Source organism: Alligator mississippiensis, chromosome 1 (genome assembly GCF_030867095.1).
Source record: "Alligator mississippiensis isolate rAllMis1 chromosome 1, rAllMis1, whole genome shotgun sequence".
Taxonomy (NCBI): Eukaryota; Metazoa; Chordata; order Crocodylia; family Alligatoridae; genus Alligator; species Alligator mississippiensis.
The window spans coordinates 458,696,792-458,985,149 of NC_081824.1; the positions used below are offsets into that span (position 1 = coordinate 458,696,792).

The 288,358-nt window shown below is 44.6% G+C and overlaps 3 protein-coding genes across 4 annotated transcripts; 1 reads left to right on the forward strand and 2 right to left on the reverse strand.

Annotated features, from left to right (window-relative positions):
- Nucleotides 1-40,028: 40,028 nt before the first annotated feature.
- Nucleotides 40,029-216,948, forward strand: ME3 (malic enzyme 3). Its single transcript, XM_006258999.4, has 14 exons — nucleotides 40,029-40,220; nucleotides 122,138-122,271; nucleotides 123,896-124,045; nucleotides 149,482-149,557; nucleotides 158,326-158,487; nucleotides 160,871-160,974; nucleotides 187,986-188,095; nucleotides 203,899-203,996; nucleotides 205,544-205,657; nucleotides 206,369-206,474; nucleotides 207,079-207,221; nucleotides 208,013-208,186; nucleotides 209,595-209,693; nucleotides 214,522-216,948. The coding sequence occupies exons 1-14, from the start codon at nucleotides 40,044-40,046 to the stop codon at nucleotides 214,681-214,683; spliced, it is 1,809 nt and encodes a 602-aa protein (XP_006259061.4). The 5' UTR covers nucleotides 40,029-40,043; the 3' UTR covers nucleotides 214,684-216,948.
- Nucleotides 216,949-238,636: 21,688 nt separating this feature from the next.
- On the reverse strand, nucleotides 238,637-251,040 carry HIKESHI (heat shock protein nuclear import factor hikeshi). 2 transcript variants are annotated; one of them, XM_006259000.4, is made up of 5 exons: nucleotides 250,924-251,040; nucleotides 249,588-249,825; nucleotides 244,084-244,235; nucleotides 241,696-241,814; nucleotides 238,637-238,857 (listed from the first exon to the last, which is right to left on the reverse strand). In XM_006259000.4, the coding sequence occupies exons 1-5, from the start codon at nucleotides 250,951-250,953 to the stop codon at nucleotides 238,803-238,805; spliced, it is 594 nt and encodes a 197-aa protein (XP_006259062.1). In that variant the 5' UTR covers nucleotides 250,954-251,040; the 3' UTR covers nucleotides 238,637-238,802. The 2 variants fall into 2 exon arrangements, with proteins under 2 accessions (XP_006259062.1, XP_059577871.1); XM_059721888.1 differs by lacking the exon at nucleotides 238,637-238,857 and adding an exon at nucleotides 238,864-239,334.
- Nucleotides 251,041-256,556: 5,516 nt separating this feature from the next.
- On the reverse strand, nucleotides 256,557-286,002 carry EED (embryonic ectoderm development). Its single transcript, XM_006259001.3, has 12 exons — nucleotides 285,865-286,002; nucleotides 276,445-276,597; nucleotides 270,147-270,239; nucleotides 268,894-268,959; nucleotides 268,042-268,167; nucleotides 267,837-267,918; nucleotides 265,922-266,013; nucleotides 264,309-264,442; nucleotides 262,876-262,981; nucleotides 261,910-262,068; nucleotides 261,467-261,540; nucleotides 256,557-256,887 (listed from the first exon to the last, which is right to left on the reverse strand). The coding sequence occupies exons 1-12, from the start codon at nucleotides 285,985-285,987 to the stop codon at nucleotides 256,761-256,763; spliced, it is 1,335 nt and encodes a 444-aa protein (XP_006259063.1). The 5' UTR covers nucleotides 285,988-286,002; the 3' UTR covers nucleotides 256,557-256,760.
- Between the last annotated feature and the right edge of the window lie 2,356 nt (nucleotides 286,003-288,358).

Below are 288,358 nucleotides of genomic sequence, written 5' to 3' on the forward strand. Positions count from 1 at the left end.
AAGGACTCATCTTGGTTTATCACAGCTCAGGAATACAACTGAAATGGCAAATACTTTATATCCCACACATCTCCTGAACGTTGAGGTATTTATATAAATCCCTGCCGTGGAAAGAGAAACAACATACTTTTGTATCAGTGCTAAAGTCACAAGTGCTTTACAAATATCTAAGATAGTTATTTATATCTATAAGGGCTTCCCTACTCCTAACACTCTGAACTGACAACCTGGTAGACTCATGAAAACAACATTAGGATTGTACCTTAAATTAGTTAACTCAAGTTAGCTAACCAGATTTAAGAATGCACCCTCTTCCCAAGTGAAATCGTCACATCAAATACTTAGAGAAACAATACACTTAGAGATGGAAACATAATCTAGGCATTGCCCTCTTTCTTACTATCAATCTACACTTATTCCCAGCTGCACATTTCTTAGTGCTCTGTCCCATCTAAACTGTGCCAAGTGAGTGGTCTCTTCAAATTCCCTTGGGAAACTACTCCCAGTCCCATTGCCAGGAAGCTGTCTCTTCTCTTCTCTTCTCTTCTCTTCTCTTCTCTTGATTTTTATTCCATGCTCCTGCCTGTAGTACGTTCAGTAACTGATATTAGAATCTGGTCCATTGACTATATAAACCAGTACAGTATGAAAAAGATACCTCTTCACATGAAAAATAGCAGAGACGGGAGATAAGACTATACATAAATGTCTTCTCTCACTTTTATCATTCCCTAATGCTCTCCTATTTAAGTCTAGAAAAAGAGGTGTGGTAAGTCTCTATGTTCCTCTGCTTGGGCCTTATGGGCCACATAGTCACTATACATTATTTCCTGGGCACAGTCCATCAAAATGGACAAACTGAGCAAGTTCCCTGGAGAATGCAGAACAATCACGTCAGCACCTATTTCACATGTCTATTCGTGTTCTTTTTTGGCTGCTGATTTTTTTAAACACCTGTATAGAAGCCTTTGTAAACCTATCCATTCTGAATGTCTTATTACCTCATATCAGTAACTGTACACAGTAAGTGGTACAGACCTGCCCAACAGTTTAACATCACTAAGAAACTCAGCATTGCTGGCACCTCTTCAAAGGATACTTCTCAAAGCAGGTTTTGGAAGTAAAGAAAGAACTAGAAGTAAGGATAGGGTCACTGAAGTTCAGAAGCCTTTAATACAGCCCTGCCGTGTTTGCAGACTGAATTTGTTTTCACAATGCTGCACAACTGCACGCTGCCAGGTATAATGCATTGGCACCATAGACTCATGTATCATCATCACACACACCAGTAAATGGCTTGCGTATGTATTACAAGTAATTTCCTATAGGTGGGGCGATTTGTTTAATGCTCTGCAGCTGCTGTCTATGCTTGCAGGTTCGTTTACTAAATACCCTGGTGTTTCATGCAACTCGACAAGCCCTGTCTCAAAACAAGCTTGCGAGGCATCAGGAAAAATCTGCTTTAAAAAAGAGCGTTTAGGAGGAAAAACACGTAAGAAATGATGAATCACAAAGGGATCTCATCACTACTTAGTGCTGATTTTACAAGAGGATTCCAGCTGCTTTTAATCATGTCCCAAAGGCTCAGGCCCCTGAGATCCTGAAGTTGTCTCTTATTTTGATCTTCCCACAGCCTCCTGCTTCCTGCACTCCAAGAACACACTCCTCTTGTCAAGCTGACTTCCCAGGAAGAATGTCCCCAAGCCTTTTGCCTGGCACCACTGTGCAGTGCATCACTTCTGCCTGAAACCTGAGCGTACAACTGGTTTTGTGCAGTTAGACCTTTCAGGGAGTGCATGAGCACCCGCAGCAGGGGAGGATCCCAGCATTGTGGCATGAGATCATAGATGTTCAAGGCAGAGACAAGTCCAAATCCCAAGTAATTCCTGTATTGTGGGTGCCTAACAAAGACTTAGGCAGAATTTACAGCACTAAGTCACAAAAAGCAGCCCACTTGCATGTTACAAAACCATTTAAATGTCTAAATACATTAGGTGCCTTCATATGGGCCCACAAAGATCCTTTAGCATCTCAACTTAGGTGGCTGCATATGCCTAAAAACAGTTCAGATCAGCCACCCAAGTGCCTGCCTCAGCTGGGTTGTGATCCAGATCAGTGTCAGACAGGGCCTTAAGTCAACCTATGCAGTTTATTACAAAATATGACCACAGGGGTGTACTTGGTAGCCGTGTTGGTCTGAGACAAAAAGACATACAAAAAACTAGAACTCTTGGTTCCAAAATGATACCTTGTATTAGACCAACTGGGAAATGGCAAGAAATTGTCCTTTTCTGCAAGCTTTTGGGATCAAAGTCCCTTCATCAGGCTCTGGGAAAAGTGTAGATGGTACAAGATGGTAAAAAGTCCCCATAGGTAGGAAATAAACTTCATTGTTGCACAGAGGAAATAAACTTCATTTTTGTATGTCATTTGTCTCAGACCAACACGGCTACCAAGTATACCCCTGAAGCATGGAAGATGATGACTTTCAGCTGATTTTGGATCTTAAACTTCATTGCAGAACAACAAGGAAGTTTTTTTTGCCTCCCTGCCTGCTATCTGACACCTCCAGGGAAGGAATTCTACTTGATCAACACATCAAAGAGCTACTCAGCACAGCTCACAAAGACACTCTCATGGACGACAAACTTCCATCCTCAGCTCCCCCTGTGCAAAAATGAAGTTTATTTCCTACCTATGGGGACTTTTTACCATCTTGTACCATCTACACTTTTCCCAGAGCCTGATGAAGGGACTTTGATCCCAAAAGCTTGCAGAAAAGGACAATGTTCTTGCCATTTTCCAGTTGGTCTAATAAAAGGTATCATTTTGGAACCAAGAGTTCTAGTTTTTTGTATGTAAAATATGACCACAGCACTCACATTTTACCTAATAGCCTAGTACAGGGTAGGCAAAATGCAGCCCATGGGACAGATGCGGTCTGCCAGGCCATTCTATCTGGCCCGTGGGGACCCTAAAAAAATTAGAAAATTAATATTTATCTGTCCCTGGCTGCCTGTCATGTGGCCCCCGATGGCTTGCCAAAACTCAGTAAGCAGCTCTCTTCCCAAAATAATTGCTCACCCCTGGCCTAGTAGTTAATATACTCACCCAGTAAGTGGGAAAGCTAGTTTATAGGCCCTCTCCTGCCTGACATTATTTTAATTCACATTTCCCACTCCCCAGAGGAGGACCCTAACCTTCAGTCTATAGAATAGACTGTCTGGGTACCATTCCACCCTTCCTGCTGGAATTGGCTTATTAGCCAACCAAGATTAATAGGGTCAGAAAGAAAGCAATTACAAGAAGCAGGACTCCATAATCCAGTGTGGAGAACATCTCCCTGGATTCTGGTCCCTGGTGCCAAGACTATTTCTGTGTTTTTAACCTAAAAAAAAATCTAATATCAAATAGTTTAATATAAAATGTATTAAAAGCTCTAGCCTTGGGGACCAAATCCCAAGAGTCCCTCTTCTAAAGTGAGTACCCTTCTCAGTGGGCCACAGAGTCATGCTCCCTCTTACTTGCTCCCTTTCCAACCCTTTTGGCTTTATGAATCTTGCATTCTTGGCTGCTCTATAGGCAAACTTCAGTGGGAGATTAGAAAGGGATTATCACCTAGACTAGTGCCTGTCTTGGTAGGGTAATTTCCTAGGAAGCAGGCAATGTGAATTTAAGACCCTTGGGCTGAGGACCTAGGTCTTCCGTTTCTTGGACAAGTGCTTTAATCACTAGGCTATTGCACAAAAGGCGGGTGGGTACCAATGCCACCTGTGTTCGAGTGATATATCTTAACACTTAGTGTAATACTGCTGTCAGCTAGGCATCTTAGTTCAGGCAGTCATCTCCACTCTAGGCTCTCTGGATCCAACACTTGAGAATCATCTAATGTGCAACTCCGAGTCAGAAAAGAGGAACGGTGAACAGAAAAGTCCAGACACACCGCTGAGCCTAACATTTCATATTGGCTAACTATACACATCTCCACGCTCAGCACTTAAGTGCTCTGTCTTGACTTGCCTTTGAGAGGCACCTAGGTCTCCATTTTCACTGCAGGGGAAGGCTTGTTAATCTGGATCACCTTCCTGTAGTCAGGTGTACACATCTGGGTCTTGCAATACCTAAGCAAAAACATCTAGAAGGTTGATTTGGATCTGACCCCATTCTCTTCATATATGTTGTGGAGAGATTGTGCAAAACATAGCATTTTTATAAGTCAGGGGAATTATATTTTGCGTTCAAAACTAATTCAAATACAGCATCCAAGTCAAATGGGCCTCCATTATTTTAAGCAATCCTTCTTCAAATAAAAAATCCAAAGTCTCCTGTGTTGGATTTAAGAGTGAAAAATCCTTTAAAAGCAAATGTGACATTAAAAAAAATTACACTTTACCTGGAAATGTGACACTGACTTAAGTGTGAAACTGAAGGGTGTAGGCATGAGTCTATCCTGTCTTTGCCCCTTACATGCTCAGTATGTCTAGACAAACACATGTCTCAAAACTTTTCCTTTGGGGTATGTGATTAATGAACAACTCAGAGCTGCTCCATGGGCAGGTAACTACAGATATGCATTACCCTGGAAAAAACTAGCTGCAAGTCTTTTTAAAAGACTTATCATAAATCTTCCCTGCTGGTCTGGTCTTGTTAACTTTTTTATTGGTCTTGTCCACAGTTTTCTGTATGTAGCAATTTTTCAGATAACCTTTAAATCTAGTCAAAAGATGCATCATGAATTCCCTTGAATGTAGGCACTTACAGTTATATTGCTGCAGAGGTATGGTCAAAACAGATTTATATGTTTGCATACATGTCTTTAAAAGACGCTATCACAAAGCCTATGTCAGAACACTGCCAAAGGTATTTCCCCTGTTTTAAACTGTGTACATCATTAACTTCAGGGATTAAAGGGAATATTCTGTAATGATAGGACCAGTTGCACTGTACTCTAAAGTAATTCATTTCAGGATATGTCTCTGCAACAGCACAAAGGTGTAATTGCAGCATGTACTGGTTTAATCTAGTCAGCTTGGGAAGCCTAGCAGTGACGATAAAGTAGCATGGGCATTAGCCATGCTATCAGCCTGAGTAGAAATTCTTCACAAACCCCGTGTACATAGGCTGGTTGCTAAAACTCATGCTGCTACACCTTCCCTGCTATCCAATTTTGAAAGCAGGGACTGAAACCCAAGAATCCCCACCCCTGCCCCTCTCAGCAGACCGTCTCAGCCATTAAGATACAGAATAACATTTGCTCTTGCTTGCTCCCTGGACCATTTATGCATTATTCATTAGACTGCTCTTAGTTTAAAAAATAACAGAAATAACCCTGAAAGCAAAGAGAAACCTAGGACTCCTCAGTCCCAAGGAAATGCCTGCCTCATTGGTCTATAAAGCTCTGAAATTTCTTGCTTGCTGTCCTCTTGGCCTCACAAATCTGACACTAGGCTACCCACTGGAACAACCTTAACAACAGGAGTGGAGGGTGCCCCAACCCAGCCTAGCCCTGGTGGTTAGGGCACTCTTCTGGGAAGCTGATGACTACCTGCATGGGAAATCAGAGTGATATGAGAGCTGCAGATGTCATTGTATATGGAACAAGTGGGACTGCCCATTGCCACTGCAGGTTCACATTGTTGATACACCTTGTTTTAAAATTGCATATGGCAAGTGATTCTTCTCTTCTGTTCAGCACTGGTGCAGCAACATCTGGAGTAGTGTCCAGTTTTGGGCCCCCCACCACAGAAAGGATGCAGAAAAACTGGAGAAAATCCAGTGGAGGGCAACAACAATGGTTAGGAGGCTGGGGCACATGACTTCTGAGGAGAGGCTGAGGGAACTGGTCTTATTTAGTCTGGAGAAGAGAAGGCTAAGAGGGGATTTAATATCAGCCTCCAACTATTATTTACTGGACATGTCCACATGAGATGCTAACTGCGCAGTAGCTGAATAATACTGCACAGTAGTTTGTCACAGCACAAACAGTGCTAATACATTACTGCACAGTATCATTAGGCTGCTGCTCAGTAGCATCATTAAAAAGGCATTTGCCAGTGCTACTGCACAGTACCGCTGGTAACTGCACATTAATTTAGTACTTGATTATATAAGTACTAAATGTAATGCTCAGTAACTACAGCAAATTCATGAACATGTAGACATGCCCACTCTCTTTCACAATACAAGAACTAGGGGTCACAAAAAGAAACTAGTAGGTAATAAGTTGCAGACTAACAAAAGGAAGTTCTTTTTCATACAGCATTGCAATTCAAGTGTGGAACTCATTGCCACCAGATGTTGTGGAAGGTAACAGGTTAGCTAGATTAAAGGGATTGGACAAATTCTTAGAAGAAAGGGCAATCAGTAAATATTGAGCATGGGAGTTAGAGATACAGCATCTGAATTAGAACTTCCTAGACCTGAAATGTTGGGGATGGGTGGGAAACCTGGTCATACCCAGTTCACTCTCCCTTTCAGCATCCACCCTCTGCCACTGTGTGACAGGATACTGAGCAAGGTAGACTTATGGTTTGACTCAGTAAATGGCAATTCTTATGTTCTAATATTCTTATGAGGAATGCAGACATATGTAAGTCCACCGCTCGTGGTCTCTGCAGGGGCTTCCAAAGTATTAATATCTGTTCTTGATCTGGGTAAGTGCAGGTGCAATTTGTTGCTGCCAAGACATTTCCATTTGGAAACTCCACCCATCAAGTGGTTAGCACATAAGTGCCTGTTAAACAAACACCCCAGGCAAGAGTCTCCTCTTGAAGTAGCTTATGCAGCCAAATGAAGCTGTGTGCATGAGACTTACTCACTTTTTCTTTCATTTCTCCCTCTATTAGAGGAGGAGACTTGCAGAAGCCTCTCCCCTGTTGAAGCTCCTATTGATTTAACTGGATTAGGGTCAGCACCTTAAATGCCCAGTGAGCCCAGTATCTCACATTCCTCTGCAGTGATTGCAGATGCCTAGCTGTGATGAGGTTGGTCAGGCGAAATGCTGTTGTGATGTGAAGCTAAAAACCTACATCTAGTTTCCTTGTCATGATGTCCACTAAGTTCCAGTAATCCATTTTAATATTTCCCAAAGAGCTTCAGGCTTGAATGGTTTTACGTTGTGCACTTTTGGGTTCAAGTAAAGGATAAATGATAGAATCCTGTTACATTCATGCTGCCTTCTCCACCACCTGTTTGCCTGCTTCTTCCACAAGCACCGTCACCCTTGTGCCCATGCTGACCCATAGCCTTGGCACAGGGTCCCAAGAATGGTCTGTGCAGTCACTAGCCTGTCCTCCTTTAGAGTCCAAATCCAGACTTACCTGTCCCACAACATTGACAAGGAACTGCCAGCTGGACATAGCCAAGATACAGTCATTTCATGTGTAAGTCATCACATTCTGGCCATTTTTTGAATGATCAATAATTGGTTTAATGTCATGTAGTTGGACATATAACAGATCTATGTAACAACATGGTTTCTTTCACTGCTTCTCTCATCCTCTGTCCCTATCCTTTCTATTGGTTTGTTATACCCACTTCTTTCATCTTGTCTTAGATTAAAAAGTAAGTTTTGGAAAAGGGATTCTCTCTTATTAGGTGTTTCTAATACTAGGCTGGAGACACGCTGTACTGCAGAAAGGGAATAAGGACTGGCCAAGTTTTCCTTCAGAGTTCTCAGTTCTGCTTGTGAATCACAATCCTGACTTGCCACACTGCCTATGACTTGACCATTCCTCCAGTGGGCAGTAACAAGCAGTTATAAAGAATGTGAGACCTTACACTTCCTTCCTTCCTTCCTTCCTTCCTACCTTTGCCCCTGTGGCCTTGCTGCCTTGTGCTGTAAACCTACAAACTATCACAAGTGAGGCAGACAAAGCATCTCACTGTTTGGGTGGGAGAGCTTCAACTGGAGAGAGGCTTTTGATTTTGCATAAAAACCTACATGGTGCAGAAGTTGCAGAGCCAATGCTCCAAGGAACATGGAGCTGTGGGAGGCATCATCTGTTAGATAACCGGCAAAACAAAGGTCCTGATTACATACGTTATGCCATTAAAGACCCTATGGCAATTGCTGCAAAGCAATACAAATGGTTCTTGCTAGCTATAAAGTTTGAGTATGGATAGAGATAACAACTGTATTGATATTAAAGGATACCAATATAAGCAACTATGATGCAGATGTTACAGCTGCAGGATTCTGCAACAATTCACATGTAGCAAAACTACTACCGCTTCAACCCTGTTTCATTCGAAGTCAGGATGATTTAGCCCATTTGTACTGTTACTGGCTCATGCAGACTTTGTAACGGAGGATGTTCTCTCCCAGGATAGGGACAGACATGCAAAAAACCTGAGCCTGAATTCATTCAATCTTTGCAGGTTAGTCTCACTTGGCTAAGCTAAATCACTTGGTAACTGCTCAGACCTCCCTTCTGGACTGAAAAAAAAATCAGGTGCATGCCTGCAGTGGCTTAGGCTAGAAGCCAGGGAGCCTAATGGAGCTTTTTTTAAACAGCTCTTCCAAGGAAGGACATTAAGCTACCTGTTGATTAGCTCCAAAAAGCCAGTCTGCCTTTGTGCTGTCTGCCACAGCACAGACTGTAGCCAGCATGTTGTCTGCTAGCTAATGCTGAGGTGTCTATGTAAGGCAGACAGGTGGGAGAATAATCCCTCCTTAACATGGAGAAGCCAGGCAGATGCTCTGTGCCTCCAAGTCTCTGCCGAGCTCCAGCCAGGAAATAAAGAGGAGGGGTCAGCCCTGCTGAGGAGCAGAGAGCCCTGCCCAGCCCAGAGGGCATGCCAGGATGCTGGGGGAGTCTGGTTGATCTTAAACCAGGAAGGGGTCTGGGACAGACATTGCATAAACTGGTTTGACTCAAGTCAGTTCAGTCTGATAGTACATTCATACAGGTTTATCTCAAGCTGTTTTGAGCCTTTTTCAAACTGGTTTATGTGCACTGAACATCTGTTCTATTACAGGCTTAAACCAGTTTCTGATCACTTAAACTGGCTTATGTGTAATGTCTGTCCTCAGCCCCAAGCAGCCCTCCCTTTAAATCAGTTAGAAATTATATTTGTCTATACCCTCAGGTTCATTCCCAACTGAGGTAATAGAAATCTATCCAGTTAAAACTCCCCTTGAGTTTTAGCTGCAGATGCAGTTTTCAGTTGTCCTTCCCTAAACTCTTATATGGTTCTGCTTTTATGTGTTGTCTGTCACTGTGGGTGAAAAAAAATCTTTGTATTAGTAAAGCTTGTTAGAGTTATTCAAAATGATTCTCCATGTTGCATTGTATTTTTTATTATTAGCATAATGTAAAGCTGCATGTAGCTCTGCAGCAAGCACTTTTTAAAAACTGAATTCATCTGCCTGTAATATTTTAACAGTATGAAACAATTTTAAACAATTAAGGGAGAAAGTGATTGTAGGCAAACAGATACAGCATGAAAACTTAAAAAAACCCAACCCTTGCGCTCTAGTTCTCTCAAACCTAGACCTAGGCAAAACATGACCCTGTTATTTGACTCACAAATGACCCCATTTCCCCTTGACAAAACTGGTCTAATGCTGACTTGTCAAGGGAAGTTATGAAGTTTACTTGTGTTATAGTCCTGAAACACTTCAGGCTTCTGAGAAAAAAGGTTTAACTTAAATACAATGTATTATTACAGGGTATGCTCACATTAGGCAGGTCCCCACATACAGGGGCTTGCGTTATAGGCTGCATCCAGACCTGCACATTTAGGTGTTTCCCATGCTGCCACCTTACAGTGCAAGGGTTTGTTTTTTTTTTACCCCTGGTGATCTAGGGGTGAAAAAAAACAGCACAGAAAAAAAAAAGAGGAGTGGCACATGTGGAGGCAGCATGAGCTGCCCCAAACTAGAGCCTGGCCAGCTAAAGCCACAATCTGGCTGCCACCTCGGCTGCAAGCTGCAGCTTCCCTGGCCCCCAGGTAAGGCTGCTGGGGCCAGCACAGTTGCTGGCCCCAGCCTCCCCTACCCCACCTGGGGTAACCTGCTACAAGCCAGAGGGGTGCATGGCACAGGTGTTCCCCAGGGACAACTAGCAGTGTGAAGGTGTGCCGCTCATAGGTGTCCCTGGGGAATCAAAAGTCCATGCGCATCTGGATGCCACCATAAAGGCACAAATAGCAGTGGCACAATTAGGGCTGCTGCTGTGTGCCCCATCACACATCCCTGCACATGGACTTTGGCACACAGTGAATGATCTCAGGTAGGGGTAGGGGAGGCTGGCCCCAGCAGTGTTACCTGATGTCATGGTGCACAGATCCAGCAGCACAGAGCCTGCCCAGCAGCCAGAGTGTTGCTCTGGATGGCCAGCCCTCCATTTGTTCCAGTGTGTACTACAAATGCATGCTAAGAACCACTTTTTCCCCCCAAGCCTTTTTTTTATTCCTAGTGGGATTTCCTGGTACCAAATGTTGCCACTGCACATTTGCAACGCAGCACATGTTTTCACATTCCCTGTGTGCAGTTTGTGGTGCCACAAACTGCACACCCCTGCATGTGGGAACCCGCTCATTGGGAGCACATTTTTACGACAAACCATATGAAACGGAGAGAACAGAAATGCTGACCCAACTTTCATTCACTTGGCTGCAGAGAGTGGGCAGAGGGGCTCCTTTTATATTGTTTACTTCAAACAAACAACTCCTGTGAGCCTGGGAGTCTCCCGTGGAAACTAAATGTAAGAACCAAAGCCTTTTTCATGGGTATTTTTATTTTAAATCCACATGAATCTTAAATTCATCATGTGGAGAGAATGTGGAACACATTTCTTTTTTTTTCCATGTAATGCTCACTTTCCCACAATGGATAAAAATCATTTTCTTATACAGATTTGTCTGTTCATTCACCCAAGGGTAACAAAATAGCTCAGAGGCAGGAACACCCTGTCCCAGATCCCTGCCAAAAAGAAGGACTCACTCTTGGGGGTTCCTATGAAAAGCTATGCTATTTCAGACAAGGGTACATGTGTGGCCACCTACACACTACCTCCCTGGCTCCTAATTCCTTAGCTATTGCTCAGCACTGAGTAATAAGCTCTAGCAACGTGATTCACACGAGCCCCAGAGTGTGTGCCAAGCTGTTGTCACTACCCTTCCAGGTTTTAGGGAAAGTTGTGTGGGTGGGGGAAGTCCACGTTTTAATCTGAATGTCTGATCAAATGTTGGAATAAAGATTAAGCACTTCATACATTTTAGTTAGAGCTCCTGCAACTCAAAATACAACTCAGCTGTTTACCAGGGCAGTTATTAGCATAACGAAGTGTTTGTATGTTTTCATGGGATTGATTTTCACTGTTGTAATGTGCAAAGGGTAAAGATTTTAACAATAAGAAAATAAAACTCTCACAACAATAATTGAAAGCCAAACCCCATGAGAGCTGTCATAATGGGTGAGAAGTACAGTGAAGCAATACACAAGAAAATCTTTGTCGTTAATAGCGAATACAGAGTGCAACGTGTTGCTAGTAAGGCAGGGATTGTAGGAGGCAGGCATTACAGCAGTGCAAAATGTGCAGCTGCCCAGGGCCCTGAGCTGGGCAGAGGCCCAGGTTTCATTCCAGTTATGTGTTGCAACAGACTGTCAGTAAAACTATGTTGGAGCAGAAGCCTGCATCAAAACCTTTGCAAACCCAGCCGCTGAGAGGTATGGGACCTGGATGATGCCTTGGGGAACTGGCTTCTGCCCCTGGCTCACAGTTACAATGTGAGGTAAGACAAGTCAATTAAAACAAACTTTGCACAGTTGGGCACTAACCACGTGTCCCTCATTTTATGAGTACCCAGCCCAAGGCCCTGCAGTCCACTTTTACAGCAGTGCTGAGCACTCACTGATATAACTAAAATAAATGGGAACTATGATTTGATTATCTAAACTGCTATAAAATACCAGGTCCCCTGAGTCCTGGCCCCTTGCTTTTTTGCATTTCAGCACAGTAACTCAATATTAGCAATCCCAGGTGATCAAGAATCATAAACTACACACCCCGGCATAGCTAAAATTTGCTACAGGGTTGGAATTTGGCCTGCATTTGTTCCAGCCTCACAGCTTCAGTTTCAGTCAAAATCCTTTTACTTGCAGACAGAGAGAGAGAGAAAAAATTGGCCACATTATTGACCCCTTCTCCTTTTTCCTAAGTATCTACCCCATGATTATCAAGCCCTGCCTCTTGTGCCTATCCATCCTTCTTCTCTGTCTATAGACAGAATGTTCTCAGAGAAGGTGGCATCTTCAGGGACCTAGCTGCAAACTCTGGCAAATCTCCACTGAGGCTTATAACATGTCCAATTTTATTTACATGGGTAAAACAATGTATTTTCCCCCTAGTGTTCAGTATTCACATGTAAAAGGGAGTGCCCAAACAGTAAAACCTTTAGCTTTTTTTTCTTCTCCTTCATATGTAGTCCTCTCTCATTAAACATTTCCTGAAGGTAGAATCCTTTACGTTCCAAAATATCCCCTATATATACTTTGAAGCAGTAAAACAGTACAAACATCTTTTTTGTCATATTTATTTGAGATTGCAAAATATAAACACAAATACCATAAGCCTCTAAACTGGCAATATTTTACTTACTCCCTTAAGATTTGTATCATATATCTTATTTTATAAGATATATGATATGAAGGAAGGCCTTCAACATGGTCTCTCACCCCATTCTCAGTAAGAAACTAGGAGAAAGTGGTGGTGATGCCTACACGGTCAGATAGGTCACTAACTGGCTGGAGGGCCACACCCAGAGGGTGGTGGTGGATGGGACTTATTCGGCCTGGAGGGATGTGGACAGTGGGGTTCCCCAGGGCTCAGTCCTCAGGCCCACACTGTTCAATATCTTCATCAGTGACTTGGGTGAGGGGATAGAAAGCCCGTGTTCAAGTTCACAGATGACACTAAGAGGTGGGGGGAAGTGGGTACGCTAGTAGGAAGGAACAGGCTGCAAGCAGATCTAGACAGGTTACAGGGGTGGGCCGATGAGAACAGGATGGGGTTCAACACTGGCAAGGGCAGGGTAATGCACCTGGGGAGGAAGAACCAGCGGCACACCTACAGGCTGGGGAACTCCCTTCTCGTCAGTGTTGAGACAGAAAAGGATCTTGGAGTCATCATTGATGCCACAATGAACATGGGCCAACAGTGTGGGGACGCGGTCAGGAAGGCCAACCATACCTTGTCGTGCATCCACAGATGCATCTCAAGCAGGTCCAAGGAGGTGATCCTCCCCCTCTATGTGACACTGGTCAGGCCACAGCTGGAGTACTGAGTCCAGTTCTGGGCACCGCACTTCAGGAGGGATGTGGCCAATATGGAGAGGGTCCAAAGGAGGGCCACCCACATGATCAGGGGGCAGCAGGGCAGGCCCTATGAGGAGAGGTTGAGGGACCTGAACCTGTTCAGCCTCCAAAAGAGAAGGTTGAAAGGGGATCTAGTGGCAGTCTACAAACTAGTCGAGGGTGACCAGCAGACATTGGGAGAGTCCCTGTTCCCCCGAGCACTCCCAGGAGTTACAAGAAACAACAGACACAAGCTAGCGGAGGGTAGTTTCAGGCTAGACATTAGGAGGCGCTATTTCACTGCCAGGGGGGCTAGGACCTGGAACCAACAAGAAGCGGTGCTGGCTCCTACCCTGGGGGTCTTTAAAAAAAGGCTGGACAAACATCTGGCCAGGGTCGTTTGACCCCAGTACTCTTTCCTGCCATGGCAGGGGGTCGGACTAGATGATCTCCTGAGGTCCCTTCTGACCCTACCAACTATGAAACTATGAAACTATTTTAAATTACTATTTTTGTTTGTATTACTTTAGCATCTGTGAGCCAGAGTCATAGATCAAGATCTTGTTATGCTTTATAGTATAACAACACCAAAAGAAAAAGATAGCATGAATCAGCCAGTTCACACAGTTTGGCATCATACTGATCTATTGCTTCTCCAGATTCCTGACTAGAGTTGTTGAAAAGAGCCTTTTTATGTTTGATATTCCGTGTGATTTTAAAGTGCTTCTAGGATTTTATATGGGTCCTTCTCGTCCGTGGCTGTGTGCAGAAGCTGCTGTCAGCCAACGTGCATTACATTTAAGTATGTGATTTCTCTTATTTTGCCTTCTTTTTAATTCAATCCCATTTTTCATTTCAAAGGGTTTTTTTTCATTTGATCTAAAGATTGCCCATTTGTTGAAGTCACCCTCTTGCATGTCCCTCTGACTGGAGACAGAAAATTGGCTTGGTGCAATGATTACTGTTTTCGCATTATCGTTGTCGGGTATTGTTTCCCTCAGCATTCTTAGCTTCTGATTCCTCATGCCTACAACAGCCAATTCATTTTTTACACCAAATATAAGAGAGGCTCAAAATAGTTCATTGTTCCAGCTCTATTTGTTCCACCAGGCCTGCCGTTGTTTCTCAGCAAGCATGTCCTGAAAGAAGAGTTTTCTACATTCCAAGACATTGGCTTTTATGAACAGGCTATTACTCCCTCTGTTGGCAAGCTACCTATTATACCTCTTATCTTCTTTCTCAGAAAAAATGAACCATTTTCACTGAAACTTAAAAAGCTGAGGCATTCTCCCAGAAAGGCACACTGCAGCCTGAACAAAGCCTGGCTAAGTTATAGATGACAGAAAACATATAATGTAGAGTGTTAGGAAACCTTAACAACTGACAGGGGTATCAGCTCCAGCTATAATGAAAAGTACTGGATTAAAATGCCTTGGCCCAACAATTGAGTACATACAAGCAGTCCTTGTAACACAAACTACATTGCCTGGGTGGTAGTACTTTCCTCTCTTCAGCAGGAATATCTGAACGCAAAGGTTTCTTGTGTCCGGCCTAAGCAGAGATGCCACTTTTGGATTAACTGGCTTTTAGAAGTGGAAACCTTACTGCTGGTGGTATTTTAATTCATATAATTTTTGGTGTGCATTTCCAATTATTTTGTTTGGAAATTTTGTCTAATAAAAAATAGACACACACTTGCAAACACACAGTCCTGGACAAATGCTTTATGTTGCTATTGACCATATAAACTTACCAGTGTGGTATCATACCCTTGGACTGGAACCTCAGCCAGTAAAACCAAAGTCTCTGTGGGCACATTCAGACGAGTGCACACGTGAGTTTCCCCAGGGACAAATAGCAGTGGCACTTAGCTGCGCCGCTGCTACGTGTCCCTAGGGAACACCCATGCACGTGCGCTCTGGCGCATCACAGATTGCCTCAGGTGGGGTGGGAAAGGCTGGGACCAGCACCTGGGCTGGCCCCAGCAGCCTTACCTGGGGTCCTGGAGGCATTATGGGGCTCCAGAGACAGTGATGTGGTGCACAGAGCCTGGCCAGCAGCCAGACAGTGGCTCTGGCTGGCTAGCCTCCAGTTTCAGGCCACGCATGCTGTCACTACATGCCCCATCCTGCTTTTTCTCAGGTGCAGGTTTTTTTGAAACCAGGATCTCCCGGTGTCATAAAAACCCGACCACGCAGCAAATTAGCAGCACTGTGAATGCGTCTGAATGTGCCCTATGGTAGCTTCTCTTTGGAGATAACAGGACTGGCTGAGGACAAGATCCTTACAGTGTTTTAACTGCAAGGGTGTGTAATAAGGAGAATCATGTTTATCAACTGCCTGCATCGTCAGTGGGTGCATCTACATAAGACACTACTGCAGAGCAGTTACTGTGCATTTATTTAGTACTTAAATAATCAAGTACTAAATAAATACACAGTAACCAAAGTTACTGTGCAGTAGCACCAGCAAACACCTTTTTAGTGATGTTTCTGTACAACAGCCTAATAATATTGCTCAGTAGCGTATTAGTACTGTTTGTGCTGTGATGTGCTTCAGCACGGTATTATTCAGTTACTGCACAGTTAGCGTCTCAAGTAGACACACCCAGTAAATAGTATTATTTTACTTAGGAGCCCGGCACTTCTTTCTCAGAATTAGGTGGGGCTCTCTGAAACCCCCATGTATTGAGGGTTGTCCATAGGTGTCTTTAAATGGAAGACATGGCTGTTTCTGAAGGGAATGATAACCTGCCAGTAAAGTATATCCATGCCTACTTAGCATTCTTGTTCTCCTGGCTGGCCTTTCAAAGTGCTTCTTATTTTTATTTATTGCCTGTCAGTTTAGTATCATGTGAGGATTCCTCCATGCTGAGCATGTCTATGTGTATCAAGATGCTTTTTCTAATGCACATTAAATTGAGTACCTCCAATGCAAGGTACTAAAGAAATGCACGCTAGGCTGCCTTAATACACAGTAATGAATGTGCAAGATTGCTAAGTGATGCTTAATGTGCAGTAGCCTATTTTACTGTGCATTAGCATAATTGCATGTTTTTTACATGACACTTTAATGCATAGTGAAATAGTCTACTGTGCATTAAAGCACACATGTAGACACACCCACTTCTTTGCAGTGCATAGCGTGGATGCCCAGCAAAATTAGATTAAAGCTTCATTGAATTGGTTCATTCTTGCAAATTCCTGTCTGCAAATTCCTGTCTTCACAAAAATCCTGGAAGAAATCACACCTGATATAATACTGGTTGAGTGCACTCACCAATAGGTAACCATGATGGAACTGGAAACCAAATCAATCAATGTATCCGTTTCCTCTGAGAAAAAGTTGCTGAGTTATCATATAGTTATTCATTGTTGAGCATGAACAAAACTGTATTTGAAATATTGTTAGAGCAGGGCTTCAAAAGAGTCTTGCATTAAACTAAACTGGCTATACAGGAACCTTAACGTAAGTGTTGTTTTTTCATTTTTGAGACCTAGTCATTTCGACTGAATAGTCAAAGTTTAACTTGATTCAAACCACATCACTCCCTTATGTGACATTTGCACCATAAATTAGGGGGATTTAAGCACAGTAGCCTGATAGACCACAAGGTTTTGATGGATACTACTGCACCTAATAAAGACCTGAAATTATTTGTAATGTCTAACAATTTGACCATGGGATGCTATTCCACTTAGAAAGATTGCTAGCAAGAGACGGGATCCACCTGACAAAGAGAGATACGAGCATCTTTGCAGACAGGCTCACTAACCTAGTGAGGAGGCCTTTAAACTAGGTTCACTCAGGGATAGAGAACAAAGCCCTAAGCTAAGTGGGGGAACAGGGGACCTGGAGGAAGCAGAAGCAGGATGGGATAGCAGGGTGCTCTGTTACTTGCAGGGGCCTGAGTGGCAGCTAGGCAGCCTGCAGCTCCCTGCCATGCCAGTTAGGCAGTGTGGCCTGATTGGAAGCAGGACCCAGCTGTGCTTCATAAGAGCTGAGCCCTGAACTGCAAAGAGGCAGCAGTTCGCTGCCAGCAGCCAGGGAAAACACCACCTGGCTGGGCTACTGCTCAGAGCAACATCTTGAAGGTAAGGGCTGAGGTGATGGGGAAGGAGAAGACCCCATGATCCTGGGTAAGACTTGAAACTGCACCCTGCCAGGGAAGGGTGGCCTGGTGGAGCTACCTGTGGTGGGGTAGCTCCCCAGAAATGCCAAGCCAGTTACCTCCCCGGTGAAAGGCTAGTATGGAGGATGGAAAGACCTGTGGCAATCCCCAGCCTCTCGGTAGAGATCTGGGGCTAGACTAGAGTGAAGCTAGACTAGAGTGAAGCTCCAGGTGGTAGGGTCCTGAGCCTTGGGGAGATATTAAGGAATCTCCTGGGGCCAGGGATGTGGGGATAAGCCAGGGAGGGCAAGGGAACAGGGCTCAGATCCCATACAGGGGGCTTGGTGTGTAGGGCCTGAAGCCCAGTGTATGTATGTGTATGTGTGTGCTCATGTAAAGAGAGAACCCAGGGTGAGGGTGCTGGGACCATGAGATCTGGTAGGGAGTGAGAGTCTGGGCGAGACTCTGGAGCTCGGGTCCCAGTGTGAGCCACTGGAGAGAAAAACATCTGTGAGGCATGGGATATGACTAGATCTGGACATATCACAAGGGTAGGAAGATGAGCATAGGATGGGTTTCAATACTGACAAGTGCAAGGTACTGCACCTAGGGAGGAAGAACCAGCAGCACACCTACAGCTGTCCACTGGCGGGAATATTCGAATGCTCGTGGCGCACAGGCCAAGTCCCGGAGGACTGGAAAAGGGCTAACGTGGTCCCCATTTTCAAAAAGGGGAGGAAGGAGGACCCGGGCAACTATAGGCCGGTCAGTCTCACCTCCATCCTTGGTAAAGTATTTGAAAAAATTATCAAGGCTCACATTTGTGAGAGCCCGGCAGGACAAATTATGCTGAGGGGAAACCAGCATGGGTTTGTGGCGGGCAGATCGTGCCTGACCAACCTAGTCTCTTTCTATGACCAGGTTACGAAACGCCTGGACACAGGAGGAGGGGTGGATGTTGTATACCTGGACTTCAGGAAGGCCTTCGATACGGTATCCCACCCCATACTGGTGAACAAGTTAAGAGGCTGTGATGTGGATGACTGCACAGTCCGGTGGGTGGCGAATTGGCTAGAGGGTCGCACCCAAAGAGTCGTGGTAGATGGGTCGGTCTCGACCTGGAAGGGTGTGGGCAGTGGGGTCCCGCAGGGTTCGGTCCTTGGACCGATACTCTTTAATGTCTTCATCAGCGACTTGGATGTGGGAGTGAAATGTACTCTGTCCAAGTTTGCAGATGACACAAAGCTATGGGGAGAAGTGGACACGCCGGAGGGCAGGGAACAGCTGCAGGCAGACCTGGATAGGTTGGACAAGTGGGCAGAAAACAACAGGATGCAGTTCAACAAGGAGAAATGCAAAGTGCTGCACCTAGGGAGGAAAAATGTCCAGCACACCTACAGCCTAGGGAATGACCTGCTGGGTGGCACAGAGGTGGAAAGGGATCTTGGAGTCCTAGTGGACTCCAAGTTGAACATGAGCCAGCAGTGTGACGAAGCCATCAGAAAAGCCAATGGCACTTTATCGTGCATCAGCAGATGCATGACAAATAGGTCCAGGGAGGTGATACTTCCCCTCTATAGGGCGTTGGTCAGACCGCAGTTGGAGTACTGCGTGCAATTCTGGGCGCCACACTTCAAGAAGGATGCGGATAACCTGGAGAGGGTCCAGAGAAGGGCAACTCGTATGGTCAAGGGCCTGCAGACCAAGCCCTACGAGGAGAGACTAGAGAAACTGGACCTTTTCAGCCTCCGCAAGAGAAGGTTGAGAGGCGACCTTGTGGCTGCCTATAAGTTCATCACGGGGGCACAGAAGGGAATTGGTGAGTATTTATTCACCAAGGCGCCCCCGGGGGTCACAAGAAACAATGGCAACAAGCTAGCAGAGAGCAGATTTAGACTGGACATTAGGAAGAACTTCTTCACAGTTCGAGTGGCCAAGGTCTGGAACGGGCTCCCAAGGGAGGTGGTGCTCTCCCCTACCCTGGGGGTCTTCAAGAGGAGGTTAGATGAGTATCTAGCTGGGGTCATCTAGACCCAGCACTCTTTCCTGCTTATGCAGGGGGTCGGACTCGATGATCTATTGAGGTCCCTTCCGACCCTAATATCTATGAATCTATGCTTTGGAGTTTTTTTGCAACAAGAGCACACTGTTGGCTTATATTTAGCTTATAGAAAACATAGAAACATAGAACCAGAAAGGACCTGTAAGATCTTCCAGTTTGGTCCCCTGCTGTGTGCAGGAAGTTATTGGGCTCAGATGAGCTCAACAAGGTACCTACCCAGCCTCATCTTGAACACCTCCAAGGAAGGTGATTGCACCACCTCTGCCAGGAGTGTGTTCCAGATTCTGGTGACCCTTACAGAGAAAAAGTTCTTTCTTATATCTAGCCTGAATTTACCCTCTATTAGCTTATGCCCATTGGTCTTCATCCTCACTTGGGATGCCTTCCTGAAGAGTTGCTCCCCTAGATCCTAGCGCTCTCACTTCTGACATACTTGTAGGCAGCTATCGAGTCGCATCTTGATCTGCTCTTACTCAGGCTGAACAGGCCCAGTTCCTGGAGTCTCTCCTTGTAGGACCTGTCCTCCATGCCTTTGGCCATACAGGTTGCCCTTCTTTGTACCCTCCCAAGCTTAACCATATTCTACTTGAAGTGTGGTGCCCAGAACTGGACACAGTACTCCAACTGAGGCCTCACCAGTGCCAAATAGAGAGGGAGAAGCACCTCCCTGGATCTATTGGCCACACATCGGCTGATACACGCCAGGGTTCTGTTTGCCCTGCTGGCAACCTCATCGCACTGTTGGCTCATATTAGTCTTTTGGCTGATTGTGACCAGCAGGTCTCATTCAGATACTGTGCCAGCCAGTGCACCACCACACATCGTGTAGTTGTGGTGAGGGTTCTTCCTACCCAGGTGAAGGTCCTTGCACTTATCTCTATTAAACTTCATCCAATTTCATTCAGCCCAAGACTCCTATCTGTCAAGGTCATCCTGGATCCTGGCCCTATCCTCCAATGTGGCCACGTTTCCCCACAGCTTGGTATCATCCACAAACTTAATCACTGAGCTCTCTACCCATCATCCAAGTCATTGATGAATATATTAAAGAGCACAAGTCCAAGCATTGATCCTGGGGGACGCCACTAGAGATGGCCCTCCAGAATAAGGCCATCCCATCACTTACCACCCTCTGGGAGCAGCCTCTGAGCCAATTTTCCACCCACCTCACTGTAGACTGGTCCAGCCTAACAACCTCCACTTTGTTTGAGAGTATCCCATGGGACACAGAATCAAAGGCTTTACTGAAGGCTAAGAAAATCACGTCCATCTCATGTCCCTCGTCCAGATGGCTAGTTACCTGGTCGTAGAAGGACACAAGGCTTGTCAGACATGATCTTCCCTGAACAAAACCATGCTGGTTACTTTTTAACACCCCATCAGTTACCAGCTTTTCTTGATGGCCTCCTTAATAAAATTTTTCAAAGATTTTACCCAGGACTGGAGTCAGACTGACTGGTCTGTAGTTTGCAAGGTCATCCCTCTTCCCTTTTTTGAAGATGGGCACCACACTGGCCCTCTTCCAGTCATCCAGGACCACTCCTGAGTTTCATGACTCTGCAAACAGCCTGGCCAGGGGTACTGCTATAAGCTCCACCAGTTCTTTCAGGACTCTTGTGTGCACGTCATCGGGTCCAGCAGACTTGAAAACATCCAAGTGTTGTAGAAGATCCTTCACCTGTTCAGGACTGATTTCACGTGGCCTGTTGTCTTCCTCATGGTCCCTGGGCCTCAGGCCAAGTGAACAGCCCCTGTTTGGTTTCAGGAATACCAATGCAAAGTATATATTTAGGAGTTCTGCTTTTTCATGGACAGTGACAGTGGGCTGCCCCTGAGTATTCAGTAGGGGGCCCATAGTAGAGCCCGATTATTTTTATTATTTTTTTTCTTATTCCCTATGTATCTGTAGAAGGACTTTCTGTTGTCTTTATTCTGGTTGCCAGCTTGGTCTCCCTGCCTGCCTTAGCCTTCCGTGTTTTTCATATCTCTGGCTCTGTGTCTCATATCACAAGGCTTTTGACATAAATAACCTTGAGGATCATACACATGCATTACAGAGTTAGTGTACTATGGATGGAACATGAAAGATGGCAACAAATCTACTAAAATTTAGATACTGTTAAGATCAGGAGGAGAGTAAGAGAGATTTATTTTGTCAATTCAACTGGTGTATCCTTGTCTACTAAGTTTTCTTCATTTTAAGATGTATAAGTGTATATCATCATCATCATTTATACTTAAATCCAGCCAAAGCCAAGTGGATTTAAGTTATTCTCCAAGTTATTCTTCATTTTAAGATGTATAAGTGTACATCATCATCATTCATATTTAAATCCAGCCAAAGCCAAGCACAAAGTCTTTAGGTCTGGACAAAGCAATTCACTGCATTTCATCTGGATGACAGTTAAATCACCTACCAGTAAGACTGAATGAAAGAGTCCATGAATCAAACCAGCAAGGAGAGCCCAGTGGAGAAATAAGCAAGGGAATGGCAAGCAGGACTTATGGACTCTACACTTGGCTCCACCATTTACTTACTGTGCAACCTCAGACATATCACTTACCTGCTCTGTGCCTCCTCCTCTATAACAGGGCAGTGACCTACATCTCAGTGGTGCCATGACATTCAATATATCTGTCTTCAAATGGGGGTTCAAACTTTGCTGCATGGAACAGTCTGCAGACTCACACATCTTAAGGCCAGAAGTGATCATAATGACCATGTAGTCTGACATCCCACATAAAACAGGCCATAGGATTTACTGGGTAAAACCCTATGTCAAACCCATAATTTCTAGCTGAGCTAGAGTATCTTTCTCTTGTTTTCACTCTCTCTCTCTCTCTCTCTTTTTCTTTTAAACAGATGGGTAGATTCTAGACAGCTGTATAGCACTATTACCCCAAAGTGCGAAGTCATCCTATGCTGCAGTTGTTTCAAGCTTTCCTCTTGGATGTAGTCCTACCATGGTTGTCTGTGCCTCTGTTGACTGCAGGCTGGATTATTTTGCAATAATCATTATTCCTATTGTGGTAGTACTAGAAGGACCTTGATCAGAAATCAAGGCTGTATCATACTCAGTGTCATACAAATATGTAACACAAAGATCATCCCTGACCCAGGAAGCAGAGGAGCTAGTATTTACAACAGATGAATTAACAAACTGTAGTGGGAGAAACAGCAGATTCAGGAACAAAAAGAAAAGTGTGTCTAAATAAATTAGGCATCACATGCTTACTTTATAATGCACTGTATATTTGCCCATTCTTAAAAACCAGCTACCACAAAACTAAGTCTTTCCTCCCTTTCCAACTGCCCGGTGTTTTGATCTAGTAACTAGAGCACTGGAGCCCTGTGCTTGATTCCTAGATCTCTGCAGTTACCCTCCTATATAACATTAGGCACTCACTTTGTCTCTCTGTATCTTTGCTTTCCTACACTTTCCAGTGTTGTATAGTTAGACAATAAACTCTTCAAGTGTTTGCATAACGCTTGGTGCAGTGATGTGATATGTGCTGCTGTAACACAACTAATAATAATAAACCTAAGGACAAAGGGTCTGCAAAGAACCTTGAGATATCATCTAGTACAGCCCCTTGCTCAAGGCAGGATTGCCTCCGTCTAAAGCATAAATATTTGTCTACCATGCACTTAAATCCCTTGAGTGATGGCAATTTCACAACCTCTCCAGGTAATCTGTTCCAGTATTTAACTCCCCTCACAATTAGAAAGTTCTTCTTGATCTCTAATCCATATCTCCCTTGTTGCAGTTTAAACCTGTTACTACTTGCCCTGTCTCCTGTGAACACAGAAAATAATTGATTGCCCTCTACTTTATAAACTCCGTTGGTATTTGGAGACTCTTATCAACGCCCCCTCAATTTTCTTTTCCCTCCTTTCAACTAAATAATCCCAATTCTTCCAACCTTTCCTCATATATCAGGATTTCTAATTATTTTTGTGGACCTCCACCAAATGTTTTCTGGCTTGTTTACATCTTTCTTAAAGTATGATGATCAAACTGGGCCCAAGACTCCAGGTGAGATCGTCTCCGTACTGAATGGAGTGGAAGAATCACTTCTCTTGCATACAACACACTTGTAAATTTAATAGAACTCATTATTAGCGTTATATTTTTAATTATGTTAGATTGTTGGCTTATACTTAACTTGTGTTCCCCTATAATCCATGGGTCCTTTTCTGCAGTACAGTAGCTAAGCCAGTCTTTCCCCATTTCGCTTTTGTGCATGTGATTGCTCCTTCCAAAGTGTACTGTGACATGAGGACACATGAATTTCATCAAGTTTAGTTCAGACCATGGGTGGGTCTAGGATTTTGAAGAGTGGGGGTGTGGGAGATGCAAGAGTGGCTGAAGTCACACTTCCCTCCTTCCCCTCCTGTGGATGGATCATGCCATGGCAGCAGCTGCTGGGGATTTTTTGAGTTCCCAAATCAGGAATGATTCCCCCACCCTATTCTCTTCCCCAGCTCCAGGCATCCCTACCCTTCCTCCCCTCCTCTCCGCCTTCCTCTCTACAGCAAGTTTTGCCCAGGGTTTTTCTCTAAGCGTAGTAAGGGGCACCCACCTGTCACTGCCACAGTCCTTAGATGACCTGTCAGTGGAGGAAGCCCCACACTGCTTCTGCCCCACTCTAGTTGAGAGTTTCAATGAGTGCGTTTGCAGGATGCCAGGCTTGATCGGGGGTGGCAGCAGTGGTGAGCGGTCCCCCTTCCTGCTCCCTGCCTAGGCCCTGTGCTGGCTGGAAGCAGGTGCTGGAAGGAGGGACCACCTACTGCCACCTTCATTCGCAAGTGAGCCTGGCTCCTCATGTAGCCACTCCCTATCCGGAACCTCCAAGTTAGGGGGAGAAATTTGGGGGCAGGGGCTGGGAACAGGGACCCGCTGTCTGTCACCAAGCCTGGCACCCTGCACAGTCATTCCCAACAATCCCAGCTGGAGTAACCTAGGGGCTTCTTCTCCTCCCCCCACCCCCCCACCATGTGTCAGCCAGGGACAGTGTTGGTGGTGGGCATGTCCCCCCTTCTTCACCTGCTCCCTGCTTGTTCCCCCTGGGTGTTCCTCCCCACCAGTCTGGGGCTCCAGTTGCACCTCAGGCTCCACAGGAGACCTAGATGTCCACAGTCGTGGGGAACTGGAGCCACTGGCAAGCGAGCTGCACTGTGGAAGGGGGTATGCAACACCGTCACCATACCCCTCCCTCCAGACCTGCCCCTGGTTCAGATCATTTTTTCCAATTTATTAAAGTTGTTTTGAATCCCAATCCTGATCTTTAAAATATTTACTACTCTTCCTAGCTTGGTGTTATTCTCAGATTTACTGCAAGTACAATCATTTTTATCCCCTGAGTCATTAATAAATTCACTGAATCATACTGGACCAAAAACAGTGCCTTGGTGACCCACTTATTACCTTCTCCCACTTAGACATCGATCCATTGATGATTCCCCCCCAACATGAATTTCCAACAAGTTTTGCCCTCACCTTTTAGCAGATTTGCCCAGACAGTATTTTGTTAGTTTACTTATGAGAAAGTCAGAGGAGCCCATATCAGAAGCCTAACTAAAGTTGATGGATATCACATCTACTGTTTTGTTTCCCATGCCTATTCACAGGACCCATTACTTTGTCATAGAAAGAAATGAAGCTGGTTAGGCATGACTTGCTCTTGACAAATCTATGTTGGTTATAAGGAGAGAGGGGCATTGAGCCCTTCACTGTACAAAAGCTTGCTTTAGGCATCTCTTATTTATTTAGTCTATAAGGTGCAAATCAACCATGACTTTCTTCATAAGGGGGGCCACATTCTTCAGTTCTGAAAGCACAACTTGATGTACATTAGAAAACTGAGTAAGGAGCTTGCTGAAATTACAAAAGCAAGGCCCATTCCTCTACCGTTAACTTAAGTGGGAGATGACAGTGCTCAGTATCAGAATCAGGTCCAGAGCCAACAATGTTTGACTGATCAGCAGGACTCTTCGCTTCATGAACCCTGCTAACATTTCTCTCTTCCTCCCCAGCTCCCCTACCTCCTCTCAGGCAAACACAGATAGCAAATTTGCTCTTCATTATCAGCTACTGGTTTCCTGTGGCAGCTGCTTTGCTGATTTCAGGGCTTCTACATCTCACCCTTAACAGTCGCATGGTTATCTAACTGTCCTCAGAGGCAGTGTAGGTAGAGTGCCTAGAAGCACAAAGGAGGAGCAGGCGGAGGGGATTAGGAGGATGCTTGCTACACGGTTTGTAGCAATAGAGCCAAGAATGTCCCACCCTTCCTCCGCACCGCAGCACTCTCTCTCCAGTGTTTCCTACAGAGGAGTGATTCCCAATAGTCTCTTTGACAGCTTGAACACAGATATTCAGTAAAAAGATGTTTTTAGCTAAAACTAGTCAAATTCTGAGTTTTCCTATGAAAAGGATGTTTTAATGAAAAACAAATCTGAAAACCAACAGAACACAAATCATTTTGCAAAAAGCTATTTTCAGTAAAATCTTCAATCCATATGCAAATGTTCTCTGAATAGTCAAAAAGTCTTTTTTTTTTTTGTAATATATATATGGGGAAAAATTCTACCATGCCTAGTGCTTAATATATTGTGCTTCAATAGTACCTTCCATGGGAGAATCTCAAAGAATTATAATATCTATTACTTTGAGTTGACTCCCACAACATGCAAGGTCGTGACTTGAGATGTTACACAAATTTGAGTGAAGTCATAAGGGATGTTATCCAGCTGTGTTATTCTATGATGTTATTTTCTATTATTTTGTCTTCCTCTGTTAGCAGCAGTGTCTCACATACTGTGACAGGTGAGTGTTTACTGGAGGTTGCTCACTAGGTATGGAGGATGCCATGATCAACTTTGATGCCTACCTGGCTGGGGTCATTTGAGCCCAGTTTTTCTTCCTGCCCAGGCAGGGGGTTGGACTTGAAGATCTACAAGGTCCCTTCCGACCCTACTTCTATGATTCTATGAACATGAAATAAAACCTCTCCCACTAGCAAATGTTGGATTAAGAAAAGCAAAATCTTCCATGAAAATCTTTATAGGGTATTTTGAGATCAGAATATAGCTAATTTGCAAATACCAGTAACAATTCTACATGGAATACTACCTGCCTATGTAAAAGAGCCTGGTATTAAGCTTATAGTCAGCTTCATATGCCAGAGCCCTAGTACCTATATGATAGTAATAATTCCTGACAGTACAACATGCAAAACTATAGGCTAATGACTCCACTTAAATAAACTAAACTGCTGCTGGTGGTCTCAGGATAGATGACAGGGCCTGAATAGGCCTGGACAGCATATACTTCTCTCATATCTAGGTTTGAACTCAGCTTGTCAGAGGTAACCACAGCTTCTTTAAAAAGTAAAGTTTCTTCTATTACACACAAATGGTCATGTACACTGAAGTTAAGTTCTGTCCTTCTCCCTGAACACATTCCACATGTAGCTGTGTGCACCTTTTTCTAAAGAAAATGCATATGGTATTGCACACAGAGGACAGAGCAAAGAGGGAGAACATCTGTTTCAGGAGACCACTAGGTAATGGAATTAAACATGGCATATAGCAAATTCCTGTCTAGATTCTCCAAGGTATGACTCATTTCCTATGATCCCTGTGGTTGAGACCTATACTGGTAGCGGGGCTTGCACTGCTGCCTTTGATGTGCTTGTCTTTGTGCGGGCCAACCGGGGGCGAGCCGGGGCCCGTCTTTGCGCACGCGGGCTGGAGAAGACCGCGGCGAACTAGAATTGATTATGGACGCGTAGTGGTTGATTAAAAGATTATTTACTTACACCAAAAGATGGTAGTGGTGTAGGCTGGACAGCTTTCCAGGCACAGCTCCGCTTAAATCCTCATTGGAGGACTCCGACAAATTCGGTTCCTTGGCCCCGGAGTTGTTTAGGCTCCACGGGTTCGGCAATTCTTTCCCACGGAGTTGTCGAAGCTCCGTGGGCTCTGTTCAGTTCCAAGGCCCCGGAGTTGTTAAGGCTCAATGGGTTCGAAAATTGGGTATATAGGAAAGGGATACGTCTAGGATTGCGCTCGGCGACAGGGAGAGGCCAAAGGCTATTTAGACCTCTGTTGCCTGCTTAAGAGAGGCACGTTGGGTCCGTAAGGGTCCACATCGCTTAGAGATCTTCACGCAGCGTGAAGTCTCCTCCTCCTGGCGAGTTCTGTCTCTCTCCAGTTTTCCTCTCTCTCCGACTTGGGCGGAAACCACCCAAGCCTTTTGTACAGCTAGCAAGCCAATAGCTAGCCGCCACGTATGCATATATTAGAGTTGTCCAATAATGTGGTACGAACTCCCATACAAATGGCGGGAACTCCTTTGCACCGTGCATCTCTGAGATACAAAAGAAATGCACCATGCAAAGAAGGCTACAAATCTGGCGGGAAATTCCCTGTTGCACCAGAGTTCTGTCCCGCAGCAGAGAACTCCACCGTGCAAGGAAGCTGCAATTTTAGCGGGAACATAATTTAGCGTTGCCAAAGCACACACAAACAAAAACTCACAACTTTGGGTTGTGACAGTCTTGAGCACAGAGGCCTTCAGTTTTTAGTATTGTAATACATTTTAGCAAAGCAGATTGTGCCAGACTGTTAAGGATTATAAAGTTTTTCTTCTTTTCTAATCTTTGCTAGCTAGATGTCTCTCCTAGTCTATGAGAGAGCCCACTAAAAGAAATGGTAGGATGCCATGGGCTTTGTTGCTGAAAAATATGCTGATGATGTTCAGTGATATCTCCTTTTTTCTACAGGCACAACCAAAGCCATCACAAAGATGTCACAAAGTTTACAGTCAGTCCACAAATGGGTAAACAGCACATGCCTCAAACGGAGCCTGAACACAACCTATGTAATTCTGGCTGTAGGGAGAGATTTTCAAAGAACTAGACAGACATACACTTTTATCAGTGTTGTCTTTGTCCCTCTCCTCCAATATATCAAAGAGGTATGAGACCTCAGCACATCACTGCAGCATAACTAGCAAAATACTTTGCTCTGTCTTCCATGCTGTAGGTGAACCCTGACCCTTCCTTACACATGACAACCAATGATGGAGCTGAGGATGGCAACCCAAGTAAAAGACAACAAGAAATTGTTTTTTTAGATATATAGGGAGTAAAAGAAAGACCCAGGGAGGAATAGGACCCCTGCTAAATGAGCAGAAACAATTGGTGATGGACAGAGGGGACAAGGCTGAACTCCTCAACGAGTTCTTTGCCTCAGTGTTCCTAAGCGAGGGGCACGACAAGTCTCTCACTGGGGTTGTAGAGAGGCAGCAGCAAGGCACCAGACTGCCATGCGTAGACCCTGAGATGCTGCAGAGTCACTTGGAAGAACTGGATGCCTTTAAGTCGGCAGGCCCGGATGAGCTCCATCCGAGGGTGCTGAAGGCACTGGCCGACATCATTGCAGAGCCACTGGCGGGAATATTCGAACACTCGTGGCGCATGGGCCAAGTCCCGGAGGACTGGAAAAGGGCCAACGTGGTCCCCATTTTCAAAAAGGGGAGGAAGGAGGACCCGGGCAACTATAGGCCAGTCAGTCTCACCTCCATCCTTGGTAAAGTCTTTGAAAAAATTATCAAGGCTCACACTTGTGAGAGCCCGGCAGGGCAGATTATGCTGAGGGGAAACCAGCACGGGTTTGTGGCAGGCAGATCGTGCCTGACCAACCTAGTCTCTTTCTATGACCAGGTTACGAAATGCCTGAACACAGGAGGAGGGGTGGATGTTGTATACTTAGACTTTAGGAAGGCCTTCGATACGGTATCCCACCCCATACTGGTGAACAAGTTAAGAGGCTGTGACTTGGATGACTACACAATCCGGTGGGTGGCGAATTGGCTGGAGGGTCACACCCAGAGAGTCGTGGTGGATGGGTTGGTTTCAACCTGGAAGGGTGTGGGCAGTGGGGTCCCGCAGGGCTCAGTCCTGGGACCGATACTCTTTAATGTCTTCATCAGTGACTTGGACGAGGGAGTGAAATGTACTCTGTCCAAGTTTGCAGATGACACAAAGCTATGGGGAGAAGTGGACACGCCGGAGGGCAGGGAACAGCTGCAGGCAGACCTGGATAGGCTGGACAAGTGGGCAGAAAACAACAGGATGCAGTTCAACAAGGAGAAATGCAAAGTGCTGCACCTAGGGAGGAAAAATGTCCAGCACACCTACTGCCTAGGGAATGATCTGCTGGGTGGCACGGAGGTGGATAGGGATCTTGGAGTCCTAGTGGACTCCAAGATGAACATGAGTCGGCAGTGTGACGAAGCCATCAGAAAAGCCAATGGTACTTTATCGTGCATCAGCAGATGCATGACGAATAGGTCCAAGGAGGTGATACTTCCCCTCTATCGGGCGCTGGTCAGACCGCAGTTGGAGTACTGCGTGCAATTCTGGGTGCCACACTTCAAGAAGGATGCGGATAACCTGGAGAGGGTCCAGAGAAGGGCAACTCGTATGATCAAGGGCCTGCAGACCAAGCCCTACGAGGAGAGACTAGAGAAACTGGACCTTTTTAGCCTCCGCAAGAGAAGGTTGAGAGGCGACCTTGTGGCTGCCTATAAGTTCATCACGGGGGCACAGAAGGGAATTGGTGAGGTTTTATTCACCAAGGCGCCCCCAGGGGTTACAAGAAATAATGGCAACAAGCTAGCAGAGAGCAGATTTAGATTGGACATTAGGAAGAACTTCTTCACAGTTCAAGTGGCCAAGGTCTGGAACGGGCTCCCAAGGGAGGTGGTGCTCTCCCCTACCCTGGGGGTCTTCAAGAGGAGGTTAGATGAGTATCTAGCTGGGGTCATCTAGACCCAGCACTCTTTCCTGCTTATGCAGGGGGTCGGACTCGATGATCTATTGAGGTCCCTTCCGACCCTAACATCTATGAATCTATGAATCTATGAATGATCCATAGACTCATCACTTTCAGTCTGGATGGCTGGAGCTTACTGTATCTGGGCCTCCAAGTGAAAGCAATGCAGAGGCTCCAGGTCAGAACATAGGAGCCCACCTTCTCACGGGGCTGGATCACTATGAGCACATCGCACACAAACTCTGATATTTTCACTAGCTCCCGGGTCAATTATATCACCCATTCTGACCATCTACATATCACAGCCATGAAGTTCCACCCAGACTTTAGTTAGACCAAAGCATTTCAGTCCTCAGGAAATAAAACTATGTGCTACCAGTACTTGAAAGACCTGTAATGGCATGGAGTTGACTTATTAGCTCAGTCTAGCCAGTCAAATACACCCCATGATGTAGAGGAAAGTGAAAAATCCCCAAGGTCCCTGCCAGTCTGACCTGGGAGAAAATGCCTTCCAAATCTGACAGTCTGAGCTCAAACAGTCTCCAGGGACACTGGATGGAGAGGTTTCAAAGGAAAGAGAGTCTCGGAATCACTCAGAGCACTACTCCACGTATTGATCTCTTCCTATTAAAAAGACACTTTGAGATGTGCCAGTGAACTGGGTTTTAATCCTCTTAATGTGTGCCCTGTTAATGTCAAACCTCTTAATTCAAAATGTTATGTGCCACAGAGAAATCCATGCTAACCAGATCAATACAGTTAACCTTTATCAGACAGATTTGTAATGCTGTCAAAAAAAGAGACCACAGGCTTGTGCAACAAGGCTTACTTCCCATGAAATCATGAAATGAAAACCAAGGAATGAAAAATTAGCTTCTACTTTTCTATGAATAGGGTTTTGAATAAAACATTTCATTTTTTTTACCTAAAATTATAGTCCATTTACTTAGTTTATAGTCCCTTCAATCATCTCTTTTATTCACTTAAATATTATTCATATAAATAAACTACACTGGTAGTTCTCCACTCCCTTAGAGTTTCCCTTTTTTCCATGGTTACAAACTGTGAGTGGTTTGAAGAGCTTCTCAGCCAGGTGTGGGTATGTCTACACAGCATCCCTGTTACTTCTGCTAGGGTTACATACTCCTGAGCCTGCCCACCTACTCCCATTCATATATGCTAATTCAGAAATATGATGATGAAGCTATTTCAAAGATGTCCCCTGGGGCCAGACCAAGGGTCCATTTAGCCCAGCATCCTGTCTCTGACAGTGTCAAGCAGCAGGTGCTTTAGAGAAAAAGTATAAGGAAAAGGGCATATATAGGTTGATCCATCCCCTGTCATATTCTCCCAGTCATCAGCATTAGACTACATCCTTAATTTGTGCTTAATGACCCCTAGTGGACCTATGATTCCTGGATTTCTCTAAACCAGGGGCGGGCATTTATTTTGGGCACAGGACAGCTTACTGAGTTTTGGCAAGCCATTGAGGGCTGCATGATAGGCAGTCAGAGGCAGATAAATATTAACTTTCTAAAATTTTTAGGGGTCCTGCAGGCTGGAGAGAATGGCCTGGTGGGCCGCATCTGGCCCGCAGGCTGCATTTTGTCCACCCCTGCTCTAAACCCTTTTTGAACCCTGTTATACTCTGTGAGAGGGTACTGTTTAATCATATTTGCTTCTCCAGTGCAAAGTTCAAATTTCCACCCTCTCCACCAGTCTCACCTGCCTTATTATAAATATAGAAAAAGGGAGGGTGAATATTATAGAGGATGGTGGAATACCTTCAACCCAGATGGGTTGTTTCACAGGTTTCCTCGTACCCTACACCCTGTCCCTTTCCTCTCAAGGGGCCAATGGCAGATCTCATCATGTGATCCACAGTTACCAATTTGTTCCCCTGCTTTCAATTTTCCAGACCAGTTTCTGATGTCCCTTTGGTCCTTGACAAATTAACTTAAACCAATACTTTAGTCTAACAAAAGGACCACAAAATTTGTCAATTGATCAATTATCAACATCTGTATCTTGTCACCCATAGAGGTCCACAATACACTCTTCCATTAATTAAATTCAACTAAAACGCCAGCCTACTTGTAACGGAGCATCCATTAACCTCACACCTCCACCTGAGAAATCAAGGCAATTCAGTAAGGTTCATTCATCTTCTGCGAGATATTGTCTCCCCATCATACAGTCAATTAATACTCAAAGGTCCATTAATTCATGAATTCATAAAGATAAGCAATATGATCGATCCAAGGGAAATCAATTACTAATCACAGTCTGTTCATTTAGGTATACACATGGAAAGGAACAGGATCCAGTATAAATCAGATAATCAAAAAGTTCTTCAATTTTTGAACTTTGACAGAGAAGCAATTACTCAGATGCTAAAGTCTACCCCTCTGCTCTGGGTTTAAAACTAGCTGGTCCTGGCCACTCTTTAGTTAAAAACAAATCAAGAAAATACCATGGCACCTGGCTCACTAAGCATACCAACATGCTGCTCTGCATGGCCTCTCTGCCTCCAGTCCTCTCAGTACTGCCCAACTGCTCCGGGTTTGTCTCTGTGCTTTTTGCAGTGCAGCTCAGCTTCATGCTTCCCTGAGGCTTTTCTCCACATAGGTTTTTGCAGCCCTTTCCTACTTGGAGCTGCGGGTTCCTCTCTCTGGGGGAACGGAGCACCCAGCATTGCGTTTTCTTTTTCCCAGAAAAAAGAAACCGAGAGTCATGTCATGGGAATACTCACCTATTGGGGGCTTGGCCTCATGGTTTTCCACCAAGTGTTTCTCCTTAATGACCCTGGCTCAGCCTTCTTGCTCAATCCACCCCCTGCTGACACCCAAGGATCCAGCCCAGGAATTCAGCCACATGGGCAAACTCTCTGCAGGTGGAACAGGTAAATGTCATGTTACAGCCTCAATTTATAAAGTCGAGAAGAAATCAAGAAACAGCTGGAGCGCTCTCATCTATGACCTCATCTGAAATGGAACAAGTTTGCAGAGATCCAACCAAGCCTATCCACCTTTAAAGCACTGTACTGATATGAAGAAGGGCAGGGAACCTTAGAGACTAACTGGTTCAGAGGCATATGCTTTCATAAGCAACCACCTACTTTGTCAGATGCTATAAATGAATTTGCATAAAGTAGGGGTTCTAAATAGGTAGGAATTTAAATACAAAGGACAGGAAAGTGGGGGAGGATAGAGGGAGAGAACAATGCTGAGCAGCGGATGTGGGTTGAATAGATCAATCAGGACAAACAAGGCAATTAACCCACTGTGGGACATAGGGGTTATAAAAGCTAGTCCAGGTAATGGTATAAGAATCCTAGTCTGTGCTGAGACCATTCTTAAAGCAATCTAGTATGTGGATGATTTCTTGTTCTGCAATTTCATGTTCAACTTTGTTTTTAAAGTTTTGCTGTTTAAGGTAGATAGAGTTAGGTCTTGATTAATTTTACATGCTTCAGTCTCCCCGCATTTTTACTACCATACCTTTCTCTCAGCAACGCACCATACACCTTCTGCGGATGCCATGACTACAATCACCTCTCTAGAATTCCACACCAGGCATGCAGCAGTGTGGCAATTACTACTGAACCCTCTTGGATAGCACCAAGTACAATACAGTGTCAAACTTCCCAGTCCTGAACAGACTCATTGAGGCAAAGGTCAACTGCAAGTTCATGTAACTCAGTGGTTCCCAACCTTTTTTTGCTGCAACACTAAATTGGCCACCAACAGGACCTCCTGACCCGCTGCCATGGGGGCTGCTGGGAGCAGAGTGCAGTGGTGGCAGCCCGGGAGCGGGGGAGTTGCTATTGCCCGCTTTGTGCGTGGCGGCCAAGTCCCACCCACCCACCCACCTGCCACTCCTGGGCTGTGTGCGTGAGTGTGCATGTGGGCCCTTCATGACTCTACTGAGGACCCCCTGTGACCCTGATTTAGGTCGCACCCCAAGGCTGGGAACCAATGATCTAACTGAAGCTAATATTCTAGATCTGACATAGTCTGGATTCAGACCAGAACACAGAACTGAAACTGGTTTACAGGCATCGAAGGGTGATCTCCATCTGTAAGGAAATGGGAGCAGGCATCCATTCACATCTTCCTCTGCAGCACTTGATACTGTCAGTCATGCATAACAGCTGTCTCTGGTGGCATGAATCCAGGGGAATGCACTAAAATAGTTTGAGTCTTTCCTGCAGAGTTGCATCAATTGGTGATGGGAAACTGTCTCTGCACCACTAGACCCTTCACTCCTGAAGTCCCACCTAGATCAAGTCTCTCTCTGGTCCTATTCTGCATCCAGGATATCAGTACCAGTAGGGACTGAGACTTGAGCCAGGGGTCCAGTCAGGGATGAAAAAATGCAGTGTCTAAGGCAAAGACCAAGACAGGGATTGAGAGCTGAAGGTCCTACTCAGGAGTGGGAAGGAAAGACAGGAACTGAGGACTGGGTAGGTATAGGAATTAGGCAGCTTATGGGCTGGATTCAATCACCATCTGATAGCTTAAGTTGTGGATAGTGGTCAGGTGCCTTACAGTTTGACATAATGGACTCAAGTGCTAACAACATGTGCTCATATTTACCCTTCACTAGATAAAACCGAGGCCCAGTTCTTGCATGAGATCATTTCATGGCTGAAAAACAACTTGCTCAAGCTGAAATGAGGAAGAGAGATGACGCTGGGGGGGGGGGGGGTACTCTGGAGAGCATCTGGGGACAGTGCACTCTCCTTTGATCAAAGGTACATACCTGTAGTTGGCCAATCCATTCTATAGGTTAGGCCATCTCTTGAATGTATTGCTAATACTAAGCTCCCATGTCTGTGACTAATGGCTTTCTATGTCTAATGCTTTCTATCACCTTAGGCTCACTCCATCCCATCCTAACAGGTAATGTCCTGGGCTCATTATCCTTGTGTTTGTCACCTCCCAGCCACATTGCAGCACAGAAATATCCTGGGCACAAAGCCTTCAGTGCTCAGGAAACTCCAGCAAGTACAGAATACTGCAGTGCATCTTCTCAGCCACGCAGGCAACATGAACATATCACATCTGCCCTCTAGAAAATATCAAATCAATGTGAAGGTCAGTCATCCAAGGGATTCAATGATTTGTACCCAGAGTATGTAAAAGAGTATTTAAAGTGGCCTTTTATCCAAAAGCAGGACAGGGACCGTGGCCAACAGTTTTGCTCCTCCTGTCACAATGAAGCGCCTTACAATAAGGGTAAAAATATGTCTGTGCAGGAGACAAAACTTTCTCTGGGGTGAGTGCAAGACTCTGCAATGAATGTTGCGTAGAACTAAGGACCATTACGAATCTCTTCACCTTCTACTCCAAAAACAAGGTTTTTTTCTTTGACCTTACCTTCTCTACCATGACTAGAGGGCAACATGCATAAAAACAGAACACTTGCCAAAACAAGGCACTTGGAGAAAAAACAACATGTGACAGGAGTCACATTGTTTAATGCCCTACTGGAAGGCACGTAGTTGCTGTAATGATAATCATTATTTAAGAACCCAAATGGAACCGGCCATATCGCTGCCTCAGCCCCGCTTGGCACTCCCTCTAGTTACCTCTTGTTGTTGGCTTCAGTTTTATGCTGCTTTTCCTTCCCTTCAAATCTCTATATGACTCTGTCCCTACAAGTACAAACACATGTCACCTTTCCTCACCTTTGTGCCAGCATCAAGATTTTTATGGCATCACAAGGGGAAGCAAACAGACATCTATATCCTTTCTCGTGCCCACCATTTATGCTAATGACAAAGGTGGTAATAGATTGTGCTGTTTGCTTGGTGGTGGGAGAGTGAAGGCAGCCAGAGCTACCTGCACTCTCCAGCTATCTTGGGCAGGTGCTTTGAAGGCTTGAAGGGCCTGATCCTGCACAACCCCAGAATTCCCATGCAGAATTGGGCCCCTCCTGGGGGTCTCTGTAAGCATGGCACCCCAGGCTTTCCCCAGTTATGGAAACACAACAGGGAGATCGCAGGGGTGCATCTCCATAAGTGGGAAATCCTGGGCTTTCCCTACTTAAAGACACACACCCCTAGGAGGCATGAGGAAGCATGGGAGCCAAGGAATTCCCAGCACCCCATGCTGGGACGCATGCTGGACTTTAAAAGAAAACAGATGCCGACATCAAGAGTTGGGAGGAGCTGGCTGCCAACCAACTCCAATGGTGCCACAACCTCAACAAAGTGGCAGCCCATTTTTAAGTCAAGCATTTTGCCTTCAGAGCAGAGAAGAGAGAGCAGAAGAAGGAAAATGAGAGAAATCCCAGAAATTCTAGCTACTCTTTCCTGCAGTAAGACCTGCAGTTTCTTCAGACAGATCTGTGGCTTAAGGCTTGGACTCTTAAGTCACATCAAGACCCATCAGTGAGCTGTGGTAGAAATCATCCTTGAATCGAAGGCTTGCCAACAACACATGTAAATATATTGTACGCTAGCCACATACTATACACCTGCATATACAGGTGCTCAACGACTGTGCAGTAACCAGCATTACTGCACAGTAGCAACTCTGCATGGCTTCATGGTGACACTAACTGTGCAGTAGCTTGTTACTACTGCACGGTAGCATCACGTCGTGGTTCATGCCCCGCGGTGCTACTGTGCAGTAGTAACAAGCTACTGCGCATAAGCATCTCAGGTCGGTGCAGCCAGTGTGAAGCACCTGGTGATGTAGGCTGTAGAAGTAGCTGGCTAGGCAGATGCTTTCTATGCTTCTGTTTTTTCCAGAGGTGCAAAAATAATGAATGTATTTCTCTCTCACACAGATGTCTACACTGTGCGAAGGCATACCACCATGAAAACGTGCCCCACTTCTCTCCATGTGCTGAGTGCTGAAAAGCCTTGTGTGGCTACTAAGTGCATGCGAGTCAGGAGACCTGAGAGTGGTGTTGGGTATGTCTTAGTGATGCAGCAGAAAGCAACTCCATTACATTTGGGTGCCTCATGTAACAAAAGGACACAGGTGGGGAGGGGCAGAAGGAAAACAAAGGGATGTTTCTGGTATTTGAGGCATAAGGATAGCAACATTAATGCTGAAAGGAAGCAGGAGCTATTAGTGTCAGCACATACTTTACAGCAGGGACTCAGTAACTGCTCATTTCTTGTACAGCAGCTTATTAGAACAAAAGGGGGAAGGGAGAAGGGAAATACGTGTACAGAACCAAGGACAGTTTTATCTTGCAACTTGGCCAGCCTGAAGTTTGACTGGTCTCTGCTTTGAACCCCTCTGAGACTGTTGTCTTCGAGCTTCAGAGGGCCTCCCAAATACAAATAAACTAGAGACAGCATTCCTGTTGATGCCTTCAAATTGCTCCCCTGCTGTTGTTACAAGTAATGGGTAAGTTTGTTGTGAGTGAAATGACTCCAGCTGGAATCACAACCTTTTTTCTAAATTGTTTTATCTTTTTCTTTCTTTTAGGGGGCAGTTGCCAGCCCTGGGGGCAAAGTGGGGGTGGGCCATGGCTTCCTTTGGTGAGCGTGCCAGCCACTGCTGTTGCTTTAATAAATCTCAGAGCACCACATCGGAGAGAGAAGAGTGTCTGAAAAACAGAAAGGTATCCCAGTCTTGGGACAGAGGCTCCTGCCCAGGTGTAGGAGCTCAAGGTGTTTCCAAAGGAGCCAGACTTGGAGCTGACAATGTCTCTGTGGCCAAGGTACACATTTGGCCTCAGTCAGAGGTCATCTAGTCCAACCCCCTCCCTGAGGCACAACCATCCCTACCCAAACCATCCCATACAAACCATAAACTAAACTCTACATAAGACAACCCTCAACCCTGACACAACACAGAGCAAACACCCTAACCTGTCACAGCCGGGGAACCACGGCACCCAACGTCCTGCCTCTATGAAACATTGCCGATATATGCTGATAGATATGTCAATCAGAGCTGTCCCTAGGGTACAGTGAATTGGGGTGACTTCCCCGGGCCCTGTGCTTTGGAGGAGCCCCGCAAAGCCAGGTGGAGCAGCCACAGCCCTTTCCATGGGGCCCTTCCTAAGCTGGCAGCTCAGCCCGCGCCACGGAAGAAGCACAGGGGTACCACGGCCCCACACAGAGTTAAGGGGCCCCTGCACAGGCCGACTTGCCCCGGGCCCCGCAACCTGCTAGAGTCGGCTCTGATGTCAATATACCCCAGCAGAGGGCCATGCCCCCTGATGCAGAAGGCAACATCTGTCACAGTCCCTACAGGGTAAAATTCCTTCCTGACCCCAAATACAGGCAGTCCTCTGACTTACAGAATTGGCTCCTGAAAACCATGTCTTAACTCGCAACATTGTAACTTGGAACCAATTTTCCCATAGGAAGCAATGTTACAAATGGGGGATTGGTTCCTGAACTAAGGCCCGATACCCTATTTTCACCAAAAATAACCAAGAAGTTTGTATTCAATCAATTATAGATGCATAATATAGCTACATTGATGTATTTATACTGTAAATAGCAATCATATTGATTTGGAAGGACTTCTTTGAGGTGACTTTGCTGGACTTTTTGAAGGGCTCTCGGCTGGACTTTTTGACGGGTTCATGGCTGGAGTCTTCTCCGGAGTCCGGCTGCAGGGTTTTCTGGAGTCTTGAACGTGTTCGTTGACGTGGCGCCGCGTCAGATCAAGCGTTGTCAAGTGGAAACCAACGTCAGAAAGTTGAAACAGGGTGTCAATTTATAAACCTCGTAAGTGCGAAATGTAACTCAAAACGTTGTAAGTTGAAAGTTGGAACAGCGTCAATTTATAAACCTCGTAAGTGCAAAATGTAACTCAAAACATTGTAAGTTGAAAGTTGGAACGGTGTCAATTTATAAATGCCATAAGTGAGAAACGTAACTGGAAATGTTGTAAGTCAGAAAGTTGAAACAGGGTATCAATTTATAAACCTCGTAAGCACGAAACGTCATAACTCAAAACATTGTAAGTTGAAAGTTGAAATGGTGTCAATTTATAAATGCTGTAAGTGCAAAACGTAACTTGAAATGTTGTAAGTCAGAAAGTTGAAATAGGGTATCAACTTATAAACCTTGTAAGCACAAAATGTGGTAAGTCAAAACATTGTAAGTTGAGGACTGCCTGTACATGGGGTGACAAAGGACTGTCAGGCTCAGTTCAGTGGCAAAGACGCGGCCAGGTTGATCGTCTCCCAGGTCAGCCTGAACACGGTTCGGCCTAACACGGCGCATCACACCAGCGCCTGCGTGGACATAATTGCCACTATGCGGCTACAAAGTTTCCTTGCTTTCCAATTCTCCTTTTCTACGAGGAGCAAAACAATAAAGAAGCGGAGGGGCAAGAACCTCAGCCGCCTTCCTTTTTTTTCCCCACGCGACAACAGTCCATTGCGCCCATTTCACAGGTGGGAAAACAGAGGCGGGGGGGGGGAGTAGAGATTCGACCCCCCACCACACGCCCACCCCCCTCCGGGCCCGGCAGCACGAGGGGGAAGGAGCATAAGCACGGCATAAGGTGACACAAAGATGTTATTTCTCCCCCCCTCCCCGCAGCACCCTGCGCTGAGGGGAAACTGAGGCCCGGGCGGAGGCGCGGGGCGGGGTGGCGGGGAGGGGGGGAGCGGAGCAGGTGCAGGGGGCGGGGAGGCGCCGGGCTGCAGCTGCCGCGGGATCCGCTTCCTGGGTTGGCTTTGGCTTGTCCGGGCCCGATGCGCCGCCCGGCCGCCGCCTGCCGCCGCCTCTCCCGCCGCGATGCCGGGCTGCGGGGTCGCCGGCCGCCTGCTGCCCCTGCTGCTGCGGGGCCGCCCGCCGCCGCTCCTGCGCCCGCCCGCCCGCGGCTGCCGCGGGGATGGCCCCGCCGCGCCGGCCCGCGCCGCCGCCCTCAAGAAGAGGGGCTACGACATCACCCGCAACCCGCATCTCAACAAGGTAGCAGCAGAGCCCAGTGCTGGGGGTGGCAGCAGGGCCGGGAAGAGCCCATGTGGGTGCCCCCACCCCGCGGGATTCATCCCACCAGCGCAAGAGAACCAGGTCCCTTTGGCAGCAGTCGCCCCCAGGACCCTTCCCGGGGGCTGCTTGCAAGATGGAAATGCCACCGGGCTAGTAGTGACAGCTCCCTTTTTTTAAGGGCCTTTGCAGAGCAGGGCTGAGCAAGCAGCGGCACAGGGGCACAGATTTAAATCCCCAGCCCGCGCGGGTGGGTTCTGGCTGTTTGCGTCTAGCCCCTTTTCATCTGGGACCCGTGTGCGGGTGCTTGCCTTGAGGAAGCGCTCAGAGGCCTGGGTGCTTGGGGGTCTGTTCTGCAGCCCCGAGAGGTAAACAACACCCCGTGTCCAAACTCTCTGTGCTTAATTCAAAAAAAAGGAGGGAAGGAAGCATTTGGTATCTTGCTTGATGAAAACCCCACCATGGATAATAAGGATGTTTTGAAAGCTGTGTTTAGAAGTGAAACTGGCTTTTTTTATTTATTTCTTGCCATTAAAAAGGGGAAGTGAGTTTGGGTTGGTTTTGTTTTTAAGCCTCTCTCTGCTGGGTCCATAGTAACCTCTGTTTTATGTCCTAAAAATCACACTTCCTATGGGAAAGATTTTTTTTTTAATTCTCAGTATTGTTCGGACTCCAGGGTAGACTGGCTTCTTGCTGCTCTGGACCAAACTCCCAAGGAGCACAAAAAGCACCCCAAGTAGTATTGTATTTATGAATAGTACAGTTCCTCATCCTCCTTTCTGCCTCTTGAATACAAACTTCAGAGCAACACGTAAATTGGAGGATAATATAAATGTATACAGTCAGACCCCCGGTTACACAGTTTTGAGTTGTACTGATTCACATATACACGCTTTATATAACGTGACCTTGTTTCAACTTATGTGATACCCTGCCTCACATTTACACTGTTTGCGGTAGAGCGGTTGTTAGTTTGGAGTCTGCTTACATAGCGTTAGCATCACTTGTCATCTCCTCCAAAATTGTCCATCATTTTTGGTTACGTTAACCCTGAATATTTGTGAAAACAGCATCAAAGAAAGCCCTTGATGATGTGCCCAAAAGAGCACGTAAGTCTATCACCCTGACCCAGAAAATAGAAATCCTTGATAAATTAAGAGAAGGCGATAGTGCTGCATCGATTGCTCGCCAGTAGTTTAAGTGAATCTACTGTGCATACCATTAAAAAAAGTGAGTGAGCAAAAAATTAGAGACTGTGTGAAAACGACAACCCCTGTGAGTTGAAGAGTGTCATTGGTGACTTGAATTCCTCATTTAGATAAGGTTGAGAAACTCCTTAATCTTTGGATCAATGAAAGGACCAATACACAAGGAGCAGGTGTCGATGGCATGGCAATTAGGGCTAAAGCTTTGTCTCTGTATGAGCACTTAGCCGGGAGTAAAGGTTTTAATAAAGCTATTAATTCCATTATTTTGTGTTTATACATCCTTTTATTGTGAAATAATGTTATCAAATCTTGGTCCCAGGTCCCTATCCCCCTGTTTTCCATTGTCTTAATGCCTCGAGTTACACGGTTTCATCTTACACGGTGTTTTTCAGGAACATATCCCCCGCATAATTGGAGTCCGACTGTATACAGGCTTTGGGAATTTGGGGTTGAAATCTTATGCTGGTATTCTGACAGACTACTCCAGGTTATCGGATATCTTATAAATGTGCCTACTGTCGTCTTGGGTTATGGGTGCCTTTGTTGCTGTTGTCCTCATCGAGTGTTATCCATGTGTTGTCAGTGCTGAAGTCTCAGGAGCTGTGGTGCCAGCAAAATTCGCAGCCAGGAAATCCCAACACCGGTCTTGTCTTAAAGAACAACTGCAGGCTCAGATCAGTGGCAAAGATTCAGCCAGGTTTATTGTCTACCAGCACAGCCTTAACACGGTTTGACCTAACAAGTACATCAGACCAGGAGCTAAGGCATTTTCACCTGTGACAAAGTAGTTGCCACTATACAGGCAAAGTTTTCTTGTTTTCCAATTCTCCTTTTATACAATGAACAAAACAAATGACGTATTACTTTCCACCTGTATGTTGAACATCTCAAACCGTCTTGTACCGGGGGCTTGTTTCACTTCTGACCTGGGTGTTTCAGACTTATCCCAGTACTGGGCTGTCCTGCCTTGTACCACCATGTCTCTGTCCCATCTCTTGCCAAGTAAGCCTGCCAAGGTTTTTTTTAACGTGAGAAGTTCGTGCATCCATCCGGCTTGCTGCTGAGGCCTGGCCAAAGCTTTAGTAAAGCCTTTGTGTCAGCAGCATATATTGATCCAGCAAGACCTGCACCTACAGTGAATAAACTGGACAACAGCTAGGGGTCTGAACACTTGGGAAGTTGATTATAATTATCTCTGGTAACTACCTGTTGCCTTTTGTCTTGAACTTTAGGTTTCAAACTCCTTGGGGCAAGGATTATCTTTGATCTTTTCTTATCTTTTTATACTGCTCAGGTCCTATTGCAGCAGTTTGGACCTTTACGTTCCACTTCATGTACAAATAATGGTGGCTCCCTTGATGCATCAGACTGCTACACCACAGTGCATCATCTGTTGTAGTGTGAGGCTACTGTACTATGCCATCAAACAGTTCAGAACCACCTGTAAGGCTGGGGAGAGAATGAAAATGTATCAGTTATCCATGAAAATCATTGAATTGTTGGAGCTGAAGTGCTTTGGTTCAATTGTTTTTTCTTCACTGTCTTGTCAGCTAGCATTGTCCAAAGATATCTTATCAAGAGAAAGATATCTGGTGTTTCTACTGCCATCACGTATATCATTTATTACTGGAAAATTAGGACCTTCACCTTTGAATAGTGAAGCGGGTCAAAGTGATGCAATAATATATTGCTTTAAATTGGAATGGTTCAGGTAATTACTGCAAGTCATCAATCTCTTATGCTTCTTGAAAACCTGATCCTGCTTCTTATGAAGTCAAGGGCAAGGCTTCCTCTTTGATTCCTTAAGCAGCAAGTCTTTTTGTTTTCCCAAGGGCCTACTTATAGATTTCATAGATTTTAGGGTCAGAAGGGACCTATTAGATCATCAAGTCTGACCTCCTGCCCTGGGCAGGAAAGAGTGCTGGGGTCACATGACCCCAGCCAGGTGTCTGTCCAATTTTCTCTTAAATACCTCCAGGGAAGGGGACAGCACCACCTCCCTTGGAAGCATATTCCATATTTTGGCAACCCTTGCTATAAAGAATTGTTTTCTGATGTCCAATCTAAATTTGCTGTCCTTCAGTTTGTAGCCATTGTTTCTAGTTACCCCGATGGGCACCCTGATAAACATCGTATCCTCTATTTCCTGCTGCCCCCCTCCCCCCCCCCCGATGAGTTTGTAGACAGCCACAAGATCACCTCTCAGCATCCTCTTGTGTTGTCTCATTTTTGTTCTCTTTCTTCCTTGATGGCATTAAAGACCCAACAGAACTAGGATGCAAGCACAGGAAGGAGAGAAACCATGTTTTTGTCACTGGTGAAATGTGTCACGTATCATATTTCATTGGATCCATAAAAATCTCCCCTTCAAGTTTGTGTATAAAGAGGGATGTTTGCTGGGATTCAGGTTGCAAGCTTCTGCCCCAGATAGATGTAGAACGGTGTTTATATGGCCCTTTTTAATGTGGTATCTGAACACCTCACAGTCCTCAATGCAGTCATCCACACAATACCCCAGAGAGGTAGGGATATCTGCTAATTGTAATCAGTAGTTTAGCTTGCATGTCAGCATGGGCTCTCTAAGCTATTTTGGTAGCAGTGCTTGGCAATACGCTAAGCAGCTCAGAACAGGCTTCTGATTCCTTACGGGATGTAACAGAACAATGAGCAATTAATGGTCCTTTTAACAGGAAGGAGCCTGCTGTCCATGATCTTTCTGTGGCAGCCTTTAGAGCTCACTGCTGCCTGACTATTGATGTGTAGAGTATGATGTACAAAACCCATCTGTTTTTCCAAATCTTTCCAAGAAAAGGTGAATGATAAATACACTGAGGACATGGCTTCCTTGCTATGTTTTTCTTCCATTGGCTTTTGCAGACTAAGTGAGACTACCGGATGAATAAATTACAAAAATTTTATTCCTACATATTGGTGAAGAATGGAATTTGGTGATTACACCAGCTCTCTGGGAAGGGTTTGTAATTAATTTGCCTCCATTTCTCTAATCATTGTGATTTATATAACAGGTTGGTGTGTTGTTGTACATCCAGCTTTGCTTGCTGAGACATACTGCAATATCTTCCCGAAAGCACAAAGCAGAGATGGTCCGGTGTGTTGAATGGGAGGATGAGATTCATGAGATCTAGGATTTATTACCAGTTCTCTGACAGGCATGGTGAAAGTTACGTGGAAGGAAACTTTGCAGATTGTTTCCTTCGGGTACTCTAAAAAGATTTTAATGCACAGTTTTTAATGCTTGACCGGAGGAAGAACTTTCAAAGAAAAATTTGGTTACTGCCTAGCTTTTGAAGAGCAGTGTTAGAGGGGTATAACCAAGCTGCTGTGATTTTCAAAATCTTACTTCTTATAGGATCCTGTACACTATTCTTCCTCTTTCTAAATATTACCACTTTTCTCCCTTGTTCAAAGTTACACAAGATGCTTTAACAGTCTTCTCCTGAGGCACTTAACAGCCTAGAGAGGCAAAAAAATGAGGCAGCCACCCTTAATTTGACAGAAAGATCTCACAAATAGATGGAGAGGAAGTGGAAAGAATTAGTTCCTAGATTTTAGGAAGTGCTGTTTAAAGCAGCTGTTCACTGCCAGTACTTGAAATGTTGTAGAAATGAAACATGAAGCAGCGTAAGGCCTAGTGTCTGCCCACAACTGCTAATGCTTTCAAAAGATCAGTCAGCACACAGACCTCCATGTGTGCTGCTATCTAGGGAATCGCATGACAGTTTGGCTGCTCAAGAGATTTAATAAGAAGTTTGACAGTACCCAAATTACCAGAGAGCTCTAGGTTCTAGTGGGATTTTTAAAAGCAGGAAACATGTATATTTCCTGCTTGTTCACAAATGTGCATTAATGTGAATGTTATCACTTTATCTTGCATATAGTCTGGGCATGTGGTGCAAAAGGAGTCTGTTTTCAGAGGTCTTGGGAGAGCAGCCAGATCCACAGGATTTAGGGAAAGCAGGGGTACTGGGAAAGGCATCCTAGACCATGAGAGGGGCAAGAGGAATCCAGAAACTTGGATCTAAAATCAGCACCATAGAAACAGGAATGATGTCCCTCAAGCATATGTGTCCTCAGCCCAATTCTGCTGATGCAGAACAAGGCCTCGTGCTCAGGATACAAACTGGGAGGCTGTGGAAAGGATCTTGCATCCATGCATGACCCCATGGATCTGGAACCACTGCAGTCAGGAATACTTAACTCTTGGCCCTCTATGAACTAATATCGCTCTTAGATTAAGTATACTGCATGTCGCTATGCTGCAGTTCTAGTTTTTAGTCCACTCCAATATTCCTTTTTGTGGGTACTCTCCAAGGTACAGAATTCCTGAGTAACTTGGCGCAGGGCTGGCCTACCTGCAGAGAAGGAAAACTGGTCTGTAGCTCACAGAGTGCTTTGGCTGACTTGAGTAGTATCCATAGTGAAGGACACAGCCACAAGAAATGGCCAGTCTATGCTGACATAGTGGGATGGAAAGGAGTTGGTTGCTCTGGGTTACCTCCTCTGTGATCAGCTGAAGGGCAAGGTGGGGGTACTGGATGCACTGAAAATCTGCACTCCTTTGTGACACACGTGTTGGTGAGTTAGAGGAGTTTGAGGATCTGGGACCCTGTTAAAGAGACTGAGGCACCTTTCCCTGCTAGCTAGAGCTGTCTCCTGATGTGCAGCCCACCCATGGCCAGGGGCTGCATTGTATCTTCTCCCTTGCACTCTCTGGCATTTATGATTGGAACGTAATTGGAAATAGGTCACTTCAAACAAACAATATGATTTCTTATTTGTTAAATCAATGGCTTCATTAATCTATTAATAAATTTTATTTATTACTCCCAGTTCTTCCAGGCTCTGTTGTAAATATTCATGTTGCCCTAACTAGGAATGTAGTTAGCAAGCTAATTGAGCTGAAAGCAAGGGTAAATGCATTAACCAGGCAGGTTTATGTTTAACTACACATCTTTAGAGTCTCAAGAACCCAAATTATTCCTTCCAAGATCAGTTGTAATCTTTTTCTGTGCACCAAACTGCCTTCATTTGTACATAATTCAGTTGGTAGTATGAAAATAACTCACATTTGGCTGAAGCGCCCACTTCTGAGTCAAAGCATTTTGGATCTCTGCCATCACAAATGCTGCAGACATCCAGATATGGAGGTCAGCACTTTTTTTTCCTGGAAGTGGCAAAATATTAGCATTATTTGAGGAACAGGCAAGAACTGCAGATAACTTACACTTTTTATGGAAGCTGCAGTGCAGATACAGTGTGTAGAATTAGGCCTTTTAATATATTTGGCTAATAGTTTATATGTTTTTTGTACTTGCATGTGCTGCCCACTTGTGCATCTCATGGAATGTATCTTGATGATTTATAGAAATGATGACTAGATGGATATTCAGGATTAAGCCCCATCAAGGAACAGGAAATTAACTCCTTTCCTGCTGGTTTATGCTGCCGCATGTTTGGGCTGTTCCATTGGTCTTGGGCGTATCGAGAGCACTGCATGTAGAAATGAGTTTTAAAGTTCTGCATCAACGTCACAGGGAGCAAAGTTAGGAAATTAAGCATGCCAGTACAAAGCAGGTGAGGCAGCATTTACATGGTTTAGTCTTAAAATTAGGATATGAAACTGGTTGCATGTGAGGCAAAATTGGGCATTTGGGTGACTGTATAACATGGTAACAACACCTAGAGCAAGAGCAGGGGTAGACAATTATTTCAGCTGGATGGTCGCTTAACGAGTGAGCTGTCAAGGGCTGCAACAGTAGCCCCGCCTCTTGGCAGGTGCCTTGCCCCCTGGTTGCCATCTTGGGACTGGAAATCCCACCCCCTGGCTTTTGCCACTGGGAGTCCCTCCCCTTACCCCTGGAAGTACTCCTTTGGCAGGGAGGGAGGGTTGCCCTCTTAGGACTGGAAAAAAAACAAATCCTATACTAAAAATCAATCATTTACTATAAAATATTTTAATTTTATTTCAAAAAATATTTTTGTCCTGATTTATGTGTGTTTGCATAGTGTATATAGAGGTGATTGCATAATAACTGAAAAATAAAGTCTTGGGTGTCTTTGGGGGGGGTGTATGGTAGGGTGTCTGTGGGAGACTGTGAGGGGGTGTGGCTGTGTGTGTGCAGGAGGGTGTAGGGTATGTTGGGAGGTGTGGGGGGTGTATATGTGGAGGGGTTGTGGGTGTGCCGGGGTGTGTGGGGGCCCCCCATATGCTCCCCCCATGGTGGGAGCAGTAGCAGAAGTAGCAGTAGGTGGCGATCCCTCAGGGTGCTCATAGCCCATGCAGGCGCTGCTGCCCGGTGGCATGTGGCTCCAGCCAGTTCTGGGAGCTGCACGTGGCAGCAGGGAGTGGAGCCAGGCCGGCCCAGCTCCATTGTGTGGGGCTCCCATGCAGCTTCCAGCACTCATGTGCCACTGGGGGGAAGCCCTGCATGATGGAGCTGGCTGCCTTCCCTGCTCCCTTTCGCCCCATACAGTTGCCAGGACTTCGCTGGAAGTGGTGGGTAGCCCTGCTCCCTGCTTCCCAGCAGTCCCAGGAGCGGCACGTGGTGGCAGGGAGTGGGGCCAGTCCACTGGCTCCCTTGCAGGGGCTTCCCCCCAGTGGTGCATGAGTGCTGGGAGCTGCACTTGCATTGCAGGGAACCCCGTGCGATAGAGGCCGGCCAGCCTGGCTCCACTCCCTGCCTCCACTTGCAGCTCCTGGAACTGGCTGGAGCCGTGCACCGCTGGGCGGCTGCACCTCTGCTGACCACGAGCGCCCTGAGGGCCCACCATTTGCTGCTGCTGCCGTCACTGGCAGTGGGGGCTGTGGGCCTTTGGGTGGGGGGGAGTATGTGGGGGTGTCCCCATGTCCCCCACCCTCCCTCACACCCCACACACCCGAGCTCCACACTCACGCCACCCCCCTGGGCTCAGGCCCTGGGCTTCACGTTCCCATCAACCCCAGCCCCACACTCTGTCCTCCTGCCCTGCTGCAGCTCCCCCTGCCTGCCTGCTACCACCTACATGCTGCCTGGAGCGAGCAGCAGAGAGAGGGGAAGGAGCCACTGGAGGCCAAGGAAGCTGAGCGGGTCCTGTGGCAGCTGCAGTAGTGGCAGTAGTGACCTTGCCCAAAAGCTGTGCATGCTGACTGGGCTGGGGCCCTCCTTCACAGGAGGGTGGGAAGCTAAGTGCACGGGCTGGGTGGGGTACAATTAATTGGCGGATGCCTGCAGCCTGGATGCAATTACCTGTTGGACCAGGTCTGGCCTATAGGCTGTATTTTTCCTGCCGCAACCTAGAGCAATGGATGCCCATTATGTGGATCCATCCATTTTCCTCAATATTTGCCTATCTAACAGTCTTCTTCTGAATGACAAATTTGAGAAAGGGTTACTTCATCACTGTGTCCTTCAGCCTCTAGATCCTGGAAGATAACTTGAACTGGAACAAACAAGGTTTGGAGCAACTGTGCTCTGCAGAACAGTACTTTCTAACCTTTGTTTTATGATGCACAAGAGGTGATACAATCTTCATCCGTGGTGCTGGTTAGTGGAGCATGTGTTATGACAAACCTTTGCTAATATCTGGCATGGAGAGGCATGTTTTAATCTCGTCTGGGCCAGCTTCTTCCTGAGTATAACTCAGTTCAGTAGTTTATACCAAGATGGAATTAGTCCTTGTACTTTTGTGTGTTTCTCTCCTATGTGTGGGACAGCCCAGTCAAATCTCTTGATTTCCTCATTTTTTTTTTTTTTTTTTTTTTGCAATACCCTGCACATATAATGCTGGTAAAGGCAGAACATAACATGTTGGGACTGAGGAGGCTATTCAAGGATAGTCATTTTTGGGAAGCAATTGGCAATAACAATCTCTAAACTGAAGCTTATTATTGTATTATGAACAAGCAGCTTATGTAAAGGTCCGATTAGGCTTGGCTTGCAGGGGCTTTGCTTACAATATGTTCAGTATGCCTCAAAGCCTCAGGATTGCACCAGGCTTGTTGCCGTTCTTGGACTTGGCAGCAATTTATGGTGCTTTTTTCCTTCCATTTCAGGCAGGCTGGAAGACTGCAGACTTTCCCAGCTGTATATCCTTTCATACCATCTATCCCATAGTCCCCCGCAGGTTGGATCTCTCAAATATTCTCTATCGTTGAAAATTACCCACAAGTAGTGGGGACACAATGGCTTCTATTTTGAGTATGGGGTTGTAATAGAAGACTCAATAATCCTGTTACTGTCAAGGAGCGTAAGAGTAGGATAAGGGTGCCGTTAAGGTGGACTGCCTGGAGGCTGGAAGGGGCAGTCCCGGTGGCTTTATAAACCCAGTTCCAGGGAAGAACAGTCAGGCCTTGGTAGTGCTGGAGAAAGGTGCTCCCTGTGCAGAGCTGTAGATGAAGCACTGGAGACTAGTAACTGTGAGCAGTGAAAAAGAGACACCTAAGGTTGTCCTGAACTGAACTGAGGTGCCATTTAATTATCAAATTGAAGGCATGGCAGATGTAGGTCTCCAGGGAGTTGCTGTATTTCCAGCATATCTGTTCAAGCTATAAAGGGTATGCCTAGTTCTATCCCAGCAAGGCCTACTTTAATAAATGCTATTAGCAGGGTGTTTACAGGTTTCCCTTGCCAATCACGGTTTTTCCAACCATGGTTTTGAGTATCCACGCTTAATATTCTATATACTGTTTTGGCTACCATGGTATACAGTTTTGAGTAACCACGGTTTTCCGTGGCCATGCATCAGCCCGCCACCTGCCATTTTCCCCATAAGCCTTTTGTCTTTCCAACCACGGTTTTTGCCAACCACAGGAACTTTCAGGAACCTAACCCCAGCGGTTGGCGAGGGAAACCTGTATGTGATTTGTATATGCAGTGACCAGTTGTTATATTAATCCATGCTCCAGGAAGGCCCACAGCAGCCAGGAAACATTTTGGTCACTGGGATGTCAGGACGACAGCCAAGTGAGGACTGACTGGCAGGGGACAGCAGACAACTGCAGCATACCCTGGGCCTGCTACAGGGCTCACAGTGCACATAGTGCTGATGCTCTTGCTTCTGTGTTGGGTTGGGAGTTGGCTGTTTGCAAAGCTGCCTCTTCCACTATGATCCATCACAGTGATTAAAATTCTCTCTATTTCTGATCCTACTGCAGGTTTTTGACAGTTACAGGATACAGTCCTTCAGCCTCTGCCTCATACCACTGGTTAATGTGCTAGGAGAGACAGGGTTATTACCCTGCTCTTACCCGCCTTCACTTCACCTGCAGGGTAGGTTAGGACAGCTGATGATGTTAGGCCCACCACCCTGGGCACCAGGACTGTAAGTTTTTCCTGTACAAGTGAATGTGAGTAAAATTGTATCTTATTAGCTCCTCCTTCCTGGCATATTTGTGCAGGGTCTTTTTCAATCTAGTCTGAAGATGTTTTTTAAATTCTTGTGGACTTGCTGTCTACTCTCTAGCCATGGATGCTGTGATGTTGAAAGAAGCTGGGCTATGTTTCCTGACAGAGAGAGACTGTGTTTGATGTTTTAAGTTTCCCATGAACCAAACACTCCATGACATTGGGGAAATGATATCTGTGTCCAGGCCTGTGTTTGTTCTGGGGTTCTCCAGAGGCTTGCAAGTACAAATCTCAGTGCTGTGGACATAAAAAGACAGCATCTTTTGTGCTCCACTTTGTGCGCTGGAAATCTGGCCCAAGTCCTAGTACTGTAGGAAGCAAGATAAACATTTCAATAGCACGTGTTCAGACTGTCCCAAAGTACTTGCTCAGCAGGCTTGTTAGCACACTGCTACTAGCTTGTAATGCTGGGGCAGGGGGGACAAGTTTGTATATGAGTCTCAGTGCAGAGATGCTGCAGATTTTAAACAATCAAATGTTCCTCTGCTCTGGACCTGGATGAGAATGAGGTTTTATTGGGTGCTTAGTAGTCCTGTGTGTTAATATTACCTTTCCCTTATTTTGATGGAATCAAATAGGTGCATCTTACCCTTCAAAGTGGAATTAGCAACTTGGCCTGTCTATAGCAGGCACATTCAGTGGTGCCGCTCCATCCAGCTGGTGGGTGGCCAGCAATCAGGGCAAATCCCCAGTGTTGGTAAGGTCTTGGATCCTAACAAAAAATAATCAAGCGCGTCAAGTAGCAAACAGGACTCAGGAGACGTGGGTTGTATTCCCAGCTTAGCCACTGCCTTGCTGTGCAACCTTGGGAAAGTCACTTTGCTTCCTCCTGCCTCAGAATTCCCAGCTGTCAAATGGGATAAGTATGCTGTCCTCATTTTCTGCTGTGCTTTGAGAACCACCTTAATGGCTGTATCATTAATGACAGAAGTGCAATTTGCTCTCTCTATTGGGGCTTAAGCTAGGTCTCTCTAAGAAACTGTTGCTGACAATGGCTTTGTTTGGGAAGAAGGTTTAATGACATTTTCTGTGCCAACAAAAAATATACCGTTAGATATGTGGATATGGGTGAATGCAGCTAGTACAGCTTATTTTGCTGGCTAAACCAGTATGAGCCATCCCAGCAAAAGCCTGTGTTTGCTGGCATAAACTGCCCCTACAATAAATGGTTTCTGTGGGTCAAGCTGTAGTGGTGAAACTTCAGTGTAGATGAGGCCTTAGTAGTTGCTTTGACAGGAGGACATGTGGAAGCTGACACTCTGGCTGCCTGCGTTGTAGCTGGTCTGTGGACAGATAAGTGCTTAGTCCACTGTTAGCTCTGTGCAAGCACGTAATTAATTGGGGGAGGGGGGGATATCAGTTGGACAAATTTGCTAGCACTCAATTCACACACAGAAAAGTAGTAGTGATAATTAGAGGAAATGGTAACTCTGGACAAAAGCCACCTGTGGATTTTAAACTGACGACCCCATTAGTGAGCTGGTTGCAGTACAGTGTTTATATTATGGAAATTCATTAATTTGGCAAATTCCAAAACTTTTTTTTTACCTCATTTGCTTTTTTGAAGAATGCCAGGTTTCCTTAAGCCACAGTCAGCTTTTGCAGAGACTGAACATGGCTCTTAGGATGTCTTTACATGTGGTCCAGATTGCAGGGGGTCATTTTAATTAAAGTGGCTTTCAGGCAGCTGCTCTAATTAAAATGTTGCAGCAACATATGTATTCAGTGCCCCACATTTCAAAATAGCTGTGGGGGTGCTTTAACTAAAATTCACATGAGTTTTAGTTAAAAGTGCCCCCGCCACCATTTTGAAATGCGAAACATTGAATACACATGACACTACAGCATCCTGGAGCGTTCTAATTAGAATACCCCAGCAGACTCAATTAACTGATTCATCGAATCTGCTCTGACACGTTCTAATTAGAACACATTGGAGCATGTCTATAGGCGCCCTTAGCTCAAACTGTGGAGTAAGCTTTTTTTTTTTCTGGTATTTAAATAAAAATGCATTTCAAACAACATCAGCCCTTGATGGAAATTGCAGCAATTGCAGCAATAAAAATGTTCATAACACTTTAGATGGAACTAGTGCCGTGTATTACAGTTCATTCAGCATTTCCTTTTATTATGGCCTGCTCCCATTGAAGTCATCAGGAAGCAACTACTGACTTTACTGGGAGCATGAGAGATGAGTTGTGTTTAAGGAAGACTTTAGGTTGGTTAGTGCTGTGTGCAGTGGTGTAGCCAGGCAGCTCCGTCCCTGGGGCAGCTGTGCCATGCCTGGCTCAGCACTGACTGCCAGGGTGCCAACTGCAGCAGCATGATCAGCTGCCTCTGTCAGTGTGTAGCTATTTGTGCACCTCCCCCTGACAAAGATGGTGCCTATAGTCGCTGCCCTGGTTGTCCCCCATCAGTTATACTACTGGCTGTATTCTGGTGAGGCCTGCACATTTCATTTAGGGGGGGTGCAGAGCCTCTTGTGAAGTCAGGGGGAGTCTTTCCATTGACATTCATTCATGGAGCTTGTTGCCTTTAATATGTGATTTACAGTATTTACAAACACTGTGATACTATCATTCACCTTCTAGAAGGCTGTACTCTAAAACAGTGATTTTCAACCTCTTCTCATTTGTGTACCCCTAAAAATTTTGAATGGAGGTGTGGACCGCTTTGAATTGTAAGTGTGGGTATTTACATACTTTTGATTGATTGTAGTCATCTTTAGCGGGCCCCTTAGACATAGTCTACAGACCCCCAGGAGTCTATAGGCCACAGGTTGAAAACCACTGCTCTAAAATATAAAGACAACTAATTGACATTTTCTGATGCTTACCAGAGATGACAAGTTTGTTTGCATTTGGAAACATAATCATATAACTTTCAGGTAGATCCAAAGAATGAAGTTAATTGGGTTTTGTTTGCTTGTTTCCAGACATGTCATCAGATTTTCTGTGCCTTGGTTTCTCTCTTAAAGATGCAGAGTAATAGATGGGCCTCAGACACTTGTTTCTTTAACTGATCCAAGTGGTGGAGTCAGGTTCAATCTCACTGCAAGCAGGTGCAGCTAGCCTGGTTTTGACCTAGAGATCATAATCTGAATTCATCTATTGTGCTCCTTAATAGCCAGTCAACATATGGCACTGAATACTTTAGTACTGACAGCACCACCATTTTGGCTAGTTAGGTTAATTCAACTATGCTACTAATGCGTAAGGAAAAATGGACTATACAGTGGGTAAGAGAAGACTAATGACACCCCTGAAGTGTCCTAAGAGTGTCCCGATTCCCCATGAAACAGTGTTCAATACACACTCTAATTTCATGATCGTGAAGTATAGAGTCCTTGTTTGTGGGGAGGAATGCCCTCCACTTCTAAGATACCTCTAGGACAGTAGTTCTTAAACTTTTTAGACTCAAGATCCCCCTTGGAAAATGCCCGTTCTTAATTTTGACTCAATTTTGGACTATAGAAAAATAAGTAATTCTTCCCTTGCAAAGACATCAGGAAGACTACAACAAGTTAAAATGTCTTTGACAACAAAGATTCTTATTTGAAGTCTTTGGATTTATTTTGTGAATCATGACGTTTGCACACATAATAGTGGTAATACTGCAAAGTACCCTGTGACACCCCTACATGGATCCCACAGCCCCCCAGGCTGATTCTCTAACCCTAGTTGAGAATTACTGCCTTAGGATATTAATTCCTGAGGACTGCTCATTAGCAAAAATACTGTATGAAAGCTACTTCTTAATAGGAGTAGACCTTAAAAGACTTAAAATACATTATGAGGTATGATGGGAAGAAGAGCTATGTAGCAGCTTTCTTCCTGCCTGTCTCTTGCCCTTGATTTTTCATAGCTATTCTTGATTATATTGGGATCAGAGTACCTGAGTTTGGATTTTTTTTGGACTTTGATTTCCTGATCTCAAGGTAGAGCAGCCTTAAGTATGTGCAGTGACTTTATAAGCCCTAAGTAATACAACCTTGGACATTAAACTTAACCGTTATTCTGGTATCTTCAATTGCTATCAGATTTGTTTCTGTTTGGCTTTTTATTTTATTTGCTGAGATAAGCAAATGAAATAAGATTTTAAAAAATATTAACATAAATTGCATTGGTTGTTCCTTTCTTAGAACAAAGCAGGAAAAAAATCCAACAATTGTATAATCTTAACAACAGTCAGGATTGAATATTTTTCCTTACAGAGCAAGGTAATTTTTCAAAGGCACAAATCATAGTAATCTCCGTTCCCTAAATTCTTAGTTCTGTGGCATTTGGAAATGATTAAATATATATATTTATCATTTTCCTTTCCCTTTGTTAAGAGAAAAATGTAACTACGGCAAAGCAAACTAGGATATGACTTGTATTTGTGTTGCAATGAATGCAACTGACTGTGGTTCCAACATGTTTTTGGGGTGGGTGTCCTTATTTGTTAAACCATTTGTATTGAGGTTAATTAAGCAATAAATTAGTGCTCAGTAAGACTGTAAGGCCAAGTTCTGCTGGTGGAGCTCTGAGAGGAGTTGGAAAACTTAACTGTATGCAAAGGTAGCATTTTTGTCTCTCCAATAACACAGTTATCATTCCGCCGTGCTGAACTATGTGGACTTTATCCACCATCGTGAGTAAGCAGGAGAGATCTTAAGGAGGGAACTAGACTTCATAAATGTCTGTCTCAGTCTTGATCACACAGAAGGCAATGGTAAAATTTGCTATGATTTAGGAAATACAGCCCTTGAGTTATCATAACCCATTTGTATATCAAATAGACTGTTCCAAGAAGGGGAAGTAATGTGATTGACTGTTTGCCATATAATGTCATTGAGTTTTGGATATATACTTGCACCTTCTCTGGTTTAAAAGTGATGTCTTGCACCTTCTCTGGTTTAAAAGTGATGCATCTTTTTGGTTTTGTTTTTTTTTTAAGGGGCAAGGGATGGAGAGGATTTACTGTTCTGTACTTATCATCCTGGGCCCTCTTGTGTTACAACTGGTTTGGTCAAAGGATGGCATTTGGCCTTATGGCCCAATTCTTTCATTTGTACCTCTTACCTGTTTTCTACACCGGAAAATATGGTATCCATTTCACCCAGCAGTGTACAATTTAGCATAGACAGAACACTGGATTGTCCAGCATCACTGTCCTCGGTGAGTTCAGTCTCCTTTGCTACAGGTGGAATAGCTGCATCATCTCTGGAAAAAAGGCATTGATTTCTGTAGCTGAAATTCAGCCTTTCAGTGCCCTCCACAGGCTCTTAATTGCAGTGTGCTGCCCTGGGCAAGAGAAACCTTGGCTTAGCAGCTGTGATTAGAGGTAATGCAGGATTACAGACCGTCCTATTCCTATTCAGTGTAGTGAGAGCAGTGAGCTAAAAAGCAAATGATTATTTTAACTAAGCTGGGGATTCTGGATCCAAGAATATTCTTATAAAAGCAAACCATAGGCAGTAACTCAGGCTGAAAAAATTAGCCTTTTATTCCGACTGCTGGGTACCCCCTGTCTTCCCTCTTTCCCTTCCCGATTCACATTTTATTAGCTCTGATATTAAAACTTTTTGTTCAGGACCTTTGTCTTTTACCCAGATAAACACCTTCTTTGTTTGGAGGAGCTTAATTTTGGAGCTTAATTGAATAGGAACAGGTTGGACAAGCCTTGAAGCTTTCGGGAACATAAACACTTTCCACTGCTAAGACTTTCATTCTGTGAGCAGCCTACATCAACAGAAGGCTTAGCTAGCACAACAGTAGACTGGATTACTCCCTCTTTTTTTTAAATGTTTTCCACTAGAGATAGGCTGGTAATTTCCATTTAAAATTAATTTATGGGTTATTTTAAACTTCTTTCTAAATTGTATTGTCCTGAGGTATGGTCTACATGTTATCAATGCAAATGCAGTGTTTTTAAAATGTTCTGAACAGTAAAACTCTTCATTTTTAAAGCTTTCAAAAACTAAAATTGTACCCAGCATTCACTCTGTGTGTGTGTGTGTGTGTGTGTGTGTGTGTGTGTGTGTGTGTGTGTGTGTGTGTGGTTCAGATGGAAAAAAACCTGCAGTAACAAGTTGGCCTACTGCTGCAGGCCATAATGCGACGCTCTCCTGCATGCTTTTGACTGGTCCTGTGTTCAATAAACAGACGTCTTATAAACAGAGTTCTGCTCTGTGGCTCAATTTTTCTTCATGCAATTAACTCATGAATTGACAAACCGAAGTCTCCCTTGGCCACATGGATTAACTGCACTCAGCCTTGTAAAACACATAGTTAAATCTTTATTTAGTGTATTATGTTTCCCTACGAGGCTAGTAAGAGGAGAAAATTACAGATATGTAAAATAAAACAAGATTATATGCTACAGGGCTAGATATATGTCAATACCGTTTAACTTTTGGCCTGACTCAGTCCCAGGCTAATGACTCTCCACCCTCCCTAGACAGGGTTACCATCCATCCGGGTTTCCCCAGGCATGTTCTCTTTTTGGGTCCTCCTGTCTCCATCCAGGCAGTTTTTTAAAAATCAACTAATGTCTGCAATTTTGCTCTGCTCAGCATTGACGTTTTTCCTGGCACTTCCTGGCTTGCCCTACCAAGCAGCTGCTTGGGGATGGAGGTAATGGAGAGATGACAGTTAGAGGCAGGGAACATCACATGCATCTGAGTGTGCACACACATGTAGTTGGCATGCAGCCAGGCAGGGTGGTGGGAGCAGCTTCAGCAGCTGCATGCAGGTAAGTCTATGGGGGCAGGGGTTGGAGGGTCAGGGCTTGGGGACTGCCCGGGAGGGGAGGCTATGTGCACGCGTGCATGTGTGTACATGGTAGGGGTGTGTGGAGGGGATGAGGCAGGTGTCTGCTGGCACAGGGAGAAACTTTCTGGGCACTGGGGCTGCAACACAGTGGGGGAGGTGGGGGGAGGCATCTGCCCCTGCAGCAGGGGAAGATGGTGGTAGGTCCCTGCAGTGGCAGCACAGAGCTGCATGGCAGGGCTAGAGGCACCAAGGCCAATGCCCTTGCTCATAGGGCCACTTCAGGGCTTGGGAGAGCAGGGTGCTGTGGGTCGGGAGTGAGGGGCATGGGCAGGGCATGGGCATATCACTGCCCCCTCCACAATCATATTACCCTCCCCCCCACTTACAGGTGTCCTCTCTTTTGAAACTGGAAAGATGTTAACCCTACCCCTAGAGGACTATTTTATTGTTGATTTAGCCATTGGGATTTTTTTGTTTTGTTTTGTTTTGTTTCTTACTACTACAACCTGATTTCCCATTTCATGGGTGCAGTATTGCACCTACAAATAACTTTGACTGCAAGCAACTGCAGGTGCAAACAAGGGAATGTACTGTACATGCCCAGCTCTTATTTGTGGAAATGTGCAGGTATCGATACACAATCACTTGTAATCGCAGTCAATAGCAGATACAACACTGTTGTGGAAATCTAGGCTCTGTATGTTCTGTGGTTTGTCGCTCCAGTAACAGTACACTGTTTTAAAGGCATGTTAAAAGTCTGACCATAAAATTAATGAAACCAAGGAAATTCTGAATTAAGGCATTAAAAATAAAGGACTAGGCATTCTTATTTCACAGTGAGAAGATGGCTAAAATATGAATCTTTAAAAATATAGCATGATGAATTACTATGGTTTTAAACCTTTGAGCTAGGACAGTGAAGGCCTGCTTCTCATTCCAAAGCACCTTCACCCAGGGAAGACTGGGGAAAAATAGGATGTTAATAAACTATGAAAGATAATGTTAGTTATCCTGTTATCAGTATCATGATAACAGGAGAGAGACTATTGTAAAGGCAAGATTGAGCATGTTACATGTTCACAGGGGTATTTGACATAGCAGAGATAATTTGGAAAGTAACTGAAGTTTTAGAGAAGTTTCCATTCCTAATGGGGGCAGTATGGCTTGGTAGGTGAAACTGGTCCAAAAATGACTATAAACCAAACCAAAATTCTCCAAATAGACTAAACCCAGGGGCAAACTTTATCAGCGTAACTTAATGTCAGCTGTGCAATGTCAACTGTGCAATCTGTGCTTGTATAGTCACTAGTGAATCTGTTTACACTGAATTTTGAATTGAACTGCTTTTCTAAACTGGGTGATGTCAACTAAATACAGACTCCACAATTTTCAGCCGTTAAGGGACTTCACTTCACTTTTGTGATGGGGGGAGGGGGAAGGGAGGATCATTCAGTGAACATAATGGACACTGACAGATGTGGGGGGAAAAACCCCCAGTGCTTTACAGGAAGAGGAAGCAAGTTTGACCCGGCTCCCCCGCATCTGTATAGAGTGGGCGCTTCAGCAGGGCTTTTTGGTGCTTTTATCTAAAGCTGATTCAATCAAAGTGTGCTATCTATACGGACGTTGGGCAGGCCAGGTCAGACTAAGGCGATGCCTCTTCTGGGCATGCGCTGTGCTTGGCACAGGGGTGCGCCAAGCTGAAAGTAAAGCACTGGGTTGTTTTGGGGGGGGGGTTTGCGGGGGCGGGGGGTTCACATCTGTAAGCAGCCTATGATGTCTCAAGTTCCATGGGTCCTGCCTCTCACTCTACTCACACAGGTATTTATGGTTTTGGTAAATTGTCTCAAATAGTGTATGTCAGATGATGATGTGTAGTTTGCCTTTCATCTTGAACACTTATAAAAGCATATGCATGTCTGATTCAGTTAGTCTGTAAGGTACAACACTACCCTGCCTTGTCCCTGAGAGAGAAAGCACAATCTGGTAGAATTTTTGCTTGCTATAAGCTTCCAAAGGGGTGCTGGGGTTAATTCTCTGATGGTCTTTCCGCTGATTTCACTGGATTTGGGATTATACCCCAAAGAAAAATTCTACCCCAGTGGTACTCAACCCCCGGCGTATGGGCCAGATCCAACCCCTGGCACTGTGCCGTTCAACCTGCAGGTTTCCCAACAGGTTTGTGGGGATCCCTGTGGGTTGTGGCATGGGACCCTGACCCTGGTATGTGGGACTGGGCAAGGGTGACGCGGGGCCCTGGGACCCTGATCCCCGTATGCAGGGCTAGATGTAGGTGGCACAGGGCCCCAGGGCCCCCATATATAGCCATGTGGGTCCAGGTGGAAGCACATGGGGCAGACAGAGGCTAGCTGGGGCCCAGTCCTGGCGTGGAGTCCGATCTGGCCCTTGGACCAGCCCCACATGGCCAAAAGGTTGAACACCACTATTCTACACCCATTACTTAGCCACAATAATAAAGGCGATGTGCCTCCATTTCCATTATCCATCCTCCAAAATATCAAAACTGCTTGCTAATGACTTGATAGGCATCTACCTCAGCCCTGCATAGCAGAAGAATACCAGAATATTTGGACTTTATTTGCAGTATTCAGTGGGGCAAAAAATAGGGTACCTCTAAAGGCACCAAAGAGATCATGGGCCTGGTCTAAAGTTCTCCCATTGCAATTTTTTTAAACTTACAAAAATGCTTTTGAGGTTTGATTTTGAAAAACGTTTTTGTTGCTCAGGCATAATATCCAATATGAAGCATGGATTCAGTGCTTGCGGTACATAGAGCAATGCATATACACTCAGGCATTTCTAGCTAAATGCAAATTGTCTTGTGGATTTGCTTTGCTAGCTCCTAATATCAAATGTATTTAGTTAGATTGTTTCACATAAATAGGTTTCATATTATGTGAAGACACTGGAAAATAACATTAAGGTTTTGGCTGATGCCTTAATAGAAATCTGGTGTTATCCACTTGCAGAGGTAGATTTGGGGCAGGGTGGTGTTTGATACAATTATACTTCTCTCCCCACACCCAATTGCTCCACTCAAAGTTTAAAACAGGCTACCCAGCAAGGACAGCTGCCTTTCTATTCAGGTGAAGCTGAGAGAGTCATGACTTCATGGCCTGTTGCTATCTACTTAAGTCCTGCTAATCTCTTCACTCTGTAGGTGTTAATACCCCTTGATCTGATCTTCCACTAATTAAGCTATCCTTTCATCTACAATTACTCTGTTACCTAGTTCTCATGATATTTCTCTGCTCACGGCCTATCATGGTCCAAAAATGTATGCTGCTCCCTAAAAACTTGAACTAGGTGAATTTGATCCTAGAGGATTCAAAGCAAGGATGGATGGATCCTTGCATCCATGGATCCACCCTTTCCTGCTTTCCTGAGTTATTCCTTGCATCAGATGAAGAAGGTGGAGCATCAGGGGGACCCATGTGTTGGGATGCAGAGAGCAGTCCTTTCCCTGGACCTGCTGTGGTGGGTAACAGTTGTACTTCCCTGGTCCCAGCTGCCTGCCCTACCCTAGAGTTGGCAGTCGCCCTCTCTTCCCCTCACCCCAAACTCAGTTACATCTGTTTTTGCTTGGATCTTGAACTGAATAATAGAGCCCTAAGCCCCTAGTATATTAGTAAGGCTTCTAGGTGATTTCTAATTGGAGAAAAATGTGTGTTAGGATGATCCAGCACATCACCTGCACTCCAGTTTTTAAAACCCTAGATCCTCCTCTCATGTGCACCTGCAAAAAGTTAATTGCAGTTTAAAGATAGACCTTAATGAGGTTGGCCCTGAGTGCACCAGTGTAACAAGATCTTGCTGTTCTGTACTAACTCCTTTTAGGCTTCTGTGCAAGGTCAAATATTGTATTGACTCCCAGCCAGACAGCCCCGCTTGTACAAATGTAACTGATACTTGGTATAGTTGCAAAATGAGCTACCCTCTGAAGCCAAGGGAGTCCTGCAGTCTTACTTCCTGCAAAGCTGGAAAATTCTGTAGCATTTATTGGATTTCCAAGAGCATATTTACCTCATCTGGCTCTCAAAAATGACAATATTTGCATTACAGATTGCCATGTACAGTAAAAGATTTTCAGTTGTTATTCCTGTGGGAATAGGAAATTTAGCATTGGGTTGGTGCTTTTTAATTTTTGGCAGAAGATAAATAGAACAGTTCACAAGACCGTAAATGTTCCCCGGTGTCACCCTGGCAAGAGGAGGGCAGTAAACATGTTTGCAGGTCCATTAGGAGCCAATAATCAGCCAAACACTTTTTTTTAAATGCCTTTGTATTACATCATTCTAATCTGATCTGCAAACTGCCCTGTTGCATCAAGTGTGTTTATGGGAGGCATCAATTTTAGTCTCTGATAATAGTAACTCGATTGGCTTGCTGCTGGCTTTAATTTGTGTTAATACTTTATGCTGGGACCCTAAATCTGGTTTGTTTACACCGAACTCCGTTTCAAACCTCATAGGTCCCAGGAGTCCTACTAAACCAGGCCCCTAGCAATTGCATTTCATGTTATGAGGAAAATACATATGCCTACTGATTTGAGAAATAATATAAAATCCCATTCTGAGATGACATAACTAAACCTGCTGTTTTACAGGCAAAAGAATGGTTACGGGAACATGGCATTGTTTCACAGCTTTGCACCTTTGCTTTATAGGGTTTGTGCACATGTACAGACACTACGGCTCATGCATAATTTGGGTCAGGTAATTGGGCACTATGCCACAAACCAAAATAAGTTCTATTCTTGGTTCTGTAGCAAGTTGCTAGAGTGACTAGGTCACAGAACAAGTAATTCAACTCTGTTTCAGTTATGTATATTTTGATATTATAGCATTTACCTGCCTCCCATGCTGTTTTAGAGGATTTAGGGTAGTGGTTCTTAACTTCTTCAAACTTGAGGCAGTCCTTAGAAAATGCTAGCTCTTAGCTTCCATTTGATTGCAACTACAGAAAAATAATAGAGCAATTCTTCTGTTGCAAAGAACCCTGAAAGACCACAAGAAATAGGGATTTTTTTTGCCTGTGGATTCCTATTTTAAATCTCGGAGTTTATCTTGTGATGCAAGCATAGGTGATTGCACATGTAATCATGCTAATATTGTGTAGCACCCCATGGCACCCTTAAAAGGTTTTTATCGTACCCAGGGTGCTGTAGGACCCCTGCTGAGAATCACTGATTTAAAGTCTCTATCCTATCTTGAAAGCCTGAAAGGAGAGTTTTGACAGAAGGCAAAGTAATGCTGCAACAAAAATGAATGTGCAGCCAGCTATTTTCTAGCAATTTAGTAAAGAAAGACAGTCCCTCCAATTGTTCTAATGGCAATTTAAAATTTTCACATGAGTTTTTTGTAGTGATATTATCAACCCAAGTTCCTAGCTTATAATAATTTAAAATAAATTATATATAAATATATTTTATTAATATATTATAAAAATAGTTTTGCCATTTACCAATGTGCCCCCTTTGGAGAAATTGTATCAATACTTTTCTATCAAGTATTTTGTAAGGAAATCTAAATTTGATAATTCCTCTAGAGGTTGTGCTTTTTTCTCTGGGATCTTTGTAAAGCTTTTTTTTTTTTTAAAGAGCGGGGGGAGTGGGGGCTGTTAAAAGGTATCTGGCAAATATGTGGTTAGGGAAAAGAATTGGATAGTTTTAAAGTTTAATAGTTTAATGCCCTAGAACTTAAGGCTAAAAGGTTCAGTCATCACTTAGTGCACTTAAACTTAAATGTATCATTCCCCCTCTTTTTCAGGCCCCAAAACCCAGACACACTGACTCCTGTTTTGTGAGATGCCCTTATGTGCACTAATGCATTCTGCTGGGGATATATCAATCACAAAAGTCCACATGAACCAAGAAGCCAAATTAGAGACATGAAAAGTGCCTTTCTAGTTTCTAATTATTTTTTTTTATTTTACTGTGCAGCTCTGCAAAGTTTTCCTCACATTAAACATCCGTATTTTCTACTCCATTAAGTACAAAGGAAATTAAGTTTCTTTTAAAAATAACATGGTGTGATTTTGCAATTTTTAAAATTTCCCCCAGATGTTGCCTCCATGCTTTGGTAAGGTGATGGGGTGGGCTCATGCATCCCCAGTTTTCGTAGACGGATCATTGCAAACAAGCAGAAGCTAGTGAGTCTGGCTAGCCCAACCTGAAAAAGAAAAGCAAGAAACAAGGCAAGCCAGGTACTTTATTTAAAAACAAACAAACAAACAAACAAACCAACAAAACAACACTTTTTAAGGCATATATGATGCAATTTGTGTATGTTTGTGAGTATCTCCTTTTTCCCTTTGAAATTAATGAGCACACATAAGCTGTTGCAGAATCCAGTTGCAAACACAAATATGCTTTTTCATCTTTTTCCTTATATTTCTCCTGATAGGGCTAATGTTAATGTCAGTCACCAAATCAGTGTAGATTAGATGATAAAGGAGGGGCCTGAGCTGTCAGGATCACTTTTTCAGACTAAGGTATGTCTGTGGAATTCTTTGAAACTGCTCATGGCCTTTACTGGACTTAACATGTCAATGCTTTCACGTGATAGGAAAGTGCCGCTATCTCCATTTAAAAGCTGGCTTGTGGAGATTGGGGCTAGGGACAGAAATTACACATAAACTGGTTTAAGTGATCAGAAATTGGTTTAAACCTGTAACAAAACATAAATTTAGTGCACATAAACCAGTTTCAAAATGGCTGAAACTAGTTTAAGATAAACTTGGTTGAATGTAGTATCAGACTTAACTGATTTGGGTCAAACCAGTTTATGGAACTTCTGTCCCAGACCCTGGTTTAAGTTAAATCACAGTCCCCCAGCGTCCCAGCATGCTTTCTAGCCCTGGAATGGGCTGTGCTGTGTGCTCCAGCAGAGAAGGGTTATGGGGGAGGCAAAGTCCCAGGCTGGAGTATGGGTCCAGGGAGGAGGGTTAAACCTACCTTCCCCTGAGTACAGAGCTGCCCTGCTGCTACACTTACTGAAACTTACTGCTGACTGTGACTGTGAACTACAAATCCCAGAGGCACCTGGACACAGGAAGTAGTAATGAGCATCCCAGGAGAGTTCTGCTCCTGTGATTCTGGACTGCAAATCCCCGAGACCTCAGAGGCAGTAGGAAGAGGAAGCAAACATACAACCCATGCTGGCTATAGGCATGCTCTAGTGCCCTCCAGCTTTGGGCCTAAGCCACTGCAGGCATGTGGCTGCGTTTTCTGAATCAGAAGTAAATGTGAGTCCAGTTGTTTCTCAGTTGAATCTGTGAAGCTTAAACTAACCTGCAAGGACTGAATCGATTCAGTCTCGGGCATTTTGACATCTGTACTTAGCCTTAATGATTAGGCCAAGGTCGTACAAGAATCTGGTTAACGTGAATCAGGTTCAGTTTTCCCAAAGCTAGTACCCTAATTACTGGACCATTGTCCATCTGCTGACTTCCATCACTTGCAGTTTTCAGTTAATTGAAAAATGCATGTTAATATAGTGCAGTGTTTCCCAAATGGTGTGCCACGGCACACTGGTGTGCCATCAGACATGTCCAGGTATGCTGAGACATTTTGGGCTGGAGCCACCCCCCAGCCTGCTGCTGCTCTGGACACAAGACAGCTGGGGAGCATGGCTCCAGCCCAAAATGCTGTCTGGCTGGCCACACACCACCCCCTTCTCCTAACCCCGCTCTGCATCCAGTGTGCCGCGGTGCTTTTTTATTTAGGTAAGTGTGCCGTGGGGCGAAAAAGGTTGGGAAATGCTGATATAGCGACTGCTTCATTCCACTGCTACATCACCTAATCATTTGATGTGCACTGTGCTCTAAAAGGAGGAGAAACATGTCACATTATGCTACCTAAAAGTTATGTGCAAAAGAACCAAGCAGTGAGAAACTACTGGTCAAGTGAGAGTCATTACTTCAACCACTACGTCAGGTTTCTTTGTATTTTCTATTTAAAATACCTAACACATTTAGATTGTGTCTTTGTTCTGAAGCAGTGCCAATTTCCAGCCACCCTGTAGCTACATTATAGACATGAATGCCTGGAAATTTAGAATCAATACTGGATGGTGTTGAATGAGTAATACATTTGAATAGGAAGTAAATGTAAGATGAAAGCTTATTCTTACAGCTGGAGAACACAGTCTGGTTCTGATGACTCTTTTAGTTGCTTGCTACTCTGATTTTTCTCAAGTGGCTGGCTAGCTGGGTGCTTCAATTGTGGGGCAGGGGTTGATGGAAACCAAGAGCCTACTGGCTCCATTTTCTTCCCACCCTTCTCTACTGACTTGAATATAGTGTTTGTGGAATGAAACAAGAGCCCATTAGAGCTGATGGTACTTTTAGGTAGTCTGTTTGGTCTTCAGACCCCATCCAAAACCTGTGTGTAATCCCATCCTTACTGTGTTAAGCATGCCTGCTTTATTCTAATGGAAGTTTGCAGTTCCTTGACAAGTGTTTAGAGCTGACATGGAATATAGGGCTTTGATCAAATGTTTGAGGACAAATTTGATGTTAAAAGCATTTGTTACCTGAAAGCACTAGTTCCAAAACACTTTTCGACCAACAAACTGCAATCAATCTACATAATTTCTCATGGACTACCCTGCATCCTTGTCATATTTTTTTTTAAAACAATATAAATGCACAGTATGTGGTCCACACACACCAATTGTGGACTGTTTACGATAGCTTTGTGGATGGCCATTTGAGAACCCCTGTGTTGAGGGGTATGTGTATGCATGTTGCTGGATCAGAGCTTATGCGAGAAGCAACATCAGTGAAACCAATGGAGCTGTGAACTGTTGCAAGGATTTGCCGTTCCGCTTTCAGAGAGGAGGGGCAAAAACCTGAAAATTTCAAAGGTCAATGCCTTGTCAAATCAGAGAAGTGAGACTCAGGGAAACTCATCATACCTCAAACTTTTTATGTTTAACAAAGAAAAGAGGCCACAAATTCTCTGCATAAGCAATGCAGTCATGTTGGTATTCTTAAAGAAACCTTACATTTTGGGTAGGGCCTGAATGGCTTGCTCTCTAATGTTGTCATGAAATGTGACATTAGGTTTTAGAAAGGTACAGATGAAGAAGCATCCTTCAGGAGTCTTCTGTTCCTCAGCAACTGTCAGTGGCCCCCGTGTTGGTGACCACGCTATCTGATAAATTTCTCTAGAGATTTGTATCAAAGCCTGGGCAATGCCTTTCTTTACTATTAACTTTTCAGCAACTCCACAGCTTTGTGACAAAAAAGTTTCTAGCAAATCTCACAAAGTTTTAGATCAGCAGATATGGGGAGTAGACTGCTTAAAGTTTGGCTTGGCCTCCCAGTCCAGGCAGTCCCACATACTATAATCATCTAGTTTCTTCAGGACCCAAATTGCTCTCATGGATGATGTGAGTTTGCCCTACAGTGGGGCAGATGGTGCTGCCAGAAGGGTTGTACATTGCCACTGCATTTGCACTCCCTTCACCCCAGGCTGGGGAAAAGGAAGATGAACAGTTGAGAGCATGAGGAGGACTGTGAATGAGAGATGACATCTAGAAAAATCACTGTCTAGACTCTCAATCTTAGTGGAAGACTTTCTGCTTCCAAGAATTCACGATCAGAAGGGCTAGGAACTTTTTTTTTAATGAAAGCCAAGTTCAGAAGTGAAGTAAGTCAGAAGCTGTCAATTGTGCAAAGGTCTGATAGGGCAGGTACTTTTGTTTGACTGTCATGAGTTGAATCCTACGGAGGTAGCTCATGGCAGGTCTGTCCGCCGAATACTTTTCAGGATAGAGCCCAAAGCTCATAAAATCTGCTGAGGCCTGACTGAAGGGTCCAGTGGTAGTGTGCCTGGCTGGCAATAAGTAGCTAAAAATACTCAAAGTCAAAAGCTTCCACTGAGGAGAACTGAGCAGTGCCCCATGCTGTTGCATCTGCGTGGTGGTGCTCCAAGACAAAGTGAGAGGACTTGGGCTCGTGGAAAAATCTAACTTTTAATGTCTTTATGTTGTCTTGTCTAAGTGACCTCAAACTCTGCAAAAATTTCTCCTTCTGATGAGAGACCATGCTGATGAAATGTCCTAAGGACATCTTATTTGAACAAATGTTGGTGGGGGCTAGTAAAATGGAGAAGACGATGCAATATCGGTATTTGGCTCACGAAAAGTTAGGTTAAAGCCTGGATGGTGGAGTTGCTCCTTTACACCGATAATGACAACTTTTGATCTGCTGTAGTCTAATCTATTAATTTTATATGGCTTGAAACCTGATTCTTTTAAGCAGTTAATACGTTACTTGGGCAGTTAAGAAATGCAGCCCAAAATTATGTATGTGCACAAACCATGTCCCCTCTCCTCCACACTTCCATGCCTAAAGGTTTTTTATGCACAGCACACAAATGTTTAGCTACTGCATGTATGGTTTCAGGAACAATCCCTGGAAACTTGGCTCACATAAGCACTGCTAGAATCTAACCTCTTCTTATCCTAGGTACTGAGCAGTTCACCTCTCTGGTTTCAGTTCTACTGAAGAGTCAAAATAAATGACATGGTGCAGGTTTTTCCATTCCATGTGTGGCAACTAGTCTTTTCAATTAAACAGTGAAAGGAGGAGACTCAGCATATAGCATCCTGTCAGGATTTCTGTTCAGTGCACATCAGTTAAATTCTGGGATTAGTTCAGTGCCTTTTTGGCAAGTGCCACAAATTAGCCTTGGACTGAGTGCCACTCTGATCTTCCCCTGATCTGCTGCTTTGCTTTCTGCTCTCTTCCCTCTGCTCTCTAACTAATCCACTGCTCTGCTTTCTTCTTTTTGCCCTATCTGCTTCTGTGCTGTCTGTCTACACACATTTATACACATACATTTGCCTGCTCCGACGCACTAGAGATGCAGCATGTCAGGGCAGACTCAATCAAGTCTGCTCTGCACCCAAGCTAATGCACCCAGCGCTGCGTCGCATACATTTGTGTAAACGGTGAAATGCCCGTCAGTGCTGAGAAAACGGTGGCGGTGCGCTTTTGAACTAAAACATCTTTGATGTGTTTTAGTTCAAAAGCGCACCACCACCATTTTCTCAGGGCTGACACGCGTTTTGCCATTTATCCAAATGCATGTGCCGCACTGCTGCTGCGCAAGCATTTGTACAAATGCCCGACAGGCGGTCCATGCCAATTCATGGCACTTTTGCTACAGGTTGGCCATCCCAGATTACGTTCTGAATCCTATCTTGTGTTATTGTGGAAAAGTAATGTTTTCCCATATTTTGTTGGCCCACTCTTTTTATGCATATAAAATAGTGTGCTTTTACATTTGGATAAACACATTTTTTATGTCGGCAACTGTTTTCAAATGCCAAATTTCCAGTAAGTGCTCTTTTGATGTATTTTAATGAACCATCTCTTTCTTTTGCCTCTACACAGATCTCATTTTAATAATGTTGTGAATGTAGATCAGCAATGAAATGCTATGAAAATGAATTCCAAGTTCTGTGGCTTAACGACTGAAATGAAATCACATCTCTCAGCCCTGTTTGTTTTCTGTGGTTAATCTTTAGTATTAACATGGGAGGGTGCCCCATGTTCTGTGCTATTCATATATCCTTCTCATTCATGCCAGACATATACGGGAAAGGGAATTTAAGCAATTGGGGGAAGTTTGCATTACAGGAAAGAGTAAGAGACATGGAATAGATTCAGTCTCTTCTCATTTCAGTGGTAATGAGAAAACAATGGCACTGTCCACAATTTGGGCACAGTTCTCCCATTTCCTAAAATGTCCTCTGCATCCAGTATATCTTTATGTTTTTTATTCTGGGAATGAGCTCATCCATCCCTTCCTGTGCCAATTAGGAGGAAAAATTCAGCATGGTGAAAAGCAAACTGATCTGAGGGCAGAGGGAGGGGTGAGGAAGGGTGAGAAATCCACCTTGGTTAATTATAAAACAAAACAAAACAAAACAAAAAACCCTCACAAGTCAGCACTAAGTATTGTGAACGCTTGGAAGCAAGTTTACACAGACTGTACATCATCCATGACATCTAAGGACATACAGAGGATTATTTTATTAGGACTTACTGATGAATCTCAGCAAGCTAAAGAAAAATAACAGAGAACAACAGGCATGTACCTGGTTTTGGTTTTGTAGGTTTTTTTGTGGTTGGCTGGCTACATATTTTTTTTTTATAATTAAGAGGTACTCAAATCCAAGTCAAGAGAATATAAACAAGTACTTACAGTTAAGTATCGCCACAAGTGCTTTGAACCAGGGCCATAATGAACCAGAATTTTTGCGACTTCATCTGGTTCTCCTTTATTTCCCGTGCCCCATGCAAATTGCACAAGCTCTGTCTCCATTTTGAGTTGGCCCCATTCTTCGTTACCCATTGGCTAAGCTGGTATGCAGGGCCAGAAGAGAAAGGACCAGGAAGCTGGATGGCCTCCATTATCTGTGTTTTCTCACTAAATCCCATCTCTCTTCCCTGCTCTTCCACAGCATTACCCTCCTCCCCCTGCCCCTGCCCTTGCCTCTCGCTTCACCCCTCACCCACCAGCTGTACATTCATGCTGGAATAGTGTGATGGTTCAGCAGCAAAGTAGGTGACCAAGCCTGCAGTAAGCCATTAGGGGCAACCTGGGGGTCAGCAGAGCAGGAGCACAGGTTACTGGAGCCAAGAGGAGAGAGCCAAGAAACATTGTCCGAGACATAAGCCGAGGTCAGAAGCCAGGAATCAGAGAACTGGTGCTGAGTTGCAACGAAGATCTGAGGTTGGGGTCAAGGAAGCCAAACCGAGTCAGGATGTTGGGGAAACCAGAGAGAGCAGGGCCATTGCTGCCAAAGTGAAGGCATTATAGACCAGGTAGGGAGCCTTCAGTGGTTTGACTTTATCTCCTTCATCTTTCTTACTAGTGCTGTAGGAGTTATTGATTCCGACTCTTTCAGGGAGAGAACATGAGCCTGCAGTTAGAATAGTGCACAGGTAATCTGCCACTGACTTTAGAAATAATTACCTTTATGTGCCTTAGTATTCCCATTTTTCAGTTGAGAAAAGCAATTAATTTGTCACTTGCTCTTGCAGGGTACCTTGAGGTCCTGGAGTGAGTAATACTTGCTGAAGAAAAATTTCCTTTTTCCTTTACCGTGATTATTTTGGATCAAGGACAGAAAACTTACTAGTAGAAATTCTTTCAGGAATAAAAGTAAAATGTATGTGTAGAGCAGGCGCTATTTCTGATTCCTTGCACAGGATACAAAGTACGTTTTACATTTCCATACTGTTGTTAATTGCTGCCCTTTGTAGTTCTGCTACAATTTCTGTTTTACTCTTGTGTTTGTTTTCAATAGATGACATAAAGTAAAAGAAGAATAACTTTTAAATGACTGTCCCCTTTTCTCCAACTATTTGGGTTGGTCTAATAAAAGATATCAAATTCACCCAAGGAACCTTGTCTGCCTATGTCCTTAGACCAACACAGTTACAACCTAAACCCCTGTCCCCTGTTGTAACTTTCATTTGCATTAATTTTCTTATGTGATCTTAGATGAGATCAGCAATTTCAGATTTTAGTTTATATGACCCAGAACGGGTATCGGTTACATAAAACTGTTAATTACATATTAAAACTCTGTATCTAGTGACATTGTCCTGAAGAGAAATGATTTCATATTATAAATTATGCTCTGTCCTTAGTATTTTTAGGTGTAAATATTTTCATTGTTTATGTGTGGCGAACACTTTTCAAATAGCCCTGATTTTAGTCCCAGAGGTTACTTATGATTTGGAGAAATTTGGCTTGTCCCCCTTATTGTTGAGTATTGTAGCTTTTACATCATGCACAAAATCATGAGGTTATAGTTACATGGTTACATTTCTTCTATGATAGCTTTTGCATACTTCACTTTGGATGCGTCTACATATTAATAAATGTGCAGCGGTTACTGCGCATTTAATTTAGAACTTGTATAATGTTCAGTAACTGGAGTTATTGCTCAGTAGCTCCGGTGAATGTCTTTTAAGTGATGCTATTGCACAGTAGCCTAATTATACTGTGCAGTAGCGTATTAGCACTGTTTGTGCTATGATGTGCTACTGCATAGTATTGTTGGGCTACTGCGCTGTTAGCATCTCGTGTAGATGTGCCCTTTGACTACTTACTTGCTGTGCTTTGAGTCTTGACTTTTGGTTGTCAGAGACTGACATGAATATTTCCTCACCGATCCTACCACTTATCAAGGCACCATCCAGTTAAGTTACTTATCTCCAATATTAGTCTTGGATATGTCTGTAAGTAATTATTTTTGGCAAACTCTTAAGAATCAAGTTATGACTGAGACTAGAAGAGATTATTTAATTAAATAGTGATTAAACAAATCTGGTACAGGGGCCACTGCTTTTAGATTAGTCTAAAGTGGAGTGAGGCTATGAATTGAAAACCCATGTTCAAGAAGAAGAAAAGATCTCTCACTCACAATTTTTAAGGAATTATTTCTAAACTATGATTTTTGTGGGCTACCTCAACAGTAGTGATTCATGAGGGACTAAACCCCCAAATGATATACTGGTTAAGTGCTCCAGGGAAGAGAAAAATTATGGTACTTGAATTGCAGCCTTTAACAATGGACTTTGCTTCCCAGGAAGGCTCAAATTGAGAAGAAAAATAAGGTGACTAACTCTTATAGAAAATGTGTTGACTCAGGACTCTGCAGTGAACTTAGATGGTTTTATTTGCAGTTTTCTATGATCCTGATTATCTTAAATTGTCTTGTAAAGCTGAGTTTGGTCCACTGATCCTGAATAAAGGAAGAAAGTCTAAAGAAATGCTCATAAGCATTACTTTTTATCAGAGATCCAGCGACACATTGGTCCCATATCGGATCAGCACCCATATAAGGAAAATTGACAGTATCGGCAATTGGCTTTTTTTGGCTGATGTGGCTGATAATGTGGCTGATAAATGCCCTGTGCGTGCGCGCAGCCGCAGCACAGCACGCAGGCGATCAAGATCACAGCCCAGCAGCATGGAAAGCAGCTGGGTCCAGCTGGTAAGTCTGTTGCGAGGGAAGGAGCATGGGGAGGGCAGATTGAGGCCCCTGCAGTGAGGGAGGGAGTGGGGCTGAGGCTGAGGCAGGAGCTGGGGCAAGGGCAGGCACTGACCAGCCAGGGCATGGTGCGGGACAGAACCGTGAGTGGCTCACCGGGAGCTGCGAGGGGGACGGCTGCTGCGTGCACCCCGGGAGGGCATGGGGGGGGTTGTGCCCCTGGAGCTGCACATGGGGTAGGGAAGGGTGGTGCTGCAGAGATAGGGGTGGCACCATGCTCTTCCCAGTGGGGGTTGTGCTTGGGGTGGGCAGTGGCGGTGCTGGGAGGGGGGCTACAGCAAAATTTTGGGTGACTGCAGGCCCCCCTGTAGCCCCGCTCCTTGTGCCACCACTGCCCACCCTAAACGCAGTCCAGCCCAACCCCACCGGGAAGAGCCCAGTGCCGCCCCAGCCCACAGCAGCACCCCACCCTTGCCCCAAATGCAGGTCTGGGGGCACATGCCCCCATGCCTCCCTGGGTGCATGCAGTGGCGAGAGCTGCCCCCACGCCCCCCAGACCAGCCGCTTACAGCTCCATCCCTCACTCTGCCTCAGCTGCACAGCCCCTGCCCCAGCCCCACTCCCTCCTTCACTGCAGAGGCCTCCACGCCGCTTCCTCCCCAACAGATTTACCAGCCAGACCTGCATATCGGCAGTCGGATCAGTATTGGCCGATATAACTTATTAAAAATTGGCCATAGGTATTGGCCCCAAAAATCTTTATCGGTACACCCGTAGTTTTTATTAATGAACAAGAAATGGATGAATAGAGCTGTCCTTCAGTGTGCACTCTTTAACTTCGTTTTTTTTAAAAGTAGTTCATCTTTAGAACGCTTGACTTGTGACCATAAAATGAAATTCCTCTACTGAGAGCTGGTAACACAAAATGCTACACTGGCAACTGTATTTGCCTAACCCCTTCTATTTTGCGGGATATAAAGCTTAGAAAAGAACATCCTGTTCATTTCCCATGCATAGATCTTCTTTATTTACTCTCATTTCCCACCCTCCCAGATACTTCTTGTAAGTATGAAAGTTGGTAAGATAACTCAGAGCACATAATTTTTGTCAATTTAGTTGACCTTCTGAATAAGTTTGAGAGCAGAATAGTCTCTGAAGAATATCTTCAGATTTTTTTGTCTATAGTTTGCTCAAGAGTCACTTACTGTAAGTTGTTAGTTTTGTTTGGAATTGATTTCTCTTCTCTGACTATACATGAGGACTCTTTAGAATTAATGTTATATATATATTGCCCCTATTTGAAATCAAGCTATAATTTTCTGAAAATAGTAACTAAAAATTAGCTGTTTGTGTGAGTGTTTCTGCTAATAATTTTAAGTTCTGTAGAACAGGGTACAAATGAAGCTGCAGATTACCCAATTTTTTATTATTATTATTCCATAGACTATTTTTGGAGAATATGAGATATGAGTCTGCATTGCTAGACATGTAATCTGATTTTTATAGTCAACATAACAATGAAGGAAAACATCTAATCTCAAGCTGAGAAGCTGCTGAGAAGTAGATTCATGAGGTGGATTCACAAGGTTATGATAAGATTGCCGCAAACTCTATGGTTCTTAGTTACAGTTAATATTCTTTTATTTGCACACAGGAAGGAAGCAGTATTCAGGCTTTATTGCAGGGTAGATAAAAATCATCTATTTATTTAAATTTAAAAGAGGATATTTTATTTAAATCTTTTTTTTTATTTAATTGTATTTTGGGTTTTTTTGTTAAGATGCTTTTAAAAAGCATATAAAAATAGTTTTAATTTAAGGTAAGTTTAAGATCAAAGATATTATCATGGAATAGGGATTATAACTTCTAATTCTATACTATTGGAGATGATATAGTCATGTAGCCATTTTAGAAGTTTTATAAATAGGTCACAACAGGCCATGGACTATATTAGGGGCCCAATCTTATGGGGTTCCCAGAGGCTCCTCTATAGGCTAGTCAAGATTAAAGAAAACCACTCTACCCAATGGGACTCAGTGCTCAATCTAGAAGATCCCATTAAGCATCTCTGCGATGCTTAGTTTTGGTTCTCAAACTGTGGATTTATGTCTCCAGTGATCATAGGCAGAGAAGGTTCTTTGGGTAGATGTGATATCTTTTATTAGACCAACTAAATACTTGGAAAAATTGTTCTTTGGAAGCTTTTGGGCGCAAACACCCTTCTTCAAGCATAGGGATAGTTTGTTGTCTCGGGAGATAACATACTTGCTAACAGCAGTATATGGAGATGAGAGATAATAGAGCTGATTGATTACCTACGCATCAGCCCTATTGTCTCTCTGCAAGTTTGTGTATGCACAGTAAAGCCCTAACCTTTCTCCAAAAGTGCCAAGTTTCAAGCAGTTAAGTAAATAGTGGATATCAAATCACAAGAACACACTTTTTGTAGAAAACAATGATTAAATCAAGGCTTCCTGACCAGTGATTGAAATCATTATTTAAATTGATTTAATTTAAATCAAATCCACCCTGCTTTATTTTTCTGGTAGGCCAGATCTGTTTTGAAATTTCGAAGGAAAAGCTTACAGCCCTGCACAAATATACTGTATCTTTCATTATACATTGTATTTCATTAACAGATTACAGGGAAATTAATCTCCTCCACACAATAACTTTTCTACCCATCAGGACTTGCAGGGGTCAGGGGGAGGAGTTGAACTCAGAACTTTTAGAAGGACTTGGAGGTAGGAACAGTCTTTTTGTCCTGTATGTATAGTGCCTAACATGACAGAAACTACTCTAGTACAAATAATAGCATCGAGTTATGCAGAGTGTAAATGAGTATTTACAGGAAAAAAAAAAACCAGTATCCTGATGCAGGAGGAATCTTGTCTTTAGTTTTTGGTCACATTTTTCAACACTCCAAACTCATAAAACCTAATAGAATAGTTCCCGGCCTAAATCAAATGATCAGATTTCAGTATAAAACTGCATCACTATTTTACTTTTGAAATTTTTAAATGGCATTTAACTATAGCATCCCACACACAGATTAGAGGACTGCCATCAGCTCACCTGTAGAGTTGGGAAGTGTCTGAAGTTCAGATATCTAGGAGGGAAAATGTGATGGATGGCACCCATTTCATTTGGAGATAGGGAAAAGAATGCCGGCTTAGTGTATTAATTTGTACATGAATCAAGTTGCTCTTCAACACGTAAAAAACATACATGCTTCATTCACGCCGCTTTTATAATGGGCAGCAAGTAGGTTTTTTGTTTTTTTAATTTTGAGACGGGCCTCACATTAGACAGTCACCAAGAAAAGCCGCGGGCTGTATATTTGGCGGTAATCGGTTCAGAATCACTGTCACATCTTTTATGTGTTATTGTTTCATCCAGATTTGCTGATGGGGAGAAAATTGGTTGGGTGACGTAAATTATTTCCATTTTGTGTTTTGTCTTTTTATGAAAGGATGTTCAAGTTATCATAGGTGCATTTAGCCATTTTGCAAGCAAGACTGCTTTTCAGTCCCAAGTCCCTCTGTTCACAGCCGACCAGTTCTGTCCTTCTTGCTCGCCCAAGCAGAACATGGTTATTATCCTGCAAGTGCTATTAGCAGGATAAAATATACACAGATGCAGTGCAGGATCAATTAGACTTTTTTGTTTCAAGCATTGGTCCAGCCTGCCTGTTCTGGTTATAAGCTGATCTTTGTGTCTCAATAATCTTTTTAGAAACTGTCCAGATAGTCAGCTTGTATTTTGCTGAAAACCATCTATGGTCATACGGACTCACCCAAGAGCCAGAAATCAGCATGACATACTGTGTATATTAAATCAGTGGAAGATGTAACTCCTTTGTAATTTTGCTTTCTATAGAAGCCTTTCTTTTTGCTAGCCTTGCCTTAGGGATGCTTTTGCATCCAAAGGGTTTCACATTTGAAAACACTGTTTCATTTGTTAGTCCAAAGGCCTAGAGCACAACCCCAGCTACTTTGTATATGTAGCCTGTGTCCAAAGCCCGGCCTGTACTGGGTCTTTCCACCATGTCATGGGAACTGTTTTCATTTTTTCACCTGAACCATGTTTGAAACTCGGCATGTTACAACGTTTTTGGCTGGGTATTAAGGCTAGGCCTTCATCTTTATCTTTATCTTATTTAGGGTGCACAGTCTAGCCTGCGTAAGGTAGTTGTCTGTCAGTGGTTTCTAAGTGGAATTTGGCTCTGTCGACAGGGTTTTGCTTGTCAAACTGACTCTACTTTATCCTCTCGCCACCCACCCTCTGACCTGTTTTTCCCTATTCCTTTGACTTGAAAAGGAAAAGAAACATTTGGAAGTGAAACAATTGCTAGATCTCAACACCTCATTCCCAGTCCACTGCCATTAGAAAAGTCAGTTCCTCGGATTAATAGCAGCCCTGTTGCCTGCAGTGCACAGGTTGGATATTGTGGGGGAAATATAACCGTGGTGTTCACAGTGATGTCTGTTATATGAAGTGGAGTTGCTTATGACATTCCTGAAGCTGTGCTATTTCAGGGCTTTACAAACTACTAGAACATACTTTTGCCTTATTAGGGGATCTTGTTACAGGCCATTTTTTAGTAGTTGCAGAATTCCAGATTCTGCACAAACTGTGTGGTAGAGCCTCTGGCATATGCCTTTGTCCCAGGATAACTGGGCCTAGGAAAGTCTGTCCTGAGATGCCTGTGTGGGCTCCTGCAGCAAAAATACAATATTAAAAAGTAAACAAATGGGAAACTTGAGCTGCACTGGGGTTTCTCTCCATTATGCTGATCAAATGACTCTTGTAGCCCATATAGCTGCTTTTGTTTTACTCTCAGGTTATGCCTACGCTTGGGCTTTAGCTCATGCTCCGACATGTGTCTTGCACAAACCCTCCACTGCCCATGTCCAAGCCCTCAAGCATATGCTTAGCTGTGCTGTGAACTCATGATTGCTTCTGTGGCTGGGGGATAGGGTGAAAGCCTGAGTTGTGCTTTAGCTGTGGAATGAATTCACCATGAACTTGCCCCAGCCATGTATCCCCATTTCCATATACATGTACCCCCATATACATGAAAAGCAGCACAGCTTGGAAGGGATCTGGGACAGAACTGATTTAACCTAAATCAGTTAAGTCTGATACTACTTCCATCCAGGATTATTTTTAATTGGTTTCGACCATTTTGAAAGTGGTTTATATGCACTGAACTTCTGTTGTGCTACAGATTTTAATCAGTTTCCAATCACTTAGATTGGTTTATGTGTAATTTCTGTACCTAGCCCATGTGGCAATCCCTTCCCTTTACATAGGCTGCACACAAACAGCCAGGAGGAATATCAGTAGGCATTGATCCATTTACCATAGCTCTGAGCATCAGGTTTTAAAAAGGCATGGAGAAAACTCTTTTCTTCAGTCCTGTTCATAAAAGTAAGTGGGATAAGGTCTCCCACTGGCCCTACAGCAGACAGAGATGTATGGGAAGAGATGTCTCTTTGCTCAAAAGCCTGGCGAAAGAGAATTGCAGGATTTATTTCCTTCCCACTAAGAGGTTAGAGACTGGACCTGGGAGTGCTGGGGTCAGGGAGGGGAGGGAAGAGGAGATACCAGAGTATTGGGATAACAGTTTGCAGCATTGTCCTCACAGCTACCATTCCCTGCATGTCCATGGAAATACCTGCTAGGAACTGCAAGTCTTCTGGTGTGGATCTGTTGTGCAGATAAATGTAATTTTGTGAAGTGTTCTTGGTTTTGAATATTAACTCCTAGTTGTGCCATTTGTATCTTTCATCTGCTCTAGCCTCTTGCCAACTTTTACCCCCAAATAGTTGGAACAGCCTCCTTCTCATATGCACGAAGTTCCCTTTTTTTTGGAAAAGTATCTAATCTATTGTGCGAGAGGCAAGGATTTTTCTGGATGACATCTTCTGTTGGATCAACTTGATGGCTGGGATAAAGTTTACCCACAAAAATCCTTGCCTCACCTAATTTCTGGACCATCATGGCACCAACGTCACTCTAGCACTACCGAATCTATCATGGACATTCAACCCTTTGGAGTTTTTTCTCATACGTATTTTGCCTCTAAAAGTTCAGGATTCTGCATTTTTAGGATCCTGACAGAAAATTGTTTTGGGGGATTTTTTTATACCTAACCACGCTTCCTAGTGGAAATGCTGGTGAATTACTGTGCAGTGGGATTCCTGTCCTGATTTCTGTGATCAGATTCTGTGTTCTGAAACCTACTCGTGAGTAAACCAGGTAAAACCTTTTAACTGGCATTTCTTCTAGCGTTAGTAATTAAGTAAGCAATCTACAAAATATAACTTTATATAGAAAGTAAGCAGTGAGGCAAGAATCAGAGCTGGTTAACTTTTATTGTTGACCAGAACAAGAACGAGAACTAAAATTTTGTGCAAATCTTCTGTGGGTCTCCCCTCCCAAAACTTTCCATTTTGTAGTAAAAAATTAATTATTTTCTATTTTGATTTCCCCCTTTTAAGTTTTACTCCTTTCAGTTTCTAGATATAATAAAAAGTAAAATTATACCTGCAGGGATTTTGTTTTTTGGTGTCACACTAATGTTTTCAAACTTTCTCATCTTTGGAAAAGATAGAGCAGGATGGCACCTTAAAGGCTAACTCATTTAGAAAAGCGTAAGCTTTTGTAGGCTACAGTCTACTTTGCCAGAAGCTATGAATGTATTTGCAGACAGCAGCATTACTAAAGAAAGGAATAAAGTAATTTAAATGCAAAGGATAGGGAAAGGAGGAGGAAAGGATAGGCAGAGGGATCATATCTGAGAGGCCGAAGGTGGATTGAAGAGATCAAAAGGGATAAACAAAGCAATTAACTCAGTGAAGGACAAAAGTGTTATAAAATCTAATCCAGATAAGGAGAGATAAGAACCCAGGAGCTCTGCTAAGATTGTATGTAACGCAATCCATTTTGTGGATGATTTCTTGTTCTGTAATTTTATTTTCAAGTTGGTTTTTAAAATGTTGTTTTAAGAACAGCTGCTCTGGGAGTTTAAAGAGTTTTGCCAGAGACTTGTGTGTCTTTCTGGAACTGACGTCAAATCAGCATCCATTCATTCTTTTAGGTGGTTGCCCCATCTGTCCAACGGAGACAGCAGAGGGGCACTGTAGGCAGGTAATGCTATATATGACATAAGTAGAGGAGCAGGTGAATGAACCCTGGATGTTATCATCTGTGTTGTTTGGTCCACTGATGATGTAGCATCTGGGTCTGAAGCAAAGCTGGTGAGAACAGGAGTTAGGTAGTCTGTGGTGAGAGAGATGTTTGAAGTTGTAAATCAGGACGTGAGATGGTTGTCATTTTCTGCAGGGGGATTCGTTAATGATGTGTCCAAGATGTTCAAGCTGTAGGTGGGGCTGTAAGTGAGAAACAAGAAGGATTCTGTTTTCCGTGTCACGGGGTTGATATTGCCGTAGGTTGGAGTCTGAATCTGGCTTTGATTTGAGTGGCTAATGTTTGGGGATTGTATTGCACGTGTAGCCACCTTGCTTCTCAGGGATCTTGGTTTTCTCTGTTTAAAAACTGCGAATTCTCCGACTTTAAGAAAAAAAGAAAAAAACAAATTCTCTGATTAAAAAAACCCAAAATCTGTTTTTCTGTGATTAAAATGAAATGTGTATATATTCGTATATACATATATATACATATTTCATTTTGATCACCCCTGTGAGCACGGGCACCAGCCCTGGCACTGCTGGCCAGACTGCACAGCTCCCTGCCTCCTGCAAAGGGCCCCCTGCACCCTTCTCCCACTGGAGTAGCAGGTGCCTTTCCCCTGCTTCCCTGCCATGCCGCAATCCCCGTGCCCAGCACCTTCCCCCAGCACCAACAGGCACCTGCCCCCCCTCACACACCCATCCCCTCCACACAACCCTGCCCACCCCCCACACACACACACCCACTGCCCACCAGACAGTCCCCAAGCCATGGTCCTCCAACCCCTGCCCCCATAGACTTCCCTGCATCCAGATACCAGGGCTGCTCCCACCACCCTGCCTAGCTACATGCTGACCGTGTGCATGTGCACATGCACATGCATGTGCCTCCCCTACCCCCCCGCCACTTCCAATCACCCTCCCTCCGCTTCTCTGAGCCCCAAGAAGCTCCTTACATGCAGGAAGGCTGCCAGCCTGCAAATGGAAGAATGGTTTTCTTCTTTAAAGGGGAAAATCCACATTTTCCTCCTTCAAATGACAAAATCTATGTCTTACTGCAGCAAACGGAAAACCCAGATCCCTGTTCATCGTACAGTTGGACCTGGGTAGTTGAACAAGTGCATTCATGCAGAGACCCCGTCAGTGAGTGCCTATGTACAACTTCAGTTTCATAGGAATCCCCTCACTGGCTGGGCTGGGCTCAGACTGCACAGACTGATGGGCAACCTTACTGTATTTCTATCTATTCCTATCTTTGCTTGTTAGAAATACCTTTAAGCCTGAGGGTTCAGAAATTTCCTGCTTCTTAACGGCACTATTTTACTATATTCATCACTCTGATACTATAAAGTGAACCTACTTAAATGATGATAAAGCCTGCCCTTCCATTGTAATATTTATTCCCTTCACGTAGACAACCTCTGTGTTCCTCATGAGTTTTAGAGGAGACATGTTCTCAGCAGAGAGAAATGTTCCTTTTCTAGGCCATGCTACCGTCATGCAGCCTGGTTAGCTGAGGTAACAGGGCACCCAAGCCGTCAAGCAGATGACTTTTTCCAGTACTGCCCTACATGCCAAGGGCAGCAAGTTTGTCCTTGAAGGTTTTGTTTAAGTCATAATCCCAGGAGCCCACAAACAGTGTATTATATTAGGCTATTCATATGACTAGTTCGGTTCTTTTTATTTTGTTTGACATTAATTGATACTCTGTTGAAGCGCAAGGAATATAAAAAGTAGGATTTTAATGTTCTGTAACATTTATTTTTCAAGGGAGACTGAAATTAAATTGCAGCTGTTGGCAGTGGGGGATATTTTCTTAAAATCTATGCCAAAGGGAACTCCTATTTCACTTTTTTCTTTTTCTTTGACACAAAGAAGTCGCAGTCCATTCCCTTTTTTTTGCATAGAGACTTGTTTCAGCCATAATGGCGGCTTGTGCTATTTGGAACTTCCATAAGGACTTGGGGGGCAAAGTGTTGTAGCTGCTAGTTTTTTCTCTCACCATTAAAAGCAATTATTTGGAAAAGGGCATTAATTTCCTTCCATGAAAATAAATCCTGTTACATTCATGCATGACAAATATTTCAGGGTGATCCTTATTAGAATGCTTAAGTTAATTTGAATCACTTAGGAGCCTATGCTGCCAGTGAACTCCCAGATGTTATTACCAAAGTTTATATATGAAAATGTTTATCTATATGATGCACTAGCTGAATGGCCATGAATCTCTTTTGATAGTCTTTGAAATGCTTAATTCTGAAAGCAACAAGGAGCATAAAAGTTAGCTCTTTGCCCAAGGGTGATGTATTTGCAGTTAAGATGTGAATACAGGCAGTCCTCGACTTACAACATTTCAAGTTACAATGTTTCACACTTACTACGTTTCTAAATTGACACCCTGTTTCAACTTTCTGATGTCAGTTTCGACTTTACAACGCTTGATCCGGTATGACGCCGTGCCAGCGAACCAGTGCGCTGTGTCACCCATCTCCCAGGGGAATGTCTGTCCAAACTTCCTTGGACACTTTCTTTAAGAAAGCAGACAAAACTCTAGAAAAACCTGCAGGCAGGACTCCTGAGAAGACTCCAGCCAAGAACCCTTCAAAAAGTCCACCAAAGTCACCTCAAAGAAGTCCTTCCGAATCAATATGATTGCTATTTACCATATAAATACATTCATGTAGCTATATTACTCATATATAATTGATCGAGTACAAAATTCTGGGGTATTTTTCGTGAAAATAGGGTATCGGGCCTTGGTTCAGGAACCAATCCCCCATTTATAACATTGTTTCTTATGAGAAAATTGGTTCTGAGTTACAATGTTTTGACTTAAGACACGGTTTTCAGGAACCAGTTGTGTCATAAGTCCGAGGACTGCCTGTAAAATAAAAAAATAGTGATCAACTTTGATTTTGGATGCATAGCATAGATCTGCTATTCAACTGAATGGTGTGCTATTTCTATTTTACATGCAGCCACAGTAATGGATACTTAATGACATGCTCAGCAAAAAAATTAAAATCTGGCTCATAGCTCAAAATGCCTATTTCTGAATTAAAGCAATCCTTACGAAAGGGTATTCTTTGAACAGCTTATTTAATATTTCAGCACAGCTGCATGAGTAACTTTTCTAGTGAGTCTGTTGCATTGGACTTCTAGTGCTTCTGAGTATATTCTCTATGGTAAATAAGTTCATGTTCTGCAGATGCTACCTCCTCTCTTTTGATAAGATTGAACATCAAACACAGAATCATAGAAAATTAGGGTTGGAAGGGACCTGAGGAGGTCATCTAATCCAACCCCTTGCTTAAAGCAGAACCATCTCCAACTAGTTCATTCTAGCCCGGGCTTTGTCAAGCCAGGCCTTAAAAACCTCCAAGGATGGAGATTCCACCACATCTCTAAATAACCCGTTCCAGTGCTTCGCCACCCTTCTAGTGAGAGTTTTTTCTTAATTTCCAACTTAAACCTCCCTTGCTGCAACTTGAGATTGTTGCTCCTTGTTCTGTCATCTGTCACCACTGAAAATATCTAAACATCTAACATCTGTCACCACTAAGAACATCTACAAATACATTATGATTAAGTTAATTCTCTTTCTATTGCAATATTCCTCCAAATCTGCTGGAAGGTGGCAGCTCTTCCCCTTCCAGACCAAAGATAATTGAAAACGATATTGCTGATGCTAAACAACATCTTATGCCTTGCTCATTTGTGGAAAACCATCAGATTGACTTTTTATCTCCTAAAGCTTATCATCTCCCTAATTTCTGCCTGCTTTGAAAACCTGTCATGTTGCTTATGTAGAAATGTCATTAAATTCGTATGAAGCCTGGTTTATTATTACCTATGTTTGTATAAATTTGTTCAACCTATATTTACCTGTATTCTAAAGCAGCACACTGTTTAGACTGTTCCCTTCACCACAGAGGATGAGAAACCTTTAAAAAACCATTCTGCCTACATTTTAGTCCTAACCTGGACATTTTTTTCTTGCTAAAATGCATTCTATTAATGTATGTTGCTATTCTTAGCAAATTAACTGAGTTTACCATTATTTTCAAGCCTATGAATACTTTTATTTGATTTACAACTCCTATCTAGACAGATTTCTCCTGCTCATTGGTGGGAGGTATGTTTAAGCAAGTAATAAATAAAGAGAATTTCTAGCCAGTAACCTGGCTCTACCTGATACTAACTTCTGCCATCCATGTTAACATGAGCAAATTCCAGTGAAGTTAATGGGAGCTACATGTTTTCAAACAAGGACAAAATATGAGCTATAGTCAGATAAATAATGCATCTTGAGTCTACTAAGAAAAAACTTCTCCAGTGTAGATTGGGGAGCCAACTACAGAGTTGTAGGCAAGGATTGTGGGTAATTGTGGGCATGAACCAAAAATGGGCAAGGCAGCCCAGAAGTTTAGATTGTGAGTAGTTTACCTGGCCTCAAAGGTGGCTGAGTTCTCCCTGGGTGATGAGTAGGTAGCTCAAGATTGATGAGGTCCTCAGGTCATGGCACGTCCACCCCATCAGCAAACCATTTCCATGGAATTCAGTACTGTGGTTGGAGCCAAGGTCCACTTAAAATGCTGGCACCTCTTATTAAACATGACTTTATAGACTATGCCTGAACAGCAGTTCAGATCATCATGACTTCCCTACAGACCTTTCCTGATGGTTAACTCTGCTGTCAAGCTTAAGCTGCATTAGCTACAATAATGTAAATATTGTACTACCTGGGTGGAGATCTCTTCTGGAGGTTGTTTATGTTCTTTGCCTTAGCATGAATGCAAAATGATCTGGCCTTCAGTATTTTATGTCAAGAGTGCCCATAAAAATCTGATCACTTAAATTATGTGGCAAAACAGAGTTGACATGACAGCTGGAAAATGATTCAGGTACCAGGGAAAAAATATAGGGCACCTGGCAGCTGCACTGTTTGTGGGGCATTTAATACCGGCATACAACAGATTGAGCGTTTATCTCTATTAGAGCTGGTAGGCCTTGAGCTTCTAGCATATGCACAAATGAAGAATGCATCCCAGAGTCATTTTCTGCTGCAAAAATACATGTGGGATGAATGCTGACTATCCAGACTGACTGGTATGTGTGCGTATATATTTAGGTATTATTTGTAGGTTGCCTGTTGCAGACGTGCTACAGAAGAGGAAGGAATTTATACTTGTATAACCCCAGCAAAAATAAGTGCATATTCAAGTTCATGATCTGTAGGAGTCCAGTTCATAAGCACTTCCATCTGGACTTATATACTGTGTATATTTCCTATACATTGCACATACTTGGTGGCCTCTCTTCTGAACCTAAATAAACCCACTCTGAACTAGAACAGCCTTGTGAACTCATTTCAACCTTCCTGTCCAGCAGTGCAGGCCTGTCTCATTAGCTGTTTCAACAGCAGTGGCTTTGGCTACTCTGGCCATTGTGTTTCATAGAGTAAGTCTCTTTTTTTGTTATCTAATCATTCAAAAAAAATTGAGAGACCGTTATATAACTCAGGTGGAAGCAAACAGAACGCCATCAACTTGAGTCATGGCCTGAGCGTTCACAGCTCCATTGATGACAGCGCAGGATTAGCTCCATCTGGCCTTGGAATTTGAAAAGTCATATCCACTCTTTTCCCTCCTCTCTGCTGCTTGCTGAGGTTTCCAAGTCTGGGAGAGAAAAGCAGGTGTCTCTGTGTACTCTAGGAAACCTAGAGCATGCAGACCTACTGAGAGGGGGCTTACAATATTTAAGTTGTTGCTAGCTTGGGGAGCAGCGTTTTCCTTCTGAATATGTCTGACTTGTTGCCAGTCATCCATGGCTTTGTGCCCTTTGAGTTTCTTTAAAAGGCTCATTGTTGGGACCCAAACGTTTGTGCCTGGCTTCCACTGATGTGCTGTACTGTTATGCGTTTGGCTTGGGTCACAAATCCTTTTGCTGCCTTGCCTCTCTCACTCAGGAATTCTCCTGTCTCATAGCCTTAGCTATTTAACTCTCCCTTTTCTCACTGCCAGTCACGGCATCTGTTCATTGTCACAAGCTTCCCAGCTAGTGCTAGTTCTAAGCAAATGAATAATAACCAAGAAAAAAAACATGCAAGAGCTGATATAAATGTGAAGGGTTTCAAGAGACCGTTCTGGCTACAATACAAGGCTGTCAATCAGTTAATGCACATGCCTACACTGGTCGCCTGCTGGGGGTCAGGAAGGAGTTCTCCATCAATAGCAGTGCACAATTAGCTGGGAGCATTCTTGAGGGAGGGAAGCGTTCGCATTCCTCTGAAGCATCAGCTGCTGCCCGCTGCTGGGGGTAAGATACAAGAGAGGATAGGCCAGTGGCTTGACCATGGGTCTAAATTTTTTGTTCCTGGGGGATAGATATGCATCCCTTTGTACTCCCTGCTCCCTCATTAAACATTCTCCCTGAAGAAATCCTGCTGTTCAGATCACGCTTGATGTCTTTAAGTCCTGATTTTTATTTCCTTTCATGCTGACTGATCTGAGGGCAGTGTAGTCTCTAGCTCCTCACAGTGGCATTTATCCGCCATTACCTTTGGCTTGATGAGCTGGCAGGAATCCTTTTCTTACCATCTCTGCACTGTGCCAGTGTCACCCTTTGCAGGAGGTGCGATGTTCCAACTAATGAGCTTCTTTCTCTTTTTTTCTTGTCAGTTCTTTTTCTAGACATAAGGCTAAAAAATGTCTGGTAGCTTTTGTCTCCTGGTTAGGGGGAAAAAATGCCTACTTCTGAGTAGCTCTTGCACTTGTGCTGCTTGGCTGGGTGGTTTCAGTAGAGCAATGGGACTCAACCTTTTTAGACTCCAGGCATCCTTCCATAGCTTTTGTGAATTGAGCATCACCCCATTTCAAAAACTAATAGATTTATTACAGTGCTAACCTCCCCACACACGAGTGGGTGCTGAGGGAAGGAGCAAAGGGCTTCTTTGTACAGGGGCTTCTCTGCACTTATGCTTATCTCCTTGCTCAGGTGCCAAGCAGGGATGACTGTATATATGCCCACTTCTTTGCACGCTCTGACACCCTTAAAAGGATCTCACAGCACCCCACTGTGCTGCAGCTCCCTGGTTGAATATCAGTGCAGTAGTGCATTGCTCAGGGACAAGGAAGTGCCTGCCACTCATATGGACAAAACACAATTTTGCATGCCCACGGAGCTAGTAAAAATAACAGTAACCACAAAGCTAATTAAACACTAATTATTAGTCTGTTAGTCATTAGACTAATTAAACGTTAGTCATAAACAGTGTATTTTAAAAACAGCCAATTCAAATGCATTTTGCTTCCTTCTGTGACCTTCTGTTCAAGGGCGATCTTAGTCTGAACTGTGCCTGGATCAACCTCTGTGCAAAGCGAGGTGGGGTGAAGGGGCACAAGGAATCTCCTACTTCTCCCATTTCCTCCTCAGTGGGTAGTGACGAGCTATGGTGACGTAGCATTGGTGGGCACCAACCATGATGCCACTGCTACTGTGCAGTAGCTCATTGCTAGCGCACAGTAGGGTCAAAAATGACCCATGCGCTGCTGGGACTGCGCAGTACTGGTGGGTACTGTGCAGTCATTTAGTACTTGCTAAAGGAAGTACTAAATGACTGTGCAGTCCCAACTGTGCAGTCAGGGGTATGTGTAGACGTGCCCAGTAGGAAGGAGGAAACAGTGAGGTCCTGTTGCAAAGCACAGTCCCACCCGAATTCCCTTGTAGAAACCCTACTGCTGCTATGCACTGGACCTGGAACTAGACCATGCCCCAGCTCTTCTAGCGCTGGCTCTGGGGACTGCTATAGATTTCCTCCTGGAGATAATATTCTGTTCTTCCTGAGTTGTTCTCTTTTGGTTGCTGTTTCTCTGGATTGTTTGAGGTCCATGTCTCCATTTACATTAAAACTAAGTATTCCTTTAAAAAAATGTATGCATTCCTTCCTATTATTTGATGAGTTTCTATCTTATCCAGGCTATATAACAAAAAATGGCACTGGTTAATTTAATGTTTTAATTATAACTGGCTTTAACTCACTTTCTTGTGGTCATGCATTAGTACCAGGGTTCTCTTCTGCCCACACACATCCTTTGTTACTGAGGTGGCTCCTTGCTAGATGGACAAGGGGTAGCTCAGTGTTGTAGCTTGGGAGCTGAGATGAATAGGACAGTGTACACTCTAGGGCCATTGTTTCAAGTTGACTGACTCTGATTGGGTACCCTTAAGATAAACTGTCAAGATTTTCTCTCCAACCATATTCATAAACATATGCTTTCTGTATATAAATGAAAAAGACACTGATTGCATTGATTAGTTCCAGGTGGTGAGTCTAGGTTCTAGTGCTCCACAATGAGTGTGCTTTACTCCAGTTCTGGCATGACTTGATACCATATAATCCTTCCCTAGATAGTGGGCGCATCTACATGAGATGTTTTACTGTGCAATAAAGCAAATTACTGCATCATAAGTACCACCATCTACATGTGCGTGCCCTTACTGTGCAGTAATTTGCTCTATTCAGCAGTTAATTTGATACCTGCAAATACAAGCAGCAGACCAGCTGTTGAGTAGTTACCGCATAGTAACTAGCCCCATCATCCAGCTACCAGTGTTGCCACAGGGTCTCTCAGTTGACCTACACGTAGCACATGGCACACACTACCTGAAGCCCATGCTACACATGACACCCAGCTTAGATGCCTGCTCTGGCTGGTCCAGGATTGCACTGCACCTGGCACCCTGTATAGGCTCTGCAGTACATGTGGTACCTGCCCTGGCTGGTCTGTGGCATGTGCTGAGTGAAGTGCGAGTCCTGGACTGGCTGGAATGGAGGCTATGTGTACTAGATCCAGCATGTGGGGTCAAAGAGAGAGAGGGATTGGTCTGTGGGCCCATTCTGGTCTGTGTACTGGCCCTACACCACTTGTCCAGCTTGCAGGGCAAGATGACTTTGACAGCCCTGGTTTAGGGCCTTACAAGTCAAAAGTAGCCCTTTTTTACACCTGGAACACTACTGGGACTAAAGCAGACTCTGGAAAAGTGGAGTAATGTGCTCCTAGCAACTCACCCTCCCTCAGAGGGCAGACCACCATATTCTGCACCAGCTGCAGCTTCTGGATAGTTATCAAAGGCAGCCCTACATAAAGTGCATTTCAATAGTCTAGCCTTGAGACAAAGCATGGATGATGGTGTCCAGATCCAAATCTGAAAGCAAGACCTTCTGGATAGCCTCTCTCATAGCTATAGTGGGTCTTCTTGCCGGATGGATTTGGAGAAAGGCACTCTTAGCCACCACTGCCACCTGAAGATCCAAGTGCAGCAGAGGATCCAGAAGTACCCCAAAGCTGCAAACCTCAGTTTCAAGGGGAGGCTGCACTACATAAGTGATGGGTGGTGCCTCCCAACCCCAACTTATGAGGTCTGTCAGTGACCATCACTTCTGTCTTGTCATGGTTATTAACTATATATGTTTACAGTCAGCCCCAGCTATGTATGTAGACTGCTGTCCTGCAGGTTTCTGGTGGCTTTTGAAACTAAGAAAGTTGAGTGGTTGCTTTAGGACTTGCAAAGTATTTTTAAAGGGAAGGCACCCAACTTCTATCACTCCAGGTATAGTAAAGCAGGGTCAGAAAGAGAGTAACTGATCCAGTTTTAGGGTGATTATGCCTTAGGGAAAACTTTAGTGTTAGCTTCTTTAAATTTCAGGAGGCATTTCAAATATTAATATATTTAACCAAAATAAAAAATCACCAATACTTGGATGTGCTTAAATATTGCCTGTTCTATTGCAGTTGGGAAGTAGTCCTGATCCACTGGAAAATCAGTCACTTCCTAGTAGGTAGTGATAAAACTTGTTTGTTCCATTGTCAAAACTGAGAACATGATCTACAGTGTTGTTCCTATTATTCCTACAGTTTTTCAGAGTTGCTAAACCTACTGGAATCTCCTGCACGCTGGCCGGTAACTTTCTGTGAATGCATATTTAGAGAGGTTTTGCACAAAGAATGCACAAACACAGCACTGGTGGATGTCCATCCCTTATTTCACGTGCCGTTTTGATGACAGAGGGCTACAATAACATCTTTGCTGTAAGCAGATTTACCATACACAGAAACACCCAAAGCAAACATTTCCTGTCATTTTTTTATCTCTTTTGATCCAAACACTGCCAAGGACAATCAAGTGGGAACACTTTGAAACAAACCCAAGCAATGAGCAAGTCCATTACTGTGCAGGATCATATTTTACTTTCCTAATTAAAGTCAATTGTACCCTCTGACCTGTATTTTAAACACTGAGCAGGATTCATTCCCCCCCTACCCCCAAAAGAAATAAAAAATCCTGGCTTCTTTCTAGCTTTGCTCACTTTTAGTGGCTCTACTAGGAACATGTGAATCACTATAGCACATGTTTGTTAGCTGTTTTGAGAGTACAAAGCTGTATATTAAAAAAACTGATCTTTGTCCATATGAATTCAGTTCAGCTGGGCTAAAAGAGTTGTTTTAGCCACTCTACCTGCCCCTGTGCATTTCTTGTCACCTACTTGATTTTTCCCTCTTTCCGCTGTGTGCAGAGAATCCCAGAAGTATTCCCAAACTGTGAAACAAGTGGAACTCACAGCATCAGGATACATGGGGCTAAAATCTTTCTGGGATTCAGAAACAAAGATAAATATGGATTGTTTAAGCTGTTTGCAGTTAAGCAAGATCATTTTATTAGAAGAGACTTCAGGGTCATCAGGTCCAACTTTCTATGCAGGCAATTAAATAAAAGAAGATTCAAATCTATCAGACACCTAAATGTTTACACTGGGGCAAGTATAACACACTCTGCTTAAAGGGTAGACTAAGGGAATTCCAGGCAGTGGGTTGCAGCTCAAGAGACACCTTGATTTATTTCCTGGCTCGGCTGCTGGTTTACTGTGTGATCTTGAGCAAATCATATAACAAATCTTACAGAGCAGTCTTCCTCCTCAAAGACAGAGGTAGTGTTCTTCTATTCCCCAATGATGTTGAGGTTGGGTGTATTAAAAACTAAAATATTTCAATAGAGTTATTCAAGAATCTAGATCTGAATATGCTTCAGGAAATGAAAATAAGTAGAAATGCCTTGCATGTGAAGGGAATTTAAAAATTGTCCACTTCATTGTTTCAGTAACTACTGGTGCTGGCCTCTGTCAGAGACAGGAAACTGGACTAGATGGGCCATGTATCTGACACTGTTCCTGCACGCAGGAGCTCAGTGTTTCCCCGTGTGCCTTCCTGGCTATGGGCCACCTTGCTTCCTGGTTTCTCCCCAGCCCCATGGAGACAGAGAGACACAGACCTTCCCACACCCTTCGTGCTCCTTAGCCAGAGTTTTGGGGGTTGGGTTGGGGGTTTTTTTGGCTGTGTAAAGAGGCAGGATGGAGATGCCCATTCCCAATTATGCCAAGTGCTCTCCAGCTGTTTGAAAGGGGTCCAACCTCCAAGGTGAAGAGATTTTTTTGGGGTGGGGGGCTTCTCCTTGAAAATTCTCATGGTCCTGGTTTAGCCTTTTCTTGACAAAGTTGTGGCTTTGGGGGACTAGTAAGTGAGGCCCTGGGGCCTTCTGACTCAAAGCTCAGTGTCCTGACAAAGTGTGTATTGGTAGCTTCTGGCAGCAGGGTACATACAGCTTGCCAGTGAAGGTTTCTGAAAACCTGCCTCTGGGTAATTGGCCGAACCCACCTGCTTCCCCTCCCTTTTCATCTTGGTTATATGAAGAAGCTACAGGGAAGGAAGAGAGATGGCCTAGCTTTGCTCCTCATTCAGGAGTCCTTAAGCAGTAAGAGAAATCCTCCTGGCTACCTCTGTGCTGCCCTATGTCCCAGTTACTTGTCCAGGGCTAGGAGAGAACGGGCAGTGACCTTGTTGCAAACTGGTGTCACTTCTCCACTAGCAAATAGGGAAGAAAATGCTCATGAACGCTCCTTGGAGCAGCACACAGATGTGATGATGTCACACTAGTACTTGATAGCCAAAAATTTAGCCCTTAATTGAATCTGATGTCATAAAGGGTCCATAGACGAGTGAGATCAAAATCCTGGAGAAATGCTTCTCTTAGGTGGAGGTTTGCAGCCGGGGTTTTACACTTCATGCTCCACCCAGTCTGGGCGATGTGCTGCTAGAGCTGCTGGAAGGTGAAAGGCTGCTGGGCTCCACTGGGCTCCACTACTGACCATAAATTAGAGCAGCGTTGGGGCCACTGATGTATGTGCTGGTTCCTTCTTGGCTCTTATTAATGACCAGACTGGTAACCAGTTGCCTCCAAAAGCTGCGTCAAAAGTGATCTCAGGGCCACTTTTGCCCATTGGATTAAGCTGTTCTGAGCTGGAAATAGCCACAGCATGGAACTGGGACCTCAAAAAGGAAAATAATCATCAAAATGCCCTACCTCAGGTGGTTGTGTCCACATAATGAAAACACTTTGGGGGTCTGGGGGAGTGGGGGGGTGTTCTTCATTATGGTGACTTTGATCCATAAAACCTATACCTTCTTTTCTTTCTTTACCAGTTTCCCATCATATCCTTTGGGGTACTGTAGAAGCTCTTGACAAAGTACACACTATGCAAAACCTATTTCCAGTATTGCTGTCTGTTACAGGAACTATTTAACATAATATGACATCTCCTCACTGTGTCATTTGCCCAGCACACAGGGAAGTGGAGTTTGCTCCATTGACTTTCAGTTGCGACCAAGTCTTTTACGCTTTACATTTTCGAGGTTGCAATGGACTTGAGTGGCAAGGTGACTGCATAGGCATGTTACCACCTGAGGCTGGTTGCACTTACATGACTTAAGTCTGCCAGAGCTTTGTTGTTAGTTTTTGAGGGACCCAATGCACCATGTAAATGTTGGCACTTATGAGACGTCTGTTACTTTTTCTGAGGTTTAGATTAAAAGCAAAAAAGCAGTTCCCAGATGCAAGAAGCAAACAGCACATTTCCCTGAAGCTGTGCCACTCGAAAGGATTGATACAGAGAAATCAGGGCAGAAGACTGGTTTCTATGGGTTCCAGAGTCAGGAGTTAGCAAAAAGCTCAGGCAAATGGAGGCAGTTTTTATAATGCTTTTTTCATGGGCACACTCACAGCTAGAAGCAGTTCTGGTAAGTGTGAATTCAAGCATCCACATATTACAGCAATGGAGTTTTAGAAAAATGTAAATGGTGAACAGTAGCTTTCCAGTTGAATGACCATTACGGCTAGAATTTCAAAGCCCATTTGGCCCCAAAGCTAAGGACCCAGTCCAATGGCTGTATGCTACCTGTGACTTATTTCCATGAGGTTGGATAGGTGGGAGGAAAAGGACTACTCCCCAGGCCATGTTGAAGGTGCTCTGGTCACTTCAATCAACAATATGAGTATTTCTCCAGGCCCAGCATGCTAGTGGGATCTGGGGCTAACCAAAGCTAACTAAGTCTAAACACCAGCAATCTTTATAAGCCATGCCTCCTCCCCACCTCCTCACAGTTACTAAAGGATTTGTACCTGGTGTGAATACCCAGTGGCCTCCCTACAAATTCTTTTTGCAAACGGCACCACTGCACAAAGGTACTGTGTTTGCTCTCCTAGTGGTCAGTTGTTGTGGCGTGGAGGGTAGTTGGATTAGGTCTTTGAAAGCAGACTCAGTCTGTGCTTGTAAGCCTGGAGAGGTGTGGATAGTATCCAGTTCAGCATTTGATTACTGAATGATTCATACCCCCTCCTTTCTGGTCCTGCATAAACAGCTTCAAACAGCTGCTTTCCTCCTCTTCACACCACAAACAATAGACTTTATAACCAAGAAGAAATTAGTGTCAAATGAAGGTTTTTTTTAGCCAACAAATGAACGAGGTGTTTTTTTTCTCTAAATATGAACCAGCTTTTCCTCTATACTCTAGGGGACAAAAAGATAGTAATTACACTTTGTCATTTCTCTCTTTCATGTTTTCCAGAAAATAAAATCATGTGGGATGTATTCAGGCTGATTTGACGTCTTCGTGAATTCGCTTAGATTGAAAGAGAGAAGCGAAGTCTGGGGGTTCCCAACCTGCCAAAAAATTGTTTATGGGGAAAAATGTGAATAGGCCTGACAGGTTGCCACTGTGGGGTGATGGCCTAAGCACCGTCCATGGAACGGGGCACATCGAAATTCTACTTCAGGATGTGCTGTTGACTGGCACTAATGACTTCAGTCAATATTCTCCCTTATCTGTAAGTAAAGAGGAGAGAGGAAAACCATGGGGATCCTTGGGCTTGAACTTGCTTCTGTTGAGGCCCCTCCAAGTTTTGCTACCAATCTGAATGGGGCAAGATTTCTCCCTCAAGAAATACTTGTTCCAGTAGCAATAAATAGGAGTGTTTATCTGGACAGATGGATTTTTGTCTCCAGTTTATGTCTTTGAATTTTCCAGGTTAGGTCTGGGAGTTGAGTTATGTAAATCAGTATAAAGGAATGGGAAGTGGATGTGTGTGTACACGTAGACTTCAAAGACATTAGGGCTGGAAGAGACCTCGCAAGATCATCGGGTCCAGCCCCCCACCCCGGGGCAGGAAGTCAGCTGGGGTCAGATCACCCCAGCAAGATAAGCATCCAAGTGTTTCTTAAAGGTATCCCAAGTAGGTGCTTGCACCACTTCTGGGAGAAGTCTATTCCAGACTTCGGAGACTTGGACGGTAAAGAAGTTTTTCCTTATGTTCAGTCTAAAATGGTCTTCCAGCAGTTTGTGACCCTTGGGGTGCCCTAGTGAACAGGCATTCCCCCAGATCCTGATGTACACCTCTTATATACTTATAGGCTGCCACCAAGTCACCCCTGAGCCTGCGCTTGTCCAGGCTGAAGAGTCCTATGTCCCTCAGCCTCTCCTCATCAGGCCTGTGCTCTTGCCCTTTGATCATGCACATGGCCCTCCTCTGGACTCAATCTTCTCCACATCCTTTCTAAAGCATGGAGCTCAGAATTGGATGCTGTTTTTTAAACACGCTTCTGCTTTTTAAACATGTTGAAAATATTAACATGGGATGGGAGTGGGAGAAATTCATAAAAGATTTTACATTCTACTCATTCCTGAGCTGCCCAGCAGATACAGGAATAAAATAAGCGAAACTGGTAGAGAAAAGCCCTTTGCAGAGTTCAGCAGACATCTGACTGTAATTAAAGCATGACTTTTTAATGCAGAAAGAAAAACCTCTTTTCAAATGTTGTTTGCTAGGTTTTCAGTTGTGAAAGGGCCTTTTAGTCAAGGGGGCTATAAACAAAGATGTGTGCTCTTGGGCAAAGTGCAATAATTTGCAGGTTGTGAACAGTCAGATTGTTTTTTCCTGGAATCCAAGGATCAGAGCAATGTGCTCTTTAGCATTCATGGAGAATTAAAAAGAGAGAGCCCCAAACAACTGACAATCCCATTTTTGATGTTTTGTGTTCTGTTGTGTTGTTAATTTTAAATAAGGTTGTTTCCAGCCAGTAAAACAGTGCACGTCCCAGATTTGGAGCAGACTTTGCCTTGCCAGCATACTTCTCCCCTTCATCCATTAAACCCAAAGCTGCAGGAGGAACCTCAGACTCTGTGCAGTGACAGAGCTTGTATTTCTGCACACACACCCCCCATCATACCTGTTCGGCGGATCATGGCAGGGTCTCCCAAACCCCATGGGTGTGTTGAAGTCCTTGAAGTCTACAGACAACCTGTTAGCACCACACGTATCCATCTCAATTGGCTTTTCCCAGGTCCCTGAAAGCTGCGTTGGAATCATTCTGCCCTTCCTTCCCCTGCCAGGACAGAGGGAAACACTGATTTATCTCACCACAGGCTATGCTGTGGGACAGGGGGAAGAGGGGAGAAATTGTGCACATCCTTTCCTGTCTCTCAGTTGCCCACCTCCCAGCTCCAGATTATTTTTTTTAGCCTATTACTTTTCATTCGTCCACTGCCTGGCTTCCCATTTTCTGTTCATCAAATATTATCTACTTGTCTTTTGCAGACCATCCCTACCTTATGAGTCTTCTTTTGTTGACTTTTAAGATCACACTCACCTCTGACTAGCCCATAACACTGGTCTCCATATTTCCACGATTGTATGAGTACATTGTATGAGTACCTTCTTGCTTTCTTCCAGGATACCTCTCATCCTGGGAGGAGCTTCCCACAAACACTGGCAGAGCGACTTCATTATTCTCCTTTTCTATGATGCCTACATAAAAAAATCATAAGTTTTGTTGCTGGCATGCTGACACCAGCACCAGTCACACTGAGCAGTACTTTTGATGTCACATCTGCTAGACAGATGCATACATCATAAGGTCTTTGGGGCAGGGGCTGTATCTTTATCTGTTGGTACAGCACCTAGGTTCTTGGTGCCTGTTCACATGCCTAAATATCTCTCCTACATATAAGCAGAAGTTTGCATAGTGATCAGAGGGAGGTTTAGCTGTCTATTACAGTGGCTAGCCTCACCTGCTGATTTCTAGATCCTGCACTCTAAGGGCCTTCCTTTTATCCTCGGCCTATTGTGGATGCAATGAATTAATGCTACTCTGGTCTACAAAATGCCATTACATCGAAACTAGTGTGCTCCCCATCGAACTGTGCTAGCAGGCCTGTGCTTTGGATACAATTTGAGGCCCTTCATGCAAATGTTGGAATCATATTTCTGGTTTTGGCTGTAGTTTTTCTACAGCTTGAAAAATGTCTCCCTCATGCTGTAAAATTGAACACTCATATGCTGCCAAGGTGGATGAAGAAATTCTACCTGTGCGTGTGACTTGCAGCAGCCCTAGAAAGCCTAACTGCCTCAGTCTTTACAGCAAAATGCTTATGGAAGTTGACATATTGGCAAAACACAAGTTGTTTTCATTCGCTACATGTGTGCATCATCTTTATGTTTGTTTCCTAAGATCACTGTGTGCTTCACAGGCTGTGTAAATGCTAAACTGTCTCCACATCAGAATGCCTCTATCGGTCATCTAGGCATTTGGCTCTCAGTATGGTATCTGAATATTTCCCTAGACATTCATGAACTTATCTGCTTGGATCCTCTGCAAGGTCTTGCAGATGGGGGGACATGACACTATGTTTGCTCTATAGCTTCTGACTGATGCAACTGGGAGAACACAAGCTATAAATGCAGATGCCAGGCTGATACCATACACCAGCATAATTCGTACTTTTACCAGTATGGCTCACAGAGAATTGGTTTTACTGTGCTGATACAAATCCCAGCTTGTGGGTATGGTTGTATCCACACTAGGAGAGCTTTGAGGGTATATTACTCCATTATAGTATAAAATTGCTATAATAATTGAAGCACTCCTGGGATAGATGTTCTCCATCAGGAACAGAAATGGAGCCAGAAGCTGTTGCTACATCTAAGTTATACTCAGCTGCCAAATCATAAAACTGTTTCTTCAACAGTGTTGAACAGCTGTATAGCACTCAGCACAGCAGTTTGAGTACAACAGGGACATTTCTGAAAGGGACAAGCCCTAACTCTTAATACTGTCTTGGGATCTTTAGTGCACATGCAGCATGAATAGGACTTCGAGGCTTTTAAGGTCTTCTCAGAACACAGCCCCCATAGTAACACATTCATGCAAATAAATACTAATGCATGTAATGCAAGCTTATTTGTATTAGACACGTACCAGGGAACAATATCTGCTCCACTGGGATCCCCTGTAGTTTAAAAAATCTAGGTGCTCCTTACTTTATGCTCACATATTAAATAATCTCTGTTTGCATGTATTTATTTTACTTTGGGGGGGGGTGGAGTGGGGAAGCAATGTTGTCTTTGTATTACCTGCCAGTGTATATGAAGAGTGGTGCATTTTATTGCTACATCAAGTATACCTGATAGGAGAAGCATTCTGTGGCTTCCATTGATGTAAGCTTACAGTATGTCCATTCTAGGTAAATGCCATGGTCTCAAACCACTGTCTCTATCAGAAACAGGCAAATCATTTCTACGCATACACCTTTTCCTTAGAGTTTTCCACTGCCAGTGCCAATGCTGTAGCTGCAGAAACCTAATTTAGAGAAGTCATCAGCAAGTGCCCACCATTTTTTTTTTTTTTTTTTTTTGTCTACACAACACATTAGTTAAAATACCAGTGAGCATTTTGCACAAGTTGCTATCACAGCTGCCACCAGGGAATGTGTACCAGTGGGAAATTTCAAAAAGAAAAATGTCTAACATGGTGCAATTCTCATCTCTCCTTATTTTGCCCCGTTTTATTCTCTGGTTCGTCTGTTTAATTCTGAGTTCAGGTGTTACCCATGGGCAGCCAGTGATGCAGTAAATGATGCTGATGACCTACCTCCCATGACTCATAATGCATTCCAGTTTCTTTTATGTGAATCAGAATGAAAATCCCCACTCTTCTTTGCTCAGTTTTCCTTGCCTTTATACTAAACAAGCTTTCCCTTCCTTCCCAGGGGTCCCAAGTGTGTATTCCTCTGACTGGCTGTTCCCCAGAACAAACATACTTTGGACTGTTTTGTCCTCTGTTGTTCGTGCCATGGGCCTCATGCTTAGTTGAGCCTTTCCACAAGTGAAGGCATAGCCATCATTGTGGTCTTCAGCCCAAACATTTCTAATCCGTTGCGTGCTCAGCTGCGGATACTCGACTTTTTTAGGAGTAGCAGGAATTTTCTATGCAGATGTGTCAGTAGAACAATAAGAAAAAAAACCAGCCTTCACAAGGAGATCATCACCCAAAATTCAATGCTTATAGGAAAAGGTCAGTCTTAGAGCAAAGCTGCTTGAAGAAAAGTACAGCTGTTTTAAGCAGCTTTATTGATTTGGCTGTTGGTGGGAGGAGTCCATTGTCCGTTCTGCTGACCAGCATCATTTCATTGTTTCCTCATGCTTCTCCTGGCTTTGTCTAGCTGTTGTCCTGTGCTTTATATTTGTATGGTAAAATTGTGTCACAGAACATCTCATCGTTGTTGTTGTTGCTGCTGCATTTGTGCAATACTTAGCACAGGTTCATGACTGGGTCTCATGCACTACAAACTATCTGTAATATTTTGAAACAATAATATTAGATAAGACAACAAATATCCTTTGTCTACACTCTGTCAACCTGTTTCTTTCTTTAAGAGTTTCTTGGAATAGTGGCTGTCCATCATTATTCCAAGCAGACTTGCTAATCCTGCTACAAATAAACACACAATAATAAAGTCTAAAGTCATCTTTACAATCTGTTTCCCAAAGCATGCTGCTAAGCTGTTTAAAAAAACAAAAAACTATATTTTCCAAGTGATTTTTAAAAGAAGAATTTAAGCTAACAAATTGCTTTATGGAGTTTACATAGTAAAACGTTGTATAACCTTTAAGGGTTTGAAGTATTCCATTGTTGTTTCCAAAGAGAGAAGCTATTTGAAAATGGTGATACTGTAGTAAGACTAAGTTATGTAACAATGGCAGAAGCAGACTGAGAATCTCAAAGACGAGGAATAAAATATAAAGTCCCGATCCTGCAAATGTATGTGTATTCTTCGTTGTGTGTGTATGTGTATGTGTGTAGTCCAGGGGTGGGTAAAATGCAGCCCGTGGGCTGGACGCAGCCTGCCAGGCCATTCTATCTGGCCTGTAGGGCCCCTAAAATATTTAGAAAATTAATATTTATCTGCCCCAGGCTGCCTGTCATGTGGCCCTCAATGGCTTGCTAAACTCAGTAAGCGGCCCTCTGCCCAAAATAATTGCCCACCTCTGATGTAGTCCCACATATTTAAATTTTTAAGTGTGAGCTGAAATCTTAGGTTTAGGACTTGAACTTTCAGTTGTTTGGAAAAGGACAAAATCAGGGAGGCAAAGAGATATCAGAAGGCTTTATGAAATGGCAAAAGTCACAGATGAGTGCAGAGGCACTGAATCATGTTAGTCTGAAGACAGGTGGAAGACGATGGATTTGCACCTTACAGATTGAACTTAATCAGAGATGCATAAGCTTTCCTAAGCAACAGCTCACTTCATCAAATGCTGACAAAGGAGGCTGTTGCATAGGAAGGCTTATGCACGCCCGATTCCATTAGTCTATAATATGCAACTCTACCCTGCCTTACGGGTGCAAAGGAGAAGGTCTTGCTAACAGCAATGATAAGCTCTGTGGAGTCTGGATAAAGAGTGTTTATAAGAGGAGCCTGGAGAGAAAAAGGGAGATTCTGAAAGAGAAGCAGTTCAGACAGGAACCACAAGTAATAATTTTGTATTATTATCTATTTATTTGTATTCCAGCAGAACCTAGCAACCAAGCCTTGGAGCCTGGCTGTGCTGTGCACTGCTTTAACACATAGTCGATGATTTGACAGACCTTGCCTGTCTATTTACACTGTAAACTCTGCAGGAGGTGAAGTTCCTTAATAAAGGTTGCAAAGCAGGCCACCGACAGAGGTGACAACAGAATCTATGTCTCCTGTCTCCCAATCTAATGCTGTAGCTGCTGGACCAGAGCCCTCACAACATCACATGAAATCCGAGCCAGGAGGTAGCTCCCAGAGGCATCAAACATCCTAGTTTGTGCCATGTGAAAAAATTCCCACTTCACCTGTCAGTGCTTCAGCTCCCCGCAGGCACTGTCTCTTACCAAGTGCATGGCATGTACCTATAGCACCTTGCACACCAAAGCCCTAATCCCTCTTGGGGTGCTCCATGAATACGAGTTATAGCTAACCCCCAACCTGGTGCCTGTACCACATCCTGTCTTTCCATTATACAGTGAGTACAAAGAGGTGCGAACTCTCATCTAAATCTGGTGCCTCGTCTGCAGTCTTAATATTATGGACCAAGTTGCAGAGGCAGCATGTTGCGAACAGAACGGTGCTTTGTGAAGCTAGGTTGTGAGTGACAGACTTGAGCAAAAGTCTGCTCTGCACAAAAGCATTGTGAGCCCCTGCCGCGTGTGACAAAAGGCATCTACTGTTGTGCGCAAGCGGCGCTCATGCAGTAGCAACAGCTTTGTGTTTTGACCATCTGTGAACTTCCCTTTGCCCCTTCACCCTGAGTTTCTTCTCTTGGAGGTGGCTCTGGCATTAGCATGTAAGCGCTGTGATTACATGTGAAGCAGTTAAGAACATTCATCATGTTGTGTCCCTCTTTCGCAGACGGGTCCACCGAGCTGCTTTTCTATGACCTGAAGAATTTTTACCGCAGTTAGGAAATTCTTTTGCAATTTGTTCTTGCAAATTGCAAGCCAACAATGGCAGGAATGTGGAAACCAACTAACCGATTATGTTCACAGCGGTGGTTAACAGCATCCCCTCATTTGGAACAAATCCGTTCCAGGCCAAATGAATCTGTTCTACCTGGTGTGCGCCCACAATACATTTCCACGTCTGTATTTTTAGAGTGTGCTAGACCACGCTAACTAATGGAAGCTATGGGGGCAGTTCCTGCCTTCCTAACGGGAGGCAGTCAGGGCTGTGTGTCATGTGACTTTGTCCCCTTCAACACAGAGAAATCTGCTCTTGTAATAGGATTTCTACAGGTGTTAGTCTGCGTTGTGGGTATGGAGCCTGCGGGCCCAGTGCACAGTCAGTCAGTGTTCTCTGTGAATGACAGCCAGAATCTTCAGCCAAGTTTGGCTTAATTTGACTTAACCAACTAACCTCAACTAAAATTACTTGGTTTAAAAAGTCCTTCTCCGATTAGGTATGCCTGTGTTTTGAAGCTGTTGCGCTAGAAGGTAACTATGGATGCTGTGCGAGGGATCAGGTTCGACAGCCCAGCTGAGCTGCATCTGACCAGATTCTGATCTTAGTTATGTGTGTAGCTTCCTTCTCCTGTGTGGATTTTGTCCTTTCTGTCTTAAAGGAGATGAGCTGGTATCTTAGGGATTATCCCTGAACATGCTGCTTATCTGCAAGCCTGGCAGTCTGCATGTGGAGGATGATGTGCCTGGAGTGGATGTAAATGCACTATTCTGACAGCATCCAGCTGTAGTCTAAATTTAGTAGAGGAAAAGACAGCTTTGCCTTCCTGCTGGAGCCTCTCTAGCCCTTCTGGCTTGAGAAGCCGTGGCATTGTTCTGGGGAGAAAACAGTTGGGGAACAGTCAGCTGGTGGTTTGTGGGGTTGGCTCTGTGCTTCCAAAGGTTCACCCCAAATCCACACAGATATTGAAAACCAAATCTCTGCAGCTTCTGTTAGAACAGAGGAAACCTACCCCTTGCAGACACTCATGGTAGTGCTCAATGACTTGTCCTATGATGCCTTCACTTGATTATATTCTTTACTTTGTGGCTCCTATGAAATATCTTCTTGCATCCCTTTTTCTTGGAACCCAGAGTTTTGGGGGGTCAGAACCTGATGTTTCTTGTTCAGTCCCATAAATTAAGCTGTCACTTGCATACTTTGGTCACACTACACTCCCTCTAAAAGTAGAAGCCAGTTAGTACAGAGTGAATCAAACAGCAAGTTTCTAAATGGGCTTGAGCAACAGTAACAGACTTTCAGGGCTTATTGGCCAAATCGTAGTCCCATTGAAGTCCAGGGCAGAATTCCCATAGGTTACAATGGAATAGAATTTGGCCCCGAGAAAAGATTCCATTTGAACTGCCCAACTACTTGAGTGTCTCCGGAAAAGAGAGAAAAGCCATTGCAACAGAGGCGCCAAAAAAATCCTGAACGTGAATTTATGTCAGAACACGCAAAGGCTGTTGGAAGGTCAGTAAATGCTTGTCACTTTATTTCTATGGTGACTTCATTACTGAACTCAAGCACTAGTCTGTGTACAGTACGGACAATAAGTCTGGGAGGAACAAGAGAGCCTGAAAGAATTGCATTGTAACTAATAAAAAGAAGCTGTTTTCATCAGCCACCTCTGCAAGTAATTTGGCAATGGCTAGAAGCAGAAGGATCGCTGTTAGCGACTGACCTACAGTGCGTTTCCCTTCTTTCAGTGCAGTAAATAGGCACCATGCTGGCTCTGTTCCAGTCTTGCAAGAAAGCTCCAAGAAATCAAAGACAATCACATTAACAGAATGTGTCTGTATCCAAGGTTACATTTTAATACCCGTGGATTAATATTTTCTATTCCTCTAAATTAAAACTAACTTTAAAAAGTCTAGGTGGCTGTACTTGAAAATGTGCGTGGTAGGTATTTTGTTTTTCTCTCCATGTTAAAGGCATTTAATAGAGGCCTGTCCAAAGAGACTTGTCATTCTGAGTGCCTCACTTCAGGGATGCCCAGCTAAGGAGTTCTCAGGTCTGTTTTTTTCCCATTCTTCTCTCCCACTGCCAGCCCTCACAGCAGTGCTAAGCATTTTTAGCCCTTCTTAAAGGTTCTGGGTAATCCAAGCCCAAGGCATTCAATTTAAAAGGTTACTTTGGAATATTTAGGTCTTACAAGGAAGGGTCCATCTGCATAACAAAAGCAACAGGGTCAGGATGGCCAATTGAAAGGCATGGATCAGATTTGAAGACAGGCTCCATTTCCACCATATGCTGAAATTGAGTGTGGCTGCATTAGAGAGCAATTGTGACCCAATCCCCACATGTGACTGCAATGCTGATGGGTAATAGTGTCTGTAATGCTCATGGTGATTTGAGTCATTTCCTTGAAGGTTCAATCTCATTTTGGTTGCCGACTATTCTAACATCTTGATTTGCAGGAAGATGTAGCTTATGCATTAAATTTAACGATTTTGCTAACCAGAAGAAAACATCATATTGGTACATATATTTCCCAGTTAAATCAATGGCAATTGAAATCAAGCTGGAATTAGCACCCAACCTGCTTGCATGCCTTTGAAAATCTTCCCAAGCACCTATTTTCATCTATTTTTCAAAGTACCCAATTACATTTAAAATCTCACCCCAAACCCATTAGGTTTTTAATAAGATGATCTTGTACTTTCTTGTTTGGTTTTTATTTCTAGACTGGAGAAGGAAAAAAGGTATCTTGACTATGCAATTCCCCATCAGTCTCTCAGCTTTGAAAGAACTAGTTTAATGAAAGAAGTAGTCTCTCTGCATGTTCTCGTTAAATTGAAATAAAAAATGAATTAGAGAGCTTTTCTGAAAAACAGAACCTGAAATAACTGCCATTTGGAAAAATGTACATACCAGCATTAACCCCACTATACACACTGAAAATAATGTAGATATTGATTTCATGTGTTTATAGTACGTTGGGATATTTATGAAACTTGAGTTGACCTCAGAAGGTTGAGTTGACCTCCTTTGAGTCTATATATGTTCAATAAAAAGAATGCTTTAATCCATTAACATTTAGGGAGGGCTTAGGGACACAGCATTTCCTAATTTAGTTAAAAATTGTAATGGATTAGTAAATTCAAGCATTACCAGAACTCGTTGTCATAATTTCACTTTCAAACAGTTTTTTAAATATTTTTCCATTTAAATAAAAATTAAATAAAACTGAAACATGTTGAAGCTGATGGGACCCAGGATTTCACAGCTGGAGTCCAGTCTGTGTAAACTGGTGGGAAAAGGGATAGTGTTGATCATTCAGCCATCCCCTCCAGCTAAGGAACAAAGAAAGCTTAATCTGCTTCCCTCTTCCTCTCTCTCTTTCAGCCTTTATAGGGTGTGGCTTTTGCTTGGCCTAAATGCCAACTTCATAATTTCCATCACTGAGCCTTGCTGTTAAACTAGTACTGCTTGGTTTATTGTCAGGACTGATTTTGGATAACCTTTCAGAGTTGGCTTCAAAATGTTGGTGCATTAGATTTATTCGGCAGATTTATCCAGTCAGTTTTCTATCCACATTACAGTCCATTCATCCAAACCATACTTGCTTAGCTTGCTTGCAAGGAGAACAGCGGATGTAATTTACTTTGACTTCAGCAAGGCTTTTGATAGGATCGCCTACAAAATTCATGCAAGCAAGCTAAGCAAGTATGGTTTGGATGAATGGACTGTAATGTGGATAGAAAACTGACTGGATCATCAGGCTAAAAGACTAGTAGTTGATAGCTCAGTGTCTAGTAGGTAGCTGGTAGCAAGTGGAGTTGCCCAGGGGTCGGTCTTGGAGGCAGTTTTGTTTAACGTCTTCATCAACAACCTGGAAGACAGGATGGAATGTACCCTCAGAAAGTCTGTGGATTACACCAAGCTGGAGGGACTACTAGATATGCTGGAGGGTAGGGCTGGGATTCAGAAAGTCTTCGACTAATTGCAGGATTGGGCCAAAAGAAATTGCATGCGGTTCAATATGGATAAGTGCAAAGTCTTGCACATAAGACTTTGGCCTTGCACTGTTCAACATCTTCATAAGCAACCTGGATGAGGGGGTGAAAAGCAACTTGTTCAAATTTATGAATGACACTAAGATGTGTGGAGAAGTGGGCACGCTGGAGGAGAGGGACAGGCTACAACTAGATCTGGACAGGTTACAGGGGTGGGTGGATGAGAACGGAATGGGTTTCAATACAGACAAGTGCATGGTATTGCACCTGGGGAGGAAGAACCAGCAGCATACCTACAGGCTGGAGAACTCCCTTCTCATCAGCACAGAGGCGGAAAAGGAACTTGGAGTCATTATTGATTCCAAGATGAACAGGGACTGACAATGTGGCGATGCGGTCAGGAAGGCTAACTGTACCTTGTCATGCATCCACGGATGCATCTCAAGCAGGTCCAAGGAGGTGATCCTCCCCCTCTATGAGACATTGGTCAGGCCGCAGTTGGAGTACTGCATCCAGTTCTGGGTGCCGCACTTCAGGAGGGATGTGGACAGCACGGAGAGGGTCCAGGGGAGGGTCACTCGCATGAGCAGGGGGCAGCAAGGCAGGCCCTACTAGCGGAGGCTACGGGACCTGAACCAGTTCAGCCTCCACAAGAGAAGGCTAAGGGGTGATCTGGTGGCCATCTACAAACTGGCCAAGGGGGACCAGCAGGCATTGGGAGATTCCCTGTTCCCCTGAGCACTACCGGGAGTAACAAGGAATAACGGCCATAAATTGACTGACAGTAGATTCAGGCTAGGTATTAGGAGGCACTACTTCACAGTCAGGGTGGGTAGGATCTGGAACTAACTTCCAAGGGAAGTAGTGCTCACTTCTACCCTGGGGGTCTTCAAAAGGAGGCTGGTTAATCACCTTGCTGGGGTCGTTTGACCCCAGCATTCTTTCCTGCCCATGGCAGGGGTTTGGACTTGATGATCTGCTCAGGTTCCTTCCGACCCTACCAACTATGAAACTATGAAGACAGAACAATCCTGTGCACTGGTATAGGCTGAGGACTGACTGGCTGTCTAGACAGCAGTTTTGCAGAAAAGGACCTAGGGGTTACAGTGGACAGTAAACTGAATATGAGCCAACAGTGTGCCCTTGTTGCCAAGAAAGCTAACGGCGTACTGGGCTGCATTAGTAGGAGCAGGACCAGCAGATTGAGGGAAGTGATTCTTCCCCTCTATTTGGCACTGTGAGGCCACATCTGGAGTACTGCGTCCAGTTTTGTGTCCTCCACTACAGAAAGGATGTGGACAAATTCGAGAGAGTCCAGCAGAGCACAGCAAAAATGGTTAGGGGATTGGGGCATATGACTTATGAGGAGAGGCTGAAAGAACTGGGTTTATTTAGTCTGCTGAAGAGAAGACTGAGAGGGAATTTAATAGCAGCCTTCAACTACCTGAAGAGTGATTCAAAAGAGGATTTAGCTAGACTGTTCTCAGTGGCGGCACATGACAGAACAAGGAACAAATTGCAGCAAGGGAAGTTTAGATTAGATATTAAGAAAAACTTTCTCGTTATGAGGGTGGTAAAGCACTAGAACAGGTCGAGAAGTTGTGGAAACTCCATCCTTGGAGGTTTTTAAGACCTGGCTAACCAAAGCCTTGGGTGGGATGAAGTAATTGGAAATGGTCCTCTTTGAGCAGGGGGTTGGCCTAGATGCCTTCCTGAGCTCCCTTCCAAGCCTAATTTGATTCTATGATTCTATGATTCAATGATTCTATGATTGGTTAATTCAGGATTAAGAAGTGATCAGATTTTCTGCACACACCAGGAGTATGTTATGCTGGCTGCTGGTTCAATATTGAAGCCATCTAAAACAAAGCCTACAACAGAAAAATAGCTGCACATAATTATGTACTTCCATCCCGCCCTCCACACTCACTCTAACAAACAGCTTAAATTTATGCTTAACGTTAAGCCTATTGATCACAGTGCTTCACAGGAAGGAAACCCAATATCAGTTATCTCATAATGGCATGGACAGACAGCTGGCTTTACTTCTCCTTTCACAGCATATTCAAGCCTCTTGCAACCACTTAAAATTTTTATTTATTGTTAAGCTTTCCTAGTCCCCTTTGCTTGATTTAAATTATGCCTGCTTCAAGATTTATATCAAATGCTAATTTTGGCACTCTCAACTTCTTTATATTCTCCCTCATTTAAGCTCTTCATGGTGGAGACTGTGGGTTTGACTCTTCTTGCACATGTTAAGCAAGAGTCCTTTGAAGTTAGTAATATAAAAGTTAGCTAATATAAAACTGGTGCAAGTGAGAGGTCCTGTGTCATTTATAGGAGAATCATGTCCCAGGCCCACTCATGCAGTTAAATAGCCGTCCATGACATTATATTTTTAACAAAGCTATGCCCTGATTTTGACAACATTCATGAGAATCTTTGTTTAATATGAGGTCAAGTAGGAGTTAAGCTCGGTGCATGTTGTTTCCTTCCATCTGGCATGTGTGCACCTCAGACAGATATTTAGAAAAATAAAAATTCCTTTTCGGGAAATCCTCCCAGGAAAACTGTGCTCTATGGCTCCTACATCACGTACAAAGCTTCTGTTGACTTCAGTGGGAAGTTCCACACCCTAGCTCTAGAATTCATAGTTCCTGGAAGTATGGATTTGGATCAAATATAATTAAAACAATTTAAGCTTAATTTTTAGTCATTTGTAGTCTATAAATTAATTGTTGGGTGTGAGATTAAAGATGGGGACCATTTAAACTCTTTGCCTCTTTGAAACCTAGTCTTATAGCAAGTAAGCCATAGCTTAGATGTATCAAGAGGTAAAAAGATGCTTTAGAAGTGAAATTCTGTGCAACAAAGGAAACGGTTTTCTTTGGAGCACTGCAAGGCACTGAGGGAATGGAGTCCTTCCTTGCAGCAGGGCGTAGTGTTCCTGGGCAGCTTTAGCAAGTTGCTTTAGCAAGGCTGGTATGATTACTAGCATCTTCCTCTGGGGTTCATAAACCATCCATAAAGTTGTCCTCTATCAACCTAGGTTCTTCTAATGCCTCTGTTATCTGAACTGCCAGTATAGCTTTGATGGAGACAGTGTGTATAAAGTCTTTGCTGAATCCAAAAGCCTCTTTTGACCTGGTAAGTGGCTGAAAGACTTGCTCTTAGAGAATTGCTTACTGTGTAGTCCATTGGTTATGTAGGCATTTCATCCCAAAAGGCAAATAAAGGCTGTGCTAAATGTAACTGTTATACCTTTAGGGTTTGTTGGGCATTTGGTATACTTTTGGGTCCATGTCAGCTTCAATTTATAACATTAGTTTTCCTAGAACTATTTCAGCCTTTCTCCTCTGAATATTGAGGACCTGCTTCCTCAGTCATTTACACTGATGCAGAGTAAACTTAAAACACTACTGTACTAATTTGGTAGCATTTTACACCTACTTTTCACTGGTTGTGTATTGATATATAGGACTGGGAGGGTTATCTTGCATCACTGTGTTCAGTCTCCTGCTACCCCAGGTAACCATCTCATAACAACATGGTACCAAACAACGGAGAATCAGGCCCCTGTGAGTGCTGGGCAGAGCACCAGCGCTCTTCTTGAAGGTTGCAGGAATGACAACCAGTCCTCATCTCTCAAGTTCCTGTACTTTATAGTAGGTCACAAATGAAAATGAGTTTGACCTACTTGCTTATTCTGGACCCTAATGAGCATTTGTCTATGCTGCCACTCATCAGCACTTGACCCAGTTGTGGCAATGTGGGCACTGCTAAGCAGAAACCCAGCATTAACAGGGACGTTGTGGGTTGTCAGGTCTGACATGGCTCTGCTAAAAAGCAAGGATGTCCAATGTTAGTGTTTATTCAAAGAATCCAGAGTATGCTTGTTGCCCTGGCTATATTCATGGTTCACCTCTGAGTCAGTTGGCCGACTCTGCTGTAATCAAAAGACTATCTGTATTGCTAGAGGAAGGAAGCTGCTTTGTTGGCCTCAACCAATCTCCCATACATAATCTTCCTCTGAGCCACCAGAGGCTGTAGCAATGACTGCGCTGCGCTGGATATGCAGCGGTCGTGCCAAGAACAATATTGTTTGCATTTTAAGTTATAGCATCTATGGGAATCAAGAACTGAAATGGCGTTTTTTAAAGCCCATTTGAAGCATTGCCAGAAAAGTGACTTATGGCTTCCTAATAATAACTAACAGTTCGGCTGTCTTGATCAACATGTGCTTATGCACTCTGCAAGCTGACACAAATATTTTATGAGGTTTATGCTACAATTCCTGTTCCATAGCAGTGTTTGTAGAGAAACTTGCAGCATCAAAGGGCTTTAATCTTCAGTTTCATCTCGGAGCAATTATGTCTTTGTATTGTAATTGCTCTTGGATAACTTAATATTTTCCTCCAATTTTTTTGATCAAAAACTGTTGGAGGATAGTGCTAATCAGGGATCCTGGTTTTCCCTGATAAAAAATTACAAATTCTCTGATGAAACCCCCCAAATCTGCTATTAAAAGGAAAGGCCACTATATATTTAAGTTTCAGCTGAACACAATGTTTTCTTGATATATTTACCATTTTAAAGCAATTTGGAAGCCTACCAGTGCCTTAATCACTATAATAAAATAAATTCTAAATACCTATGCATTTTGGTATTTGATTTGGGGTTATTTATCATGGAAAATCAGAGCTCCCCCTGTCCTCTTAGCTCACAGAACACAGGTCCAGGCCCCTCACTCCCAAGCCACAGCCCCACAACCCTGCTGGGACCCCTCACTCCTGATCCACAGCCCCCCGGCCTTCCTGGTGCCCCTCACTCCCCTCCACAGCCCCCTGGCCCTGCTTGTGCACCTCACCTCTCTCAGCCCCCAGCCCTCCTGGTGCCCCTTGGACCTCACCCACAGCCCCCTGCCCCACAGCCCTGCTGGAGGGGGCCCCCAGCTCCCAGGACTACAGGGTCTGCAGCTCCCAGCCCCCCACAGCAGCTCCCGAGCCCTGGCTGCTGCAGCAGAGTGGAGCATAGACTGTGCACAGATCTAGGGGACACGTGTCTCCCCTGCACCCTCTGGAGTACATATAGTGGCAGGGAGCCAGCCCCACCCCCCATCTGCCCATGGCCCCATCCCACTCCCTGCTGAGACCCTGCAGCCATGCATTCCAGGCTCCAAGCCCCATGCACTGCCCAGCTGGGCAGCAGTCCCAGCCTCAGCCCAGGCCCCACTCAGCTCCCTCCCTTCCTATGGGGACCTCAATCACCGCCTAGTCTTACCTGTCGGAGCTGCTCTCCAGGCTGCCTGTTAGCCATGCGCATGTATATGCCCCCTGCCTGACCACCCACCTTCCACTCCCCCAAGCCCATTGCAGGCTGGAACTCTGCCAGCCGGGGGAAATCCACGTTTGTCTCCATTTTTCCATGGCAAAAAGAAAACCTGGATCCCTGGTGATAATTATAATTTTTAGCACTCTTCTTTGGAAAATCTGTATTTTATTTTTAGTTTTTATTTGTACATACAGGAACAGGCAAGACCTTGTTTATGGTCTAGGCACTTTAAAAAAAATATGATTGTTAAAACACATTTAAATATAAAAAGACTGGGAGATGTCTTGTCTTCTGTGATAGTTTGTGACAGTTTTTCAGCTGGGATGTCGTGTAACACTCTGGTCATGTTGTCTGGAACAAGACAGATGAAAAAGAAAGTGTATAGTTAACTGACATAAATGATGATCGGTGGAGATGAGATGAAAACAAAACGATGACATTTGTAGAAAGCCTAGAGCAAGGCTTGGCAAATTACAGCCCGCAGGCTGCATCCAGCTCTCCAACTGCTTGGGTCCAGCCTGCAGGTAGGCATGCACCAAATGATTGTATCTGGCTGGTGGCACTTCACATGGGGTTGAGCCCATGCCCTGCTCCCATCCTCCCCGGCCTGGGGCAACATGCATAGCTTCCCAGTAGGTCTGCTCACATTGCGCCTGCAGCCACCCACTTGCTGCTTAGCTACATCTGTCACCAGTGGCTGCTCTCCTCCTGTCCCTGCTGTGCTGATCTGGGAAGCAGGCAGTGCGGTGAAGCCGTGGGGATGTGCACCAGGTAACAGATGCCCAGCCAGGCCAGGGGGAAGTTGCAGCCAGGCAGCTCCTGCCCTAGCATGCAAGGCTCCAGCGATATTTAGAGCTGCAATGTTGTCACCTTAGAGCAGCCCCGAGTGCACGCCAACTAAACAGCTCCAAAATGAAGCTTCCTGCCATGTGCCCAGCACCGTTCACCACCAGGTCCATGTGTAGGGTGCAGGGGATGCAGTGTGGGCCTGTGGTGCTCCCTGCTGCAGGTGGTGCAAGCGTGTCCTTGAAATTTCATGTGGAGAAGACAAACTGTGGGACTAACCTGATTCTCCCTGCAGCCAGTGAGTCTTTCCATTGACTTAGCAATTGAAGCAGCCTGCAAAAGTATTCTTATCTCTCTGAACTATCTTGGACTCAGTGGGTTGTTTTGTTTTATTTTGATTTTTTTTTTTTTTAAGAAGAAACAGGAAATTAAATTGGGCCAATATTTTGAGAATTCTGAGAACAAACAATTCTAACATCATCTGACAGTCCTCTTGGCTAATATGTCTATCCAAACATCTCCCTATTTCCCTCTTGTACAGCAATGAAGAACATTTTACATGTAAAATGTAAAATTGAGACAGCTTTCTAAAAGCGTTCTGCCAAACCTACTGATTTTGCTTATGCCTACCTTGTTTTGAAAAATCTATTTGTCTGGATGTTAAAGTGATCCGGCTTTTAGACAAAACTCCTCTAATTTGTAACATCTGGATCTGTTTGGGATTTATTTTCTGAAGAAAAATGGGTGCCCTGAAGGCTGGCAAGCCACGGGAAATAGCAATAAGTATCTGCTCATTTGATATGTAATTTTATTACTGAGGCCTACAGACATAATTGGGATATTTAGAACAAAGTGGCTTGTCTGCACGAGTAAAAAGCTTGAAGCAAATGAGCAATAAACTTGTGGTACTTGAAGTAATATACTGAAATATCAGTACTTTGCTCCTTTTTCCCTCAGTCTGTTGCATCTAAAATTAGGGATGATGAATCAAAGAAATTCTTGCTACTGTCTCCGTGTAAATGTTTGCAGGACTGGGGGACCCTTTATTTGGCAACACTCCAGCGCAGGGACCTTCTTAAGTTACAGGACCAATGCTGCTCATCAGTGTAAATGAGGAGTAACTCCACTGAAGTCTTTTGTCTCAGCTGTTACTCTGCTTTGTTACACCATGGTAAAATTGGTGTAAATGGGAACAGTATTGAGTCTGTTGGCTCTAATCCAATGGAATAACTTAACCTTGAGCAAAGCAAATCAATAATTGTTAAAGCCCCACTGATAGTTAAGACAGATACCATCATAATGAGATCAGAGGGCCTTACTAGCAAGAAATAAATCGCCCGACTCCAACTCTGTGTACTAAAGATCTTTACAAAGCAAATGAGAAGTTGAGCTGCTTAATGATATTTTTGAAAGCTCCCAGAGACTCTGGGAGAGGAAGGGCCTACATTACCAATGGATAAAAACCAGCAACTATTGCACCAGCTTGTGACAAAAGAGATGGCCAGGAGCGTGGGATTTATAAACTACTGACTTTGAACCCAGGGAGAGAGACAGACACTGTAAAAAGAGTTTGTAAATCATGGTCAACAAAAGGCTTGCTCAGCAATATCACTGGGAATGCGTAATGGGAAATCCTTTTGGGGTTTCAGTGGAAACTGGAGTCCAGCCTCCTGGAAATCTAGAAGCATCACATAATCTTTTCTTTATTAGAAAAACCATGCACAATTAAGGGCGATAACATGCCATAAGCCATTTTTAAAAGGGGAAATAAAGGGCTGCAGTTCCTGGCTGCCTTCATGCTCCTTAGCATGCAAATAATGGTTTAAAAATACAATCCCAATAGAATGGAAACATGACATGGGGGAGGGCCTGGGCAAGGCCTTCCAGGCATGTTTACAGTAGAGCTCTGCACTAAAAAGGAGGAGGAGGTGAGAAACTGTCCAAAGGGTACCCATGCACCCACCCTTCTAAGCTTTAGAAATACTAAACAAAAAGCAAAGTATAATAGATTGAGACCCCAAACAGCTCACAGCCTAACTATTACTAGCTGTAGAATTGTGTAGGTGCGAATGCCTTTGGAGAGGATGCTTTTAGGTGATTTTTATAGAACTCTATGAAATTTCTGTGCAGAACTCCGTTAACTGCAATCAATGAAATGAGATTCAACAAGGACACATGCAAAGTCCTGCACTTGGGATGGCATAATTGCATGCACAAATACAGACTGGGGAATGACTGGGTGGGTGGGCAGTACTACAGAGAAGGACCGGTGGTTCACTAGACCGTGTGCTGAATATGAGCCAACAGTGTGCTCTTGATGCAAAAAACAACAGCATCCTGGGTTGTATTAACAGGAGTCACTTACCAATCAAGGGAAGTGATTCTTGCTATATCCAGCACTGATGAAGCCTTACTTGCAGTACTGTGTCCAGTTTTGGTCCCACATTTCAAGAAGGACATGGACAATTTGGAAAGAATCCAGCACAGGGCAACAAAAATAATCAGGGGCCTGGGAGACAAGACTTTCAAACAGTCTTCAAATACCTAAAGCGTAATTATAGAGAGGGTGGAAATGGACTTTTATCTGTGGTTGCAAGGGACAGGACTAGATGCAATGGCCGCAAGCTGCAGCAAGGGAAATTTAGACTGGATATTAGGAGGAACTTTCTGATTAAGCGGGCAGCCAAGGATTGGAACAGGCTACCTGGAGAAGTTGTGTTATCTCTATCCTTGGAAACATTCAGAAGCAGCTTAAACAGACACTTGGCTGAGATGGTTTAGTCAGGGATGATCCTGCTTTGAGCAGGGGGTTGGCCTAGAGATCTTGTAACATCTCTTCCAGCCCTCCTTTTCTGTAGAGCTATGAACCTATATTGGGGATATACTCTCTATAAATGTGACTGCAAATGTAACATCCACCGAGTGCCTAAAGAGCCATTCCGCCTACCCTTGAAACAAAGAGATTGGAAGAATGTCCTTATGGGGTCCTTGTGTTTCTTGACATACAAAGTGCGGTCATTAGACTGGGAAAATCCTGCTCTGCGGTGTGCTTCCTAAGCATTGGAGATGTGCAGCAACCAGCCCCTCATTTGTTCATGTTAATGACTGCCAGGTCAGCTGTGAATTGCCCAAATGTATGCTCTAGGGACTATGGCCTGGGAACTGGCACGCAGCCCAGTTCTAACTTAAATATTGCTTAACCATCCCCCTACGCTACTGAAAGACTCTGCCTTGTCCAGGAGGTCATCCAAAAGTGACTCCAGAGCCCTCCAGACACTGTAGGATCTCAAGTACTGCTTGTGTCTCCACCTCATAGAAGACAATAGGCTTGTGGTCCGGTTGATTCACACCAGCAGCCCCAGGGCCTCACTGGGATTTAGTTATGTCGTATAATGCAGGGCTATTGAAAGACACTCGAAATTTAGGGCCTGATCTGGAAGGGTTCTGAGCACTAACAAGGGCTTTGGCTTGAATGGATGTTTAATATATCAGGTATCAAAGGCCTGATCCAGTTCCTCTTGAAGTCAGTCAGAGTTTCCACTGGTTTTGCTGGTCAGCGAATCAGAGCCTATGTTTATATTGCAATATAAGGAAAATGTAAAATATTCATCTTGGTAACCTGGGACTGGGGAGAAGACTTCAAAGTACATACAATGCAGCAATTTAGAAGAACCAAGTCAGGCTCACACCCCTTCTAATCATACCCCTCTTCAGATACATCCCTTTGCCTAAATCAGGGGGTGCAGACAGTGGTACAAATAAACATTATCAGCTAAGCAACTTTTTCCTCTGGGATTGTTGTTATCTGCTGGTCCTGGACCCTGGGAAATAAAAATGCCTCAACCACACTAGCAGCTTTCAGAGCAAACCCCTTTCCCTAAAGAAGTTTCACTAGCCATTGGTTTTTCCTCTTCCTTTTTGTTTAGAGATAAGGTGTCTACCCACTCTACAGTAATTCATTTTCCATATGTTTTAAAAAATGAATTGGAGTGCCTGCTAATTGGTTTCAGCTCTGTTAGGATGTGGTTAGTCAAATTAATTCCTAAACCTATCAATGAAAGAAAAAAAGACCAAGAAATATGACTTTCAAGCTGTTTAAAAAAAGGCTTTAATCTTAAACAAAATGAAACCTCAGTGAATCAAAGCTTTTGATCTGAGGCAGTGTCTGCTTCCTAGTTTATTTCATGCTGTACTGTTCTGGTGAATATAACCATTTTACCCCAGGGTACTTTGTACAGAACTTCTGTGCATTTTAATAAGCTCATTGAAGTACCGCGAGGTTTATACTTAAGGTGGAGGACTGGTGGCATGAACGTGCTCTACCATAGACTCCTTGTGTGACATTGATTAGTATTGGCATTTTATATCACTATAGGTTATGTCACTTTGCTGAATCTGAATAAACTACAGCATTATTTGCATTTTTATACTAGAATATGAGGATCTACATTAGGAGGTTTGTTGTTTTAACTAGTTAAAGTAGCAAAACATGCAGAAGTAGACAGGGCACATCTACGCATGCAATTAGCACACATGAATAAACTTATAAGTTTATTGCTCTGGAGTTTTTTGCTCCTGAGCACGCCTTTGGAATGTGCACCCAAGAGCGAATAACTCCAGAGCAATTAGCTCCGAATTGTATTCATGCGCAGCACATGGGGCATTTTTACACGTGCTCTGGGAGGCATGGGAGGGGGTGTTTTAATTAGCGGGCACTTTTAATTAAAAGTGCCTGAGGGTCACACGTATCACTATTCCCCATGCTGAAAAATGGCGGTGGGGTGCTTTGAACTAAAGCTCTTCGAATGAGCTTTAGTTCAAAGTGCCCCACTGCCCTCATTTTTCGGGTCAGGGACACTAATACACATGACGCCAGAGTCTGTTGCAGCACATTTCTTTCTGTGCTCCAGCACATAGTTTCTCAACCTATGGTATGCATACCCCTGGGGGTACACGAGATACAGGCAGGGAGTATGCAGGTACCCCAACTCTCTCTCTTGCCCTCTTTTCCTCTCTCTAACCTGCTTTTCCTCTCTCTCTCTAACCCACTTTTCCTCTTAAAACTATGGCAAAAAATTTGGTGCACCGCACATTGCTCAGCACTTTAAATTCCCCAGTAATAATTTGGTGTTCATGCTTGAGTTATACACCCCTGGTGTAAAAGATGGCAACCCTACCCATACCAGATCAGACATCTGTTATATCATGGCCTTATATCCACAACCCTTCTTCCAACATATGGCACACATTAGTCTGTAAATATAAAATCCCCTGGAAAATTGAGTGTTGGGGTACTTATTAAAATTTTCAGAAGTTAACAGGTACTTGCTACTTAAAAGACTGAGAAACACTGCTCCAGCAGACTCAATTAATCTGGATTTCCAGCACATTGGAGCTGGCTCCCTGCACATATGTAGGAGCCCGTGGAGCCCAGCTGGAGCAGCCTGGGGTTGTTCCAACTGGGTTCAGTGTGCTGCAAAGAGGCTGGCTGGGGCACAAGGGTGCTTCAGTGCAGGGCTAGTTGGCAGGCAGTCCCAGTAGTGAAGCACCCTTGTGCCCCAGCCAGCTGGTCAGTGTCTACACATGCACTGCTGCACACAAAAAAAACTTCCCCGCAGGGTAATAATACTTACAAGTACTACCCTGCTGAAGAGTTTATTAGTTTCCTGTGCTCTAATAGGGGCACACATGTAGACACTGAGACATTTACTGCACAATTAGTCAACTGCGCAGTAAAAATCTTGTGCAGACATGTCCACTGTATATAATACTAAGTTCTTGTATCAGCTTGATTCTCTCAATAAAAACTCACACTTCTAGCCAGCATATGTATGCTAATAAGTATCTAAGTGTAAAAAGTGTTGTAGAGTCTGCTTATTAGTCTCCCAGAGTAAGACTGAGCACTCTTTGTTCAACTTCAGGTAGTGATAGCTGCTGGTACTCATCACATCACTTAATCAGGTTCTTAATGTTGTCCTTTTTCCTCTCCTGAAGAAAAGGCAGGACTTGAAATAATAAAATATCAGGCAGGAGGTACACTATCATGACACCTGTGCAACCATTTATATGGAAAGTGCTATGGATGTGCCAAGTAGTTCTTAAATATAATAATGTGTTCTGTACAGTTTTATTAAGTGCAAAACCAAATTGGGTTTAAATCAAATTTGCAATGAAAACCTGGCTTTACTTCCTAATCGCTGTCCCGCTAAGACACAAAGCATTGTTTCAGTCAGGGCTGTATGTTTTGTCATAGCCTCAACTCTTTTAGCACCATCTGTTGTGGGTCTAAATAAGGGAGGCAGAGTCCTGTGCACTTACTCCAGTTTCTCTCCTGCCAACTCAGAAAAAGAGACAGTGGTGGAACTGTCCCCCCCCCCCACCACCACCACCCCCTGCCGCCGCCCAAAAAACAGCATTTTATTTTTCCACAAAATGTAAAGGTTTTTTTGTGAAATACTGAACACTGGAGTACATTGATTCAGAATAATATTACCGTGCTTCATGGGAGCTGTTGTTAGGGTGTTTTATCTACTCATGGCCCAGCCTTTCCCAAAATGTACTGCTATCTCCCTGAAGGGTGGGTAGCATAAGACAACCTCTTGGTAATGTGTTACAGGACATATAAATATTTAGATGAAGTCTGATAATTTTCCATGGAATGCAGTCCCTTTTTATAGGAAAAAAATATTTAGTTCAAACTCAATTGTCATTGAAGTGCAACTTAACTCTGTTCCTGCTTCTCTTGCCCCTTCCTCATAAGGGATTAGTACCTTCTGGTTTGCTGCTTTTCTGAGGTTTCTCACTTCCCTGTGGGGGTGCAACCACGTCCTTGACCCTAATCAGCCTTTGCAAATGTACTGCCCTCCCTAGGTGAGCAAATGTGAGTTTTACACTTTTGTTACTCTTCCTCTGTTGTTCTCCTCTATTCAAGGGTAGTAGGAAATAAATGGTTTGAACTTACGATTATCTCTTCCTTTGCCATCCATCCTTTCCAGCTGAACTCTGACATTTGTAGTAGCTGTGAGTATTTCCCTGCTGTGCCACAATATTTTTATTGTAAATCCTATCACTGACTTAGAACTGGAATCCAATGTTGATTTTATTCTCTATTATTTCAGAAATCTCAAGCTGGGAAATAAGAGCTGGGTGGGAATTTTCTGATAAAAAAATGTTTTCCTCCCTCCCAATTTGGAAAAATCTGATTCATCAAAACTAAGATTTGTTATGGGAATGTACTGGTTTTGACTGAACTTTTGTTGGGGCATTTCCCCCCCAAAAATGAGACACCTGAGAGAAACCACTGGTTGGGTGGTTAGGACACCCACTAGGGCTGTGGGAGGACCACATTCCAAGTCCCTGCCCCACTGGATCAGGCCTTGAAGCTGGCTCTTGAGCCCTCTGGTCTTTTGGCTATTTGAGGTGGAATAGATAGGGTTCTTCTTCTTAAGTCTTTTCTTGGGGTGCAGGTGGCAGTTTTCTTTGTTTTACCCTGATGTCATGTAGGAAAAATTGAAATCTCATCAATGTTTGCAGGATAGGAAAACCATTCCTTTTTCCAAGCCCCTGGCAGAATAAATATATTATGTCAGGAGTGGGCAACCAACAGCACATGTGCCACAAGTAGCACAGGCAGCCTCTATGTGTGGCACACAGCAGACTGAGTAAGGGACAGGCAGCATGGTGGCAGATAGGCCAGGGAGCTGAAAATAGAGCAGCAGATTGGGCAGGGTGGGAGGAAACAGAAAACAAAGCAGCAGATCAGGCAGGGAGTACAGGGCACAGGGCAGGGAGCAGAAAGCAGAACAGCTGATCAGGCAGGGAAAGGGGCTTGGAGGTCAAAAAGGTTGTCTCCCACTGTATTATGGGAACCAGGTGAAAAATACATTCCTCCCTTCTCCAAGATCTTAGTTCCTCCATTGTTTTAGAACATGTTTTGTAGAAGTCCTATAGTCTGCACAATTGACATAGAGGAAGATATTATCTGACTTTATATTTATTTGCCCTCAAGCAGAGCTTAGTATTTAAGGAAGGGCTGTTCCTCCACTAATCTGTAATACAAACAGCATTCCCCAGTGAAGAAGACACTTACTTGGGAGAAAGAAAACATAGCTTCAGCTTCTAGCCTCTGTTGCATGGTAGATGGCAGATCACCAGGGATCTGGGTTTTCCATTTCCCATGGAAAAATGGAGACGAACGTGGATTTACTCTGTTACCTAAGAAAAATGTGTATTTTTCATTTTAATGGAAAAACTTGTGGATTTTGCAGTTTTGCAAAGATCTCTCTTCAAGCTAGAAGAAAGAGTTCCAGCCTGCAAGGGGCTGGGGGGAGTGGGAGGAGGGTGGTCAGGCAGGAGCGCCATGTACATGTATAAAAAGATCAGATAGCCTCCAGGCAGCCTGGAGAGGAGCTCCTGCAGGTAAGCTTGGGGGTGGGGATTGAGGCCCCCATAGGGAGGGAGGGAATGAGTTGGGCAGGGCTGGGGCTAGGGCTGGGACTGCTGCCCAGCCAGGCAGTGTGTGGAGCTTCGGGCCCAAGGCTGCAATGCATGGCCACAGGGCACGGGCGGGAAGTGGGACAGGGCTGTGGGCGGCTCGTCCGGGGAGGCAGGGGAGGAAGGCCTAGCTCCCTGCCTCTGCGTGCATTCCCAGGGGAGCAGGGGGGGACTGTGCTGCCCCGGTGAGGTATTCCCTGGCCATGAGGCAGCAGTGGGGGCAGCGGTGCAGGGTTGTTGCTGCCTCTGCACAGGCAGGGGATGCCTTGCCAGGGCAACGCGGAGCCCACAGTGGCAAGGAGCTTCCCCATGCAGCCCCACTTTGCCCTGCAGCACCGGGTCACACCCACCGGACAGTGGAGGCCCCAGGGGAGGGCAGCAGGGCAGGGAGCCCAGGCCCACAGCAGGCAGCCTGCGGCCACCCCACACACAGATCTGGGGGGCATGGGTCCCCCCTGCCCCTCCAGGAGTGTGCGCAGCAGTGGGGAGCTGCCCTCCCCCCACCAAAGCCTGCAGCGAGCAGGCAGCAGGGGGGGAGCTGGGCTCCACGCTCCACTCTGCGGCAGCAGCTGCTGCCTCCTGCGGGCAGCAACCGGGGCTTGGGCGTTGCTGCGGGGAGCAGGGGACAGACCCAGGTCCCTGGCCCCATAGCCCTGGCCCATAGCTGGGGGTCCCCTTTGGCGGAGCGGGGGGGGAGGGCAGGAGTCTGCGGAGGGGAGTGAGGCGCGTCAGCAGGGCCGGGGGGCTGTGGGTCAGGAGTGAGGGGCACCAGCAGGGCTGCGGGGCTATGGCTTGGGAGTGAGGGGCCTGGACCTGCGTTCTGCGAGCTAAGGGGGTAGTGGAGCTCTGATTTTCCATGATAAAAAACCTAAAATTAAATACTGAAATGTATAGGAATTTAGAATTTATTTTATTATAGTGATTGAGGCACTGGTAAGCTTCCAAATTGTTTTAAAATTGTAAATATATCAAGAAAACATTGTGTTCAACTGACACCTATATGTATATAATGGCCTTTCATTTTAATCTTGGATTTTGGAGGGTTTTATCAGAGAATTTCTGAATTTTTATCAGTAAATTTGTGATTTTTTTATCAGGGAAAACCAGGATCCCTGCAGATCACATAACCTCGTTGTACCTCAGTTTTCCTCTTAGCTATACCCTCAGTAGCTATTTATTTCTGGGTAATCCTTTGTGATCTCTGGATGAAACCTGCTACATAATAGCTACAGAGCTTTAACTGATATATAAGTGAGGCAGTGGTATTTTTGCAAGTCTTTTTTTCTTGCTTATTTAAAAGGAGATGATCCAGCAACACTCTAATTTCTTACTTTGTATTTCTAGCTGTTCATTAAGGTCTAAATCAATTGGTTTGTAATTGGTAAAACTGGTAAAATTTTCACAGGGGTTTAAACTCTTCAGGCATTTCTGAACATGTTTTCCTATTTCCAGATGTATAATCTGGCATCAAGATAGCATCAATTCTCAGCTGATCAAAGACTAAGATTTTCTCCCTGTGTTTTGGAACACATGCCCCATTACAGTTCAAAAGGCAGAGTCCAAGGGTAACATATTGTTAAACATCTGGAACTCCAGCTATGCTATACAAATGAATTAAATATGTTGAGATGTCCATATGTAAAGGACAAGAATTGTCCTGTCAGAGTGGAGAGATGGTCTATGTAGTGCGGGGATCCTATATTCAGCTATGACCAGTGTCTCAGTTACTTCAAAGGAATGTGCCAAACCTATACCCCTGTGGGGAACTCACTTGAGGGAACTCCCTTATTATGGCTACTGTTCTCATTTGTACATCTTCACCTTTTGAGTTTCAAAGAGTTGTTGGGTGTAGCCGTGTTGGTCTAAGGACATAGGCGGGCAAGGTTCCTTGGGTAGATGGGATATAGTTTCATAGTTTCATAGATGTTAGGGGCTGAAAGGGACCTCACAGATCATCAGGTCCAGCCCCCCTGCACTAGGAGAGGGAAGATCAGGTGACCCCAGCAAGGTAGGCATCAAGACGCTTTTTGAAGATCACCAGGGTGGGTACCTGTATCACTTCTTTGGGGAGCCTTTTCCAAACCTTCGGCACTCAACTTGTAAAGAAGTTTTCCTTATGTCTAACCTGAAGCGATTTTCAATCAGTTTGTGCCCATTATACCTTGTCCTCCCCTGATGATAGATGCTCCCCCAGGCCCTGATATCTTTTATATTAGATCAACTGTGTAACTGGAAAAAAGTTCTTTGCAAGGTCTAATAAAAGGTATCACATCTACCCAAAGAACCTTGCCTGCCTTTTAGTTTCAAATGTACTTAACTTCATGCAGAATCACCTTTAGCTGATACTTTCCTTTTAATTCTGAAGCTGCTTCAGTGTCATAAAAGATATTTTTACAGGTCCTTCATACAGTATATTAGCAAAAACAGGTTTCTCTGGAATTTGCTCTGAAGAGGGGTCACTATTGCTGCTTTTGGACTGAGAGCAGACTGTATTTCCTGCTGTTTGAATGTGCCTTGGCCTTTTCTCCCTAGGGGATGGCCTTTACACTTGAAGAGAGGCTACAGCTTGGGATTCATGGTCTGCTTCCTCCCTGCTTCTTGAGCCAAGATGTTCAAGTTCTCCGTGTCATGAAAACCTATGAGACCAAATCCAGTGATCTAGATAAGTATGTCCACAAGTATTTATTTGTTTGTTCTCTCTCTTTTTTTTTGACTGTGGAGATGTGAGAATCCTTCTGTTTTAAACTGTACATGTGCAGGGCCAGTCCTTCAGGATCACTCTTCCTCTAGCCATGACCAAGAATATTAGCCAACCCTTTGCCATCAGTGCCTCTCCTATCTTGCCCATTCCACTCCATGTCTCCCAAGGCGCTGGTGGTATTGTTTGTAAGAGCCTTCAGTATAGATCAGGATCTTATTGTGCAAGGTGCCTGTGCAAATGCAGAACAGAAAGACGGTAATTGCCTTACTAAGCTGGGATATGGCATTATGCACAACATGCTCACTTATGGAGTGGATGTGCTGCACCACATGTACCCATCAGTGTATTGAGTGGAGTGCCTGATGGCAGAGCAAAAAGAACCTGCCAAATAATAGACATTTTTTTAAATCATATAGAGTAGTGAGAGAGTGTTTCCAGCCAATCATCCCCTTTAATATTGTTCATAAGTGTGATGGCAGGGAGAAATGTTAAATGTGTCTTTTCCCTGGTGTTTGAGTGTTTTGCTTCTCCATTGCTGTCAACTGTGGCTGGCCTGAGGGCTAAAAAAACGTGCTCTGTTTTCCCAAATCGCAATGATGTTTTCCCTCATAGTCTGAGGTGTCCCTTTTGTTGTACATAGCATGCTGCAGACTGGTGTGCATCTGTGAAACACAGTACTTTTATCCACAAGATACCTGATGCAGAACTTAGTCCTGAGCACATTGCAGCATATATCATTAAGCTTACACATATTTCTGGCATAAGAGGGTCATTTTTAGTTTAGTCTTCTACCTCAGTCCATCACTTTTTCTGCTTGAAATTTGACAAATTCATTCTTAGTCAAGGAAACAATTTCAAGAAAAAAGGGAAATACATTTGTATCATTTTTAAAATGCCTTCAGTTAACTCTAATATCAGAAAATTCTATATCGTATGAAAAATGGCACTTCTTTTCTTGTCTATAATTTGTCATTATTTTTAGCACCAGCCCTGAAGACTAACAAATTCTTTCAGACTTTTCCTAAAGGGGTTGGTGGATTTGGAGTGATGGGTGGGAAACTGGGGAGTTGTGTGGGAAACGTCATTTATGGATAAATTGGTAATCTTGAAGGTAGATTAGAACATTTCAAGAAAATAATCAATTGACATGTGCACATTTCCATAAAATATGAATAGCTCATAGACCAGCTGATATATTTAAATAAATTGTCTTTGGCCTTCACCCATGCCATCAACACCGTAGTTTTCTCCATCTTATTAGAGTTGTTTCTGTTGTAATTGTATAAAACCCTGAAGATACTGCCTGATTCCAAATGTAGTGGGCACATGTAGCTATCATTAAAAACAATAGTACTGTGGATATTCGAGACCTCTAGAAAATCCTACATGGAACTTCTCATCCAAAATCTGTCTGGGTACACTATGGCACTATGCACTGGGCCTGAGTGTCATATGGCATATGCACATGGGAGAAGGTATGAATCTAAATACCATTAGCCTCATGAATTGTGCACAGTTTGGGTGGAATTAACAAAACTTGGGTATACTGACATGTCCATTTCCTTTCTTTTTTAATTCTTCCTTTTAAGATACATTGTCCTTATGACACTACAAGACAGAAACGAGAAGCTTTTTTACCGGGTTCTGACATCAGACATTGAGAGATTCATGCCCATAGTTTATACTCCAACAGTTGGCCTGGCCTGTCAGCAGTATGGCCTGGCTTTCAGAAGACCACGGTGAGTGGACTGAATATTTTTTCACTGTCTTGAATTGGATTTGAATGTTGTTTTTATGCAGCATGAACTTTTCTGTGGGTGGCCTAGAAAAAGTCAAATTTGATCCTGGATCAAAATAAGGGCTATCTAGTAGCTGATTACATGATTGCTGCTCTTTGTGACAGCAGCCCCGTGGACTTGTTACTCTGCCTGCCGATATCTCAAATACATGGTGAGAGTAGGTGAGTAGCTGAGTGGGCTCAGCTCCCTGTTCCCAACTCCTGACCAGCTTTGCAGAAAAGGAGGTGAAGGACTCCTCCGCTGGTGCAGCATGGGTGGCACAGATCGCTTCCCCGTCTCCTCCCAGATGCACAGGGGCAGCAGGGAAGGACCTGCAGTGTGGCTTATAGATTCATAGATTCATAAATGTTAGGGTCGGAAGGGACCTCAATAGATCATCAAGTCCGACCCCCTGCATAGGCAGGAAAGAGTGCTGGGTCTAGATGACCCCAGCTAGATGCTCATCTAACCTCCTCTTGAAGACCCCCAGGGTAGGGGAGAGCACCACCTCCCTTGGGAGCCCGTTCCAGACCTTGGCCACTCGAACTGTGAAGAAGTTCTTCCTAATGTCCAGTCTAAATCTGCTTTCTGCTAGCTTGTAGCCATTATTTCTTGTAACCCCCAGGGGCGCCTTGGTGAATAAAACCTCACCAATTCCCTTCTTTGCCCCCGTGATGAACTTATAGGCAGCCACAAGGTCGCCTCTCAGCCTTCTCTTGCGGAGGCTGAAAAGGTCCAGGTTCACTTGTCTCTCCTCGTAGGGCTTGGCCTGCAGGCCCTTAACCATACGAGTGGCCCTTCTCTGGACCCTCTTCAGGTTATCCGCATCCCTCTTGAAATGCAGTGCCCAGAATTGCACGCAGTACTCCAACTGCGGTCTGACCAGCGCCCGATAGAGGGGAAGTATCACCTCTTTGGATCTATTCGTCATGCATCTGCTGATGCACAATAAAGTGCCATTAGGTTTTCTGATGTCTTCGTCACACTGCCGACTCATGTTCATCTTGGAGTCCACTAGGACTCCAAGATCCCTTTCCGCTTCCATGCCACCCAGCAGGTCATTTCCTAGGCAGTAGGTATGCTGGACATTTTTCCTCCCTAGGTGCAGCACTTTGCATTTCTCCTTGTTGAACTGTATTCTGTTGTTTTCTGCCCACTTGTCCAACCTGTCCAGGTCTGCTTGCAGCTGTTCCCTGCCCTCTGGCGTGTCCACTTCTCCCCATAGCTTTGTGTCATCCGCAAACTTGGACAGAGTACACTTCAGTCCCTCGTCCAAGTCGCTGATGAAGACATTAAAGAGTATCGGTCCTAGGACCGAGCCCTGCAGGACCCCACTGCCCACACCCTTCCAGGTCGACACCGACCCATCCACTACGACTGTCTGGGTGCGACCCTCTAGCCAATTCGCCACCCACCGGACTGTGCAGTCATCCACGTCACAGCCTCTTAACTTGTTCACCAGTATGGGGTGGGATACCATATCGAAGGCCTTCCTGAAGTCTAAGTATACGACATCCACCCCTACTCCTGCATCCAGACGTTTTGTAACCTGGTCATAAAAAGAGACTAGATTAGTCAGGCATGATCTACCTGCTATGAACCCGTGCTGGTTTCCCCTCAGCATAATTTGTCCTGCGGGCTCTTGCAAATGTGAGCCTTGATAATTTTTTCAAAGACTTTGCCAAGGATGGAGGTGAGACTGACTGGCCTATAGTTACCTGGGTCCTCCTTCCTCCCCTTCTTGAAAATGGGGACCACATTGGCCCTTTTCCAGTCCTCTGGGACTTGGCCTGTGCGTCACGAGCGTTCAAATATTCCCGCCAGTGGCTCTGCAATGACATCGGCCAGTGCCTTCAGTACCCTCGGATGGAGCTCATCCGGACCTGCCGACTTAAAGGCATCCAGTTCCTCTAAGTGACTCTGCACCATCTCAGGGTCTACGCATGGCAGTCTGGCGCCTTGCTACTGCCTCTCTACAACCCCAGTGAGAGACTTGTCGTGCCCCTCGCTTAGGAACACTGAGGCAAAGAACTCGTTGAGGAGTTCAGCCTTGTCCCCCCTGTCCATCACCAATTGCTTCTGCCCATTTAGTAGGGGTCCTATTCCCTTAGGAATAAGGGAAAATGTTTTTAAAATAAGCTTCTCCGTGGATCTCCCAGTGTCTTCTGGGGTCTCCCTAGTTGTGCATGCTCCAAAGTGGAAATTTCTGCACTGTGCAGAGCATGTGCACAGACCTCGTAACCAGTCAGAGTTCAAACTCAAGCATTCCTGACTTCTCCCCTCCCTCCTGCACCAATTCCTTGACCACACTGTGTCCATCTATCAGTGATCAGCTGTGTTTGAAGTCTCTACAAAACCAGGTGTTTGGTTTCTCCCTGTTATCTCAGGGAAAGCAGGACTGCCTTCCCCACTCTGGACTCTTTGCCATTGTTGCTGTTGAAGAAGTCTTCTTCCTCTAACTCTTTTAAAACAACCACATTATTTTACCACCACCACGGTAAGAACATCTGTTCTCATAGTCTGCCAGTTCTAATGGAAGGACTCTTGTTAAATTTGGGCAAGGACCTGTTTTGGATTTCCAGCCTCTGCTTTTGCTGGAAAGGGGCAAGTTGTCATGGCCTGAATGCAACTGAGTTCCTGTTTCACTGTTTCTCTGCAGAGGGGCTGTGAGCTGCAGCTGATTTTCAGATTTTACTTTAATAGCAGGGTTTTGTTTCGTTCTTTGTTATTTTTACCAAAATAGCCTTTCTTACAAAAAGACAAATCCAATTCTATCATTTTAAATTATGAGCTTCAACGTTCATATTGTTCTTCTTTTTGTAAAGTTAGATTTGAGAACAGTTGTGTTGCACTAAAGATTTATTCCTTTGGAGCCACTTTATGGAGTGCAGGGGTTGCACTGGCCAGAGATTTGGCACAGTATAGCACACCAGCTCTTCTAAGGGAGAATTAAGATTTAATTGATGGCTAAAAATTAAAATTCTGTGCCTTGCAGCGTCTTTGCCCTGCTTGTATGGCCTGTCTGAATCAGTGTGTGAGAAGAATGAACTGCAGTTTCCATTCTTTTTTTCCTCAGCCTTAATCTATTTCTAATTGATATCAATAGGGTTTTAAAACTTAATGACAACCATTTAAAAGGTCACAATGGTTACATACCTTTCTGTCAATCATTTCAGCGGGAACATAGCACCTAAAACTGGAAGGGACGTCCTGGCCCATCAAGTCCAGTCCCCAGCCATCTGCATCCTAAACCTCAAAGATAAACATTCCTGACGGGATACCCCAATGCCCTTGGGCTTTTCCCGAGCCCTATAAAAAAGCTGGTAACTTTAGGGGGGCCCTCTCAGTGGGACCTCCCCTTTTAGGAGCCCTTAACTAAGCGGGGGGGACTTCCCTCCCCTGTGGGAACCCTCTTTTCCCTGCAATTCACAGCTCCCAGACCTGGAGGGTGGCCCTCGTCCTCTGCGCCAGGCTGCTCTCTTGCCTGCAGTGGGCTTCAGGGGGGTCGCTGTCCCCTGGAACAGGGCTCTGCTACAGAGGGCTTCTGGGGCCTCTGGCTTGGCCCTGTCTGCTGGCTCAGTAGCCCGATCACTGTCTGGCTCTCTGGACTCAACTGTTTGCTTTGGGTCGGAGGCCTGGGCTGCCTCATGCAGCACCAGGCTGGGTCCACTCCCGGACCCTCCATGCAGTGCCTCCAGCACTGAGGTCCCAGGCTTGTTCTGGGGGTTGAGGACCTGAGCCGCCCAAGCGCTCAAAAGATCCTACTCCATGCACCAGCCTGTGCACCGTGTCTCTGGCCACATGCCAGCAGTTGCAGACCCAGCTGCCTCACGCAGCTCCCAGGATCTGGACACCGTGTGCCACCGTGTGCCATGCTGTACACCGAGAGCCTAGCTGCTGGAGCCGTCAGCCGTTCCCCGCTGATGGAAGTCTTCAGGGGCGCTTCTGGGCTACTGCTTCACCCTGCTAAGCAGGTCTCCTCAGCTCTTCTAAGCCCCGCTCTTCTCTCTTCTCTCTCTCCCAGACGTGCTTCCCTCATGCTGGGCACGCAGCTCCTTTTATACGCTCCAGGGCTCCGCCCCTGAAGTCTTCCAGACCTGAGTGTTGCAGTCTTCAATCAGGTCCACCTGGGGGGGGAGGGAACTTCTCTCCCCATCCTCTCAGGAAAGGGGCATGACTGAACTCTGGCTGCCTCCTGATTGGGAGATGAGCTCCACCAATCAAAACAGCGAGATTTCAAGCCTGGGACTCAACCCAAGCTCCACAAGGCAAGCCTGCTACGCATAGGATGCCCCCACCTTGACATAAAGTACGTATACACATGCAGTGAGGCTATACACATGTTGAGGTAATTACTGTGCTCCAGCAGACTCCAGCGTCACATGTATCAGCATCCCCGCATTGTAAAATGACACTGGTGACACTTTAAATAAAGCTCATTCAACAAGCTTTAGCTAAAGCTCCCCCACCATTTTTCAGTGTGGGGACGCTGATACACATGACACTTTTGGAGCCATTCTAATTAAAGCCCCTGCCCCCCCTCCCCCCACTCACGGAGCATGTGTATAAAGACCCACAGTTTCACTTCCCTCATCTCCAAAATTATGTAGTTTCAAGAAAAGGAGCACAGAAGGGACACATGGTCAGGGGCATAGAAAAGCTTCTGTACAATGAAAATTGAAGAGATAAGGACTTTTCAGTTTACAGAAAAGACAAATGTGGGATGATATGATAGAGGTCTAAAAAATAATGAATAGCATGGAGAAAGAAAATAAGGATTTACTATTTACCATCTCACAATACCAGGACTAGGGGAAACACAAGGAAATGATTAGGAACCAAGTTTAAACAAACCAATTCTTTTCACACAGTGCTCAGCTTCTGGAACCTGTTGCCATAAGATGTTAGAAAAACTGATCATTTCAAAAGAGGTTTGAAAGATTCAAAAGAGAAATGGACAGATTCATGCATGGTACATCCATCAAAGGACATTGAACATGATAGGGCCAAAGCCTCCTCCCAAATTAAGATTTCCTGGGTCTCTGAATTCTGGGAGCTCTACAAGAAGAGAGAGAGAGGAGATGGGATCAGTTTGGATCGTCCTTGCCTAAATACTCTTCCCTTTAGCAAGTGCAATTGTGACATTATAGGATAGTGAGCTAGATAGACCTGTGGTCTGACCCAGTAGGGCACTGCTTATGTTCTTAATAAATCCCTTGGCTTTGAGGCAGGATCAAACATACCTAGGCCATCCGTAACAAATAGGAACATTTTACATGTGCTCTGGGGCTGGAGGGGAGAGAGGGAATGCTTTAATTAGAGCGGCTCCAAGAGCCACTCTAATTAAAGCACACACAGCATCTTGTGTATCAGTGTCCCTGTTCTTCACCATGATGGTAGGGGCACTTTAACTAAAGCTCATTCAACGAGCTTTAGTTAAAGTGTAGGGATGCTGATATGCGAGACACAGAGCCTGTCTGACTGGAGCACACCAGTTAGCATGCTCCAGCAGACTCGATTAATCAAGTCTGCTCCAACACACTGTAATGACAGTGTAATTACAGTGTGTTGGAGCAGCCTCCCCGAACATGTACAGGCACGTATATCTAACCTGTTCTTTAAAACTTTCAGTGAAGGGGATCTTACAACTTCTGTTGGTAGCCTAGGCCAATGCTTAATTATCTTTGATATTGCTAGAAAGTTTTTCCTACTTTCTAGCCTAAATCTTCCTTGCTGCAAATGAAGTGGATTATTTGTTAGTTTTATACCACCCCCAGTCAACAATAGCACAATTGATTGCATTCCTCTCCCTATCAGCCTTTTTACAGATTTGAAGACTGTTGTCATGGCCTCCCTCAGTCTTCTCTCTTTTTTTAGACTAAGCAAACAAAGTTCTTCCAACCTCTCCTCACAGGTCATGTTTTCCCAATCACTTCTCATTCTTATTGCTTGCCTCTGGACACACTCCAGTTTGTCTATATTTTTCTGAACAGGCAGTGTCCAAAATTGGGTGGAATGCCCTATTTGCAGTCTCACCAACACTGAGCAGAGAGTTGTCTTTTGAGCACTACATACGTCACTTCTGTTAATACAGCCCAGAATGAAATTAGGGTTTTTTGCAACACCGGTACATTGAGTCTGTTCCTGGTTCTTATGACTTCCAGATCCTTTTTGTCGGTACTGCTTCTTAGCTTTTCCCATCTCTGTGTGCACTGGATTTCTCCTGTCTCTGTATAGCTCTTTGCACTTGTCTTAACTGACCTTCATCTTGTTAGGTTTTTTTAATTAGAATAATCTATAGCTGCCTAGGTCATCCTTTTGTTTTTTCCCTTTTGTTTAAAGATAGGTACAGTACTCTGTGCTTCTCCATTTCTCATGCCCCTGCTCTCATGCTCTCTCACAGATAGTTGCTGATGAGAAGATGCTGCTTTAGTTAGTTCCTCCAGTATTCTAAAGTGAATTTCCTTGGCTGCCACTGATTTGAATACATCTAACTTATTCCTTAATCCATTTTTCCCTAACCTGGCCTGTTCTCCTATCACATTGTAAAACTAATGATGATAGGTCCCCAGTCACATTTTAAAACTTTTTTTCTGAAAGTTAAAGCAAGATGGTATTGAACACTTCCTCCTTCTCCATGCCATCTGTAGGATTTACCTTCCTAATGTATTTCTAGAAAGCAGTCATAACAGCCTGGACTCTTTTTTTGCTAGATTTAACAAATGAAGGTGTTTTAAGGTCACCATTTTCCCTGCTTCATTATGCCTCTTTCATGAACATGGGGAATCAGAAATATGTGCAGTATTCCACGTGAGGATCTTGTCAGTGCCTTGCACAATGACCATTAATATTTCTCCTTCAATGATTGTCCATTCCACTTCATGCATATTCCAGATGAGGTCTAATCAGTGCCTTCTGAAATGATGTTAATGCTTCCATTTCTCTGTTGGAAATGCCCCACCTGATGTATCCTGAAATTGCATTTACTATTTCCATAGACTCATCACATCCATAACTCAGTCAACCTGTGGCTGATGAATACCAGGTCTTTCTACTCTGTTTCTAATTTATGAGCCCCTAACTTAGAGCAGGGGTTCTTGCTCATAGTACCTAAGTGCATAACCTGGTACTTCATTCCACTAAGTTTCATTCCATTTCAATTACTCTAGTCCTCAAAAGCATCAGATTCTTCCTGTATGATATTCAGATCCTTCTCTGTATTGACAGTGTCTGTCAACCCAATGTCTTTCACACTCATTAGTATATCCCTGCTTGTTTGAAACATTCAAGTGCCATTGTCATTATGGAAGTTAAATTGTGGTGGAACCAGACTACTTCCGCAGGCTTTTCCACTATCATCTGGGTATCACAAATTTGATGTGTATTTTGAGACATTGCCATGAATCACAATAATGGTTGCTCTAAGCTACACAAAAAATGCCCTTTTCAGTGGAATACCATTTATTGAATCCTATCAATATAGGAGGTGTAATATCTTGTTTCAGAAATCTTTTATGGTGGGCCAAGATGGAGTTGCCTTGGTACACAACATGTCAGAGGGTGTGGAAGCAGTATTACAAAATACAATCCAAGTTTCACAGGTCATAAGACCTTGAATAAAGGGCCTGATGATGCATGAAACTTCACCAGTTTGGTAGGTCTGTGTTAACACAGTAGTACCCTGATGTTATAGCAGAAGGTTTGGTCAGGCATGGGATTATCTCTCTGACAGAAAGTGATTTTGAGAAGGTTCAGATTTACTAACATTATAATCAATTTGTGAGTGAAATTACTTAGTAGGATCTTAGGTAAGGTTTAGCCTTCCCCCATTTCCTAGATACTATTCTCACAGTTGTGGGACTGCCTGCATCTCTGTCCCTCTTCCCTGGTCTCTCAGTATGCACACTTAGGTGTTAGACCTCATTCCTCTACTCATCCAGTTAAGGGATATGGCTACTCCCTCTACTTGTACACATGGAACTAGGTGTCCTCAGCTAATCTGACTGGGTTTGGGCACCTGAAGTTCAGGACCCTGTGGCCAGACAGCCTTCTTAAATAAAGATATTCAACAGTTAAAAACAAAGATTTTAGAGCAAAAAGATTTTAAAACAACAAACTGTGTGCATACTTGCCTGTTAAATAGAGGTTTGTTGTTTCCTGATGGCCACCTAGGCAGGCCTAAGTACCTCTGACAACTCCCAGCAGGGTCCTGTCTCAGTCTGATTCCCCCATACAACTACTGCTTGTTTCTTTAGAAAGTATCTCGCCAAATCTCCCAGGAATTCATTTGTTCTTCTATGTTTAGTGGACCTTTGCCTGGTAGTCAAAACCCAGCTTTTTAGGTTGCTTGGATAGGAAGCAAAATCAGAAGGTGGCTTCACTCATTTTTCAGGCAGCCCTCTGAATCAGCCACATGCATGTAAACATCCAAAAACCAGGCCAGCTAACAGTATTTATAAATTACTACCATGCAGCTGCATATCTATGTGTGTGTGTGTGTGTGTGTGTGTATATGTATATATGTGTATATATATATACACACACACACACGTGTGTGTATGTATGTATATGTATATGTACCAAGTACTAGCAATACTACACATCATATGTGTGTATATATATAGATATAGATATATATCACAAGCATGGTAACAAGCATGTCAGAAATCTACCTACAAAACCAAACCAAACCACATTTATGTCTGTTACAAAACTGTCCTGCAGCCTTCGTCTTTTCAGGGTTACAGCATGGCTGGATCCCATTTACATAATCAAGACCAAAGCATTTTTTGAGTAGGGTCTCAACATAACTTTGTATCATATCTGAGTTCAATTCCAGCCGTCTTTCCGGTAAATACCTAGTAACGAAGGAGCATCTGTCATTTGTATGTTCTTATTGGTTTCTTACGGGTTCAGACCCTGTGGTTTTTGGAACTTTTCCTGGTGATCTGCAGAATGCAGGATTATGAGAAGTGAGGGAGGGAATCGGAGGGAAGCTAAGGAAGGTGACCCTTGGAAGTGTTACTCTTGGGGAGGTGGAAATTTAATCTTGTAGATTAAAATTAGCAAAACAAATATCACCAGATAAACTAGGTAACTGCTTCTCTTAGCCCTAGCTGCTCAGAGCACATCAGCCCTAGAAAATGATTGAGAGGGTTTGGCCACATTAGGCAAAAGATTTGAATTCCCTTGGAAATGAAAAGGAAGGAAGCCAGCAGATGCTTGGCAGTATTATTCTTATACTAATTCAAACCTTGCTGCTTCAGCTCCTAGACTAACCCTAATGTTGCCCATCATTACTACACAGGGGGTCATTCAACTGGAGCCATTTAGGCTGGTCAGGGAAGGCTAGACTGGACATCTCAAAGTATCAGTCTATTGTAGCCCACATCAGCAACCCCCTTAATGGTTTAACTGTACTGAACTGCTTGACTGACTCCTACTATAATGGTTATTAATTCAGTTTTGATCTAGCGCCATATTTTAAAGTTGGCATAATAGATAAGAATAGAGCCATCCAAAGGAGGACTAAGTAGGTCCTAATTTAACTTGTAGAAAATCTAGTTGACCTAGTGATTAGATGTAAGGAACACAGGATTGAGCATATCTGAGACAGAATTAAATAAAGAAACATTTAATTTTATTAATAAATACACTGTGTCTAAGAATCAGGAAACTGCAGGTTCCTCCAATGCAGTAGAACTGAATACAGTACCAGGTCCTAGCAATACTAGACATCTAATCCTGGTTATACTACTGATCCCTTTTATGACTTTAGGCAGGTTGCCTGGCCTCTCTTTTTCCAGCCCCCCACTATACAGCAGAGTGGGTGATGCACAAGAGTGCTGGTCTCAATTTCCTGGCACTAATTACAGGACATTTGGGTTAGCATTAGCAGATGCTGTACTTCTGACACGTAGCAGTGTGCAATGACTACTGTTCCTGGGATGATGCATAATCCTCAGAACACACCTAAAATGTATAGTGTTTGTGAGCATGTTAAGCACTGCACATTTTGTTACTGATGATAACAATCCCTATTACATATGATTCATATTTAAGTCGAAGTCATACCACTAAAACATGGCATTTCAGTTTGAAATAGACATTCTGATCAATATATTCTGTATATAAAACCGAAGCTTTATCTTCCTCTGAGACATTGAGAACAGTGTTGGAACAGCCCCGTGGCTCTGCATCAGGGGAAAACCATTGGAGTAGCCAGAGTCTGGATCTCGCTCTAAGTTCCTGAAACAATGGGTGTTCCTTAGATACGGTTCTTCAAAACAAGAAGCAATATTTTGAAAGGAACTGGAACCCGAAACATGAAAGCTAATGAGGTTCAGGTATTGCTAAAATTAAAACAAATTAAAAATAAAGACTAATAAGCCTTTTGGCTAATGGGGAGACAATACAACAGGGGGTGAAACAACCCTTAGGACTGTCCTGCTGACAGTCTCTGTGGCCTCCCATGGATGTGTCTGTCACATACCCTACATGACAGCACACAAAACAGGTACATCTTCCTTGTCTAGCTTGCTATTTGCAGAGCTGGAACCAAGCCAAATCAAATACCCATGGGGAAGTTTTGATCCAAGGACAAACATGGTGGCAGGAACCTGTCTTTAGTCATTTCATTCTTCTCATTCCAATAATATTACCCCTATAGAGTAATGCAAGCCAAAAATGAATACCCAGGGGGAAGAGGTGGGTTTTGAGCTGCCCCTGGTTCCCCTGAAATTAGTGCTTTACATCTAGCAATATCAGAGTTTACACCTAGTGATCAATTCCTCATGCTGAGGCACACCTGGATGACTATCATCCCGGCTATCCCAGCCCTTTTTAGAAGCAGCCATGCTCAGCATAACTCATAATGGACACTGCTTAAAGATCAAGGAAATAACCTTCAATTCCTCTCTCCTACTCTAATTTCAACCAATTTGCTCAATATCTTTTAAAGGTTTTCTAGCTAATCAAATCTATTCCACATTCTGAAGATAAAACGTTCCCCACACATCACAGGGGAACATAAGCAAGTTTCTTCTATGCGTTGTATCTATCATAATTATTTTTTCATTAGAGAAATATTCTGTGTTCCTCTTCCCCTTCCCATCTCTTTCTGCCTGCATTCTCTTGAGCAGAAAGTGACCTCACCGACATGAGAAATGTTCATGAGAAACTTCACATTTTCATGGAGTGATATCCCACCCCCCTTAAAGCTGGTGGCAAAAGCCTCCACTGATTTCAAGGAAGCCAAGATTTTCACTTCATAACAGTTGGTGGGAAATTCCCCAACCTATCAAGCAATTCCTGATTATGCAGACTTGAAGGTGCTACTTAAGAAAGATTTTATTGGAAATTGATAGGCCAAGTGCAGGCTATAGGATAGGTGACATATGACAGAGAGAATCTGATCATAAAACCAGAGAGCTAGAAAGGACCTCCTCAGGACCATGTCCATATATGCAGGCATGTGCAGTCTGCTGCAAACCTTTTTGTGGCACCACAGAATCACACCCAGAACATTTAAAGATACCCCGCACTGCAGATTTGCAGTATGATGGCAAAATTTGCTTCCAGGATTTCCTGGTAGAAAAAAAAAAATGCCGAGGGAAAAAAAGCGGCATGATGCATGCTACAATAGCATGCACTGGAACAAACAGAGGCTCAGTCCTCCAGGGAGATGCTCTGGCTGGCAGCCAGAGTGTCACTATTATTTTATTTGTGGCCCAGCTGCTCTAGCATGCCGGGAGCTGGAAGGAGTGGGGAAAGGGCAGTTTTCCCAAGTGGGACAATTTGTCTCTCACCAAAGCGCGCGTGCAGGGGTGTGCACTGCAGCACACAGTAGTGGCAAAAATTTGTGCCATTACTATTTGTGCTTCTGTAAGTGCACACCCCTGCACATCTGGATGTGGCCCAAGAGGTCATTAAGTCCACCCCCCTGCTCAAGGATCATCCCTAACTAAACCATCCCAGTCAAATGCCTCAAGGAAGGAGAGTCCATAACTTCTCTCATAGGTTCATGGGTTGTAAGGCTGGAAGGGGCCTCTGAAGATCATCTCAGTAATGTGTTTCAATGCTCAATCACCCTCAGAGTGAAAAAGTTCTTTCTATCCAACTTATATTTCCCCTGCTGCAATTTAAGGTCATTATTCCAAAGCAGAGGTGTTCTGGACAGGGAGACAGGGAGAGAAGAGGTAGGGAAATGATCAGAGGGAGGATGGCACATGGCATTCATTATGCTAGTAAGGAGCCTGGGCAGAGAAGAGTAGTCAGAGGCGATAGGTAAGAAAACTGAGGGGAGATGCCAAAGGCTGGAGGGACAGGGACCTCCTAGGGAGGAGAAGCAGGGCCGTGTCCAGATGAGCACGGCTATGCAGTGTATGGTGCCCCCAGCCCATCTATGGTGCCACACACCGTATGTTCAGGCATTTCCTGCACTGCTACCTTGCAGCATGGGGAGGAGGGGAGGTTTGACCCTAGGAGATCCCAGGGTCATAAAAACCCACATGGAAAAAAAACAGGGAAGTGCATGTGGCTTTAGCACATGCTGCCCAAAACCGGAGCCTGGCCCACTGGAGCCATGCTGCAGCTTCCAGCCAGGCTCCAAGCTGCAGGAGCGCCACAGCTGCAGCTTCCCTAGCACCCAGGACCCTGGAAAGTACTGCTGTGGCCAGCACAGTTCTGGCCCCAGTCCCCGCTACCCCACCCAGGGTAACTTGCCGCACACCAGTGGGCACATGGCGCAGGCATTCATTCCCCAGGAATGAGTAGCAACGGCACAAGGTGTGCCACTGCTTCTTGTCCCCAGGGAACCAAACATCTGAGCTCATCTGGACACGGCCCAGAAGTGTTAATTTTAGACCTGGCAAGTAGGTGCAAGCTCACATAAGGCATTTACCTGAAGATGAACACTAAGGAGGGTGTATTATTTACATTGGTGCATGGGTGCATAATAAGAAACTACCAGATGAAAGTAAAATGGAATATATAAAGTGATCATCTTGAAAGTCCTTGATGGTGAAGTGTGTTGAGCTGTGGAACAGCCTCCCAAAGGAACTGGTGGGTGTACGCTGTAAGGTTGACCAGTCAGGCCCTCAGAAAGCAAGTGTGTAGAGCACAGTGGCATTAGTCAGGGTGCTAGACATGAAACTCTTAATTGCCCTTTTCCATTTATCATTCCATTGCAGGCGTATTTTTAGCCTTAATGCTGCAGCTTCTAAGGCGTTTGTGGGTTATTTGCAATTTTCAGAGGCACATCTAAACTTCTGCAAGAGGGAGGAGTATGTGTGCAGTCATATACTAAATAATCTTCAGCTCAAACAAGTCCCCTATGTCTTGGATATGTGACTTTTTAAAAACTTAGCCTTGTTGCCTAAAAACTATTGTTATGTGGCTTGCAATAACCATTGCAATTGAAGATGGAGATGGAACAGTTTTCTTAAATGGATCCATCTAGATATGCCTGGATAGGCCAGATTAAATTTATTTTATCTAAAGGAAGATTGTTAATTGCCCTGGTATTGTAAAAATATTATTTTTTCTTTTCTTTTTTTTCATTCTCAGACTTTGTCCTAAGACTTTATTTATTCTTGAAGCTCCCTGCTGTGCACTTTAAAAGTATAGGTGTAGGTCTTGGAGGAATTTTCTCAGCATGGGAAGGAAACACAATCAGACTAGGATAATTTAATTTCCCCAGGCAACCTTGATCTCACCTTCACCTTTGCAACATCAAATAAAATAAGGGGTGTGCTTAATAGTTAAAATCGATGAAGTCTTCTTGTTAAAATGAGCTGTAAGCAGCACCAGTTGCTTTCCTCTGCAGTGCTTAATCCTGGAAAACCGGTACACTTTTTTTCTTCCTTTAATCCTCCAGTTGCTGAAGTACTGCCAGGTTTCTGTCATGGTGTTTGGTCTAGGACTGAGTTTCTGGAAAGGCAGAAAAAGTTGAAGAATGAGACCAGACTGCCACACGCCAAGCTCTTGAACCTGTAGTTTTCTACCCGTCAAGCCTGGGCAGCATAGAACAACTCTAGACTTGAAATGCACACAAATTGCTGGTGGATTCCTCAACCTCTTCTGCCCTGCCTGAAGAATACCTTTTACCCATCTCCTCCTATACATGTACACAGTGTTAACAGATGATTGACATCTAGTCTCATTCCCCAACCCCTGCCCCAAATGTCAGCACTAGTCAGCCCATGGGAGCTGCAGTAGTTCAGAATGGGTAGAGATCAGGGCCTCACATCATCAGAATTGCACTGATTTTAACCACACATGCTGATGGTTCGGTGCTCCATGGCTAAATCCTCACGTGGCCTTTTGAAATGAAGGGTCTCAACTTCAGTTATTGCTGAAAACCAACGCTGGAAAAGATCCTTCCACTAACACTTGAAATCCAGGAGGGACCCTTTGTTGAATTATTATGATGCAATACATCCACTGGGATTGGCAAAGAATTTATGACAGCACTTGGGTTAAAGCCCCACTGAATGATTGTAAAGATGCCAAAAACAGCCTGCCCATAGGAGCGATCAGGGCCCTATCTCTGAGACAAGCCAACAGTGATACGTCTGTTCATCCTTTCTTCATCCTGCAAGTTAGAGCTCAAATAGCTCTTTTGAAGCACTCCCTTCCTCCCTCAACAATTTCACACTTACGCCTAATTGCCTTGTCCAGCAGTTGGCACCCTTGTCTTCAGCCAGAAGTTAACCCCACACCCTCCTTGCATGCCACTCTGAACCCCTTCCTCTATCCGATCTACTGCTCTGCTTTCTGCCCTATTTGCTGCCAGTTGTACTTGCCCTTCCCAATCTGCCATATGGCATATACAAAAGCTGCCCATGCCACTTGTTTCACATGTCCTGCAGGTTCATCACCCCTGCATTAGTAAATGATTAGGATATTTTAAAAAGCCTGGGTAACCATTACGTGCCAAACTATGAATTGAACCAAAAAAACCTCTGACTTAGGCCCTAATCCTACCATATCTTCTTCATGGATGGACCCCTAGCACTCACCAACAGCCACAAAGTAGTAAATGGGGCTCCCTGCCAATGCAGGGGGTGGGCACATACCACTGCACTTGGAGCACTGGGGCCTCTCTCAGAAATATTTGCTCTCGACTGATGTGTATCTGACCTTTTCCTAAATGGTCTTTACTATTCACAAACCATATTTTTAAAATCTCTACCCCCCCCCCCCTCCGTGTTCTTTAGCTGCTTCCTGAAGGCTAATTATTTTCACTCCCTGAGGATCCTTTATGTATGAGCATATGGATTTTTCTTTTTGCTGTAATTGTGCTTTGAAACCTGCATCTTTTAGCTTCCATATTAAATTCTGGTTTTCCTATCTAAAATACATGATGACAGCTTTAGGAATGTGTACATGACTAATGAAGGTGGCCCTGTTCCCTCTTTGACTCTGTTCATTTAATAATACAGCTCACTGTGTATTAAGATGTAAGCATTGTCCTGTAAATGTCTCCATACATTACATGAATGATCACTGTAGCTTTGTATTATATTATTTATTTTCCATCCATACCCACAAGACCTATTCTGTTTCCTACAATTTAATAAAAAAAGAAATCCTATACCTCTACCAGAAACTCTTTAAATCTGCTGGTAAACACATTTATAAAAATAGCTGATGAGTCACCATGGAAATTTTGTCCAATATGAAGATTAATTACGCCGTGTTTAGACAAATCACTGCATATTGAAACACACTTTCTCTCCAAAAACTATAGCCCCAAGGCATTTATCAGCTCAAGCTTACCCAAAAGGGCCAAACCATTTTAAAGTTTGTTTTGTGATTTTGAAGCATCTAATCCTGTTATGGCTGTGATTATGAATGGGTACTCCTAACAATCAGTGGTGTGGTTGGTGGAGAAGGCTTTGGAGACACAGACTGTCTAACCTGCCAGTTTTATATTTGATTTCAGAGACATAAACATATAGGACCAGCCCTGGGCTGTGTTATAGCTATTTGCACTATATCACCAGGATCAAGTAACCCTAAATCCTCCAATGGATGAAGGGAGGGATCCTCCAATGTGATGAAGATAGCATAGGAGTGATGATACCAGCCCCTTCTCTGTGTCCCACACACAAAGCATGGCTGGGGCCCCTGCTCGTCACCAGCAGTTCTGTGGGTGCCTTGGTTGGTGTACGGTTAGCCCAGAGTTGGAAGAGTGTAAAGTGGCATAAAGTAACTGCTGCTTCCTGTTGCAGAGCTGTACTGTGATCTTTCACATGTAACAGGGGATGTGACCCTTTTTTTAAGCAGTGGCTTTCCACAGACTTCTTACTTCCTCTGAGTAAAATCCTGGCTCCATTGAAGTCAAAACTTCTATTGACTTAATTGGGGCTGGGATTTCACCGTCTGTTTGATTTTTCAAGCTGTGAGTGGAGAGACTGGCCTGTTGCGCCTCACTATTTTGATCTGATGAATTGACTTCCCCTGTTGGACAGTAGCACCAAGTTGTGACTTAGGTCAGCCTGTTCTTAGCCAAAACTGGTTAGGTGTATTTGTCACCTTTAATGAGTAGCCTCCTACCTCCTTATGTTCAGTTAGCTATCCTTGAATAGTCAGTTTTCCACTACAGCACCAATACTGAGCACCAATCCAGTATTGAAAAACAAAAAAGCAAAAGAAAGCAGAATTGTGATGTTTCATTGCTGGGATCATAGTCCTGCTAATTGCTGCCTTTAGGGAAAATGGCATATTTATGGGGAACTCTATTACTGTCAGTGAGGGCTCCCTCCCATTCAAGTTCTGCATACACATGTGTCTTCAAGCTCAGGGGCCCAAAGTTATAGTTGTATTTATGTGGAGTTACATAGCTTGCAGGATAGCAGACAAACAGCCACAGTATCTCTGTTTTGTCTGTTCTCTGTAATTCAGTAGGTAACCTGCTTGGTGAATCACCTTGGCCAGGGATGCAAACCTATGGCTCACAGGCTGGATTCAGCTCACAGAAATCTGATTCACCCTACAAAGGTCTGATCCAGGCCAAAGGGTTTGGTGGCACAGAGCTGCATCATGCTGCCCATCCCTTCCATAGTGCTTTCCTTCACTGCAGAACATGCTTCTCTGCCACATCTGCTCTTATCCTCTCTGCAGAAGGGTTGGAGATCAGCCATGAGGGTAAGCTCAGGCAGCTAGTCAGTCTTGCGGGGTGGAGACTTGTGTGACAGGGGCCCAGGTTGCAAAGGTTGGCCCATGTTGTCATGCCCATGCACTGACCTGGGCAGGACTCACCTTGACTTTTTCATTTTCTGCCAGCTAGATAGTGGTGTTTATGGCTCAGTGCCATCAGCCCTCTGTGAAACATCATGCACTTGCGTTGCTCTGTGTACAAATAATGTACATGATATACAAAGATCTCGCTCTCTCTGATTTGAACATTGGCTTTTTCACTGAGTTAAGAATATTACTTCCAAGGGGCTTATTACACTCTGTTACATGCTGTGGATATGTATGTCCCCCTATCACCATGATACCAGGCTTCTTTTCTACATTGTTTTGAGATAGGGGAGTGCTATTAGCCCCGTTCTACAGATGGGAAGCTCGGGCACCTAAACCACGTGGCACCTAACCATGTGGTTACCCTGAAGATGGATACATCAAACACAGAAGCTTAGGCACTGATCAGATTGGAATTGTGTTTGTGTGTATTGTGAGAAACAGCAGAAAGACTAAAACAGAGAGAAGGCAGAAAGGAAACACAAAGTACAGCCACAAAAGCACTTGACTGTCAAAGAAAGAAAGTTGAATGCAATAGTGTAACATAAGGGAGTGAGCAGGGCAGCAGCCCTGGGTGCTGCCATTGGAGGGGGTTGCAAAAATGGCAGCCAGTGCTGCTATGTGCCCCACTAATGGCAAGGGCATAAGGCTGCCCTGTTATACCTCACAGTGAGGGAGTAGCTTCTGGTTTAAAGTTGCCTGAAGAGGGCTTGAAGCTATGAACAGAGAGACTGTCTCTTGTGGCTTGATTCCTCCTGTGTTCAGGGAAGGAGGACTTTGTAAATGGCACTGAATCAAAGACACTCAACTCCATCACCAATTCTTCCTAATGAAAGCTACCTGGCTAACTGCACAAGTTGCAAAGTAAGTAACAGCACTCAGTCTTTGGAACAATAGCATCCCATTAAACAAGAACATTTGTATTTGAAAACATCTGATAAATTTTGCAACTTACTTCCAGGAGGCCTACAAGAAGAGAACCTCTCCAAACATCACTCTAGAAAACATGAGCAATGTCTGTTGTTCCCTCCTCTGTGCTTCCAGTACACCCTGCCTTTTGGTTTGGTTTGGTTTTGTTGGAGACTAAGCTGTTGAGGGTGAAGATTTCATTTTGGGGTTTTTTTCAGTGCTAAGGACATTGTCATAGTTTAAAAAATGTTAAGTGACAGCAAAATTTTTCAGTTGGCCCACGTGATAAGTAACTGAAAGCAGGTGGAAATATTTGGCATCATAGTTTGTTTAAAAAGCAGGTTCCTGAATGGAATCAAAAGGAGAACACCAACAAGGGGGCGACAGGAGAAGCCGGGTGCCTCTGAGATGTAGATGAAAAATGTTCTTCTCGGGTGTGTGGACAAGATGGAAATAGACTCTGCAGCCATAGGGGATAAGGCTGAAATCGCTGGCCTCAAACTGCAGCGGAGGAAATTTAGTTTGGGGACTAAGAGCAACTTCGTCACTATGAAGTAGTTAAACACTGGAACAGGCTACCCAGGGAAGTTGTGGGATCTCCATCCGTGGATATTTGACTAGATGCTTTAGTCAGGGATGGTCTTAACTTGAACAGGGACCGTGCTAGATGACCTCATGAGGATCCTTTCCAGCCCTGTGATCTCCAATTTAGAGTTTCACTGAGTGGAGAATATTACTTCCAAGAGTCTTGTTATACTCTGTTACATGCTGTGGATATGTATGTCCCCCTATCACCATGATACCAGGCTTCTTTTCTACATTGTTTTGAGATAGAAGAGTGCTATTAATCCCATTTTACAGATGGGAAGCTTGGACACAGACTGCCTTCTGTGTTAAGGATGCAGATAGACACCTAACTGTTTTCTGAAATCCAGCTAGGGTCCTATCTGCCTCTTTAGCACATCAAACTCTTTAAAAACCTGGCCTCATATGACTTGTCCAAAGGCATGGACTTGAACTCAGACTTGTCACCTGTCCTAAGCTGGTGCCCATGCTACTGGACCAGTAAGTACCCTAACTTATATTGTTAAGCCTCATTTGGTTACACACCTTGTTGAAGCTGATGAGTGTGACAGCTGTCTTTTATCATAGATAAATGCAAGTAAGCCATTAAGAGGAGTGAAACCCAAACCAGCAAGGCTTGAGTAGTACCTAAACCAGGTGGCACAAGGGGTTACCCTGAAGATAGATACATCAAGCACAGAAGCTTAGGCACTGATCAGATTGGAATTGTGTTTGTCTGGGCATTGGACAATTGGACAACTGGGTCTCAGTATTGTCTGGGTATTAAGGACCTGAAGCACAAAGAGACTAAGGAAATTACATAAGGACACACAGGAAGTCTGTGGGAGAAATAAATCTGAAACCTAGGTCTCCTGTCTCCCACTCCATAAGACGGCATGTGGAAGAGCTGAGACGCATGGCCTAGACCTGCTCAAATCAAGTGCACATTTCAGTGACTGTGAAGGAGCAGAATCTATTAACAATGCCATAATTTATTGCCCTGAAACCCATTCACAATTGAAAATTGGAGCCATGCCTACACAACATTAAGGTCTATAGGCTGTACAGGAGGGATAGAACGGGGAGGAAAGGCGGAGGTGTGGCGCTCTATGTCAAAGAACAATTCACATCCTCAGCGAGCAGCACTGGGTCAGAGGAGGGGCACAATGAAGTGCTCTGGGTCAGAATACACGGGGGTCGAGGGGAAAGGGACTTAACAGTGGGGATCTACTACAGACCACCCAACCAGGGAGAAGAGCTGGGAATTCTCAGGTCAGCTCGTGGAGGCAGTTAAGTCAAGGGATGTGGTCATCATAGGTGACCTAAACTATCCGGACATTTGCTGGGAAGAGCAGTCAGCCAGGTTTGACTGCTCATGTAGGTTCCTAGCTGGGATACAGGACCTCCTTCTAACCCAGGAGGTGCACAGTCCCACCAGGGGAAATGCCTTGTTAGACCTGGTCATGGCCACAAGCGACAACCTGGTGAGGGGACTGTGGGTGCTCGACCACCTGGCGATAGCGATCATCGCCTACTGGAATTCACCATCCAGCGCAAGGTGGCAAAGGCCTGCAGCAAGGCAGCAGCCCTGGACTTCAGGATGGCGGATTTCAATGAGCTAAGCAAACGGGGGGGGGGGCGCCACTGAGGTCCTGGAGAGTTGGGGAGTTGGGAGTCCAAGAAGAGGCCACTATAGGCCAGTCAGTCTCACCTCCATCCTTGATAAAGTCTTTGAAAAAATTATCAAGGCTCACATTTGTGAGAGCCCAGCAGGGCAAATTATGCCGAGGGGAAACCAGCACGGGTTTGTGGCGGGCAGATCGTGCCCGACCAATCTAGTCTCTTTCTATGACCAGGTTACGAAACACCTGGACACAGGAGGAGGGGTGGATGTCGTATACTTAGACTTCAGGAAGGCCTTAGATACGGTATCCCACCCCATACTAGTGAACAAGTTAAGAGGCTGTGACGTGGATGACTACACAGTCCGGTGGGTGGCGAATTGGCTAGAGGGTCGCACCCAGAGAGTCGTGGTGGATGGGTCGGTCTCTACCTGGAAGGGTGTGGGCAGTGGGGTCCCACAGGGCTCGGTCCTTGGACCGACACTCTTTAATGTCTTCATCAGTGACTTGGACGAGGGAGTGAAGTGTACTCTGTCCAAGTTTGCAGATGACACACAGCTATGGGGAGATGTGGACACGCCAGAGGGCAGGGAACAGCTGCAGGCAGACCTGGATAGGTTGGACAAGTGGGCAGAAAACAACAGGATGCAGTTCAATAAGGAGAAATGCAAAGTGCTGCACCTAGGGAGGAAAAATGTCCAGCACACCTACAGCCTAGAGAATGACCTGCTGGGTGGCACAGAGGTGGAAAGGGATCTTGGAGTCCTAGTGGACTCCAAGATGAACATGAGTCGGCAGTGTGACGAAGCCATCAGAAAAGCTAACGGCACTTTATCGTGCATCAGCAGATGCATGACGAATAGATCCAAAGAGGTGATACTTCCCCTCTATCGGGCACTGGTCAGACCGCAGTTGGAGTACTGCGTGCAATTCTGGGCGCCGCAATTCAAGAGGGATGCGGATAACCTGGAGAGGGTCCAGAGAAGGGCCACTCGTATGGTTAAGGGCCTGCAGACCAAGCCCTATGAGGAAAGACTAGAGAAACTGGACCTTTTCAGCCTCCGCAAGAGAAGGTTGAGAGGTGACCTTGTGGCTGCCTATAAGTTCATCACGGGGACACAGAAGGGAATTGGTGAGTATTTATTCACCAAGGCGCCCCGGGGGTTACAAGAAACAATGGCCACAAGCTAGCAGACAGCAGATTTAGATTGGACATTAGGAAGAACTTCTTCACAGTTCAAGTGGCCAAGGTCTGGAACGGGCTCCCAAGGGAGGTGGTGCTCTCCCCTACCCTGGGGGTCTTCAAGAGGAGGTTAGATGAGCATCTAGCTGGGGTCATCTAGAACCAGCACTCTTTCCTGCTTATGCAGGAGGTCGGACTTGATGATCTATTGTGGTCCCTTCCGACCCTAACATCTATGAATCTATGAATCTATAAGAGTGGTCGTTCCTGAAGGAGACGATCCTCCAAGCCCAAAGGGTGGCAATCCCAACACAAATCAAAGTGGGCAAGAGTGCTCAAAAGCCCCCAAGGCTCACCAGAAGCATCCACAGACATCTCACAGCTAAGAAGGAGGCATACACCCAATGGAAGGGAGGGGCCATCACCAAGGAGGATTGTACCTCCATTGCATGGGATTGTAGCGGAGCTGTTAGGAAAGCTAAGGCGGAGATGGAACTGGGACTAGTGACCTGGATCAAGGATAACAAGAAGTCCTTTTTTAAATACATAGGGGGTAAAAAGAAGGTACCGGGTAACTTGGGGCCTCTGCAGGACACGCTTGGAAATCTGGTGGTCTCACCAGATGACAAAACTAGCCTATTTAACAATTTCTTTTCCTCCGTTTTTCTGAGCAGGGAACAGGTCATGGCTTTACGAGCACTAGTGGTGCTCTGGTGAGGTGCCAGAGGACTGGAAAAGGGCCAATGTGGTCCCCATTTTCAAAAAAGGGAGGAAAGAGGACCCAGGAAATTATAGGCTGTTAGTCTTAGCTCGGTCCTGGGGAAGCTCTTTGAGAAAATTATCCAGGTGCACATCTGCGAGGGGCAAGCAGGGAAGTGTATGCTTAGGGGCAACCAACATGGGTTCATTCGAGGCAGGTCCTGTCAGACCAACCTGGTGGTCTTCTACGACCAGGTCACAAAATCCTTGGACTCAGGTGTTGCGGTGGATGTAGTCTTTCTGGACGTTAGGAAGGCCTTCGACACTGTCTCTCACCCCATTCTTGTTAAAAAATTAGGAGATTGTGGTGTCAATGCCTACACAGTCAGATGAGTCACTAATTGGCTAGAGGGCCACACCCAGAGAGTGGTGGTGGACGCGTCATTTTTGACCTGGAGGGATGTGGGCAGTGGGGTCCCCCAGAGCTTGGTCCTAGGGTCCACACTGTTCAACATCTTCATCAGCAACTTGGACAAGGTGGTGAAAAGCACCCTGTTCAAATTTGCAGATGACACTAAGATGTGGGAAGAAGTGGGCACGCTAGAAGGGAGGAATAGGCTGCAATTGGATCTGAACAGGTTACAGAGGTGGGTGGATGAGAATAAGATGGGGTTCAACACTGACAAGTGCAAGGTGCTGCACCTGGGGAGGAAGAGCCAGCAGCATACCTACAGGCTGGGGAACTCCCTTCTCTTCAGTGCAAAGGCAGAAAAGGACTTTAGAGTCATTACTGATTCCAAAATGAACATGGGCCAACAGTGTGGGGACGTGATCAGGAAGGCTAACTGTACCTTGTCATGCATCCACAGATGCATCACAAGCAGGTCCAAGGAGGTGATCCTCCCCCTCTATGCGGCACTGGTCAGGCTGCTGTTGAAGTACTGCGTCCAGTTCTAGGCGCCGCACTTCAGGAGGGATGTGGCCAGCATCAAGAGGGTCCAGAGGAGGGCCACCCACATGATCAGGGGGCAGCAGGCCAGGCCCTATGAGGGGAGGCTACGGGACCTGAACCTGTTCAGCCTTCACAAGAGAAGGCTGAGAGGGGATCTGGTGGCCGTCTACAAACTAGCCAAGGGGGACCAGCAGGCAATCGGAGAGTCCCTGTTCCCCCGAGCACTACTGGGAGTAACAAGGAGTAACAGCCATAAGTTGACGGAGAGTAGATTCAGGCTGGATATCAGGAGGCACTACTTCACAGTCAGGGCGGCTAGGATCTGGAACCAACTTCCAAGGGAAGTAGTGCTGGCTCCTTCCCTAGGGGTCTTCAGAAGGAGACTGGATAATCACCTAGCCAGGGTCATTTGACTCCAGCACTCTTTCCTGCCTGTGGCGGGGGGGTGGACTTGATGATCTGCTCAGGTCCTTTCCGACCCTACCAACTATGAAACATATTACCTCCCATGAAGTTAACACATCATCACATATTAAGTTTTTGGTTACCTGGGGGTAACAGTGCAGTTTGTATATCCTAACTTGATTTGATTAAGGGCAGTTTATTTCTAATGAGCCTTATTTCCTATGATTATGTTTGCCCCCTTGCTGCGTGTTTGGCCTCTTGCTAACTGCGTACATATTTGCGGGGGTAAGGATGTGCATGGCATCATAGCAAAATGTGTGTGGAATGTCAAATTATTTGTTGAATATAAGCTATTGAAACAGCATACGCAGTGTGCCTGAAGTGGTTTTTTAATTAATTTGCTTTCATTAAGTGCCAGATTTCCTAAGCCAAGCATTGTCTAGTTACATTTTATCTTTCATAAAGCAAAACATCTAAAACTGTAATCGAAAGAGGAACAGAAAAGTCATATCCAACATACAAATCTTTTGCTTATGCTGGATTCTTTCCTTTAAAGCACAAGGCAGGTCAGGGTAACACCTTATAGACTAATCCATGCAGAGTGTCTTTAAGGTGTCACCTTGCCCTGCCTTCTGCCTAACTTCTGCCTAACATGGCTAACCACCCTCTTTTTCTTTAGGCAAGCCTGTTTTTTTCTGCAGTTCAGATACTGTTTGTATGAAGCTGGTTGTCATGAATGAGTTGTGGCTGTTCCCAGTGTAGTGACACTATTAGTGACTCTCTGTACCGTGGTAATTGCATTTCTGCTCTGAAAAGTGTCACTGGCAAAAAATGACACAACTTTGCACATTTTCTCCAGCTCCCTTTATGCATTCAGGGTCCCATCTGCTGTCATTAAAAATAAACTTTAATCCTGTAAAATCTCTGTGGTTTTGAAAGAGCACTGGAAGCTACTCCGGCATGTGCGGGTCATTGACAGAGCTGTTTGCTGAGCTCTGCTTACAGGGCTGGTAAACAACACCTGTGCAAACCCATTTAAGAAATTTGATGCTAAATTTGTTTCATACTACCCCCAGATTAGGCTCCTAGGTTCTGATACAGAAGAAAAAATTAAGATCAGCCTTACAAAGCTTCATTCTTAAGTGTCTACCCACCTAGAGGAATCCACAATTCAAAGTGAGATGCCTAGGTTTCCTGTGCAATGCAAGGGGAAAGTTAGACTTATTGGAATGGGATCCACAGAATGCAGCAAGCTGAACAAAAAAACACCTCATCTGACCAGGAGGAAATGCTGGAGAGAGGGGCGAGGCACGGGTACCTCACTTTCAGCTAGAGGGCTGCACCTTCCCCCACTCAGTGTTCATTTCCACGAACGCTCTCTTAGAATTAGGTACCTAAGCCAGGACAGTCTATAATATGGCAGATCCTGTGCCCAAACTAACGAGCATTTTAAATAGGTTAAGCAGCTGATTAGGTTCTGTCACACAGTTGGTATTCTAGAAAGACAGAGAGAGTTGGTATCAACTAATACTGTGGGGCATTTTTTCCGTGCCAATAAGCAAAGCCATAGTCAGGCATTTTGGCACCCAGTGTAGGTCCTGTGCAGAGTGCCCCCCCTGCGTACTACCATATAACAATACTTCCATTTGATTCGGCATGCCCTGTGTGAAGGCACCCAGTGCCAGTGAACTGCTGGCATGGCCTTTGCTACAGTACTACCAGGAAGCCTCTTCATGCTACAGGTTTAGTAAATCATCCACTACATAGTCTCCTATTTTCTTACAACTGGTTTGCTTTTGTTTTCGTTCCACAGTGGGCTGTTTATCACCATTCATGACAAAGGCCATATTGCAGCCATGCTCAACTCCTGGCCAGAAGAAGATATAAAGGTATGTTTCACTTCTTCTTTTACAGTTGGGTAAATAATAGCATGTGTAACAATGGTCATGTCTACACATCGCCCTACAGTGACGTAGCGACGCGCTACATCGCCATATGGCAGGCTACAATGACGTAGCAACCACATGGGTCTACATATGATCGCCAGCTACAACGCTGTAGTGGCGTGCTCCCCCGGTGAGCACATGTAGACCCAGGCGTGCTTCCCCCCAGTATCGCATACAGCTACAGTCACATAGTGACGAAATCTAACCATGCTCTGTGCACACAGCGCAGTAACCATCTGTACTGTGCCATGCTTTAGTACTTCCAAAAGGGCAGTACTTCCAAAAGGAAGTACTAAAGCATGGTGCCGTAGCAGCGTCACTGGACAGCGCCATGTAGAGACATGTCCAATGGGAAGTAAGCACTGAATACGGATTTTAGTGCCAAATTTTCTTGAGTTAATTTAGAGATTTATTCTCTGTTTGGAATTCACATATTCACCAGAGTTTCTTTCTCTGTGTTGCTTGGAGCCACACACTCTGTCATGGACTTAGCAAACAGTGCAGTTGTATTTCTTTTTATCTCCAAACCTGCAAAATAAAATATTTAGCCCATTATAAATCATTGGATTCTCCTACAAAGATCCCAGGGGTTTTCCACTTATGAAACAAACTTAACTGCTCTTTCCTGTCCCTGAGCTTAGCTTTAAGACACACAAACATCTTTTTTTAGATTTTCCCTTTGCCAGCAAGAAATTCTCATGGGTCCTCTTCCCTATATGCCCACTTGTTCTTTGTGGAGCAGTAAGACATATTTAGGACTTTGCATATACCTACTGGAGATGATAGTACCTTTCTAACTGATGAGCTGTGTTTCCATTATTTTTCATTCCACATCCCTGTGTCTCTGTACAGTAGCCCTTTGAAAGCACGAGTTAAGATACATTCTCTGGCCCAAAGAATCCAGTTAGAGGACCAGATTCTGCACACATTTGCTTGGGTTTGCCACTTCACTCACAGATGTATTTCCACTGAGGTTAGTGGGACTTTTCTAATAGGAAGTGGAGATGTGGTAGGAAATGTTTGCAGGGTTGGGCCCTTGAGCAGTACCTAAGACATGGGGTTGATGTCTTATGTACATCACATGTATGTACCAAAGGTTTTGTTATATCTGAAAGACGGCTCAGAATATATAGTGTCATTGTTGTTGACTAGTCTGTAAGTCTCCTTCACAATTCCTGAGGAGTCACACAGTGCCTGGAGCACTTTCAGCTTCTAAATATCAGATTTTATATTCCACAGCCCAAAAAAGTGCTTATACTCCACCCAGCAACCTCTCATTTTAAGTTCTCTCCAATAAAGCTTGAGGCCAGGATAAAGCCTTGGCACTGAATTAAGACAGAAATAAATGTAGGGCATGCAGATAACCACCTTCCACTAGTTTGGATCTGTTTGTGCCTCTTACTGCTTCTTTGTGGGCCTCTATGGACTCAGCTTCAGTCTCATATCTTCCAGATGTTTCTTCCAGGTCAGTCCACAAAAAGTTGCTGAAAGCTGAAATCTTATGAGTATTTTCCATTCCCCAGAATAATCCAACAGAATTTAAGAGGTTTCCAAAAGAAAAGTCAATATGTTCCTCTAATGTCAAATTTTGAATTGGAGCAAACAAAGGAAAACTAAATATCTTGCCTTTCTGTAGGCTTTCTGCCCAAGAATTTCAACATTTTCCATTTGTCCAAAAATCTCAACATTCCTTTGTGGCTGCTAGATGTGTTTTTTCAGATGGGGAAACTGGCATAGAGGCTGGAGACAGACATTCAAAAAGCCTAAGCCTGAATTGAGTCAACCTTTGCAGGTTAGTCTAGCCTGGCTAGGCTAAACCAGTTTGTAATTACACTGGCATTCTCTCTGGACTGAGGAGATTTAGGCACATGCCTGCAGTGCCTCAGGCTAGAAGCCAGGGGGCATTAGAACAGCCCTGCCTTCCCTTCAAGTGCTGACCTGAGCGGGGAGGGAGGGTGGCGCTGTCCAAGTCTGGGCAGGATCTCTGCATCCCAGGCTTTTCCTTGCTGGCTGCTCAAGGAGCAGGAGAGTTGCCAGACCCCAGCCCTGGACTAGCACTCTGAAGCAAGGTGGGGAGGGGTGGGCTGTGCATGCATCTGTTGATGATACAGAGCTTCTCAATCTGCCTCCCTGCTTCTTTATACAGTCTGCAGCAAACTGACAGGCAAGCAGCAGCAGGGGGCTGATAACAGTGTTTGTCACCCCATCCGCAAAACAATAGCCTCTCTCCATTATTTCAAGCTCTTCTTAAACAGCTTCCAAGTTACAGCTGACCTGGTGATTAGCTCCAAAAAACCCTAAGTGGTCACTGTTTTGTCTGCCAGTCCCAGTGAAACTGGAGACACACACACAGACACCTCTCAGCATTAGCTAGCATACCATGTGCCTAGGGTCCATGGGGCTGGGGCCCATGCTGTGGGAGGTGGGAGGGAGAAAGGGGGTGTTCCTTGCTTAAGCAGCAAGTAGCAAGAGGGGTTGGGGCACAGAGAAGCCAAGCAGACCCTGTTGTACCTGCAGTCTCTGCCAGAGCTCTGGCCAGGGAGCAGGGGGGTAGGACCAGCCCTGCTGTGGAGCAGAGAGCCCCGCCCAGCCCAGAGAGCATGCTGGGATGCTGAGGGAGTCTGATTTAACTGAAACCAGAGAAGGGTCTAAGACAGAGATTGCATAAACCAGTTTGAACCAAATCAGTTAAGTCTGATACTACATTCAACCAGGTTTATCTGAAACCAGTTTTAGCCATTTTCAAACTAGTTTATGTGCACTGAACATCTGTTCTGTTACAGATTTAAACCAGTTTCTGGTCACTTAAACTGGTTTATGTGTAATGTCTGTCCCTAGCCAGAAGACAGACTGTGAGCTGCCCAACATCACTGAGAGAGTGTGTGGCAGAGCAATCAATAGAACCCCAAAGTTTTGCTTCGTTATCCTGTAGCTGTCACAGGACTGTCCTCCTCAGCTAGAGAAGATGAGCTTTGTTTACTTGGTGTCATACAAAGAAGGACTCCACACTAGCATACCTGTTGCTCTTGTCCATATAGTTTGTCTTATTACAAAGTGCTTCACATTTTTGGGTCAAATATCTCCTTTGCAGTTCACACAGCAGAGCAAATTACCTGCAGGTTTCTGCTGCTTTTACTTTTTTCAGTCCTTGGCATCTGTGTCTAGTGGGTACAACACTCACTCTGGTTTCACAAATCTGGGATGCACAAAATTATATAACAAATTTACAAAGTGAAAAGGGAAGTTCTGCATGAGTAACAGGGTGTGGGAGTCCCTCAGCAGCCAGTTGCTGACCCCAGAAGCACTGGGGGCAAACTGGAAGTGCCACTGGGAAAACCAGAAGTGCCGCTGGCGCTTCTCAGGGCAGGCACCGGCTGGCGCACCCCACTCCCCAGCTGGCAAGGGCCAATTGCAGGGGGGGCCCTATGCATCATCTATGAAGTTCTGCATGGTTTGTTGAGGACACAAAACAGGATCTGTGGCTCCGGAAGATGATTTGGTTAGTTCTGACTTTTTAAACAACAATATAACAGAAATGTTATGTTGCTCGCATAAAATTTGCATTGATTTCAGTGTAAATCAAATGAGAGTGGGAGTCATATTAGAAGAGTGAGCATGCAACCAAAACAGATGGAACCATGTCCACTGAAAAGGAGCCTTACCCCACTCTGGTTAACGCTCAGCACTGGTCTACAAAGAGAGCCACAGGGGAAAATCTCCGCAAATGGTGTTGAATAAATGCATTTGCTACAGAAAAAGCACTGCTGTTTTCCCTTAATTACCATCTCGCCACTATAATGGTATTGTATACACTTGATCCAGCTGCCATATAGTGTGTGGTGGGTCTACAGCTGTGTTGTTCATTTTAATGCATTTGCTCAGAAATTTTGTTTTGGGAGGCCCTAGCTCCTAGTGACAAGAAGCTGGCAATTCTCAGCAACAAAAGAGCAAACACTGTAGGTACTTCTGGATGCCTTTCACATGATCTATATGACAGAGCACACCAGCATTTGCTAGGGAGGCAAAATGCAAATACAGGTACATTTGTCTTATGGATCTTTATCATCCTCCTTGCTCCCACTCCTCCTGTGATTATCCCTGGACTGGTTCTGTCTCATTCTTTTCTCCCTCAAGTTAACCAGTCATTTTTAACGGAGTGAAAAACAGAACAAGGTCCTGGAGAGATGTACATTGCTTCTTTTGAATAGCAATGTTTGACTATTCATCAGCAGTGAAACTAAAGCCATGTGACACAAGTATAAAACCTCCCATGGCATCTTTCTTTAATTATCTGAAATATGCTAAAAAAAATCCATAACCAAAAATCCTCCTGAACCTGAAAAATTGTCTTCCTAAGTGAGTATAGAAGTTATGTGCCCTAGCAACAATCCCACCCATCTTTCTTATTCCTCACCAAAATTAGTAAATCTATTGAGATAATGTCTAATCCTCCATTCTCTTGTTTCTTCTAAAAAGTACACGTGAGTGTATGCTCTTCAGGCATAAACTCTGCAGATCAGTAAATAAAAAGAACCTCTCCACAGACTTCTCCTTTGATAGCCAAGCCAACATTAGGTCACCCTCATGCAAATAATCCACATGATCTGGGTTTGAAGGCTTCTTGCCCTGAAATTCATGGCCAGAGATGGAAGCATTGGACTTGTCACTGTACTAACATGTTTTTTCTACATCAGGGCAGCTCTGCCATATCTTTCTGTTCTCACTGACTTTGTTTTGTCTTGGAGGAATACTGCATGCTTGGGATAAGACTGGCAAAAAAGAGAGCTAGCCTAAAGCTAGTTAACTTAGATCAAAGCTTGCTAGATCATCATAGTGTAACATAAGGTGTCTGATTTTGAAAATGTTGATCATGCTTTTATTTCTTTATCCCTTTTCTGTGAGAGATTTTGAGCATTATAAGGTTCCAAAAGATAAAAAACGACCCATCCGAGAAAGAGGCACTTGCAATCAGATGTTGAGCACTACCCTGGGAAGCAGATGGTAGTGATCACATGGGCAGGGCTGAGAGTAGCCTTGACACGTGTGTGTCAAGTGCCACAAGTCAATTAGCAATTGGTTCAGGCAAGGTAAATTAGTCCATTATAGACATAGACCCACTACATGGTTTGCTGCTAGCATCTGAAGGAGAGAGAAGACAAAAGTAAAAGAGGATAGAACAAAAATAAAATGAAGAAGAGAACCGTTTGCTGATGTCTTGAGAACAGGAGCCAAGAAAATAGGTGTCCATTCCCAGCTCTGCCACAGACTTCTGATGTGAGCTTAATCAAGTCACTTAACCTCTGCATATTTCAGTTTCCCCATCTCTGGAACAGGAGCAAGAATACTGACCCAAGATTTCTTCACTGACAAAGTTTGCGAATGCATACAACATGTTATGGAAATCTTGGCTGACAGGCACTATAAGTGAATGGAAAGTATTATTTTTATAAACACAGACATCATGATTTAAGGATCAGTTAATGTCAGTAGACCACCAGTTGGGTCAGTTCTGGGAGGGGACTTGCAATCAGTGTACAGAGACACAAGTAAAATCATATTGCATGGACTAAGGCATGTTCTGATAGCAAGCTCTGTTCAGTGAAGAGAGATACTGTATATTGAATAAGCAAAAGCATGTAGCTTTTAAATTAGGCCAACTTGAACCATCTTAACATAACCTAGCCATTCCTGTGTATGTGTAAAATGTTAGCCCACTTCAAAGATTTCTCTAGGGAGACATCTGGTAGGTGCATGTGTTAGATCAAGGGTGGAGTAAGAGGTGGAGTAGGTAGGAGATGGATCAAGTGTATACAATACCATTATAGTGGCAAGATGGTAATTAAGGGAAAACAGCAGTGCTTTTTCTGTAGCAAATGCATTTATTCAACACCATTTGGGGAGATTTTCCCCTGTGGCTCTCTTTGTAGAGCAGCGCTGAGCGTTAACCAGAGTGGGGTAAGGCTCCTTTTCAGTGGACATGGTTCCATCTGTTTTGGTTGCACGCTCACTCTTCTAATATGACTCCCACTCTCATTTGATTTACATGTGTTAGATCAAGGGTGGAGTAATCCTTTTGCCAGAAATTACTAATAATCCTTTGCCCTTTCTTTTACTTATGCCTGAGTACAGCCTGCCACTGCCACTCTAGATCTGGAGTCCTGTGCTTCTGTGCTTCCACTGGGCCTTGCTGGGATCCTGCTCATCCCCCCGCCAATCACCAGCTTGCTCCTCTGCATCCCGTCTGACCTTCCTTGCCATTCATGTCCCATCTGAGTTGCACTTGAAATCTTACTTTGTTGGACCATGTGAACCTTCGCTGCTTCCAGCCAGAGTAGGTGGTGTCTGTCTCGCCTCAGCCAGGGCAACACGTCCTCCTTGGGCTGGGTGGGTGATTGAGAGGTAGCAGAAGTTTGTGTGCTTCATCTGCATGCTCTCCTGATGCCACGTAAACCTGAAGAGCATTATCTCCAGGGTGAAGCACTTCTCATGGGGTTCAAATCCTGCAGTCCTTGTTCAGAACAAACCAGCTTTGACTCCAGTGGGAGTCCTGCGTGAGTAGGAACTGCAGGATTTGACCCTAGAGAATGACCTCTCCTTTGGCATGCAGCTCCCACATCTCCTTCAGAGCTCTTCACTCATTCCTCTTCTCCCTGCTGTCTGCACCATGCTCGTGACACTCTCCTGATGGCTGTGGACACCCTTCCCTACTTCACTGCCTCAGGTCCTTGACTCCCTTTATATTCAGAGCAGCCTCCCATTCCACTGCACCGAGTGCCTTCCCGTTCTTCAGGTGTCTTTGGAAGCCTCATCTGTAAGCCCTCCTGCTAGGAAATTTCTTCCCCCTCTGCTCATTTCACTGTTCCCACTTGAGGACTGGATTGTGGAATGGCATATTTTATACCTAGTATAATGGGCTGTTACGGGTGTTCAAAAATCATGAAATCAGATTTAAAGCCAAGATCATGGTTTATCAGACAGTCATGATCCCTGTCTTACTGTATGGATCTGAGACATGGGCAATGTACAGAAGATGCTTCGAGTCTATGGAGAAGTACCATCAACACTGCCTGCGGAAGAGCCTTTGAATCCAGTGGGAAGACAGATGCACCAACGTTAAGTGTCCTCTTGCAAGCAAACACCACAAGCATTGAGGCAATGTTAGTCCGAAAACAACTTTGCTGGGACAGCCACGTCATCCAGATGTCTGACTCCAGACTCCTGAAGCAAGTCTTATTCTCTTAGCTCAGACAAGGCATACGCTCAAGAGGAAGCACTTCAGGGACGTTCTCAAGGCCAACTTGAAAAAATGCAACATCGATATCAACTCCTGGGGGGACTATTGCCCAGGACCTCCCCAAATAGAGGAAGAGTCTGCTGCAAGAATCTCAGTACTCTGAAACGTCATGATGACAACAGGAGATGGAAAAGTGGGAGCGGCAGAAACAGTGTGTCATGAACCAAACCATAAAAACCGGAGCACCCCATGCCTTGCAGAAACACCTGCCCAAGTTGCAGTAGAACGTGTCAGTCCTGGATTGGCCTTGTCAGCCGTCTTTGGACCCACAGATAAGGGAATTCTGCAAGACGATCATCCTTGACTGAGAGGGATTGCTGATGATGGCCTACTATAGTGTCACTTACATTTATGGCACTATGAAAATATAAATACTGGGTCGTAGAGCTTGCAGTGTGTCAGTTTTGTGGTGTCACATTAGTTTTATCAGTCAGAGGCACCATCTTCTGTGGTGTTAACGTTTCTTTGCTGGAGCTACCCAAAGTTTTTTGGATCTATACAAAGGTAAATTAGGAATTGTTTATTTCTGAGGCCCTGCTTGTCTGTACTCTTTCTCTTTCCCAGTCGTTTTCTGTGTCCCTTCCCTCCTTTTTGCTTCTGGTTTTCTTGCTCTTGGTTTTGGCTTTTCTTTTTTTCCTCTTGAATTATTCACTCTCATGCCTTCCAAGTCTGTGCATCACAGTTACCCTCTGGCAGGATGTTCCCACCAGCACACACACATGCACACACATGTCCCAGCATAAGAAATTCCCTTTGGGACGATGTGCAAGGACATCAGTGCCAGAGACTTAAAACATAAGGCCAGTTCAGCTCATCACCACGCCCTTACATCCATGGATATGTCTGCCTTGCAGTGTGGAGGTGTCTGTCTTCTTCCTGCTTGTCAGCCCATTCCAGCCCAGCTCTGATCTTTCTTTCCTTCCCCTCGCCTTTTTGAATGTCTCTGTGCTTTCCTCCCCTTTTCTCTCTTTTTTCAGTCTGTTCTCACAGAGTCAATGCTGCCATTTCACTCATCCCTCACCCAACAGAAATGATACAAAAAACAGTATTACGCATTCTAGTTGGTCTCACTTTGCTCTCTGCCGTGCGCTGCTGGCTGCAAGGATCATGATCTGCTACGTCTGTACAGAGTTCTTTCCCTGTAGTGCTGTAGAAAGGAGGACAGCACATCTGTTTCTTGCATTTCTAGTGGCACAGCTGAGGAACTGTGTCTTTGCCCATGGGAATATGTGGTGGGGGAATTTAACCTTGGGTGGACTCAGAATTCCACGATCCCTTTCTATCCCAAATGTTCAGTATGGTAATAATCTTCCATCTCCAGGCTGTCACTATAAAATTGCATTGTCAGCCTTCCACTATCCATAACAGGGCTAAATAAAGCATTGGGAAAGTTATGCAACTCGTTTGATTTCTTTAGGCTGTTGTGGTGACTGATGGAGAGAGAATTTTGGGCCTAGGAGATCTGGGCAGCTACGGCATGGGAATCCCAGTGGGGAAGCTTGCCTTGTACACTGCCTGCAGTGGCGTTCACCCACAACAGTGTCTCCCTGTCCTGCTTGATGTTGGCACAGACAATGAGGTAAGACTATTGTCTTCGTGTGCATGTATGTGTATGTGAAGCTAGGTTTATGTAAAGGCCTGAGATTTGGGTCTTAGATCTGGAGTTAGAGCCAAAGACATTACAGATAAGAGCAAGGCAGTTGCCAGCTTGCACTCCCAACTGGATAGCTAAGAAACTCTAGCTCATGTTAGGAGTTCACATAAGCACTGAATATCCTCATATGCCCCGATGAAAACCCCGAGGTGGAGCTTTGCCAGCTGGAGTTGAAGGGTCAGCTCCATCTTTCAGCATGATAAGGTGAGTTAAAAGACCTCAGGCGGGCAGACACAGATTTACTTTTCCTGTGATAATTATGAGGAAATGGACACACATCTACGTCTGTATGGAGGCAATTGTATTTCAGCAAATGAAGGATCCTCACTGGGTGGTTTGGGATTAATTAAGTTCAATGTTTTGTCTGATTGCACATGATAAGAGGGCAGAAGGAATCCATCTGTTAGCAGTTTTCGCCTTATGACGCTGGCTCAGCAGAGCTGAACTGCAACCACTTAGCTGTGCCAGAATGGACATCTGTGAGGATGTGTTTTTAAAGTGAATAATCTATGGTTATTTGTTGTGGCCAGGCCTTGTCAAATACACAAGAAGCTTTTAAAATGTATTTGTTTCTTATTTGAGCATAAACAATCAAAACACATGATCCTTGGGAGAAACCTCAACGCCTCCAAACGTGCATACCAAAAGACAGAAACCTGAATCAACAGACTGGCTTTGTAGAGATGCTTAATACTCAGGGACCTCATTTGCAGTGTGTTCCCATCGCCTCTTTAAAACCCAAACCAAGTGTCCTATGCTGGGTACTCAAAAATACAGAAAACCAAATGAGTGGCTGTTACTGAAAAATCAGGTCTAAGTAATTTCTCTCAAAGCAGCAACTGGAGAGTCAGTCAAATAGACCGGAGGTTAAAACTCAGGAAGTCCTGGCTTGCAAATTTGGCCTCAAACCACTATCATGTTAAAAAAAAAACCTATTTTAAAATTATTTGTTTGTGAGTTTTATGCTGAAGTTATACATTCCAAGTCTCTTCCTTGCCTGTACTTTTCTGAGGACTTTCACATACTTTGGGAGAAATAACTTAAGGTTTTCAGAATTTGGATCGCCCAAATGGCTCGTGATAGCACACAACAGTTGCAGGGACTGGTGATAGAGTCCTTACAGCCGTGGTAAAGTGCAGTAAGCTAACCCAATTTGTGGTGTCAATGCCACACTACTTAATGTTCACTGTGGGGGTGTCTGGATGCACTGAATGCACACCTTGCGGGGGTTATTTGACCCCAGCAGTCTTTCCTGCCCAGAGCAGGGGGGCTGGACCCAATGATCTCATGAGGTCCCTTCCAGCCCTAAATGTCTGTGAATCTGTGAACACAAACGTGTGTTTTTTTCCTGTAAATGTATGTCCTAGAAGAAGAACTGAATCAGGAATAGAGGAAAACCCCTGTCAGATTTCCTGCTAAAGGAAAGCAGCTGTAATTGTGTGGCTCTGAAGACAGATTTAGTTTTAGCGTACCGGCCAACATTTACATTTTATAAGTCTACAGGACAATCAGGCTCCAATGGGAGCCCCCCCCCATAAGAGATGATTCAGTTCCTCAGTGCAACATTGAAAACATCCCTCTGGATGTCCCACCTGCCTTCTGCTCCCATTTTTCCTGTCGCATTTTCCAGAATGTGGTTCCTTTCTCTGCTGAACGGGCACTTTTGGAGGTATCACTTCCTGTCTGCCTGCGACAGGATGCAGGTCCCAATGTAGAACGGTTTTGGTCTGGTTGGAAAACAACAATCGGAGCGTTCTTCAGCCCCAGGAAAGGCTCCGAGATTGGAATTAGAAATGGCAGCAAAATCAAGTTACTGTTTGGTGAGAGAATAGCCTGCCTACGTTCACATACAGAGCTGGCGTTGAGGACTAAATTGTTCAAGCAGGGAGCAAAGGGTTTTGAATCCTTCTTTGAGATTAGCCACTGAACTTCATGTTGGCTGTCCTGCACCTAAACTGTAAAACACTTTGGCAGGGGAAGAATAGAGGCCTGAGTTTGTTCCTGTTTTGTGGACAGAGGATCCCACATAGTGCTAAGAGCACCACATTTTGTGACTGTGTTTCCACAATACAACACTTTGCAGAGCGAGTTTATAGATAATGAACTCAAGCTTTGTCTTGTTCTGTGTATTGACATGGTCGGAGGAGGGTTTCATGGTGCAGAAACCGGACAAGCCCGCTACATTCGGTTGTTTTAGGGACAGTGATTAAATGCGACAGGAATGTGACAGCCGTTTTGGGAAGGCCTTGAGGGTCATCTCCTTCCAGCTGTGGAGCTGGCACTGTAAACAGCATGCTTTGTGTCGTAGGCTCTCCTGAATGATCCACTTTACATTGGACTAAAGCACAAGCGGGTACGTGGGAAACAATACGACGACCTGATTGATGAGTTTATGCAAGCGGTTGCTAACAAGTAAGTGAAAATTTGTGTATGTCTCCTCTTAGGTCCTTCCATTTAAAGAAAGAAAACCAAGTTAAGCCTCTCTGGAAGTAAACATTAGCTTAATTGAGAGTCAAGCAAAGAAAATCCACTTAAATGCAAATCTCATGGGTGGTCTGGGAATAACCCTTTGTGTGTGAACACTCCATGTCAAATTTATTTATGATCTTAGAAAACCGAGATGGGGACTTGATTATTTATAACCATTTCCTGTGCATACACCAAGTTTAGAGGTGCTGACTATATAGTCCCTGGACTGTATCTGGCCTCCAGCATGTATAGAGAAATATATAGCACATATTCAGAATCTGAGATTTTTATTTTTTTTAAAGGTAAATTTCTACCTTTTGTGGTTGTAGAGAAAACCTTAAAACTGAAAACAGAGCCTGACTTTGTGCAGGAATCTGATACCAGCTTGGAATTTATCCTGAGAGATGTGAATATACTGCCTAGATTATAGGTCATGTTAACTTTGAAATGGGCTTGGAATCAAAGCCCCTGGTAAAGGATGTGAAATTGTGGGAGATAGGAGGAGGAAAGGGATGCAGGAAGAAGAAAGGAAAAGATGTGCACATGAAATGGGAAGATTGGACACTAGTTAAAGATAATCCAGTGTTTAGGGTGCTGATTTTGGACTCAGGGCACTGAAGTTCAATTCCCTGCTCTCCTTCCTGAATTTGGATCTAGATTTCTTTTGTAGATCAGGTCAGTTTTTGCTGTCCTTGGGTTCCCAACCTTAGGGTCATCACCATTTGGTAGATTTGTGATCAGCGATGACCACTGCCCCTTTCGTCAAGGCTAGCTGCGAGGAGGAGGCAGATCCAAGAACCCTTTTTTCCCATTGCAACATGGGGCCACAACATGGAAAAATCTATGAGCTGCTGCTCACTGCCTCTATGGACATGCTTGGCAGTAAATTTGTTTGCCCTTCCTGGAAAGAGGACCGTGCATTAAAATTTCTATGATTTGCTGTAGGAGAAAGGAAAGTTATTTTGAAAAAAAATTGGAAAAGGCCTAACCTCTCGAGGAGCATTTTCCACCTCTGCTCAGCACAGACAACATTAATCAGAAACCACAGAGTGCTGCAGCATGTTCTCGTGCATGCCTGATTTACAAGCTGCTCCACGCTGGCTTGTCCTTTGTATTTGAAGGAGCCACGTTGATTATTGAGAACAAATTGCATCCCACCCTCTTCTGTTTGTCTCCAGCAGCCTGTTTCGGTGTGTCTGCCTCCCCAGCACTAGGGTTAAGTCACCCATTAGGTTGTTCTTCAGGGTGCTAGTGGCAATGCCCGCCATTTGCACAAAAAGAGTTTTACAAATAGTCTTTCCCATGGCCCAGTAAAGGGTAAAGAATTGAAGAGGGGATAAGCAGTAAGAGTTCAGGACTGTTCATTTACAGTTGCTGAAGCAAATTATGAAATAGATTGAGTGTCTTATGGACTATGATAGTACAACAACAAATTTACGTTACTATCTCAGGGTCTAGTGGAAGTGAGTACTCAGATCAAGGAGTCAAGAGACAAGAGGTGAAATTCTGGCCACGTTGAAGTCAATGAAAGTTTTACTCAGATCTCACACCACTGTGTGGCCATAGGCACTTCACCTGCACTATTGTTGCAGTTTCCCCATGTATGACATGGGGATAATAATTGCTACCCAGCTTTATAGGTCTTAGACTAGCAGATATAAAGCACAGTACATAATATTATAACATGATCACTACATTGATAAGTGTATCAGGAATATTTAGTGAAGATGTACAAAGTGGGGAAAAACTGGAGCTTGTGCTCTTTTTTTTTTGTTTCCCTGTTATGGATAAAGAAGCTTGGCTAAAATAGTTGGGTCTTTACCGTTTGTTTTTTTATAGTAGAAATTTCCATCCTGCCTAATGAGGAAGATTGGTGACTAGAGAACTAGTGACGCACAGCTGTGAAATCTCAAGGGAGTAAAAGTAATTGTAAGCTGAACAGGGTTTTAGGCTGTTTAAAATAATCCTTCCTATTTTAATTACAACTTCCAGTGAGCATTGTTGAGAAAGGATGTTCCCTAAATTCTTGTCTTTTCACCTGGCAGTGAGATCAGAGGGTAGCTCAGGAACTGCTTCTTTGGATATAGAGGAGGGTATGGTACAAAAGCCTTGATAATGGACCCATCCATCATAAATCTGGCTCTGGGATTTGCATTCATGATGTTGAATGCAACATTTGCTGAATAGGCAGGATACAAATTCAGCTGCCACTGTCACATGTACTTCAAGAACAGAACAAAAAAGACAGGCAAATCCCCACTCCTTGTCTGCCACTTCTCCCACCAAAACGTGCCTCCAGACAGTATGCCTCTCCTGTGCTAGCAGTTGGAGGAAAGATTAGCTATTGTTTTGCTATGGCGAGGCTCAATAGGCTAATCCCAGAAAAAGGGAAGAAGGGACTGTTTCCCCATGGAACAGGCAGCTCCCAGCTCGTGGGGAGTGACATTGTAAAGCAGTGCCATCCAGTGATTTAAAAAACATACTGGGAGCCAAGAGTCCTGTGCTGCATTCCTGGCTCTGCCTTTGCCTTTGTTGTCTAGGATAAATTAGATGAATAAGCCCAGACTCAGAAAATCTCCTCCACACAGTGCAGAGATACTTACCTGGCAGTGGGTTGCAGGGGGGAAATCTACTCTTCTGAGATGGCTAGGTGAAAGTGTGTATTGAACTGAATTCTCATCACCACTGTTAAGATCATTTTAATAGTTTCTGTTATTTTTAGTGCACATCTTATGACATAGTCAAAAGTGGGAGCCCTGTGCTGAACTGTGTTCTTAGGATCATAGGAAAGTATGGCTAGAAAGGACCACTTGAGGTCATCTAGTCCAGCCCCTGGCTCAAGTCAGGAATATCCTTAATTAAAGCGCCCCAGTCAAGTGACTTGCTCTTGAAAATTTCCAGGGGTGGAGATTTCACAATTTCTCTAGGTAGCCTGTCCCAGTGCTTGACCACTCTCAGCAAGTTCCTCTTAATCTCCAACCTCCAACCTCAATTTCCTCTGCTGTAGCCTGAGGCCATTGCTCCTAGTCCTGTCCCTTATAATCCCAGAGAAAAATCTAGCTCTGTCCTCTTTATAATCTTCCAAAACTGGATGCAGTACTGCCAGTGAGCCCTTATCGGTGCTGAAGAGATTATGAGAATTACTTCCCTTGATTTGCAAGAGATTCTCCTGTTAATGTAACCCAGTTTTTGCAACAACATCACACTGTTGTCTTAAATCTAGCTTCTGATCTACTGTAACCCTTGTTGTCAGATTCAAATCTGACAGATGCATTTGGTTTTGAATTTCCACCTAAACAGTTGGATGTAAACCTAATATGAACTCTGCGAGGTCATAAAATGCGGCAGAAAATGGCTGCCTGTTAAGAAATGGCATGAGGGTGCTTTCTTATTGTAGTGAATCTGAGTTTGTAAGGATACCTTTACTTGTGAGAGGGTGTGATTTCCCTGAACTCTGGAAGGTCTGCTCTGAATTTAGTCATGGGATGATCCTGGGCAAAGTGCTGTTCCCAGGATAAATCCAAAATTTGTATTTTTGTCTATGATGGGTATATATGTTGGAACTCTTTTTTTCTTTTTTTCTTTTACCTGTGGTTTTTTTGTTTCTTAATGCTAAAAATTTTGCAAGAACACTTTCCAGATTGCCCAAAATGGAAGCTGGTTGATTGGGTATATGGCTCATCTGGCTTACAAAGATGCTTTTTAATTCATATAACAATCATTGGTCAGTTCTTTTACAGAAGCATCTGTCCTATCAAATAATGGCTGGCTAAGGAGACACACTTCATAAAATGGAATGCATCCAAGCGCAGGAAAGCAAATGGAGAAAAGATTTATTGTTCTAATATAGTAATAATATCAAACAGATGCTGTTCCAGTTGCCTACATTCAGAGGCAAAGCCTTGAGGGTTCACGGTAGTCATGAGTAGTGGAACAGTGGGTTCACTAGTAGCACCAGAGTTAACACAATTATATTTTGCAATAAAATGAGAGACAGGCATTTTTTAAATGCATCATTAATGAAAGCCCTTTCCCAAACATCTGGATGAAATATTTGCAAATTTCCAGTGTTTGAATCTCCACTCATCGCCATCTCACCTAAAATGCCTGAAATATTTTCCTAATGAAAACAGCACAATTCCTGCTTTTGAATCTCTTATAACCTCCAGTGGGAGCAAACCACATGAAAAATGTGCCCTCCTGAGGCCAAAGTATTGACTTGTGGATTAAGTAGCCTCACAAAATGCTAATTGTCCAGTTCAAGTAAAGTGTTTTGTTGTAGGGACCTAAACGATTTGTATTTTTGCTGTCCACGGTCAGTAGCTTCTGCTTCTGGGCTGGAGAATATTCAAGGCTGGAGCGTCCAGGGATTCCCGTCAGAAAAAGTATCCCATTATATATGAGAGGCCCATGCATTGGAGAAATTTGCATGTGCGATTCAGAGATCCTAATGTGCCAAGATTTATTCCTTTCCACTGCAGAGATTTAAAGCCAGGCTCGTTTTGTTGAGTCTCACTCTGCAGTAATAATGAGCTGGATCTGCAAGGCCCCTTTCAAAACAAAATAAGCAAGACCCAGGATTTACCAATGGTATTTTAAAAAGGTTGTCAATGGAGGGTTTTTCCCTCCACTGCTGAATTCCATCCCTCTTATATCTTTTCTTCCTCCCGTCCCCTTCTTTACCAGTCTCATTGTACAGTATTAGTGTTGCTCTGTGGTTCCAAATGGTTAGGAGTGTTGATGGATGGGCCATCCCAAAGTACTAGCCTCCCTTTTGAAAGTGAGCTCGTTCGCTTGCTGACAGATGCTGAGCAAGCAAAGTAAGGCTTGGAGAGAGGCACTTCCACACTCCAGCAAACTGTCACCGAAGCCTCATTAAGCTGTCATACATTTTCTCCCGTTTCCTTTCCCATCACTGCTTATTACCCAGATAATTACGAAAACAGAAGCTTTCTCTTTTATCCGCCTGTCCCACTTGACAATGTACAGGACACAATCATAGATCAACTGCCGGAGCCATTTGAATAGGAAGACAAGAGGGAAAGTATCTCTCCATAGGTGGCTGAGTCTCTTGTTTGCGTTGAACCAAATTTCTTTTCAACTGATCTCTTCCCAGTATTTTATGCACATACAGACTAGCTACAGGAAAGGTCCCATGAGTTTCTTTTGTTTCAGCAACTCTCTAATGCAGTACACTGCAAATTCAGTGACAGATTTTCTGAAGCTAAATACTAAAATAATTTTATGAGACAAAAACCTCTATATGTATTAGGATGTTGAATATTAGTCAGTTAATTGAACCCAAAGGGATAAATTCAAGCCTATAAGTGACACTAGCACTCACAAAACTCCTCTCTAGCCCTATAAGCACCTAAGGTCCCTGAGTGCCTACATTTTTGCTGCAAGGCAACCTCTTACAGTCAGACCGTGCTGAGCAGCTTAGTGCCTAGCTCATGTTTAAACCCTGTTGGGATTCTTAAAGTAGGCCTAAGTCCTCTGCATTTTTCCTGGCAGCTCCCTGGCTCAGTGTACTGGCTTTGGTGCATCTCATTCCTCAGAATGAGAGGCAAGGAATTTTTGTAATATTTTTTATTGGGCCAAGGGTATAACTAGGAGAGCTGTTGGACAACTTTTCAGATAGCAAGAGTTCTTCCTCAGGTCCAGTCACAACAATACTCCCACCCTACCTTGTCCAGCACCTAACTCTCCCTGTGCAGCATATAAAAGCAGAGGGACCAAACCTGAAGTTGTGAATTCCTGTAGGTAGCAGAGCATCGAAAAGCAGTGGGTCTCAGTGCTGAAGGCTGCAACACCACTGGCTCATTTATGAATCTTGCCTAAATTATCAAAACTGTGTTCAATCAAATCTATAAATAGATCCTGGTTTGTGCAGCCAGCCCTTTCTTTAGGTTGGCAGTAAAATCCTACACCCAGGGGCTAGGGACAGACAGTCAAAAAACCCGAGGCTGAATTGATTCAGTCTTTGCAGGTTTCTGTAAATTGCTTAGATTGAACTGATAAGAAAGTGAACTCACATTAGGAAGTGAAAGGGAGCCAGACCCCTGCAGTGGCCCATACCAGGCGCAAGGGGGCACTAGACCTCACCTCCCAGCCTGGCGGCCAGTGGGGAGATGGGTGATTTCCCCAGCCAGCCCCCTCTTTAGCCTCCAGTCCGCTGAGGAAGGGGCATGGGGGAAACCCCTCCACCAGACCTCCAGCCAGGGTCTCCCGAGCACTGGGGAAAAGGGAGGAGGGAAGCCCCCAGTGGGGTGTTTCTCCTCTCTCCCTGTGCCCAGAGCTAGCCCCACTAGCCATGCACCTTCCTCAGTCTGGGCAGGCTAATAAGTGCACCTGGGGGAAAGTCTGCCCCCCCCTGCCTGACCCCAGCCAGGGTATCCCCTGGAAAGGGGGGAGGGGGGAAGCCCCCAGCAAGGCAACTCTTCTCCCCATGCCCAGAGCTGGTCCCCCTAGCCATGCCCCCTCCTCAGTCTGGGCTGAGCTGAGCTGAGCTGAGCTGAGCAGGGGGTGTGGGGGGAAACCCTCCCATCCACCTGGCACTGGACCCCCAGCTGGGGTCTCCCCAGTGTTGGGGAAGGGGGAAGACACAGTGGGGCGGTTCTCCTCCCCTTCCTCCTACACTTGGAGCTAGGAGCTGGGCTGATCACCTTGCTATGCCCTCTCCTTGGCCAGCGGCCAGCTGAGGAGGGAGTGGGGGGGAAACGCCCCCCCCCACCTGGCTTTGGACCCCCAGCCAGGCTGTGCCCAGCATGGGGGGGGGAAGCCCATAATTGGGGCTGTTTCGCCCCCACTCCCTCCTCAGCTGGCCCTCTGGCCGGGAACGGGGTGTGACTGGCTGATCACCCTGGCTTCTAGCTCAGGTGGGACTGTGGGTTTTCCCTGCAGGTGGGAGCCCGGCTGATCACCCGGTGACATTTCTTCCCCGGCCAGTAGGCTGGCTGAGAAAGCAATGGAGAGGAAAAATGGCATCCTCTTCCCCCTCCCCCTTCCACCCCCATTCGAGGCCCCTGCTGCCATCCAAGGAGCAGCTGAGTGAGGCACCACCGCTTCACTGAAGCCAGCTCAGGGGATCAGAGCATCAGCTGCCTGGCACCTCCTGAGCAGAGCTGCATCCTGGGGCCTCGTCCCTGGAGCTAGGCCCCGATGCCCCCACCAGCTGAGGCAGGAGTGGGAGGGGAGAGAAATGCTGGGAGCTGGGTTGATTCCCCAGCTGAGAAGGGGGTGAGGTGGGGAAATCCACCCTGCTCCTGGCTGCCGGGGATGGAAAAGTCCCTGTTGGCAGCTGGGAACAGGGCCAGCCCTGCTTTGTTGGAGCAGAGAGCATAGCCCAGGGCTGCAGAGCATGCTGGGATGTTGAGGGACTCTGACTTAACTTAAACCAGGAAGGGGTCTGGGACAGAAGTTCCATAAACCGGTTTTTGACCCAAATGAGTTAAGTCTGATAGTACATTCAACCAGGTTTATCTTAAGCCAGTTTTGGCCATTTTGAAACTGCTTTATGTGCACTGAACTGATGTTCTGTTACAGGTTGAAACCCGTTTCTGGTCACTTAAACTTGTTTATGTGTAACTTCTGTCCCTAGCCAGGCTAGCTTTGCTCAGTTTCAGTTTTTGCTTTGTTTCACAAAGAACTACATTCCCTGTCTCTGCTTCCATGCAGTTGGGCTTTAAATTATCTCAGTATCCATCCCTGACTACAATGGAAAAGCTTTCCATGTGTGCACAGCTCATAAATGTAGAATATGCTTCTGCAGCCTGTCCCTACGAACAGGAACAGACGTAACAGCCCTGGAATCCTGAACTAAAACACGTGTGGAGTCTTTCCAGCAACTTCTTTGAGTCAGGCTTGTAATGAGGGGAAATAACAGAGCTCATCACATAACACCAGTGGTCTGCTTCTTAGCAAACATATATAATGTCAAATAGCAGCATTTTGGCTTTATTAGCTCAACTGTGTTACTGAGTACGGACTAAAGTCTTTACATCACTTCTATGGCATCCCTGTGCTTCATAACCAAGGATCCTGGTTGTCTCTGTTTAAAAATCCCAAATTCTCTCATTAAAAGAAAAAGAATCCCAACTTCTCTGATTAAAAAACCCAAATTCCACATTTTTCCACTATTAAAATGAAACGCCACTGTATATATAGGTATCAGTTGGACACAATGTTTTATTGATATATTTACAATTGTAAAGCAGTTTGGAAGTCTACCAGAAGGGCTGCGCGAAGCTTTGGGTGGTGATTCGATTTGGAGGAGATTCAGTCCGATTCAGTGGCAGAATCTCCGAATCCGAATCGAATCGGGGACCAATTAAAAGGTCCGAATCGATTCAGAGCTCTCTGAATCTTCAGAAAAGATTCAGAGAGCTTTGAAGATTCGGGCAGTCCCCGAGCTGCAAGGAGATAGAGCTGACTCCGAACTGGTAAGTACTAGGGGTGGGGCTGGGGACCATGGGGGGACCCCTGCCAGCCCTTGGACTCCCCCGCTCCCCCAGCCCCCCCCCCCACCCGCTCCCCCAGCCCCACCCCCCTATGGCTGCCCCTGCCCACCCCAGCTCCTCCTACTCTAAAAAAAAGCCCTGGTGCTGACCTGGTGCTGCTGGGCAGGGGGCGATCCCTGCTTCCCCCACTGCCCCATGCTGCATGGGGGCTCTGCACAAGCCCCCTGAACCCCCTCTGCTCCCCAGCACCCCCACAGGTACCCCACCCAGGCCAGATCTGGCCCTTTAAGAAAAAAAAAGCAGAGAAAAGCCCCAGGACTCGCAGCCTCGGGACTTCAGGGGCTCATGGAGAGCCCCACATGTGGCAGGGGGCAGCAGGGATCGCCCCCCGCTCTGCAGCACCTGGTGAGCTGGAACTTTTTTTTTTTTTTACAAGTGCTGGTTGCTGGGGCAGACAGGGCAGCCATTGCCATGCTGGGAGAGGGGTGGGGGATGGGCCTGGCCTGGCTGATTCAGAGATTATGCTGCTGCCGAATCAAATTGGGACAGCGATTCGAACCACCAAATCAAATCACTGTCCCCCTAATCGGCCAAATCTGAATCAGCCAAAACCAAAAAAAACCTTTCAGTGTGGCCTTTCTGACTTACGCACTTACAGCCAGACCTGATTTATTGCAGCCAGTGTAAGGATTTTGCAAAGTACAATGCACAGCCCCTCTGGGTTCAGTATATACACCAGAAACACCTACTGTTGGGTACTTGTCATTAAAGTTGCCTCCATGACTAATAATGAAATGAGAATGTGTTTAAAATTATAAACTCTTACTAGAACAATAATTGGATAACTGGTGATAAATGAAAATTGTACAATGAAAATATTGAGGATCAGAGTAGGTGTGTTATATTGTTCCCCTGTGGGGAATACACAGTAAACTGGTGATGCAGTCCTTAAGAAATCCTAGTATGCTGAGTCCGTGGAAGAGAAGAAGGAAAAGCAGTTGCTCCTGGACCTTTCCACTCTGGTTTCAGTTCTCGGCACCTTGTGAATAATGAAGAGTGAACAGAGAAGCCACCTGCTGTGGTCACTTCGGGCAGAAATCTGCTCTCCTTGTCTCAGAGGCTTCAGGTAAAACTGAGCTCTGTGGCTCACAGCTGCCAGGTGCTTATAGATGCTGGTTGCTAGGAAGTATTTCCTTCACTGGACACATGTTGTACACCCAAAGTGGCTGCCACCTATTAGCATTTCCCCACTCATCGTGTTCAAGGGAGTTTTCCTAAGATGGATACAGTATCTGCCTATCACTCCACTAGGTGTGCTCAGGTTGCATTTTGAAGAGTCCCCCCTACAATTAGGAAAGATTGCGTGGGGAGTTTACACAGGCTCTAGATAGGTATAAATGACACGTGTCATTTCCATCTGTGCTCCACAGGTGATGTGTCTGGAGGAAGGGCAGATGGAATGGCGGTCCTTGCTGTTGTCTGTCTTTGCAGTTGGCCAGCTCTTGTTCATATCCAAACCTCCAGCTAACAGTTAAATCCGCAAGCCATTCTGGCTATACCCTCTTCCCAGGAAACACTATACAGTGCACAGGCCCTTTCGCACCTCCATGGGAAGGGAGAACAAGGCCCTATGCATAGTGAAGTAAACCTTCCCTGGCTCCTTGTAGACTTTCTACCTCTGAGCCTGATAGCAGGCATTGGGATGGACCTAGCCTGACTCTCGCCCTTCACCAGAAATGTCTTGGAACAGACTGAGGCCAAGTGCAGATAGCAGCTCCTGCTATTCTTCTGATGGATACAAACAGGAAACAAAGTTCGTGCTGCAATTTCCAGGCTCTTCTGCAGCAGGGCTGGGCCCTAAAACTTCTGTCCAGTGAGCTGCATCCAGGAGTGCGTGTGGGCACGCTAAACATGGTTTTGTGTAATCCAGACTGTTGTCTTCCTGTTTCAACAAGGCAAATAGACAAGTAAGAACAAATGTGTCTGCTCTGCCTACGTGTCGCCTCTCACTGCTATCAGTGCAGTATAAACAGTGATATAATTAGTGTTTATGAATCACTCCACAAATGCAGAAGTCTGTACTATATGTGTGTGGGTTTTCTGGGACAATAAAAACTCAATAACAGCAATCTCTAATTTAGCAAACCAAGGGGTTCTTTTCTATGTATTCAGTTATAATAGGGAAGCCTTGAAAGCCTCTTAGAATAGTCATATTCCATAGAATGAAAGGAGTGTTTTTCTTCAAGCCTTATGTCTGAAAATGAAATGAAAAAGCAAATATTCCTTTCTTCCCTGACAGGCAACAGCATGGTCTGCCTTTCCAGATGGCAAAACCATTTCCCTATGCCCGTATGCCCTCTTTGGAAACCCAGAGTTTCCCTGCCTTGTCCAGAAGCACATGCAACCAGACAATTTATGTGACCAGTTTGGCACCCTGGGCAAAACCATGCCAGAGAGCAAGGGCAGGGAGAGGTGGTCAGTCTTACCTGCCCCAGGGCCTCCCATCTGCTGCTGCTGCTTTGCTATCTGCCCACCCACAGCTACTACAGCAGGAGCCACTACAGCTGGTCCACATCTGGGTTCTGCTACAGTGGAAGGGACTGCTGCTGTGCAGTGAAGACTCCTGTGTGTGCCGTCCCCTCTCAGTTGGTACCCAGAGATAGTAAGATGGGATAACTTGCCCATCCTTAGTTATGCTCCTGAATGCAACCATGGGAATGATGGAAGAGTGAAGCTGTTCAGCCAAGATCAGGATATGACTGAACAGGCTGTACCCTGGCTCAGCTATATCCTATGTGTGTGGCCTACCTGAACTACAGCTCAAAAGGCTGTTCTCCCAGGGAGATGTGGGGAGGCAATACATGCAACAGCAAGGTTTAACCTAAACCCTGAATCTTTGTAAAGCAGGATGCACAATGTGCTTACTCTCCACTCCACCTGCCCCCCCAAGCTGTTTCTTCACTGAGTTCTGGTTCTCCTGGCACATGCTCTTCTGGGACTTCTGGCCACCACATTGTTTCCAGTTTGGATAAGAACTTATGTTCCCTGACTGAATTCCTGCGTCTGATAAAGATAGACTTCTTGTTTGCTTCAGCTGTACTCCCATGGGCTTATTTCTCAAGGGGCTTAGGAAGTGAATTGCTTTTTTTATCCTTTAGAACATCCCACCCAGGCCCAGAATTACTGTACCTGCTTCATCTTCTCTCATTACTTCAGGAGAACTTGGCAGAACCACATAACATAGTCAGGGGCATGCAGACATCTCCTTTTCATATACAGTGAAAATGCAGACCCTCAGGCTACGGCCTTTGGTTTCTACAGTGAATTCTGTTGACCTGCAAAATCTCATATGCACCTGAGGGGGAAACAATCCCTTTTCTTGTATAATCAAAGGCCCCACTTGCAGAAGTACATGCAGCTCAGGAGTTGTTGATATCATTACCCATCACTTGCAAGACATGGATTAGTCAGATGCCTACAGTGGTTCTTCCATTATGAAACTAGCATGCATAATCTTAGTTATGGCATGCAGTATAAAGACTTGTAGTGGTGTATGCAGTATAAAGATTATAGAATCATAGAAAATTTGAGTTGGAAAGGACCTCAGGAGGTCATCTAGTCCAACCCCCTGCTTAAAGCAGGACCATCCCCAACTACATCATTCCAGCCAGTCCTTAAAAACCTCCAAGGATGGAGATTTCACCACCCCTCTAAGTAACACATTCCAGTGCTTCACTGCCCTTCTAGTGAAATTTTTTTTCCTAATATCCAACCTAAACATCCCTTGCTACAACTTGAGACCATTGCTTCCTGTTTTGTCATCTGTCACCACTGAGAACTCTAGCTCCATCCTTTTTGGAGCTCCCCCTACCAGTAGTTTCAGGCTGCTATCAAATCTCCTTTCAGTCTTCTGCAGACTAAATAAGCCCTCAACCTCTCCTCATAAGCCACGTGCCACCTAACAATTTTTGTTGCCCTCTTCTGGACTCTTTCCAACTTGTCCTTATTCTTTTTGTAGTGGGGGGGCCCAAAACTGGACACAGTTCTCCAGATGTGGCCTCACCAGTGCTGAATAGAGGGAAGAATCACTTCCCTTGTTGTGCTGGCAATGCCCCTACTAATGTAGCCCAGTATGCTGTTAGCATTCTTGGCAAAAAGGGCACACTGGTGACTCATATCCAGCTTATTGTCCTCTGTAACCCCCAGGTCCTTTTCTGCAGAGCTGCTGCTTAGCCAGTTGGTCCCAAGCCTATAGCAGTGCACAGTATTCTTCCATCCTAAGTGCAGGACTTTGTGCTTGTCCTTGTCCAGCCTCATGAGATTTCTATTGGTTCAGTCTTCCAATTTGTCTAGTCACTCTGAGTCCTAGCCCTACCCTCCAGCATATCTACTGCTCCCCCGAGCTTGGTGTCATCCACAAACTTGCTGAGAGTGCACTCCATGCCATCTTCCAGATCGTTGATGAAGATATTGAACAAAGCCAGCCCAGGACTGACCCCATGGGGCACTCCACTTGATACCAGTTGCCAACTAGACCTTGAGCCTTTGTTCACTACCTATTGAGCTCGATGATCCAGCTGGCTTTCTCCCCACCTCACAGTCCATTACTCTAACTCATACTTCCTTAGATATCGCCAATGACTGAAGTGAGGCTGACTGGTCTGTAGTTCCCTGGATCCTCCTTCTTCCCTTTATTAAAGATGGGTAGTATATTTTCTCTTTTCCAATCATCTGGGACCTCCCCCGATCACCACAAGTTTTCAAGGATAATGGCCAGCAGCTCCGCAATCACATCGCCAACTCCCTCAGCACCCTCGGATGAATTGCATCCAGCCGCATGGACTTGTACACATCCAGCTTTTCTAAGTAGTTCCTAATCTGGTCTTTCACCACTGAGGGCTGCTCACCTCCTCCCCAAACTCTGCTGCCAGGTGCAGTAGTCCAGTTTCTGACCTTGCCTGTGAAGACTGAGGTGAAAAAAGTATTGAGCACTTCAGCCTTTTCCTTATCACCTGTCACTAGGTTGCCTCCCCCATTCAGTAAGGGACCCACACTTTCCCTGACCTTCCTCTTGTTGCTAACATACTTGTAGAAACCCTTCTTGTTACCCTTCACATCCCTTGCTAGCTGCAACTTCAACTGCGCTTTGGCCTTCCTGACTTCCTCCCTGCATGCCGGAGCAATATGCTTCTACTCCTCCCTAGTCATCTGTCCAAGTTTCCACTTCTTGTAAGCTTCCTTTTTGTGTTTAAGCTCACCGAAAAGTTCTCTGCTAAGCCAAGCTGGTCACCTGCCATATTTGCTATTCTTCCTGCACATCAGGATGGTTTGTTCCTGTGCCCTCAGTAAGGCTTCTTTAAAATTGTCAAACAAAAATGATAAAAGATCTCTGCTTTTCTCTGCAGTTTTATTACAGTGTTAAATTCAAAGAAGAATTGGAATCTTCTTTGTATAGATCCTTCCACAAAGAAACTTGTGGAGTTTTTTCCATACGTGGCATTTCAATCTACAGATGAGGAAGTAGTTTATACTTTCTGCCCACAAAGGCCATGTCACCCTTGGTCTGCAAATACATCACACGGAGCTCAAGGACTCGGCCTTAGAATGATCTGATATATGTTGGACAGATGCTGTCCAGTTCTACATGTATTGCTGTCCATGGAGACAGACGGTATAGCACACATTATGAACTTACTATCCACATCTTTCTTATTAGCTTTGTCCAAAGTACCACTGTTGCTTTATGTTGATCATACTAGTCAAAAACACTACAATAAAAGATGAAGCATGGATCCTTATTGAGAACTGCCTAATTTCCTGAATTTAAATGTTCACATTTTAACTGTAACAGCAGACTTGCACTGTTGGTAACATTTAATCAGGCGTGGAGTATCTGAAACTAGGGTCAGATTCTAATTTCCTTCTTCATGTCAAATAGTGAGTTCATTCAGAATGCAGTAATTATATCTAGTTAATGTAGAAATTACTTGATGAGGCTCTGCAACCTGTGTTACGCAGGAGGTCAGGCTAAGTTATCACATGAGTTTTTTTCTAGCCGTAAAATCTAGAACTTCTTTTAGTGTTCTGAAACCATGGAGGTAGGAGCTGGATAAGTTGCTAGATGGGTGGCTGATAAGCGGGGATCCGGGTTTTTCCTTTCCCATGGAAAAACCACGGATTTTACCTTTTACCAGAGGCAAATGTGGATTTCTCATTTTACCAGAGAAACCTGTGGATTTTGCAGTTTTGTGACAAAGCCCTCTGCAGGCTGGCAGAGTTTCCACCTGCAAGGGGCTGGGGGGAGCCGGAGGAGGGCGGTCAGGTAGGGGCGCCATATGAATGTATGCACATGGCTGCTAGGCAGCCTTGAGAGCAGCTCCCACAGGTAAGTTCAAGGGGAGGTGGTGATTGAGGCCCATGAATGGCGCATGACCACGGGTCGGCCACCACCCACAGGTGCCACCAGCAGCGGCAGCCAGGGGCAACCATGGCCCGCCCACAGACTGCCAGCAGCAGGGTGGCAAGTGGTGATCGCCCACAGGTGCCTTTTTGCAGGGGATGCACTGCCACATGCAGGGGGTACACATGCACTATGCATAACCCCTGTTGAGGCCCCCATAGGGCAGGAGGGATGGGGGGAGGGAGTTGAACAGGGATGGGGATGGGACTGCTGACCAGCCAGGCCATGCCTGGGGCTTGGGGCCTGAAGCTGCAATGCGCAGCTGCAGAGCCGTAGCGGGGAGTGGGATGGGGCCACAGGTGGCTTGTCTGGGCAGGGGGCAGAGCTGGCTCCCCGCTGCTGTGCTCACTCCTGGGAGGATCCAGGCCCCCAGCTCTGTGCACTGGGCAGGGGTGGGGTGGGCTGCCCACTGCAGGCTCAGGGGGGCTGCATCCCATTACTGCAAACACTCCCGGAGGGAAAGAGGGTCCATGCCTGTCAGATCTGTGTGCAAGGCGGTGGCTGTGAGGTGGGGAGTGAGGGGCGCCAGCAGGGCTGGGGGGCTATGGTTGGGGAGTGAGGGGCACTAGACTGGAGGGCTGTGGAGGGGAGTGAGGTGCACCAGCAGGGCCAGGAGGGCTGTGGAGGGGGCTTTCATTTTAATCACGGATTTTGGGGGTTTTATCAGAGAATTTGCAATTTTTTATCAGGGAAAACTAGGTTCTCCTGCATGTGACACTGGAATTCAGAGAGACACCTTTCCATGGTCAGTGAGCCTTCCCTGATGTCTGCTCATTGCCCAGGTGGTTGCACATGTGAAATCTGCACACAGTGTCTTGAGCATGAATTACCTGAATTAGTACTTGCAGCTAGTCTAGTTAATTTGCTATTGGTAGCTTTTCCTGACTCTTGTGCACTAAAGAAGCAGTCTAGTTCTTCAGCTGTAGTCCAAATAGAATGTGTTTTAAACAAAAGGTGTTTAAAAATGGAAAAAATTGTGTTTGTAAAACCATATGTTGTGATAGCATCTCCATTTCTGCTCCAGTGTGTCCCCAGGCTCTTTTAAATTCATCTTCTGCTCACCAAAAGGAGGCCAGAGAGAAGCAAAAGCCATCTCTCAAAGCTTAAATTTTACAGCCAGCAAAGATTCAAATTACTCACACTAACTGGAAAGCCCCACTTCCACAAAGAGAGTTCCAAGAGTCTCAATAGAATTGCAAAAGTCCCAATAAACGCACACTTTAATGTGCTCTTGACAAATGGGAAGGCAGTCAAATCCAAAATTTGAAAGGTCAAGAAATGAAGTTGCATTTTAGTGGAAAAAATCTTTGCTTCTCAGTGAGTGCATCTACACGTGCAATTAATTCAAAGCAACAAACTCCAGTACTTACTGCCATTTGAATGTGCCCCTGGGACCGCAGCATGTTGAACCAGGTTGGAGCAGCCCCAGCTGACAGGGGACCCAGCCTGCCAACCTGGGGCTGCTCTGATCTGGGTCAACATGCCGCAGAGGGGCTGACCAGGGGACGAGGGTGCTCCAGCATGGAGCTAGCCAACAGGTAGACACCACACTGAAGCACCCTCATGCCCCAGCCAGCCTCTACCTGTGTGCTGCTGAGGAATAAAAAACTCCACAGCAGGATAGTACTTGTCTTTAAAAGGACTACCCTGCTGCAGAGTTAATTAGTTTCCTGTGGCCTAATAGGTCTGCACACGTAGATGTGAGACATTTACTGCAGAGCTAATTAGTTTGCTCTGCAGTAAACATCTTGAGCACCTGTACATGTGATGCCATTAACATGTACACATGATGAAAACTTTACTTTGTGTGGCTTAATGGGATCACAGCGTACACATGCAAGACTTTTGGGGGTTTTAAATGATTTTACATCATTGCAAACTAAACTACATCTGGGTGTAGTTTAGTTTGCAGTGTTACAAATTGCAATAATGCAGCTGTCATCTCACACCCCAGCTGCAGGAGAGGTGGGCAGGCTCTGCAGAAAAAAAGGATCAGGCCCCTCACTAAAGCTTCTAGCTTTAGCAGGGCCTGCTGAAGACAGAAGTGTTGAAGGGCCTGATCCTTTTTTTTTTTTTTGGCAGAGCCGGCCCACCTTTCCCGCAGCCAGGGGACAAGCTGCTGCCAGGCTGAGAGGCCCCTGAGCTGTGGGGGGCCCTGGTCCTTCCCTCCACAGTGGTGACACCCTCCAGGGCCACCCAGGCAGGCTGCTAGCAGGCCAGGTGCTGCCCCAGCTCTAGGTCAGGGAAGAGTTGGATTAGGCCGGATGCTGCCTAAAAGCTGGGGCAGCACCCAGTCCTCTAGCAGCCAGCCCAGATGGCCCAGGGGAACGCTGCCACTGTGAAGGGAAGGATTGGGGCTCCCCACAGTTCAGGGGCCACTCAGCCCAATGGCAGCTTGCCCCCCAGCCATGGGCAGGCTCCAACTCCGACAAAAAAAATGGATTGGTCCTCTCACCATAACGTGACGGAAAAATTTAAACGGTGGGTTTCAATTAAAAACCCATTGTTTCAATTTAGGGGGAATAGAATAAAACCGTAGGGATTAAAACCCCATCACATGTACTAGCGCTCCTTGTGTAGACATGGCCTGTGTGTGGAAGAAGGCAATGTTGGCATTGTCTTTCTGGCTGCCTCGCAAGGTCAATCCAACATTCCCCGAAGTATAAATTCACTGCTGATTTGCAGGCCATGCAGCTGGAGCTGGTAATCATGGCATATATGCGTGAAGCCTTAATACCATCAGCTGTGATCACAACAAGCAAAGTGGGATAGAGAAAATAAAAAACTTTAGCAGAAAATTTCAACAAACACAAAAACTTGCCGTGTGGAAAAATCAAAAGACTTAGGCCTCTTGATGTAAACTCCAAATTTTCCATAGGAAGTTCAGAATTTTCACAACTTTTTGTCAAGATCCATGTTTTCATCAAACACAAATTTTGACCCAAATTTTCAATCTGCCCCAAAGCACAGTTGAGCAGCCAAGCCAGCAGGCACTTGAAGAGCACTTGGGATGAGGGGGCTAGTATCTGCCCAGGAGACTGCCAAAGTAAGCCGAGATGTTGCAGGAAGGCAGTTTTGTGGTCAAAGTCCTCTAAGCCAACAAGTCAGCACAATGTTAGAGGCACTGTACTGCTGGGGATGGTGTCTTCTGAATGAGATGCACAGCCAAGGTCCACCTATCAGGCTTATTATCATTAGAAGCTCTGTCCCCCTTTGTTGGATGGATTCTCATTTGTGTCATTACACTCTGCCTCCCTGCAGTCATCTTTGCATTTTAACAAAAGACAGTATTCTTCATTTTCTGTCCTAAACTGTTTTTGTAGTATCCTAGGCAGACAAGGTTCCTTGGGTGAATTTGATATCTTTTATTAGACCAACCCATGTAGTATTCTTGCATGTGAAACAGCTGCCATGTTCAGGCCCCAAATTGGCTACATTTTACTGCTGGATACAACTCAAATATTCTTTGTAAAGTGCTTTGAATTCCTTTAAGATTAAACAGGCTATGTAAATGTAATATATCACGCTGCCACTGCTTCTGTTGGTCAGAGCTGCTCTGACTTTTAGCAAACAAAAAGGCAAAATTCGCTCATCACGTCACTTGGATGCTCCTGAGATGGTTCTTACAAAAGCAAGAGTTGTTTTACCCATGTTCTCTGCTAGGAGCACCCTCATAAGCACCTGACCATGCTAAAATGGACCTGATTAAACAAAACCATACAACGAAGCCTGATACTTATGGTGTGTTTTTTAAAGGGATCTCAATTCATTAAAATCTAATTCCGTTTAATTTCAGTGGGATTCATGTGCCTACATTCCTTTTAGCTGTTCTGAACATGTCAGTCTACAGCTGCCTTTGGGACTCAAATCCTGACGTTCATTTTTGCATTGCCAATTCTTGCAATACTATTTAAAGTCTTATAGTATTTGATATTTTTACTTTGGCCACCAGCTTCTAAGATCCTAGAATTCCATGAAAATCTTATTTCTGTTTTTCGCATAGAAGTTACTGGCCCACCAGTTGCACAGAAAGGTTTGAAAATGGCACGGGAGCACATTATAAGGGCTCAAAACTGGATGGCAAAGAAAAAAGAGATACAAATTAATTTTCATGAATCGAACTAATTTTCATTAATTAGCAGTAATGCTAATGTTAAAAGAGCCTGACTTGTGATTTTTCAATTTTGAGGTTGCCTATAATTGATTCTGTTCTACTTTTCTAAATACCTCAATGAAGTGATTTTGTAATCCATCACTATTAATCAATGGCTCTAGTAGATACACAGGAGGGGTATTGCTAGGATTCAGAGTGACTTAGACAAATTGGAGGGGGAGACTGAGAGGGGACTTACTAGCAGCCTTCAGCTACCTGAAGAGGGGTTCAAAAGAGGATGGAACTGGACTATTCTCAGTGGTGGCAGATGACAGAACAAGGAGCAATGGTCTCAAGTTGCAGCAAGGGAAGTTTAGGTTAGATATTAGGAAGACTTTTCTCACGAGGAGGGTAGTAAAACACTGAAGCAGGTTACCCAGAGAGGTGGTGGAACCTCCATCCTTGGAGGTTTTCAAAACCAGGCTACACAAAGCTTTGGCTGGGATGATCTAGTTGGGGATGGTCGTGCTTTGAGCAGGGGGTTGGACTAGATGACCTCCTGAGGTCCCTTCCCACCCTAATCTTCTATGATTCTATGGTTCTGTCCTGTCACACTTGCAAAGAGAGAGACAAAAATGTCACCGTTGTGAAACATCTTTACATTGTTCTCAACATTTGTTTGTTAGAGTCAAGAATAGCTAAAAAACAATGCATCTTGCCTGATTATTGGAGACAGGTGTGTGCCGAGGTAAAAGATTTCTGTGCTTGAAACAAAAATATGTTGAGGAGTAATTAATTCTCATTAAAATATGAACTTGTAGTCATGGAAACCCACCCTTGTGGTATTTGCAGTGATGGCCATTCAAATAAATGCTGGCAGATATCATCAATTTTACTAAAAACAATTATTTTTTATTTCGGAGCTGCCACATATGCAACTGGTTTTGATGGAAAGAATTTCTCGTTTTTTAGGAAAATGCCAAGTGTACCTGGTTAAAGATTTGTGGAATAGCTGAAGTTCCTTTGCACCCAGAGGAGGCTGGCAGCATAGTCCAATTCTTTTGTTTTTCTTTGACTCGGTTGAATATACTCGTAATGATATTTTGTAATGGTGTCGCATCATTTTGGTGATTGTCACTTTTTTCTTGCTTGTCCAAAACCAGCTACTTGGCAAGTAAGAGGACTGCTCACTTCACTACACCACAGTTTTCCAGCTGTGTTCATGTTATTCATTCCTTGCACAAACTCTGTGAAAATCCAAACCACCCCTTTAATTTCTAAGAGTTAGGAGTGGAGTGAGATCTGGGAAGCTTCACTTTATTTTTTTTTTAATGAGCCCCGGTCAGCATTCAGTGTTTCAGGAAGTGTTTTGATATAAGAGGGGTCCTTACTACCTGCCACCATCTATGATGAAAAGTTAAACATTTAAACATACATAGGCAAACTTATACCTGGCTCATCCCCTCAATATCCTGTGCTGCTCGCTGGTAGTTGGCAGCCAACGTGGCTTTTAAAAAGAAATTTTAAAAGATCAGTGAGATATTTCAGTTGAAGCCATATACTCTCTCAAACCCTGTAAAAACTGTTCAGGGCAAAGGAAAAGGGGTAGCCTGTCATAAAAAAAAGTATAGCACTTTCTTCTTGCATATATTTTGTAATATAGTTACATAATGTGGTCAGTGCTGTAGCAAGTGGGGGGCAAGCGGGGCAACCGTCCCAGGCACTGAAGCAAAGGGGTGCCAACAGGCACTGCCCAGCTGGGGTGGGGCACGGGATGGAGCTGCGAGTGGCTTGTTGTGGGTGCATGGGGACAGGGAAAGTGTGGCTCCCACTGCTGTGTGCACTCCCGGGAAAGCATGGGGGGCATGCACCCCACGGATCTGTGTGCAGGCGAGGTTGGGCTGCCGCTGTGGGCTTTGCCTCGGGGGCCAAACTTTGTTGCTATGGCACTTAAGGTGGTGATCTGCTCTGTAGGTCATCTGGTAAGTGGTATGAAAATTAGTTTGTCTGGTTAGATATTCAAGCTGGGATCATCAGATTAGGGCATCCAGGCCCCATGAGTTTAAAAGCCAGGCTTGAGCTTTAATGAGTTGGGTGCAAACCACATGATGGAAGTAGAAAAAACTGAACTGCTCTGTAACTGTGATAAGGCTACTGCACATCATCATGCCATCACCCCTTTGAGCTCACCAAATGAGACTAGAAGTGGCTGACTTGCAGCACTGTGGCCTGGCAGTCAGTTCTGTGTCAATCTGCTCTTCCAGGGAGAGACATAGACATCTATCTGTCTAGCACGGTGGTTCTCAACTGGGGTGCTGTGAGAACCTTTCATGCTTTGGCGTGTGCAGCCCTGATGCGGCCAGGTGAAACTACCCCACACATCTCTGTTTTCAAGAAGAGCATGCAGGGCTGGAATAGGAACAGCTGTGGGAAGAGCAGACACTCTTCTCTACTTTGGGTTTATCAGATCACCCTAATGCAAGCAGGAGTGCACACTCCTGTTATGCTGCTTCTGGAAGGAGAGCTTTAATATAAGAGGGTGTCCTCCACTATCTATGATATGAATAGTTAAACATGTAAACATACGCAGGCAAACTTATATGCAGCGCGGCAGGAGTTGCATGGGCTAGTTGCACCGGGCTGCAGCAGAGGCAGCATCTCAGTTGAGAACCACCGAGGTAAGCTGAGGTAGTACAACTGTGGTTCTCAACCAGGATGTTGCCCAAATTCAAAAATAGTTATGGAGGGTGCCTTGAATCTAGAAAGGTTGAAAAACACTGGTCTAGCCTATTGAACAAAGGTTGTGAGAGGTGGCTAGATTAGTGTGCAAGTAAAGGTAGAGCAAGAGCCAATGGCTGGAAGCTGAAACCAGACAAAGTCAGTTGAGAGCTAAGGCACAACTTTTTTTTAAGCACTAAAAGAAATTGCCAAGGGAAACCATTGAATTTCTTTCTCTTGATGTCTTCCAAATGAAACTGGACGTCTTTCTGGAATAGGTAACAAGGCAACTTTTAATGACTGTGATATAGAGGAGGTCAGACTATATGACTCTATGGCCCTTTCTGGCCTTTAAAGTATGAAATCAGAGTAATGGGCACACTTGTTTAAAACCTGTTGATCATGAGAACAGTTATTATTGACTGATTTGGGGTAAGTCCACACCCTGTTTTTACCTTGCTGTTCTTTGCTCATTTGTCCTTACAACTCAAGCTTGAAGGATGCTGAGACATGGCAAATAGGGTGCTACTTTTGTGTTAGGAGTGGAAAAAGGAAGAAAAAGACTTAATAGATAAGTGGAAAAGAGAACTGTAAGGGCGCACCCACACGAGCACACACGTACCTCTTGCCCCGCCTCAAACCCCTTTGAGGTGGGGCAACAAACACGTGCAGGAACAGTGCAGGGAGAAAATTAGACTCCTGGATATCTAGGGGGTCTAAAAAAATCGACATGGGCTGCCAGAGTCTCTATGGTTGCCCCTCGCCCTGGTGCTCACCGGCCGCATGTTTCAGCACCAGGGCTCCAATGCTGGTGAGTAAGGGGTGGGGGGGGGGGGGCCGGAGGAGGGAGAAAGGGATCATGGGGGGGGTCTCCACTGGCCTCGCCCACTCCCCCAGCCCCCCCAACCCCCACCAGCCCCCCAACCCTTGCCCTGTCCGTCCCCATCCCCCCAAGCCCCCCCACCATCTCTGCCCCACTACCCCATACTTAAAAAAAAACCAAAAAACCCCAGCACTTACCAGCAGTTGGAGGTGCTGTGTGTCTGCCTGGGGCCCCGCTCGCACAGTGCAGGACAGGCTGACAGTCCCAGCGGCCCCAGCCCGGCCCTGCTGCCCCTGCGCTGCCCTGTGCTGCCCGGGGGGCTCTGGGGGAGTGGGGCTGGGTGGGACAGCCATTGGGGGGGCTGCAGCAACTGGTAGGGGATGGGGCCAGGTGGGGCAGCAATTGGGGGGCTGGGGTGGGGCATGTGGGCCTTGTAAGAAGGGTGGTAGCCCCTGTGACGGCCATTTGGCCCCTGTTGGGGGCCTGTACCCCTTGTGTGGGGGTTGAACCCCCTGTTTGGGGGCCATACCCCTTGTGAGAGTGCTGATCCCTCTGTTGGGGGGCCGAACCCATTGTGTGGGGGTTGAACCCGCTGTTGGGGGGCCGTAGCCCTTGTGAGAAGGCCAAACCCCTTGTGTGGGGGCCATCGCCCTGTGGGAGGGCAGCACAACATGTATTCATGAATTCATGAAACGTACTTAGAGTTCACTTTATTATTATGATAAGAGACTTGCTTTAACACTGTAGATATATCAATAAAACGTTGTCCAACTGATCTCTGTCTCTGTCCCACTCTCTCTCTCTCTCTATAGTGGTCTTTTGTTTTACTTGTGGAGGAACATGGATTTGGGGGTATTTTACAGAGTGACTTTGGGATTTTTTTTTATCAGGGATTTTTCAGTTTTCCAACAGGGAACACCAGAATTCCTGCTAGGGAGGCCAGTGGCAGGACTCTGCCTGCCCACAGCTGGCACCTTGGACCCAACTGACTGTGGCTGACCTCCTGGACAAATGGGGCTGGGAAGACATGCTTTGACAGTTCAAAGCAGGCCACCACACCCGGAACATCTTCCGGGCGATAGCTGCCCAGATGGCCGGGCAGGGGCACACATGGCAGTAGTGCCGCACAAAGGCCAGCCCTGCAACTGCAGTCCGCTGGCAGCTGGCCCAGAGGGGCAGATGCCTCTACTGGCTCTGCAGTCCCCATCTGGGTCTGGCAGGTGCACAGCAGGTCACAGCCAGGCAGCAGCCCCCACTGCCAGACTGCTGCAGTGGGTAAAGCATGCAGGAAACTCTCAGGGCTGCTTCAGCAATCCAGCTGGCACAAGGGGTAGTGTCCCCAGGTACCAATTGGCTGGGCCCCAGAAGCTCCTGGGAGGTAACAGGCCTGAGCTACTTGCCAGGGTCGCTTTTTATACTGCTGGGGCCAGGACAGTGCAGCTTTTTAAACTGCTGGGGACAGCACAGGTGGTGGCCCTGGGGTCTAGCTCCCCCTGGCGGAAGATCCAGAGGAGCCAGGCAGGGTTATTTTGCCCCAAGTGGCACAATTTGCTCCACGACAAAGTGTACGTCCAAGCACATGTGCTGAGGCAAAAAGCCCCGGCTCAAATTTGCATCGCTTCTATTTGAGCTGCTGCAAGCGCACGTGCTTGCATGTGTGGACACGCCCTAAGAGTCAAGAGTCATTGCTTTTAAATAACATTTAGGCTCCTAATTTGTCTAAATCATTTTACAAATGGGACTTCAACTCCTAAGACACTTCAAAAATTTACTGTACCTCTTCTAGCAACCAAGCAGAGGAAAATTGGAGAAAGTGTCAGAACAAGTCCTCTCACATTTTTGATGCCATAGGATTTCTATAACCTGTCTGACCTTCCTGTTTAAGTGTCTCAAGATGAAGTAATAAAGAGGCACAATAAATGTGCTCATCATTGTCTCCTTGCTGACAGACACATTTGAAATTGAAAATAATAACAAAAAAAATCTGGGGCAGACTGGGAGAGCCTGAGCCCTGACACTCAAAGAGCTGTGAATGGAGCTTTTGATGATGGTAATCTTGTTTGTTCAATGAAGCATGATTTGTCTGGTATCAGTTTCCAGTGCACAGCCTTGGTGTCCCACTTGTTCACATCAGATTTCAGGGGCAAAGGGGGAGATCTGAATGGCACCACTCTCTTTGCATTGCTTAAGGTCCCAACGAGAATAATTAATTTTAAATACAATACAGTCTTTCCTTGTGCAGAACTAAAGCATGGAGGTTACTAACCACATCACTCATTCCTCAAGCTCTTCCCATTGTCTGTTCAGATGGGTGGAAAGAGAACTCTATTCACATTCCCTTTAGTTTACCATCCACATTGCCTGAAGTTAGATAAATGCTGAACGTTTCAAAAGATCCCTGAAAATCATACTGCTGTCTGGAAAATGTTCATTCGCAATTAATACCTATGGCGCCTGTAACTGAAAGACTAGGGAAATAGTAAGTTGTTGTTTTTTTCTCATTTATTTACTTTCTGTTTTTTGTATAACTGGTTTACTTCATTTGTGTTCTGGCCTCCATAGCAATGTGGAAGCGAAAAAATATTTGTTTAAAAAAAGGTCTAGAAGAAGTTGGAAAAATCACACATTGGCAGGCAGAAACAGAGACAGATGCATGTAATCATGCAAACAGCTCTTCACTTGCTTTTCAGCTGCCTGGGATTCAAGTGGGCCCTTGATGGTTTCTCAGGGGAAGACCATTGTCTTTCTAAAGGAATATACTGAACCCAGAGCAAAAGCATGTTTCCTTTCTGTCTTAAGGCTTGCCTGCAAAGACTCCTCTGATACTATGTCATATTATTATTTAAAGTTATGCCAAAGTATATATATGTGTATGTGTATTTATATATGTGTGTGTATATGTGCTCTCTTTATATATAATTATACACACACACACATATATATGTATACTAGCTGAAGTACCCATTCTTTGCCCGGGTTGTTATTTTTGTAATTGCAGTATTTGTTTATTCTCAAATAACTTAGTACAACATATTTAGGTCAAAAATATTGTTTGTTTTTAAAGAACATAGCACAACATATTTAACATGTAATATTTAATGTGGAGCAAAAAAAGGGCACGCATCAATATAATAATGGCAATTGAATTTTAAAAAAGGCAAGTGGCAATATAATAATGACAGTTGAACTGCATTCACTGCATGCAAAATGGAGAGGTACCAGTTTGTTATCTGAGAAGTGAAGTAATCCCAGTCCATGGAAGCCCCAAAAAGGGTCAAGTGAAAAATAACCCGCCTATAATTTTCTTTGGGTGATATTCAGTGATTTTGGAAGGTTTAGAGTACATAGGACCAGCCATTCTTGAGTTATAGGCAAACATACATACATACACTTCATTATATATATATAATATATATATATGCTCAAAAACCTATTATAGCTCCTGAGAAGAGTGCACTATTTAATCTCATTATGTGAAGGGTCAGCATTACTGAGTATATTGACTCTCATTGTGAAGACTGCCTCACATATTAGATATAAAGATATGTAATTTTAAAAGAATTTTTCCTACATTTGTAATAAAGTCTTTGATGTCCAATTTAAGGACTGACAATGCATGATTAGATGCTGGAAAGCTCAGATATGAACTAGAATATATAATAATATTTGGCATATTTGGCATTATGGTAAGGCCTTCCATAGTGCTTTCTGTCTCAGGAAGATGCACATATTTACAAAAAAATGATGAAAAGAGATTCAGAATGCCCTTGTTGGATAAGCATTGTTATTCCCAGGAGGAAACTAAGGAACACAGGTATGAAATGATTTGCCCTAAATAACATGGCAAGTTACTGGCAGACCTGATAATAGAAGAAAGATTATCTACTTCCTCTGCTTTAGCCATAATTCCTGACAAACAGGAATCAGCTCAAATGGGAAGGATGACCTAGTGCTTAAAACATACTCAGGAAGTCTGGGTCCAGTTCCTGTCTCTGCCACTGACTCATTGTATGACCTTGGGCAAGTACGTTGTTTTCCTGTGTCTTGCGTTCATCCTCTTGATCGTATGAACAACATTTACCTCCCAGCTCTCTGGAGTGATGTTCTGAGCCTGCTTGATGATGTTTCTAAAACACTTCGTGATACTCAGAATGGAGGAGCTGTAAAAGTACAAAGTAAGGATACTTTTCCCTAAAATGGCGGCAAGGTCTCTGATTAACCTGATGATTCCATTAGTGTGATAGATTTAGACATTCTCAATATACCATGTCCTTGATTGTTTGCCTCTGCTGGTATTTCATATATATTTGTGTTTCTGTACGTGCAGTAATAGCAAGTACATATGTCATCCTATATTGTGAAGAAATTGCTATCCATTTGTAATTGTCCTTTTATCTACAGGTATGGAATGAACTGTTTAATCCAGTTTGAAGATTTTGCCAATGCCAATGCTTTCCGTCTCCTCAACAAATACCGCAACAGATATTGTACATTCAATGATGACATTCAGGGTAAGTAAAAATGCAGTTGGGAAAGTGAGACTTCAACCCAGTCCAGCACACAGGGAAATACAATTCAGTTCACAAGACCATTAGAACGTAAGTGTCTATGGGGCCCCACAAAAGCAATTAAATAATAAACAAAAGCACAATAGCGTGTGGTGAAAAGTGTGCCTCCATCCTTTAGCTTTAGCATCCTTTAGCTCCATTTAGCTTTTCTGCAAATTTCTGCTGCAGTTCTTGTTGTGAGAGAAAATATCCTATATGGTTTCTCCCGGTGCATTAAATTATTAAGGCAATTTCAGGAGTTTAATTTTCTATAAGCAGGCTCAAGCAGTAAAAAATGTAACAGTTGCATAGGTTGTTTAATTTTCATATGTTTTATAAGCATTCAGTAATCCTTGCAATGACTCTGTATTATTATCCTCTCCACATATACATGGGGAACTGATATGGTGATAGCCAACCCCTGCCTTTAGCTTCACTCTCAGTATTAATGGAAAGTTAAGTTCTTTTTCCCCAAAGAGACTAACGTGACTTTCCCAAAGCCATGGAGAGTGACATAGTTGGTATTAGAGTGTTAGACCATAGTTGTTCTCAACATAGTGTATATGAATAAACCCTTTCCTTTGCTTGAAATCATTGCAGGAAAGAGTGTTTTTCCATCCATCCATCCATTTAAGAGCAGGGTCTTCTTATGTCAGTTATATGTCAGTACACTAGCCAGCCCTTACCTCTACTTTTTGTCTTCTCATGTTTTCTTCCATTTTTCTTAGCCCTGACTGACACGTAAAGGAAATTTGGAGAGTCAGTCTTAATCAGTTATTACAATCATCCTATTTTGCATCTGAAAAAGACCAAATGAAACTATCATGCCAGTGGTATTTTTCACTCAGTGCCTCTTCCTATGAGAGGAGCCCCTCAGCATAGTTCCATATCCACAGTGTCATCTAATAGTCCTTTTGCATCTATGAAGTCTTCTAAGTTTGGGAGTTGGAAGCACAGTGGTAGCTAGTCCCGCTAGAATAAATGTGTTTTGAAGAAGTATGTTTAGCAGAAGAGGATGAAGACATGCCAGACTGGGTAAGGTAGACGTGCAAGAATCTAATCTAATAAAGAGACTAGGAGGAATGGCTTGAAGATGGCTGACCCCCTTCTTCAATAAAGCAGGAGATAGGGGTTCTGGTACTGTGCAGGTTTTCACCGTGGAAAGACTGTGAAGGATCAGATTCAGGTCTGGACAAGGGTTTTGCTGAGGATGACAGAAAGACTGAGCATATTTAATTTGTAAAGGGAGGAGTGGTAGGAATTGGGTACTATGTCAGAAGGAGAAAAGAGGGAACTCTGAGGGGAACTCTGAGGCACTGTGTATAGACTCAGGCTGGAGCAAATTAATGCTCTAAGTTGGGAGAGATGACAGCTGGACACCTGGGGGCAGCTCCTATATCTGGCTCTTCAAAGTACAACACTTTTGGTATAGTTTCACTGAGCAGGGGATGACAGGATTTGGCAGAGCTCTGTATGAGCATGCCCAGAGCACAGGTCTTGGCTGGTGCTCCTCACTTGAAACTATGCAGTTGTGCATGGGCATCTTTGAAGACCTGACCCTGGAAAGATTTCCCAATAAGCCAAAGTTACCATATGCTAAAACAATTGATACTTAACCTTTTTCCCAGCTCCTGTGAAATAAAGCATAGAGCTTGCGTGGATTTTATTGTAGTCTATTAATTACTTGAGCAGCCATGTAATGAGTCATGAAACACTAACCATTATTTGGGGGGTTTATGTAGTTGCCTTTTTACAGTAAGTTAAAGAAAGTAGATGATGCCAAGTCTGAGACTCATATTCCAAAATGTGTGCAAATAAACCCAGGAAAACTTGAAGTCTTTCCCACTTTCCTTAGCATTCAGTGACATGATTTTGGACTTGCTCATTGTCTTGTACAGCTCACCTACTTTTCCACCCTCTCTGAATTGGCCACCGAGCCTAATGGAGTCTAACTTGCATTCCATGGAGAGTTAGGGTAGGCATGAGAGAAAATAGGGGATTCCCTATTGAAATTTATACCCTCCTTTTACCAATGTTTATTGATTTCCCCATCACTTGTGACCCCTTTGGTATCTCAGGCCTTATCTAAAGAAGAAAGTTGCACCAGTTTCACTTAAAATGGTTTTAAAATTATCTACTTGACCTGGTACAGAACCCCGAGTAAACACTCTCATTTCACTTTCACTCAAGCCAGTAAAGAATAGGCCTAATTCAGTTTGAACTCAACGTACTGCTTTAGCTGACAGTTTGCACCGATTTCACAAAATAAGATTTAGGCATGACTTTAGTCTTCCATTTAGGCCAGGCCGAAGTGGCACTAATTTAAGCTTAGTGGCCAAGTGGTGTGAGTCTCAGCAAAATCACATCTTAAGAGAAGCTAAGTTAGTTTAAGGCTACAAACACATTGCATTTGTCCCAGGATAAGCCGTTTTAATCTGAGACAAAGTGCAGTCCTGGGATTGCATCACTGAATCAATGGCAGAAAGGTAGCAGTGCATTCAGTCACTCACTAAACCCAGATCAGAAGGGTACATGCCAATCTCAGGATATTTCTGTTCCAGGACCAACATGGACACAACTTGTCCAGAGACAAATGCAGTGTATGTTCTGCGTGGACACCATGCACTGAGGGTTGGGAAGAAGGCGGATGTCACTAGGCCTCAGACTCCCTTAAGTCTCTGTCTATTTGGCCTCATGTTCCTGTGTGAAAAGAAACTATCTTTTGACATTCTCATCCCCGCAGTATTTTGTAACCAAAAACTTGCTTCCTTCCATGAACATCCTAGCCCAAAAGTAGGAGTGACTCAGGAGATAGAAACCATTCCCAAGCCTGGCCAGCCAGCTGAGGCTGAGTGGGAAGTTTGCCACATATCTTGAACTGGGAAGGGGTGACTGCTCTTATTATGAAACCATTTGCCAGGGCCTGAAGCTGGAGCTGGCTCACAATGCCCCGCTGTGTGGGAGTTCCCTTTAAGGGACCGCAGCTTGATGACATCACCTCTTTCCCAGCTCTGTCTGGGTTCATTCAAGGGACAGCAGCTTTCATTTCAGCTCCAGGGAACTTTTTTTCACTGTCCCCTCCCCTTGTTCAATAGCAAAGCAGAAGAATGGGCCAGCAGCAAAATGGGGGGAGAGGTCTGGAGCATTTATCTGATGGTGTCAGATCAGAAGCAGACTCAGCATCCACTCTCTGCCACTGTGACATGGTCTGACCCAGTAAATGGCAATTCTTATGTTCTCATGGTGCACCTCCTAGCCCTGCTTCACTTCTCCTTGCCCAATGATGTTGAGAAAGTAAACAATTCAGAACGCCCACGCTGGGCTAAATCCTCGTGCACCACCGGGACAGGGCTGGTGCATAGGCTTCTGCTTCCCTCGCAGACAGGAAAATGCCCATTGTACTAATCTGGAGACCACGGAAGCTCTGCCTCATGAAAAACTGCCTGTCTTTAAAAAAATCTATGGTGACTGTGGCTGGGCCCCAATCTCTTTTAGTGTGAAATCAAAAGGCTTGTCTTTTTCAGCTCAGTCTTCTCAAGTGTGCATTGAATCCCCATCAAAATCAACTGGAGTTTTCCCATGGGCTTTAGTGCATGTGGGTTCAGACCCGTACTGCAATCAGGCTGTTTAACTTGCACAGCTGAGATCTTTACGCGAGCACCATGGAGCTTTCAGTGCGGTGCAAAACTATATGCATCTGGCTGCTACATACAGCAAGGCCTTGAAGAAGCCTTGCCTCAGTGAGAACAACCGCTTGTATTGAACAGAGCCAAGTTTCACCACTCATTTATGAGCATCAAATAGATGAGTGGCTTTTGTGGGCTCTGATTGTTGGTCATACGGAGAACAGCACTTAGAAGCTGTCAAAAAATATATGGTTGTCAACGAAAGCTGTAGGTTGTGCCATTATTTGTACAGTACTTGATCATGTATTTGGAGAGTCTCTTGTGCTTATGGATAAGGGGAGAGAGTTTGGGATTTAATGGGAGCATTTCACAGAGAATCATAGAAACATGGAGAAGTGGAGCTGGAAGGGACCTCCATAGGTCGTCTAGTCCAACCCCCTGCCCGAGACAAGACCATCCCTATCCAAACTATCCCAGACAACCATAATCTAAACTCGACATAAGACTACTTGCAACCCTGACACAACATAGACCTAACACCCTAACTTGCCACAGGCAAAGCAGGGGAACCACAGCAGCCAATGTCCTGTTTCTGTGAAGTGTTGTCAAAGACTGCTCAAGAGATCCTGGGTGCAGAGCCATGTCCCCGCTGCAGAGGAAGGCAAGAACTCCCACAGTCCATACCAATCTGACCATAGGGTAAAATTCCTTCCTGACCCCAAATATGGTGATCAGTCTGACCCTGAGCAGAGGGGCAAGACCCTCTTCCCAGGAACCTCTGGCTTTGCTCCCAGCGGGAATATTGGCACACCCCAGTCAAAGTCCCCCATTTACCTGGCTATTTCCTGACTTGTGAGAAGCTTGAATGTTCTCTTGAAATTAGAGGACTTCTCTTGACATTTTGAGAACTTTAATTTCAGGGTGCCCAACTGGAGATACCTTGCATTAGCCTAATTTTCATGAAGTGCAGAGCAGTCCCCTCTGCAAATGAAAGCCCTTCAGAGTGTCCTAGAGAAAGGAACTCCATGTCATTGGCCACGTTGGAAGGCTTTGACCTTAACATCTGTACAATGGAAGTGAGAAACAAACTACACTGGTATCACTTCACTCCTCAGACTCATGCTGGGTTAGATTCTGTTCCACCTATCAGGCACATAAGTAAACTTGGGCATCTGCACGTGATCCTATTTCAGCCCGCTCAAGTCCATGAAAACCAATTAATGCAACAGGTGATTCCTTCTCCTCCTTGCTGCTTTTCTGTGACTCAGTCTTGAGGATCAGACGATGGTATTCTATGAAAGTAGATACTGGGTGCATCTACACAACATGCTACATCGCCATAGTGATGAGCTATGGTAATGTAGCATTGGCGAGCACTAACTGTGATGCCACTACTCCTGCACAGTAGCAACGAGCCACTATGCAGTAGCTCATTGCTACTGCACAATAGGGTCGGAAACAACCCGTGCGCCACTGGGACTGCCCAGTGCCAGCTGTGCAGTGGGGCACACATGAAGACACACCTGCATAGTAGATTTTTAGGGACTTGAACAGGCTGGAATAGAATAGGATTTAGGTGCCTAAATTCATTTAAATGGCTACTAAGTGAAATAGAATCTGGCCTGGTGTGTCTACTCAGAAACCTTAGACTTCAAGAGAACAGTCCCAGGTCCCAAGTGAGAATAGATATGGGTTTATTACAAAGCTCCAAGTCTGAACTCCCTCAGACATTTGGTTGGGTTTGAATCCAGGTCCTCATGCTGCTGCCCATGCTGCAGGCACTTTTCCACGTGCTTTGGTTAATAAGCCTCATTTTTGGCAATTCATTTAGTCATTTCAGATGATTAAAACTTTATAGTATCTTTCTTTGTTGTTTCAGCTGGCTTGGAATATGTATTGGTAATTATGACAGGAAGCTAAAAGGAAAGAAAAGCACGATAGGAAGAGAGTGCTGGAAGACACGATGCTATAAAACAAAGGGAGTTATGTGCTGTCGGACAGCTTTTGAACAGGCATTTTCTCTATAGGGACCCATTCCACCTGCATGGGAAGGTAGAGCGGGATACTTCTCATTCCTGCAGGGATTTTCCATTACCCAGCCCTTTTGGACCTGTGCTTTCTAGCTGATGTTACTATAGTTATTAATTAAGGGCCAGCTTCTTCTTTTGCATCCTTTCTGTAACTGTATCTCCCACTGACTTCTGTGTAGGGCAAACACATATCCTCTGCATCCATCCTTTGTAAGTATAAATTGGGTGTCACTCCCTTGACTTCTGGGGATGACTGTTTTATAGCTGCTGAGGATCTGGTGTTAAACCTTTTAAGGCTTTAATGGAAATATATATACTTCTTCCCCGTACATTCATGATTGGTTTTAACTTTCACTGGATAATGTCACGGACTACTTCTTTGAACCATTATCCTAACCCATGCTGTAAAAAAGCATTGTCACTTAACTTTCTGTAGAGCTCTTTGGGGGCCTCAAAATGCATAACAGAAAATCCAGGGGAATAGGAGGGCTGGCATTAGTTTAAGCTGAAACTGGATGAGTGAGGAGCTAGCTCTAGGTCTTACTTGTCTGCAAAATATTTAAAATACCCTAGATGTTTGGGGGGGGGGGTAATCTTAGAGAACAAAAATAGCATAACTCCTATGAGTTTTTAATTATTTTCAGCCTCTTCTAGCAATTATTGTGCAAGATGGGAGAGTTTTAGAAGACAAAAATGTATTGGCACTGGTATTATTGGAAAAAGTAGTTTGCTTCTTTGAAGGGAACAGAGAGTATGGGTCAGGACTGAGAAAGGAGAAACTGCCTTTTCCAAACAGCCAACAAAGATTCAAATTACTCACACTAACTGGAAAGGCTGAGAAAGGAGAAACTGCCTTTTTCCACATCTCTGTAACTGGTTTTAAGTCCAGCATAGGTAGATGGTGAGCAAAGGCTCTTTGGTCGCCTACAAAAAATACACATTTGTTTTTGGTCTGTTTCCTAGTACAGAATTGTAGGGTTGGAAGGGACCCAGAGTTACCTAGCTAGCAATTACTTGGAGAAGCTAGGTGCTTTCAAGTCAGTAAGGCTGGATGGGATGCATTCTAGGATACTGAAGGAACTGGCTGAGGTAATTTCAGAGCTGTTACCTATCCTCATTGAGAATTTGTAGAGGGTGGATGAAGCTCCAGATGTCTGGAAAAGGGCAAATATAGTACCCATCTTTAAGAATGGAAAGTGGAGGATCCAAGGAATTACAGACCAGTCTGGCTGACCTCAGGGCCTGGAAAGGAAACTATTGTGAAACACCTAGAGGAGAACAAGGTGATGAGGAAAAGCCAGCATGGATTCACCAAAAGTAACTCATGCCTGAAACACCTGATTTCCTTCTATGATAAAGTGACAGGCTCTGTGATGAGGGGAGAGTAGTGGATGTGATATACCTTGACTTTAGCAAGGCTTTTGACATTTTCTCCCATGACATTCTCAGTAGAAAGCTAAGGAAATACAGACTCGATGGAAGTACTGTAAGGTGGATACAGAACTTTTTGGATCAGCATGCTCAACAAGTAGTCCTCAATGGCTCTATATCTAGTTGGGAGGAGGTATCAAATGGAGTTTCCGGGGGGTGCCATGGGTCCAGTGTTGTTTAATGTATTCATTAATAATTTAGCTCATGGGATCTGGTGCAGATTTGCAGATAACACCAAACTGGGTGGAGTTTCAGATGCTCAGCGGGATAGGGCTAGGATCCAGAATAACTTGAATAGACTGAAAAAATGGTCTGCAATCAGTCAGATGAAATTCAACAAGGACAAATGCAAAGTTCCACGCTTGAGACAAAATGGTTGCATGCATAAATAAGGACTGGAGAATAACTGGCTAGGCTGCAGTACTGCAGAGAAGGACCTGGAGTTACAGTAGGCCATAAGATGAATATGAGTCAACAGTGTACTGTTGTTGCAAAAAAAAGACAGCAGTATACTGGATCATCTCTTGCAAATCTAGGGAAGTGATTTCTCCACTCTATTCAGTCTAGGCAGAGGGACATTGATTTGGGCACAGAAACTTTAAAAGAAGTGCCACACTTGCAGGTTATTGCATTGCTGCTAAGAGAGGGTGTCTCCTCCAGAGCAGCCAAGCCTTTATGTGCATTAAACAGGGAGAGGCTAGGATTTTTTGTGATATCTCTTATTAGACCAACTGTATAGTTGGGAGAGGTTTTTCCAGCATGAAATACCCTTCCTCATTTCTGCAAAAGAGGCAGACACAGGCTGAGCTAAGTAGCAGAGAGACGTATTTCACATTTCAAAAGGGAGTTTTACTTCCTATCCCAGGACTCACTTTTCTGTACAGTTATGTCCCCTGAATGGCTTGTTGTAGACAATGCAGAACAGCTGCCTCCTGCTTTCCTGGGCCCCCTTCTGATGGCAACAACTGAAGTGCTTAATCTTCCCAGCATCACTGTTGAAGCCAGCAGTTCTTTCCCCACCACCTTAAATGCTCTGGGTTTCCAGTGCTCTTAAACTGTTGATATACAGAGCAAAGAATCTGAATTAGTTTCTCTGAGTGTCCCCTTCTAGATCTGTGTCACTGGGCTTGATTGCTTCCAAGCAGTTTCAAAAGTTTATTTTTAACCATCTTAGTGCAGTCACTTTGAGAAGAATGTCAACAGTCTGACTACACTTGAGCTTTGAGTTTAGAGCCATTTTTACACATGCTCTGGGAGGCACGGGTGAGGGCATTTTAATTAGAGAGCCATGCTAATTAAAAGTGCCTGAGCATCACAACACGTGTATTAGCATCCCCTACACTGAAAAATGGCAGCAGGGCACTTTGAATGAAAGCTCATAACATATTATTGTTCAGTGAGCTTTAGTTCAAAGCCCCCACCACCATTTTTCAATGTGGGGATGCTGATAAACGTGATGCTAGAGTTTGCTGGAGCGCATTAATTTCTGCACTCCAGCAGTCTTGATTAATCAAGTCTGCTCCAACATGCTGGATTTCCAATGCATCAGAGCCGGCTCCCTGCACATATATAGGAGCCCCAGGAGACTAAGATGGAAATATCACTGCACGTCTTTGCCTCATTTTAATTCTGCTGTTTTATTTGCAAGTATTATCAGCATCTGGGAAGGTTAATCTTCCTCCAAGAACCATCTGAATGGCAAATGCTGCAGAGGATTACTCTGAGCGAGGGTTTGAAAAGGTTGTGCAGCAAGGGATTGATTGCTTCCTGTATGTAAAATTGCATTTTTTTTGCTTGCACTTTCTCATCACAGTTATAATGGTCTTTTCTTTTTTTATAATGGTCATTCCTGATCTTTGGCAACCATTTGAGAGACTTCAGTGGGGCAAGGAAAGAGAAGGAAAGACTGACTGGACTAATGATTAATATTTTCAATTAGCTGGTTCCCAGTTTTCTTCACTGGATGCGCTGGCCCTTGTTACAGTCAAAGGGTATTACTGGGGAGTATCACCTATACCGGGGGTCAGGAAATGTAATGAAACGGCTAGTGTTTGTTGGCGTGCTTCCATCGGCTGGAATGGGAACTCTTCCGTTGTTTGCCATAAGCCCTATACAGCTAATGGCTGTTGGAGGTTCTCCTTTAAGTGGCAGTGGCATGTACCTTTGATGAAGGAGGGTGCAGATTTTACAGTGACTGTAAGGAACAACATCTGGTAAACAGCTCTAGCAGTCACAACCTTGTTACCATATATATACACGTGGACAGGTGGCAGCCATCCTTCTCCATGGTGCTCACTGTGGAGCTAACCGAGGTGTGTACTTCAATTACTTGAGCAAGTAAGTGAGGATTTGCCCCCCACTGCTGACATGGACTGTAGTTTGAGAGACAGGGTCAGGTGCAAGGAATCCGACCCCAGACTCTTCCCCTTCATTTATGCCTCCATCGCAAACTTGGCAAGCACAGAGGAGACGTGGGAATGCCCAAAGGTGTGCAATGAAGTGTCCTCATCCCTCTGCCTATCTACTGAGGGGCCCAAAGACACTTCATATCTCTCTCCCACACAGCCCCTTCACTTGTGTCGTATGATTGATACTGTTAAGCTGCCCTACAGACTAGTAGGCCAAGAGACCTCTGGGAACAAGGCAGCCGTGGGACTGTAGGTGTCAAGAAACTTGGCTGCCCAACAAGAAACTGCACTTACAGTTGAAAGGCTCATTGGTTTTGCCAGTTCTGTGAATGTTGGTTAACCCTGAGGTCTGTCATATATTGTAAAGCTGTGGCATCAGCACTCAACCTGCATTTCTCTTGAGCTCCACTCCCAGTCCTGCCACTGACTCATTGTGGAAGGCCTGTCATAGCCCTCTCTCTGTCTGCTTTCCCCGTTTGCAAAACTGGGGTAACACTTCCTTACTACATATAGGTGTTCCCAGGCTTGATCATTTTATGTTCATGCAGCGCCTCAAAGATGGAAAGCACAGCACATACTAAGGGGCATGATCCTCACTGGTTTTACACTGATCCAGCTTCATTGATATCTGTGGGGTTATTGCTGAGTTGCACAACCATGAACGAAACGTCAGATCCTGAGTATTTTAGTTCTCTGTAACAGCAATATTCAAAAACGACCTGGAGCTTTCTTGCTAGTGGACAGGCACTGCTGCCTGAACTTGCTTCCTTTTTAATTGTCCAAGCCTTCCACTTTTTTCTTGATACTGTCCCTCTGGGCAGCCAGGGAGGGCGCCTGAGGCCTCTTTCACTTCAGGACTGCAAAGAACAATGTGATTTATGAACGCTTTCCTTCTTTGCCCCTGACCTTAAAACAGACTAGCCATGCTGGCTCTCCTTTTCTAATTACTTAAGGAAGTAGTTATCTGGAATAAGGACATTCAATCTACTTGGAAAACAGAGAGACCCGCTTGCTGAGGGGCCTATTTCTGGCCAAGCCTGTGGTAAGCTTTTTGGGTTTCTTTCTTTTGCAGTCCTTTTGGAAATAGAGAGCATTGATTAGCCAACTTCTTACACAAACCAGCTGTGAACTTGCCTGCTCCACTGAGATGCTTTATTGCTCCAAGTTCAGAAACTGTAATTTCAAAGATAAATATTGATCTGAGGCCAAGGTACAATAATATTGTTACTTGAGCAACAGGGGCAAGATGGAGTTGAGGAGAAGAGGAGGGATTAGAAACACATTGGAGAAGAAACCTTATTACAAATGGCAAAGCTGAGTGGCGCCCTGCCATTGCTCAGGCCTATCTGTAATTAAAGTGCAGGGGAATGAGTAATGGCACACCCTGTCCCATAGGCTTATGCACTGCTGAGAAGCACGTCATCTTGTGGACTGAGTCAGGGCACCCTTTATCCAGCCTTCACCCCACTTCTTCCATTCCTTGTAAATAACTTGTTTAAAAAAGACCTCAAATCCCTCTGCAGGATGTTCCAAGAGCATTCATTCTTCTGCTGTGTAATGTAGGTTCAGAGGCACATGCAGGAACCAGGAATAGTCCCAACTGGCCCCTGTAAGGTTTAAAGCAATTTCACATGGAGCCAAACCAAGGGAAACGTGAAGTTTCTCTGCTTCCAAATCTCCCCTTTACTAGTCTCTCACATGCATGTTCTGGCCACTTCCCAGCTTCTATCACTGTGAAACCCATCGCCCTTCCAGAGAGCTGCTATATCCTTCCACCTCCATAGTTTGGGATTTTCTCCCCCAGCCTGTGACTTTGCCCCACCACCTGCACATTCTAGACAAACAGGATGGTGTAATGAAATAGGGCAAGTGCTGGTACCATTTTCCTGGAATGAAACAGACCTGCTCAGCCCAACCCAGCACTATGAACAAGGGCTGGAGGATTCTCCTTTAGCTCAAGTGACGAGCAGAAAGACTTTTGGTTCCATCCTACCTACTTACCTAACATGTCCATGCCATAGTTATAACAAGGGACTGTTTCTTCCAGGAACATAGGCCCTTGCCACTTTTACCAACTCAAATTCTTGGTAAGGTGGCAGGTTAGACCAGGCCCATACTAGAAAGTTTTCCTGGCCCAGCAATTCTAGTTTGGTTGTACCATAGCAGGGTAGCCTTAATGTGTACCAGCAAAAAACTCTTTTTCCTTGTTTAAATTCTTCAGGGTTCCAGAGCAAAATTAGCCAAACCAGCTAAAACACTTCTGTACAGTATAGCTATGTCCCTACTTGGGTTTTTGCTGGTATAGCAATATGGTTTAAAAATTGTACCCCAAACTGATATGACTTTGCCAGTAAAGGGGAGCCTGTACACATCACAGGTTTTAATCCTCATTAAATTAAATAGGTTTATAAAATTTAAACTTATTTATTTTGGAGTGTCTCATCAGTGTTTGCACGCACTAGGCTTTCGAAAGAATTAAGCTTTGGAGCACTGCATCAGTGTTTGCACGCACTAGGTTTTCGAACTAATTAAGTCCAGTCTACGGCCAGCACCACAGAGGAACAGGACAGTCCAGTGCTGACTCCCCCCCGCCCAGGGGCCCCCACCCCATACCCTGTGCTCATGCCCATGCAGCAGGAAGCTGGCAAACCACACACGAAAAAAAAAATGGAAGCAATTCAAAATCAAAAGCAAGTCAAAGGGGTGAACTACAAAGAAGTCGCAGTCATCTGGTGGACAAAGAGATTCATTGCACGTCTTTGAGTGCCTTTGTGTTTGCATGCAACAAATCCATGGATGCGACACTTTAATTCCCGGTGAGCCAAACTAAACTATTCCTGAGGAGTTTGACTTTAATACACATGAAAGACTTTTAAAGTGTCCAGAAATCCTGCGTGAGCAAACAGACACGCAGTTGCAGCACATAAAAGGGCAAAAAATGTGGTGTATATAAAGCCCCAAGGTTTCTAGTGTAGATGTGGCTAAGGAAAGGACACACATTAACTGCTAGGATGTTGCCCAGCTCTGGTCCTGTACCAGTCTTGTGTATTTATGCCACTGGTGAAATATAATCCATCTGTCTCATCATGTATATGGTCCACCTCACTGTTCCAAGACTTGAACACCTCCCTGTCCTGAACTTCAGTGGGAACTGAGAAGTAGAGAAAGAAAGTGTTTTGCCTAAGGTTTCACAAGCAGCCAGATTGGTCAGGAATCCAACCCCAAATCCTCCTTCATTACTTTTACTACAAGATCATCTTTCCTCATGAATATAAATAAGTGTCACTTATTTAGAAAGCAAATCTCCTACTGCATGGACCTGATTTCTGTGGCTGCCTATACACCTTCTCTGGGGGGGGCGGGGGGGGGGCTCATCAATTAGACTGGTTCCCAGGCAGCCACTCTAATTAAATCAGCATCATGTGTATTAAGCCCCCGCACAGATAAAAATGGTCACAGGGGGCTCCTATACATGTGCAGGGAGGCTGCTCTGACACGCTGTAATCACAGCACATTGGAGCAGACTCGATTGTTCGAGTCTGCTCCAGCATAGTAATTACTATGCTCCAGCAGACTCCAGCATCTCATGTATCGGTGTCCCCATGCTAAAAAATGGTGGTGGGGTACTTGTTCAATGAGCTTTAGTTCAAAGCACCCTGCCACCATTTTTCTGCACAGGAATGCTGATACACATGACACTCCAGGCGCTTTAATCAGCACGGCTCTCGGACCTGCACTAATTAAAGCACCCCTGCCTCCCCGGGTACACTTCATCTAAACCTCATTCAATGAGGTTTAAAGTTTCCTGTGGCCATTTTAAAACAGGCAGGAACTTAACACACGTAATGCTGGAACAACGCTGCATTGTTCTAATTAGAAGGCATAGCAGACTCAATTAATCGAGCCTGCACCAACCTGTCCTAATTAGAATGCCAGTGAACACGTGTATAGGGAGCCATTAAGACTAGGAAGTTTCTTTATCACTGTACAGAGGAATCCCGTAGCAAAGTATTTACTTATTATTACATACATTTCTGTGGCAATCATCACAGTGTCTGTGGTACCTTAAATATATTTTAGGATACCAGAAATGCTGCTTTACTCATCACTCCTAACCAATTACGGTAATAGATGAAGTGAAGAATGTGTTTCCTTCATTCCTTTTCCTGCCCTTGTGACAGTGTATTTAGCAGAATTCGCAGATCTATTGGGATCTGACAGAGCTGCACCATGAGTGCTTCTTCTGTGGCCTAGAGTATGGGTGATAATGCATTAGTTAACGCTTGGTTTTTGCAGGCTAGGATGGTTTTTCTTTTAAGCTGAAAAAAAGATGTGTGTGCTCAAACTGCATCACTGACAAGTAGTTTGCACTGAGGACCCCAACTTTTAACATCCAAATCATCAGCCACAACAGTTGCAAAATGTTCTTTGCTGACATTGTCTGATATTGAAATATTTACAGTGCCATCTAGTGGTTCTGCCAGCTCTAGTTCATGCTCTGTTAATTAAGCTCTTTCATTAAGCTCGTTTGACTGTTGCTGAAAGCACCACTTGCCTACTGGGTTGCCATGGAGAGCTGCTGGAGTGACTCAATCAGTGTCTACCTGATTAAAACTTGGCCTGCTCTAAGCCTGGAAAGGAAGAGCAGGAAAATGTGAAATGATAGAAACCTGGCAAAACAGGATAATTAGCCTGGAGTGTGTGTGGGGAGGGGAATCTTTAGCCCAGCCTCACCACCTGCTATCCTTCCCCACCTCCTGACTCATCCACTAACAATAGGCAGGGATTGCTGAGAGGCCAGTCTGTAGACCTTGCAGACATAGCTAGACCAGCCCAAGGACCACAGCAGTAGAAGTGATGCAGGAAAGCACCATCCAGCTGTGTTGCAGATGTTGTTCTGGAGCACAGAGCATTGCACCTGACTCTGCCCGTATGTTCCCCTCACATACAGCTGTGCCCAGTTAAATCACATGCCCCTCACCAGCCTGGAGTTCCTTTAGCTCCTTGCCTCCATGGTCTTTGTGTGGTAAGACCCAGTACACGAAGTGTGGGGAGGGGGAATTCAGCCCAGAAATTTGAACCGATTGAAGGGGCAGATGGAGGAAATTTTGAGCCATTTGTCCAGGCAACTGTGGGGACTGCAGACGATCTCACTGAGGCTGTCACACCAGGCAGTGTATCTTGCCTGTGCTTTGAATGACATCCCGCTGAAACAGCACCAGAGGAAATTGAGGGTGGAGATTAGGAGGAACTTTCTGACTCTGTGGATGGTGAAGCATTGAAACAGACTGCCTGGAGAAGATGTGAAATTTCCATCCCTGGACACTATCAGGAGCAGGTTAGACAGACACTTGACACGAATGGTTTAATCAGGGGTGATCTTGCCCTGAGTTGGGGCTAGACTACATGACTTCCTGCAGTCCCTTCCAGCCCAGCTTTCCTCTGAACCTATGACCATGGACTGATGCCACTGAACCTCTCTTCCTAAAATTCTTCTCACCTCTGGGCTGACGGACAACCTGGTCTTTGGGCCAGGGATAAGGGGAAGGGGAATTATGAAAAATACAAGAGAAGAAGCAGGGGTCTGAAAAGGAACTAGAAGAAAGGTTTGAGAAGTCACTGTTCAAACACCAGCGTGGGATTTAGGAGTCCCAGGTTCAGTTCTCTGCTCTGTAACAGGCTTCCAGCGTGAACTCAGGCCTAAGTCCCTGAAGTCTGAAATCAATGGGAGTTTGGTGTCTAATCCCTTTGAGGATCTGAGCCTTAGGGCTACTTCCTCATCCATCTCTCAGACATCTGAGTGGCCTAAGACGTCCCAGTGTCATCCTGTTCACCCTGCTTGAGTGCTTGGAAAGCAGCGACCACAAGTGGTGGTGGAACCTCCTGGTGCTGGCTGCTTTCTGTGACCACCTTAGGGCTAAGACAGCAGCATGTACCAAAAGAAGTTGCATGCAACATTTCTTCAGGAATAGGATCACATTTGGGTATCTATGTCCACTCCAACAGCACTTAGGTAGGTGGAATAAGATCTGACTCTTAGTGTCTCTGCCCATTCACTCCCCCTCTGCCAAGTTGGGACAGAAGCACTGTCCTTGCAGGAGTGCTACAAGGCTAAGCAGATAACAGATTGTGGGTCACTGCTTGTGTAGTGATGGGGCCACGTAGTGCCTGAGAGAGGAAGTTTCCATGTTTTTCACAACCAACTGCTGGGTGGAGCAAAGGGCACGTTGTCCCTCTGCATCATGCTCACTGTTCTTGTGTTCTGTGTTTAGGTACCGCCTCTGTTGCAGTAGCTGGCATCTTTGCAGCCTTAAGAATCACGAAGAACAAACTATCCAACCACAAATTTGTTTTCCAGGGAGCTGGAGAGGTAGGGTTCAGGGGTTATTTTGTTCCTAAATTCATCCTTTTGCCTTGCAGTTGAAAGAGAAAAAAAAGGAAGAGGAAATAGAGACACAACATCCTCCCAGAGCAGGGGTTGGCAAGGTTTTGCAGCAGGGGGCCACTGTAATGGAGTTTAGCTCCAAGCTCAGGCCAATTTAACCCAGCACACACCACCAGAACCAGAGCTGCAACCACCCGCCCACTCCTTGCCCCCTGCAAAGCCACCACCACCATTTCTCCCCAACCCCCAAGCAAAGCCTCCTACCACAGAAACATGGCCAAAGCAATGCAGAAGAGGCCCCCCAGCTCCATGGACTGGATAAAATGACTCCACAGTTGGGATCCAGCCCATGGGTCATAGCTTGCCAGCCCATGTCCTACAGTATTTTACTGAGCTGTATGCAATGAGGCTGCACAAAAGTTGATAGAGGTTTGATGCAGGTTTGTCGAATATTACAGACAACAATGCTGGAAGAAGCCCAGCTTTTCTGTTGAGGTCCAGCCTGAGTCCACAGGGATGGGGCTTACAGAACACCAAATTTTTCTTCATAAGCTGAGCACTTGGGACCTGGACTCACAGGGTCAATAAACACAGAACTTCACAGCACCACTTTTCAGAGCACTGCATTTCCTTTCAAGGCAGAAATCCTGTGTGTCTCTGAGTGTGTCCAATGCTAGGCACAAGAGGCAAGAGAGAGAAGAAGGAAAGGCAGGAAGTTAAGGCACTGGACTTGTACTGAGGAGATCTGGGTTTGGTTCCTGGCTCTGCTACTGCCTTCCTGTGCGACTCCGGGCAAGGTGCTTAACCCTTCGGTGGCCATCCACAAGATGGAGATGGTAGAACTTCCTGTCTCCAAACCTTTTTCACATGCATTCAGATTGTGATCTCATCAGAGCAGGAGTTGTCCTTCCCCAAGTGTATGTGCACTGCCTTGGTTAGTGCCTGTTTGTGCAACTGTAATAGCAATTGCAGCATAGTGTGTCAGGGACAGCTTGTTTGGTCATGCAGCAGTGGAAGAAAAAAGTGACTCTCCACCTCTGAGCATTTCAAATGCTCTGTTTCCAGTACTGCCCGAGTTGCTTTCTGCTGGCTTCATCCTGATGCCCCTCCAGCTTCTGCTTACCTCCACTCCATTGCCATGACAAGCATGAAGGTCTTGGGCAGCTCTTCCTGGTCAGATCCTAGGCAGTGTACTCCATCTTCAACCCCTCTGACCAGTCCACTATTTTGGATGCAGTTGGTCGCCCCTTCCTTGACAGGTTGCCTTCCCATCCCAGCAGTGCAGCACAGCTTGCCCAACTGAACACTTACTACTTGTACTGTGGTGGCGCCTTAGGAGTCTCAGTGGCTCCACTGTGCTAAGCACTACCTAGGACATACGGATAGTCTTCTGCTCCAAAGACTTATGGTCTGCCTGTTTTTTTGAGAATGGGGCCTGGGGGAAGTAGCAACTTTTTAATATCTTTCCCCAGGATGTTGCAGGTTGCTTGGAGAAACTAACCAGAGAGTTTCCATTTATATCTGCTTTCCAGGCTGCGATGGGCATAGCTTCTCTCATCATTATGGCCATGGAAAAGGAAGGCATTTCCCAAGAGGAAGCCATCAAAAAAATCTGGATGGTGGACTCCAAAGGCCTGATTGTCAAGGTAAGTCTACCCCGACTGCACTGCTCTGCTGGGAGAGCTCCAGTTATACCGCATGTCAGCTCTAGTTTGAAGAGGTAACTCGCAGCAGGGAAAACATATGGGGGCACAGGCAGCCCTGCTGTTCTTCTGCACCTTCTTACAGAAACCAAAGGCAAATTTGACCTGGTTTGCATGTTTCCAGGTTTGTCAGAAAGATCTGGGGACAGCACCAGGGACTTAGTTAGACAGGTAAGACAGAAGGACAACTCTTCTAGTGAAGCTTCCTACAGTAAGGGTTAAAACTTGTTTGTATGCAAGACAAGAGCTTTCTCACAGGACTTTCTTGAGACTCTGGAGTGGATAGCCTCAGGAATTAGGAGCTCACTAGAGGCTGCATCCATTCCCACTCCAAGTGTAAGGAGTCCTTCAACCTGCCTCCCCCAGCATAAACCTCAGGTAACGTGCTCAGAAAAACTCCACACACCTCCCACAACGTAACACTGTACTGCATGTGTCATTCTCCATGGAGAAGAGGATGGAAAACCAAACTGCGCCTGGGTGCGTTGAAGTCATATCACTTAATTCATGGAAGACGTTCGGATACTATAAAGATGAACACTTCATAATAACAGGACACATGAGACACTGAAATTGTGGAAACACGGTTTACTAAACCATTGACCCAGACTTCTGTCATTTCCCATAAATGCATCTGCTCCTTTTCCCTCACAGGGGAGGAGTCACCTGAACCATGAGAAAGAGATGTTTGCTCAAGATCATCCCAATGTGAAAACGCTAGAAGAAGTTGTGCAAAGAGTGAAGCCGACAGCTATTATAGGTAGAGTCACTTAAACATGGACCCTTTCTCATCTGTGTAATTCTTACTTTCCTTTGCTTTCTACTAAGGGCTCCTTTACTGTCCCAGCCAAAAAACAACAGGTCTCCATTTTGCTCCTTTACTATCCAGCCCCCTTTCTGGAGGCTGCGGCTCACAAGGATTATCCTTCCTTCTCCAAATACAGACATTGCTGCTCCTCAGTTGGGTAGGGATGGTACCCTTGGGTTTAGCAGATATGTGTCACCCTAAAGGAGGTGACCACAGCCCTAGTTAATCAATGGAGTAAAAGGCTGGTATCCATTCCCAGAGCCAGGTCTCCTGAAGAATAAGCTCTGAGTACAATCACTAAGTCACCTCAGACAAATGCTCTGTTGGCCAACTGGTGGGTCTCATATTGATCCCCTACCCAGTGAAAAGGAGGCCTTTATCCTGAGACTGTTTTTAACATCATGATGAATGCAACAAGGACAGGACTTGTCTGTAGGCCTCTCCAAAGGGCTCACCTGTTCACTCACACTAGTGGAGCAGTAACAACAGATGAGATTTAAAGAGACTAGGACTCAGTCTAGGCATGAGTTAGGAATTGACTGTTTCCTCTTTTCAGGTGTGGCAGCCATTGCAGGAGCTTTCACCGAACAGATTTTGAAGGACATGGCAGCTTTCAATAAGAGGCCCATCATATTTGCCTTAAGCAACCCCACAAGTAAAGCAGAGTGCACAGCTGAGCAGTGCTATCGCCTCACAGAGGTAAATACACTACTGTGTCTCACTGCAGTTTAGCAGAATTGCCAGAAGATTGTGGCATGCACTGTCTGGGGCTACAGTGCAGAGTTATGTTATCTTATGACCGTAGAATTAATTAGTATCATAATTGATATTATAGTGCTTATAATCACTGAACTATATTTATGTTAGCTTTTGAAATGGGGTGTCACTATCTTCTAGAAAGTTGTGGAGGAGTACCTTGAGTTAAAAAGGTTGTGAACCCATAAGCTGTGGAGCTTTTGCAGTTGATCCTTCAAGAGCATCTGCAGGAAGGGTTCCTGATCCAGGGGAATACTGTCCTGCTCCCCCTCACAGGTCCATCTACAAAACCTTGCTTTGTGTATCTGCAAAACCATGGAGGGCTGAGCACAGGCCTTTTCCCAAGCTTTGCTACCATAGCTGGGATGGTCTTTTCTTGCCTTCCAAGATAAATTCACTAGTGACTGAGGCATTGAAACACTATGGCAAAAGGGACTTGATCTGTACTAAGATAAATAGGTCAGGGTGAGACCAAAGGCCATGCTTTTTGTCTGGTACCAGGGCAAATGGAAACTAAATCCCTGAGAATACTTTTCTGTAAGAACAAAGAGATAACTGATCCTCTTGTTCTGGTAAGGAAACCTTCTGTCAGGTTAAAAGTTGGATCCTAATGATGAACTCTGCATTTGCCATCCCAGTCACCAGACTTCTCTGAGATCCTCTCAGGTCATGAACAGTAGAATAAATTCTAAGTGTTGTTCCCCCAAGATGTGTGTCTGTCTGTCTTCCAACAGGGCCGAGGTATATTTGCAAGTGGGAGTCCTTTCCCTAAAGTAACCCTGCCCAACGGACAGACCTTCTTCCCCGGCCAAGGAAACAACGCCTATGTGTTCCCAGGAGTGGCACTGGGAGTCATCGCCTGTGGAGTCCGGCATATTTCTGATGATCTCTTCCTCACCACTGCAGAGGTTACACACTTGAATTCAACCAGCACTTTTAAAACAATTTAAAACAGAGCTTCACGGTGATTTGTTGATCTGCATGAAGCTAGTTAAAGGCTTCGCCTAGGACAGGGTGCTAAACATAGATTCATAGATTATAGAGTTGGAAGGGACCACAATGGATCATCGTGTCCGACCCCCTGCCCCTGGCAGGAAAGAGGACCGAGGTTAGATGACCCCAGCCAGGTGACTATCTAGCCTCTTCTTGAAGACCTCCAATCTAGGTGATAGCACCACCTCTCTTGAAAGCCCATTCCAGATCCTGGCCACCCTTACTGTGAAAAATTTCTTCCTAATGTCTAACCTAAATCCCCTCTCAACTAGTTTACACCTGTTATTCCTAGTCACTCCCTGGGGCGCCTTAGTAAACAGCACTTCCCCTATTCCCCGTTGACCTCCCCTAATAAATTTATAGGCGGCCACAAGATCTCCCCTCATCCGTCTCTTGTGAAGGCTGAAGAGATTCAGCTCTCTCAACCTCCCCCCGTAGGGTCTATCACGAAGGCAACTAATCATGCGAGTGGCCCTCCTCTGGACCCTCTCCAGATTCGCTGCATCCTTCTTGAAGTGTGGCGCCCAAAAGTACTCCAACTGCGGCCTGACCAGTGCCGCATAGAGGGGGAGCATCACCTCCTTTGATCTATTAGTCATGCACCTGCTAATGCACGACAAGGCCTTGTTGATGGCCTTGTTACACTGCCGGCTTATGTTCATCTTGGAGTCAATTATGACTCCAAGATCCCTGTCTGCCTCCGAGCTGCTGAGAAGGACACTCCCCAACCTATAGGTGTGCTGGGGGTTCCTCCTTCCCAGGTGGAGTACCTTACATTTATCTTTATTAAATTGCATCCTACATGGATTTCACCTTTCCCCTAAAAGTCAGGCTTTTAGAAAAATGGCTTTACCATAGCTGTACTATGGCCGAACAACATGATTTGAATGCAGACCTCTCTTTTTTTCCCATTTTTTCCAAAATGGTACACGGCCCACTATATTGTTTTTCCATTGTACTGGCTCAAACTCGTTATTTAGTTATGCAACTTGTATGCTGCCCATCCCAACAAAGGCTCAGGGTAGCTTACAGTAAGAGAAACAGAACAACTTAAAAGGGCAAATAAAATAAATAAAGCACAGTAACAAAATACAACAAAGTAAATCAGAGCTTCACTGAACATCTCAGCCTAACTTTGATTGCTTAATACTGAGATATGGAACATTTGACTTTTGAGTAGCTTTGTAATGCATTATAAGGATTTCTCCCGAATTTTTCAGCAGTTGAATTCTCAGATATGTGCTTCCTGTCAAAGCCTTATGAGAGAAAATGGGGCGATTGCTTGAAAACATCCCCTCTGATTTATCTTCCCCCTCTTTGTAGTCTATTGCTGAAGAGGTCACGGAAGAGCACCTGGCAGAAGGGAGATTATATCCACCCTTGAGTACTATCAGAGATGTGTCCTTCAAAATTGCTGTTAAGGTAAGAATTTATCAGAGATGTATCCTTCAGAATTGCTGTGAAGATCCCTTCCAGCCCTTCTTTTCTGTGATTCTACTCCCCACATTTCATATGAAGTCGTGTAATGCAAGGCTCCACCCTCAAACTTTGGCAATGATTTTTCTGTTGTTTTCACATTTGAAGTAAACCGATATTGGTGGATACTTCTCTAAATGTTAGATCCAAAAATGAAATAGTCTAGTGGGAACCCTTCCATGGACTGCAGTGGGCCATTCAAAGTTACTGGATATGACACAGTCCATGGTAAATTTAGCAAAGGAAAATTGCAAGGCCTAGCAGTTAAACACAGTTGCAGTTGTTCCTAGTTAATGGATGAATCATAAATTAACCTCCATCCCTTATAGAGTCCTTACCAGTTACAAAATATAGACCTTGACATTCTATATGGAAGTGCTGAATTTAACACTAAGAAAATGAATTTTACATGCATTAAAGCTTAATCCTCTATTTTTCGTGTCCCATGGTACGTTCGGGTTTGGGCTGTGGCAGCCCAGGTCCTGTGATAGAGAAAGCAGGAGTTGCACTGGCAAAAACCCTGTATTAATCCTTTTCAAATTTATAGCTAGCAACAAAGGGAAAACCCAGAGTAAAGGGAAACCTCCACCAGACAAGAAGTCTGCTGGAGCATGCTAATGAGCATACTCCAGCCAGCCTCCACATCTCATGTATCAGCGTCCCTCTGCTTCAAAATGGCAGTGGAGCTATTTAACTAAAGATCATTTGATGAGCTTTAGTTCAAGTACCCTTGCCACCATTTTGAAGTGCAGGGATGCTGATAGACAAGACGCTGTGGACGCTTTAATTAGAGCGGCCCTCAGAGCCTCTCTAATTAAAGTGCACACTCCCACCCCGAGAGCCTTGTAAAAATGCCCTAAGTTACCAGAAAGAGTGAGGACAAGCAAAAGCCATTCCTCTTGAGCATTAATGTTTGTATGGGACTTGAGCAGAGTGGGTTCACTGTTAGGCACCTAATTGGTAAACCAGGCCGTGGTCTAGGGGGTCTGAGTTTAGGCAGGTAGGCACCTAAATACCCTTGAAGATCTGGCCTTTAACCTGTATTTAAGCCTTTAAACCAGTCTCATTGACACTGATAGAAGGTGTAGGTGCTTAATCTTTCCAAAAGGTCACTGATTCAGGTGTTTCAGCATGGTTTTAAATGTAGAAATATAGGTCCCCAAAATAAATCATTTGTTTTTGGTAGCTACAGTTTGGCTCCAGTAATTTAGCCCATGGCCTCTTGCCTCCGTTTCACATGTCCTAAAGATGGCAATGATTGTATTGAAGTTTCTTCACAGCCCTGGGAATCAGGTCATATTGGTTTAGTGTAGTGCTCTAGGGCACAGACAGAAGTTACATTTCTTGTGTGATCAACCCCTTGAAAGTGACACATGCACGGCTGCAGAGCACTTTTAAGTGGCTGATTGCATGACAAATTAACCCTCCTCACATGAGGGATCAGAAGAAGGTGCTTCAGAGCACCTTAGGGAATTTATGTTCCCTAGGTTTAATTTGGGGCATGATTGGTACTGGGCTCATGAAGCCCAGCTCTGCCCCCCAGTCTGTCTGCCGGAATAGAGGGGGAGTGAGCTGCGGGCTGGGTTTTGTCCAGCCTGAGCTGGAGGGAGAGAAGGCACATTGGAGCCACCCTGCCTTGCAGCCTTCCCCAGCATCTCCCTCCAGTTCAGGCTGAGCAAACCCGGCCCACAGCTCACTCTCTCTCCCTCTTCCCCCCGCCTTTTTTGCAGACAGCCAAGGAACTGGGAGGGGACAGGGCTGGGGGAGAGAGGAAGCTCCTCAGCTGCAGGCAGGCTTCTCGGGCTCCTACAGGCAGGCTCAATCCCCCCACCAGACCCACCCACATCTGTTGGGTTTGAGGGGGGCGCTCTAACTCATGACACTGTATGTAAAACACCATGAGTTAGAGCAGGGGCCTGCACGTCTGTCAGGCCCCCTAGTGATCAGTAATAAGAGGTATATTGTGCAGTTTCCTGCACAAACAGGGGACTGGCCTTGATGGCCCAGCCTGTCCCTTCTAATATTATGTTCCTAGTAATAGGCTCCTTTTCCAAGCAAACTACACAACAGTGTGTCTTGCTTCTCCAGCTAGAAGTGCTTTCTCATACACAGAAGTCTTGATTTTGCATCTCCTCATCAGCATTTGAATGCAAGTCAGGCTAGAATTGCAGACTCTTAGAAAGGTAGGACTAGAAGGGACCTTGGAAGGTCACCTAGTTCCACCTGCTGCATCAGGCAGCGTCATCCCCAGTAAAACTATCCGAAACAAATGTTTGTCTAAACCAGAGGTGGGCAAAGTCTGGCCCATGGACCAGATATGGCTGGCAGTGAACTCCATTTCCCAGCAGCCCCTGGCTGCATGGCTGGTGCCAGTTTTCATGGAGACCCCAGCAGCAGCTGGGGTGTGATAGTGAGGGGCCAGGGTTTCCATGGAGACCAGCCCTGGCAGCGCTGGCAGGTAGCAGTAACACCAGCCTCCTCCTGGTGGGGGGACTGAGTAGGGGCCGTGCTGCGGATGGGAGCAGGGTGGGCTCAGCTGCCACTACCTATGCAGGGTGGGCAGTGGTGGTAGTGGTGCTGCTGAGAGGAGTGACCATAGAGGGCTACAGGGAATTTTGAGGTGGCTATAGCACCTCCAAGCCCCTCTCCCCAATGCAACCCATGCTGGCAGAGTGCACGGCAGGGCACAGAGCTGCTCCAGAGCCCAGCTAGGATCTTGCAGCAGTGACAGCATGATCCAGAGCCAGGGCAGAGCCATGATCTGCAGCCTGCATGCCCCAGGCAGGGACATGCAGGCAGAAGATTGCAGTTCTGCCCCAGTTCCTTGCAATGGTCACACCGTGGTCCAGAGCCAGGCAGAGCTGCGATCTGCTGACTGCCCAGGGCATGCAGGCTGCAGATCATGTCTCTATGGCTCTGGATCATGCTGTCACAGCAGGGCTGCTGCTGGGGTCTCTATAGAAACTGGCCTCAGCTTCGTGGGCTGGGAAATGGAGTCCGGCCACTGGCCGGATCCACCATGTTGCCCACCTCTGGTCTAAACAGTTCTTAAGAATTGCCAAGGATGTAGACTCCACAACCTTTCTAGGGAGGCTGTTCCAGTGCTTCACCACCCACATAGCAAGAAAGTTTTTCCAAATTTCCAACCTAAATTTTCCTTGCTGCAGCTCTAGGCAATTATTTCTTGTCTTATCTCATTTGGTGACAGAGGATAGTCATCACCCTCCACTTTATAACAGCCCTTCAAGTATTAGAAGACTGTCATCCAGTCCCCTCTCAGTCTTTGCTAGACCAAATCACCCCAGTTCATCCAACCTTTCCTCATAAGACATGTTTCCAAGACTAACAATTGAACTCTCTTATTTGTCCACACCTTCCTTGAGGTACAGTATCTAAGGTCTCCATGGGAAGTCATATAAGTGCTGAGGGGAGCAGAAGAATCAACAGTCCTTTTAAGACAACTCAGTGTGCTAGTGCTTTTCTGGCAGCAAGAGCACCCTCTGGGCTCATATTCAGCTTACAGGTCACTAGTAACCCCCAGGTCCTTTTCTGCAGCATTGCAGCCTAGCCCCGGTCTGACTTTATGCATGTGACTGCTCTGTTTGAAGAGCAGGGTGTTGCACTTTTCTTTACTGAATTCTATTTGTTTAATTTCAGACCAGTTCTCCAGTTTAGGAAGGTCAGCAGGAAAAAGAAGCAGATGAACTTCAGTGCTAACAAGTACAAAATAATGCACAGGGGGTAAGAGTAGCCTCTACTATAGAGAGACAGTGCTGGGCTCTAAAGCAGCCATTACAACTCAGGAAAGATATCCTAGCATCATTGTAGATATTCTCTAAAAACATCAGCTCCATGAGCACTGGCAACCAAAAAAGCCAATAAAACACCACGCACCATTAAGAAGGGAATTGAAAACAAAACAGAAAGCATCCTTATGCCACTGGTACACCCATATCTTGTAGAGTGCATGAAGTGCTGGTCTCCACATCTCAAAAAGGATGTAATAAAACTAGAAAGGTACAGATGTTGGCAACAAAGGTGATCAGGGGCAAGGAGCAGCTGTCACACCAGGAATTACTGGAAAGGCTAAGATTCTTCAGTTTGGAAAGGAGAAGGCTGAGGGGGGATATGATAGAGGTCTATATACTCATGAAGGGTATGGACAAAGTGAAGAGGAAACTGTTATGCATCAAGTCCCAGAATACAAGCATTAGGGGGCACCCTCTGAAATAGCATAATACAGGTTTAAAAAAAGAGGAAGTACTTTTTACACAGCATCTAATTAACCTGTGCAGCACATTGCCACAGAGGTTGTAGGGACAGACAGTATAACCGGGTTCAAACAGGGGTTAGACAACCCACAAAGAACAGGTCTACTGGGAACTATTCAATTGAATAGTAGGGATGTGTCCTCTGACATCCCTAAAACAATAGTTGATTCCAGAGAAAGTATGACGTGGGATGGATAACTCCAGACATGCCCTGTTCATATACTCTGCCATTAAAGCATCAATTACTGCCTTTGTCAGAGACAAAATACTGGACTAGATGGACCAGTGGTCTGACCCAGTAGACAGTTCTTAGGTGCTTATGTGAATCCTAATAGGATCCTCCAGAGCGTCAACAGCTGTACATGTTGGGGCCATTTGCAAATTATCTCCCTTGTCCATCATTCTAGGTGGTAAAAAGTATTGGGGTTCAGCTGTACAATGTGTAAAAATAAATCTGTCCCTCTCTTTTGACCTGATCTAATGTTTTGCTTTTTTCTGTGTAGATTGTTGACTACGCCTACAAACATAATCTTGCTTCCTGGTATCCAGAACCCAAAGACAAGGAAGCCTTTGTCAGGAACCTCATCTACAGCCCGGATTATGATTCATTTGTCATTGATAACTACAGATGGCCCCAAGATGCCATGCAGATTCAAGCTGTGTAGTTTCTGATAAACTCTGACCCATAACTGCCCATGTTTCTTTCTAGCCTATTGTTATAAATGAATATTGAAGCTTGCAAAATCTTAACCTGTAAATTGATTCAAGCACTTTCTTACTCCAGCTGCCTTTTTCCTTTGTGAGCACCTGAATAGGGAAAAGCAGAGTCAACAGAAGGTTCTCAGTACTCCAGTGGCAGGGACATACCATGCCTTACTCCAGTAGATCCTGCAGTGCCAATTTCCCATTCATTTAAAGCACTCCTTCACCTCAAGTGAACAGCAGTTTCCTCTCCACAGCATTTTGCTTCTGGACAAAAACAAATAGTAGATGATATATTCTAGAATAGCAAGGATACAGTGAAACATAAGGACCCTCAGGAACTGGCTGGGGTCCTCTCTTCCCCAAAGAGGTTTGATTGCTTCAACCTATATGGTTGTTCACTGATTTCTACTTAAACAGAAACAAATAATTGCCTAATGCACCATAGTATCACTCTCATTTTGAAGCACTGTTCTCCTGTCAGTTACTGACATGTAAGTCAAGAAGGAGTATCTGCAGTGAAGCCATTTGAGTCCTGCAGTGGAAGTCCTTTCCAAAAAGCCCAGTTTGATGGTTTACTTTAATAACCAGTGGGGTCATCTACATATGCATATTAATGCAAAGCAATAAACTCCAGAGCGTAGTGCTCTGGAGTTCATTGCTCCAGGAATGCTGTTTGCACATGCACCCAGGATCACAGCACATTGAGCCAGGTCAGAGCAGTCCTGGTTAGCAAGGGACCCCGGGAGGCCAGCCTGCCAGTCCAGGGTTGCTCCCCATGGCTTCCTCATGCCCCAGCCAGCCAGGGCAGCATCTACATGTGCACTGCAGAATAGTAATAAACTCTGCAGCAGGATAGTACTTGTATTTAAAACTACTATCCTGTTACGGAGTAAATTGGTTTTCTTCAGCCTAATAGGGATGCACGTGTAGATGCATGATGTTTACTGCACAGCGAATTAGTCTTCTGCACAGTACACAGCTTGTGCAGATGTGTCCACTTCATGCTAACTAGTGAGGAGCATCCCTCTGCTGTTTTGTTTTCCAACCAGAATTTTACCAAAAGGGAATGTTACTGGAAAAACTTGAAGATTTCATTTTTAAGAGTGAGAACTTGACAATGTAAATTTGCTGTTTATTTATAGCCTTGTTCCATTAGTCCGTAGGAGCAAGTGGCTGTAAACTACATCCCTACAGTCAGAAAAGCAACAACTTCAGTACGTGTGTTCCAATTTCAACATGTTCTCCTTACCCAGGTACGAATATGGCCAACAAAGCTCTCAGGGAATATCAATAAGCCTTTTTGCCCCACTTACCTTAAAGCACCACCCAAAGCATCATGTGCAATAAATCATATTTATGCTGCTCCTGTTTAAATATAGGCTTTACATCTACAACTTGTGGCTCACCAAATGTGACTGCCAGTCCAAAGGGATGAACAGCTGGCTATTGCTAGACTAAGCTTTAACATATTAAAAGGCAAAATAGGAGCTGATCAATTTTAAAATTCTACAAATTGCAGCAAAAGTCCTTCGATTTTGTCTGGCTGCAAACAGGCTCATCACAAACCTAAGTAATTCTGGATGGTACCAAAGGTCAGGAATACTGAGGCATGGGACTTACATTAGCCAGGTAGAAGACATGACACGTGGCATCCTCACTAGTGTCTCAGCAGCCTGAACTCCTGAATTGAACTGTTTGTGAAAACTCTCTTTTCTGATTGGTTGTGGTGGTGGGGGAGGGAAGAGGGAGAGGTGGTATCTGAACATACCAGGTGACATGATTGCACCCCATGCAGCCCATTGGCGAATAGAAAGTTTCCTTTGAATTCAATTAATAAGCAAAGCAACAGGAGACTGAAGTGCTTCTCAAATAGCAAGTATGTCTCCAGCCTTCTGGAATGTCATTATCCTTATTCTCCCGTCCAATTATGAGGTGTTACACTGACAAGCTAATCTCAGTAGTAGTCTGCTTTGCCATGTACAGGTCCAACAGATCCCATTCAGTGGTGTTGCACTCTATGTCAATGTAAAACCTCTGAGCATTGTAACAAAATTCTTTTGTGAAGACTTCAGACAAGATGAATGTGCAGACTATTTTATTTCAGATCATTAACAAATGTACAACAAATCTTTACTTGACATTATAGACAGCATTTTTGTAATGCAGCAACAGCTCTCTGTACTGTTTGTGGACTTTGTATAAGTCATTAAAGCTTAGTTGAAATATGCAAGGCTGCAGCAAGTTCTTTCAGTTTAAGAATCACTGACACCAAAAGTTGTCTTAATGGGTATTTTCAATTCACGGCTACTCCCTCAGCAGCTGAAACCAGCTGAATGTGAAGACTGGTGTGGTAGTGTATGCTCTCTCAGAACCCAAATCAGCAAGGGGGGAACCACAGACTCATTGGGTGCCTATACATGTGTGCCAATGCGTTCTGATTAAACTTGATTAATTGAGCAGGTCAGAGCAGAACTGATTAATTGAGTCTACTGGAGCATTCTAATTTGAACACTCCAGCATGCTGCCATGTCTCATATATTCAGCATCCTGCATTTCAAAATGGTGACAGGGACCAAATGAGCTTTAGTTAAAGTGCCCTGTAACAGGGAACCCTAACCCTGTTACTAAGAGACCGGGTGGCCCCTTTAAATCCAGAACCTTCCAGTCACGGCCGGCCGGTCAAGTAGGGGTTAAGGCTCAAGCCCTGCCAGCCGGTCAGGTGACTGGAAGAGGAAGCCCAGGATCCTACAAATGGCGAGTGGGGAAGGCCAGGGGGCAGCAGGGAGGTGGACTCCTAATGACTATGTTGCTGAGACTGCAGTTTCTGTCGGAAGACTACACCATGCCCAGAGTCATCATCACGATCATCTAAAGTAAGCAGGCATGTTGCCTCCCTTGTTTAATGTTAACAACCGGTGGTTTGGGTGAGGCTATTTTGGGGAAGGAAGAGGCCTCATTGGGGGCCCACTGCAGTGTGGGGACCCCAGCGCCAGAGAGGGCACAGCATTTTGGGGTTCACCAACCCCAGCGCCAGAGAGGCACATCATTTTGGGGTGCACCGACCAAGCTGCCAGGGTGCGTGCAGCATTTTGGGTGCACCAACCCCGGTGCCAGAGAGGGCGCAGAATTTTGGGGTGAGCTGACCCCAGCATCCGAGAGGGTGCAGTATTTAGGGGTGAGTAGACCCCAGCACCACAGAGGGGCAAGAGCCCGAGCGAGGGGGTTTTACTGAGAGCTAGAGCCTGGGAGTCAAACCCTGATTAGTGAGTTTTTTTCATCTTGTTTGACTGACAGGCCTAGCTAGAGAGAGAAAAAAGGGGTAGGCCCACAGCGGACTAGACCCCAACATAAAGAGGAATTTTCAAATACCATCTGTGAGGCTTAGGGTGCGGTGTAGGGAGCCGCAGATAGTGCCCCCTGGCATCAGGGCAGAAAATGGGCAGCCTACTGTTTAATTACATCATTTAACTAATTACCAACAAGGCATGGCAGGCGAGACGGTGGGCGGTTGGCCCATAACAGGTGGGCAGGGCTACAGTGAGATCAGCCCTGAGAAGGCCACCTGTTACACACCCCCACAGCCATTTTCAAATACTGGACACTGAATACACTAGGTGCTGCAGCATTTTAATTAAAGCGTCTCCCAAACATTAGTGCCTCCTTTTTCCTCCTCTCTGCTTCCCTTCTTTGGAGAAGATTCCCCTAACACAGCAGTTGTCAATCGGGGGTATGCAGAAAGGTGCTAGGGGGTATGCACAGGCAGGTGGGGACAGAGCGCTGCCACCCACCACCCCGTGCCACCGCCTCCCAGGAGCCGGGCTGAGAGGGGCGAGGTACATAGGCACTACACAGGCACAGCAAGCTGCACAAGCACTGCCCAGCTGGCTGGGGCAGGGGAGCTCCCACCGCCCCAGCCAGCTATGCATGAAGTGGTGGAGGCCACCACCGCCATCCACCACTTCATGCATACGCCAGCACCACCCACCGCTGCTGCCACCCACTGCCCCACACCACTGCATTCTAGCTCTCCTCCTACCCACCCCGCTGCACATCTGGCTGCCACCACCTCCCTCCCCACTCCTGCTTCACATCTGGCCACTGCCACCAGAAAGGATACACCCCTTAAAAAAGGTTGAAAACCCCTGCCCTAACATATTCGCAGAGCAGAGCATGGTTCCTGCAGAACAACGGACACATAAAAAGGAGGTGTTATTTTTCTCCATTTTAATTTTTCACCCTCTATTCTCTCTCCAAGTAAAAAAAAAAAAAGAACTATGAGCCTTCAAGAAAATCCAGCCACTCTGTCGATGGAGAATGAAACAGACTAAGTGAAACTTGTGCCATGCTTGGTAAAAGCAGCTAGAGGCCCTATTGCTGAGGACGAGACAAAAGGGATTCTGCAAGTTAAAGTAACCAGTGCTTGTAAGGCCTTGTTTAGGCTTGTCTCCATCACCCTCAGGCTGCACCCAGAAGTGCTGCCATGAACCAGAACCCTACCACTCCTCCTCTCAGCACTTGCCCATCACACAAAGAAGGTAGCGGAGCCACCTGAGAGCAGCCCGGAGCCTGTGTCAATAAGCATCTATGAGACAGGGAGCCAAAGAGGAGCTCTGGGACTGCACTCAGGGCCACTCAAAGACAACTGTATGGGTTGGTTTTTGAGCATTGAGCCACACACATCAGGTGTGAGTGGCAGAGACATGCCTCATAGTGGCCCTTCAAGGCATGGCCAAGAGTGATGCGGACCAGCCCAAAGAGACCCTTTTAAAATCTACCTTGTGTAACCGCAGTAGAACTTCAATCCTTCCTATCTGACTTGAGGACTTGGTCTCTCAAGGACACGATTTCTCCACTCATCTGGGGCATTGCTGGTCCTGCACATCTGATCTGGGAAATAAAAGCTGCAGTAGATAGCTGGAGCATCTCTGCAACCTCAGGCAGCTATGGGCTGTGGTTCTGCACATCCCTGGCTAGTTCACAATGACTCAGAAAGGTAAGGAGTCAAACCTTACAAAGAATCCAGGTTGGACCTTATTATCCCAACTAAGTTAGGTACAGTTTGGCTGTGTACTATCCAAAGCCAGAGGCAAATCACTGAAGATATTTAAGCTACTACCAGACTCTCCCTTAGCAAGTACGGAATTTCAATGTCAGGATTCCTAAAATCAAAACCCAAAGTCAGACGTTTCTAAGGCAAGTCCAGCACAAGGATGCAACATCAGAGAAAAACCTGTTTTATCTGGAGTCAGACATGCACAACCAGAAATTTCTGCAAGTTTACATGAGCTGGACCTGTATAGTCCTTGCAAAAAACAAAACTCCTAAGAGTAAAATAAGGTCCCACATAAGCTATAAAAACCAGTCATGTAATATTCTACTGACCAGCCACTGAGGGACAGTACTACAAATCAATGTTCATGTGTTAATGTTTTGCTACAAAGAAAAGTGACATCAAAGGTAAATCAAATCCATGTGCTGTAGTGCTCTGATATGGCCCTTACTAGGAGAGGATACCATTTTGGGAGTGGGATTGTGTTTTTATTTCCTTTTCTGAAAGATGTGGACCTTCCAGTCTTCAATCTAAGAATAAGCAACAGCCCATGAACAGCAATTTTTTTACAAATGAAGCATTCACGAATGACTTGTTCTCATCTTTGTTGACTGCAGAGAAGTAGAACGCATGTGCATGAATGCACAGAAGAAGATAATGCCCCAACACACAGAGGGGGTTTTAGACTAAGTCTGGACCAAATGCTCTAAATAACTGCTGCATCTTCCAGTGAAAAGAACCAGAGTCCAAAAGAGCTAGTCATGGGACTCTCAAGCAGCCACAGTCCTTTCCTTCTTCTATTAGGTGGTGTCATGGAAAGACCCAAAGCCCTGAAAAAGGGGGGAAAAAGGGCAAATGGTTCCTGCAGTTACAGGAGCTGTCCATCAGCATCTGGCTGCAGGCTTCACCCTTTGTTGCTCACAACTGACAGTCTGCTCCTTCACAACCCCACAGCTACATTCAAGACAGCGAGGGACTCTGGTACCACAGTGATGGGCACAATATGGAAGATAGCACTATACTGACTCACCTACCACATGGCCCTCCCCTCCAAAATTGGGGCGTGTCCCCTAAGCAGGCAGGTGATTCTTCTTCACTGGAATAGAAGCACGGTGCCTACATGTGTCTACTGGCTGCCGCTTCACCCTGGCCCCCGCAAGGAGAAAGGGTAACCCTCTCTCAGCAGCAGCTCTTGTCTGAGCACTGTAGCTTTGTGTATGAAGCAGCAATTGAGCTGGCTCAGGGCAAGGGAGTTGCTGCATACAGTCTCGAGTAGCTTGGTGAGACTTTGTGGCATGGAAACGATGATTTGCAAACATTTCTATTAAGAGCTATTTACAGTAAGGAAATAAGAGTCTTGCTACTGCCCATCTTGCTACAAGATGCCCTGCTGTGATAGATTCTTGCTACAAGATGCCCTGAGCCACTGTAAATTGTAAATATTTCAATGTTGGGCCATCTCAACAAAGAATATCTTACACTTGTTGCGGCTGATGAATTGGGTATTAAAAGAACAGGTCCTCGGTGCAAACTATTTGTTAGCATTACAGTTTGGGCATGCTCACCTTTCTTTCAACATAAAGGAAAACCAGCCTAGCTCACAAAAGCTAGGTGTTAGCTGGTGCATTATCACCCACCCTCTTCATCTGATCCATTGTAGTGAGTGCCTGGAAGAGGTGAAGAGAAGAGCGTAGTGGCACCTCTGGAATCCTAAAATATTGTTGATTGCCACAGACGTGTGTAATAATAAGTAAGTACTTTTCTATGGGATTCCTCTGTACCGTGACAAAGCAACTTCCCAGTGTTTCAGAATAGTGGAAAGCTCTCATGTCGTATGAAAGTTGCTTTCTGAATAAGAGACATTCATTTATATTTATGGTAGACTTGTGTGGGCAAACCAAAGACAACCACTGACAAGGGAGGATGGTCTTGTAGGAAAAGCAGGATTTGGGGTCGGGCGCCTGACCTTTCATTGGTTGTGTGTGCAACCTTAGGCAAAGCACTTTCTCTCCATTTCTCAATTCCCCACTGAAGTTCACTTAAGGTGCTCAAATCCTGGAACAGTGAATGGGGGTCTGTAAATAATGAGGTGAATTATATTGCAGCAGCGGCACTGATACATAAGAGCAGAGCTGGGCAATCACACTACCAGCTAATGTGTGCGTCTTTCCCCAAGCCAGAGCTGCCCAATTTGGGCAGGGACCACATGCCCCTTGGGCCACATTAACAGGGGATGCATTAGCAGCAGCCACACCAGCACTGGCCAATTGCTCTAGGATATGCATCCACCCCATTGCACCCCTGCTCCCCTGCTGAAACTTCATGTTCCTCTGCTGCTTCTCCCCAATGCCCTGCTACAATGAGCAGACATGTTCCCTCCCTGCACGCTGTGTGTGTGTGTGTGTGTGTGTGTGCACGTGCGTGCCCAGGCACCCCCACCACTGCACTGCACACAGGGCCCTTCCTGCTGCACCATGCACCAACTCACCCTTAGCTCCCCATCCAGGTCCAAAGTTAGAGCTCCCTGCCTTCCCAAAATTACAGGCCAGGAGCTCAATAGTCACCTTCAGTTGGGGGAGGTGTCTTAGTCCCTACATAATAGCAACCATGAGAATGCAGTGAGGAAAACATCCAGGAGGCCTTGCAGCTGCACACTGCTCACCCAGCCTGGTACAATGCTTGGCACCCTGCCTTCTACCATGCTGCTCCTGCTAAAACTATTTCTTTCTCAGCATTTACCAGGTCACCAGCAAATGGATAGATGTAGCGTATCTGCTGATGGCCCCCTGCCACTCCTGGGCACCCATCTGAGTCCCAAGTTCTTCTGCTGGACCCTGGCCCTGACCACCCACCACTCTCACACATCGCATCTGCTGAATTGGCTGAGCTGCCAGAAGCCTGCGCTGTGTGGGGCTTGCCTTTTGGCAGAGTCTGTAGCTACATTGGTGTAAAAATAATGTAGAAGTTAGTCCTACATCTCATAGATGAGTTACAAAAATAAAAGCTCTGACTGCTCGGGATTGGCAAGGTTTCCTACTCCTTGTGGGAGGGAAGGCTCTTTCCGCAGCCCTCGTCTGGCTTCATGTTCAACTGACCTCCAACCCACATCAGGTGGGTATGGTAGTCTTCTCCTTCTGCCATCAAAGGCTTCTCCCAGGAAGGTGCTCCAGGAGTGCAAAATAGGATTCACATATGCATAGCCATTTCTACAGTGATGTAGTACCTGTGAGCCTTACAGCTGCTTTTGTTTAACAAGTCTCTTTGTGTCCACTATCTATTGATTTCTAAGCTAAATCTTGATTGCTTCCCTGAACACTATGCCATATTCATGGAGAGCTCCTTGGAGAGGGATGTAGTACAAGGATGCGTGATCCTGTACTTATCACAACGTCTCACTGAGTAATGGCCAGTCCAATTTACATTTAGGGGCATTGGTCTGGTGGGTAGCCAGAATGACTAAATGAAAATGGGACTTTTCAGAGTTCCAGCTAAGCAGGGAGAGAAGTGGGAAACCTGCAACTCACTTTTGAATGTTCGGTGATCATTTTCCCAGCAGCACTTCCATTATTTTCTGTCAGTCTCAGGGAATACTAGCTTGAACAACTAAGCCGGCACCTTCTGACTGCCAGACCTGTCTAATCACTTGAACCGGTCTTAGTGTTGTCCAGTTACAGTAATGCAAAATGATGTAAGCGTTTAAGCCCTCTACATTTAAATATTCAGTGAGCTGGCATTTGTATAGATGTTTTGAGCAGATGCTCTATGACTGGCAAGAATGGGGTAATTGCAGGCCTTTCTTCTTGCCCATTTAAGATTCACTTCTATTGTGAGGCCAACAGAGCAATGTCCATCAGTACGGGCTGCACTGAGCTTACCACCCTGAATAGACACGACACATGGAAGGGTGAGGCGCTATCCCTTTTGGAGAATGGGAACTGTGTCATAGGAAGACTAAGGCTATGTAAATGTTCAGTAATCATATTTGCTCAGTTTTCCAAGGGAAGAAAAAAGGGAAGGGCAATGTCTTTGTGCCCCTCGTTGCTGTGAAAATAGACATGTAAACCTTAGGGAAAATGTTGTAGCTAAAACAGTAACTGAACTGTTTGCTTTCTGTTCAAGTAGATGGTCAGCAGGAATTTTGAAACCTAAATCAAAGCAGCAGGCTGATAAAATGTCTTGACCCTTTAGATGTCTCCATTTCCTTCTCTATTAGTAATTAAATTGTGCCCTTGAGTCCAGCTCTTCCTGACCTACTGGTATTATCATTTTCTGCACTGAATTCACTGATTTTGGTGAAAGGTGAATGTTAATGAAACAAAGTTTGTACTGGGACTTTTGAGTGGCAGCAGCAGGTTGGTGTAGACATACAGTCAGCCTCTCTGTCATCATTTACGGGGTCCCCCTTGCTGTTCCAGGATTTCAGCACCTCCCTGTTTTGAACTTTAGTTGGAACTGAGAACCAGAGAGAGAAAGTGCTTTGCCTAAGGTTGTACAGGCAACCGATAAGAGGTCAGGAACCCAACCCTAAATCCTCCTTTCATTTCTTTTCTTGCAGATCATCCTTCTTTATCAACAGTTGTCTTTGATCTGCCCATGCATGTCTACAATGAATAAAAATGAGCATTTAGGAAAGCAACTCTCCTACTGCATAGAGCTGAGATGTGTGAACTCTTCTAAAACACTGTAGAAAGGAATCCCATAGAGAAGTATTTACTTATTATTGCACACATTTCTGTGGCAATCATCACAGTGTCTGGGGCATTTAAATATGTAGTATCCCAGAAGTGCTGCTACGCTCTTCTCTCCTCCACTCCCAGCCACTCACAAGAAACAGAAGAAGAGGGTGGGTGATAGATAATTCCCCAGTTAACACAGAGCTTTTGCAAACCAAATTGGTTTGCCTTTAAGCTAAATAATTAGACGAGCGTGCTCAAACTGCATCACTGACAAGTAGTTTGCACTGAGGACCCCAACTGTTAGCGCGCAAATCATCAGCCACAACAGTTGCAACATGTTCTTTGCTGACATTGCCTGATGTTGAAATATTTACAGTGCCATCTAGTGGATCTGCCAGCTCTAGTTCATGCTCTGTTAATTAAGCTCTTTCATTAAGCTCGTTTGACTGTTGCTGAAAGCACCACTCGCCTACTGGGATGCCATGGAGAGCTGCTGGAGTGACTCACTCACTGTCTACCTGATTAAAACTTGGCCTGCTCTAAGTCTGGAAAGGAAGAGCAGGAAAATGTGAAATGATGGAAACCTGGCAAAACAAGATAATTAGCCTGGAGTGTGTGCGGGGAGGGGAATCTTTAGCCCAGCCTCACCACCTGCTATCCTTCCCCACCTCCTGACTCATCCACGAACAATAGTCAGGGATTGCTGGGAGGCCAGTCTGAGGACCTTGCAGACATAGCTAGACCAGCCCAAGGACCCCAGCACTGGAATTGATGCAGGAAAGCACCATCCAGCTGTGTTGCAGATGTTGCCCTGGAGCACAGAGCATTGCACCTGACTCTGCCCGTATGTTCCCCTCACATACAGCTGTGCCCACTTAAATCACATGCCCCTCACCAGCCTGGAGCTCCTTTAGCTCCTTGCCTCCATGGTCTTTGTGTGGTGAGACCCAGTACACGAAGTGTGGGGAGGGGGAATTCAGCCCAGAAATTTGAACCCATTGAAGGGGCAGATGGAGGAAATTTTGAACCATTTGTCTGGGCAGCTGTGGGGGCTGCAGACGATCTCACTGAGGCTGTCACACCAGGCAGTGTATCTTGCCTGTGCTTTGAATGACATCCCACTGAAACGGCACCAGAGGAAATTGAGGGTGGAGATTAGGAGGAACTTTCTGACTTTCAGGCGATTAGTCAAGGACGCACTGCAGAGTAGGAGTTTTGAAGGGATGGGAGCCCAAGAAGGGTGGCTGTGCCTTAAGGAAACGATCCTTTGGGCACAAAGCAAGACGATCCCCGAGCGAGGCAAAAAAGGGAAAGGGGCCAGGAGGCTTCCATGGCTGACCAGAGAAATCCAGGGCAGCCTAAGGGCCAAAAGGGGAGCACATAAAAAGTGGAAACAGGGTGAGATCACTAAAGATGAATATACCTCCTCTGCTCATGCTTGTAGGGAGGCAGTTAGGCAGGCCAAAGCTACCATGGAGCTGAGGATGGCAACCCAAGTAAAAGACAACAAGAAATTGTTTTTTAGATATATTGGGAGTAAAAGGAAGGCCCAGGGAGGAATAGGACCCCTGCTAAATGGGCAGAAACAATTGGTGATGGACAGGGGGGACAAGGCTGAACTCCTCAACGAGTTCTTTGCCTCAGTGTTCCTAAGCGAGGGGCACGACAAGTCTCTCACTGGGGTTGTAGAGAGGCAGCAGCAAGGCGCCAGACTTCCATGCGTAGATCCTGAGGTGGTGCAGAGTCACTTGGAAGAACTGGATGCCTTTAAGTCGGCATGCCCGGATGAGCTCCATCCGAGGGTGCTGAAGGCACTGGCCGACATCATTGCAGAGCCACTGGCGGGAATATTCGAACGCTCGTGGCGCACGGGCCAAGTCCCAGAGGATTAGAAAAGGGCTAACGTGGTCCCCATTTTCAAAAAGGGGAGGAAGGAGGACCCGGGCAACTATAGGCCAGTCAGTCTTACCTCCATCCTTGGTAAAGTCTTTGAAAAAATTATCAAGGCTCACATTTGTGAGAGCCCGGCAGGGCAAATTATGCTGAGGGGAAATCAGCACGGGTTTGTGGCAGGCAGATCGTGCCTGACCAATCTAGTCTCCTTCTGTGACCAGGTTACGAAACGCCTGGACACAGGAGGAGGGGTGGATGTCGTATACTTAGACTTCAGGAAGGCCTTCAATACGGTATCCCACCCCATACTGGTGAACAAGTTAAGAGGCTGTGATGTGGATGACTACACAGTCCGGTGGGTGGTGAATTGGCTAGAGGGTCGCACCCAAAGAGTCGTGGTGGATGGGTCAGTCTCGACCTGGAAGGGTGTGGGCAGTGGGGTCCCGCAGGGCTCGGTCCTTGGACCGATACTCTTTAATGTCTTCATCAGTGACTTGGATGAGGGAGTCAAATGTACTCTGTCCAAGTTTGCAGATGACACAAAGCTATGGGGAGAAGTGGACACGCCGGAGGGCAGGGAACAGCTGCAGGCAGACCTGGATAGGTTGGACAAGTGGGCAGAAAACAACAGGATGCAGTTCAACAAGGAGAAATGCAAAGTGCTGCACCTAGGGAGGAAAAATGTCCAGCACACCTACAGCCTAGGGAATGACCTGCTGGGTGGCACAGAGGTGGAAAGGGATCTTGGAGTCCTAGTGGACTCCAAGATGAACATGAGTCGGCAGTGTGACGAAGCCATCAGAAAAGCCAATGGCACTTTATCGTGCATCAGCAGATGCATGACGAATAGGTCCAGGGAGGTGATACTTCCCCTCTACAGGGCTCTGGTCAGACCGCAGTTGGAGTACTGCATGCAATTCTGGGCGCCACACTTCAAGAAGGATGCGGATAACCTGGAGAGGGTCCAGAGAAGGGCAACTCGTATGGTCAAGGGCCTGCAGACCAAGCCCTACGAGGAGAGACTAGAGAAACTGGACCTTTTCAGCCTCCGCAAGAGAAGGTTGAGAGGCGACCTTGTGGCTGCCTATAAGTTCATCACAGGGGCACAGAAGGGAATTGGTGAGTATTTATTCACCAAGGCGCCCCCGGGGGTCACAAGAAACAATGGCCACAAGCTAGCAGAGAGCAGATTTAGACTGGACATTAGGAAGAACTTCTTCACAGTTCGAGTGGCCAAGGTCTGGAACGGGCTCCCAAGGGAGGTGGTGCTCTCCCCTACCCTGGGGGTCTTCAAGAGGAGGTTAGATGAGTATCTAGCTGGGATCATCTAGACCCAGCACTCTTTCCTGCTTATGCAGGGGGTCAGACTCAATGATCTATTGAGGTCCCTTCCGACCCTAACATCTATGAATCTATGAATCTATGACTCTGCGGATGGTGAAGCATTGAAACAGGCTGTCTGGAGAAGTTGATAAATCTCCCTCCTTGAACATTTTCAAGACCGGGTGAGACATGTTTGGCTGGGATGTTTTGGGTCAGAGATAATCATGCCCTGAATGGAGGTTTGGATTAGATGATCTTGCCAGGGCCAGCCCACAATTTTTTGGGTCCCCCGGAGGGGGGGGGGGGGGGGGGACGACGAGCAGCCAGATGCAGGGGGCCTCTTACTTGCATGGTCCCCTAGGCCACAGGTTTTGCAATGTAGGACAGGCTGGCCCTGGATCTTGCAATGTCCCTTCCAGCCCTAATTTCCTATGATCCTATGACTATGTAGGGGCAGATCCAGAGAGGGTTCAGTGGCTGCAGCTGCAGCAGTGGAGGAGGGCAGAGGTGGGGGGGAAGGGGGGAGAAAGCAGCAGCTCCCCATGTTAAACAGAGAAAAGTCTTGACTTGGATTCAAGTAAATACAATATTGATGGGAGTTTAATGTGGCCTGAAGAGTCTTTATTACAGAAAATGAAGAAGAGGAAGCCTTCCCATCCCCAAACCTTTATCATGTGCATTCAAACTGATCTCTTCAGAGCAGGGCTTGCCTCTCCCCAAGAGTACATGAAGTGCCATGTAGTTCTCACCATGGTTGGGCATTGTAGGTGCAACTGTAACAATGGTAGCACACAGTTTGTCAGGAGAGGGGGTGTCTACATGAGACATGTGCTGTGCAGTTGACTAATGAATTGCACAGTAAACATCTCAGTGTCTACACATGCATCCCTAGTGGGGTGCATGAAACTCATGAACTCCGCACCAGGTTAGGACTTGGATACCATGGCTCCATGAGCTGCATCTAGCCTGTAAGTCAACAGTACAGCACCCTGATCTAAGCATTAGCACCACAGTATGAGGCACTGCTCCTTATGTACTAAAAGATCACGTTAATACAAGTCCTAACCTGCTGCAGAGTTTTTTTGTGCACAGCAGTGCACATGTAGATGCTGACCCGGCTGGCTGGAGAACAGGGTGCTTCAGTATGGGGCTAGCCGACAGGCTGACAGATGCTTCAGCGCAGTAGCTGCCCGTCAGGTTGGAATTCCTAATTTCTACCTATTTACATTCTCATGGGCATCCTGTCACACTTTTAGCTTCTCTCATTCCTTGGAGTCTCAGAACAACAGAGACTTCCTATGCCTGAAGAACGGTGACTGCACCCGAAAGCTGACTACGAACTGTTTTCCAACTACTCAGTTGGTCAATAAAAGATATCACATCTATGCAAAAAAACCTTGCTTGACTGCATTTCTTGGAACTACACAAGGAAGTTATTGTATCAGTAGTATAAGCTTAGGTTTGGGTTTTGGGTCATCCCAGAACCAAGCCACTACATTCTTGTACTCTGTGGACAACACATATTTCAGAAAACTGCAAGTCTTCTCTCTGTGCTCTGCTTAATACTCCCATACATTTGGATCTGGACTCTCTTAATAGCTCTGCCTGCAAAGGATTAGAGCCCAGTGCTAAGTGCTAGGCAGCTTCAGCAAAGTGAAAGCTGAGCAGAACAACTTGGTCTGTAAACTGTAAAGGAAGCAAATGTACTTACCTTGGAAACTTCAGAGATCTGGTTACGTGAGAATCAGAAATGGGTCTCTGAGAAATTACTAAATCTTCTGTCTTGGGCCTCTGCAATGACAACAGGCAATATGGATGACTCCACAGAAGTTATCAAGCAGATAACAGACAAGGCAAACCTTCCTACTTCTACAACAACCTGTTATCCTATTGCCGGTTGCACTAACAAGTCACCCGATACTATAGAGTAGATACTATAGATACTATAGAGCTACTTCAAGGACTCTGCAGGGTGGTACCTTTTGGACTAACTGGTTTAGAAAGGTGTGAGCTCTCATAGGCAACAAGCTACTTCATCAAATGTTATGCTATAGCTTTGTTGCCCACAAAAGCCCATGCCTCTCTTTTATCAATTAGTCCAAAAAGTGCCACCCTTTCCTACCTTCTCTATGGCCTGTTTACACTGAAGGATGCCAAAGGTCAATACTGAAGGTTTAAACAGTCTATCTGGTCCATGGGGCCCCTAAAAAATTTAGAAAATAAATATTTATCTACCCCTGGCTGCCTGTCATGCGGCCCTCAATGGCTTGCCAAAACTCAGTAAGCGGCTCTTGGCCCAAAATAATTGCCCGCCCCTGGTTTACAGTTACCAAGTGCCTTAGACAAGCCACCAAACAGAGCTTATCACATAACTTCAAACTACCAAATGCCAGAACAGCTGCCAGGAGGGGAGAAAAAAACCTGCCCCAGATCCCAATATAATGGGATCATATGAGTCCACAGCAGTGTCATACTGTGGAAGGATCATTCCAGTTGTGGCCACTATGGTTACAGTAGCTTTATCATAGCAACTCTGGTAAACTTTCCATGCTTTGGTTCCCCATTGGTCAGAAAGGGATAACACCACTTCCTTCCATGTGTCTTGTTTACTTAGACTAGGAAACTCTTCACCTTAGGAGCTGTCTCTACCACCCCGCATCTCCGGCACTTCACCTGTTGTGGTCCTGAATCGTAGCAGCATGGTACCTTCATTCATCTGCTAGATGTGAAGTCAGCATATAGACTAACTATATCAGAGATGCACAAGGTGCAGACTGACACACCAGAGGTGTGGGTGGGCTTTTCATTTCCCCTTGTTGCCATGGATGCTATTCTAAGAGCATAATTTTAAACAGTGATTCTTAGCCAGGGTGCTGCAGGCCTCTGGGGTGTTGTGGGATCCTTTTAAGGGTGCCACTCAATAGTAGCACTGTTAGCTATGCAAATGCCCTCACAATTCAGAAGATAAACCCAGATATTTCAAATAGGATGCCTAAGTGAAAACATCTGACCAGCTGTGGTCTTTCTGACTTCTTTGCAAGAGATTTGCTTTGTTATTTTTCCATAGTCAAAACACAAGTGAAAGCTAAGAGCTGGCATCCTTTTCTAAAGGATGCCTTGAGTGTAAAAAGGGTTAAGCTATACCGTCCCTCCTCTCTCCAATGCAGAACAGATACATCTGTACATGTACTTCATGGAAGCCATTGTCCTTGCCAGCTCTGCTCCAAGCTGAGCCCACAACAGATGACTTGGTTAATGTACATGCTGCTAAAAAGGACTCACGCAAGTAAGACCTGTCACGAAGCTGTGAATTTACATTTGCAAAGCTGACATTTCATGCACGGTGAGTGCGCAACATCAATTAAATAGGTATGACTAAAACATGGAAATGCATAGAACTTCCATCAGACAGTAGGCATCATGACAATAGCAGCATGCGTGATCTCTAGGAGTAGAATTGAAAAGAACATTTCAAACAGAAATGTTCTTACTTTACTTAGTATTTTTACAACATGTTCAACACTGGCTGTAAAGAAATACGCCCAGTGTTTTCTGGCTAGAGTCTAAGCTGTCACTGGGAGGAATTCTCTGCTTGTATTAAGCTTATAACAGGTTACAAATGCATTCTAAAGAAAGGCAGAGAGGCATTAATCGCTCTTCTTACCTGGAGTGTGTATTTTTGGTTGTTTCAGTAGCTCTGGGACAGTTTCTCAGACAGGAGAAACACGGGTCTCTGTGTCACAGTAAATTTGTTGCCACCAAGACCTATCTTTGTTCAGGCAAATGAGAATATTCCCAGTCCAGGTATATTGACACTGAAAAATGTAATAATAAATATTGAGCAATAAAAAATATTTGTTAACTGATTTGTCGTGTCCCATGTTGACAGGTTACATCAGAGCGTTGTGCTGGTGGTGATGTGATGATCTCTTCACACTTTTGTGCTTCCCTTGTGCAGAGGAGCTGGATCCACCTTAAAGCTTAAATGTCATATTTAATAGTTTTCTTCTCTTCTTTCACAATTTAAAAATTGATGTAGTGACATGGGAACCAATGTGCCTAACATGAGGAGCTTACAACCAAAGGACTCAACATTGCTAAGCTTTGTCTAGATAAGCCCTCCTGTTACCCAGGCTGTAGTTGGAGTCCATTGCCATGACTATGGACTGCTTGGATAAGCAAGAATTTATTAAAAGTGATTTCAGAATCACCTGAAAGAGCCAAAGTAATGAGTGTAAAACATTGTATATTTTCCTGGAATCCCAGAGCAACCAGGTTGCCTAGTATCAGCCTGATGGGAGTGGAGGTATTTGCCATCCTGTGGAAGGGATAATTTTTTTGGTTTAAATTAGGAGATAATTTCTCATTTAAAAATAGAACAAATGAATAAACGAGATACATGTGGACACAAGAGCAAATAGCAGGAGAGCCCCACCTTGTTCATGGAGAGGTTCCGTAAAACAAATTGAGACACTCTGTCCCAAACACTCGTGATTTCTGAAATGCAAGTAAAAGACATGTCACCATCTTGATAACACACACAGACAAACAAGCATACCACGTTTGGGAAGAAAACAGTCCCTTTATTTCTGACTATGGAGGCAACAAGACCTACATGTAATTACCTCTCATAGGATCAATAGATTTTAGGGAGCAATGAAAGTTAGTCCTGTGTAGTTTCTGTTTTCAACCTAATTTTGGACACAGTTCTTTGTAAAAGCCTCAGTTAATATGTGAGGCCAAAAGTTGGACACCCTACAAGGTGCTGTATGTCTGCAGATCAAAAAGCAGCTTACCAATCTATAGGAAAAAAAAGGCCAGGACAGGACAGGAAACAGAATTTCTGAGCCCTCTTAGCTAAATTCAAGATTTTCATGCAAAGAGCACTTTGGGCTGCCATTTCTGACCATGTCTCTGTAGCCCGGCAATGGACAGCTGGAAGCCTAAACTTTCATTAAAGAAACCAAACCAGAACAATTCTGTGCAGGCCAGAGGCCGGAAAATGCTACCCAGTCACTAGGGGCATTTGTACATGTGCTCCAGGGATGGGGGGTAGGTTGAATGAGCTTTCGTTAAAGTATCTCTGCTGCCATTTTGAAACGGGGGGACACAGATACATGAGACATGGAGGCTGGCTGGAGCACCCTAACTAACACTCTCAATTTATTAATTGAGTCTGCTCCAATGCGCTGTAATTACAGCACATCAAAGCAGCCTCCCTGCATGTCTACAGGCATCCTAGGGAAACGGTGGGTGGAGGATGGGACTGCTGAATGCCCTCCAATTCCCATGGGCACTGAGGGATCCAACACAACCATAGTGTTATATTTAATGCATAAGTTGGCACATCTAGATCCATCCAACCCACTCCTAGAGAGCATTTCAGCTCAGGGGCTCCTTGCACATTCACCAAAAGAGGACTTAAATTTGGTAAATCTCCACCTGGAGACACCCATTTCCACCCATTCTACAAATGAGAAAACTGAAGCCAGTGATTTTAAGGTGCCCTCCTATCAATAAGTGACTTTTGTCCAAAGACCGCACAGGAGGTGAAGGCGCTAAGCTCATGGGATCGCTGGGTATCCACCACATATGCAGGGCATGCCAAAGTGTCACACACTCCTTCTTATATTTAATATTCTGTGTGATGTAAAGCATAAACAAGAGCTCTGCCAGACCATACCATCTAGAGTGAGATTTCTGAGTGTGGGGCACAACAGCTTTCGGTTATCCAGGATGTCCCTCTTCACTTGCTCCACCCCGTGGACTGTTTTCTCTGCGTTTCCACCAAATTCCCTGTCTTTGAAATGTGGCTTCCAGTCTTCACTGCCAAAACCTCTGCAAAGAGAAAGGCAGAGCAGCATCTCCCGATTTCACTGGCATGCAGTGGGAGCAGGAAGGTGCAAGGCTGGGAAGGGCAGAGCAGTCTCCAGGATACCACTGTTGCTATTGGACACATCATAAAGGGGGTCCCATCCCTCCTGCTGCTGCCCCACCCTGGTGTAAGGAGTTGTCACAATGGCAGCTTCAAGCAGGTGGGTAAAGCAGAGCTGCCCACTCCTTAGGCCTGGTCCACAATCAACCAGATGAAAGTCATCAAAAACAAGTGGAAAGTCCTAGACTTGGAATGGAAGGATTGCATGCGCAAATGTAGTCTGGGGAATGACTGGCTAGGCTGCAGTACTGCAGGGAAGGACCTGGGGGTTACAGTGGACCACAAGCTGAATGTGTGTGCGCTCAACAGTATGCTCTTGTTCCAAAAAAGCCAGCAGTATACTCAGCTGTATCAACAAAAGTGTCTCTGGTAAATCAAGAGAAGCTATTCTTTGGCTCTGTTCAAAGCCAGTGGCCTCCCCTGGAGTACTGCATCCAGTTTCATGCCCCATACTTCAAGGAGGGGGTTTGTTTGGAGAGTCCAGTGTAAAGTAACAAAAATGATCAGGGACTTAGAAAGCATGACTTATGAGAAAAGACTGAAAGAACTAAGGTTATTTAATACAGAGATGAGAAGACTGAGTGGGGATTTGAAAACAGTCTTCTAATACCTGAAGGGCTAATATAGAAAGGGTTGAAATGTGCTTTCCTCCATGGCCATAGGGGACAGGACTAGGAGCAAAAGCCTCAAGCTGCAGCAGGGGAAATCTAGGTTGGAGATGAGGAAGAAACTTTCTGACTATGAGGGAGCCCAGCATTAGCTACATAGAGAAGTTGTAGAATCTCCATCCCTGGAAATGTTCAAGAGAAGCTTAGACAGACACTTGGCTGGGATGACTTAGCCAGAAATATTCCTGCCATGAGCAGGTGGCTGAACTAGATGACCTTGGCTAAGTGCAGACAGTCGAAAAGCCTGAGGCTGAATCAGTTCAGTCTTTGCAGGTTAGCTGAAGCTGCAGAGATTGAACCGGCAAGCAAGCAAACAAATATTCACTTTTGATTCAAGAAATGCAAGCACGTGCATTCAGTGACTCAAGCCAGAAGCAGGGGGAGCCTACTAGCTTCAAGGATTTTACCCCCTCCCTGCTCTAGCTGAGGGGGCATGGCCAAACCCCAGCCCAGAGGACAAAGAGGGTGGGAAGAAGGGGGGAGGGGGGCAGCATCTGCCTGGCTGAGGAGCACGGTGGGTGGGGAAATAGGTAGTGGCATTGAATTCATAAAAGCTTGAGCCAGAATAGTCCTGTCTCTGAAGCGAGCATGTATTGGGAACAACCCTGCGGAGTCCTGCTGGCTGTGATTCTGGACTACAAATCCCAGAGGCATCTGGAAACAGGCAGAGGAAGTGATTAGCAACCCTGCCAAGTCCTGCTGCTGTGATTCTGGACTGTAAATCCCAGAGACCTCAGGGGCAGGAGGAAGAGGAAGTGAATACAGCCCATGGTGGCTATGTATCAGAGAGCTGGGTTGAATGAGAGGGAAGTCTCTGCACAGCAGATGCCTTCCAGGAGCAGAGACTATGGGGCAGTCCCTCTCACGCTGTTCCCCCCCCCCCCCCGGAGCCCTGCCTCTGCTCCAGCTTCAAGCAGGGAATAGCCTGGCAGAGGCTGCCCCACCCTCACTCCCTTGTCAGCCAGCACTCACTGCTCCAGCTAAGGAACAGAAGGGCATGGCCAGCCCCGCTTTCTGGAGGAGACAGCACAGCCCAGGCCCAGGCCAGGGCCACAAAGCATGCTGGGATGGTGGGGTACTCTGATTAAATTTGAACCAAGGGGTCAGGACAGAAGTTTCATAAACAGGTTTGAACCAAATCAGTTAAGTCTAATACTACATTCAACCAGGTTTATCTTAAACCAGTTTCAGCCATTTTGAAACTGGTTTATGTGCACTGAGCTTCTGTTCTGTTACAGGTTTAAACCAGTTTCTGAAGGCTTAAACTGGTTTATGTGTAACTTCTGTCCCTAGTCCTTGTGACTAGCTTACCTATTTTTGTGCCTCCCCCACCTTTATAGTAGCGTTGAAACCACACATATGAGTTACTCGAAGAAAGTTTGTTTTTCATTGCAAGCAGAATACCCACTGCATGGCTGGCTTGTATATTATTGATTTATGCAACAGAAGTTGCCTTATTTTCTTGTTTTTCAGGAGAAGTGTGCTAAGAAAATAACTTCTGGTTTTGTTTTTCCCTTCCAAAAATACTTTAATGTAGTATATTTAGATAGTGTAAACTTCTTACTCTAACAATACAATGCAAACAATACCTAATAAATTTTCTGTGGTAGAGACCACAGTTATGCAATAAATCCCTTGTTTCCTTTCAAAACTGACCACAACTATGCTTTGGCCACAAATGCTGGCTTCTGTGGTTACATACAAGATTCTGAAATACATTTGGGAAGTAAATATGGGAGCGACTCAGCTGTTCATGATAGAAACTAGGGCTACTATGCACGTGCAGGGAGTCTGCTCCAACGCTCTGTAATTACAGCATGTCAAAGCAGACTTGATTAATCGAGTCTGCTGGAGCTTGGTAATTACCACACTCCAGCATCACAAGTATCAGCATCCCTGCACTGAAAAATGGTGGTGGGGCACTTTAAAGGTCATTTGACAAGCTATAGTTCAAAGCTTCCCCCCCATGCCATTTTTCAGTGCAGGGACTCTAATACACGTGATGCTCTGGGAGCTTTTAAGTAGCGCAGCTCTTGGAGCTGTGCTACTTAAAGCACCCCTCCACCTCCTGGACCACATCTATAAATGCCCTAGATGATCAGAAACAGAATGGTTGAAGTTCTTCAAACTGGCCTGCTAACGAGGAGCTACAAGAGTCCCCTAGTAACATGGTACCACTGGCCAATTATTTGGATGTCTCAAAGGTGCCTTTTAAATTACAAATAAGAGATATCACATACCATATTTACCTGAATCCATGACAACTTTCAAATTTAAGATGACCACTCCTCCAATTAGATTCTATACAAAGAAAATTACAAATTTGTTATAATTTTCCATGTATAGAATCTAATTAGTGGAGGTTTTATCTTGAATTAATCCCCTTCACCCCCCACATCTCCAGCAAGGAAAGCAGCATCAAGAGGCCTGCTCCTGATCTCTTATCACTTGCCCCTCCCTGGTGCCTGCACCCCCCAGGATCTGCATTCCCAACTGCTTGCCCCTACCCTTCAGTCACCCCCTTCATTCCCCTCACTTACCTATACAGTGGCTCTGGTTCTAGCTCATGGCACAGAGCACATGTGACTGTGGCCCTGAACAAGCAGCTCCAAGTGTGGCAGTTGCAGTGGTGAAGCCAAAGGCTGGAGCTGTAGCAGATCCTTTGCTACTGAAGTCTTCCCACATACTTCCCTCGGGCTATGCACCATGTGGCTTCCCTCACACTTCTCCCATGCAATCTCCCATGCTCCACCTCCCACTCCCACCCCTGCACCACGCTCCCCCTCCCTGCCAGCAGAGCAGTCTTTCCCTCCACTACCCCTCCACTCCTCCTGCACAGTATGATTTCCCTTGTGCTCCTCCTGCTCCACACCAAGCAAGGTCAGGCCCAGAGCCAGAGTTGGATCCAAAGCAGCCACTAGCCTTGGACTATACTGAAATCCAAGATGAGACTTCCCCTCTCCCCACCCCATGTTGAATGGTGGAAAAAACAAACAAACCTCATCTTGGATTCAAGTAAATATAGTACTAGTTCAAAAGGGCTCTGAAGAGTCAGAAGCAATGAACCTGTTTCTCCCCTCCCCCCCCAACCAGTGTGACCAAATAGGTTAAGTGAGCTGATTTCTAGCCTAGAGTTCTGGTGGGGAACATTTGGGATGGGGAAGGGGCTCAGTTTGAGCATATTGTGCTGTAAATAGCTCCTGTGAATAGCTCCATAAACAGAAGGCCTATAGGCCCTTTACACTGCAGGGCAGGTAGCAGTCTAGACCTGGCAGCAGGCCAAAGACTGCTCCCTGATTGGCTCCCCATGACTACATATTTCATTTCAGTGGGTGCATGATGTCACCAGGCTAATACTGTAGTTTTTTTTACCAATTTTGTTGGGTGAGTGGCTGGTTGTCCCCAAGGAGAAAGAGAAAGGCTCTAGGAGAGATGGAGAACAAGCAGGAATCTGAGTGAGGACAGAGGGATCTGTAGTGATATAGACTATTTGTTTGGAGCTGAGCAGTCGGCTGTGCTGTTTGGGATATCGACACTCTAGGCCCCCCTTTGAAGAGGGGAACACCCCCATTCCCAGGAGCTTTGTGAAGTGGGTGCACTACAAATTGCCAGGGAAGCCAGGAACAAAGAGGAGCCAGGGTCTTGAGCTTGCCCCTTGAGAAAGCATGCCAGGGCTAACTTCAGGGGGTCTTTGGGGAGAGGGAACTGGATATTTTTCTTGGGAAATCTAGTGGCAGAGCTTCCCCTCAAAACAGTCATCTGTAACAACTGAATCTTTCATCATATTATGAACAAGAGGAAGGAGACAGCTTATGTTAAAAATGGACATCTATCCAGTGTCCCCATTGCCAGTAACCAGTGCTGCCAAAACACTTTCATAACCCCAATGGGCCTACTGACAACACAGAATACTACTTATTGTCCATAAAGTGGCATGCAGTGGTAGTTTAAGGGTCAATTAGAGAAATTAAGGAAAAAAGAACAGGACCAAAGACCCTGGGGCTCAAAGAGGAAGTAAAGAGAAACCAATTTTTAACAGCTGGGAAATTTGACATCAACTGCCCTTGCTGAACACAGCGCGAGCTCCAAGACCATAATGGGTTAGTAATACCAGAAAGAATAAATATTATGTGAGCCTGACAGTGTCTCTTGAAAACAACATGAAGAATGGAAGTCAGTGGCTGGAAAATTAAAGCTGCAATATTTTACACCATTTGTACAGAACATTTTAAAATGGGAAATAAATTACAAGTTTACACCAGTTACAGAGAATTATTTTTAAATATGAATATGCAGCACTGACTTCTTGGAATGGTTAGCGCTTTAGTTAAACAAAAACAAACAAACAAACAAACAAACAATGATAAGCACTTTTTAAGGTTTTTAATTTTAAATGTTTCAAAGATTTTATAAAAGCTTCAAGTTTGTCTGCTTGGGCTGATTATACTAGCCCACTATTCTTTAGTAGGGTAATTTACTGAATCTTTAAGACACCACTGTAATCCAAGAGCACTTCGCATGACATGATTCAAGATTATGTTTTCCAGAAGAGAGGATTCTGTGTCAGACGTCTTTGGAAGTTCTCATACCTAAAAGAGAAGAGTGTGTTGGCATTAAAATGACTTCTAAATTATGCAATTCAAGTATTTGAACTTCCTACCTCACTACTGAGAAGTTAGTGCAATTGATGAAAGTCTATCATATGCAGCCAGCTGTGGACCTAAAATGCACTGCATTTTTAAAAAACTTTACAGAACAAATAGACTAAAATGATACTTCTCCCTGGCAGCTAGTAGGGTCAAGATGAAACTACTTGATGTGGCTGTAATCAGAATAAGAGATTAAAAAATTCTTACCAGTTTACAGAGAATGCTTAGATTGATCTTGCTTTTAGCTGCATCGGATTTTCATTTACGATATTAACCACCACCCTCCCCAACAAACTTTGCAAAGACATGATTCATTCCTGCTCTGGGTACTGTCTTCTACTATGCTTCTCTTCCAGGGATTTTCCTCCCTTTCCATTTGTGCAATACATAGTATATAGCAGGTGCTAATAAAAACTCCTGCAAGGAATAAGGACAAATCAGTTATATTTAGGGTTTAAAAACAGTACCTACATTAGATGATCAAAACATTTAGAAGAGCTCACATACAACATAAGCCATCTTTAAAAACTGTCTAGGTGAATACTTTGAAAGGCATGTGCCCCAGGCTAGGAACAGCTGACTCAAGGGAAAAGGAACACTCGGGCCACGCTGCCGAACGAGTACAATGGAGTCTATGTGCATGTCTACGCTTACAAGGACTTGCCAGTATAACTATACTAGCAATGCCACCTCAAGGGTATAGGTATCACAAAATCACATGGATGAACTGTACCAAGCTGTGTCCCAGCACAGCTGATCTGCTTTTTTAGGTGAAACATGTGACCCACTGTCCCACCTACTGATCATGCGGAGACAATGCATTACATATTCCCTGCTTACAGAGATCCATCTTGGAGATTCCCAGGTGTGTCTCTGAAAGTAGGGAAAGCCAAGCAGGTGCTCCCAGGGTTAGAGAGGCCCAATCAGGGAGGGAAAAAAAATAAAAATAAATGATTAAAAAAAAAAATAATTATTTAAATCAGATTTAATCATATTTTTTAAGATGCTTTTTGTTTAAAAATGAATTTATATAAAGATAGTTTTACTTTAAGATATGTTAAAGCTCAAAGATATTATCATGGAATAGGGATTATAACTTCTAATTATATACTATTTGGGATGATATATTCATGTAACCTTTTTAGAAGTTTTATAAATAGGTCACAACAGGCCATGGACTATATTAGGGGCCCAATCTCATGGGGTTCCCAGAGGCTCCTCTACAGATTAGTAAAGATTAAAGAAAACCACTCTACCCAATGGGACTCAGTGCTCAGTCTAGAAGATCCCATTAAGCATCTCTGTGATGCTTAGTTTCAGTTCTCAAACCGTGGATTTGTGTCTCCAGAGTTCATAAGCAGACAAGGTTCTTTGGGTAGATGCCATATCTTTTAGACAAACCAATTACAGGAAAAGCTCTGCTAACCGGCACCTTACACGCCAGCATGCTCTATTAACTGGCATGCCGGCTTGTAAGGTAAAGTGAAACCGGAAGTGCCCACCGTGGCGGGAGAAGCGGCACCTGTTCAGACCGCTCAATTAACCGGCATATTTTGTTATCCAACATGTCCCATTCCTGGGGGATGCCAGATAACAGAGCTTTTACTGTAGTTGGAAAAATTGTTCTTTGCAATCTTTTGGGCACAAACGGCCGTCTTCAGACATAGGGATAGACTGCATAGGGATAGACTGCTGTCTCCAGAGATAACATCCTTGTTAACAGCAGTATATGGAGATAGAACATAACAGACCTGATTCCCCACTCATCAGCTCTATTGCGTCTCTGCAAGTTTGTATACACAGTCAAGCCCTTACCTTTCTCTGAAAATGCCAAGTTTCAAGAATTTGAAAGAATAAAGGATATCACACAACAAGAATGCACTGTTTGTAGAAAACAGTGATTACATTGAGGCTTCCTGACCAGTGATTTAAACTGATTTGCTTCAAATCAAATCCACCCTGGGCCTAATCCCACACAGGATTTCCCGGGATGCATAGGAGCAGGCCCCTCAAGCCCTGGGAATGCTTGCTGGGGCAGCTGGAGAGTGCGGGCACCTCCAAGGCTGCCCACACTCTCCTACCATTAAGCAAGTAGATGTCAGCCATGAAAAAAAGTGGCAGAAATTATTAATGACCTTTTGTCGCCCCATAAACAAAAGCATTTTTGACACAACAAAGGGCACGGTCATCTATTTGCTTTTACTTTGTGCTGCCATAAAAATTGTTATGGTGGCACAAATGTGACATCTGTTTTCAGCCTCAGAGAGAGACAAATTTACACTGACAAACGCAGCTTAACCCAGTCCCAGGAGTGGAATATGCTGAACTCTTAACATGGACATTTTGCCTGTTTAGCTGCATCTACATTAGTCATCTTAATGACAGCGAGGGTAGCTAGGGGTATAATTTTCTGACACTATAAAAACAACACACACTGTAATGGTAGTTCAAACCTAACAGACATTAATTGTTGTTGGTCAAAGGCAGCACTTTCTGCTTTTCCATACTAAACAACACTACAAAAGGTAGAACGATGTCCAGAACAAGCATACCACAATTGCAAGGATTAAATTGCCAGTGGTAAACAAAACTGTTCTCAGGGTAGCTGAGGCTGAGAAACAGAACACAGCTATTGATTGCATTGAAGAACTTGTATGTCAGCAGGGAAATGATGTCAGTCATTTTTTGGAGGCTATGAGGGTAAATTCTGTATTATGAAATCTGTAATTCCAGTGACTAGAATAAGCCAATTGCTTTGAGATAGATGTTTTCCCTTACCATTTAAGAACTACATTAGCAGGAATGAAAGCTTCAGAAGGATTTGGCGTCATCTGAGCCTGAGTGACAGCAAACGACGAAGCAAAGTTATAGAAGTTATCCAGCATCTTCTGAGTGAACTGAAATATAAAACCCCAACTTTATAAATCAGTACTTAAAACTTTAAGAACACTTTTTACATTTAAAATGCTTTACAAAGGACTAATCAATCCTCAACTCCCACATAAGATGGAGAACATGTTCCTTTCTATGCAAGTGGAGAAAGCAAGGTTTACGCTGAGTGAACAAGTAAGTCTGTTTTAGAAAGGACTAGATGTAGAGGTTCTAGCTCCCTGCCTTGTCCTCAGACTCTTCCTCTCCTAACGGAAGACCTTTTAGATATGTCCAATGTAATGCACCTACTTCTTCACTTCCATGAAACCATATTTTTATAAGGTTTGCTTAAGGAAAATCAGAAGTGACCTCATGACAGAAATAAGGAGATTTTGTAAAACTCTGACTATAAAATGATGCAATGGTAAGTCTAGAACCTTTTCCTCCAAAACTGAAGCAGAAAGAACGTTAGTTGATCATGCCTCTGTGGGCCTTTTATTTTATATTGTTTCCCTAATGGTATTCCAAATGGTTAATTCAGGTTCAGGCTAGTAAAATAAAGAGACATTAATCCCACAAAAAGTACTACTATTCTAATCATACCACCGCTTATCTCTTTCCTTCAAGTTGCTTGCAACTGTCTCTTTTGAAAATGTGCCCTAAAAGTCATAACTCCTACTGAATTCCTATGAAACAGTATTAAAACTGAGGCAAGCATATATTTTATATACATGGTATTGGAGAAGAAAAAAAAATTTGCAAAAAATGACTTGCAGCAATCAAACATCTATGCAAAAAAGTAGCAGTTGTGCACAACTGGTCACAAAATACATAACAAAGTAGCTGGTGGCCCTGACCCAGCAGCAAGACTAGAAAAGGTGGAAATGCCTTGTATTAGTATGGAGTAACAGTAGTTATTCAGAGGAACAAAACCTAATAACTTAATGACCAGTTGTTTCCTCTGGACAATTAGCATCTGATAGTATCAGGGCCCCTTTTAAGTCGTGCTCTTTATCCTTATTTCCTGGTTATCCTTCCAGACAAAAAACCGGAGTTTGGGTCTGAATTTTAAGTTAAATGGTTCTGGCATTGTCTCAACTCTTCAACTGTTTGGGAGACCCAATGCAGGTGGCTAAAGAAGTTTGACCTACCTGGGTACCACCAGGGCCCATGCTGTCCCACGGCAAGGTAAAAATGGGGAATGCAACGTAACATACTGTAATCCAGCAAGTAGCCCAAAGTGGAAGATTTTGCAAAAACCCACCCAGATAGGCCTTAATCCAACAAGAGAGGCAAGGATTTCTTAGGGTGATGCCTTTTATTGGATGAAGTTTGACAAGCCTTGAATGCGAGACATTCGTCCTGAGACTTGACAAAAAAGTCTTGCATTTGGAAGCCTGTCTAACTTTATCCCAACTACATAGTTGGACTAATAAAAGATACCATCCTAAGAAATCCTCACTTTTCCCATAATTGCTGGACCAGCATGGCTACAACATCACTCCTACACTACCATAATGTGTAAATTTATCTAACACCTGAGAGGTTACAGTCTGGAAGAGCAGGAAGGGGACAGAGGTGCAGCTAGCCTGTTCCAGCGACAGTATCACAGGAATTTTACCTTGTCATCTGAGTTTCACTCCCCAACAAACATCTCCCACCTCCCTTCAGCGAAGGCACTGAATTCCGCCAGCAGTCAGGAGGGACTATATATATGAAATGGGAAAACGTGCCAGCATTCAGTAAGAGAGTATAGATACTTCAGTACACACACACACACTTATCCAAGTCAATTACTTTTTCTTTTTAAAAGAAGAAAGTTCTTAGAACTCTTAGGACTTCATTGCAAAAACTGAAGCTAACCTGCGGCATTAAGATAAGATAGGTCTTCGACTGTTCCTGACTTAAATTCAGTGAAGGGAGACAGGAGATGCTTGATGGGCAGTGAAACATGGATGACAAGATTTCTATGATACCGTCACAGGAACAGGGCTAATTGCACTGCTGCCCCCCCTCCTGCTGTTCCGAACTGAAGCGAAGCTTCTCCGTGTTAGAATTACATATACATGAAATAGGAAAATGTGCCTGTATTCAGTAACAGAATTTACACTTTAAGCATGCAGGCCACGGCAATGTCAGAAGTGTACAGCCAAATGAAGAGGGCCAAATTAGGTTCGTTTAATAACACAATTTTTCACTGTAACGTTTTAAGTGCCTGCATCCGTTTTTCCAGAGATCTCTGTTCTTAACCACCTCCTACTGAGCACTTGGCAAAACAGCATGCTGTTTAGTTACCTCAGTGAATGAGTCTACTGATGATACAGCAGCACTTGCGACAGGAGTTTGCTGGGCCAAGTTTTCCAGCAATTCCACCGAAATTCCGATCTGGGCTACAGACGGCGTCTGAGGAAGGTTCATTGCACCAAAGGGGTGTTGGCTCCCTTTCCCTGAAAAGAGCACAGCCATCAGACTTGGCAGCAGTATGACTACAGCACTGCTTATGACACCCAGAACTCCTTAGGAATAAGGGCTTTTTTCCTTACCAATGAGAGAGATTAACTTGCCCACAGTATTATGAAGAACTGCACACAGCCTAACGATGCAACAGGTAACTTTAAAATGCAGCTGTTTCTTTATTCTTTCTTATATACTGAAGAATGCATTGGCAATTGCTAAAAGTACTTTTCTGGGAAAAAAAATTGTAAGAAAGAATTAATTATTTTTACAGTCTCCTATTACGTAAACAAGTCTTCATTTAATCAGGTGCATTGTTTGTAAGTCGGTCTGAAGCATTTGAACTTCTTGCTACTACTTATGCCAATAAAATAAGGAGCCTGACTTTTCAAACACAAGGGAGTATGATTTACAATAAAACCCAATTTTTTTTAATACACACGACAGTTTCCAGAAAAATCCCAGAGACAAGTAATACAGTTGGTTTCTTTCGATTTGATCATTCAAACAGGGAAAAGACAAAAATATTTTTTGCTATTGAACACAACTACTATGTAACGTCTAAAATATTTGACCAACAACCCTTGGGTGTCGAAAACATTTTAAGACGACAAGGTAAACAAGCCAATACCTTGAACTGCTTTGAAAATCAAATACTCTTAAAGACCCTGTGGGGTCTCTGAAAGGAAGCTTGACATCTACCTGGCTGAGGTCATTTGACCCCGGTTTTCTCTCCTGCCCAGGGCAGGGGGTCGGACTTGATGATCTACAAGGTCCCTTCCAACCCTACTTCTAAGAATCTACAAACATTGGAGAACTTGTATGAAGTTCCTAGCATTTCACACTGCACTAAAAGTGTGAGCAACTCTTCTTGAAATTTGAATAAACTTTCAAGCTATCCTTTGTAGAGTGCTGCCTAGTAATAGAGTCTGGACAGAAAGCTGTGTACTGGCACAGTCCACATCAGAAAGAAATGGCTGTAAAATAAAAATACCCTCATAGTTACAAAAGTTATTTGAGAACTTCTTAACAATGTGGCTCTAAAACATCCTTAAACTGCATCCTTTTTATACAGAAATCATTCTAGCTCACATCACTTTCGTCTTTTAACCAGGGCTCTAAAGCCCAAACTCACTTGGGATACTACAAGACCATCAAGATTCACTATCTGCCACTCCCTGTTGCCCACATAAGTGATGTCACTGGGAAAAGAACAAAGATTTGGGGGAAGGAAGGGAAATGTGTTACCATTAGCAAGTGAATAATACTCTCCTCCACACAAGTTTGTAGTATGCGAGTATCTTGCTACTGGGAAGTACCATGCTCTGGACAAGACAAGGTATAGCTTGGTATAGGTATACCAATATATGGTATTGCAGGTTGTAGACAGGTCTTAATGAAAACCACCACTACCAGCTGACCTAATCCAGCTGCTAAAAAACTAAGACAATGAGAGTAGCACAAATCTATGTCCCACCCAAATTGAAGAATTAACTATTTTTCCTTTCTTGATTTCTTTGAAAGGTCTAAGCTAGTAATATGTAAGAAACTGGAAAATATCCTTCTCAAAAGGAAGCACCTTCAAAACTAAATACTCACTTCTGAAAAGAAGGCACAGTTCAGATTGCGCTAAATTTTCCCATGTAGACATTAGTAGCTACTATTTATAGTATATGTACAGTAGCTGTTAAAAGAAAAAGATGGCTCAACTGTCAAAAACATTTACTTTAAGGTTAACCCAGCCCAAACATACCAGCCAAGCTCCTTAGCGCCAAGAAGGCAGCTTGCAGTAACATCTCTGAATCCAACTTGGCCAGCTAAGAGGTTGGGCAATGGATTTCTATATGGGATAGTTTGGACAGGGATGACCACTGCCTCAGGTAAGGGGCTGGACTAGATGACCTCTGGAGGTCCCTTCCAGTCCTACTTCCCTATGATTGTATGAAATGTTGCTGCCTTCCTCTCCCACAGTAATGACCTTTTTACCCTATATGGAAAAAACTCAGTATCAAATAATTTTGTTCTCATTCCACTGCTTTCTTTAATCACACTCCATGACTGAGGGCTTAAAAAAAATAAAGGACTGAAATGATCTGTAGATTTCAATTTAGCAAAAAGACCAGTTAATTTATCAGATTCAGTCCCTCAACCTGCTATTTAGTGATCCTTTGTGAAACACCACAAATACTGAAATTCAATCTATGCTGCAGAGAGCAAATAACCCATTAGCTTTATAAGATTAGGCTGTGTAGAAAATAAGTAGAAAACAGAAGTCTGATTTCCAGGGGCTAACTGAACACTGTGTTCAAGTTCCAACATTATCACATTTATCATCATTAGAAATTCCAGAATATGACAATTCTACCTGCAGAGTCCATTTTGGCTGCCACATTTCCCAGCTGGAGCCAACATCCTACAGTAAGTAGTGTTAAATGGAACGTGCTAGAACATATATCATTAATATGAAAAAAATCATTATTATTCAAAATAATTTTGAATAAATCAGTACTTTTTCAGTTCTTGAATACATAATAGTCATTCACTACAAACACACATATTTAACACCTACATTTTACAAACCAAAAAACCTATGATAAAGTACAACTTGTTAAGGCAAGAAAAATAAGTACTCTATGGCATCAAAACACAACCAAAGCCTGTGATGTTTTTTGATTAACAAACTTGTCTGAACTGCACAATTTTCTGAAACCTGCAAGCATGACCAAGAAAGGAAACAGGAACATGCCAGCAATGTCTACTGGAAGAAAATACAGAAGCAGTGGAAGCACAAGAGTGCAGCCATTAAAAAAAAAAGAAAAAAGGAACTTGGCAAAAGAATGTTATCACTGTTTTGAAGGATTATGCCGAAAACTGGAAAGAAAAGGGAAGCAAGTGATGACTCTTGATCCAAAACGAAGGGGAATGCATGGCACTGACAAAGCAATGTTTGTTTGGTTTCAGGATGTTTGTACAAAGGAACATTTTGATATAGCACAATGAATTTCAGGCAAACGCTGACTGACAATACATGCATTTGAAACACTCAATTCAGCTCCAATTTGGAGAATTTCAAATTCAGGTTGCCTCAAATGCCACAAAGATGTGCAAGCCTTCCAACCTTTCCTCTGGGCCTGTATCTAGAAGAATCAGCACACAGAGCTCAGGATTTCTGAGCCAAGGAGTTCAGATGGCAAGCACTGGTATCCAGTATGATTATTCCCTAACTATCCTTGCAAATGATTCTAAATTCAATTAGGCACATATAGTAAAAACTGATACAAACATGAGAAAAATTATGCAAACAGATCACAAGAGTAAGCCAAAAAACCCAATTTTTTTTAATAAAGTGAGCTTTAGGCACTCTCTCAGGTTTTAAGTGATAAGCCTCCACACCAGTTTAATTAGGAATCCAGTGATGTTTAAGTGCTTAATGCAAACTGAGTGTATTACTGCATCTGATATTTAGAAACAGAACTACTACACAAGGCCTGTTACTAGATTTGTTACATACTACACTTACAAGCAAACAAAAACAAAAACAAACCTCTTACAAATGTGATCAGCTCACTGAACATTTCACATCCTATTAGCACGCATAAGTGTATATGGCATGCATTACTATTTTACTCTTCTTAGCATTGCAGAAGCAAAGCAGATTTGGCAAAAGGAATAGGATTCTGTTCTAACTTGTTTGAAGGACTACTGAATCACATCCCAATGAAGAATTGTTATTATTGTAAAGATGGAGTCAAAAGAGCACTGTTATAGCTGTTAAATCCACAAATGAGCTTGTAGAGCTTGCAATTAGTTAAAACCAGAGCTGACAGTGACTGAACAATAGAGAATTCATAATGAAATTATATTTACACTCTGGACAGACAGACCACCAACCTCTAACTTGTGTAATCCAATGCATATATTGCAGCGCTCAAGAGTGCTGTCTACATGACTTCCTAGAATTGTTTCAATCTTATTCAGTTTGGTCAGGATGTGCAATGAAAAAAAAATGGCTAATCTAAATAAGCCTAAAAGCAGAGGCTACTGTTTGGCTGGGAAAGTAGATCAACTTCACTGGGAAGTAAGCAGGCGATGAAGTGGTACTAAAACAGCAGCATTTTACTTTATAGCAAAGGTGATGGCTCTTTCTCTCTGAAGAGAACAGTGACAATGTTTGCTCAGAGTAAGTAAATTGCTTTAGTACTTTTTTCAAAAGAATAAAATAGTAATTATATATAGGAATTCTCAAAAGGCCTCTCAAAATTTTGTAACTGAGCCAATGCCATGGTTCACCACAACCTTACGAATCATCAGGGCTGCCACTATCAAGATTATGCTGGTTTTAATGGAACAACTAGAGAGCTAAATAACACAGTTTGAGAAAAATCATATCAAGTGGAACATGTCATTGCTGCTTAAATCTTTTTTTGGACACTTAAGGAAGTAGGAATAGCTGAAAGGTGAGCAAAGAAAACTAAAATAGAACCATCTTACATAGATGACAACTGCATCATCTATTTGTTGAGAAATCAATAGAAAAATCCATGTAATTAGAAGAGACTACCCACTGTATTCTTGGGTCTTTTCCCAGCAATATAAGACATGCAGTAAATACACTATTTAGTTTTCAAGAGGCTACTTTTATGAAGTCACTGTATCTGGCTTCTAGAAGTAAAGTAAAAAACGAATCTTTGTGCTACAATAAATGTATCTGGTCTTGGCAACATAACGCATTTCTTCCTACACAGCTAATGAATACACAGAGTATGCTTTACCTTCTATATGTCATTTATACGCATTCTGTTGAAACAGACAAATGCAAGTTCTCACATGAACATATCCTGAACAATTAGAAGCGAGAAACGTTGCTACAGTTGCACGTAATTAGATACCATTAGTTCTGATCAACTGTGCACAACTCAGACTGAAGGCCACTTCCAACAGAGCTTCTGCTCAAAGAAAATATCACACTGCAGGCAGGAATCTGGACCTCGCAGGCAGGGGCAAACAAAAAATAAAATTTCTGCATAGTTAGAACAGTCTGAAGTGATGAAGAGTAATCCGACTCAATGTTTTACTTTTCAAATCCTCTTTTGTTTTTTTATGCTTATGGAATGACAATAAATGAGGCCAACAGGACTGCCCTGGCAGACTGCATGTGGCCCACAAGCGGCACACTGTGACTCCTTTGCTTAAAATATAAATACCAGGACTATTAAGATCCAGTTGAAAGGACAAATGTTTGACTTCCCAAGCAGCACTTCATTAGCTTACTGTAGTCATTAGAGAATATGCACGCATTTTGCTGTCAGTGATACTGTTTAACTACTATATTTTCCTGCTCTTACCAGATTTCAGACCGGAAATTTTGAAGATGGCACTTGGTTTCTCATTGGTGACGAATCCTAGCAGCTGCCACACTGCCATCCCACTCTGGTCAGGATAGCAGAAATAGACAGATCCTCCCATGCCCTCTGGAAATGGGATGGTTCCCAGCATAAAGACCACTACGTGGTTGATGTTTTCATAGTCAGGCAAATCAAATACAAATTTATCTTCAGCCACCTGTTGTGCCACTGCTTGCACCTGGAAAACAAAACCAAGTTTCAGTTCTGATACCTGAGTTTTGACTCTTATCGGTGAGACACCTTTTCTGAAACATCAAGCAATTGCAGGGAGGGGAAGCGAGGAATGTCGCAGCTTAAGATTTCTAATCAGCCTTAGAGAAAACCAAATGCAGCTGCACAGCAACTGTGCAACAGGCTATGAAAAAGGATTTATGATCCTCATCCCAATGACACAGATGCTACACCACACCCAGGATACTTTGGCTGTCTGTGTGCAGAAGAGTTTCCCAACTTAAAAGCAGGCTGCTCAGCACGGTACAACCCAAACCATAGGAACCGGCTTAGCTAAGAAACAAGGCAGGGCTTCAACCATCAAGTTCATGGCACCCGAGCCCCATGTGGACAACACAGCCAGGTACACTCCCTTCCACCTCAATTAAAGTAGCTCCTGCTAAGCACCCGCCAGTCTCAGCCACACCAGGGGGCAGCAAAGGGGCTGCAGCCATTTGCTCCAACCCTGCGGCAAGTTGCTGAAAGAGGGAGGCAGAGGCAGTCAAGTCCTTGCACGAGGGACTGGAAGCAGTGAGGGACTGGATCAGGGGTTCGCTGCCTCCCAGGCCAGGAGCGAGGGGGGGGGGGAGCTCAACCTGCCCTATGCTCCTCCCATGCTATCAGCTATGTGCCCCAGCCCCCCCCCAGCCCCCCCCAGTCTGTCCCCCCTTATGAGTGACAGCTCCTAGGCCCCCCAAACCCTCCCCCATGTGACATGCCCCACCCCCCTGCACCTCCTCCCCCACCAGTGACATGTCCCACCCCCTGCAGCCCACCCCCATGAGACATGCCCCACCCCTGCAGCCCCTCCCCCACCAGTGACATGCCCCACCCCCTGCAGCCCCTCCCCCTCAATGACAAGCCCCACCCCTGTAAAGCCCCTCCCCCCTGCAGACCCGCCCCCCACCAGTGACGTGCCCCGCCCCCACCTCTTCCCCCGCCAGTGACGGCCCTCCAATCCCCCCTTTATCAGTGACGTTTCCTCGGCCCTCCGGCCCCTCCCCCTACTAGGGACGTCCCTCGGGATCCCCACCCCCGCGGCGCCCCTCCCCCGCCCGCCACGCACCAGCCTTCCCGCCACCAGGCAGCCGAACATGGCGGCACCGCTGAGACGCTTCGGCCGTAGAAACTTCTTGAACCGCCCGGACGCGCCGGAGCCTACATGCCGCCCGCGCTGACGAAAGTGGCCGCGTGACCCCCGCCCCCCGCTAGGAATCACTTCCGGGTGAGAAGAAAACTACAGCGCCCAGCATGCCCCGCGTCGCCAAGCGCTTGTGGGCGGGGGAAGGACTCCGGCGCGGGGCGTGCTGGGAGGCGAAGCACGCATGCGCCGGGGCTGCTCCCGCACGTGATTAGGCTTTCGGTGTTCGAGCGCGGGAGCCGCTTTTGGCACGTGGCGATTCTGCTGCACATGTGCGCACGCGCGCCTGCGCAACAGCGTTACACCTGCAACGTGTGCCGGGGTCCTGACGCGCTTCACCCTGGGTGTGCAACCAAAAAAAAAGGGGGGGAGGGGGGCCTGTGAGAAAATTTTGGGGTGCAGGAGCTTTGTGGGAGGGGGGAACACGGCCTAGATCACCGGTTCTTAACTTTTTTTGACCGCGACCCATTTGTAAACGTCGAGGGCCCATCCAGCATCGGGTTGCAGCTGTCTAGGATTGGGCAGGACTCCACAGGAATCTGCGTGGATCTCCTGGGGACTGATGAAAGCAATTCAGAATAGGGTGTTTTAAGAAAATGAATTCAATTAATGATATTAGTTGTTTGGGGGGGGGGGGGAATCTGGAATAGCTTCTGTCAGAGTTGGCAATCCCAGTACCAACCTAGTAAATAGTTTAGGTAGAAACAACCCCCTGGCCCTCTTATTGCCCTTCACTCCTGACCGGTGCCCCCTTCCCCCACACCCCAGGTGGTAGGCTGGAGCGCTGTCAGCCTGCAAGGGTAAAGCCACAGTTTCCCAGGTTTTTTCCTCCTGTAAAGAATCTATTTTTAAAGTGTGCGCAACCCTTTCACCTATTCTTGTGATGCCAGGGTTGAGAAATGCTGGTCTAGATCTGCAGAAAAACAGGGTGCTGTGAGCCTTTGAGGATGAGAGGGTATCCTTAGGTGTGCAAACGTGCTTCAAAAGATCAACCCACAGATTTCAAACAGGAATGGGTCCTGTTAATGCTGACCTGCTGCAGCCCTTCCCTGTTCTTTGCAACCAAATTGCTCTGTTCTTATTTTTTTTTTTTGTCAAAAAACAAATGAAAACTAAAGAGCTGTTATTTAATTTAGAGGGTGCTCCCAATCTAAAAGGTTGAGAAGTACCAGGTTATATATACCCCTGAGTGAAAAGACAAGCTTTGGCACTTGGAGCTGTTTTTAAAAAAAATGTTGCTACATAGTAGGCAGAAACTGCTACAGTTTCATGGGCTTGTACCCAAGCCAAATTTGGGAAGATTTTCAGGTGGAAAACAAAAGGTGTGCCTCTGCCAAGAGCAGCTCCCTCCACAACTGTAAGCCCCTAGCTCCAGCACCTGGAGATGCCAGAGCTTCTTAAAAGGTTTCCATCTTTCTCCCCCTTATATCACCAGTATCCTGAAATAAGGAATTGCCCTAGCACAAAACCAAAGGTTCCCCTGCACAGTCTAGTGATGTTGAGGAGAATGGGGCCCACTTCAGAATTTTTAAAGTTTTTGCAATGATTGATTGACTGATTGATTGATTTATTAAATGACATGCATTGCCCTTTTTTCTTTTCCTGGAAGCAAACAACTGAACCTGTTCGGCTTAGCACAAAAACAAAACTAAAATCAACCAAGAAACAAAAATACAACTCCAAGGCAGCATTCAGACCAGCATGGCCACAGACCCACCTGCAGCAGTGCCCACTGCATATGCAGGCATTCACTGTCCTGCTATTTCGCAGCACCAGGGGTTTTTCAAACCTGGAACATCCAGGTCATGCCAAAAAAAAAAACGGGTGGTGCACGTGGCAATAGTACTCACCACCCAAAACCAGAGCTTGGCTGGACAGGCTCCCAGCTGCAGCTCCCCAAGGCCCCCAGGTAAGGGTGCTGGGGCCAGCACAGTTGCTGGCCCCAGTCTCCCCTACCCAATGTTCCCTCTAAGGTGTAGCGATTCATGAGCACGCCACTTTGGTCCATGAGCACACTGCTTCGGTCCATTCCCAAATTCCGGTGCGTGCCGCTTGTTTGCACACAGTATAACATTGTAAAATTTGAGGATTTAACTTAGAAGATGCAGTAAGGGCCCCTTACTAAGGAGATGGGTCTGCATACAATGAATATAAAGATGATCCTTTTACAGAGGCTGCAGCAAAGATATGGGCCTTCCTAGAATGATAGAAAAAGCAACACTATATGTTGCATGGTAGAATCATGCCCACTTTAACCAAGCTAGTGCCCAAACCGGATGCAATTTAGCCAAATTAGTGCCCTGTATATGCCCATAAACTGCAGGGAGACCAAGCACAGTGTTGTGGAACCAAAACAGCATGAAAGCAGGAAACTAACTGAAGCTCAATAGCTAGCTTACACAGCGAAGACGCATTGTATCCCAGCATGACAGTAGCCTACCGCCAGGTTACACTGTAAACTCCTACTTAACTTGCTATCTATCCACTCTTACCCCTAAATCTCCTTAAGGATTGTTGCTTCCCAAGTTTCTTCTGTTCACTGAATAGCTAGGTTTTGCCTTCAGTTGCTGCTTGGCCTCTCTTCTCTCCCTACAAGGAAGCAGTGACTCCAATAGTCAGACCATATACTAAATACTCTATTGAGACGCTATTGTGTTATAGCATATTCCTTAGTAGGAATTTGCACACACTTCTCATATGCATATGCCCACAGTGAAGGACTCCGCTTTATACAGGAGCACGCCCAAAGGGGCTGGGGAGCAGCGCAGTTCCCTGGAGCCGGCGAAACCCATGCTCAGGAAGGAGCCACCCATGCCGAGTGAGGAATGGAGCAGAGGAGTGAGGAGCTTACTGCTGGCAAGTGTCCGGTGCCAGCCCCGGTGCCTCCGCTGTACTCCACGCCCAAAGTTTACAGGAAGCCCAGCACAAAACCAAAGGTCCCCCTGCACAGGCTAGTAGTGTTGAGAATTGGGCCCACTTCCAAATTTTTAAAGTTTTTGCCATGATTTTTTTAGCATGTGTACTATTACTTAAGTTCATCATAGATAGCACTGAAAAGTTCTCTCTCATGGATTACAGAAATACCCATGAAGCAGAGGAAATAACTATTTTTTAAAAATTGCTCTATCCTCTCAAGCTCCTATTGAACCCTTGTTGCAAAAGAGCTACAATGGCTAGCTTGCTAGGCATCTCTCAGCAAAAAGCACGCAGTACAAACCAGAAATGGTCCAGAACACAGCTAAATTCAATATTGAACCCTGACAGACTTGCATTGGCAATGTAGTTTTGGTTGCCAATTGCATTATTTTCCCCTTTTATTTTAATTAAGTACTTACGCCATTTATCTTTACTTGGTTTGGTTAGAATTAGCTCAAATAAACAACAAAACAAAAAGCAAAATAACTTTATTTTTTGAGCCCTGAAAGCCACAAGAACAACAAATTTAAAGACTCTTGAAAAAATATTTTTAAGGCTACGTTAAAAATTAGGTGTGGCTATGGTAAATTCAAAGAACAACAAATTACAATAAGCAATACAGCACCTTAAATAGCACAGTTAAATCTCAGGCAGTTCAAACACTGGTAAGTAAAATCTGATAAACTGCCAGAAAGCACTTCAAATCAGAGACTCCAATTGCAAGTCACTACCCTTTCTTACTTCGTTCTGTCTCTATTATTTAAATTACTTGGCTTGCAGTACATGTCAACAAATACAAATTCTCTTATACAACCACTACCCATCACTGCCATCCAGTAAATAGACCATGTTATATCTAAAACTTTCACTATTTTTCCTGTCCCTTTATCGTAATTCTAAGCTTTCAGTAACAAAAGTCTTTGTCTTACTTGTATTTCACATAACCCTGCCTAATGAAAAATTATTTTGCCTTCACTATTTGCAATTGTCAATTTAATATTCTATAAACAATTTAATATTTCTCAGGTTTCAGCCATACAACTATTTAGGATACACAGAAATTTGGATACTGAACATTTTGTTCTCTAGTTTCCAAGTCCTAGATCTGTTCTTCTTTGGTGCCTGTGAAAATTAGAAGACAGCTTCAGGAGAAACATTTCAGAATTTTCTTAGTTTAATCATTACTCACTAGACAGGTGGAATGTGTAAAAAGAAAAGTATCTGAAACTTTTCAGGATTGTGTAAAACAGGGGTTCCCAAAGTTTTTACGCTGCGGCCCAGCAAACCACGGCCCGGAAGTGGCTGTGTCCCAGCAAACCGCAGCTGGAATTTCCAGCCAGAAGACAGGTAAGGATAGCCCAACCCCCTGGGCCGTGGGGTGGGCCAAACCCTGCACTGCCACGGGCCCTGCAGAAGGAGCTGCAGCCTCTCCACCTGGCTCTGGGGGGGCCGTGGTTTGCTGGGCTGCAGCCACTTCCAGGAACCAGACCACAGCCAGGGATTGAGAACCCCTGGCGTAAAATAAATGACATGGCTTCTCTTCATGCAGAAAAGAAGACAAACATTGAATAAAGGACAAATTTTGACCTAGCTAGTTAGATCAAAAAATGCTGCTGGCCAAAGATGGCATGCTTGTATTTATGCTTATACTAAACCCCCATACCTCCTTCTTCAGTTGTATACATTTCAGGGGTGGCTAAGGAGAAAAGGTTGAGAGAGAACGAATTTAGAAAAATGGTTCTGACAGCAATTATGATTAATATGTTTTTATTCAGAGTACTTGGTTGACTATTCTGCATCATCTTTGATCATTAATATGAGATAAGCACTAATGGCTTTGAACTGTACAGCGCCAAAAGTGGAATATGGACAAATGTGATTTGGGAAAAAGTTACCACTGGTAATAACATGGCTAATATCTTGGTCAATATTCTCTTTTCATTCTCAATTAGGTATATACCTTTCTAAATACCATACTGTATGTTAGAAATTACTATTTTCAAAGTAAATATGCTTGATTTGCTTTTACAGAAACTGAACCTTTGAAGGGACACCATCACAAAGAAAGCTTGCAATTTTTATTATTTTTATGCAGGAGGAGGGTCAGAAGGAGAACATTTTACCAAAAAATTCTAATACATGCCTTTAAAATTGCCAGCAACAATTTGTATTAAAATATTTCACTGCAAAATGTGAACACTGCAACATTGAGTTAGTTCACCAGAATCACAAGACTGAAATAGTTTATCTTTTTCTCCTACTATCCAGCCAACTGAAATGCCTCATGCAAAAAAAACAGTATAAACGGTGAAAAGTACAGGCAGGTTTTAAAAACCACTGGGTTTTAACAATTAAATGTGTAAGCAATATAGAGAAAGGAATGCGTTCAAAATATTTTTAGCAGAATTTAACGTATTTTACATTTCCATGTGTAATTATACCTTAATGTAGTCCCTTGGAAATATAACCTGCTTTTTTAAACAAAAACCTACATAAGCCTGCAATCTTATGCTGCTAAAATTTCTAGCAAAAGGTTACCACATATGTGGTATATACCAGCTAGATACAAAACAACTTTATATATCAGAGGATATTAACAGATTAGCTTCAAGTCAATAATTGAAGTCACTGACACAGAAAGCTTTACAAAAATATTTGTTTTTTATTAAAAGCAACAGACTCTGAGCAGAACACAGTACAAAGAATGTAAACATCTCTAAGTTCAGCTCCACCCAACTGAACATGGGAAGGAGAAAGACTATTTTAAATGCAACTACAGATCTAGCAAGTTAACAGATTATATTGTAACCTGACAATATATTTTCTAAATTTTAGGAAAAACTGACTTATCGTAGTCTGTCCCAGCGCCAGATACTGGCATCATCACACACAGCTATAAGGATACTGCTATCCCTGCTAAAACTGGTTTGTCGAATGGCAGCAACACATTTGGGATGAGTAAGTGTTGTACACCTGCAAGTAAAAGAAATTCATTTAGATGCAGAGTTAAGTCTGCATTTGCTATTACATTCTGGAGTCCTTATATACCTTGCCAGCAGTCAGGTGAGGAAAACTACTGACTAAAATGATACCACCTAAGTAAGGAGAGGAGAACTAGGCCATTGGGATTTTCTGAACTCATGTAAACTTCTGACACAGTGGGAAATTCTTCTTCCATTGCTATTCCTTCCTGCACCCCTAAAGTTAATTTTCATTAAAGCTTTAGCAAAACGTGTATTGTATCACCTTACTTGGATTTCTGTAATAAACACAAGCATTCATTTGTTATTAAGAATACACAATTTTATTTGGGCAAATGAAAAGCTGGACAGAAAAACAGGAATCTCTCAGATGTTTTATCTCCTTACTTATCTGCAGTAGGTCACTTGGGTAAGCCAGTAGACAACTGGAAATTAATATTTAACCCCCCATGAAGTATAGCATGTAGCTAACCTATGTAACTCTGAGTTACTGTGACCACAGTCCTTTCCTTCTCTCTACTCCATTAGTTGCTAACCCCCACTCTTCTTAACTTTGTACACTCTTCTCTAAATCAGTCTTTACAGGAGACATTTTTTTTACTGCATCTACCTACAGCATCCAGCACAATGCAGCCTCAACCCAATTAAGGTCTCTGGGCATTACTGTACTACAAATAATAAAGACAATGTTCATTTTAACCCATTCCTTTACCACAGAAATTAGAGCTGAAGGTGTCGCTACTTAACAGTTTCTTTTTCTGTCAATATACTTGGATTTAAAAAAAAGGCCTTCAATATGGTCTCCCATGACGCTCTTATAAAAAAAACTGGGGGATTGTGGGCTGACAGAGTCCATGGTCTGCCAGGTTGGGAACTGGCTAAGGGGTTGAACCCAGACTGTTAGTGGACAGGTCTGTGTCATCTTGGCAGGAGGTGGCCAGTGGTGTCCCACAGGGTTTGGTTCTTGTTCCCATGCTGTTCATATTCTTTATCAATGATTTAGAAGAGGATGTGGAAAGCATGCTAGCCAAGTTTGTGGACGATACTAAGTTACAGGGAAAAGTGGTCACTCTAGGGGATAGGACATAGATCCAAGTGGACCTGGACAAGCTGGAAAAGTGGGCAGAGCAGAACCAAATGCAGTTCAATAAGGATAAATGCAGTGCTTCATCTGGGGAGAAGCACTCATCAAGACGGAACTGAAGGAGGAGAAAGTAGAAGGATTGTGGGTTAAGTTACATGGGGGGCAAGGAGAAAGGGATTTGGTGGTAGGGGTCTGCTACAGACCCCCACACCAAAGGGAAGAACTAGATTCGGGGCGCCTGAGGCAGCTCTCAGAGACCATAAAAACTAAGGAGGTGGTAGTCATAGAGGACCTAAACTACCCAGACATCTGCTGGGAGACACAGACAGCAAAGTCTCACCATTCACGCACGTTCCTATCCTGCGTACAGGACCTCCACCTGACGCAGCAGGTACACGGTCCCACTAGGGGGAATGCCTTACTGGACCTGGTATTGGCAACGGGGGATGACATGGTAGGAGATCTACAGATTGGTAGTCACCTGAGGGACAGTGATCTCCAAATAACAGAATTCACCATAAGATGTCAAGTGGGTAAGGTAACTAGTAGGGTGAAAGTGCTAGACTTTAGGAAAGCTGATTTCAATGAACTCAGGCGATTAGTCAAGGACGCACTGCAGAGTAGGAGTTTTGAAGAGATGGGAGCCCAGGAAGGGTGGCTGTGCCTTAAGGAAATGATCCTTCAGGCACAGAGGGAGACGATCCTGATGCGAGGAAAAAGAGGGAAAGGGGCCAGGAGGCTTCCTTGGTTGACCAGAGAAATCCAGGGCAGCCCGCGGACTAAAAGGGGAGCATATAAAAAGTGGAAACGGGGAGAGATTACTAAAGAGGAGTATACCTCCTCTGCTCGCATGTGTAGGGAGGCAGTTAAACGGGCCAAAGCTACCATGGAGCTGAGGATGGCATCCCAAGTAAAGGATAACAAAAAATTGTTTTTTAGATGTATAGGGAGTAAAAGGAAGGCCCAGGGAGGAATAGGACCCCTACTAAATGGACAGAAGCAATTGGTGATGGACAGGGGGGGACAAGGCTGAACTCCTCAATGAGTTCTTTGCCTCAGTGTTCCTAAGCGAGGGGTACAATAAGTCTCTCACTGGGGTTGTAGAGAGGCAGCGCAAGGCGCCAGACTTCCATGCGTAGACCCTGAGATGGTGCAGAGTCACTTGGAAGAACTGGATGCCTTTAAGTCGGCAGGCCCGGATGAGCTCCATCCGAGGGTGCTGAAGGCACTGGCTGACATCATTGCACAGCCACTGGCGGTAATATTTGAACACTCATGGCGCACGGGAGGACTGGAAAAGGGCCAATGTGGTCCCCATTTTCAAGAAGGGGAGGAAGGAGGACCCAGGTAACTATAGGCCAGGCAGTCTCACCTCCATTCTAGGCAAAGGCTTCGAAAAAATTATCAAGGCTCACATTTGCGAGAGCCCAGCAGGACAAATTATGCTGAGGGGAAACCAGCACGGGTTTGTAGCAGGTAGATCATGCCTGACTAATCTAGTCTCTTTTTATGACCAGGTTACAAAACACCTGGATGTAGGAGTGGGGGTTGACGTCGTTTACTTAGACTTCAGGAAGGCCTTCGATACGGTATCCCTCACCATACTGGTGAACAAGTTAAGAGGCTGTGACTTGGATGACTACACAGTCCAGCGGGTGGCGAATTGGCTAGAGGGTCGCACCCAGAGAGTCGTAGTGGATGGGTCGGTATCGATCTGGAAGGGTGTGGGCAGTGGGGTCCCGCAGGGCTCGGTCCTTGGACCGATACTCTTCAATATCTTCATCAGCGACTTGGACGAGGGACTGAAGTGTACTCTGTCCAAGTTTGCAGATGACACAAAACTGTGGGGAGAAGTGGACACGCCGGAGGGCAGGGAACAACTACAAGCAGACCTGGACAGGTTGGACATATGGGCGGAAAACAACAATGCAATTCAACAAGGAGAAATGCAAAGTGCTGCACCTAGGGAGGAAAAATGTCCAGCATACCTACTGCCTAGGAAATGACCTGCTTGGTGGAACGGAAGCGGAAAGGGATCTTGGAGTCCTAGTGGACTCCAAGATGAACATGAGTTGGCAGTGTGACGAAGCCATCAGAAAAGCTAATGGCGCTTTATCGTGCATCAGCAGATGCATGACGAACCGATCCAAAGAGGTGATACTTCCCCTGTATCGGGTGCTGGTCAGACCGCAGTTGGAGTACTGCGTGCAGTTTTGGGCGCCGCACTTCAAGAGGGATGTGGATAACCTGGAGAGGGTCCAGAGAAGGTCCACTCATATGGTTAAGGGCTTGCAGGCCAAGCCCTATGGGGAGAGACTGGGGCACCTGGACCTCTTCAGCCTCCGCAAGAGAAGGTTGAGAGGCGACCTTGTGGCTGCCTATGAGTTCATCATGGGGGTGCAGAAGGGAATTGGTGAGGTTTTATTTACCAAGGTGCCCCCAGGAGTTACAAGAAATAATGGCCACAAGCTAGCAGAGAGCAGATTTAGACTAGACATTAGGAAGAACTTCTTCACAGTTAGAGTGGCCAGGGTCTGGAACGGGCTCCCCTACCCTGGGGGTCTTCATGAGGAGGTTAGATAATCATCTGGCTGGGATCATCTGAATCCAGCACTCTTTCCTGCCTATGCAGGGGGTCGGACCCGATGATCTATTGAGGTCCCTTCTGACCCTAGCATCTATGAAGTAACTGGCTGCATGAATATAGGTTAGGAGGAGATGTCCTGGCCAGTACAGTGGCTGAAAGGGACCTTGGGGTTATGGTTTATCACAGGATGAACATGAGCCACCAGTGCGATGTTGTAGTCAACAGAGCTAATAGCATAGTGGGATGGATTAGCCAATGTGTCGCGAGCACGGCTAAGGAAGTGATACTTCCTCTCTACTTGACGCTGGCGAGACCCCAGCTGGAGTACTATGTCCAGTTCTGGGTGCTGCACTTCAAAAAGAGACGTGGAGAATCTTGAAAGGGTCCAGAGAAGGGCCACAAGAATGATTAAGGACCTGGCGGACAAACCTTATGAGGAAAGACTAAGAGATCTGGGACTGTTCAGCCTGGAGAAGAGAAGAGTGAGGGGGGACTTGGTGGCCGTCCATAAGTATGTAAGGGGTGAATATTGAGAGCTGGGACAAAAAAAAAATTGTTCACTAGGGCACCCCAGGGGAGGACAAGGAGCAATGGCCATAAACTGTTAGAGGATGGTTTCAGGTTGGATGTAAGGAAGAACTTATTTATGGTAAGGGTGACCAGAATCTGGACTAGACTTCCCAAGGAGGTGGTACAGTTCCCAACCTTGGAAGTCTTCAAGAGGAGACTGGACGGACAACCTGCCGGGATCATTTGATCTCAGCAGTATTCCTGCCTAGAGCAGGGGGGTTGGACTCCATCTTTTGAGGTCCTTTCCAGCCCTTAATTTCTATGAGTCTATGACCTTCCTTCACATACTGATTTTAAAGGACAATCTGGGGAAGTAAAATTTATACTCACTTGGCTTTATGAGGATCTTCTATTTCTAAATCCCAAACATAAAGTTTGCCAACCTGATTGCCCAAAGCAAGCATCTTTGAAACAAGAGAAAGAGCATGGCAATTACCAAAGAATGGAAATGAGGATTTTACAAAGACTGTAGGACTGGCAACAGTTAACACACATCCAGTATTTCATATATTCTCAAGTCACTCTAGAACTATTACATTTTCACACCACATACAATTAATTTGCCAGTTATACTATGCATAAAATGGAGATGAATGATAATGGAAATCTTCCACAAGGCTCCCAATGAGGAGCCAGGATAGATCTGGAATTTTCACGTCTTAGTACCAAGCTACTTTTAGTATCACATTAGTTCATGTGAGCCAAGCAAAAATTCCTCATTTGCCCTTCTCTCAACCAAACAGATGAAGAGTTATTTCAAAGCTCATGCTTACCTTTTGCCAGAAATCCATTGAAAACCTCATATACCAGATATCACACTGACTGTAATCAAATCGCCCTAGTATGGTCACATTTGACTCACTAGGCTTGATTTTATCTATATCATCCTCCATTTTGCCAGGTTTCCAGCACACAATGGCATTTTCACAAGACTATCGAAAGAGAGAGGGGGAAAAAGATATCACTTGCAATATAAGCCATTAAAGTACTTTCCTTTGTTTTGAACTGTAAATGTTAACCAAACTTCTCCTCTAGACCAACCCTCCATTACGTGAGGACATCATATGATATCATAGTTCTCTACCCAAATGTCTTGTCCATACCCTCCTAATATGGCATATGGCACCCAGAGTACTTGCCAATAACCTTCAACTGCAAAAGGGCACCTCTCTAAGTATGAAAATGAAGTGCACTCTGACAACTTAAACATAACAAGGGAGTTTTCATTCCATCTATGCACGGATCTGAAGACAAGTTAGTACCATTTTGAACTCTGTCCTCACTAAAAAGATGCTATCTTGTTTTCAAGTCTCTGAGCAGACTTGAAAACCAGGGCCTTAACCCAGTATCTACAGGGCAAATGTTTTTACTGTTAAGACAACGAGGCATCCCACAGCCCTTTCAATTCAAACGTATTTAATTTCTCCCTTAGGTTGCAAGATCTAGCATACTGTCCTAGAAAAGAGAAGTCTTCCTTTGTCCTCTGAATATTGCATCCAAAACCCAGTATTACTTTTAACATGTCTTTATCAGAACTATACTTAGAAGAATTCCAGATTTTAGACACAAAATGCCTATACATAAAGCACTTGAATTCAACTATTTGCCACTCTGTTTAGGAAAGCTACATCACATGGCACAGTAAGTTAACTTAACAGCCCCTTCTACCCAAAAAAGCAAACAAACATCTTAAAAAGAAAATAACTTTAAGCAACATGGTTAAACAGTAAGCACCTTACCTTGGAAAGTATTAGATCTCCTAACCATCGTACACAGTCAACATAGTTTCTATGTATGTCTCTGGTAGAAAAGTCAGGAAAGTGAATTTTCTGAGAAATAAAGGGCCTGTGGGGAAAACTGACATGTCAGATCCAGAAACACAAGAGAGAAAATTTCACTTTTAATAGATTAAACTCACAGAAAAACGTAAAAACTATGAAGTGTTTTTACCATAAGTCAGCTAATAGTTATCAAAAAGTAGATTTCACAACCTTATTTATTACTTGATTACTATATGGCTTTATCTGTTACCTACATTTGTTATTGTAACAGGGGTCCCTAACTCCCAGTGCTGTGCAAGCTGCAGGGGTTCAGGATGATTAATTAGGTTATGCCCCATTAATAGGGAGAGAGAGTGCAGTGGCTGGAAGGGGCACAGCTCCACAACAGTAAGGCATCTGGCCAAGGCAGGGTAGCCAAGTGGAGCTCCCTGAAACACTGTTAAGAGGCAAGTTACAATGAGTAAGCCCATAAGGGCTTAGACTGGCATTAGCCAGTAACAAAAGAGAAAGACCTGAAGAAAGGGCTGCTTGGGTTACAGGGAGGTTTTGAGTACCTTTTGTTGATGGTTTTGTCTGTTTAAGCTGCAAGGCACAGGGTGGCTAACAGGGGTGCAGTGAGGACCCTGTGGGCACCAGGCATTGAGGACACTGGGTGTTCTGGGGATCTGGGGCAAGCCAAGGCCCCGGGAATGAGACTGAGCTTGCTTGGAATCCAGGAGCAGGTGAGTTTAGCCCAGGAGAAAGACTGAGCTTAATTAGGAGCAACCTAGCCATAGCCAGCTACACTGAGGCCCTGGAGTGATTGATTGGGTCAGACAGAGGAGTTCTGTGATGAGCAGGGTGGAAAAAGGCACCTGAAGTGTCACTCTGGCAATCTGAGCGCTACAACCCAAATCAAAAAATAAGATCAAGGCGTGGCAAAGAAAACGGAAAAGTATTTTTAGGAGGCTGGATGGTCAGTCAAGATCCGTCTGGATCTTCAGGGTACACCAGTGTCACAACAGAGGCACAAGGCCCATCAAAGTTATCCAACTCTATAAAGTTTGCAGAAGGGATGGCTATGACATGTATTAAAATATAGTGATATATGCACAGTTTTAATAACTGTAGTTAAGCAGTCAATTCTATGGTCAAGTCGAAAGGAAAGAAGTGGAATGAGTTAAACACAGTGACAAGATCTGTAACTAACCAAAACACTATTGCCACCAAGTTTCATTAGGATAAAACAAAATGATTTAGAGTTCAATACAACTCTTAAGTCAAGGGAACTCCCACACTAATTTTTAGTGAGAGATGATCTAGGCCCCTAGTGAGAACATTCAAAAAGAAACCTAGGAAGGAGGGAGGGAGGGAGGGAAGGGAAAAAAAAAAAAAATCAAGATTGTATTTACCTGTTGGTTTTATTTGGGTTGTACTCATAAGATTCCTTGATAGCATTTATCATTCTCTTTGAATTGATTCTCCAGAGTTTCAGGGAGTGATCCATCCCACAAGACATTATTTTTTCCCCAAGAAGATCATAATCCTGTGCACACAAAAATACGCACATATAGTAATTTGCAGTATACTGATTTTGTTTTTATTACATGTTGAATATGGCCACACCAGCACTTTCACTATATGGAGCACGTTAAACTTACACATTTCAGGTGGAAAAACATTAACTATAATAATTGAAAACTCTTTCTTGTTAACGGTACCACATGCTGGTATTCATGCCTACTCTTTCAAATACTACAAAGGAAAATTGAGTGAGACCAAGAGAAAACAAATATAAAGATATCTGCCACAACATCAAACCCATGGAATTTATTGCTACAAGGAATATTTGAGGCACAAAGCTCAGCAAAATTCAGGAAAAGGACTGGGCATTTATATGAAGGAAGACCATCTACAGTTATAACCCCCACCCAAAGCAGTTTTAAGAGTGGTATAAATCCTCACATTTCAGGAAATAGGGAAGCAATGGCATTATGAAGAAAGTTTTCCACCTGGGCAAATTATTTTAAATTTCATATCACAGAGCCATCAAAAGTGGGCAGAACAAGCCTATGTAACTATGCTGGTAATGTAATTCATTCTCTCCCTTATTCTCCCTTTCTGTGAAGGCTGGCAAGTTGCACAGATAATGTCAGCCAAACACTCAGGAACTGTACCACCGTCATGTGTTAGGTTATTTAATGGAAAAGTAATGAGATTTTTTTAAAGATATTTAAAACTAGTCCTTTTTTGGCACCTTCTACCTAATATTTGTATTATGTCCACCACCATGGAAGACCAACGAGGGCTACTCTGTTAAAGGACTTGTGGGTTGAGGGCCCTGGACTGAACAGTTCTCAGAGCAGGGGCTGCCTTAATCTATTCTACATGTATGCCATGCAGTCTATGGCACTTCAAGGACTATAAATACTGAAGTATACGGGTATTTTAAATTTCAATTGTTTCACCTAATCACCTGCTAAAACAGACATTTGATATTGTTACAGGAATTAACCAATTTTCTTAACCTATGATAAGTTTCTTGACTCTTATTTTAACCTAGCAGTTGAGATCAGTTTGGATGCATGCTGTCCAGTAATTTGTAAAGTATTTTCAGTAGAGAACATTTGAAGACCTTTCATATTTCCCAGTGCTCCTGCTCTTTAGCCCTATTAAGGCAATTTACCTTCAGGGGATATTGCAAAATATCCAGCTTTTCCAAAGGAGATGGTGTGGGGCAGGTGTTCTTTTTCTGCAGGTTGTCAAGTTTAGTTTTTTTGGTTGTTGGTTTGTTTGTTTTTTGCAAGGGGGGGGGTTGTGTTTTTTTTGCGGGGGGAGAGCGCAGCACATTGGACTATACAAGTCCAGTATAAAGCTACATTTTAAATATTCAATTGTTCATGCAGTTTGAGTTTGAAACATAACGTGTAAAGCTGAACAAAATACAAAAGGATAAATGATAAACTAACCAGGATTAGTACCCCCTGCATAAATCTAAAGTTACTACCCTCTGTTTTCTACTTACTGCACTTAAAACCTCATCCCTGTGCCCTTCTACTCCGCCAAATATTGCAACCAGTGTATCTGTCTGAATGTTCCACAGTCTCAGTGCATGATCTGGTATAAAAACACAGAAGTTAACAAGTTAACCTTTATGCATTTGTACCTGAACAAAGTCAGTTTAGCCAGCACTTTCAAGAAGAGAAATTCCATGTTAGTATTTACAGTACACCAAGTACATTCTCAGATTACTACAAGTGTCAACAGTATTCAAACTGTGTGTTGTTACAGTGTCACTTAGCACATCAGATATAGAAAGAAAGTGTTTTCTCAGCTACCCAATATAATGCCAGCTGTCATGTCAGACAAATTGCACTACTTCCTCCTTCTCTACTCTACCCTCATCTTTCAGGTAATGTTACAAGTGGCTAAACAGTGCTTGGATCTGTGATTTCACCATCTGGTATTCTCTGAGAAGTAACACTTAGACATACAAGCTTACAATAAGCAAGAATCATGCAGTCTAGATTTTCAAAGTTTCAACTATACTCGTATACATAAAATAGTCAGGAAATGTAGCGTCCTATAGATCAGACTGTGCATGAAGTTAGCTACAGGAATTAAAGTTTTCTGTTCTTGTTCAGTCTTTGCCATAATACTATACTACTGAAAGCAGCTTTTAGTTTTTGAAATACTCATGGTTGATAATTCTTGTTATAGAGCATGGGTGTCAAACATATGGCCCGTGGACTAGAACCAGCCTGCAGAACCGTGCCATCCACTCCTGGTGCTGCCCCTGAGTCTGATCACAGCCATGTGGGGCATGACATGGGGCTGGTCTGTGAGCCTGGTCAGGCCCACAGACCCTGTCTTCTTCCCCTTCCCCTGCACCCTCCAGGCACAGATCCCAGAGCAGCTGAAACAGGCACCCTGTGCGATGCGGTCTGGACAGAGCAGCAGCCACAGTGCTCTGCACCACAGGTGGTGCCCATTTTTGGATATGCACTGCACATGGTGCCTACTCCAGGCAACAGGGACTCATGCTGCATACGGTGCAAGTCTTGGACTGGCTGGAGCAGCACCGTCTGCGGTGTGTGTCCCAAAGCTGCTGGGGAGGCCACTGCATGTAGTGTGGCTGCTGCTCCAGCCAGACTGTGCCTCACACAGTGCCTGTTCCAGCTGCTCTGGGATCTGCGCTGCATGTAGCAAGGGTCCCAGCCTGGCTGGAGTAGCTGTCGGTCAGGTATGCTGGGGGAGAAAATGGGGGAGGGAGTCTGTGCAGCCAATCTGGCCCACAGACCAGCCCCATGCCAGATGAGGCCAGACAAGTGTAACACTCCTGGTTTAGCGATTATGATTGGCTGGACATTCTAAATAAAATTCATAAAGAGCCCATATTAAAATCTACATTTTTTTTCTTTCACTTGCACCAATTTTACCCAGGTAAATGCCAATAAATTAAACGGAGATCTACTGACTTACACTGAATTGACAGGAGGCTGAAACCAAGATTTGTTTTTTCGAATGTTGAACAATATCTGCAATGTTCTCATCTCATCACTAGATGTCAGGGCAACTCCGCATATAAATAAATAATTTAAGTCATCATTATCACAAAGTTCCAACAATTCCTGCTTGCTCAGTTGTCTCCCCCAATACCCACGTACTTTCCTTTCTACAAAGTGTGATTATATGCTGTCCTCTGGAATTCCTTCTAATGTAGTGAGTGGGTTTCACATACGCAAATGTAAAACTAAAGAGGTTAATTTGGTCTAGTTTCAAGGGTTGGGGGGGGTGGTGAGGACTCATTTTTAAGTCACTTGTCAACCTCTGTGTTTTGGTGGGTTGCCACCAGTTTCATTCACATCCAGCATCATATGTAAAGAACAAATTCTAACTTAAGCAGATGATTCTTAACCAAAAAAAACTGATTTTCTCACCTTTGCTTACAGAAAGGAGGAGATTTGGATCCCTTGGATGAAATTTTAGTTCATTGATTGCATTTCCATGGCCCACATAGTGCTGGAACAGATTTCAGAGAAAAAAGTTATTTCTGCCCCTTGCATCGATATAAGTTTAGAACAGACACTACTGTATGCTAATTTGTTGAGGTACAACCTAAAGTTTGGAACTGTGACCACTCACCTTTATACACTGCATTGTAATGGGATTAATTATCCTAATAATACCCCTGGAACCAGCCACAGCCAGAAGAGGATGACTTGTATTGCTATCGTAGGTCCATGCACAAGTATAAAAGTTTTCATCTGCCTAAGAAGCGCTATGTTAAGGACTAAAGGAACAGCTACAGAGTTTTACATAAGATGTTTGAACAACACACTGGTGTAGGCCCCCAATTACAGTTTTGTGCGAGTGCCCAGAGGCCTGCACTCAAAGACTAAATATTTATTGATATTTCTATCAATACCAACTCCACCCTTCTCTGTAATACTTTTTTGTCATGCCCTCATTCTAAATTACACATATATAATGATGTATTTTGTCTACTATCCCATCTCCTCCATTAAAAATACTCAAGAGTAGAAATGAAACAAAGACCTTTGCTAGTAATGATTTGGTTTAAGCTTTGGACTGCAATTCAGGAACTCCCAGGTTTCAACCCCACATCTTATACCAACTGCTTTGATTTACCTGTTGCTAAAAAGGAGTACACCACCTGCTTCATGGGGATGTTGGGAAGGCTGAACATGAAACACTGTACAATGTATTAGTTCTGGGAGGCTTCAGTTGATATGGAACAGGTATAACAAATCAATTGCTAGGAAGAAAGAGAAGATTTCTGGGCAGAGGTAAGTTTGTACCTATAGTGAAAAATGTACTTTATCACCAACAAATGTGTTCACAGTACTGTATCCCAGGGAATATATTCATTTATTTTTCTATGCAGTCTCTCCAGTTTTGGTACACTGAGGAGTAAACAACTATTTCTCAGCTTAATCTTCTAAAATTATCTATAACATCATTTTTGGAGGATACATCAGCATCCACATAAGACTGCAATAAACGGATTTCTCCTTGGGAATGACATTCATATAACGTAACCTGGGAGGAAGGAGAAAAGAAAGAGTTGAACGGATTATTACTTTCACGTTAAATAGCATGCATTTACCAAAAGCAGCTGTATACTGATCTTCAAACAGAACATGTGATATGTATTTACTACACAGATCCCACCCACTACCTGTCCCATTGTGGCATGTGGAAATGGTGTGATGCAAGCATTCATAGTGTCTTAACCTCTGCCTCAAGAAAGCAGTCTTCATGGTGGCCTTTCCCAGGTTTATACCTGGAAGCGTATTTCATACCTTAGAATAAGTTAATACAACTAGTTCTAACTGGATTCCAATTTTAACAAGCAACTGGTATCTGGTTTAACTTCTCTCGTATAGAAACATGGCTTGTTTCATTTCTTTTAATTAGTTTAATTTAATGCTTTAGTTTAGTGCTTATAATAATTGCCAGAAGGATGACCTTGGAAAATGAAGACTTTTCATTTATTCATAATACATAAGATGCTCCAGGTGCTCTCCAGAAACACATTATTTTTGAAGCTGTAATGATGTGGAAGCCTGTTAACTAAGAACCCATGAAAATTTATTTCATATAGGCTACTAATCTTTAGGTACTGTCAGTAGCTGACACACTGAAACTTATATAGATCCCACTCCATATCTCTTAGCCCTTTTTACACAGTACTCCAAAAAGCTAGACTTCAGGGGAAGAACATTGTTCACATCAGAGGTGGTCAACCTGCAGCACATGTGACACAAGCACGGGTATCCTGTGCACATGGAATGCAGCAGACTGGGGAAGCAACGGTGGCGGGTAGAAAACAGAGTAGCAGATTGGGCAGAGATCACAGGGCAGAGAGCAGAGCAACCAACTGAGCAGAGGAAGGGAATCAAAGAGGCATTCAGGGAGGGTACAGGGCTAATCTGTGGCATACCTATCAAAAAGGCTGGCCCCTACTGGTTCCCATGAGTGAAGAGGTTTTAATAAAACAGATAATTGTATTCTCAAATAGCTCAAGTGTACCATCACACTACACTCTACTGGATTTATTTTTCTTGGGCACATTTACAAACTCTGGGAGAAAACAGACACACACCATTTCATAGCATAGTATTTTAACACAAAGCATAAGTAGAGTGATTGGAAGAAGAAAGAGAAACTGGCAAACAAAGACACAACCACAGAGGCACATCAGGTAGAAATGGAGTCTTACTCACTCTGTTGCTGCCTACAGTGGCAAAAACTAACGGATCACCTTCCTTACTATGCCAGTTAAACTGGACTCCAAACAAAGGCTGGCCATGGTCCTCCTGTAAAGGAAAAGCCAAATCAGAAATGCAAAGGGACAAAGATCACAGATGCTTGTTTCTAAGAAATGAAACTCATTCCACAGGGCAAACTAGCTTACTTGGTGCAGTCTCTTCCCACACTGCTATGTTTTCATATGAATTTTATGAACCTTTTTAAAAATGTGCATCACAAAACTCTGTTGTCTTAATGCCAGTAAAGCAGGGGTGCTCAACTCCCAGCCAGCAGGCCATATCAGGCCTGCAGAGCCCAGTCATTCAATCATAAGGTATCTCCAAGGGCCTGAAAATTTGGCAGCATAGGAACAGTGACAGCATTAATTGCTGCTCCCCTGCTTCTGAATTTCTGGACTTCTGAGGAGCTCTGCAGGCAGACAGTGTGGCCCTGTAAAGTTAGATTGGGCATGCAGGGCTGGTGTGGCATGGGGCCCAAACTGGGAGGGACCCAGCTCACGAACCAACCCCACACTATTCATCTGGTCCAAGGAGCTGAAAAATTGAACACCATTGTCCTAAAGTACATTCTATTTCTCTGGCATTTTAAAGGGAAAGAGAAAATATTTTGTCTAATGATTTAAGACTGAGACTGATCATTAGCACTCCCAGGTTCTACTTGTAGTTTTTGATATCTGCTTTTGTCACATGACCTTAGAAGAGGCAACTTGTGTCTGAGACCAGGGGCCTACAGTCTCTAGCTGTGCCAGCATAGCTATGGTGGCAGAATCCCATAGGGAAGAGGCAATATATACCTGCAGAAGCGTTTTTTCTGACTCTTTAGCTACAGCACCCACCTCTGAATGACAGGTCCTCTTCCATCATAGCTATTCTGAATAGGGAACAGTCTTCTGACACCCCCAACCAATGTAGCCGTGCCAGCAACACTTTGTAGTGTAGGCCAGATTACATCTACATAAATATTTCTTTATACTAATACAACACACATCCAGACTATTAGTCAAATCGTAGTATAAGGTATACAGTATAAAGTGTATCAGAAGTACAGGTAAAAACTATATGGGTTATAACTGTCCATAACAGGCACAAGCAGACAGTAGCAGGTTGTATGTCCTACTTTTTAACTAGGCTATAATGAAATAGTAGAGGTTCCCAGTATAAAATGGTGATTATTTTCCTAGCTACAACACCTCTGTGAAGTTAACAATTAAAACAGATTTCCAAGCATTTGGTTGAATTAGGACAGAACTGCCAAATGTTAAAATAACTATGCACAATCTAAATCTGTAAAATATACAGATACAATTATAATAAATCTTAAAAGCTAAAAAGACTATTAGCTAATAAGACAATTGACACTTATAACCATCTTGGCCAACCCAACTGAGGGAAAAGGACCCAGACAGCATGCAGGTCCTACAGAACTCCCTAGGCGAGGCCTGCCTTGGGATGCCACCAAAGGGTGATGCTTCAGGGTGCCCTTCAGATTTCATAGACAATGGGGCTGGAAGGCACCTCGGAAGATCATCGAGTCCAGCCCACCGCCCGAAGAGCAGGAAGTCAGCGGGGGTCACAGGATCCCAGCAAGATAAGCATCCAATTTACTTTTGAAGGTGTTCAATGTACGTGCTTGAACCACCTTCGATGGCAGGCTGTTCCAGACCTTGGGGGTTCGGACAGTAGAGAAATTCTTCCTTATGTCCAACCTGAAACGGTCTTGCCGTAGTTTATAACCCTTTGACCTCGTCATCCCTTGGTGTGCTCTGGTGAACAAACGTTCCCCCAGATACTGGTGGTCACCCCTGATAAACTTATAGGTGGCCATCAGATCATCCCTGAACCTGTGATTTTCCAGGCTAAAGAGCCCCATAGCTCTCAGCCTGTTATCGCAAGGTCTGTTTTCCTGACCTCTGATCATGCGCATGGCTCTTCTCTGGACTCTCTCGAGCTTCTCCACATCCTTTTTGAACTGTGGAGCCCAAAACTGGACGCAGTACTCCAGCTGCGGCCTCACCAAGGCCGAGTACAAGGGGAGAATGACGTCCCAGGATTTCCTTGAGAAGCATCTATGGATGCAAGCCAGCATTTTGGTTGCTTTACTAGCCACAGCATCGCACTGCAGGCTCATGTTCATCTTGTGGTCAATGATGACCCCCAAGTCTCTTTCTTCCATAGTGCTACCCAGTGTAGCACTGCCAAGCCTATAAGGATCCTGCAGGTTTTTCCTCCCAAGGTGGAGAACCTTACGTTTTTCAGATGACCTTTCTGCTATGGTTCTTTTGAATTTCATGTTGTGTTTGTTGAGGGGAGAAGTTAAGAGTTGTTTTGGGACAGCCACAGACCCTCTGTTACTCCCAGGGAAGATGACCCGGGAGTAACATTGAGGGAAGGAACTCCCATGGACCTGAGGCAGGAGAATGGGAAGGTTTCCTATGCCTAGATGTGAATGTGGGTTGGGAAGTACAGTTAGAATTGGCTGGAGTGTTTGCTCGTATGAGGCAGGGAAGCAGTAGTGGGAAAGAAAGACGAGTACTCAAATTTTCACATTTTGTGGTGTACTTTGCAGAGTCTACTATTGTTCCTTAGCTGTGGGGTATTTGTCATTTATTTTAAGTGGCCTTGAGGCTTCCTGAACAGGGCAAATATAAATCTAAAAAACAATATAAGCGGTGACCAAAATGGATGTCCTTTATTAACTAACAATGGTATTTTGTTGGATAGATACCTGGCTGGGGTATTATGATCCCAGCACTTGTTCCTGCCCAGGACAGGGGGTTGGACTTGATGATCTGTTCAGGTCCCTTCTGACCCTAGAAATTATGAAACTATCTAGTCTGTATTTCCTTAGCTTGTTAATGAGACAGTGAGGAGACTACCAAAAGCCTTGCTAAAAATCAAGCTCTTTCATATCCACTGGTCTCCCCTCATCCACAGAACCTATCACCTTATCATAGAAAGAATTCAGCTTGGTCAGGCATGACTTGCTCTGTGTGAATCCATGCTGGCTTTCCCTGATAACCCTATTCTTTAGGTGCTTCACAATGGATTCCTCGAGGACATGCTCCAAGACCTTTCAAGGTATTGAGGTGAGGCTGCCTGGTCTGTAGTTCCCTGAATCCTCCTTCTTCCCCTTCTTAAAAGATGAGCACTATACGTGCGCATTTTCAGTCATCCAGACCTCATGCTACCACCATGAGTTCTCAAAGAGGATAGCCAATGGCTCTGAAATTACCTTAGCCAACTCCTTTGGTACCCCCTATCTGGCTCTGCCAACTTGAAAGCATCTAGCTTCCCCAACATGTTCTGCCATTACTATAAGCTATTTGTCTCCTTCCCTCTAAGGCCAACTGCACTGCCACCTAGGAGCTGCCATTATTTGTGAAAGCTCAAGTAAAGAAAAAAAAGGAATTAAATACTTCAGCCTTGTCTGCATCATCTCTAACTAGGCTGCCTCCTGCATCCCATAAGGGACCTATGGTTTCTCCGGTCTTCCTCTTACTTTTGACATACCAGTAAAATCCCTCTTTATTTTATGTGAATTGCCTTTCACATCCCTTGACAGTTGCATCTCAGACTGTGCCCTGGTCTTCCTAATTTTCTTCCTGCATGCCCACATGAAACTCTTACACTCTCCTCTAGTAACGCAACCAAATTTCCACTTTTTATAGAATTCATTTTGAGTTTCAACTCCTTGAAGACACTGCTGTCTAGTCAAGGCTGGTCTTCTGTTGCACTTTCCATTCTTTCACCATTCGGGATAGCTTGCTCCTGCACCCTTAAAAGAGCTTCCCCTTACAGTACAGCCAACTCTCTTGGATGACTTTTCCCTCCAGGCTTACCTCTCATAGGATCCTACACACCAAGTCCCCAAGTTTATTCAAGACTGCTTTTCCAAAGTCCAGTGTCCTTATTCAGCTGCTCTCCTTCCTTCCGCCCCATAGGATCTTGAACTCTATCATTTTGTGGTTGCTGTCACCCAAATTACCTTCCACCTTCACATTCTCAACCAATTCCTGTCTGTTTATATACGTTACGCGCACACACACACACACATACTGATCGATCAATCGATAGATGTTTTTAAATTTAAAAAGATGGCCAGACAGCCTACAAACGGGTGCCCTTAAACAGGAAGTGCCAGCATCTCCCCAGCACAGACAAGCCACCAAGGTGCTGCAGAAAATTAAGCTTGCCTAGGTCACCACTACTTAAAGGCAAGTGATACAGATCAATTGTTCCCCATTCTGGTATTTGTTCTGATTGCTAAAAAAAAACCAAACACAAAACAACACATTTTTAAAAGTCTGTGTATCCATATCACAAGTCACGAAGGCGACCCAAATGATCACACTTCAGTCAGACCTATATACACAAATACAACCAGAAAGGGGTTAAATTAGTCAAGAGAGTTTCAATGGTGATAATCAGTTTGTAAACATAAGGTAGTTTGACCTTGCTCCTGGTTAGAATGGGAAAAATTGCAGAAATGACATCCTGATGCAGGTACCAAGACCAAAACTATTAACATCACCCAGATACCAAGAGGGGGCACATGGATAGCTAGCTCTATAATCATGTCAAGAATCTGAGGGTGACTTCAAAGGACAAATATGTTATATACCCTTGGTACTGACATTAACTCAATAAACTGCTGTTTTCTTAGACAAACACATTCACTTTAAAAAGAAAAAAAAAGACTCTACTGTGCATATGCATGTGTACTGGGATTATTTATTTCTTAAACTTTGGGTCTATACACATACCAGTTCTCACTTCCCACCACATCCTAACCAGAAAATGAAAGCGATTCTGGTTACCTTTATAGAATGTAAATAACTAGTTTGCAAAAAGTAGCATAAGACTAACAGGAAATTAAGGCTGCTTTATTTGGAAAGTTACACTTGTTTTCCTGGCACTTAAGCTATGCCTAAAGTTGCCCATACACCAAAGTTGGAAAAACATTTTTAGAGTAATGTTTTTTTTCAGAATTAATCATAATGATTTTACATCCAAAGCAGTGAGGAATGAACACAACTGAAATTTTCCTTAAGGACAAACTAGGACAAAAACAGTAAAGATGATAGGGAAGGAGAACAGGAACATTTTATTCCACATATCCCTACCAGATAATAACATGAAATTCAGTTTCTTTAACTTGCTGCATTGCTTTTTCATTAGAGTATAAGAGATGTACTCCCAAAGGTTAGTACATTTCATACCATGTGGTACAAACTGCTTCCCAAAGGGGCATGAATTAAGTTTCCAGATCATATAGAACGTTTAATTATGATCATTTTGACTGTACTCATTACCATAATACTGCTCAAAATTGCAGGATTAATTTGGAGCAAGAGATTCCCAACCTCAAGGGCTCTTTAGCTTTGTATACAAGTTTCTGTTGTGCAGTCCAATGAGAATTAAGAGAAGTCTATTAAAAATTATCCTGCTCAACACCATTCAAATTCTACCTTGAGACTTTCTTACATTTTGGCTCTCCTTACACAGGATCTTTCCTTAGAGCCAACTCTAAGTCACTGAGAACCTTCAAACTGAGTTCAATTAGCTTTTGGTTAGCCCTCTACAAATTTTTTTTTTTAAATCTAGAATAACCACCTCACAGACAAAAAAAAAACCTGCTTTCAGAAGTATATTTACCAACATTCAAATTCAGAAGCTATTAAATGAATGGGGGTGCTAACAGCAATTTTGGAGCATGACTTCAAACCACAAAAGTCAATTTATGGACGCAATTAACAAGAATTGTTAGAACATCAGTTGATCCTGATGGATAAAAAACATTCTGTATTTCCCTTCCTTTCCCACACCAAATATTTTCAGAAGAGCACTTAAACGCCTGAAACTGAAGAATATAGATGAAAACTAGAAAACAGACATAACTGAAACATGACAGAACTCCGTTCAGTAGCTTAGAACCAAAACCTTTAAATATTTTGATTAATCCCAGCGTGAGCTTCAACACTTACAGATTTTAAAATGAAAACATCCCTCGGGAAGAGTAAGACCACGGAGCAGCATCATACAAACAAGAGAGAACCAAAGGGAACAGGCTGCTCAGTCCCAAGACCATCAGCTTTATCCCCAGGGAGCACATGATTACGATTTTATGGCTGTTTTACAACAAGCAAGACATTTGTTTAAACCACCATTTCTATATTCACAGCATCTGACACACAATGGGCACCAATGCCATCACCTACCATACATCATCAGTTTAAGCCTTATTTGTACGTACCTTGAGACTATTTACACATTTGAAGGAGTATTTGCACTTCTTCGATTTCCATTTGCCTTTTCCCCAGCTTTTCCTCCCTGGTGCATTGGGGGTGTTTGTAGGGGTGTCGGGGCGCTCAGTGTTAGTACCGCTTTCTATACTAACAGCATCATCCTGAAAATAATTACATTGAATTGACGTTATTAGACCTAGCTTGTAAAAGCGACAAGTTTTCCAGTACTTGAGCTTTTCCAGCATGCAATACTACAAGATCGATTCTCAACTCTTCTATGAAGTAGCCACACGTTCTTCACATTTTATAGAAGGGGGTAACTAAATCAGAGAGATTGGTGGTCTGATTTCAAAGCTAGTGAGCAACTACAGCTCCCACTGGACTTAAGTCTCAGTGGGCACATCTAAGTGAGATGCTACGTCGCCGTAGTGACGAGCTACGGTGGTGTAGCGTTGGCAGGTGGGCACAAATCGTGACACTGATGCTACTGCACAGTAGCAACAAGCTACTGCACAGTAGTGCCAGAAATGACCTATGCGGTGCCAGGACTGTGCAATAACAGCGGTTATTTGCTTAAGCAAATACTAAATGACGGCACAGTAACAACTGCACAATCCATCACATGTGTAGACGTGCCCAGTACCGAAAAATGAAAGGCTATAAGTGAACTCACCAAGCCATGGAGGGATTTACCTCTTTTCTGATCAACTCTCTGCAAACCAAAAGAAGTCCTCAGGAGCTCAGCTTCATTGAGGTAGGCTTCACTCTGAGTCTTTGCAAATCCCTGTCCATTTCCCAATTCCACCCCCACTTAGCCCTCCACCACAAATTCGTCAGAAGCTATCCCAGGTCAACCCAAGGAAGATAACTGATGGTTATGTCTCAAGTCTTCACAAGTTTCTCAGGAAACTTACTTTGCCAGCACCGGGGGTGTTTTGCTGGTACAAGCTAAACAGCAACATCATCTAGTATAGATGTTGGTACCAAGTACTAACATCTTTATTCTGGTATAAGCTATATGGCCTGGTCTTTATTGTGGTATAAGCTATATGCAATACACCACATACAGTCACACCAGCAGCAGCATAATTATTCCAGTAAAGACACCTTGTGACAACAACCAGCTCAGATATGCCAAGACAATTTTTTAAGTGTACACTGTGCCTTAAAGAGACAGTGAGCTCCCAAGAAGCTTTGTCTGTTATTCTTAGAAGTGGGAGTCACCCTTTTTCTCTGCTGGGCCAAGTCCTTTGCAGCTCTGGTCAGAGAAACAAAACCCTTGGGGTCATTCTTTACCTGAAGCTGTCTCTAAAGCTGTATAATAAGCTAACCATGGAAGTGGATGTGTGTGTGGAACGGGCAACAGAAAGGCACAAACACAAGACAGAGCACACTTGCTAGCTCCAGGTAATGGCTACATCTGTTCAATTAGTAATACTATTAAGGTGGAGCCCACAGTACTAGGCATCATCCACATACAAAGACATGGCCCAATGCCCTAAAAAGCTAAGTCTGAGCTCATACAAGTGTGACAAACTATAGGAAGGGGAAGACAAGAACAATGGTACCAAATTCAGGAGTATTTATGGCTACGTGCACAATCCGATGATTCCATCATCCACAAAAACTTTGGCAAAGTCTCCTCTCCAACAGCTACTGTTAGTTCACTAATCACTAAAGATGTCATTGCAGAAGTCCTGAGGACTGACTAAAAGAACTGAACAACACCTCTTGGGACTATTTCTGAGAGAATGCTCTATGCATACAGAACAGACTGGAGAATGCAACAACGGAAAAACTGGAAAAGGGAGGCCGAGGTGAGATTTAGTGTTAAGCAGGGATCTGGGTTTTCCATTTCCCACAGGAAAATGGAAAAAAATCCACAGATTTTCCCTTTTGAGAAAAACACAGGATTTCGCATTTTAACAGAGAATCACATAAATTTTCCATTTTTGCAAAGAGCTCTCTGCAGGCTGGCAGAGTTCCAGCCTGCAAGGGGCTCATGGGAGCAGGAGGGGGGCAGCCAGGCAGGGGGCACCATGTGCACAGATGGGCATGCACATGCCTGCCAGGCAACCTGGAGAGCAGCTCCCCGCACGTAAGTCTCATGGGGGAACAGGGATGGAGGCCCCCACAGGAAGGGAGGGAAGGAGGGAGCTGGGCAGGACTGGGGCTGCTGCCGCTGCCCGGCTGGGAGAGTTTGAGGCCATGCACAGCCACAGGGCCCCGATGGGGAGCGGGACAGAGACAAGAGCATCTTGTCTGGGGGATGGGTGGTGGGGCTGGCTTCCCACTGCTGCATACACTCCCAGGGGAAGGCATGGAGGGCATGTGCTTCCCCCTGCCACACAAGATCTGTGCGTTGGAGGGGTTGAGGCAAGCTTGGGCTCCCTGCCCTGCTGCCCTTCTCCAGGGCCTCTGCAGCCCACTGGGTGGGACCCAGCATGGCAGAGCAGAGAGGGGCTGGGCGGGGAAGCTCCTTGCTGCTGCGAGCCCCATGTCACCCTAGTGAAGTGCCCCCTGCCTGTCTGACAGCATCTGGGGGGTACCTGGTGCAGAGTTGTGCCTCTCACTGTTGCAGGGCAGGAAGAAGGCACCTTGCCATGGTGGTGCGGGGCTTGCAGTGGCACTGAGCTCTCCCAACCAGCCCCACTCTACCCTGCCACACCAGGTCCCATCCCGTTGGGTCACAGACGCCCCAGTGGAAAGCAGCAGGGCAGAGAGCCCAAGCCTGCAGCAGGCAGCCTGCACCCAACAAGAGCACCACTACATTATACACTGAAACTTATTCTGTGGGTAAAGCCCAAGCTTTTGAGTGACAAGAGATATAGTAGACATTCACTCATTAGCAAGATTAATTAGACAGACTGTTGAAAACTATGGACTTTCATGAGTTAGACAAATGAAGGAGAGTAAAGACAGTGTGTCTGTGTCATGAAATGTATATTGTTCTGTTACTTTGACAACTGTAATTTAATTTAACTTATGATACTTCATGAAGTACTTTAGAAGGTCTAGGCATTACAATGCTCTGTAAAATAGCCTTGTTTTCACAAAAAAAGCCTTGATTCTCTGCTCTGTAATCTAAACCTTACTCTATTAAGCTGTTGACATTTAGCATCCATTAGACTTTGCTGAGAGTTGGAGAACAGCTTCATGTGACACAGACAGTGTGTGCAAGGTCTTACAATGTAAGATTTTTAAGTAAAGCCAAGAGTCACCTGAGCTGCATGCAATAACAGTTTCAAGAAACAGCTTCCTACACAACTTTACACGTGCTTTTCCCCCCTCCCTCATATAAAAGACATTCAAACTGTTCTCTTTCTTCCCCTCCCACATTTACAAGCCAAAGACAAATATTAAAGCTAACAATAAGACCTGTAAAAGATGTAAAACCTGGATTCAACACTGTGTATCTAACAGTTACAAAATTAAGTTTTCTGTACTCTGCTATACAGAGAGCAAGCATGCAAATCAGATATAAGGGGAACTGAGAGCCAAAGTACAGAACTCAGCAAAGATGATAGAGATCAAATATAAGAAAATGTAACAGGCTCTGGCTAATGTTTTACTACATTATAATTTGTCATACAGGCATTACTGTATACCATGTCTCACAACCACCAAAGACAGTCTCTGCTTCACTGAGTTTACAATACAAAACCTTTAGCTTTTACTCTGGCAAAACTCCCTCCAAATTCACGTGTCAAATACAAGCACTGTCTTTATTTGTTGCAGTTTGCTGACTCTGAATGACCTTCGCAGGGCAGTTTTGTCCGCCCACTGCCTGATGGTCTGAGCTAACTGACCAGGGACTACAAGATTTTACTTCAAATGAGTCAAAATACAAGATGGTAGATCTGGAAAAGGAAACATTGAAAAGCTTTATAAAAGAGTGAGTTTGGGAGAGAAAAGAAAGAAGCAGTTTAAGAGTTGGGCAAAGACTAAAGAAAGGTGAAAGAGTGGGATCAGGGGACAGGCGGAGGGGCAATCTGGAGAGGACTGAATACAGTGCCAGAGACCAAAAGAATGGAAACAAATACATGAATTGAGCTATTTGGATTCCTGAAGGTGAAGATGGAAACTAAAATGGACAGAGGCAAGGAAGCTAGCAAAGGATTTGTGGAAGACAATGGATTCTTGCAATTATTGTAGTAGTAAGAAAGGAACTACTTAGTACACTTTGACAATGCAAGAGAAGCTGATGGGGATCCTACAGCGAAGGCAACTGACAACCAAATCACAGAACAGTTTTTCAGTAGAGGCCGGAAAGAGAAAGAAAGCGGGGGAGAGCTGTGAGGCTCCTTAAGCAGCCCAGAAAAAAATCCAGCACCTCTTCAGGCTCTTTGATGCATCAACTCAAATGAAAGCAATTCCTTAGCCCAGTCAGGATGCTAGGGCACCTCTTTTTGTGTTTGACACAGGAACAACATCTCACAAGCCACCCTTATTAGGGCCTTTGTGGGTAAGATTATCCAACACGGCTGGCTGATCCCAGGTCCCTGGCCACTATGAGGCAAATCACACTGTTAGAAGTAGTTAATAGGGCCGTGTGAAACACCATCATCTCGTTTCGATGTCCTTTTCGCCATTTCAAAGGGACAGTGTTTCATTTCATTGTTTCGTTTCAAAGCGCTGTCCCATTTTGTTTCATCGAAATCGTGTTGTTTTGACTCGTTTCAACGTTTCACCCATAGGCTATAAAGGGGATTGATGCCCAAAACATTGTTATTTGTTGCCCGCTTCAGATGCAAATTGCAGGGATGGTAGCCCCTTCCGAGGGCATGAAGCCTGCCAAGTTTCAAGGAGATAGGTGCAGAGTTTTATCAGAAAATGCACCTCCAAGTCTTGGAAGCAAAATTCATGACACTTGCCAACAGTGGCAGCCTCCTGTCATCTGGCGCACAGATCCAGGGACCCGCATCCCTGGGAGGGCTGCAGGGCTCTGCTGGACTCCTCCTGGGGATATGGTCCCCAGATCTGCCCCGGATGACAGAAGGCTGCCGCCTGGGACTGGGGCTGGGCACAGCCCGCATCCAGCACCAGGGAGGACTGATGCTGCCACTGGCCCCAGGCAGCAGCGGCAGCCTCCTGTCATCTGGGCACAGATCCAGGGGCTCGCACCCCTGGGAGGGCTGCAGGGCTGCGTCGGATGACAAGAGGCTACCGCTGCTGCCTGGGACCAGTGCTGGCTCTGCCCACCTCCCACTGCTGGGCTGCACTCCGATCAGCTCTGCCAGCCCCATGGAGCTCAGCCTGGTAGTGGGAGGCGGAGCGCAGCCCCAGCTCTCCCTGCCTCCTGCCGCTGGGCTTTGCCCCATGGGCCTGGCGGAGCCGATCAGAGCACAGCCCCAGCTCTGTCCGCTTCCCACCTGCGCTACGATCGGCTCCACCAGCCCCATGGAACGCAGCCCAGTGACGGGAGGCAGAGCGCAGCCGGGACAACTCCCTGCATTCTCCCCCAAGTGCCACTGCCATCCCCTTCCCCTGCCTGATCAGCTGCTCTGCTTTCTGTTCCCTGCCCCATCTGCCACTGTGCTGCCTGTCCCCTCCTCAGTCTGTTCTGTGCCAGGCTGCCAATGCTACTTGTGCTACTCAGGCTGCAGGTTGGCTGCCCCTGGGCTGAAACAGCCAAATGGTACATATTTGTGGCCAAAAACTTCAAAGTTGCGCTGCTGAAATGAAGGGTTAAGGATCTGAAACAAAACTTTGTTGAAGCGATGAGTCAACTTTTGACAGCTGTAGCCTCTTCAGCAGGTACAGAAAGAACATGTTCTTTACTTCTGATGTTCCCTTCTGTTCCACGACTAAGTCATTCATAACTGAGAAACTGATGTGAATCAGAAAACCAGGAAAGCTTGGGTTTTTTCTTTAACCTATGAATCAAAATTAAGTATGATGCTGAGATCTTAGTTTTCAGATCTTGACTATCATGGCGCTGCCTTACAAGGGGACAGAAGCAATAGTAATTTTAAGCCTACAGAGTCCAGTTCTGACACCCAGGTGCCCCAAGTCAGATACAAAAATTCATTTCAAAATGCATGAGCAGTGTTGGGGAGCTCGAAGGATGGGGTTCACACCAGGCAGCATGCAGGAGTGGGCTCCTTATACATACATAAGGGAATTAATAGGAGATGCTAAATCCCACCGCACCCTCTTCTGGGTTTAGATGCTTGCCTACAGACCCAAGCTACATTCTTGAATTCATAGACTGAAACACTCTGCTGGACTTAGGTGCCAAAGTTGGAAATGGTATTCAGATTGTAGTCATATTGGTCTAGAGGCAAAAGGAATCAAAACTCGAGGCAGAGGTGATATCTTTTATTAGACCAATTAGATATTTGCAAAAAAAATTCTTTATTTGCAAGCCTTCGGGCACAGGCACCCATCATCAGGTGCAGGAGATTGCAAAGATATGAATTTTCATTTCTACCTAGAAGAACTTTTACGAAGTTGGAAACGGAAGTCTGGCTTGTCCTTTTCAAAAACAGCTGCTGAAGAGAGAAGTTTTAGGTACCACCTTCAACATAGCAATCTAGTGATTAGAGCATTCACGCAAGAAATGGGAGACCCGAGTTAAAACTTGCATCACTCACTCACTCTTGGTTTTGTGGCTGTCTCAATGCATCTCATGTCTCAGGATCATGGACTGAAGGCCCTAACTATCTCCTCCTACCTGAGCACCTTCTTCACTTAACTGTAGAACTGTGCTTATTCATGCCTTGCCTCTTTGCCGCAAGGCATCATGTAATGTGTTATACAGTGGAGTGCACCTTCAACTGGAGGAGTGGTGAGTGCCTTGTCCCTGACTTGATTGTATCTTGGTGATCACGACAGTTTTAGGTGAGAGTTTGTACTTCGTAAAACTGAGGCAGGCATTGAACCTTGATCTCCTACTTCCTGCAGAAGAGCTCTAACCACAAGGGTATATATATGTAGGGTGAGTGATAGCATCACCACCTCCACTGGTTGTGTTTTTGAATGAAAGTGGCTGAGACTGCAATTTCTTGCTGTATTTTTTCTTGTCAGTATGTAGTAGGTATACTCAAAGCAGGCCTATCAGACTGGCATCTTCAGTGGACTTGGGCTTAGTATAAAGATCCCAAATGGGCTTAGATGTGAGGCAGTCCTGCCTACGTGACGTCAGTTCTGGACACGTGGGGATTTTGTCCTTTGCCAAGTCCTTTTTCTGCCTAGGAGGTTACGGAGAGGGTTAGCACTCTTATGAGGAGTCTGTGAAGAAGTCCTCTTTTTTGTGCTTCTGGACCATCATGACCAGAAACAATCAGTTCAATTTACAGAATATAGATGCTTCTTCTATTTAACTAATCAGTTAGTTTTATATATTAAATGGAATTCAATACGGCTCTTTTGTGTTGTATCTAGCACTTAACCTAGTTTTAACTAATAAAAAATAAATTAAAATGCAGACAATCAGCATTTTAATTGAAATCAGATTTCCACCCTGAAGAAGCTTTATGAACATCCCAAAACAAAAATGAATGGTTTGGCAAGTAGGTAATGATGAACACGGTGATTATTGCATTTTATTATGTTAACATATATCAATGTATTTCTAAGCTGTATAATTGCTCAAACATATACTTAATATAGCCTTCAAGTTAGTAAAGACAAGTACCAAATTGGTAGAGGTTATATTAAACTATCAAGACCTGCCTTAATAGTTACTACCTACTGAGAACCTGCCGTTCTTTAGGAAAAAAGAACCAAAAAGCAATGAATAAAAATAAATAGAACACGATTTCTTAGATATGCATATATTCCTTGGCATTTCTATGTTTCTAACTTTCTGGTCATTCTTTCACATGTTGAGATCTGAGAGACTTTTCCATAGATTTTAAAGTTAATTTTGGAGATCTCAGTCTTACAGTGACCTCTGTTCAGTCTATTTGTAGCCCTTTCAGGACGGAGAAAGGGACTACTTACTGATACGTTTTTCTATAAAGGTCAAGTCACAATTTATTGTAACACTGCACTGAAAAGTGTTTTTACAGAGATGTAAGTACCTATGCACGTATACAATAAAACGTCACTGTCAAATAGGGTGTAACACTCAATTCCTCTGCATGGCCTTACTTCCTTCTTATTAACTACTAGGGCTGTGTGAAATTTCGCTGAGTGTTTCCTTTCGAAGCTGTTTTGACGTGTTTTGAGCTCAAAACAGCAAAATCGAAACGAAACAAAAAGCATTGAAACAGCTTCGAAACATTTTGAATTTTGAAGCAGCCCGGTGGTGGGAGGCAGGGGAGAGCCAGGGCTGCGCTCCAAGCAGCTCCGCAGCCCCATGTTGCTCAGCCCGGTGGGGAACGCAGCCCTGGCTGTCCTCACTTCCTGCCACCGGGCTGCGCTCTGATCAGCTCCACCAGCCCCATGGAGCTCAGCCGTGGTGGGAGGAGGCGCACAGCCCTTGTAAGGCAGTCCTATGATAGTCGAGGTCTGAGAACTAAGGTCTCAGCCTCATACCTAATTTTTATTCATAGGTTAAAGAGAAAACCCAAGCTTTCCTGGTTCACATCAGTTTCTCAGTTATGAACAACCTAGTCGTGGTACAGAAAGGAACATCACAGGTGAAGAACGTATTCTTTCTGTACCTACTCAGGCCACAGCTGTCAGAAGTTGACTCATCGCTTCAACAAAGTTTTGTTTCAGATCAATAACCCTTCGCTTCAGCACTGCAACTTTTTTTTGAAGTTTTTGGCCACAAATACGTACGGTTTGGCTGTTTCCGCCCAGGGGCAGCCAACCTGCAGCCCAAGTAGCACAAGTAGCATTGGCAGCCTGGCACAGAGCAGACTGGGGAGGGGACAGGCAGCCCAGTGGCGGATTGGGCAGGGAGCAGATAGCAGAGCAGCCGATCAGGCAGGGGAAGGGGACGGCAGTGACACCTGGGAGAGGATGCAGGGATAAGCTGTGACACGCCTGCCGAAAAGAGTTGCTCCTTGCTGTTTAAGAAAGTGCTAAGGAAATTCAGGCCTTCAGGCAGGCCTATTTCATGTGCCACTCACAAGTATACACCCCCTTACACACGCACGTATATACACACCCCCTACACACACAATTCAGGACCCCACGCAGTTGCCACCTGTCACTAGGAGCCCGGCGCACACGTCTGCCCTGGGCCCCGCCAATCCCAGACTTCATGTCTCTACCCTGCCCTTGCGGACCCCCCATTCCCACTTTCATTCCCCCCCAAAACAGAGCCCATGGGGGCGGACCGCCCCCCCCCATTATGACACCTCTGATGCTGTCCCCACGTGGGCGCCCGCGGGCCTGTTCCATTCCGAGCGGGGGGGGGGATTCCTGCCCCCCGCCCCAATGGACGCGCCCGGCCGGCCCTGGGCCCCTGCGGCCCCGCAGCGGAGGGAGGCCCGAGGCCGCCCCCAGCCCCGCCGCCGCGCCCCGCTCACGTTCTCGTCACCGGACAGGTCCCCGGGGTTGCTGTTCTCGTCACTGCTCAGCTTCTGCTTCTTGGCCGGCATCTCGCTGCCCGCGCCCGCCGCCGCCGCCGGCGCCTCTCCCCGCTCAGACATCTTCCCCGCCCCCCGCCACGCCGCCGCAAAGCGCGCCCGGGCGGGCGAGGGCAGACACTGCCGTAAACCGCTGCCCCTCCACCTTGCGCCGTGTCGTAATGCGCGGCTGCCACACTGCGGGAAAACCCCCGCCCGCCTGTCTGCAGGGACCGAGCAGCCGTAGGCGGGGCGGGACTGGAGCAGCTGCAGAGGGGGAGGATGGGCTGCTTCGGGTCCAGGGAGCTCAGAGGGGTTCATATGCATGTTGTCATGTGCATTATGGCCCATCTCCAGGGCCAGCTCCCGCAGCCCCTCTGCCAGTGCCCTGGGGGTCTCCTTTTGCTGGAGGAAAGACCTCCCAAAGCAAGGGGGAGATGTGTCCGCTGCCCTGAATTGGGCACCTGCGTCTGAAAATAGCCACCGGCAGGTCTATTCTGCAAACGGGCGAGGGACATCATCGTGCAACACCCGCTATTTTCCAGTTAAAAAAGAAACTAGATGCTTTGCTAATGGGCCCCGGGTCCTCAGGCCAGGTTATTGTGTTTCAGGTGGAAGCGAAAACTCCTACAACTTGGTGAGCAGGAGTTACAAAACAACCGGCAGGGTTGTGAAATAGGAGCTTAGTGACCAGGAGCAGCGAACTGCAGAGTGGGAAAACGAAGGCTGGCTTCCTTGCTGCAACCTCCAGACCATTCAAAAGAAGAGAGAGTCATTAATGCCTGTGGAAAGAAGGGATCTAAAGTATATAAGTATATCGGGGTGTGTATTCACCAGGGCACCCCAAGGGAAGGCAAGGTTCAATGGTCACGAACTGCTGGAAGACTGTTTTACATTGGACATAAGGAAAAACTTTACCGTCCGAGCCTCCAGAGTCTGGAATAGACACCCTCCCCCCCGAAGTGGTGCAAGCACCTACTCTGGATACCTTTAAGAAATGCTTCGATGTTCATCTTGCTGGAGTGATCTAACCCCAGCTGACTTTGTGCCCCTGGGGCAGAGTGCTGGACATGATCTCGCAAGGTCCCTTCCAGCCCTAATGTCTATGCGATCTATGAAATCTATGATAAAATAAATGATAATGAGCCATGAAATCAAGTGACTCCCACATGACTGGAAATGCTGCTGCCACTGCCAGGCAGTTGGTTTTAGACTTCAGGTGGAGCAGGAATCAAAGCAGGGTGTAAATGTACCAGTGCACCCCACCCCCATGGATCCACCTCTGCTAAAGCCAGTTTCATTGTCACCTAAAGAAACTGGGTCGTGTTCCCTGATCTGGTCTCACCACCTGGGATGTTTCTGCCACGCACACTAGCAGTAGCATTGCAGTGTTGCTGTTCTTACAATTCAGCATTTGTGTCTTGTGATACGTACATGGTTCTAAACCCCCACCTCCAGGGTTCATGTAATTTTAAACCGTTAGAGAGTCTCAACTACATTGGAAATCTCAGCTTTCATTTTCCTTAATGTAACCTTTTAACCCAAATGGTTGTAGAGCAAAGCTTGGCAATGCAAATCCTAAAGAGTCCAACAAATAAAAGAGCCCAATGCATTCTAGGTTTCATCATTCCTGCACCACAATAATAGGGGACTGACTTAAAGTTCTTGAACATTCACGAGTAACCCCATTGTATTAAAGTTCACACTAAAGCTAACATTATAGTTCAGATAAAATAATTTTTACCAATCCCAGGAGATAAAAATAATCACACATTAGAACCTAGATGCTCATGAGACAGGACTAAACATTAAATGAAAAAAACCACAATTTTTGGGGGGGTGTGGTTTCTTAAAATTTCCTTTGCCTGTCTCCAATGTGGGTGTGCCAATACAGTCTAAGAATCCAATCAGAAATGCACATGCAAACAGTTCTGCCAGCCTGAATTCCCTGTGCCTTTTCTCCTAGACTTCCTACCTCCTCTCCCTCTTGCTGCCCCTCTCTCCTCCCATCCTTAGACTCCCACAATCCCTACTCCTCCCAGGCAAGTCCCCATTTCTCTAATCCCACAGGCCCAGGCAGGTCCTACACCTGACCATTTCCAGCCCGTAGGGAAGCAGGTACTCCTGGGCAGGGGTGGGCAAAATACACTCTGTGGGCCAGTTCTGGACTGCCCAAGGGACTTTATCCAGCCAACGGCAGGTCCCTGAGCCCCATCCAGCCCAAGCATGTGGGGCAGCTTAGGCTGCGTCATTGATCATAGAAAATGAGGGTTGGAAGGAACCTCAGGAAGTCAGCTAGTTCAACCCCCAGCTCAAAGCAGGACCATTCCCAACTAGACCATCCCAGCCAAAGCTTTGTCTAGCTAAGTCTTAAAAACCTCGAGGGATGGAGAGTCCACAACCTCTCTGGGTAACCTGTTACACCCTCCTAGTGAGAAAATTCTTCCTAATATCT

What these genes read in the sequence shown, in the direction of transcription:
- ME3 (XM_006258999.4), top strand. Translation starts at nt 40,044, where the DNA reads ATGCCGGGCTGCGGGGTCGCCGGCCGCCTGCTGCCCCTGCTGCTGCGG. An exon ending in ATGTTGGCACAGACAATGAG is followed by an intron (nt 158,488 to 160,870) that starts GTAAGACTATTG and finishes TTTGTGTCGTAG; the next exon opens with GCTCTCCTGAATGATCCACT. An exon ending in GAAGCCGACAGCTATTATAG is followed by an intron (nt 206,475 to 207,078) that starts GTAGAGTCACTT and finishes TCCTCTTTTCAG; the next exon opens with GTGTGGCAGCCATTGCAGGA.
- HIKESHI (XM_006259000.4), bottom strand. Translation starts at nt 250,953, where the DNA reads ATGTTCGGCTGCCTGGTGGCGGGAAGGCTG. An exon ending in GCCTGGTGGCGGGAAGGCTG is followed by an intron (nt 249,826 to 250,923) that starts GTGCGTGGCGGG and finishes TTTGTTTTCCAG; the next exon opens with GTGCAAGCAGTGGCACAACA. An exon ending in AATTTCCGGTCTGAAATCTG is followed by an intron (nt 244,236 to 249,587) that starts GTAAGAGCAGGA and finishes TGCTCTTTTCAG; the next exon opens with GGAAAGGGAGCCAACACCCC.
- EED (XM_006259001.3), bottom strand. Translation starts at nt 285,987, where the DNA reads ATGTCTGAGCGGGGAGAGGCGCCGGCGGCGGCGGCGGGCGCGGGCAGC. An exon ending in CCACTGTAGGCAGCAACAGA is followed by an intron (nt 268,960 to 270,146) that starts GTGAGTAAGACT and finishes CCTTCCTCCCAG; the next exon opens with GTTACGTTATATGAATGTCA. An exon ending in GGGATGAGGTTTTAAGTGCA is followed by an intron (nt 264,443 to 265,921) that starts GTAAGTAGAAAA and finishes TTGTGTGCACAG; the next exon opens with GATTATGATCTTCTTGGGGA.